The 288,358-nt window shown below is 37.4% G+C and overlaps 1 protein-coding gene across 2 annotated transcripts; it reads left to right on the forward strand.

Annotated features, from left to right (window-relative positions):
* Positions 1-27,123: 27,123 nt before the first annotated feature.
* PHEX (phosphate regulating endopeptidase X-linked) lies at positions 27,124-229,006 on the forward strand. 2 transcript variants are annotated; one of them, XM_081277212.1, is made up of 22 exons: positions 27,124-27,792; positions 34,536-34,604; positions 41,761-41,922; positions 66,242-66,328; positions 67,345-67,571; positions 75,134-75,202; positions 77,639-77,755; positions 81,760-81,843; positions 83,136-83,281; positions 91,548-91,641; positions 94,074-94,202; positions 113,451-113,552; positions 154,731-154,808; positions 163,248-163,351; positions 172,123-172,181; positions 193,113-193,167; positions 197,543-197,610; positions 206,799-206,929; positions 213,862-213,927; positions 214,989-215,093; positions 219,325-219,401; positions 221,845-229,006. In XM_081277212.1, the coding sequence occupies exons 1-22, from the start codon at positions 27,675-27,677 to the stop codon at positions 221,945-221,947; spliced, it is 2,250 nt and encodes a 749-aa protein (XP_081133338.1). In that variant the 5' UTR covers positions 27,124-27,674; the 3' UTR covers positions 221,948-229,006. The 2 variants fall into 2 exon arrangements, with proteins under 2 accessions (XP_081133338.1, XP_081133339.1); XM_081277213.1 differs by lacking the exons at positions 27,124-27,792; positions 34,536-34,604; positions 41,761-41,922 and adding an exon at positions 65,961-66,096.
* The last annotated feature ends 59,352 nt before the right edge of the window (positions 229,007-288,358 follow it).

Consider the following 288,358-nt stretch of genomic DNA (forward strand, 5'->3'; position numbering starts at 1 on the left):
TTTGGGTGGTGAGGAAAGTAGTTGAGTCCCTTCTCCCCTCTGTCAGAACCTCAAATTAACTCTGGCAGGTCAGTTTTCCTCAGCCAGAACCATTTAAAATCTCAATTACCTGGTGCAGTCATTCCACTGATTTCTGTTTTACTCATTATTTCAAAAATGAGAAATAGAACATGAGTAAGAAATATCCCAGTGCTTTTGGAAAGCTGTTTGAGTACTCTTGGATGTGATTTCCCTGGGAAATCAGATGGTTAATGTGACTAGACAGGTATACTTATCTCTTGTATCTGGGAGTCCCCGGGATGCTCAGGCTGGCTCATTAATGTAGACAGTTTTCCTGTGCAACAACCAACCATGTGATCATTTCAGTAAGCAATTCCTTCATGATGAAGCATTAGGGAATAGGCTCTTCTCTGCAACTTTGTAACAGAATAAATGAATCAGTGTCCCTCCTGGGTAAAGAGGCAGGTTGAGCAAAGCCTGTTTTGAAAGAAGACCTCCAGTATCCAAGAGAGGGAGGTTTGGGTGGTCTCTTCACCCCATTTCCCCAACATGGAATATCCACCATAGTAAAGACATGCAAGGGGCAGGTCTCTGCAGACATTGACTTTGACCCTAGAGTTAACCTTATTAGAGATCATTTCTAGTTCTACCTATTAGGAAATCCTTGTGTCTTGACTTTGTTCTAAAATCATTTTATATCTTGGTTAATGATGGTGGTAACTTACATTCATGCCAAGTGATGCTGACTAAACACACAGCTCTGTACTATATTTCATATCATTTACTTTCTAGATATTCTCCCTTGCCCTGCTCTATTTTTGTCTGGGTTTAATTTGCTACCTGAAATTTTCCTCCATCTATCCTCTCAATGCTAAGAGGAGCTGTCAACATATCTCCTGCATTGGCTGTACCTTTCACACTCAGTGTTTCAATTTTTCTCCAGTCTTATTATATAATCTTCACCCCATATCTCTTTATGTCTGTTGAAGAGTTTCATGCCTGCAGAGATGGTGTGTCTTGGTAGAAAGGAAGAGACATTTAGATTTTGGTTCAGAGGTGAAATGATTGGATTGTGAGAGCTGTAACCTCATTAGTGGATCAATCCATTTGATGGATTAATAATTTGAATGGACTGCTGGGTGGTAACTGTAGGCAGGTGGGGCATGCCTAGAGGAAGAAGGTTATTTGGGGTATGCTTTTGGGGGTTATGTTTTGTCCCTGGCTACCCAGGCTCGTGCTGTGTTTCCTGGCTTCCATGAATTGAGAAGCTTTCCTCTGTCAAACCTTTCTTCATGATATTCTGCCCCATCTTAGTCCCAGAGCAATGGAGTTAGCCAACAATGGACTGAACCTCTGAAATAGCCCCAAATAAGCATTTCCTCCTCTAAGTTGTTGTTGTCAGGTATTTTGGTCATAATGACAAGAAACTGACTAACACACCAGGTGACCAGAATCAACATATCCAAGGGACAGGTGGATATCCTTTGCCTCCAAATGTGATAATTTGAGAAGGATCTGTCACTTCTTATGCAGTATTTAGCTAAGAATGCATTATCTGAACCCAGCCATGAGGAAACCTTAGACACCAGATGAGAAACAGTCTATTAAGAAAAAGTCCCAGTGCGCTCTTCAAAGATATGTGTGTTGCTGGGGATTAAACCAAAAAGAATGTGAAAAATTCTCAGATTAAAGGAGACTAAAGAGGCATGACAAGTGTCATACCTGATCCTAAACTAAGTCCTATATTGGAGGGGAGAATGCTGTAAAGGACACTTTCATGAGACTATTGTCAACTGGCAAATTAGAATACAGACAGTAGTCTCAATATAATACAGGTGTTGTGGGTCTGGGGTTGTGGCTCAGTGGTAAAGCGCTTACCTAGCATGTGTGAGGCACTGGGTTTGATTTTTTTAAAATTTTTTAATGTTTATTTTTTAGTTTTTGGCAGACATAACATCTTTGTTTGTATGTGGTGCTGAGGATCGAACCCGGGCCGCACACATGCCAGGCGAGCGCGCTACCGCTTGAGCCACATCCCCAGCCCCATGGGTTTGATTCTTAGCACCACATATAAATATATAAAGGTCCATCAACAACTAAAAAAGTATCTATTAATATATATCTATATCTATATAATATAGGTATTCTTTTTTAAATTTTTTTATTGGTTGTTCACAACATTACAAAGCTCTTGACATATCATATTTCATACATTAGATTGAAGTGGGTTATGAACTCCCAATTTTTACCCCAAATGCAGATTGCAGAATCACGTCGGTTACACATCCACAATTTTACATAATGCCCTATTAGTAACTGTTGTATTCTGCTACCTTTCCTATCCCCTACTATCCCCCCTCCCCTTCCCTCAATATAGGTATTCTATCTGTTGAATTCACTGAAGTTTTTGTTGCAACCAAGTTGTTTCCAAATAAAATATTGAACATTTGAAAAAAAAAACCCTAGCTGGGGGGTACTCTTGGCATAGATATTTGGTTTCCCATCTGCTTGAGAGAAATGCTTGTGAGAATTTTGGGCACAACCAAAAACCCAGCAGGAATAAGGCTCAAGGGACCTGTGTAACACCCAAGAAAAGCATGCCTGCTGCTTTAAGATCTACCATAAGAGACATGTTCCTGAAGCTGCAGAAGTTCTAGTGGCTAAATTGTGTCTTTGAGGCTTTCCAACTGTCTGCTACACAAAAAAGAAACCATAGCTGTAGGAGCTTCCAATAGAGATCATGAAGGCCAGAGGAGTAGGGCTCTGCCCATGACATCTGCTGTAGGAGAAATAAAAAAGGGAGACCCAGCAAGAGTAAGAGGATGGTGCGACAGTTCACCTTTCAGCCACTCTCAGGCTCTTGTAGATCCTGCTGGCTTAGGGACAAAAGGCCCTGAGGAAAGAACTTGCTTCATATGCTCCACTGTCTTTGCTGTTAGATGATTGTGCCTGAGCTTGATCTGCTGCTGAGACGGATTACCAAGCATGAAGTCTTTTATTTTCTTTGTTTCCTTGATGTATGTGGCAGACAGGATGGATGGAGAGAGGCTGGGGTTGTTGCTCAGAGGTAGAGTGCTTGCCTAGCATGCGTGAGGCACTGGGTTCGATTCTCAGCACTGTATATAAATAAAATAAAGGTATTGTGTCCACTTACAACTAAAAAATAAATGTTAAAAAAAAGATGGATGGATAATGAGAGGGAAGTCTGAGGACTTGATTTAAGGCCAAGAGCCCCATATTGATCTAATATTTCAAATTTGAAGATAGAATCCCATTAAAAGGCTATTCAATTAGTTTTATGAGAAAAGTGGTTGAGGGCTTTTTCAGGTTCTGCTTAAAGAAAAGTTTTTCTGCCACCTAGGTACAGGAAGAGAAAAATTAGAGCAGTGCTTTCCTAACTTGAGCGCATACGAGAACTACTTGAAGAGCACATTAAAAGAAGTTGGATTCAGTAAGTCTGGGGCAGGACCCAGCAGTCTGCATTTTTCATCTAATCTGTGGACATTGATGTGGCTGGTCTCTGGACTATACTTTGAGTATCAGTCAGTGGAAAATCGGATGGGTTGCATTGCAAAAAAATACAGAAAGCCAAGGCATGAAGAATTGCGGAGTTTTCCCCCTTTTTAAAATTTAGTTTTTTATTTATACATAACATTAAGATTCATTCTGACATGACTATAAAAACATGGAATATAATTTGCTCTAATTCAGTTCCCTGTACTTCCTCTTTCTCTCCCTCCTCCCTCCCTGTTCCCTTCCCTCTACTCTACTAGTCTTTCTGCTATTTACTTATAGTTTTTTTTTTTTAAATTAGTGCCTTGTGGATATACATAAAGGTGAAACTCATGTATGTATACAGGGAAGTTAGGTCAGATTCATTCCACTGTTCTTCCCTTATCCTGTCCCTCCTCCCTCCCCCTCAATCCCCTTCCTTCACTCCGCTGATCTTTATTCTGGCAAATGCCATAATTTTATTCTTCTTTATGGCTGAGTAATACTCCATTGTGTATATATACCATGTTTTCTTGATCCATTCATCTATTGATGGGCACCTGAGATGCTTCCATAATTTGGCTATTGTGAATTGTGCTGCTGTAAACATTGATGTGACTATATCCCTATAGTATGCTGATTTTAGATCTTTGGATGTATACTAAGGTGTGGGATAGCTGGGTCATATGGTGGTTCCATTCCTACTTTTCTGAGGAATTTCCATACTACTTTCCAGACTAATTTGCTGTCCCATCAACAATATATGATGTACCTTTTCCCCTGCACGTACTCACCAATATTTATTATTATTTCTATTTTATTTTTTTAATATTTATTTTTTTTAGTTTTAGGTGGGCACAATATCTTTATTTTACATTTATGTGGTGCTGAGGATCGAACCCAGTGCCTCATGCATGCTAGGTGAGTTCTCTACCACTGAGCCACAACCCCAGCCCATATTATTTGTATTCTTGATGTTTGCCATTCTGACTGGAGTGAAATGAAATTGCAATGTAGTTTTGATTTGCATCTCTCAGACAGCTAGAGTTGTTGAACACTTTTTCATATATTTACTGGCCATTTGTATTTCTTCTCCTGAAAAGTTTCTGTTTAGTTCTTTTGCCCATTTGTTATTTAGGGTTTTTCTTTTTTTGGTGTTAAGTTTTTGAGTTCTTTATCTATCTGAGCAGCAGGTGGCAAAGGTTTTGTTCCATTCTGTAGGCTCTCTCTTCACATTCTGAATTGTTTATTTTGCTGTGCAAAATGTTTTTTAATTTGATACTATCCCATTTATTAATTTTTATGCTTTAGGAGTCTTTTTAAAGATGTGAGTGCCTGTGCCAATATGTTGAAGTGTTGGGCCTACGTTTTCTTCTAATAGGTGCAGGGTTTCTGGTCTAATTCTTAGGTCTTTGATCCATTTTGAGTTGACTTTTGTGCAGGGTGAGAGATAGTGGTCAAGTTACATTCTTCTACATATGGATATCCAGTTTTCCCAGCACCATTTGTTAAAAAGGGTATCTTTTCTGCAACAAATGTTTTTGGCACCTTTGTCTGGTATCAGATAACTATGTGGTATCAGATATACTTATGTGAGTTTGTCTCTGTGTCTTCTATTCCATGGGTCTTCATGTCTGTTTTGGTGTAGGCACCATGCTGTTTTTGTTACTATAGTTCTGTAGTATAGTTTAAGGTCTGGTATTGTGATGCCTCCTGCTTTATTATTCTTGCTCAGGATTGCTTTGTCTATTCTGGCTGTCTTATTTTTCCAAATGAATTTTAGAACTCCTTTTTGCAGTTCTGTGAAGAATGTCATTGGTATTTTGATGGGGATTACACTGAATATGTATGTTAACTTTTGATAATATCACCATTTTGACAATATTAATTCTGCCTATGCAAGAGCATGGGAGGTCTTTCCATCTTCTGAGGTCTTCAATTTCTTTCTTTAGTGTTCTTTAGTTTTTATTGCAGAAGCACTGAATGGGATTAGGTTTTGCTGTGTCTTCTAAATGGTATTTTATTGGGCAGCATTTTCACTTCTCCATTAGATTAGTTCCCAAGTGTTTTTTTTTTTTTTTTTTTTTTGGAGATTATTGTGAATGGGATAGTTTGCCTAATTCTTTTTTTAAAAATTCTCATTTGTTATATATGACAGCAGAATGCATTACAACTCATATTATTTTGCCTAATTCTTTTTCAGCAGATTCATTGTGAGTATAGGAAAGTATTTGATTTATGTATGTTGACAGAGATAATTTGAACTCTTCTTATTTGTATCCCCTTACTTTCCTTGTCTTGCCCAATTGCTCTGGCAGAGTTTCCAGGACTAAGTTGAATAGGAGTGATAAGAGAGAGTGGGCACCCTTGTCTTGCTCCTATTTATAGAGGAAATGCTTTTTCTCCATTCAATATGATATTGGCCTTGTGTTTGTAATATATAATCTTTACAATGTTGAGGTAAGTTCCTTCTATCCCTAGTTTCTCTATAGTGTTTTAAACAAGAATGGGTATTAGATTTTGTCAAATGCTTTTTCTGCATCTATTGAGATAATCATGTGATTTTTGTCCTTATTCTATTTATGTGTTTTAACTATAAGTGGCTTCAAAAGCAATAAATATTGCCATAATAGTTGCTAAAATTAGTTCCTGTTTGTTTTCCAATGGTTGGAAATGTTCTTATGGATATTATTTAAAAGGAAGGGCTCGGGTGCAGTTGCATGGTAGAGCACTTACCTAGAGCATCAGAGGCCCTGGGTTCAATCTCCAGCACAACCTAAAAAAACCAAAACTTTTAATCTGGGACTGATATCCATAGCAGTGGTGACAGATAAGAGGTCCATTAGTGAAGACTGAAGCAATGAGCAGTGCAGACATTTTCAAGTCTCTGTGATTCTGAAAGGATGCAGACCCTGTTCAGTGTGCAGACATTGCACACTGAGGGCTCTAAACACAGGATAAAGGATTATACTCTTTACTCAACTAAACATGCAATTTACTGAAGCCTGGGTTGTGCTTTGATTTCATGGGCTTAGGTAAGTTTGTTTATTTCTGTGGAGAGTAAAAACTGGAACAAATTTTAGTTGGTGCTTGGATCTTTTGCAGGTTTATTGAAAATGCAAAGAATAATAAGAGGAAAGATTAGAGGTTATACAATTCCATTCTGGTGTACTAGAACAGCTTTCAGCAGTATTTATGCTGCAGCCTCTGTGTAGGGGGTCAGATATATTCAGGGCAGTGTGTCAAAGAAAGAACATGTGAGCAACATCTTTAGGAGAAAAAAGTAGCATAAAACATCAGCCCAAAGCAATAGGGCACTAGGAGGGCTCCTGGAAATAGAGGCATGAAGAGGAAGTGTAGGCTTAATAAGGCAAAAGCTGTAAAGAAAGCACATACATCCTAGTTTAAGGGATGGGCAGAGGTAAAGGTGATTTACTACAAATGCCCAATAAAATACCATTTAGAAGACACAGCAAAGCCTAATACCATTCAGTGCTTCTATAGCTATATAATAACATGACCTCTTCAATTTCCCATTAGCTGAAAGGGCATTAGACCTTTCCACTCTTATATCTTCCCTTCCACCCCTCAGAAAAACATCTGGAATGGTATTAAAGATTGAATTGTGTTCTCCAAAAAAAAAATGTTGAAGTTCTAACCCCTAGTACCTGCAAATGTGACTTAATTTGGAGATAGTATCTTTGCCGCTGATAAGATGCAGTCCTTAGGGCGGGCCCTAATATGATGTGGCTGATGTCCTTATAAAAAGGGAAATTTTGGGGGCTGGGGATGTGGCTCAAGTGATAGCTGGGTTCAGTTCTCAGCACCACATAAAAATAAAAATAAAGATGTTGTGTCCACCTAAAATTAAAAAATAAATATTAAAGGGAAATTTTGAACAGAAAGATATATATCGAGGGAAGATGATATGAAGACACATACAAGGAGAGTGCCATCAACAAGCCAAGGAATGCCTGAGGCTACCAAAAGCTGGGAGAGAGGCAGAACTGATTTTTCCTTATAGCCCTCAGAAGAAATCAACCTGGCCATCACTGATTTTGTATTTCTACCCCCCAGAACTGAGAAAATAAATTTCTATTGTTTAAGCCACATAATTTATGGTACTTTGTTGCAGCATACATAGAAGGCTAATACAGATTGTCTTCACAATTATTAGGCAGGCTGCTATGGTTTGGATAGGTCCACATGTTAAAGGCTTGGTCCTCAGCATGATACCATTGGGAAGTGCTGTGGATCTTTGAGAGGTGGGGCTTCATGGAAGGTCCTGAAGTAATTGGGTATATGCCCTTGAAAGGGATTGTAGGACCTCACCTATCCTCTTGCTCTCTGCTTCCTGGTTCACGATGTAAGTGATTTCTTCTGCCATTTGCTTCTGCTGTGATGTGCCATCCTCACCAGAGATCCAAAGCAATGGGGCTGCCCAATCTTGGACCGGAAACTCTACAACTATGATTCAAAATAAACCTTTTTTCTTAGAAGTTAATTGTCTTGAGTATTTTGTTATAGTAATGTGAAGCTATTACACAGCTGATGGGAGAGTGTTTATATATCAACCATTAGTGCAATAATACTGCATAACAAGCAAACTTGACATTTCAACAGCATATAGCAACAAGTATTGATTTGTCTCTCACCCATCTGTGGGATAGGCTGTGGTTCAACTGATCTGGTTTGGGCTCTGCTCCAAGCTCTGTGTTGTGCTTGGTCTGTTCCAAATGTTTCTCATCCACCTTAACCAGGGACTACCTGAATCAAGTTCGCCTAGTAAAAGGCAGGTGTGCAACAGGGCAAGCATATGATGTAAGCACAGGCCAAGCCTAGGTACTGTGTCTGTCTCCTTGTCCAAAGCACATTGCATGGCTAAGCCCAAGGCTTAGAAACAGGAACTCTCCACCAATCAAGAGGCCATGGCAAGGAGATAGATGATAGTGGAATGAAGAATTGGGAAAATGAATTCAATCTATCACATTCTACTTCAGAATTTAAAATCCAGGGATTTTTTAAAAAAATTTTCTCAATTCAAAAGTAATGGTATTTAAGAAAATAAGGATAATTTCTCAGAAGTAGCAGCAATCTAGCTTGAGTCTGACAAATGTAACAAAGACTGAATTTTATAGCCCTGTGTCTAATTAAGCAAAATATTCAACAGATGGCCACTTACTAGCAAAAGATTTAAAAATCTTTGAAGATGTATACAACCAGAAATAATGAAAAATTGTGCTTTATATGTGTAATAAGAATTGTAATGCATTCTGCTGTCATAAATAAAAATAAATAGATAAAAATAACCCAAAACACTAACAGGTACCTCATATATAAAATCGTACTGTGAAGTACACAAGCATCCTATGTCCACTTGAGATACCAAAATTTGTGGTTTTCTTGAATGAGAATTATTTTGGCAATTACTCCCTTGATAATTAGGGAGCCTGACACATGACAAAGTTGTATTCCATTCTGCCTAGAAGTCTAGAGTTACAAGACAGTGTTGTTCCCTCTCTACACCTTGCCTTTAGTAGTGAGATCAAGACTGGCTCAAGGAATCCTAAATTTCCAGCATAAAGGTAGTGCTTCACATATACTTAGCAGTGCTGTAGTGTACTCATCACAGGCCACACCAATTCCTCCAAAAACTGTTTCTGGGATGCAGGATATTAAAGTGGTTTTGAGCAGAGGCTCTCCATTCAGACCATTGAATTGACCTCAAGTCCCGGCTTTCCTACTGCCTGACTCCGGTACCTTGGCCCTCTATGCATATGTTAGATGAAATAACAGGCCCTCCATTTGGATTGTTGGGATCAAATCAAAGAATGCATGTTTAGATTGGTTCCTGGCACAGAGTAAGTGTCAAATGTCATATTTTTATTATTTATCAGTAAGTATCAGATTTCAAACATTTAGTTAACACGAAATCAGAATTCATACCAGTACAGCCAAACTGCCTACTGTGTTGTGCTACTGCTGCCTTTAAAAGAAATCAGGTAGTAGAATCTGAAAAAATACGTTTAGCATTGTCCTTTTCAATATTTGTACTCACTAACTTGTTACTTTGATTTGCCCAAATATTCCATTTTTTTCCTTTGATTTTTTCCACATCTATAAGTTATCTATCTGGCTATGTTCAGTGATAATTAAATGAGTGCAGTTAAGATGTTAGATGTTCTTGATTTATCTGGGAAGGACTCATTTAAGGGAAGGGTGAATGATGTTCAATTTGCATGTTACAGTTGGTCAAGGTTAACAACAACAACAACAAAAAGATGGCAGGGACCATGCCCTATTGAGTTTCACATCCCCAGGGTTTGGTAGAGGGATACTTAATAGGAAAGAGAAAATGAAAATATAAATGATCAAAGAGATGATATGAAATGTAAATCACAAAAAAGATGACATCTGGTGGTTTGGCTCTGGAAAATCCAATAACATTCAGAGGACTTAGGTGATTCAGCCTAATGGTAAGAACAGTGAGTAATGTATGTTTCAACTGGGCACTGACATGGAGAAAGAAATGAACAACTAAAGGATGATCGGCTTTCTCTTTCATGGAACAAATGCATTTAATCAAGCTTAAACATGCAGTTCTTTGAATTTGGAAGATTAATGTCAACATCCTCACAAGAGTCAGAATGCTACAAAAATGTTACTATATAAAAAAGCAATGAGAAGTTAGAAAACATTCATTTTACTGTGGATTTTTGTTATGTACCAAAGAATTCATTTGGAACGTCCTACCAGGCACTGAAATCACCACTTTGAAGGGCTAAAAACACAAATCATCTGAAATGACAAAGGTAAATGGCAAAATTCATCAGAGGTGACCTAGAAATGAATCCTTTTCCTATGTGCTACTTCTCATTGCTTGACTCCTGTCCTTGAAATTTGCAATTCCTTTAAGAAGGCACCTCATCATAGACTTTGAAAACAGAAATAAAAATCCAGTTCTTCCAGTATCTTCCTGCGTGTCTGCTTCTCCAGGCTTCAAATTTATTAGATGGTGCCAAATTGCTTCCCAAAGTGGTATACCAATTTCTACACTTATGATCAGGTTATGAGAATTGAAGTTGCTCCATTGCCAATACTTGGCTTTGTTAGACTTTAACATTTTTGCTAGTCTGAGGCATGAAATGGTCATTTCTTATAGTTTAGGTTTTCAATAACCTGAGTACTAATAAGTTGGGCACATTTTTTTTTTAAGGTTAATTGGCCAGAGAGTATATCTCTTTGGAAATGTATCTGTTTTGTCCATTTGACTATTGTACTTTTATTTTCTTACTGATGTGTTATTATTACAGTCTTCAGGATAATTCTATTTAGCTTACAGTATTACATGTATCTAATCCCAGTTAATTTGTTAATGGTATTTTGGATGCACCTAAGTTTTTTATTTGAATATAGTCAGATTTGTTACTGTTTTATGTTTTTTTTTGTCTACTGTGTTTTTAGAACCTTTCTCTAGTCTTATTTGCCATATGTGCATATGTGTGTGTGAGTGTTTTAAACTTTTGTTTTTTCATAATTTGGATTTTCATTTATGAGCCATTTTTTTGGTAGGATATGAGGAAAGATTTTGTTGTTTTTGGCATGCTATGTGCTATGAGTTGTAAGAATAGTTTTCCATTGTGATCACCACTTGCCCAAATACCTTTAATTAAATTGTTTATTCATTCCCAAGTGATTGAAAAACACTTGTTATCCTATATTAAATTATTTACTTGTGGGCTTGTATTAGGTATAACAGCATAACAGCTTTTTTTTTTTTTTTTTTTTTTTTTACTTTGAGAAACTGATAGTTGATAGGGCTGGACTAAAAATGTTCTTGAAAAAAGATATACGGATAGCTTCAAAATGTTAATGGATAATATTTTAGAATGTCACAAAAAGGGAAAAAGATGTTGACCACATTCTAGCTGAAATGATTTCTTTTTTTTTCTTTTCTTTTTTTTTTTTTAGAGAGAGAGAAGGAGAGAAAGAGAATTTTATTATTATTTATTTTTTAGTTCTTGGCGGACACAACATCTTTGTGGTGCTGAGGATCGAACCCGGGCCGCACGCATGCCAGGCGAGCGCGCTACCGCTTGAGCCACATCCCCAGCCCTGAAATGATTTCTTATGATGGGCCACATTATAATTTATTTTTAAGCATTAATTTCAAACATTTGAACACTTAAATTGGTAGTTAAGTTACATGGAATCTGTTATCATAGGCTAAACAGTCACATTTATAACAAATTACCAAAGATGCTGTGAGTAAAGTATTTTATCAAATGTGGTAATCATAACTAAGATTATTAAGTTTGTGGACAGGGTACTTCAGCATGCACAGTTCATCAAAACAAAACAAAACAAAAGCATATTCTAAGAACAGTTCAGAAGTTAGTGTATGTTATGGTTTGGATGTGTTCCCCCCCCCCCCAAAAAAAAAAGATTCATGTGTTGGAAGCTTGGTCTCTAATGTGACAATGTGAGAGGGGGTGCAACCTTTAGGAGGTGGGGACTAGCAGGAGGTAATTAGGTCATTGGGGGTGCTGCCCTTGGATGGGATGAGTGTTGGTCTTAAGGAACAAGTTAATTCCTAAGAGAATGGGACATTATGAAAGAGTGAGCATGACCCTTGAATCACTCTGGCTTCCTGTCTTGCCATCTGAACTCTTCTCTGGAACTTCTTCTCATCGTGGTGGCATCCTCCATGTTGTGACATAGCCATAAGGTGTTCATCAGAACCAAACAGAAGCCAGCACCAGGCTCTCATTCCTCCAAGTCTATAAGCCAAATAAACTTCATTTTTTAAAAAATAAAGTACCCAGCCTCATATAGTTTGTTATAGAAATGGAAAATGAACTAATACAATGTGTTAAGCCAGGTCCATGCACCCCACCTTAGAAAAGAAATGTTACTTTTTTTAAAAAAAATTGTTCTAATTAGTTTTACATAATAATAGAATGCATTTTGACATTTTGTACACAAGTGGAGCACAACTTCTCCTTCCTTTGGCTGTACATGGTGCAGAGTCACACTGGTATAATCATACATGTATATAGGGGAATAATGTTAATCTCATTCTATCCTCCTTCCTATTCCCACAGCCCCATCCCTCCCCTGACTCCCCTCTGCACAATCCAGATTTCCTTTATTTTTTCCTACCCACTGCCCCTTATGGATCAGCATTGGTTTATCAGAGAAACCATTTGGCCTTTGGTTTTTTGAGTTTGGCTTATTTTACTTAGCATCCATTTATCTCCATCCATTTACCTTAAAATGCCATAATTCCATTCTCCTTTAAGGATGAGTAATATTCTATTGTGTATATATACCACGTTTTCTTTTTTTTTTTTTTTTTGAGGGAGGGAGGGGGAGAGAGAGAGAGAAAATTATTTATTTTTTAGTTTTCGGTGGACACAACATCTTTGTATGTGGTGCTGAGGATCGAACCCGGGCCGCACGCATGCCAGGCGAGCGTGCTACCGTTTGAGCCACATCCCCAGCCCAATATACCACGTTTTCTTTATTCATTCATCTCTTGAAGGGCCTCTAGGGTGGTTCCACAGCTTGGCTATTGTGAATTGAGCTGCTATAAACATTGATGTGGCTGCATCACTGTAGTATGCTGATTTTAAGAACTTTGGGTATAAACCAAGGAGTGGGATAGCTGGGTCAAATGGTGGTTCCATTCCCAGTTTTCCAAGGAATCTCCATACTGCTTTCCATATTGGCTACACCAATTTGCAGTCACACCAGCAATATATGAGTGCCTTTTTCCCCACATCCTGGTCAACGCTTATTATTGTTTGTATTCTTGATAATTGCCTTCTGGCTGGAGTGAGATGAGATCTTAGTTTTTTTTTAATACCTTTATTTTGTTTATTGGTGTGTGTGTGTGTGTGTGTGTTTTAATGTTGGCCTTGGGCTTAGCATAGATAGCTTTTACAATGTCGAGGCATATTCCTACTATCCCTATTTTTTCCTAGTGTTTTGAACATGAAAGGGTGCTGTATTTTGTCAAATGCTTTTTCTGTATCTATTGAGATAATCATATGATTCTTGTCTATTGCTATGATGTATTATGTTTATTGATTTCCGTATGTTGAACCAACCTTGCATCCCTGGGATGAACCCTACTTGATTGTGGTACACTCTCTTTTTAATATGTTTTTATATGTGATTTGCCAGAATTTTATTAAGAATTTTTGCATCTATGTTCATCAGGGATATTGGTCTGAAGGTTTCTTTCTTTGATGTGTCTTTGTCTGCTTTTGGTATCAGCATGATACTTGCCTCATAGAATGAGTAAGGAAGGGTTTCTCCTTTTCTAGTTCATGGAATAATTTGCAGAGTATTGGTGTTAGTTCTTCTCTGAAGGTCTTGTAAAACTTGGCTGAGAATCCATCTGGTCCTGGGCTTTTCTTGGTTGGTAGGTTTTTGATGGTGTTTCTATTTCATTGCTTGAAATTGATCTGTTTAAATTGTGTATGTCCTCCTGATTCTGTTTGGGTAGATCATATGTCTCTAGAAATTTGTCGATGTCTGAGATTTTCTGTTTTATTGGAGTATAAAGTTTCAAAATAGTTCCTAATTATCTTCTGTATTTCAGTAGGATCTGTCATAATATTTCCTTTTTCATCACAAATTTTAGTAATTTGAGTTTTCTCTCTCTAAATTAGTGTAGTTAAGGGTTTATCAGTTTTATTTATTTTTTCAAAGAACCAACTTTTTGTTGGTGTTGATTTGTTCTTTTTCTAGGGTTTTGAGATATAATGTTAGGTCATTTATTTCTTGACATTTTATTCTTTTAATGAATGAGCTCAACGCAATGACCTTTCCTCTTAGCACTGCTTTCATAGTGTCCCAGAGATTTTGATATGTTGTATTTGTGTTCTTCTTTACCTCAAAGTATTTTTTAAGTTTCCTCCTTGATTTCTTCTGCTATCCACTCATCATTCAATAGCATGTTATTTAGTCTTCAGGTGTTAGAATAGCTTTAATTTTTTTATCATTGATTTCTAGTTTTATTCCATTGTGATCTGAGAGAATTCAGGGTAGTATTTCTATTTTTTTTATATTTGCTAAGAGTTGCTTTGTTATACAACATATGGTCTATTTTAGAGAAGGAACTGTGTGCTGCCGAGAAGAAAGTATATTTGCTCTGATGGATGAAAAATTCTATAATATGTCTGTTAAGTCTAAATCATTGATTGTATTGTTGAATTCTATAGTTTCTTTGTTTAGTTTTTGTTTGGAAGATCTATCCAGTGGAGAGAGAGAGAGGTGTATTAGTCACCCAATATTATTGGGTTGTGGTGTATTGGACTCTTGAAATTGTTTCATGTATGTAGATGCTACAATGTTTGGGGCATAAATATTTATGATTGTTATGTCTTGTTGATGTACAATTCCCTTAAGCAGTATGAAATATCCTTCTGTGTCCCTTCTGACTAACTTTGGCTTGAAGTCCACTTTATCTGACATGAGAATGGAAACCTCTGCTTGTTTATGCAGTCCATCTGAGTGATATATTTTTCCCATCCTTTCATCTTCAGTCTGTGGATGTCTTTTCCTAGGAGGTGAGTCTTTTGAAGACAGCATATTGTTGGGTCTTTTTAAAAAATCTAATCTGCCAGTCTATGTCTTTTGATTGATGAGTTTAAGCCATTAACACTCAGGGTTATTATTCAGATATGATTTGTATTCCTGGTCATTTTTGTTTGTTTTTGGTTTTTAACTTAACTTAGTCTCTCCTTTAATTCAGTTTTCATTTAGTGTATTTCCTTCCTTTGCTGGTTTTCATTGTTTTTTTTTTTGTCATTCTCATGGAATATTTTGTAGTGCAGGCTTTCTAGTTGTGAATTCTTTTAACTTATATCATGGAAGGTTTTTATTTCATCTTCAAATCTGAATCTTAGTTTTGCTGGATATAAAATTCTTGGTTGGCATCCATTTTCTTTCGGAGCTTGCTATATGTTATTCCAGGACTTCCTGACATTGAGTGTCTGGGTTACAAAATAAGCTGTAATCCAAATTGATTTCTCCCAATATGTATTTTAATTTTTTCTCTCAGCCTTTAAAATTCTATCCTGATTCTGTATATTAGTCATTCTTATTATAATGTGCCTTGGTGTGGGTCTGCTGTAATTTTGTACATTTGGGGTTCTGTAAGCCTCTTGTAATTGATTTTCCATTTCATTCTTTAGTTTTGGGAAATTTTCTGATACCATGTAATTGAAAAGATTGTGCATTCCTTTGGTTTGTATCTCTATGCCTTTGTTTATTCCATTGAATCTTAAATTTGATCTTTCCATGTTATCCATATTTCTTGAAAGTTCTGTTCATGGTTTCTTACCATCTTCTCTGTACAGTTGACTTTATTTTCAAGAGTATATATTTTGTCTTCATTGCCTAAGGTTCTGTCTTCCAGTGGTCTAGTTTGTTGGTGATACTTTCCATTGAATTTTTAATTTAGTTTATCATTTCCTTAATTTTGAGGATTTCTGCTTGATTTCTTTTTATAATCTCTACCTCTTTATTGATGTGATCTTTCACTTCCTATACTTTCTCTCTGATATCATCCTTTATTTCCAAGATCAGTCTAACTATGTACCTTCTAATCTCCTTCTCTGACATTTCTTCTACTGTGTTCTCTATGGATTCTATTGTTGGAACATTTTGGTTTGTTTGAGGCACTTTGTTCCCTTGTGTTTTCATGTTGTTTGTGTATCTTCCTATCTAGTGGTATGGATCTGAGGCAGTACAGTTTTTACCCTGCAGTCTTATAGTATCCCTGAAGGCTTCCAGTATCTCACCTCTAAGGGGGAGACCAACATTAACAGCATCTACTGCAAACAATATACAACTTTAAATCAATTATTTCCTATCACATGCTGGGGTTGTGGCTCAGTGGCAGAGCACTTGCCTCTCACATGTAAGGCACTGGCTTCAACCCTCAGCACCACATAAAAATAAATAAACAAAGATATTGTGTCCATGTATAACTAAAAAAATTTTAAAGACCTCCTATTAAGGTGTCTACAGTTTTGTTACAATAAACACAATTATTGTGTTCAATATAAACAGTAAGTTTGCTAAAAGGGTTTACCATTTCAAATGATGGACAAAGAGGGAACAGAAGTAGTGTAGGATGTGATGTTTATGAGGGAGAAGGAAAGAAGATAGAGGTAAAAATTTATAGTAAAAGCGAAGGAGGAATTAATAGAGGTTGGCTGTTAGCATGAGAGAAGTGAGAAAAAGAATCCAGGGAGAAAAAATATATACAGATTTGTTTTTTTTTAAAGGTAAAAATATAGGGATGGGGATATAGCTTAGTTGGTAGAGTGCTTACCTCACATGCACAAGGCCCTGAGTTCAATCCCCAGAACCACACACACACACACACACACACACACACACACACAAAAGGTAAAAATATAAATACACAACAAAACTAATATACCATTCACACATCCCATTCCTCAATAAATTGATGCACGAAAAATATTTGGATTCAAAGATGATAGAGATGTGGGGGGTGGGGGGGAAGGGGAAAGTCTCCATAGAAAATTGAGCAATTGATTCCATTGGCTTTCAAAAAATTTCTCAGCTTTCTTTCTCCACAGATAGGTGGGGTTGTCTGAAGTTTGATGGTAGCTCCAATCTGGTGGGTGCCAGACCCATTAGCTGGGTGAGCTGATAGCAAGATGCCCTCCTAACCTCTTCCAGTCTTCCCACCTGTAGTACCTGGCCCCTTCTATCCCCATTCACTTTAGGACTTACTGAGCTGGAGAGAGACCGGGGTTTCTCCAGTTTCTCCAACCTGTGCTCCCCCTCGGGGAACTGCCTCAGTCTCTGGCTTTCCACAGGGTTGCCAGGCCCAGACTGGCCCACACCCATCCAGCTGCAATCTGAAGGATCTGGGCTTCAGCTTCCCCAGGCTCTGCCTTTCTGCAGTCCCAAGATCTCAATGCTGTTTCAACTTGCAGAGAGATCATGAGGGATGCGCTCGCACAAAGGAACAACCTTGCAAAGAGGCAGCCAGTTGGTGGCCATTAGCACACCCAGTAGGAAGACCTCAGGTACAGTCAGACCTGGAGGTACCCTGACAATATGTCTTCAGGCGCTGGTCAGTGTCCCAAGATGGCAGTGGCTGCATTTAACCAAACCGATGGGTACCCCAACACTGGACTTCCAGGCAGCAGCAGGCAGTGGGCAATCCGCCAGCAGTCTCTGGTGTACAGCAGGCAATTGGCAGGTGGACAGTGGGCGGCTGGTGATGGGCAGGCAAAAGGTGGGCAAATGGCCAGGGGGCAGTGGCAGTCAGCGAGTGATCTTGCTTGTTTTTTTTTTTTTTAATAACCAAATAATTGTGCTTAGCTATGCAATAAAATGCCTGTGATTAGCTGTCTTTATTACTATTTTTTAAACCATCTATTCCTAAAAGTGATCAGAGGCAGGTCACAATATTAAAGCACATTTAAAAGATAGCAAGTAGGGGAAAAAAAGACAGTGACAGCCATATTGTATTGATTACTTAGTCCAATTCCACTCTGAGTAATTTCCTTCTAAGCATTCCCAGAATCTGATGTCTTTTTAATTGCACCTTTAAAAAATAACTTTGAATTAAGTGCAGTGTTGTACTGTTTTTCAAAACAGCAAAGGCGAGTCTCCTGATGATTATAAAATGTAATTAAAGGCATCTTAAAAAGATTTTACAAGGGCATGTCTTGTCAGTCTTTGTCACTAAGTTCTGCCAGTTCTTTGTATGCCATCCCCCCACCCCAGCAGGATTTGGATAGAATAATATAGGATCTTATATCTGGACTTTCTGATTCTTAGATTCCAAAATTTATAAAGGGAATGCACTGAATTATTCCCTACTGTGGGCAATGGGATCTGCTATTCTTTATGGCAGAGTAACTCTCAATACAGGTTGAGTATCCCTTATCTAAAATGCTTAGTACCAGTAATGTTTCAGATTTTGGAATTTTTAAAAATTTTTAAAATATTTGTGTGTATATAATGAGATATTTTGTGGATGGGACCTAAATAAAAAGTGAAATTCACATATATACCATATACACACAGCCTGACATTAATTTTATACAATATTTTTAGCACATTCATAATTTGACTATGATCCTTCATGCAATTTCAGGTATGGAATTTTCCTAGTGGTGTCATGCCAGTACTCAAATGTTTAGAATTTTGGAGTATTTTGAGTATCAGACCTTTGTATTAGGGATGCTCAATCTGTATTACATAGTTCACAGGGACAATAAGGTGATCATTTATTTATTCAATAATATCCTGGTATGGGTACTGAAGGAATCAAGGTGACTGAAGGCCCTCATGAACATCCCCAATCAACTAAGGGAGACCAACACACAAACAGAAAACTGTGTGCTGGTGTTTCATGATCCTGCATGATATACTCTATGGACATTTGAAATAAAACTAGTGAAAATCTAAAATGGCCAAAAGGGGACCGAGGGAGGCTAGAGGGAGTGAGTGTTTTTAAGCATTCAAATGGAAACTCTGATGGTTAGGTGGAAGATACAGACAAGGGAGAGCTGTATATTTCCCAGGTTTCTTTTTTCTTTTTTTATTCATCATCATTTCAGATAGAAATGTTTAAGGGAAACAGCAGGGAAGGGCTGCCAGGAACATAGCAATTTGGTTTACCAAGATCATTATATTTAGTACTTTAATGCCTAGCTTTTGAGGTAGGGGTGAGGGGTGTTGAATTTAAGAAAAAGTAAACAGTTGTTCTTAATTATACCATACCATGGGATTTGGTGTGCTAACATCAAATGAAAATAATACAGCCTTTTCACCATTAAAGAAACATTGGTGATTAAATGGAATCGATCATCCAAGTGGTTATGTTTGGGAGTTATTATATTTAAATAATGCTAAGCTTTTGAGATAAGCAGTAAACTCCAAATGGAATTCATGGCTAATAATATCAGTGAGGCAGTCTATTGTATAATGTAGTATTTATCACCTACTTAGGAAGACAAATGATGTTTTTTCTTTGCATAATGTATGACACTTTTGAAATTTATATATCATCTGATGTATTTTATATAATAACACAATAAAATGTTCCTAAAATTTGACATTTTGACAAACATTGTCTCCTTAAAGAAATGAACCTGCATTAATTATTTCATTAAAGAACCTATAACTGAGGTCTTTTCATTTTTGCATTAGCTGTCAAGGCCCTCAGTTGCAGTGGGTCGCTCATCTCCAACACCTGAGATCTATATTTCTCTGCTTAAAAACAATTCTAGAAGTTTAAATCTATTTGGTAGGTTGGATGGTAAAGGTCTTTTCTTTCTTTCTTTCTTTTCTTTCTTTCTTTCTTTTTTTTTTTTTCTACTGGGGATTGAACTCAGGACTCAGGAGCATTTAACCACTGAGCCACATCCCTAGCCCTATTTTTTTTTTTTTTTTTTTTTTTGTGGTGCTGGGGATTGAACCCAGGGCCTTATGCATTTGAGGCAAGCACTCTTATCTACTGAGCTGTATCCCCAGTCCCCTATTTTGTATTTTATTTAGAGACAGGGTCTCACTGAGTTGCTTAGCACCTTGCCATTGCTGAGGCTGGCTTCGAACCCAGGATCCTCCTTGTCTCAGTTTCCTGAGCCACTGGGATTACAGACATGTAATATTGTAAAATTACATTTTAAGTAGCAACAGTTTTACCCTTAGTGTGGGCAAGAGGACTATTCCCCGGGGCCTGGCTTCAAGAGGGCTCCACACTGGCTTTCCTCAGGCCATGCCCTTGGTCATGGGGTGAAGGATCTTCAGTGCTAAGGGGATGTACTTGTGTTCCCTTCCAAAACACAAGTTTGTATTCCTTGAGACTCAGAACATCTTCTCCAGACTTGGACAGAGCCCACTTCTGATCCCATGAGAATCTCTTGGATTTATCTTCCCTTGTCCCGAGAGAATACTGTGTCTGGGCTGGTGGGGGAGTGTGAGCAGAGAAAAGGGGTGGGCCAAGCGCCAGCTTTCCAATATGTCTTTACCTGGAACTCTACCAGAGTCTGATAATTCTGAATTGTGACCTGACCTTCCAGATGAGGTATATTTGCAAGGTAGAAGGATGGAATATTTGATTTCATACCTAATAGCCTGACAGCTTTAGATGATATGTGACTGGACCTCCATTTGCAATTATTTTGGGTGGTGGTACTGGGGATTTAACTCAGGGCATTCAACAGGGTCTCACTGAGTTGCTTAGCACCTCAATTTTGCTGAGGCTGGCTTTGAACTCTTGATTCTTCTGTTTCAGCCTCCTGAGCTGCTGGCATTACAGGCATGCTCTACCATGCCCGGCTCCATTTGTACTCTTGTCTCAGACCCTACAATGTAGGGCTGGACTTATGTAATTATATTGTAGTTTTTTTGGGGGGCAGGTGCCAGGGATTGAACTCAGGGGCACTCAACCACTGAGCCATGAGGAAACCTTAGACAGGGTCTCACTGAATTGCTTGGCACCTTGCTTTTTGCTGCCTCACAATTTTAGAGGTTCAGTACATGGTTGGCTAGTATTATTGCTCTGAACCTATGATGGAAGGATGTGGCAGAAGAAAGCAGCTCAGGCCTCACTTCTTAAAGGTTATACCATGGGCTAGGAACCAAGACTTTAATACATGGACCTTTGAGGGACACTTATCCAAACCATAGCACCAGTCATTGCCATGCCATACTGGTTGTTAAATGTTTTGAATGTCATTACTGGTTTCACTACATCAGTTTAATGTTTAGTTTTGTTGGTTCTTCAGTGCATTTTACTACATTGTAAAGGGATTTAATGGCTGCCCTAAGCCAGTGGTTCCCAAAATGTGGTCTCTAGACCAGCATCATCAGCATCATCTGGGAGGTGGTTAGAAATGCAAATTTCAGCCCATCTTAGACCTACCAAATCATAAACACTAAGGATAGAGCCCAGCAATCTCTGTTTTAACTAGCCCTCTTGGAGATTCTGGTAGCCACTCAAATTTGAGAACTACTTCTTTGAGCCTCTTTTTCATAAATATCTGAGTAAACCCTCCTTGAAAAATTGGCTGTTATTAATCAAAGGCATAAAATCTTTCATAGGGTAGCATTCTTACCTAGGGGTGAGAGTGGGTCTGATCAATCTGAGGATATATCAGCTAAACACTAGTTGGATGAATAGATACTACATTTTAAAAAGTGTTATGTGGTGGGATGTTCTGGAAAAGATGTTATGGGGTTTTGGAACAGTGTCTCCCAGGTTAGCAGATTCCTAGAGATAGTAAAGACTTACCTATGCCTTTGATAACGTTGATATACAAATCACCTTATCTGAATCTGTATCCTACCTGCATCATTTTACCAGGCTCCCACAGTACAGACTCTATTCTCCTGCCCTAAATCATCCCAGGACCAGGTACCAGAGCACTATAGACCATCTGTACTGTACAGACTAGAGTCTACTGAAATTATTCAGACTATCCAGTTCTAAACCTGCTCAAGGGCTTATCCTGCCTTGCCCATTTCTTTCCTTGAAAACCATAACCAATGCTTTTGCATATAGTTTTTTCTCACCCCTCTGCCTGCTAGCTAACCATAGTGCATCCCCATGTGTCCCTGTGTAGCATGGCATACACCCTCCTCTTGGAAACTGTAAATAAACTCTTCTTTCAAAGGCTGTCTTTGTGCATGTCATCTTGTCACACTCAATTAAAACAAATCCCATGTACATTTCAAAATAGGAGCCAGATAGAGTTGAGTTCCAGCTGGGTTCTGTCATTTACCCATCATATGAACTTGGGAATACTGCTTATCCTTAGCCAGCTTTAGCATTCTTATCTGTAGAACACAGCAAAAGATTTCTGTATTGTAGGACTACTGTAAGGACTGATGATAATACACATGAAGTGAGTGAGTAATGAAGAAATAGATGTATGATTGATGTAAGGTTTAGATATGAGGTGTCCCATAAAAGCTCATGTGTAAGACAATGCAAGAATTTTCAGAGGTAAAAAGATTAGATTAAGAGAGACATAACCTAATCAGTGGATTGATCCTGATGAATTAACTGGGCTATAACTATAGGCAGCTAGGGTATGACTAGAGGAAGAAGGTCACTGGGGGTGTTTCTTTGGGTTTATATTTTGTCCTTGGTGAGTGGAAACCTCTCTCTGCTTCCTTCTTGCCATGTCCTGATCTGCTTTTCTCTGCCACACCTTTGCTTCATGGGTCCAGAGTGATGGAACCAGCTCACCATGGACTGAACCTCTGAAACTGTGAGCCAAAATCAACTATTCCTCCTCTACATTGTTCTTGTCAGATCTTTTGGTCACACTGACATAAAGCTGACTAGAACAACCAAGGAGATAAGACAATCAAGAAATAAAATCTTCCTTTGGCTCAAAAATGAATAATACATAAATAAATACCCATTCAGATATATACATCCTTCCTAATGTTCAATTATAAGCAGCAACAAATCAGGAGACATTTTACATTCTGCTGTTTTTGTTCCTTAACTGAAAAACCTTTCCCTCCATATTAAATGATGGCTTCTGTAACTGCTAAGGAAATAAAGCCTGATAATTAGTCTTGTAAACAAGAGAATTAAAGGAAGCATACTTTATCACTTTTTCTCTGTTCAAGTGTCACTTTGACATGCTACACCTACCTTCACTAATTACCTGATAAACAAACTTATCAAGGAACGTGGTAGAGAGACCAGAGTTTGAAATTTGAGACCATTCTGGCCTTAAGATAAATATCAGCCTTGTGACCTTCAGTAAATCACTTAATAGTTCCAAACTTTCAGGTTTCTTATCTGTAAAAGGAGATAAGGACATCTACCTAAGAAAGATGTTTAAAAACATCAGATATAATGTAAGTAATGTGTTTCATTAGGAGAAGACCTGGAATTTAAACCCCACTAGTCTGAAGGGCCTAGCTAACAAATAACAAAGCCCACCACAGCCCGTAGATTAGAGATTTCATCATTAGCTCTTCTCTCCCTCTTTCTTGCCTCCCCTCTTCTCCTTCTAGTGGCTGGATGAAAACATTTTTCAGGATTTGAATCATTTCCTTCTTTCTCTCTGAAATTATGGCCCACATGAGATTTTACTGTTTGAAACAGAAGACTCTGCACATCCAATTAATGACCAGATGCATTCATGTCTAGCACAAAAATTCAGCTTGAGCTGTCATCCCAGCCAGTTGGCAGCTTGGGTTGAAGTTGCTGGATTCATTTAACCCAGGACAAATTATCTTACCTACAGGGACAGGGGTAAATGCCCAGGCAAATCCTATCTCAAGATTTGGTTTGACCTATCTAGAAGCCTTCCTTTCTGCCCTCAAGCTGTCCATTTCTGCAGATTCTCTTTCTGGAAGTCTTCCCAACAAATCCAGTACTCAGATCTCTGTTTCTCTGGACACTTGCTGCCTTAATGGCCAGGTCTGGGTGCTTTAGGGGCATTCCATAGCCAAGTTTCCAAGGAGTTCACATATTTTCATGCTTGAATCTTGTTGACCAGTCCACAGTCTCTACCGTGGCTTCTTGGTTTTCTCTCACAAGGCTTTGCCCAGAGCCAGGCACTTAAGAAACAAAGAAACCTCAGATGATTTACTGATTGATTCCTATTAAGGCCCAAGATACTCCTGGATGCTCTTTTAAAAAATATTTTTTTTGTAGTTGTGGATGGACAGCATGCCTTTATTTTATTTGTTTATTTTTATGAGGTGCTAAGGCTCAAACCCAGTGCCTCACACATGTGAGGCAAGTGGTCTGCCACTGAGCTATAGCCCTAGCCCCAGCCCCTGGATACTCTTAATTGAAATATTTGAGTGGATGCATAGATCAGATGATCAATTAATTAATCTTGCAGAGTGACTTTTCATTGATTTATTTTTACAGTCCTGGAGAAGTTGTAAGGTTTAATTTTGGACAGTCTTCCTACTTTTATCCCCAGAAAAAATGACTTTTTTGCTCCCAAACATACTAAACAATATGCTATAGTTTCAATATTACAGTTTCAGACAAAAGATGCATGCACTAACTTCCCTAGCACAGTGGTTTTTATTCTGCAAATACTTAATGGAACAATTTTGAGTTTCATGTCAGTGTAGATGAATATTTTGCTTTGTATATGTGTGCCATGTGTTTGGGAAGAAGAGTAGCATCTTTTACGTCAGCCTGTGGTTTAGTAAACTTTTCCTGTAAAGGGCCAGAGGGTAAATATTCTAAAGTTGGCAGGCCAGAGTGTCTCTGTGACAAAACTACCTAACTTTGCCTTTATAGCACAAATGCAGTCATATACAATCTATAAATGAATGGGCATGACTTTGTTCCAATAAAACTTTATTTATAAAAACAGGAGGTGGGCCATTTGCAGCTCCCTGCTTTAGTTTTCCATGAACACTCATTATTTCTCTGTGTTTTTAACTTCTTTATTTCGCCCTGAAGTTCTTTTTTTTCCTGTGCTACTTTATTGTTAAATGCAGTTTATTTTAGTGCAAGATAATCACCACCTCTCAAAAGGTTGAAACATTAATGCAGAAAATGGCACAGAATGAAGAATTCACTTTATAATGAATGATTCACCCACACCCCTTTCCTCTATCATTCCTACCCACTCTCAAGTTTTCCTTTATTTCTTTGGTGAGTAAAGGAAACCTTCATTACATTACATTATATGAACAAACTATTTTTAACATCTTGAAAGTTGTTTGTTATTTCAATAGACTTGTTTTCATTGTTCAACTAATATATTTTTCTATGCATGTCTTAATTTAGAATAAATGCATCACAGATTTTCTATTAAAATTACTGAAGGTATTTTTGTTGTTGTTGTTTAATGGCTTTTAACTCAGCAGTTGAATGTTCAGGAATGAATTCCTGTCTGTCAGTGATGGATAGGTATAACTTCAGGGCAAACCTGAAATTGTCCTCAACTCTAGGGAAATCTTGCTGGTCCAAGGTGGTCAACCCATGACCACTGTTCTGTGTCAGTCAAGACCCTGAATGATATGAGGAGATTTGAAGAAGGAAGGAGGGAAGAAGCGTGCCCTGATACTGTGATTGAGTGGCATAGAAAACTTTGTGAAGTTGCAGACACATAGTGTATGGCAATGATCCCATCTCTTAATCTTTCCCTGTCTAGTTTTCCCAGACATGTCACCTAAAGCCCTTCCTTGCTCTTAGTCTCTTCATTTGTAAAACAGAGTTTAAAATGCCTTTGCTATCAAGTATACAGGTTTACCACTAGCTTACTATGTACTATCCCCACGTGAAGTATCATTATCAGCTGAGCATTTAGAAGGAATCTAGAGGCTGTATGCTTTCCACCCCTGCCCTGTCAGGAACAAATGTCTGAAGTTCCTGAAGCTGCTTCATAAGAGCAAGTGTCTAGGGCTAACTCGAATGATTTTCATTTCTTTTATTTCCCCTTTCATTGTGATGGGCCAGGAACTCTTGATGCTGGGGCTGTATTGAATGCAACAGACATGTTCCTTAACCTCAAGGAGCTCATGGTTCAAGATGTATTATGAAGTCAAGTCCAGATACTTTTGGGAGAATCCCATTCTAGGGACAAAAGACCTGTTAGACTGTGTTATTGAATAACAGCCACAAAATAACATTAATAGCCAATGAGCATATAAGAGTAACAGCATATGATGATGTCATAAACTGGACACAGATTTATGATCTTCTGATTTGGGGATAACATGAAATGAACAGAAAATAGGGTAGGATGTGTTATGGAAGAAGTTCTAAAACACGGGAGAATTCCATGCTGTGGGCTTAAGTCCTGACCAAGCTTAGCCAGATAGGAGTGTGAATAAGTGATCATGTTTTACTGAGCTAATTGGCACCTTCTGAACTCTGGGGAGACTCCTAAAGCCAAATGTACAAGTTTTATTTTCCTGGTTTGGGATGTAGCTGAATCCTTCACCCTGACTCCTACTGCATTATGATCTCCAGCAAAACAGAAACAGGTAAGTGGTAGTTGTGTTATGACTTAATGATATCTATATCATTAGAGAATAACATTTATATAATTTCACTAGAATTGGAGTAGGAGTTGCCCTGCCCCAATAAAGCAAGCAGATTTTGATAATTTAAATCATTTTCATCAAGAAATTAAAGACCCCATCATTTATCAATCTTTCCAGGGAAGCCAAATACCTTCGAATTCAATCCAGAGAATCTGCTGAAATAAACACTATATGGAAATGCAAAAACATACTAACCAATGACTGCCTCAGGGGAACCAGAGGACAAAATACATGGGTGCAGTTTTCACCAAAACATCCAGGGGAAAAAAAAAACCTTCACTGTATCTTTTGTGGTTGCTAATAAGCTTAATTCATATACTTAACTGTCATTTGTACAATTCTTAGCACCACAAAGAGGAAATGCTCTTTCTTCTTCCTTAAAAAAAGTTCCAGTCCAAACCATCAGCCTCTGTAGGTTGTCTTAATTGCTACTTTGCACTGCACTGGACTACGACTCTGATTTTTGGCACATGCTATCATACACAAAGTTCCTAAAATAAAATGCTCCAGGATATCCTAGGAACTCTTAGAAGGCTTTAAAAAGGGACTCACACACTGAAAGAATATCTTTGATGAGGACAATTCAGGCGAGCAGAATGATTATTGCAGCAGAATTACATGATTAACTGAGATCTTGAAGTAGGTCCAGAGAGTCCTCGTCACCTAACTTATTATGGTTGGGGGGAGGTTGACGAGAATCCAGTTTTGATAAAGACAATTGTTTTTTTTCCTCCCCAAGTGACTATACATTTAAATAGCTAAAACATCTGTTCAGCAACATAGTAAAACCTGTATACTCAGAACGCCTGAGAGAAGAGCCTGCCAAACAACCGGTTGAGAGGGACTTTGCTGAGGGAGAGCACCAAGATAAAGCAACCGCTGTTTGTTTTGTCTAGTCAGGGGGAAAGCCAAGGCAACCAATATTTTGAGTTTCTTTTATTTCATTTGTGAAGGATTATTTGAGAAAGGGTAGCGAGGGAAGGTTTCCTGACGTGAATTTTTTAAGCTGTCCATTAGTAGAAAAGCAAGAGAGCCTTGGATGTCAACGCCTAACAAACTCTTGAGACCAGCTACCAAACCACGAAAAGTGACTTTCTTCCTGAGTGTTCTCTACGGTCTTTCTGATGGAAGCAGAAACGGGGAGCAGCATAGAGGCTAGAAAGGGGGCCAACAGAGGCACTCAAGTCGCCCTGGCTGTGTTTATCGTTGGCACTGTGGTGCTGGGCACGATCCTCTTTCTAGGTAAGTGGAGCGCTGGAGGCCAGGGGAACTGGGCACATGCTAAGAACTTTCCTCATGCTTTATTCTGGCAAACCTTGCCATACAGGTGTACAGCTGTTTGCTTGTGTTAATAGGCAGTATAGTCTCAGTTTCTATCAAACATGCATATGTAAAAGAAGGCTGTTTTTTCTTGAAAAGTTTTTTGTAGTTGTACAGAATGCCTTTATTTTATTTGTTTATTTTTATGTGGTGCTAAGGTTCAAACCCAGGGCCTCACCTGTGCAAGGCAAGCACTCTACCACTGAGCTACAGCCCCAGCCCCAAGAAGGCTATTCTTTAGTAGCAAATGTATAGTCTAGAAGGGAACATGGGTATAAAGTCGTTTGGAGTGACTATGGGATTCTGTTGCACTGATAAAAGAATATTCATGAATTACATTTTGAAAATTGAGTGTTTATGAATTCATAGTCGTACTTTCATTTATGCTGTGAGGAAAACTTTTTACATGATGATCGAAACCATGCTGGAATTTCTTTTCATTTGACTTTGGTTATATTTGCCTGGGTGAATCACAAAACTTAATTCACAAAATACAAATCAGTCCTTTCAATGCACCTTTAATGGGACTCTTCAAGTCCTTTCTAATCAAGTGACTTGATGGGATGCAATGTAAACTCAGCCTTTCTAATAGATTTAAAAATTAACATGAAGGAAAACAGAAGTTTTCTTCCAAGATTTGAAAGGTATTGTGTGATTCAATTATTTTAATGACTCATGGTGAGAATGATGTGCCCAGAGAGTCTATGAGATGATCCAAGTGTATCCCTATGACAAAGAGTCAGACATCTTGGTAAGGGGTGAGGGATGTCCTAAAATTTTAGGCTTTTGGGACCTTTGGCTATTACCATTTTTTCTCAAACAGCCCATAATATTTCATTAGCTTGAGAGTTATGAAGGAACAACTCCCATTCTTTGGAGATTCTAGATACACTTTGAAATGCAGCAAGCCTGGAAGCATTCCTTGGCATATACATGATGAAGGAGACCATGTTTATTTTGGCAGGGGAAAACCAGTAATTAAACTTGAAAAGAGTTAGGGTTGTGTGGTTGAGAACTCTGCTAAAATGAGAAAACCATCTTTCCATGTTTTCTGTGGCTGGAGATTTAGGAAATTAGATGAATTTATTGCTTTCTGGTGAAGCTAAATCTCCTGTTCCTGCAACTGAATCTGTGGCTCTTGAAAACTGCTGTGAGATTTCTCAACACTTGGGATTTAGATGAACATCCTCTCCTGAAATTCAAAACTGGGGGAGAAATTCTATGGGCATACCAAGGGACTACACACTAAGTGGGAAGTGTCTACTACAAGGTTAGGTTTGCAAACACTTCCAGACATCAAAATCCAAATGATTATCATGTGTGTAAAAATATGTACTCTTTTAAATGTTACCACTGCTTGAAACTTTTTCCAAACTCTACTTTTGTGATTATTATTATTAATATGCTGTGGCATATTAATTGGAAGATTCTCCATGGCAGCAAGTCTTTGTCCTTTGAGAGAAAGTGATTATTTGGCATCATTTTTAGATGATGTTTTTGGAGCAAAGTAAAATCACCAAGTCGGTCAATGCTATTATGGACAAGGAGGCCTGTATAAAATAGAAGATAACTATCCAATATGCCCAGCAACCCAGCTCTCACCTCTAGTGTCTAGGAGAGGCTCTAATGGTGTTGGAGAATAACTGCAAACTAATGGTGTAGCCTCAATACACTCATTGCTCAAAGTGTGGTCCCTGGACCAGCAGCATTAGCATCACTTGGAAGCCGAGCTCCACTCCAGATCTACTGATTCACAGTCTGCATTTTCACAAGACCCCAGGGGATTTCTTTTCAAATGCAAGTTTGAGAAGCATTGCTTCAGGATACCACTTCCATTTGGGCACATAAATTCAGGGGCCCTTATGTTTTGTTAAACATTTCAGCACTATGACAGACTCACCCTCTTCATCCCACGTTTTTTTTTTCAGTGCCTGTCTTTCAGGCTCTGCTACCCATCTCCACCCTGCATCTAGCAAAATCCTTTCTGAAAATCTCTAGGGACCTTCCAGGCAATGCTTTTCATGACAATATGCTTCACAGTACTTCCCGGTTAACTTTGCAGTGTATTTTTCTGTCTGTCCAAGTTCAGTCACATGCCTGCATTTTCAGAACCCTTCCTTACCTCTTCTTTGTCTTTGAGGCTCTGGGATAATCTCTCTTCTAAACCTTTATGCTTCTATAGTAAGTGATTGCTGGTGGCCTTAGGGTGGTTTTAGAAAAGTGAAAGCACTAGAAATTAAAACATCAGTTATAACTATACACCTTTAGCCAGTTTTTAATTTTATTTTTAATATATATTTTTAAATTGTCAACCGACCTTTATTTTATCTATTTATAGGCGGTGCTGAAAATCAAACCCAGTGCTTCACACATGTGATGCAAGTGCTCTACCACTGAGCCACAAACCCAGCCCTAGCCAGTTTATTTTAAAGTGCAATGATCAGCAAACTTTTTCTGTCAAGGCCAGATAGTAAATATTTTCAACTTCATGAACCATACATTCAGTCTTTGTTGCTGTGCTCAGCTCTGTTGATGTAGCTCAAAAATATACATAGACAATATACACACAAATGAGCACAATTTGGTGCAGTATGATTTGATTTCTGGACACTGAAACTTGAATTTCATATACTTTTCATGCATCATGAATTATTATTATTTTGTGTTTTGTCCAATCATTAAAAATGTCAAAAGCATTCATAGAAACAGTAACAGGCAGTGGGTTGGATCTAGCCTGTGGGCCATAGTTGGCTGGCCTCTGCTCTATGTCCATTCTCATACTCTTGATCTGTCATACTCTTGATATGTGTGTGACTCCACTGGATTCTGAAGGCATTTCTAATGGTTATAGAGAAACTGAACTGAGAAACCAAATTGCTATATAAGTTTTTTTAAAGCTCCTAACCAGTAAAAAGTAACATTTAAATTTTTTATATTAATGGATCAAGGAGCTTGATATTAAATCAGAGACACGGCGTCTGATAGAAGAAAAAGTTGGCTATGATCTACATACTGTGGGGTCGGGCTCCAAATTCCTCAATAGGACACCCATAGCGCAAGAGTTAACAACTAGAATCAACAAATGGGACTTACTCAAACTAAAAAGTTTTTTCTCAGCAAAAGAAACAATAAGAGAGATAAACAGGGAGCCTACATCCTGGGAACAAATTTTTACTCCACACACTTCAGACAGAGCCCCAATATCCAGAGTACACAAAGAACTCAAAAAATTAGACAATAAGATAACAAATAACCCAATCAACAAATGGGCCAAGGGGCTGGGGATGTGGCTCAAGTGGTAGCACGCTCGCCTGGCATGCGTGCGGCCCGGGTTCGATCCTCAGCACCACATACCAACAAAGATGTTGTGTCCGCCGAGAACTAAAAAAAAAAAAAAATTAAAAATTCTCTCTCTCTCTCTCTCTCTCTCTCTCTCTCTCTCTCTCTCTCCCCTCTCTCACTCTCTCTTAAAAAATATATATATATATATATATATATAAATAAAATGGGCCAAGGACCTGAACAGACACTTCTCAGAGGAGGACATAATACAATCAATCAATAAGTACATGAAAAAATGCTCACCATCGCTAGCAGTCAGAGAAATGCAAATCAAAACCACCCTAAGATACCATCTCACTCCTGTAAGATTGGCAGCCATTATGAAGTCCAACAACAACAAGTGCTGGAGAGGATGCAGGAAAAAGGGTACACTTGTTCATTGTTGGTGGGACTGCAAATTGGTGCAGCCAATTTGGAAAGCAGTATGGAGATTTCTTGGAAAGCTGGGAATGGAACCACCATTTGACCCAGCTATTCCCCTTCTCGGTCTATTCCCTAAAGACCTAATAAGAGCATGCTACAGGGACACTGCTACATCGATGTTCATAGCAGCACAATTCACGATAGCAAGATTGTGGAACCAACCTAGATGCCCTTCGATAGATGAATGGATAAAAAAATGTGTCATTTATACACAATGGAATATTACTCTGCATTAAAAAATGACAAAATCATAGAATTTGGAGGGAAATGGATGGCATTAGAGCAGATTATGCTAAGTGAAGCTAGCCAATCCTTAAAAAACAAATGCCAAATGACTGCTTTGATATAAGGGGAGTAACCAAGGACAGGGTAGGGACGAAGAGCTTGAGAAGAAGATTAACATTAAACAGGGATGAGAGGTGGGAGGGAAAGGGAGTGAGAAGGGAAATCGCATGGAAATGGAAGGTGATCCTCAGGGTTATACAAAATTACATATAAGAGGAAAGGAGGGGTAAGAGAAGAATAATACAAGTGGAAGAAATGATTTACAGTAGAGGGGGTAGAGAGAGAAAAGGGGAGGGGAGGGGAGGGGAGGGAAAGGGGGATAGTAGAGAATAGGATAGACAGCAGAATACATCAGACACTAGAAAGGCAATTTATAAATCAATGGAAATGTAACTGATGTGACACAGCAATCTGTATACGGGGTAAAAATGGGAGTTCATAACACACTCGAATCAATCTGTGAAATATGGTATATTAAGAACTATGTAATGTTTTGAACGACCAACAATAAAAAAAAGAAAAAAATTTTATATTAAAAATATTAGCTTTATTGTTTATATTTCATTCACTGACACCTTTATCTTACCTGGGCTCATTGATCCTTAAGATCCTTTATTTTCAGGATCTTAAAATAACCCCCCATGGATGTACTGCTCTTGCTTGAGGGCTTAGGTCTGTGTCCCAATTAATTATACTAAAAACCTTTCTTCTACTCTTCCTTAGCAAAAGATAACTGATTTTAGTTCTGCTTGCTTAGAGAGTTTTTGTCAAGAATTAATTTTTATGAAAGAACTAAGTCTTTAACCATTTCATTAGCTTTTTATGAAAAAATGCCAGTATCAAGAAGTTATTGTGTAGGATAATAAAATATTATTTATAATAAAGTTTATTTTTCAATTAGAAGAAATAATACATGCTTAGTAAAAAACATTTGGTAAACTTATCAGAGTAGACTGAGGGAAAAACTACGCCCATGGTTTCACCACCCAAGCATATTGGAATATTCCACACCAATCTTTATGCTGACTATATATATTTTTACCTAACTTTTTTCTTTTAAAGAAATCAAAACACACCTTAATGCTAAGAAAGTTCTTTTCTTAAAAATAGGCTTGAGATGTACTGTAGACAGTTTCCTTGAATTTATTATATAACACAGGTAAAAAGGCTATTTGCAGGATGGCAGCAGAGAAAAGAACAAAGGAAAAACAGACTCCTCTTAGAATGTTGGGTAATAAATAATAAAACTGCCACCCTGGCAGGTGATCTTCAGGTCTTCCATTGCTTCCAGAAACATAAGTATTAGTGCCACCAAGTTCTCCGATTCTGCTTCTCTGTTGAGGATGCCATGAAGGGCCTCAGTCCTTATTCACACCCCTGGTTCATCTCCCCATGGCCTCATCTTCAAACAACTCCTTGTTTCTGCTCACAGAAAACAGCAATAACGAATTCCATATAACTTCCCCAGCAACCGAGGAACATATTTCAAATATTTTTGAAATCCCTAAGTCACATCTGTTAATGCCCAGAAAAAGGTTCTGTCTAGAGTTCAAACTTGGTATCCTTCAGTATTTGTGCTGAAATCCATTTGAATAATGTGGCCAGCCAAATGAGGGAAGTAAGGCACTGGTGAAAGCTATTTTAATTGTACAGTTTTTTTTTTTTTTAATGTGGTGCTTAGGATCAAGTCCAGGGCCATCCCTGGTTTTGTTTTTTGAGGTAGGGTTGAGGGGAAGAGTGGAAATAGCTGGAATCTTGGTTCTCACAGGTGCATATGTCTGGTAGCTAGGCTGGGCCTGGTGGGAGGAAAGTATGTGGTGCAGGCAGAAAATGACTGTTACCAGATGATTTGAGTTATATGCCCATGGTTTTATTTCTTTTCTCCCTCTTTATGGATGGTTTAGATAAGATCCCAAACTCTAAATGCCACATATGCTAATTTTCTCCTTCCACTCTGGAGTTGCTTACAATGGCATAGTTTAAAAGTTTCAATTTTTCCATCTCTAAGATGGAGATGTCGTTATAAACATAAAGAGTGAAAGTGTGAGACAAACTACAGATAATTGGAGATAGAAGGCACTTTAAAGATCATCTAACACTGGCTCTCACATTAGTATCACCTGCAAGGCTTGATGAAACACAGATGGCCAGCTGGGGAAGGAGCTCAGTGCTAGAGTGCCTTCTTAGCACGTACTGAGGCCCAGGCTTCAATCTCCAGCACCCAAACCAACCCTGCCAAAACAAAACAAAAGAAAACAAAATCAAACCCTACAGATAGAGTCAGAAAGTCTGGAGTGGGGCTGAAAATGTGCACCTTACAAGCTCCGAGGTGCTTCTGCTGCTCTGGGGAGCAGACTCTCAGTCTGTTCATACTCACTCACCCACTTGATTTACATATGACAAAAACTGAATTTCAGAGCAACTGAGAATCTTACCAAGGCTACTTAGGTAGCAAACAGCGTGGTTCTGAGGGGTTGAGCCAATGGGGTTTTGAATACCATGTCAATACTGAGAAGAATGAACTGATATCAAATGTTTTGCATATGTGCCAGATGGTGGTTTACCTGATGGTGGTCTGCTACAAGTCTGTCATTTATTTTGGTCTGTTTTTTCAGTGAGTCAAGGTCTCTTAAATTTCCAAGCTAAACAGGAGTACTGCCTGAAGCCAGAGTGCATCGAAGCCGGTAAGTTCCATTTTCCACCCTGTGTCAAGTTATAATTATGGTACCTTGGGGAGTAGACGAGAAAACAGGTGGTATTTTTAGTATTCTGTTTGCTTGAGGTTTACCAAATACGAAATGCAATTTTGAAGAAATTTTAAGTTTACTTTCAAGTTTTGGTGTGAAATAGTGGAGTTTGGGTTTCCTGTTTTCTTTTTCCTTGCAATAATCAAGCAGTGTGATATTCCAAGCCTTGTGATAAGGAACCCAGGAAGGGACTTGGAAGGTTGCAGGGCCTCTCTTAAGACCAGCAGGCGGAGACCATAGGCGTTCTATGGCTCAGCTGGCTGAAGATTCCTGTTTATCATAAGCAATCTTTGTGTATCTTCTGGTCAGAGGCTCTAACCTGTCTGCCTCTAAGCAGGGGTCCTTTGTAAATCCATGCTTCCATTGTTGCCGGGAGTCCCTTTGGGTTCTTCTACTCCATGTTACAAGTCAAACTTCTCTTGAGAAGTTTTTACCACATTGACCCAAAGTGAAACTTTGTGCTTAAAGTTGCCTTAGCAATTAGCTTCTGCCCTCCCCCGCAAATCAGTGTGAGGACCTTGCAGGAGCTGGATTCCAGCCCCTACCTCTATTCTTTAAGTGGGCAGGGCCCCATGGCATTTTCCAAAGGGAAAGTTATAGCGTAGAGATCACATTAAGCATTTAGTCTATTCCACTTGACCTTAAAAGATAAGATTAACACATGAATTCACCAAATATTTCTTCAAGCCAGGCACTGAGTTATGTTTTGGGAATATATCAATGAACCAGACAATCAAAGACATGTGAGGCAATCGATGCACAGGAAAAATATCAGCTAGTAGTATATGCAGAAAATCAAAATATTTAAACAGAATAATGTGATAAAGTGACAGGATGGCTAGATTGAAAAGTCTGAGGACATGAAGGGGACCCTGAACAATGAGAAAGGAATTAATTTGTGAAGATTGAGGCAAGGGCTTTCCAAATGGGGCAAAGGTCCCACGGAAAAATGAGCTTGTGTGGCTTGAGGGTCAGGCAGAATTTGCTGGGTAAGGGGCACCATGCAGGAAAAGGGAGTGAATGGGCAGACTAGCTGCCATGAGTTTAGATTTTTCTTAAGCATACACAAGAACCTCTGATGGGTTTTGAGAAGAAAGAGTATACCTTACGAGCCTTTTAAAAGATCTTTTTTGGTGGAGAACTAGATTCAGGGAAATCTTTCTGTGTGGAGAAGTCAAGTAGGGAAGCAAGAATGGGGGAAGGTTGTGGGGCACAGTAGGACAGGCCTGTAATTCCAGGTACTTGGGAGACTGAGGCAGGAAGATTGCCAGTTTGAGGCCAGCCTCAGCAATTTAGCAAGATCCTGTTTCAAATTAAAAAGGGTCATGGGTACAGCTCAGTGCTGGAGTACTTGTCTAGCATGTAGAAGGCTCTGGGTTCAATTCTCAGTCTAGCAGTAGGGGACAGGAAACGAGGGTCACTCAGAGATGAAGTTGTTTCAGTGGAGCAGGTGAGAATTCACGAAATTGAGAATGCAGAAGGCTTAGGAATAGAAAGCTTGCAGAAGGATGCTGAAGGATTTGATATGGGCTTTGAGAAAAAGAGACTCGGCGTGATGCTTAGATGTTGATTGGTGGCATAAATTGAGATGGGAAAGGCTTAGGTGAAAGGGCTTATAAACTCTGAGAACTTAGACAAAGGTCATGAATTAGGTTATTATGTTATTGAAGGGTTTCTTGTCCCATTATTTTTTAAAAATTTATTGGTTCTTTTTGGTTATATATGACAGTAGAACCCATTTTGACATAATTATAAAAGCATGGAATATATTTTATTCTAATTCAGTCCCTAGTACCTGTCCTTCCCCTCCCTTTTCCCCACTCCCTGTTTCCTTCCCTCTACTGATCTTTCTGCCATTTACCCATAGTTACTTTTTAAAATTAATTTCTTGTCCCATTTAAGTGATCAATACACATTTTTAACCAGGCAACATGTTGGGTGACTTACATACCCCATCTCATAAAACCTCCAGAAGAACACTATGAACTTAGTACCCTTGCAAGTCCCACAGACAGATAAAGGAATGTAGGCTTCTAGAGGCTAATTAACTTTCCCACGGTCCTATCCTGAGCCAATGGCAGAGTTTGGCTTTACCTCCATGTCTGGATCCTTTCCATCTTTTCCTTGGTGCTCTGGTAGCATGCCAAGTAACTCTGTGTTTCTGATCCCCCTAGTCCTTCATCCCCACCCTGCCATCCACTAGACTTCCTAGAGTCTAGCGACTAAACTATTTCAGCTTCTTGATATCATCCCTCAAAGGGTGATTCTTTTTCTTCTGGAATGATGTGGGAATTTCCAGCTTGAGCAGTTGACCTGGGGTCTTCTCCAGTGGAGAGAGGATGTCATAGAGTAGGGTGAGGGAATAGGTGGCACAGAGAACAGGTTTAAAATTTCATCATCTGGTACTTTTGCTGTGGTTAGGGTTCTTGTGGCTGGGAGAATTTGAAATTTATAAAACTCAGAATCTTCAATTTGAGTTTAGACAACTTTTGGTATGGAAGGTCACTTACTGCATGAATTTTGCTTATTACAAATCATAACAATGCCAGAGTTAAACCTAAAGACTGCTTTTTGATAATGTTGCTTTCTGCCATCTAGTATGTTTTTCCTGTTTTTAATTTTTGTTTTGTCAAATGGCTTTCTAATGTTTAAAAATATTGGTTTTGCTGTTTCAGTTGTGAAAGGGTCACAAAAAATACAGTCCTCTTTGATGGGACATGAGCTTCATTTTGCCCAGGGGTCTGTAGAACAGCTCAAATAGATATGGTAGGAGAATTGTATAAGCCAGGATCTTACACAAGAGCTGGTATGAAGATGAGGGTATATGGGCACAAATCCACATAATAAAAGTTCAGGAGAGGATGTTTTTGATCACCTTCTGTTCCACTTCTGAGCACATGCCAACCATTTCTGAGATTCAGCCTCTCTGTAACTTTTCTTTCCTCTCTCCTTGTTCACTTCTTCTGATCCCTCTTTCAAAATGAGAGCTGTAGAAAGAATATAAAGAAACAAGGAAAGGTCATGCTAATGATAGTGGATAAAGGTGGACAAGCCTTTCACTTGTGTTTGAAGCCTGTTATGGTCACATACAAGCCATGTGATCCTGGGCTAAATATTTAACCTCCTTAAGTGGCAGTTTTACCATCTATGAAATGAGGATAACAGGTTTTAACTTATCATACTAGTTGTGAGAATAAAACAAAATAATAATGGTACTAGTAATCCAGGTCCACAATGTGCAATCCCAGAAAGTATTACAATTCCCAGGCGGCCAGAGCAAACGTGGCCTCAATTCCTATGATGGATAAACTGGATCTTAACTCATGTGAGGTCATTTTAGACTTTATCGATCCTACTTAGGAGAACATAAGTAGTATTTCTATGTTCCCCATAGAAATATTAAGTGCTTGCTTTAGGGGTACACTCCAGACATTTCTGAGTTATGATATCATATGTGGTTATACACTATCTCTTTTTCAAAATCTGAAAAATCTGTGAGCTCTGAAAATCTAACTTCAGAGTTCCAGATAAGTGTTTATGGAATTATAATAGCAAATGTTTACATGTATGCTTCCTATATTTAGCTAAATATATACATACAGGAGGATGCTCAGTTAAGTTGAATTGCAGATATATAGTGTTGACAATGTTTTTGTATAAATATGTCCCACGTAATATTTTATATATACTTATTCTAATAATTAACCTTATTCTAAAAGTAGTTTTTTATCTGAAATTCAAATTTTACTGGGCACCTTATATTTTATCTGCTGATCATAGTTATATGGCAATGTGCCTGACACTGTTATAAGCAATTTACATATATTTACTCATTTAATTAGCATGGTGATCCTATATGGTGTTGTTATTATTATTATCCTCATTTTACAGATGAGGAAATTAAGATACATGAAGGTTAAGTAATCTTCCCAGGTTGTACAGCTATTGCACACTGTTGCTGTTCCTCTGACCCAAGTGGTCTGACTCCAGAGTTTATGATGATGCTATATTGCTTGGAAGGGGCTTAGCATATAGTTCCTGGCATAGCAGAAATACTTAATGTTAGTGATTTTATTATTTTATATAAATAATGAGGTTGAGGCCCTTAATAAGACTCTCCCCTGAGCCCTGACTAAACCTAAAAACTCATATTGGTATATGGCAAGATGCCTCCATCTGTACTCCATTAACTAGCTGGAGACTGCCTACCAATTAACCTCATCTGCAATGACTTGAGAGAATACACAGCCTGAGCTTTCACAGGTTTCCTTCATCATCATATTTCTTTTATTAAAACAAGATTCTCTGGGTTTTCTCTATGGAGCTGAGTAGGGGGAAAGGAGTTTGGTGTCTTGACAAGTATGGTCCCTCGTGATTTGAAGTCACAGTTCTCCTGCAGAAAGCACAGCCTTGTGCCCAGCTATGAATCGTGAATGATGAATTGCAAGGCAGAGGGAAGAGTTTTCTCACTCACAGGGCTCCTTTCCAAATTCATGCAAGTGATGTATTCCCCTACTTTAGTATCAGGACCGAGGTCAGAGCTGACCTTGCAGTTTTTGTAGGTACCTGCTAGCAAACTGAGGAGATGGAGAGGATGTATTTGAGGGTTGGGGGAAGGGAAGTTTGGGAAGGAAGCCAGAAAACAGTGAGCTTATGTGAATAAAAATTCATGTGAGGGCTCCCCTGTGTGACTGTAAATATTGTGTGGGACTGAGACTTGTGTGAACCATATCCCTGAGGTGTCACATTGCAGATTCATTCTGGGGCTGCACAGACTGTAAATATAAAATGGAAGGAAGACTTTGTATGTCCTAGCATGGTTGCATATTAAATGGTAATGATAAAACAGTAGCAGTAAGCATACATGTAATTAAATACAACTGAGTTCATTCTGAAAAACAAAAATATTAAGTCAATTTAAAATCTGTTGAACTGGTAAACCAAGTTTTTGCTGGTTGTTTATTTTGGGAGGGGGGTTGAAAGCAGCAGGGATTTTGAAGTCCTCTAGAAATTAGGATGTTTGTTGATTATTCACTTCAATGAGGACAAAGGCTGTTTGAAATTTTCACAGTGTAGTATAGAGAAATATCTAGCTTTATTTTTTAAACTTTTTTTTTAGTTGTAGATGGACATAATATATTTATTTATGCAGATTGTACTTTTTGTTAAAATTTTTTAGTTGTAGATGGACACAATACCCTTATTTATTTATTTTTTAAAAGCTCAAGTTTTTTTTAAACATTTTTTTTTTTTTTAGTTGTAGACGGACACTACACCTTTATTTAATTTATTTATTTTTGTGTGGTGCTGAGGATTGAACCCAGGGCTTCACATGTGCAAGGCAAGCCTTCTACCACTGAGCCACATCTCCAACCTGATATTTATTTATTTTTATGTGGTGCTGAGGATGGAACCCAGTACTTCACAAGTGTGAGGCAAGCCCTCTACCACTGAGTCACAACCCCAGCCCTGCATATTATACTTTTGGGGGCAGTTCATTCTCATCTAGCTGAAAAGTCATCAGATTTTCATTACTTCAAAGAGAAATATATTCTGGCATTAATTAAGGTATGAAAATCGCCCAGAATGTCTTTCTTCCAATGTTATTAAAATATTGGCTGCTGTTTTTTTAATCAGTTGGTGCATATCTTTGTGCCAGAGTGGTAGCCAGCAATTGTATGGCAGTTGGAAGAGAATTGGAGGTCAGTATTAGAAAATTTAGAACCTTTTCATTTTGTGATAGATTTTCTTTCAAAACTTATGGATACATATTTATGTAAAAATTTCCTATCTATGAACTATGGTCCACATACAATTGTGTTTGGGCTTATAAAAGGGAAAACAGGGTAGATTAGTGTATTGTATCTTTCTGTTAACTCATATGAATACTCAATTCTACCCCATACCTGGGCCCCTTATTTAGAATACTTCAGTTTGGTCCTTCTGTGGCCATTCCTCTCCCCCAGCCCAGTCAAGGAGCCTGTGGGGCCAAGTCTGCAGCTCTCTCCTACACCCCAGAATTGCCTGCCAAATGGCCCCAAGTTTCCTTTCAGGGCCTGTGTGGGTCTCTTTCAGGGCTCCCTTCCTCTGACACCTACACTGGATATCAAGGGGCTGAAGAATTCATACTGGCCTTCCTGGTTTTTATGAAGGAATGTTGCAAGTATGTGTTTAAAATATGTAGGTAGGGGCTTGGGTTGTGGCTCAGTGGCAGGTCACTTGCCTAGCATATGTGAGGCACTAGGTTCGATCCTCAGCACCACATATAAATAAATAAAAAATGAAGGTACATCAGCAACTAAAAATATTTTTTTAAAAATATGTAGGTAGATGACATGTGGGTCTCTGTTTCAGTTACCCTTTGTTGTGGAACAAACCACCTCAAACTTTGGAGGCCTGAGACAAGAATGATTTAATATTTCTCATGGGTCTCTGGGTTTGGTAGATGGTTCTGGTATTGCATAGGCTCTGGGGGTTCACTTAGGCTGGAAGGTCCCTGATGGCCTTTGTCACATGTATGGCAGCTGGTGTTGGCTTGGTTCTTCTCTGTGTGGCCTCTTGGTCTACAGGAGACTTCTTCAAAGGGTAGCCTCAAGGCTCCATTTGAAAGGGAGTGTTTGAAAAGTGCAAGACCTTTTAAGGCCTAGCTTTGAAACTCACAAAAAGTAATTTATGCCAATTGTTTGCCAAAGCCAGTGGTAAAACCAGCCCAGATTCAAAGCAGGGGAAATAGACTCTATTGCTTCATGGTAAGAGTAACAAGGTGGCTTTGCAGAAAGACATGTGGAATGGAAGTAAGTATTATACTTATCTTTGCAAACAGTCTACTACATACTCCATATGTATTCTTATCTGACACCCCACAGATGTTAGGAATAATCCTGCAAGACCAATAACATACAATGGAACTTTTACCTACTCACTCTGAATGTGGTCACTTCATATAGTGATGTTGATCCAGAGAGTCATGTGAGGAGGAACATAGAGCCAAGGCTTGGGAACTGGTTGATATGAAATTGTTGTTTAATTTGGAAAAGAACAGTACACAATGTTCAGTGCTTGTCATTAATCCTGTGATTTTCTTTTTAAATAGCCGCTGCCATCTTGAGTAAAGTAAATCTGTCTGTGGACCCTTGTGATAATTTCTTCCGGTTTGCTTGCGATGGCTGGATAAACAATAATCCAATTCCTGAAGATATGCCAAGCTATGGGGTTTATCCTTGGCTGAGACATAATGTTGACCTCAAGTTGAAGGGTGAGTTTCTATTGGAGTTTGGTGATATATAGAGAGTAATATTTGAGAAGAAAAGCATAATTTGGGATTTGAAGCATAACTACTCACTTTTAACTATAGGAAATTCATTTCCAAGAATTTTTAAATGGGAAATTGAAAGTTTGCAGAATTCTAGTCTCTCACATCTCAACATAAGCCTAATGTAGGTTGTTATGTTCATACCTGATAATGCAATAGTAAATTCTACTGCCATAGTAAATTCTAAATAACATTTGATGGAGGCTGTGAGTAAAGGAATAGTTAATGAAACTTATGTTATATCAATATACTTCTTTGTTGTGTTCAGGGTAAACTTCATTTCTTGCTTATTGTGTCCTGGATTTTCATGGCTTATAAAATGTACTTAACACCTTGTTGTCTTTTGCCATCACTTTTGAGAACTTTGGATGACCTGTGGTTGTCATATTGTTCCTGTTAACTTAGTTGGCTCTAGGGAGACTCACTTTTCTCCCATGGCCTTTTTAGCAATGACAGGCTCACACACACGTACTCACATGTGCTTATATACATTTATTTCATATGTCCTTGTAGAAATGTCTGTTACAGGAGGATATTATGTTTGCATTGGGTCTAATTTTTATGCTAAGCTGTTGGAGAAAGACACCTCCTGAGAGAATTAGGAAGATTTCAAAGCCAGATAAGGTAATTATTATCAGAAGGCAAAAATAGTGTTTGTTTTCTTTTTGACAACTGCAAGTAATGCCATGTAACTAGTGTTCAGTAACACCTACATAGAATTACTGAGAAGTGGTAAGAATTGTAATTTTCTTTCTTTCCCATCTCCATTTTTTTCAAGATTTTTAAGTACATAAAAATTAAATATCAATTTATATAAACTTAACACATAAAACTATTGGCAGAATGATTAGACACTGCTCAGCAATTGTAAAGAAAATATCATTAAATTTCACAACTATATATAAATCACATGGACTTTTATTTTCTATTAGGAGGCTCAAATTTAATATGGTAAATTTTGAATGAGAATTTGCAAGAATGTTAGGATTTTCCTCTATCCTAAAAGATGATATTCCTGTATCATAGAACCATAAATAAGATCTTCAAGAGTGAATTTATAGACTAATATTTATTACCCTGTGGGACATTAATTAATGTTGATCCTTCATCTACCATTATTGTCCATTTTCTATTCCTCTTTCCTGGCATTTCTTCCTTGGTAGGTGTGTATTCATATGTGAAGCCCATATTCATACACATACACACAATCATGCATGTGGGAATATCACTGAAGGATAGAAAAAATATAAGAGTTCTAGATAGATGCTTCTTTTACATTAGTTATAACTGAAAGATTTATATCCTTAGGATGTGAAGTATTTATAATAAAAGAACTTTCTGGGGTTGTCTTGATATAAAAGTAGAAAGAATGTTGCCCATAAATCTACCTCTAGAAACTTCTGCTAATAAAGCAAATTTGGTATAGTTTTACATATATGGGTTCATATTGCATGACCTCATATGCAAAGCCATTTATTTTAAAAATTAGCTGACATTATATATATTACTCTGTAACCTATTTTAAAAATGGATGGTGTCAGCTAGTTGTGGTGGCACATGCTGGTAATCCCAGAGGCTCAGGAAGCTGAGGCAGGAGGATTGTGAGTTCAAAGCCAGCCTCAGCAACAGGGAGATGCTAAGCAACTCAGTAAGATGCTGTCTCTAAATAAAATACAAAACAGGACTGGGGATGTGGCTCAGTGGTTAAGTGCCCCTGGATTCACTCCCCAGTACCAAAAAAAAAAAAAAAAAAAAAAGAATGGTGTAGTAGATAACTCTCTCTTCTTATTATAAATGATACTGTAATAAACATTTTGTATTCATATCTTTATATTCTTCTTTAAGTATATCCCTAGAATTATTGGGTTGAAAGAGTATTCATAATTTAAGTTTTGATGCATATAGTTAAATTGTCCTTTAGAAAGTTTATTTCCAGGGCTTTATATATTTCCTTGCTGTTTTAAATAACTTTCCTCATCAGCCTTTTTTTTTTTTCCTTGATAGCGGTGATATAGAGCTTAGCATACTACAAATGGTGGTCCAAACCCAGTCCATTTCCTGTTTTTACAAATAAAGTTTTATCAGAACACAGCCACATTCATTCATTTATTCATAATGAATGGCTTCTTTTGTGCTATAGTTATAAAACTGAATAGTTGGTACAGAGACCACATGGCCCACAAAGCCAAAAATATTTACTCTCTGACCTTTAAGGACAAAGTTTGACAATCCCTTATGTCTGATATAAAGCTTTGATATATCTATATTGAATATGATTAGAACCATTTTATGCATAGTAAGTATAGTTTTTTGGTGGCTTCTTTGGGATTTTTTAGATAGCTAATCATAAAATTAAGAAATAATTATAAATCATATTCTCTCTCTTTCTTTCTCTTTTGCTCTCATTTTATTGGCTGGAGTCTTTAGAATGGAGTTGAATAATAGCAATGATAATGTGTGTAATTTTTTTTGTCTCTACTACAGGCAGGAATGCATCCAGTATTTCCTATCAGTGTACACACACTCACACATAGAGTTTCTGATAGTTATTCTTTATTGTTCTGTTGTTCCTAGTTTGCAAAAATGTTGTGCCCAAGAATGCCACTGACACTTATTGGGAGACTCAGGTGGAAATTTCCTCATTTCCTAAACTTATAATTTTGAAATAAATCTTACCTGTGAATGGTTTATTTTAAGACACTGCTAAAATTAAATAAGCTATTATTTTGCTTCATACATTTGTGTCTGTGTTTATGATTCATATTGGTCCATGGCTTCATGTGTGCTAGATTTGTCAAATTATGTGACCAAGATACTTCTGGTCTTGAGAAACAAAGTGGCAGACTTCCTATATATGTCTGTGCTCTAGGGAATACACAACTCAGTAAATCCCAAGTTCTTCTGTGACAAGTATCATAATGGGCAAATTCACCAAGTGGTCATAGGGTTCTTGCTTCAAGTATTAAAAAAGGAGAGCAAATGATGGAATAGGATTTCTTTTAAATTGATATCATCTTGTTTCAGGTATGTGTGTTTGAAATATCAATGATTAGTTCTTCAAACTTTTTACTTTGAGATAATTTAAATGTAGAGAATTGGAACAAATAGCACAATGAACTCCCATACTTACTTTACCTAGATTCCCTGATTTTGCTACCTTGGCTTTATCATGTTATTTCTCATTTTCTATAAATGTATAAATATTATCTCATCATATATCTGCACATTTATGTACATTTATAGCTATAAATAGTGCATGAGAAAATAAATATCTATGCACAGTGATACAGATACCTATATATCTTTTTTTCCTGAACTTTACAAGTATGTTCAGATGGTTAGATATTCTTAAAGTGCATAAATAGAACTTTTCAAATATCAAATGTGCTTCTTTTGCTTGAACACTGGATCTTTCAATTTTTTTTATCTCTTTGTATATTCCCTATCTATTTATGTCTCTATCAGTCTGTGCACCTATCCATCCAACCATCTCTTCATTCATCATTCCATCCAGGTAATATGAACTTCTTATGGACCAACAATAGATGACCAAGAAAAAATGTTAAGTTTTACCACCAGTGATAACTTTTTAAATGCAAATATACATATAAAAATTATATATGTGATCTTAAAGGGGATCATAAGCTCTACTTTTATAATCTTTTTTATTTGATATGCTGTGAACATCTTTTTTTGTTGTTGTTGTTGTTGTTGGGCTGGAGATCGAACCCAGGGACTTGTGCATGTGAGGCAAGCACTCTGGCAACTGAGCTAAATCCCCAGCCCTGTGAACATCTTTTCATGTCAATAAATTAGATCTATGCTATCATTTGCCATGGCTGCTTTGTACCAGTGGACATATTATCTACTATTTCTATCTAATCAATGTCTGTGTTGTCATTTAGGTTGTTTCCATTTTTTTTTTTTCTCATTGTAAGCCACTAAAGGCATGAGGTTTGAAGCCTAAGAGCTAGGTTTGAATCCAGGTTCCCTTTCATTTACCCTCGGTGTCACTTTGGGCCAAATACTGATTTATTTTAGCTCAGATTTCTTTTGATTGATTGATTATGTCACTGGGAATTGAACCTAAGGATGCTTTACCACCGGGCTATATCCCCAGCCCTTTATTTATTTATTTTTTAAATTTTTAGAGAGGGTCTCAGTTGTTAAGGCTGGCCTCAAACATGGTGATCCTCTTGCCTCAGCCTCCTGAGTAGCTGGGATTACATTTGTATGCCATTACACCTGGCAGATTTCTCAACTTTAAAGTGGAAATAAGAATCCCTATATCATAGGGTTTTTGTGAGGACTAAAGGAGATGGCCTATATAAATTACCCAGTCCAGTTCCTGGCATACAGCAGGCCCTCAATAAATATTTGTCCTTTGCTTCTCTATTTTGCTACAAAGATAGTTCTAAGGTTCATGAAGTAATGTCTATAAAATGTTCTAAGTTTTATTTGGGTCTTATCCTTTGTAAATATCATATGCTTTCAAAAATATTGAATCCTGTCAAGATATTTTTCCTCACCCTGGATAAAAGGAGAAAACATCCAAAAATAAAACTGAATACTACCAACCAAAGGAATACCATTTTCTTATGGCTGATAGAGAACACACAGATGCAGCTGTCCAATTTGTGAAATAAAATGGATTTGACAGACCAGGTTGATGAAAAATTGACCTCTATTGATGTCAGCAACCTGGCTTTGTGAATTTTGCCTTTAAATGGCAGATAAGACTCAGATTTCTACTTGGGAAATACAATTATTTCTTGTTCTTTCCAAGAAGCAAGATTATTTGATAAAGGTTGAATGTAGTCATGTTTTTGTCTTAGCCGAACCACCCCCCCCCATGAAATTTGTCTTCATGTGACCACCAAGACAACAGAGAATGCATTGCTTATGAATGAGCAGATGGAAATTGAGCAAATGAGCAATTCTGAAACATGAGGCAATGAATGAGATAGAACACTTGTGTCAAATAGAAGACAGACGACTCAAGGCAGGGCCAGATCATCTCTATTATGGGATAGCATCTTTGCCAATATTTTGTGAAGAAATGCAGTATATTACTTTCAAACACAGCTCCAGTAGAACACGATGAAGTAGGAACTATGCATTAATGTGCAGATAAAGATTTGTGATTCATACATCATATATATTTGTAAATACCTACTGGCTAAAATTCAAACCCATCCCCTTCCTTATATAATCTTATTTTTTTTCTATGAATGATCCTAGCTGAATTGTCTTTTGTAGATAATAGAAATCTGAAAACTTCAACTCAGCTCCTGCAAAGTCATTTGTTAATTAGGAAGTTCAGTTTGTTGAAGACCTGATAAATTATATTGCTTTCCTGAGAGTGTGTATATAGAATAAAGGAATAAAGATATACCAAATTGAGCTTTTGACTTCATTAGGTTCTTTGAAACAAATGATGACAGACTAGTAAAAGTGGGGATGAGATAAGAAAGTACTAAGAACCAATTATCCCTTATACTGGCCTTGTTACTCCTAATGAAAACTGAGCCCATTATTTTGAATGAGCTTACTACATAAGCTGGGTGCAACCATTCAGAGAAGATTCTAGTTTTCTCAGAGCATGTTGACTCTTTCATGTGGCTATACAGGAAGCAACAAATTGCCAAATTATGCATGCATCACTGTAAGTACATCATTGTATGTGCTCAGGGGTGCTGCATGGAGATTTGAGCTGTACTGAAGACTCTTGAAATGTGAGACGAAATAATTTTACTTGAAAATGTTTCATTTGCTCACATTTTTCCTACTCACATACATTCGAGTGTGGTATATAGATTATGGCAAACAGGGGAAGAAAGTGTCCAAAAATGTTGGCAATTGCCAATTAAGGGATATTCATCTTAAACCTAGAAATAAATAAACTTCTTTCTGATGACTTTATGTGTCTGTAAAACAAATTCACTTTTCTAAATAGCTAGATGAAGTAAGAGACCACAAGAATGGCCCATGTATAAAAGCTTGTGTTCTAGTAGTTCTGGCAATTGCCCCCCCTTTTATGTATACCTTTCCACCCCAGTGCATGTCCTTGTCTTTTTAAAAATATTTTTTTAGTTGTAGATTGACACAATACCTTTATTTTATTTATTTATTTATATGTGGTGCTGAGGATTGAACCCAGTGCCTCATACATGCTAAGCAAATGCTGTACCACTGAGCCACAACCCTGGCCTGATGTCCTTGTCCTTTTGACTCTTACCTGCTCTAAGTATTCAATTTTAAGATCTGATTTCTTTATAGCTTTAATGTAGCTCTTCTTTCATTAGTAGTTCATACAAATAAGTTGGCAAGGTTGATAAATACCAGCTCTATTCATCACATTCATTCTGAGTTGTATGATATTTAATTTGGGGGAAAATACTGATTTTTAATTTTTTTAAATTTTATTTATTTATTTTAGTACTTTATTTATTTATTTTTATGTGGTGCTGAAGATCAAACCCAGTGCCTCATATATGCTAGGCAAGCATTATACCACTGAGCCACAACCCCAGCCCAAATTTTATTTATTCTTTTAAGTTATATATACAGTAGGATGTATTTTGACATATCATACATACATGGGGTATAACTTCCCATACTTGTGATTGAACATGATGTGGGTTCCACTGGTGGTGTATTCATATATGAATATAGGAAAGTTATGTTTAATTCAACTGTCAAATACTGATTTTGAATAGATTGAAATGCACAACATTTAGATTTTACTGATTTGTGAACTCAAGATTATTTACTGAGCATTTTCTTTTTTCTTTGCACCAATTGTTTTCAATTATGAGTAACAGAAACCCCAACTCAAACTGGCTTAAGAAAAAGGAAATATGCTGGCTCATGTAAACAAAAACTCTAGTAATTATGTGGACTTTGTGTAAGGGTTGATCAAGCAGCTGAACCATATCATTAAGGATTACATTTCTTTCTCCACGTACTCTGATGTATACTGTGTCATGCTTCTTTATAGGTTGTTTGATCATGTGATCATTGCTAATGGCAACCAGAATTTACATTTCTTCATTCATATATAGTCACAGGTGTTGTGTTAGACCCATAGAATATAGAAGTATGGAGATTAATAAAGCTTCCAAGATTATCCTCATGGAAACAACAATCTGTACATCACAAAGTACTCCGGTAGGCACTGTAATAAAGTCTCTAGAGTTGTACTGCTCAATACAGTAGCCACTAGCCACATATGGCTTCTGAGTACTTGAAAGGTGGCTAGCAGTAAATGAAATGTATTGTAAATATAAAATATACAGTAAATTTCCAAGACATTAAAAAAATTTTAATCTTTCTCAATAAGTAGGTGAGTTCATGTTGAAATGATAATATTTTAAAATATACTGGGATAAAATATATTATTAAACATTATGTAACTTGTTTCTTTTTACTTATTTAAATGTAGCTACAAGAAAATTAAAAATTACACATGTGGTTTGGATAATATTTATACCATAGAGTGCTGCTCTGGAGTGCTGCCTAGGCCATTAGAAAGGTGAGCTATCTGGGAACAAACTCAATTGGATTTTAGAGCTAGAGAAGGGTCAGCTAACATATATTAGAAACAGTCCCTTACACCATCTCCAGTCCCTCAGTTTTTGTGTCCTTTGTGGCACTTATAAGCATCTGAAGTCATCTTATTTGTATGCTTGTTTACTTGTTCTTGTCACCTATGCCCACCCCAACCCTGCAGATGGTAAACTCCATAAGAACTAGACTGTGTCCATTTTGGACACAGTACCAAGCATAGACCCTGGAACATAGGAAATGGTCAGTAAATACTTATTATACATAGGAGAAAAGGATGTTCCCTGTGTGTGTGGCTGGGTGCAGTGCTGGGGTGGCTGGCTGAGTGAGGAGGAGTGCCTTTTATTTTCTTTTTTCCCCCTCTTCCTATGCCTGGTGCCCCATATGCAGTCCCAGAAGCATCCTGAGATGAAACTGGAGCTGGCCAGTCACAGGAGGGGAAGAGGAATGGCCTGTCATTCCCCATTTATGTTCTTGGCTTCAGGAAGGAAGGACTGGGTTATGGGCAATGAGATAGGCCTTTACTCTTCCAGAACTTCCTGGTTGTGTGATCTTTAACAAGTTACAGATGTGAAAAATAAGAACTTAGAGGATGTAACTCAAGTTTAGGCTCCGAAAAAAAAAAAATTGAGATTCTGTCACTTATCAGTTGTGACCGTGGGCAAGCCACTTCTCTTCGAGTCTGTTTCTTATCTGGCAATATTGTTAGACAAATTCACTGAGATGAGTATAAAGTCTTTTGCACAGGATTCAATAAATGGGATCTATTATTACAATTAATTTCATAAGAATTAAATCAACATTTTCAAAGTGCTTAACAGATAGATAGTGGATGCTTAAGAAATGTTAGCTCCCTAACAAATAAAAATAACTGATACAAAACTTTAAAAGCACTATTGTAATCCTAGTGTTTTTTTTTCCCCAAAGTCTCAATATACCTGTAAATGAGGAAGCTGATCCTGAAAAAGGCAAGCCTGGGGGTTGGTCTTCTGGTGCTATAACAGAATACCATTGATAGGATAATTTATAAATAATAGAGGTTTATATGGAGGCTGGGAAATCCGAGAATCCTAGCTTCTGGTGAGGGTCATAACATGGTGGTGGAAGGGCAAGAAAGCATGAGGGGAGGGGGGACAGAGGGAGAGAGAGGAGGAGGAGGAGGAGGAAGGAGGAAGGAGGAAGGAGAGAAGAAAGAAGAAGAAAAAGATGCAAACAACCAAGATATCTCAATCCCCAAATAATATATCAATTTGTGATGGCAATACCTTCATGGCCTAATCACCTGTTAATGGACCCCTGGTAATAATATTACTGTGGCAATTAAATTTCAACATGAGTCTTTGAGGGAAAATTCAAAGGTATTTGTTCATATTCCCAACTTTAATTGCCAGAACTTGGCCATGACCCTAAACTCTAGAAGGTTTTGATCTGACAACAGCACATTCATGGGGGGAGAGGGCATCATGTGACTTTAAAATCACTCCTATAGAAATTGAGAGAAGAAGAAAGGGGAATTGGTGACATTTTAGGCTGCTCTAGATCCTCTCTAGATGCCACTTAAAATTTTTCTATTAATTTCCCTTTCTTCTCTTTTTTTCCCCTCATCCCTAAGGGATCCACAACTTGGGCCCACAGACCCCCAAGAACACTGTTGATAAAATTAGGGACTTGAATGAGGAAAAAGATGTACCTTTAGTTATGTTAATCTTTGACAGAACTTTAGCATTTTTATTATTCATAAACTTTGACAAAAAACTCCAGTACTATTAGCAGTGCTTGTGACTTTGTTACCAATAGGCCTTAAGGTTATTTTTCTAACCTATTACAGATGTTTCAGGTATTTTGAAATGTTATCTGCTTGCATCACTATTTCAAAATTATAGTAGTGGTTAGACCCAATGTTAGGTCTTGTCATTTAATGAGTTAATGAAGTACTGTGTGTATTATGAATCACACAGTACAAAAGAAAATGTTTTGTTAACTGTTTCTGAATACCTGGTTTCCTTTGTAAAGCTATGTTTACAAAGCCCCAAATCTTTGAACAGTCTACTGTCTAGACTCCTTGGGTAATGAGCACATTACCAGTAGTTAATATGTGTTTCTAAGGATATTAGATGAAGCTGAAGGTTTGTGTTTGGAGGTTTGTGCCAATACCAACTGTTCAACTAGTTAAGTGTAGGCTTTGTGGGATTGCCAATGTCATGGAATAAACATATTTTCAGGTGAAATTACTAAGTATTGCCACATGCCTATCATGAATGCAAGGAGTTAAAGGTCAATTCCCAACCAGAAATGATATAGCTTTTGCCATGGTGCAGTTAAAAATATTTGCAAACAGTACAAATTATTGAAAATAACATACTAAGTAGAGGGTTTATTTACAAGTACAAACTACATGGTGTACAAAAAAAGCAGGCTTGTCTTCCAGTCTTGAAAGACATTGATTATTGGTTGAACTTTGAGGGGTGGAGTGTATCTGGGCTGGGAGGACTGTAAATATGGTGGTGCTGGGAATAAAGTTTCGAGGACAAGGCCCGATACATATGACTTGGCTTGTTGGAATGAGGGAATGAACAGGCCTATTGGGGAAAAATGACAGATGTGAAATGAGTGGATGAAGAATGTTGAAGTCCATTTGCAAGATTTTCTACTTGGGGCAGGGAATGCTGAGGTTTCTGAGAAGCTGAGCAGCACTTCAGCATGGGAATATAGATGGAAAAAAGGAGTGGGAAAGCAGACGAGGGGGCATTTTTGTAGCATAAATATTGCAACACTTGATGAAAGTTTCCTGTGAGTTAGCTTGAATGTTGTAGGAGGAAAGAAACATTTTACTTTAGAAGAGTGTTGGCTAAATTTAGATTCTTTTGACTAAATATAAGTTCTAATGACACAGGATATGTGCATCCTGAGAAAGATGTGTACTCCCAGAATGGTATTTCTCCACCTGCCCACACCCAGGTCCCATTTTGCATGGTTGGCATATACAAGTGTATTTTACTTTGCAGTTGTTCAGGAAGGTTGCATATTTTTGAAAAACCACTTCCTGACAGAGGATGACCATAGGGCAAGGAAAGAACAGTCTCTTGCATTGGTGGTGACAGTTTGGAGGCGTACCCATGTGAGCTTTGGTGGTTACGATTCCTAAAGGTCATTCAAGTAGCCACATGTTCCTGCTGTTGCTTGCCAGAAGATGGAATAATAATAATAATAATAATAATAATAATAATAATAATAATAATAATGGAGCTAATGGGGTTGTGGCTCAGTGGAAAAGCGCTTGCCTAGTATGTGTGAGGCACTGGGTTTGATTCTCAACACCACATATAAATAAAGATCCATCAACAACTAAAATATATTAAAAAAATAATGGAGCTAAGGATGTGGGATTTTTGTGAGAACTTCCAAGGGCATCCAGATTTTGTTGCAAAAGCAGATGATGCACATTTCCTTTGCCTTAGAGAAAAGGGTGAATCCTTATTTAAAACAAACAAACAAACAAACAAACATGTTTTTAGTTGTAGATGGGCACAATACCTTTATTTTGTTTATTTAGTTTTTTTTTTTTTTTTAATGTGATGCTGGGGATCCAACCCAGTGCTTCATGCATGCTAGGGAAGCATTCTACCACTGAGCCACAACCCCAGCAATCTAAGTTTTACCATCCTCCGAATTGGGCAAAATTAGGACACTGGGAAAAAAAAGTTGGTTGTATGCTAAAGTGCATGGCAGGACTGAGTTGAAAATTCATACTGGGCTGGGGATGTGGCTCAAGCGGTAGCGCACTCGCCTGGCGTGCGTGCGGCCCGGGTTCGATCCTCAGCACCACATACCAACAAAGATGTTGTGTCCGCCGAGAACTAAGAAAAAATAAATAAATATTAAAATTCTCTCTCTCTCTCTCTGTCCCCCTCTCTCTCTAAAAAAAAAAAAAATCATACTTATGTTTCCAAACTCCCAGATTAGATGGCCTTAGTTTTGTTCTTGCCATCAACCCTGAGACCTTTTCAACTGCATCTGAAGGTATGGGTGGGTCAGGCATCTTAGCAATGTGGCAGAATCCCAGTTTCTCCCCTGACTTACTACTAATGGAGGATATGTCTGCTCATCACTATGAAGTGAGCCTTTAATAAATTAAACAAACTCTAAGAGTGCATCCCACAGAGAAGGGCCTAACAGAGCCAGGTATTTCATAGAGGTGACCTTATTTAATAATACCCTTGCTTTCCATTTGTTGAGCTCCTCTCTAAACTGAGCTTCTACCATGCCTCTAAGCTATACAATTTATTGTGTTTTGCAGATGAGGGAGACACCAAGCAGTACAATAACTTGTCCAAGATCACACAGCTAATAGGCAATGGAATCAGAATTAGAATTCAGGGCATTTGGCCCTTAGCACCTGGTGAAAGCCCTAAAATCTAAGAATGTGGTATTATCCTCATTTGGCATTTGTGAAAACTGAGGTTAAGAGAAGCAAAGTAATTCATCCATATTCACATGGATAGTGGCCTATAAAGGTAATGTTGTTCAAGAAATAGAGTGTGTCACAAATGGAAGTCATATGTTACTTTGTTTTCTAGTAGCCATATTAAAAAAGCAAAAATGAATCAGTTGAATTTATGCATTTTATTTAACACAATATATCTCAAATTGTCATTTCAACATGTAATCAGTATAAAAACTTATTCATGAGACATTTTCCATTCTTTCTTTCCTACCGAATCTTTGAAATCTGGTGCATATTTTATCCTGGTTCCACATCTCCATTTGGACCAGCTGTGTTCCAAGGGTTCAATAGCTGCACATGATTGCTGACTTCTGTACTGGGCAAGGCAGTTCAAGAGCAGTAGTTCTTAACCATGTCTACATGGTGGAATCACCAGGGAGCTTAAAAACACAGATGCCTGGGGCTGACCTCAGATGTTCTGATGTAATTGGTCTGTAATTTCCATTTGTTGAGCCTGGGCTCTGGGATTTTTAAAAAAATATTTTGTTTTAGTTATAGTTGGAAACAATACCTTTATTTTATTTTATTTTATATGGTGCTGAGGATCGCACCCAGTACCCCACATGTGCTAGTGAGTGCTCTATCGCTGAGCCACAACCCCAGTCCTTTTTTTTTAATTTTAATAGTTTTAGTTGTAATTAAAGTAAACTCATATCCTTCTTTTGTGGGTTTTTTGTTGTTGTTGTTGTTTGTGGTGCTGGGGATTGAACCCAGGGCCTTGTGCATGCAAGACAAGCACTCTACCAACTGTGCTATATCCCCAGCAGGGGCTCTGGGATTTTTAACCACCCTCCTTCTCTACCCCACAACCCACCAGATGATGCATAAATGAACCAAGTGGAGAAATGTAGCCATTGTCCGTTGGAGAAGGTTCTGTGAGTTTTGTGAAATGAGAACCCTTCAAAACAACCAAGCTGGCAGCATGCTTTGCTAGTTGACATTAAAGAATGCCAAGCAATGCCCTAGCTAATTTATTAATTTCTCTCAATTTACATTTACCGACATTTTGGCCAAGTCCCCAGAACAATCCAAGAAAAAAAAAGAGTTTTTATTTTTTGTTCCTCTGATCTACACATTGGTCTGGATACACACCAATGAAAGTAAATTAAGACATAAATTTCTATTCTTTTAATTAAGGTTAAAGGTGTTGGTGTCAGTCTGGAACCTCTGAGCTATGGAGAAGAGGAACTTGGGGTTTGAAAGCTGCAGGCCTCTGCCAGAATGAAATAAGTCTTGTGGGGAATGCGTGGGAGGTGCTGGGTGAGGAAAGGAGGCAATTGTGGTTCCTGCTGAGGTCTGAAGACTGAATAGCCCACTGTGTCTCATAATGTTCTTGAAGCTGCTCTTGCCAGCGACCTCACGCCCAGATCCGCACTCAGCCAAACTTGTATTTCTGCCCCTGAGACCTGAATGTGAAACCCACTATTCAGGAATTAAAACATCTCACCCAGAGGTTCAGTTGTCCTTAAAATGCCTTTGGCGTCATTTGGAATAATTTTTATATTGGTGTCTTTTATTTAAATCCAAATACAGCTTCAATATTCCTGGCATATTTATTATTTCCCTGAGTGAAAATACTGAGTCTTCTGAGGTAGTAACTCTTTAGTTAGATGCAGTATTTTTGGTTATATTTATTTTACATAAAATTAAGCCAGAAAATACACAAACATTGCAGTCTTCCACAGCCTTAACAAAATTAATACCATATTTTATTGAATCAAATATATTGCCAGCTGTAAGATGCACATTATTTCACATATGCTAAGAATAAGCTATTATACAAGGCATTCTTTTTATGTATTTTATTTTTTTAAGTTGTCAATGGATCTTTATTTTATTTCTTTGTATGCAATGTTGAGAATCAAACCCAGTGCCTCACACATGCTAGGCGAGCGCTCTGCCACTGAACCACAACCCCAGCCCTACAATGCATTCTTATCACATGGAATTTCTATTTTGTGTTCATTGAAGGAGTTCTTTTAGCCATATGTAAATATTAATTTCTATTATATATTATTATTTTACATCCACTAAGAAGGAGAAAACAAGTAAAGAAGATTGGTTTAGGTATTCCTAATACTTCTTTCCAGATTTTTAAAAAATATTGAATCATCAGTGTTTTGGTTTTCCTACAAAATGTTGTCCTCTTTCTCAAGAGCTGTGATTCAATATTTCTTGAAAAATCTTTTTCTTCCCCATTTGTCTCAGGGATTTCCCTCCAAGAGGGCCCTTTAGGAAACGCAGTAAGTTATTATTTCATTGTCAGTGAAATCTTTCTGAAGACAAGGCAAACAGTTGATTTTTGCAAGAAGGTTTTTTATTGGTTCTTTTTAGTTATATATGATAGTAGATTCCATTTTGATGTAATTATATAAGTATGGAATATATCTTATTCTAATTAGGACCCCATTCTTCTGGATGTACACTATTGTGAGATTCATTGTGGAAACTTATGTCAGATTAATTCTGCTCTTCTTTCCTTTTCCTATTCCCTCTCCCTTCCCTTCATTACCCTTTCTCTAATCCACTGAAATTCTATGCCCTGCCCTCCTTATTGTGAGTTAGCTTTTACATATCAGAGAAAGCTTCAACCCTTTTCTTTTTTTTTGGAGATTCACTTATTTCACTTAGCATGGTAGTCTCCAGATCTATCCACTTACTTGCAAGTGTCAAAAAGTTATTGTCCTTTATGGCTGACTAATACTCCATTGTGAATATGTACCACATTTTCTTTATCCATTCATCTGTTGAAGGGCACCTAGGTTGGCTGCATAACTTAGCTATTGTGAATTAAGCTGCTATAAATATTGATATGGCTGTGTCATTGTAGTATGCCGATTTTAAATCCTTTGGATATATACTGAGAAGTGGGCCACAGTTTACCCACTCTGTACCCAACTCATTTGAAGTGCTGACTCTAAGCATGACTATTATCAAGTTTGTGCCATAGGTGGGTAGTGGCAAATACATTGTCCCTGTGCCCTATGAAGGTTTTAAGATGGATTCCAACTTTAGAGAACTTAAGATGTGAAAAATGTTCATCTCAGAATTGATGAAATATGGTATATGCAATATATTTCATATAGTCCCCAAATGCTTGTCATCTCTACCATGCTTATGGACTTTAAACAATTTGACTGAGACTTACCTGATGCTCTCACCTCACATACTTTGGATTTAGTATAGGATGGTATAAAAGTAACACTCCCAACTTTCTTCTTCTATTCACTCCAGCCACAAAACTGCTTTTGTCCGGGTCATGTCAACCTTGAATGTTCACATGAATCACCTGGGAATCTTGTTTACATGTAGGTTCTGATGCAATAGGTGTGAGAAGGGACTTGAGGGACTGCAGGTTTAGAAAGGTTGCAGTCTGCTAGTCTGGAGAATGCATTTTGAGTAGCTGAGCTTTTGTACATCTAAGGACACAGTATGTTGTGGAAGAAATTCATTACCTTTCTGAGGTGCAGATATTTTAGTTTTTTCTTCCATCATATAATTTTGATGAAAACCTATGTGTTGCAAATATCATTGTATTAGGGGAATGGAAAAATTTCTTAGGATGAAAAAAAAAGAAAAGAATAATTTTCATCTTGTAATACACGAAAGGAATTTCTTCTCCTTAATTTGTTTTCTGAAAGATTTGTTCATTTCATTTTTCTTTGCTTTCCTCCTCAAAAAACTTGGGAAACTTGAATTTACTAGGAAATCTGCTTGTAATTGCAGATTAATAACCTACTCATTAATACCACATTAGTTCATTGTGATTAATAGTATCTGTGTGAATGCTTAATGAATTAGTAATGATGGACTATTTGCTTTAAAGTGTCAAGAGAACATTGTAAAAAGGCACTACCCATAACAGGAAAATTAATTATATGCTGGTTGGATAATAGCTTGTCACAAATAAGATACGTTTGTTTGGAAAATCTCATTGGTGTCGATATTTGCACAGTGGGGGGTACTTTTAAAACATTCATGGACTTTTTAACTTATAAAATGAGAAGGGAATTTTATATTCATGAGCAGTTATGATAGGTGTGGGATCTGATATTTGTGAAACATGTGCAAATCTACTCACAAGTTTTCTTGCTAAACAGAGACTTCCTATAGTGGCTGTTTAGATTAAGTTCCAAATTGAACTGCTTTTGATCCCTGCTGCTCTATTCTGAATTCAAAAATTCACTTCCCCAAGACCCAAGCATTTCTTTTTTTAATTTTTTAGATGTCAATGAACCTTTATTTTATTTATTTCTTTTTATGTGGTTCTGAGAATTGAACCCCGTGCCTCACACATGCTAGGCAAGTGTTCTACCACTGACCCAAGTGCTCTACCACAACCCAAGCCCCCGAGCATTTCTTGATACTAATTTTATTCCTTTAGAGGAATAAATCATTTGTTTCCACCATTGTTCTTCAGTCTAACTCTGTGACATCGGCAACCATCCGTGTTTATTTCTGTCTTTGCCCTACATCTGAGGAAGTGAAGGTCAAGGAAATGATGTGACTTGCCCAAACCAATCCAGCCATATAATTTGTCCCCCACAGATTATGGGTCTACTATTCAGATGTCTCCAATTTTAACCCAGGCGGAAAGAGCTACAGGAGCCAAGGCCCTGTCCACCTGGTGCCTTTGAGGAAACCCAAGAAGCCCAGTGTGATTGGAGCTCCTAGTTGGAAGGGAAGAAGGTCAAAACACAAAACTGAAGAGCGGGGCAGTAGTCACAGCACACAGGTCTTGTAGGCTGTGTAAAGATTTTAAACTCTATCCTAGGGCAATGGGAAGCCATTTGTAAATGTCATGTCAAGGGACATGATGAGTGATGCATTTTGCCAGAGCATGCTGGCTGCCTGTGGAGAATGGCTTGGAGGTGGTAGTTGATGTATTGCAGACCAGTTCAACAGGTCCCATCATGCCCATTTGTTTTCTGCCTTGGCATCCAAACATAGGTAGAGTTTGTCTTTCTTGTGGCAAAAAACTCCAAAGCATTATTAATTATCCTTTTCTCTGTTTTCTCCTTAGGTCAGCAGGAAGGGTCATTGTCTCTTTTCTGTTGCTCCTTGTTTCTCTGAACTTAGGAAATTCATGCACATCTAGTCATAGAGCAGAGTCTGTCAGGCAAGCCATCGCTGTAGCTGGCAGACTGGTTAGTTAGTTCTTGTCCTCCCAGCCCTTTGCCCCTTTGGGTTTACTGTCTGCCACAGGTTCTATTGCTTCCTTTCTTTGAGGGGAGAGGATCTGGGTAGAAAAGCAAAGATCCTCGCCCCTAATCCCTTACTGTCAGAAACCTAATTCTAGAGGGACAATCTTCCTTGACCACACAATGTGGTTTGAACAGCCAAGAATAGAACCCCTGCATCTCTCACCTCCTCATAGAAGGTGGGAGTGAAAACAGGGGTTAGTTGGGAAGTGGCTTTTTAAACCTATGTTTACAGTGTTTTGATGCTGTTTTCATAGATGAGGGAGGAATGAAGAAGTCTGGAGCTCAGATTTTTTAGGATTTCAGGGATGCAATGTTTATCCCATTCTTCCTCCTTTTAGGGTGTGGCATAAGCTGGAATTGAAAATAGATGCCCTGTGTTATTTTTTTCTTTTTCACTTTGAAAGTCTTCCTGGCATAGTGCAGACTCCCCTGCCTCCTTGAACCAGATAATCAACCCTTACCCCTATTGCATTTCCCTTTTAAGAAAGTAACTTTTAAAAACTGAGTTGACAGAACTGAGAAAGTCACTTAGACCCAAATGGGACAATGCAAGGAAAGTGTCTCCAAAATAAAATGAATTATTTAGAGCCCTGAATAAAGAATGTTGATACTTAATTTAAATGGAGCTATAGGGTGAGGAAATGAACAAAGAAAGGCCAAAAGCTCCTTACTTGATTTGGGGTGGTGTAGGCTTAGTGGAAGAGGGAAGCTAGGCTAGTACTATTTCTTGAAATTCTAGCCAAACAATAAAAGACTGGTGAATGTTTATGGTTTCAAGTAGTGGTTCTCAAAGTGTGTTCCCTGGGCCTGCAGCATTAGTGTTACCTGGGAATTTATTAGAAATGCAAAATCCAGGATCCTACCCCAAATTGACTAAATCAGACACTGTGCAGGAAAGACCCAGCCATCTAGGCTTTAACAAACTCTCCTGATGATTCTGATGCCTAAAAGTTTGGAAACCATTGACTTAGACTAGAATATAATGTGAAGTAAAGCCTTGTGAACCAACTAACTTTGAAGCTAAAGCTCCAACCTCACCAAGCTTCCCACCTCTGACTAGATGCCTCAGGAGTCTGTCTCTGGTCATAGGATGACAAGGCAAAGAGGATAGATGGCTTGGTACAAAGTCATTCCATTGCTACAAAAACAAGACTTGAATAACCAGGGAGGGCCTTCCTTTTTCCAGTTAGAGTTGAGGGATCTATTGGGAAATTCCATGAGGAATTCTTCCCTCTGGTTTAAATACTAGGAACCTTGTTCTTTCACAGGAAAGGAATTTTACTGGGTATCTGAGGGTTAAATGAGCAGGAGTCAGAGATCTGGGTACAGATCCAGGATCTACCTCTTACCAGCTGAGTTTCCTTGGATAAGTTTTTGCAGTTTTGCTTTTACCTATAGAGGGGGATTAACAATATGCACCTCTTAGGGTTATAAGGGTTATAAGTGAGGTCATGTACAATGTGCCTGGCACAGAGCAAATGCTTAATATATGAATGTTATCATGACTGGGTCCTTGGATATATCAGGATTGCTCAGGAAAAACCATTGCAAGGAGTATAAACCAGATGCGGCTTTTGCCTTGTAATGTTAAGATGGCTGAAATAGGAGGCAAGAAGAAAAGATAGCTCGATTTTTTACTACAGAAAAAAACTGAAGATGGATTTTAATTACTTAAATTTAGGCATAGGCTTTATATTGAAATATCTCTTACAATACAGATTATCTAAATAGGAAAGCTATTTTTCTGAGTTAAAAATATCATATTAGAAGATTAACTGTAATGCTGTGCTATCAAAGAGCACTGCTAAAATTTAAAGTATAACCTTGATAAGTGTAATCCTTATAAATTAATTCACTTATAAGTGAACATAATAAAAGAGTTACTTACCATTAGAGTTTTGTAGTATCTGGCAGTTTTATAAAATTTATTTTATTATGGACAAGAGGTCTTCTGTGTTAAAAGGAGGATATTTTTATGTTATTTGGTAACCCATGATTTAGATTGATGAGTTAGAGGTTTTTAATTCCTTGAATATCATCTCTGCCCTCTTTCTTAAGCTGAGGCTAACCAATAATTATCATTTATAAGATGATCATAAAAATGGACATAGAAAATAATTCTGACAGTTTTTCTCCCTGTAGTTAGGTGGGAGTTTTCTAGAAGAATGAGAAATATCAGCTCTTATTGTCTTTTCAGTATGTCAAACAGACTCAGTTAATCCCATGCTTGACTGGCTGTGGGCTGAGAACTGTAAAGCTGAGTGTCACACAATTTGTGGAAAAATATGAGGGTTATGGGATTCACAGACCATGACTTAGTTAACTTGAATTTTATTTTTTAATGGGAATAACAACGGGCTTTGCAAGCTGATTTAGAGTCTCCAGATTTAACTGCATAAGGGTTTAATACCCATGCAGTGTGAGTTAGAAAAATGAAAATTTTTAGTACGGTAAATAAACCCTGGAGCCTGGAAACCAAATTGAAGTCTGTAGCTTAGAAAATCAACAAAGACTAAAAATAGTAAGATTAGAGGTGATATTCAAGCATGGACCATCCAAAGGTGGTTTTTAAGTACCACCAAAGGAGAAAGCAGGCCATGCTATGATAAGCTTTCAAAAATATATAGGTCTAGAGAACATTCTGTTCATTATATAGGTATGGAAGCTTAAAATATAGATTTTGCTTTCTAAAGTTTTGATTTCCCATGTTCTTTCTTTCACAAGAATTAAGAGGGTACTCCCTTTAATTTCCAAAGGAGAAGAGTTGGCATAATTTATATGGAATTGAGAATTTACTTTGGTGATATTGATATGAAGGTTAAATGCAGTTGCTGTTTTCATTCAGCAAAAATTGAGCAAACAACTCTAGCATTCACTGGTCTCTTAGCAAACAGCCAGAGGATTCCCTTCAGAGCAGGTAAAGAAATATTGCAGGACCAGGAGAAAGAACACAAAAGAAGAAGCTTTGTAAGATTTTCTGTGTGATCAAGCTACCTCATTCACATTATTAGCATAACCCCAAGTTTATTGGTAGAATTTTGCTCATATCCTAAAACTTTGTACATGTGGAATTAAAAAATAAATAAAAATAGTCAGGCAGGTCCTACACATTGCAGAAACATCAAATGACTGACCTGAGCTGCATGCACATGACTATTACTGAACTCATGACAAACCAGGACACTATAAAGTCCTCAGGAATCTGAGCCTTCCTTTGGAATTTTCTTTTAATCTTCTAGAGTGCTCAATAAATGCCCTTTTTTAGTAGGAAGAGTGATTTGAGGGAGTAGGACTGATGATTTTCTCTTGACTGCTGAGGGTAAAGGAAGTAGAATGCCAAGTATCCCCCAACCTCAGTAGAGAAGAGCAGGGCATTGGGAATGAGTGATTCAAATGAGACAATTGGTAAAATTAAACTTGGGTATTCTAAGAACTGGTGTTCATAAAAACAGATGAAGTCTTGGATATCATTGCATGAGGCAGAGATTGGAATGTGAAAAAAGGAAGTTAGAATGTTAGCATGTTAAGGATAATACTGATCGTAAGATGAAATATTTAAGTAGTCAGTCTGGCTTCTCATAGTTTCTTTTCAGTTGGGTGAAAAATTCTGTCTCTGAATTTCCTTGTCAGGAATTCATCTTAGCAAACATTTATTGTATACCAGCCATGCCAAGCTCTAGGCCCTGGTTCTTTAAAGAGGAATGTGACCCAGCCTCTGCTCAAAGATATAATCTGTTGAATAGAGAGTAGCCATTGTTAATGCCAGTTTTTCACATCAGAATATTTTTTATGATATTATTTGATATGTAATGATGAAAAATATATTCTTTATTAAAATTCTCACATGCTGTGCTGGGTTTGTGGCTCAGTGGCAGAGTGCTTTCATTGCACATGTGAGACACTGGGTTTGATCCTCAGCACCACATAAAAACAAATAATAAAAAAAAACAAAATAAAGATATTGTATTCATGTATAACTAAAATTTTTTAAAAAAATTCTCACATGCTTCATTCCCTATGAGGACAGGTGTGTGTTACAAAGGCAGGGCTGTTTATATTATGTGCAAAAAGAAATACCAGATAGACTGTAGATCTAAAATGAAAACTATCTTCATGACTTTGGGATGAGCAAAGATTTTTAAAATAGGACACAAATTATAGCAACTATGAGGGCAAAAAATGGACAAGTTGAACTACATTAAAAGAAAAAGTGTCAGTCCCTCACAAGATACCATAAGAAAATTAGTTCTAATAGAATGGGAAAAGGTGTCACAATACAAATGTCCTTCTGTACACAGAGTGGCAGCACCTTGAGCTCATGTAAGGTCTTTGGCCACCAATATCCTGAGTAGGAAGGAGAAAAAGAGACATAGTTAAGGAGGAAATACTAGAAACAAGCTTGATTGCTTTCTAATTTTGTGTGTCATTAACTTGGCCCATAATCCTGTCTAAACCACCACTTATTTTAAGATGAAGTCTTCCTGTGCATTAAATCTTTAAAATCCTCACCAAAACCTGTAGGTACATTCTACTATATAAATTTACATATGAAGAAATCTAGGCTTAGGGAGATAAAAGACCTTACTCATTTTCAAGCAGTAACTGGAACTTAAGTCTATATGATTTGAAAGCTAATCCTCTTGGCATGTCTATTATGCTGCCTTATATTTTTGAGACAAATCTTATTTGATAGAGCATAATGAGGAAAAGAAAAATAATATATGTGATATTCAAATTTGATGTTCAGAAGGACTTCTCCAACCATTCCTTTTCTGTTGTAATATGGTAAGGATTGAGGGAGGGATGTTGAGAGATCCTCCATGAAACAACACAGGCTAGGTTGGAAATTCCCCTATATGGGTGACCCATGAGCCCTTCTCAACACTTTAGGGACTTTTTAATTACTCAAGTAATTGCCTGTGATAGGCAGGCTTTGTTTTCTGCTTATTAAACAACTCTCCAGGCTAGATTTTATTTCTCTTACCACTAATTCATATTCAGAGATATATAAAATGAATGCTGCCAACTGATTGCCACATCACTGTCCGCATATCAATGTTCCCCTGCCTGTTTGGATACAGAGAGAAAGAAAGGAGAAGGGAAGGAAAGGAGTATTACAAGGAAACTGTGATGGCTGGATCCATTTTAAAAGCCAAATTCTGTTATGGAAACCAGAATTTTGACATGCATTAATTATTTGTATTTGTGCATGGTTAGGATTTGGGGATTGCCCTGCTTAGCTTATGTGTGTCCTCTTTTTCTCTTCTTGTGATACATGGCATGCCTTGAGAGCATACTCAGGTAAATATTTAATAATTTTAGTTCTTTTTTTTTCCTGTGATTTGATTTTGGTCCCTAGCACACTCATGTTTGTAGTCTATGGAATGTTTATACCATCAGAAAATGATTGCAACCCTAAATGAAATTTGGACCACTTATTTCTTTATTTTTTTAGTTGTAGGTGGACTCAATGTCTTTATTTCATTTTTATGTGGTGCTGAGGATCGAACCCAGTGCCTCATGTGTGCTAGGAAAGCACTCTACCACTAAGCCACAATCTCAGCCCCTTGGACCACTTATTTCTGAATGTGTCTCCACAATAGTCTAATGATGGTAATGTTTGTGTAAGCAATATGGTGGAAAGGCACATGATCTGATTTGAATGGGAATATATGTGGATATGATTTTAGAGCTTTTTGTTTACTTAAAAAAGTCCTTTCTTTATCTTTGGGGCTTTATCTTTTATTGCTATGACGATACATGAGAAAGAAACACCAAACAAGCTGAAATAATTGAAAATGCCCACATCTAACCTAATTTATCTTGCTGGAATCTATTTAGTTATGTGGACTTGTTTTACATTCAGATGCTTATTAAAAAACTGGACAGAAGCTGTGGATTGCATTTTTTTGAGATGTAGTTTGAAGTTCCAGTTTAGAAATATATACCTCTTCAGGGAATATATAATTATTTATTAATATGATTAGGATTGTACATTGTGTCTTGAAGCTATTCAGAGAACTGTAGGAACATCTGTTGTACTGTGATTTTGGAGGCTGTTAGGTTGTTTCCCCAAATGCCTTGACAACAGCAGTTCGACATAGTTGGAATAGGCAGTGCCACAGTGCTTCAGTCTCCATCGGGATTTTTTCAGCTTGGTGTCATGTTGAAAAATTGATACGCTCAAGTAAGTTTGAGGTGCTCTTTTTTTTGGCAAAGGTTTGTTTTCATTGAGTCCTGGCTTTCCTCTTTCCTTATTTAATGCAACAGTGACAACTGTCATTTCCCAGATTCATGTAACAGTATTATTAGTGATCTTATAAATAGAAAATCATTTTCCAGGTGGGCTTGGCAGCCATTTTATACACATGGCCTCATTTAAATGGCCAAGACTTTGCATGTGTGAATAGGCAAGTTTTCAGGCAATTTGGGTAAGCTTGCCAATCTTGCCTCTCCGTTTCCTGTCTAAATAACTTCTTCCATGTCCACAGCATGTTTATGCAACACTGAATAAAACTTCTAATGGGAAATTTTTTCCAGGTGACCTCCCTGAGAGGCTGAACTGTGAAGAAATCTTAAGAAATCTGACCCTGATGAAATTGCCTCCGTTGAGACTATTACTTGGTACAGAAACAAGAGACCAAATTCAGTTATTTTTGGTTCTTGAATAAATGAATTATGTTTCCTTTTGTGTAGTGGCAGAAGAAATTAACCCCTGCAGAAGGTCCAGTCTCAGTTGGAAATTGAACTTTGGTTTCTTTTGAGTTAGGACAGCCTGGGAGAAGAAAATGTTAAATTGTTTTTATTTGAACCTCAAGCAATTTGGAATCGGTTTTTCTGTCTGTATGTCTTTTATAGATCTATATTTTTCAGAGTTGTCTGTATGTACATTTAATTTTCTGGAGACTAGGACTGTTATTGTCTAATGACCTCCAACTTGGCACCTTGTGTGGGTGGATACTAATGAATCCTCTCTTAACCTTCCCAGCACTGTTGGAGAAATCAATCAGTAGAAGGCGTGACTCTGAGGCCGTACAGAAAGCCAAAATCCTTTATTCATCCTGCATGAATGAGAGTGAGTAATAAAATAAATAAAACATTTACCACCCTTATCCTTTAGAATTATATTGAAGTTTAAAGATATTGTTTATGGAAAAAGAACAAAAATTCTATTAATGTTTCAAGCTATCATTTGAGGAAAGGAGCAATTTTCAGACTGGATTTTGACTAGTCTTTCTTAGTTAATCTCTGTGGCTGGCTTGATGGAAAATTATCTTATTTTGATGACTTGGATTATTTGGACATCAGTTACTCTATGAAAAACTTGGGCAGGGCAGTATGGCAAACCCCACAAAAACCAGCATCCAGAAGCCAGGCTAGTTCTGGTCTGAGAAAGAGGCTCTGAGAAAGTATACTTGGAAGAATTGGTATATTTCATAGGACATGTTGGGACCTAGAGAAATCCAGATTCCCAGGTGTGACAGACTTCTTTGTTAACTTAACCAGCATCACTGTTGTGTGCCTCAGACCTGTCTCTCAATATCTTGGATATGACTAGATTGGAAGACATGCTACCCATTTTACCGGATCTGCTTTCTCAAGGCTGTTGCAGGAATGAGCCAATGCTTCTAGAAAATATGTTAACTGATCTAGGATCTGGGGTATCATTTGGCAAACTGGGAGAAGGCAGAAAATCAAGGGTCTGGAGCATTAGTTCACTTTATTGCAGAGTGATTGGTTTTATTGATCAGTTTCCTTTAAAACTAGGATTGTGCATTAGTACCACCAAGTACTATAAGTCTAACCAAGATCAATGTAGCAAACCCATATTCTATTGTAGAGAATATCCAACAGGTTCATCTATCAACTTTCTGGAGTAATACCATATTTAGACAGTCACATTAAAGTGTGAGTTAGAGTTCTGTATCTGGGTTAATCTCAATCCAGGATACCTCTCTTTCTCTCTCCCTAACAACTGAATTTTCAAGTTGGGGCCTTATGGGCACTTTTTCTTGAGAAGATATATTTGCATTCTAGTTTGGTAATCCAGTTTGAAATTCTAACTCTCCCTTAATTTCTGATCCCTTTCAGAAGCCATCGAAAAAGCAGATGCCAAGCCACTGCTCCACATTCTGCGACATTCACCTTTCCGCTGGCCTGTACTTGAAGCTAATATCGGTCCTGAAGGAGTTTGGTCAGAGAGAAAATTCAGTCTTCTGCAAACGCTTGCAACATTTCGTGGTCAATACAGCAATTCTGTGTTCATCCGTTTGTATGTGTCCCCTGATGACAAGGCATCCAATGAACACATTTTGAAGGTATAGCCAGGAAGGATTCTTTGTTCGCTCCAAGATTAGCTTTTTAGGGTGCCTTCCTAGGGAAAGAAATTCATGCCGCCTTAGTGAAATGATGAAATAAAAATTCTGTAGAACATTAGAATGTAGATTTGCAGAATGTAGATAATTAGATCTATATTAGATCCCACAAGATTTTCAGAATATAAATCATTAGCAGAGAACTTTTGTCAACTTTTCAGGAAGCCTGTGAGTTTAAGTGTTCTGTGATCTGACCCTCAGATATCTGCTCCAGATATCTGAGTGGGGCTTCTAAATTCCAGTGGGAAGAGGGTTGTCGGTCTCCTACTGTCATGAAAGACTTTCTGAATTCTGTCCTTTCTCTCACTTCTTCATTCCCCTGACATAGAACACATGCTATGATTCCTTGTTCCCCCTTTTCCTAATGTTTCATGCCTACATACCTACTTTCTCATTGTCTAGTTCAATTTGAACTTCTCCTCCTTCCTTTCAAAAGATCAAGCAGAACTTGTTCTAAGTACCTAGTCACATTTTTTTGTTGTTGTTGTTGTTGGAAAAGTGAGCATCTCTTCCATAAGGGAGTGGGCCAGGTAGACATACCCTAAGGTACATCATATTGATAAAATCAGGAGGCTGTCAGAAAAGTAGCAACAACAGAAGATTCAACAATGAAAGAGTTTTGTAAAAATTCAAGTAATATTTTCAAATTGTTTTTTGCTTTGATCTTGTTGGGTTTTTAACTTTTACTTCCACAGTTACTTTGGCTAATAATGATGATGTTATTGAACCACTGATTTCACCCCTGAATTCTGTCCTTTGTTAAACCAGAAAATATTAATGGTATGATAATATTCAAATCATAGAAGTATAAATCCATTAGAGTATATTACCATCATCCAATATAATTCAGCTTTCCAAAGTCCAAATCCTGGAGTCTATTTTTTGAGTTAGATCAGAGTGGACTTCTTTTTTTTTTTTTTTTCTGTAAAGGGACAGAGAGTACATATTTTAGGCTTTTCCCACCATCTATACTCTGTCATAACTACATATCTCTGCCATTGTACCTGGCTGTGTGGAGGGCTAGCCCAAAGCCTATAGCTTTCTGATCTCCATTTTAGACACTGAGTTTCCAGAAACAGCTGTGTTTCTATGTTGGGTGATGGAATGATAGCATAGTATTGAGGTATCTTCTAATGCCATCAGGATAAGATGTGCTACATAAGATACAATGATAGTGGTGACCCAAGTGACCTTTGTTCCATGGTTATAGGTTTCTCAGTTTTTAAAACTATGTTTTAAGACTATCATCCTTAATTACAGAATATGATATTTCTCCAAATACATTCAGCAGTATTATGAAGTGAACCAGAGTATGTCATTGAAACTTAAGTTGATACGCTCTGTTGATTAACAGAAGATGTTGAATGACGCATAGATAAATCATTGCAAATGGTAACTGTTTTCTTTACAGTGATATCTAGATCTAATCAAATAACTGAATTAATTTCTTTAAAGACTTATTATGGAAAGTAATATGCACAGAAATAAAAAGAAAAGAAAAACATACTCCCATGTACCTATCAACCCAGCTTCAATACCCTCACCTTTCTGCTATTCTTTTCTAAGCCTCTTCTTTTTGGGGGAGAGGGAATGGAACATTTTATAGAAAATTCAAATATAACATCATTGCATTATAAATACTTCAGTACTGATCTAATGGAAAAGACTCTTATCACAACCACAAAAGTGATTATAATTTTATAATTTGGTATCTAATACACAGATAATTGTCAGTCTTCTTGATTGTCTCAAGCATGTCCATTTTGTTTCATGTCATTTTATTTTGCAGTGCTGGGGATGAAACCCAGGACCTCAAAGATGCTATAGCACATGCTCTACCACTGGGCTACATCCCTAGCCCTCGCAAATGTCCTTAAAAAAACCCAAATCAAAACCATTTGGTCTTTGATTTGGGTTCCAAATAAGAATCATATGATTGATATGTCTATTTTAATCTGTAGCAGTTCCCCTCATTTTTAAAAAACCATGTGTATTTGTTTAAGAAACTAGATAATTTGACCTATAGACCTTTCCACATTCTGGATTCCACTGATTTCAGGGTAACCAAATAACTGATAAAACTAAGTTCTTGTTTTTAAGAGAATCACAGCTTAAGAATTCAGGAGAAATAATGGAATTAGAAAGTTACCATTAAAAAAAAAAAACCTGGGCTGAGGTCATGGCTCAGTGGTAAAGCAAAGCACTTTCCTAGCATGTGTGAGGCACTGGGTTTGATTTTCAGCACCACATAAAAATAAATAAAGGTCCATCAACAACTAATAAAAAAAACTTGATGATGGGCTGGAGTTGTGACTCAGTGGTAGAGTGCTCACTTAGCATGTTTGAGGCACTGGTTTCAATTCTCAGCACTATATAAAAATAAATAAATAAAGTTAAAAAAAGACCTGATGAAAGAATAGGTCCAGATAACTATCACCAATAGCTGCTAAAACCATTAGGTGACAGTTTGGGACATTCATGACAGATCAGACTGATATCACCTGAACCCAAATATCATTGTTAAACATAGGACAACCAGATATTATGTTCTTCTTGATACCAGTATGAAGTGCACCCCATCTCCAATGATGTGCCAAAGTGAAAGAAAAGAAAAAAAAAAGAACTTGAATCTAATCAAGCCTCTTGTTTCAGTACTAGCTTACAGAAAATATGGGGAATTGAGGAACATGTTAACAGCTTGCCTTGCATACTTAATATTCAATTACATGGATCCTAGAAACACTAAACTGTCAGTAATAGATACTTCCCAAATGTAAGGAGGCACTCGTGTACTTATTATTACTGCTCTTCTTTGCCAATATGGCCGCTTGTTCCAAACTGAAGTATTTGAGCATTGCTTGGCATTTGAACACAGCACACATTTGCTTTAGTTCTGTCTCTGTGCCATTTTATATTAGTGAATATTCACCCAACTGAATTAACCACCTTCCCCTAAACAAAATGGATCTATAATCTTCCTAACCATGATATAGTTACAGAAAGTGCAAACTTGTGTCTAGAGATGATAGAGGAAGCTTTATTCTGAGATGTGAATGAAACCCAATTAATCTGACCACAAAGTCAATGTATTTGTGGCTGCCAAAATTGTAGAATTTGTGTGTTGCTTTTTATTAGTTTTAAAAGTGGCTAAAATTATAAAAAACAAAATTTCATTAAATGAACATTTGGAGCCACTGAACCCCTTTTAGGTTTTGTGGAACATTGAAGACCTTGGGTATGTGGAAATAGTAAGCTTTGGTGGTGAGGAGATTGAGGGTCTCAGTTCACTTTGCGATTTACTCACTGAATATCCTTGTACAAATTGCTTCACTTTTCTGAGTCTCCCTTTCCCAAAGTGTAAAGAAGGCTAAATTAGAATTTACTTTGCACTGTTGTTGTGAGTTTAAATGACTTGAAGTTTTCAAGTTCCCACCATAGATATTAATCCACAAGAGACTCTCATGATAAAAGGTTCCCTTCTCTTAAAACATGACCCAGGACCATTAAAGGATTCTTCTGAATTTGTGTACTTGACATGCCTGTCATGTCTCAAATCTGGTTGTGCAATTTCATCCTAATCTGATCATGATGCTTTCTACCACACCTTTTGGCTGGAAAACTGAACCTCAGTCTAGGCACTCCTCACCATCTCATAGTTGCTCCATTTCTTAACTTTCTTCTAGGACATGGGGATACCCTCCAGTCATTGATAATCTGAGAAGAAATTTACTCTGGAACCCAAATAGCCCCTTTAGATGAGCTTCTCTGATTCTGTGGTCCTGGGCCTCTTTTCTCTCTCAGATACTGCTATGTTCTAGGGGATACCAACTGGTTCCCTCTGCTCCCAAGAACCACTGACTTCTTTTTCAGCTTGACAGAATCTCCTTCTGCTCTACAGGAAATCTCTCGCACTTCTAACTCTCCTCCCTCAGTGCATTTAGGCTTATTTTTTTTCATCCAGTTCTATTTTCCCCACTGTTCTTAGCTTCTTTATTATCACAAACCCACAGGGATAAGAAAAATGTCTCCTGCTGGGCAGGAATATCACCATAAGTGTCTTGTTAGGTGAGCATATGGTACCTCTCGATGAAGAAAAAAAAACAAAACACTGCTTCCAATGGGCAGATATTTCCCCATCCCAAGGATGTACAGTTTGGCCCATACAATGACCCTTGGCAAAGCTCCCTTGTGACAAGATGGCACAGAATTTGCTACAGGCTTAAATGGGAGAAAGAAAACACAAAAATATAAGATACATCAGAATTGAGTGCCCTGAAACGTTATTTTGCTACATGTGTTTGGGTTTAATTTATGCTAGGAAATAGCAAGAATAAGGATTCAAGGGACAATAGAAGATTTAAAAACTTCTATGTTTTTAAATCTATGTGTGATCCCAAAAGAGTATTTGGAAGGCCAGGGTTGCTCTAGTATAAAGCAACAAATTAAATTCATTCTTACTCAGTGGCTTGCATTTTCTTTTTTGCTTAGGAAAATTCATGATGGGAAGGAGAGACTCTGTTGGAAATGAGATTTTTCTAATCTCTTTGTCTTTTTCTGCATCATAATTTGTTAGATGTTTTTGTATTATTATTCTGTCTCCTAACACAAAGTTTATTATTATTTGAGGAAATTTGTATTTTTAGCGCAGTGTATCAGCTTTATTTTCTGCTTGCAATATTCAGATTAGTCATCAATATAAAGATTTTAAAAGCCTCAAATAATATAGTGTCCTGATGTTGGCTTCTTGAGAAAGTCTTTTGCCTCAAGAGTTTGTTTCTAATGAGATTTAGTTGACTGATCTTATTCAATCTGTTGGTGTATTTAAAATGACCCCTAGAACCCCTAATAATCTAAAGGTTTATAAAAGGTCTGGTAGCCTCACTTAAATTATCTAAACTTTTAAAATAAGTGGGTTTATCTTTATTTCATGAGAGGAAACTTTGGCTTTCTTGATATTATCTACAGTTTCTTTTCCTGTGAGACTGAAGCTCACAAGAGTTTCCAAGTGGTCCAAATTTAATTGAAGGCCAAAGCATCTTAATCAAAATATTTTGTTTCATGATCCTGTCTTACTTAATTTTTGGAAGAAACAGTGGTATTTTGGGAGTTGCAGCAGGAAGAAGCCAGACTGGCTTGTGACTTTGTTGTTTCAGGCCAATTAGAGAAGGTCAAAAAAAAAATAATTTGAGGATTTTAGCAATACACAGACAAAATGGATATTTTGAAAGCATCTCTCCCCCCAAGAAACAACCCAATAGCAATATTTTTCCTTGAATTTTCCATGACATCACTAATTCTTAGCTTGGCCTTTGTAAAATTTGTTTCTTGTGAAGGAGGTTTTTATGGAAAATTATAATCTTATTCAGACTTCATGTATTCAAAAGAGAGTAAAATATTTGAGATTATAGGAAGAGAAGAAACTAGAGGGAGATGGATCAGAACAATTTAAAGTTACATAAAATAATGATATGGGCATGTAGGATTTAATTTTTATTCAGATGCTACTAATTTTTGAGTTAAATTATTTAGGTTTTGTATCTTATTAATTCAGCTTAACTTTTTAATGTGAAAATCAGATTTAAATATGGACTGTTTATTGTGGTTGGGATCCATTTTAGTTAGTCTTTAGTCAATTGCTGATATTCAAGGAAAAACAAGCCATAGGATTTAGAGAAGTGTCTGGAAGCTTTTTTAAAAATTAAATTTATATACAATTAAATCTAGTTTTGTGATGTATATGTATGTAAATTTTGATCAATGCATAGAATCTTGTAACTACCACCCACAATCAACAAATAGAGTGATCCCATCACCCCCCAAATTGCTTACTGTTGTCTCTTTGTACTCAATTCCTTTCCCCAACCTGAAATCCTGGTGACTTCCATTCTGTTCTCTGCTCCTATAGTTTTGCTTTTTTCTTTTAGAATGTAAGTCAAATGTACCCATGTTTTTGCATATATCAGCAGTCCATTCCTTGTTATTGCTGGATAGTATTTCATTGTGTATCATAGTTAATCATTCACAGGTTGAAGGATATTTGGTTTGTTTCCAATTTTTGATGGTTAAGAATACAATTACATAAAGGTTTGGGGGTACAAGTTTTAATACTCTTAGGTAAATACCTAGGAGTGGGATTGGTGGGTTATATGTAAATGTATGTCTAACTTTATAAGAAACTCAAGCTGATTTCCACTCAAGCTGATTTCCTCTGAAGTTAGCTGGGCAACTTTGCAGTCACACTAGCAATGTATGAGTGATGTAGTTTTTTCACATCCTCCTCAACACTCATCAGATATATTTTACATTTTAAAAGAGGTGTGGTGGTATTTTATTGTGGGTTTAATTTACATTTTACTAATGACTAATGATGTTGAGCATATTTTCATGTGCCTATTTTCCATCTGCATATCTTCCTTGGTGAAGTATGTTCAGATCTTTTGCCTACATTAAATGGATTGTTCTCTTATTATTGAGTTTTGAGAAGCCTTTATATGCTATGAATACACATCATTTGACATACATATTATTTAAAAATATTTATCCATTCTCTGGCTTGTCTTTCACAGAGCAAAACTTTTTAATATTAATTCTAATTTATTAACTTCTTTTATGTAATCATGATTTCATTCTTATGTCTTAAGGTCACAAAAATTTTCCCTCTATTTTTCTTCTAGAATTTTTATACTTTTAGGATTTACATTTAGATCCATGATACATTTTCAGGTAATTTTTGTACAAAGTATGAGGTATAGTTCCACTTTATTTTGCATAAAGATATCCAGTTTTTATAGCATGTACTTTGAAAAGACTGTTCTTTCTTTTGACTGGATTTATGGTGCTAAAAGTTTTATTTCAAGAGTTTATATTATAATGTATCATAATAATTCTACTTATTTACTTGTCTGACTATTGGATTTTTGTCATCTATTCTTAACATTGCAGAGAGATTCTAAAATTTGCAAAGATTTCTTAAAATTATTATTTGATTTCTTTAGGAAAAAATTATTTTAGAGGTAGGGAAGTAGAAGGTCTGATTGGTTAACTCCATCCACATTGGCATTTGCAAATTACTGCAGTAATGAAGATAATAGATCTGATAACAGAAGACACTTACACTGAGCTGTGCCCAATCACATTACCTTGGGAAAGTCATATCAATTCTCTGGCTTTTGTTCCCCACCCCTGTCAAATAAGTGTGTGTGGGTGGGGGCAGATAATCTTTAAGATCTATTCTAATTCAAATTGCTTTGATGCTATTCAGTGTTGATAGAAACTCAAAAGGATTACAAACCATGAATCAGGGAAGCAGTGGCAGGTCTCAGATACTTAAGATCTGCCATTGCAAAGTGCCTATTTTCAAGTAGCTCTGAGTAAAATGAATTTTCTTTTGTAATGGTGACACAAGCTCAAAATATGGCTGCGGTGAGATGATCTCATGATTATTTGTAACATGGTATATAGAATCTACAGTGCCAGCAGAATGCTTTCTGTTTTTGTTTTAACAGCTGGACCAAGCAACACTCTCCCTAGCTGTGAGGGAAGACTACCTGGATAACAGTACAGAAGCCAAATCAGTAAGTATTCAACCCTGTGAAGCTACTGTAAGATTCATCATTTGGGTTCTAAGATTCTTGCTTCTTCATCAGAAATAAGTAGTACTGCTATTCCTTACCATTATTTTCAAACACAGGAGGCAAACACCTTTTGTTCAGGCAGATAAATTCCACCCCTGTCTTCTAGAAGCCTGGGTGCCAGGGTATACAAATTCCCCTGCTCAGTGCCCTCATGATCTTGCCAGGGAGACAGCACATGCCAATGACATAACCAAGAAACAAGTTTGCACTTATTCCTTAGAAGTGCACAGTATGCACTGTAGAAGTGAAGTGTGGAGACAGATACCTGGGAGACCAACAGTTCTCATATTGTACTAAGAATCACCTGAGAAGCTTTTATTAGGTGTCAATTCCTAGAGAATCTGATTTAGTGGAGTTGGGGTGGAGTCTGGGAATCTGCAGTTTTAACAGGTGCCATAGATTAATAGAGGGTTATAAGAACAGAAAGTATCAATGAGGTTAGACTTCTTGTCCTATCTGGGAAACCTAATAGCTTCCTGGAGGTTGGAAAGAGCTGGTCCATTTCTGACTCTTTTAATTCATTTTGGAAACTTTATCAAACTTCTTAAAGAGCTTCAGACATTTATCTCTTGGATCTCTACTAGTACTAACCTCTGTCTGGAGAAGGCTCTGGAGGGCAGGAAACTAGCCAAGACCCTAAGCAGCTTTCTGGCTGAAGACATTCATTAAAGAAGATTAGCAAATCGTCCTCTTACAAAGTAGAATGCATATTTACCAACTTGTGAGCGTCTCTGTTTCTGCTAGGTTCTCAGCAACGAGGCTTGAATTCATCTCTTCCTTCTATAAACAAGAAGTCAAATCCAAGTAATTCCACCTTCAAAATATCTCTTCTAGCTACGGGGCCCTTCTTTTCTACCTTTATTGCCCTGGGTCTGATTCTTGTTTACCCTTATCTTGTCTACAGCATGCAATCTTTTAACTGGTCCCTCCTTCCCTTCTTTCTACTGATTTCTTAGCACCACTGGATAAGCTCTGTTCTTATAGCATTGCTCCCACAGTGCCTTTGCTTTGAAAATAGGCTCTTTGAAGGAGTTCAAGGCCTCTTCATGGTTGATCCTAACCCACCTTTCCTTTCTGACTCATCTACTTTTGTTTTTCCCTCAACCAAAGCAACTTGTCCTCCTCACTGCTTCAAACAGGTCTTCCTCAAATTCTCCATCCCCAATCTTCCAGGTAAGAATCCTTCTCCAGTTCTTGAGTTTCCAAACATGAAACTTTAGTAAGAAATTAATTTTGTCCTACTAATGTTATGGTTAGTAATGACATGTTTATCTTCCTCACTGGATCACACATTGAGAACCAGACTCGAGCATTATTAATTTTTCATCTGCATTGCCTTTTCCCACAGACTGCCTAGCAAGTCACCTTGCATATGTATTGAGTAGTTTGAATTTTTTTTCTGAATTGAATTGGGAATGGCAAAAAAAATTATTTCTTATTAAGACTATTTGTAAAACTTGCTTACTGATCAGATCAGTTTTATTAATGACTCACTATGTGCTGAGCACTGTATAGGGCCTGAGATCATACACATAGGAAGAATAGCTTACAGAGTTCAGGTGTACATTAGGGAGGAAATTTCATATTTGCTGTTTGCTAGATTTCTCTCATCATTTCTCCCTTCTCTCCCATCTTTTCCCCCTGAGCCACAGGGAACTTGTTGGAAACTGTACAAAAGTGAAAAGACACAGGGCCTTAATAACTGCAGTCATCTTTCATTTCTGAGTATGAAGGTGGATAAATTGAGCTGGAAGAGAATAAATCACACTTCCCATCAGTGTTTATGGATCAGGACTCCTGCTTTTATAAACAGTCATTTCGGGGCTGGAGATGTGGCTCAGCGGTAGCGCGCTCGCCTGGCATGCGTGCGGCCCGGGTTCGATCCTCAGCACCACATATAAACAAAGATGTTGTGTCCGCCGAGAACTAAAAAATAAAATATTAAAATTCTCTCTCTCTCTCTCTCTCTCTCTCTCCCTCCCTCCCTCTTTAAAAAAAAAAGAAACAGTCATTTCCCTTTATTTTATTAAAGCTTCACTTGCGTGAAAAGAGGACACTTGAACATTAACTTTTTATTCTAGGCTTATTTGTAGATGTTTCATGTATCCATAATATAGCCAGTTATGGGAAGCCTAGTTCTCTTGATGCTTGATGACTGAGTATCTCTGTCTTTTATGGAAACAGTCTCACAAACCCATCACTTTTTTTGTCTCCCAAAGTGGTAGGTGGGTGGCTAGTGTTATATAATGCCTATACCATACTTTGAGCACAGAATGAAAATGAAGGACACTTATTTCTACCTTTTTTTCCTGCTTTTCTGAAACATATCTTCTAGTAGGCTATTGACATGGTCACTTGCTTTTTTATCTCTTACAGTATCGGGATGCCCTTTATAGGTTCATGGTGGACACTGCTGTGCTTTTAGGAGCTAACAGCTCTCGAGCAGAGCATGACATGAAGTCAGTGCTTAGATTAGAAATTAAGATAGCTGAGGTGAGTATTAATTGAAAATCCTTTATTCATGTTCTTTTTCTTATTTTAAAGTCAGTATATCTTGAATGAAAATAAAAATTGCAATCAAGTAACAGCATTCTGTGTCACTGCCCTTTGGGTCCAAAGTAGAACTAACAGCATCCCCTCTGGGAAGTATGAGAAGAACCATGGCAGGAAGAAGAGCTCTTCATTCTTTCCACTTGTTTAAACCCATTTAACAGCCAGGTCCAGTGGTGGTGCATGCCTGTAATTCCAGCAGCTCAGGAGGCTGAGACAGGAGGATTGTGAGTTCAAAGCAAGGCCCTAAGCAACTGAGTGAGACCCTATCTCTAAATAAAATACAAAATAGGGCTGGGGATATGGCTCAGTGGTTGAATGCCCCTAAGTTCAATCCCTGGTATCAAACCAAGCCAAACAAAACACATTCAGGGCTGGGGTTGTGGCTCAGTGGTAGAACACTTGCCTAGCATGTGTAAGGCCCTGGGTTTGATCCTCAGCACCACATAAAAATAAATAAATAAAATAAAGATAAAAAAAAAACCACATTCCATGTCTGTATGCTGCTCAGCTGTGGCCAGAGAATAGCAGCAGAAAGACCAGACTATTTTCCTAGACAAACTTTTGTGTGACCCTGAATAGAATATAAAAGTTTAATAACTCTTTTGTGAGTATGCTGGGGATTGAACCCAGGGCCTCATGCATAGTATTGAGTCAACCCCCAACTCTGGAAAGTTACTTTTAATCCAGTCTTCTTTTTCTAAATATATTTTTTAAGTTGTAGATGGACACAATACCTTTATTTTATTTTTATGTGGTGCTGAGAATCGGACCCAGTGCTTTCCACATGTGAGGTGAGCACTCTACCACAGAGCTACAACCCCAGCCCCCAGTCTGCTTTTTTTGAATAAGATTATTCTCCTTTATTTTCCCTTAGAAAATTTTGAATGTTAGCTCTTACATTTATGTCCTGATCTATTTTGAATTAAATTTAGAATATGAAATAAAAGTGAAGATTGAATTTCATTTTTTAATATTTATTTTTTAGTTTTAGGTGGACACAGTATCTTTATTTTACATTTATGTGGTGCTGAGGATTGAACCCAGTGTCTTGTGCATGCTAGGAGAGCACTCTACCACCAAGCCACAACCCCAGTCCTTGAGTTTCATTTTTTAAAGAATTTTTAAATTTGTCCTAATTAGTTATATATGACAGTAGAATGCATTTTTACACATCATACATAAGTGGAGTATAACTTCTTATTCTATTGGTTATTCATGATGTAGAGTTACACTGGTCATATAATTATGTGTGCACACAGGGTAATAATGTACAATTGATTCTACTATCATTCTTATCCCCATACGCCCTTCCCTCTTCATACCATTCTTACTGGGTAAGTCTGATACAAGATCTGGGCTCAGGGAAGTCTATCTACCAATTAATGTCAGGTTTCAGGCTCAGGTTAGAGACAAAACAGCATGAAAACAAACTCATGGGAGAATAATGAGAAATCTTAAATGGTTTTCTTTGTTTATAAAATAACCAGTTTCTAGAAGAACCAAAGTATGAAAGCCCTGTATGTTCACAGGTTCAGAGAAAACAAATATAGTGACATCTGCTTGTGGGGAAACTTTTGTGAAAACAAACAAACTTGTACCAAGAAACTTTGCATATGGGTTTGTGGTCTTTTGTAATGGACCTTGATAAAAAACCTGATGCAAATAAAAGTCCAAATGTTTATTGGTTTCATGTTTGGTAGGGTAATAGTAGTAAGTTGAAGTATGGAGTAGGGGTAAAGAATGAAGGTCAGGAGGGAATGGGGCTTCCTTCCTGCTGAGATGATGTTCACATTACCTCTTTCCCATCTCCTACTTGCAATACAAAAGATCATGCCTGCATGTCACCTCTATATACTGTGAATACTGCCACAAGTATTTTGAAGTCCACAACTTTGCCTCTAGGCTGTGTATGCAGGTTGTCAGGATTCCCTTTTTCAGGCACATAGGAGGCCCAGAGATCTGCTTTAGATTGAAGTTTTGAAAAAAACAGGGAAGGCCAGGGAGTTAGACCAAGAAGGGAAATAAAAACAGCTGCTCTGAGGCAAGACTGGAAATTATCAAGAGGCTCAATTAAGTGACAAATCCATTATATGGAGGGGAATAGCTGGCATAGAGCTGTTTTCAGCTCTGAGGTCAGAGGGCTCCAACCTGGGGTTGTGAGCCTGAGTTGAGGCAGGAGGAGGAGGCATCGATGGAAGAGGCAATGATTAACATAAAGCTGGAAGGTACATGCAGTCTCCCCTATGGAGGGGAAAGGGGGAGAAGCTAAAGGCACTGGGGCATTTAGAACAGACAGGGCAACTGTCTTCCACTCAGCCCTCTAAGATTTTGCCTTGAAAAATCCATGGTGTGTGTACTTTTGGCCCATTACAAATGCTCCCCTCCTTCCTCCATGCGTCAGGTTACTAGATCCATTCAACATTAGTGGGATACAACATTAGTGGAAACTTCTAAGGCTGGGGAGGCAGGGCAGCCCAGTTAAGCCCAAATAAGTCCTTGTAAAGCATCCATGAAAGTGTGCATTTAGGGGCTGGGGAAATGGCTCAGTGCTCAGTGGTAAAGTGCTTACCTAGCGTGCATGAGGCCCCAGATTCAGTCCCCATCACCACAGAAACAAAACAAAAAAGGGCGTGCAATTTACCTAATCCCAGATAGAGAGACTTTGTACAAGGAGAGGACTTGTTAATGGAGTAGCCCTTGTGATCAGAACCAAGTAGAGTTTAATTGAAAAGGATTGTTAGAGAAAATAAATCTTATGCAAAATCTTGAATCATAGTCCAAATCATGGAGGGGTAATAGTGGATAGGGAATGTAATGGTAGAAGAGTTGTGTGTCATGCAAAAGAATTAAATTATAGAAAGCCTTAAAACATGGGGCATTGGTGGTGCCCGCCTGTAATCCCAGTGACCTGGGAGGCTGAGGCAGAAGGATTGCAAGTTGGAAGTCAATCTCAGCAACTTAGTAAGAAAGACCCTGCCTTAAAATAAAAAGTACTAGGGATGTATGTAGCTCAGTGACACAGCACCCCTGAGTTTAATCCCAGTACCAAAAAACAAATAAAAAATTAAAAAGAACAGGGATGTACTTCAGTGGCAAAGCACCATATGGTTCAATCCCCAGGACCAAGAAGATGAAAATATTTTTTAAAAGAAGGCCTTAAAGCAAAATCATAATGTGATTCAGGGGTGGGTATGGTTTTGTCAAAAGAAGTGATTAAGATGTCCCTTGAAGAAGGTAATAAGTGTTCCTGTTCTTAGAATAAGTTAAACATATCACTTGCAAAAAGCTTAGATTTGGTTTTGGCCAAATGGCCAAGAGCATGAGCATTGGGTGTGGAAAGAGTATGGAGAGTCAGGGCCACAGATGGAGATTTGGATATGTGTCTGGGTGGTAACCGAATCCATACCCCAACAGAGGGGTAAAGAGAATCTCAAGACCAAACAAACAAGAGGAGAAAATAAGGGAAATTGTTACTGACAAAATGATCATGGGTAGCAGTGGTATCTAGATAACCTAGTGTTTGTCAGTGAAAATTTGTCCCTAGAGATCAAATGATGGTCTCTGGCTCATAGAGTATTGAGATCATTATCTGGAGACAGGTAAAAGTAGAATGTTTGCCTCAAACTGTCCAACTTCAGTTTGGCTGTCAAAAGTAAGCCAGTAATGCATTATATTTCTCCAAATTTTAGAGGAGGAGGAGATTCTGAGAAGTTGTTTTTTATACTGGGGGCAATATTTTACACTGAAGAGGATTGTAAATTTCTTTTAATTTTCTTAATCCTGCCTAAGATGTTGTCTTTTTATTTTCTCCCCTCAGCTGGGCACCACACCAAAATCTTGAAAAATTTAATAATAATATACAGATGTTTTGGCACATGTAGATAGTAGTCAGGCAGTAAGAAATGATTCATTTGAAAAAAAAATAACCAGTGTCTTTCTGACAGATAATGATTCCACATGAAAACCGAACCAGTGAGGCCATGTACAACAAAATGAACATTTCTGAACTGAGTGCCATGATTCCCCAGGTTGGTGAAAACTATCCAGGAAATTTTCTCTTAACTGGTCACTTTACAAGTGATTGTATTTCATCTGTGTAAATTTTTGCCTTGTAAAACCTACCATCAGTCTTTTTAGTTATCATCATCTTTGTCAACTATCACATAAAATATCACTTGTATATGCATTAGGATGCTTTCTGTTTTAGGGAACAGAAAATCTTTCCAACAGTGGCTTAAAATTTAAAGCCCATTTTTTTACATGATGTAAGTCAAGATGTTGGGAAGTAATTGGTGTTGGTTCAGGTGTTTAATAGTGTTGTCAAAGACCCAAGTTCTATTTCACTCTCCATATTGTACTGGCATTTTGACTTCATGTTTGATGACTCATGGTTGTAAAACAGCTACCATAGTTCCATATATCACATCTTCCATCAGACAGGAAGAAGAGGGAAGGGCCAGTGATGGTCACATTTGACTTTTCTTTTATCAGGGACAGCAAAAAAGGCTTCCCAGAATATCCCCCAGATGTCTTCCCTTTATTTCTTATTGAATAGAATTGGAGCACGTGACCACACCTAACTGAGGAGAGGAACTTGGGGGCTGGACACTGGGAAAATGAGTAACTGTTTTTCTATTTCAACAGTGAAAGCAAACAAGGGAGACAAGGTTGATAAATCACTTTTAGGAGAGCCAGTCTAAAACATCGAGCAGTGTTTTAGCGAAATAGCAATGCTCTGAAGAATATAGGGGTGTTACTTTCTGTTGCTGTTTATTTTCTCCTGTGTTAAGACTGTGCTGGGGAGGTGACCAGAAAATGTACTGAGGTGTCTGTATCTGTGTGTCTAGGGAATGGAGAGACTACAGAGGGAGAGACCAGGGAGTATGTATACAGAAGAAGGGAAGGAAGTGGGGGAGAGAAGGAAAAGACATGGGAGGAATGGAGCATAGACTAGAGGAAGAGTCCAGGGGGCTGAGAAAGCAGTATGGAGAGATGAAGGAGAGAGAGTTCAGGAAGTGGAGGAGGGCCAGAGAAGCTAGAGAGCATGCTTGAGTGCATGTGCATTACTACATAAGTGTCTTATCCATTTGTACCCAGTAAAGAAGGCAGAATTCTTTGTGATTAAGACCACAGGTCAAAATGGCAAGGATTAACACTTAATCTTCTAGATAAGTAAATTATAAGCAGTTGTATCTTTAATTATTTGGTGTAAGATTTCAAGGAATCAATTATGCTCAGCCTACTCTATTTGCCTTTCTTGTTACTTGCTGCCTAATTTACAAAGGTTTCCTTGCTCATTTTTTTTTCTCTCTCCCCTCAGTTTGACTGGCTGGGCTACATCAAGAAGGTCATTGATGTCAGGCTGTATCCCCACCTGAAAGACATCAGCCCCTCCGAGAACGTGGTGGTCCGCGTCCCACAGTACTTTAAAGATTTGTTTAGGATATTAGGCTCTGAGAGGAAGAAGTAAGAACTTTTTGTGTGCATTTATTTTGGTTTTTGTTTTCTCTTTAAATTAGAAGGGCCTCCCTTCTCACATCCTTTGAAAATTGTTGTTAAGGAAAGTTACAGCAAAAGAGTCATAGGGAAAATTTTGGTGCCCTTTGTGACAAATAGGCCCAAACCATTGTCTGGTGTAATTTACTTGCTGTGATGACAAGAAATGCATGATGATTTGGCCTTTTATTTCTGGTCCTTCTCCATACTGTTCTCTCTGATAGCCTAAATTGTTTATTAGTTTTGGAAACTGGTTATGTAATGATGTTATTTCCTGAGATTTCTATATGAACATATGTCCCCCCCCCCCCCCAGTTCATCCCTTGGTCTTTTGCTGTTTTTTTTCCTCTCCTGTTCTCTTTTTAGTAAATCATTTTCTGGCAAGAAACCAAAGTACCTATGTTGAAAAGACATAAGACCACTTTGAGAGCTATAGAAAAATTGCACTGATGAAACAACTTCAGGAACTTGAAAGTTTCTCTTATTTTAAAAAATGTTTTAGAATTTGTAACTTTGGTAGTCTAGTGCTACAAAGAAAAGAAATCCTAAAAATGCCAGGAAAGAGAATTGTATGTGTTCATTAAGCTATATGACTACAGAAAATGAATCACAGAAGGGTCAATAAGTTTACAAAAGCAATTTACTAAACTAATTGCTGAGCCATGATTAAAAATCATATTTTCTGAGCTGGGTATAATGGTATACACCTATAACCCTAGGAACTTGGAAGCCTGAGGCAAGAGTATTGCAAATTTGAAGCCAGTGTTGGCAACTTTGTGAGACCCTCAGCAACTTAGTAAGACCCTATTTTAAAAAATGAGAAGGGCTGGGTCAGGTATAACTCAGTGGTAGAGTGCCCCTGGGTTCACTCCCTAGTACCCAAAACAAAACATATTTTCTTTAAAAAATTGTTTTTAGTTGTAGTGGACACAATACCTTTATTATTTCATTATTTATGTGGTGCTGAGGATTGAACCCAGGGCCTCACATGTGCTAGGCAAGTACTCTGCCACTGAGCTACAACCCCAGCCCCATAAAACATATTTTCTTAATTGTACTTGATCAAGGCTATGTTGCCAGGAATTATGTTTAAAACAGGCAGCGATAAAAGTCCTAAAAATGGGATGGGGTTTTAGCTCAGCACCAAATATAAATAAAATAAAGATTTATTGACAACTAAAAAAAATTTAAGAAGTTCTTTGAATAAAATGCAGCATATATTCACCCCCGCTCCCAGCCAAAAACAAAACAAAACAAAACAAAACAAAACAAACAACAAAAAAAAAACCATTTAGAATCCCATGAAGAGGGAGAGCAGAAGCAATAAATTCACTTTGAATTCTACCATTTATAGATAAATAGTGATTCTTTGAAAGATTTCTAAGTGAAAATCGAATCTAGATGTGGGTAAGTTGGAGGCAGAGCCTTCACATTCCAAATGTGCACCATGAACCAGTAATGCTAGCAGCATCACCTTGTATCCTTGCTGAAAGTAGAGATTCCAGGGCCCTTCTCCAAAGAGTCTGAGACAGTGGGGCTGGGGGAAGGCCAAGGAATCTGGATTTTAAATAAGCAGCCCAGGAATGTCTTATGATTAGCTCTTTTTTTTTGAGGGGGGGTGTAGGGAGGAACACTGTGTTAGAAAAATTTCTTTGTAAATATTTCCTAGCTCTGAATGCAGATGGAACATTCCTTATCTGAAGTGCCTATGACCAGAAGGGTTTAGATTTCAGATTTTTTTTTTCTGATTTTGGAATGTTTGCATACATATAATGAGATATCTTAGGGATGGGGCCCAAATCTAAACATAAAATTCCTTTATGTTTCATATACTATTTAGAGCATGCCTGCATTTTGACTGCAACTCTTTACATGAGGACAGGTATGGAATTTTCCACTTAGGGCCTCAAGTTGAAAATAAAAAAGTTTTGGATTTTGGAGCATTTCATATTTTGGATTTTCAGATTAGTGTTGCTCAACCTATACTACAAAATATGGCCCAAATGATTTTCTACTTATATGCATTGAGTTCTTGAGTGCATTTTAAATTTCATTGGTAATTTCCATTGAAAGGTGGGATTTGCCAGGCTGAAGATCATTGTTCAGAACCTCAAAAGTCAGTTTCTTGTAGTGTCTGTTACCATCACTTGTAAAATAATAGCAATTTTTGGACATTGTGTTAATTTTGTTTCCCCAAAAATCTAATTTATAACCAGGGGATAAATTGGGCCATGGTCTAATGTATTAGAAAAATCATCTCCATGGTAATGATTATATTTTAGAATTGTAGGACTTTTCATAATAATAGTGAGCAGGAAAAACCATGATTAGAGGGATATTTCATTGTGGTTCCTGTCAAAATGATAACTTAGACAAATGTAAACATAGTGAGCAATAGTAGATGATGTAGATAGAAAAATACCTGAAGATATTATGTACTATAAAACTTCATTTAAAAATCAAGACAAAAGCCAAATCTTTGACAGTTTATCCCTCGATAATCAATTCATCAAGAATAACTTGAATTCTGTGAATTCTTGTGAGATTTCAAGATACTCTATTGTCTTGAGAATATTGACAGCACTTTATTGGCATGGTGAAGGTAATTTCATACAATAGTGCACCTGTATTTTGGCTGTGCCCTGTCATAGGAGGTCAGATGTGGAATGTTCTACTGGTAACCTCATGATGATGCATTTTAGATCTCAAGTTTGTAGATTAGAGGTGCTCAACTAGTACTAGCCTATTGTACCTCCAACTGGTTAGATCTTGCTAATGTTGGCAAGTTTCCTGCCATTTTTAGGGTTCGAAAGCTATTAAGTGTGCATCAAATGCCCATTTCCTGGCTGCTGCTTCCCCCTTTAGATCACACCCTGCTGTTAGCTTAGTACAATGCAACCTTTCCTTCCAATTGGGTGGCTATGGGGACGATTACACTGACACTTTGGAAGGTAGCACATGACACAAAACTAGAGCAACGAGATCTTGCTGAGGTGGTGATGCCAGAGACTGCTTTAGGCCCTTGTGGTTCAATGGAGTAGGTGGCCAGGGCAGGGCCAATGGAGGCATGAGGTGGAGGCCAACATGGGGAAAAGGAGTTGGTAGTCAAAGTAGAAAAGTGGTGAGGAGGTAGGAATGTGCTGAATCTCTCAAGTTATTTGCATCTCTTCCTAACTCTATTTTCAGTAATCTCACCTATAATTTGTAATCAACTAGGGTAGAAGTTTTACACCAGGGAAACTGGCAAATTCTGCAAATTATTACTTTTTCTTGGCAAGGCAGTTGGTAGATGTTTACTGGCATATCACTGAGCTAGTAACATAGCTTTTACATAAAGAGAGACTCGTTTCTATGTCCCCTTCATTTCTCCTCCCCACTCCAACTTAAGGCTGCCTTGGACATATTTTATCCAATTTGATCTATGGAGCAAGAGTTGGGGGTTGGGGACTAAGGAAGGATGGTATTAGAAAAAAAATCAGCTTGGATTCCTCTTTCTAGCAAGGCCTGGCCACATGGCCATCATCTGCCTTAGAACTCTTTTAGCAGACTTGTCTCAAGCAAATCCTTGGGAGTTTGCCAAGCCCCTTTGAGCTTTCCTGTCTTTAGTTTTTTTTTTTTTTTTTTTTTATAGAGCAGCACAGTGTACATTAAAGTCAGATGATTCTTGTTGAACAGATGCTCCCAAAGGCTCACCTGGAAAATGTATAGTAATGTGAACCTCTCATGAGGCTCATCTCTTCTGAGGTGGTCTATGGCCTTGCTTTTCAAAGTATAGTCCACAGATGAGCAGTGTGGGCATTACCTGACAACTTGTCAGAAATGCAGAATCTCAAGTCTATGCCCTTGACCTAACTGAATCAGAATCTGCAATTCAATAAGGTCCCCAAGTGATTTTTTTTTTTTTTTGTGGTGCTGGAGATTAGAATCCAGCTCCTTGTGCATGCAAGGCAATCACTCTACCAACTGAGCTATATCCCCAGCCCCTGCCAGGAGATTTATGTATACATTAAAGTTTAAGAAGCACTGACCTAGGATTTAGGAAGGCCTCAGTGAGCCATATATGCAGAAAGATGAAAAGATGGGGTTTTTCTTCACCAGAAGTTCTCAACCTTGACATGTATCAGAATACCTTGGAGGGCTTGCTAAAACACAAACTGCTGGGCCCCATCCCTGCATTTTCTGATTTAGTATGTCTGGAATGGGACAAGGCCAGTTTTCTACCAGGTTCTCAGGTGATGCTGAAACTTCCAATACTGGGACATGCTTTGAGTACGGCTCTAGGCATGCATCTGGGCAACCTGTAAGATTTAGGAAGATTTCTGAGATTTGAGAATGTTTGAGAAGAACCTCTATGATTCACCTTAGGTAGCATGACAGGGAGAAATAAATGCAAACTGTAATCTGAAGACCTAAATTTTAGTCCCAGATTGGACATGTTCTTGGAAGTCCCTTGACCTCTGACCTTTATTTTCTTCATATGAAAATGAAGCTAATTATAATAACCACCCCATGGCACTGTCATCAGGATCAAAGGAGGTATTTTATAAGCTCTTAAATGTAATGTAAATGTAAGCTGCTGCTAATTCAGACCATGGAGCAGCAAAAGCTTCTTAAAGAACAAATCTTCCAAGTCAGAGGATTTGGGGAAGGATTTCATATTGCTTTCTTAGTGGTGGGTTCTCTTCTGGGATGCTTTCCTTTCCTTTATTTATTGCCATTTGGGGAAATTACTGTACTGCTGGAAAAGCTTTTTTGAAAAAAAAAAGATAATATGTGTTATTTTCAAGGACTGTTGCTGATCTAATTTTTGTTTTGTTTTTGTTTTTGATGTATCTGAGCATTAGGTGGCAGTGATTTGCTCATTATGGTCATATCTGTTCCTGATGTGGTGATATTAGCACTGCTAAACTATGCTCCATAGCATTCTGTCAGCATATTTATACCATAGTGGAGCCACTTGGTAGTACCATTGGCTGGCTGTGTGAGCTTCCCAGCATTCCATCTTCCACTCTCAGAAGTCTCATTGTTATGCTATCCTCTTAGGAATGCATTGGCCTGGATGGCCTAACTATTATCTTTTTGTGCCCACAGATTTCTGCAAAGTATCTTTGTTGGAGTGTTTTGTTGTCTCTGACTGGACAGGAAATCTTAGCCAAATTCCAGGGCTTTCATTCACTGTGTGGTGTAGAGAAAAACATACAGGCTTTACATCTAGAAACACCTGGCTCTTGTCTAGCCTCCATTGCTTATTACACTGCTTCTCCGGCTTGGCTGCACATTGATTTGAAGGAGGAATTTGAAAATAATATTCACTCTGGGTTTCACCCAAGAGATTGTGATTGAATTGGCTTGGAGTGGCCTGGACATCTGAACTTTTAAAAACTCCCCAGGTGATTCTACTAGTTTGAGACCCACCAACTTTGTGATGAGTTTACTTAATGCTTCTAAGCCTCATGTTTCTTATATGTAAACTGGGTATAGTAACTTCTCTCCTATAGTGGTGCTGTGAGAATCATCAATAATGTGAGATGCCTATGTGGGATGATTTCAGGTGAGCTGGAATGGCCCCTACTTCTAAAACCCCAGTCTACTTCTGACATACTGACTCTTTTATTACCACTGTCACACTCCATCCTCACAACTTCCCCATTTGATCTGACTCATCACCACCCCCTCTAGGGAATATCTTTTGACTTTGTGGAGGGACATCTGCCAGCCAGTGATCTTCTAATCTGCCCCTGTTGATCCAGCACAGCTCACACACTCAGCAAACAGTATTTGAAAGACAAAGAAAATATAGCCATTGCACTAGGGTCAGGAGCTGCCCCATTGATGCACTAGAGATTCCAGGCCCCAGTTGCTGTCCTGCATCTTCCCAGTGTGGCTTGTCTTTTTGCTTACTTCCTTTACTAATGATCCTGCTCACCATTCCCTCCAATGCATGGCCTAGTCTCCCATTATTTAGCCTTCCAACCTTCAGATATAATTTAAGCCCTGTCCCTCTCATGAAGTCTACATTTATCCCTCAGTATAAGATATGCTGTACTTCTAGGGAATGTCTGGCACCTACTTTGGGGTGCTAGGACCTGCCAAATATTTATTTATTCACTCCCCCAACTCCTCTGCTCAACTAAAAGCTTCAGGAGATCAGGGCCTATATCTTTCTTACCTCTCTATCTCCCCAGCATCTAGAACTATTAGTACATATCTGGATGCTCAAAGTATGTTGATTGAGTCAGGGAAAGAAGGCTCCTTTATGTACTTATAGTGTGTCCCTTCAATTAAAAACCCAATGATATGAACAAACAGAAATCTTGAGTTCTTTGACTTAGGTGCTAGGTTCCTGTTTTTCAACATTCCTCATGGTACCTGGCACAACACTGGGCCAAGAGTAAGTGCTCAGTGAGCACTTTTTGTCTTGTTCAAGCATAGAGATAGATGTATAAGCAAAAGATCTGAAGCAATGACCTAAAATGGGGTGTTTATCAGAGTGGTCTGAACAAAGCATGGGTGAGGGGCTTGACTTTACTGATTTGGGTAGTCGCCTCTAAGGGGGGATATTCATAGCCCAAGGAGATCCCTTGGGTCCAAGAAGAAAATGTTAGAACTTCTATCTTTATTTTTAAATTTTAGAATAATTATTAGGTTTTATTAAGTTCTACTATGTATGTGGCCATGGACCCTTCATTTGATCTTGATGATGATATGCATGGCAGAGGCACTATTACAGTCACTGGTTTGTTTGCATTTGACATATTGAACATAATCATGAGCCTCTTACATATACCTACAGATTTGTGAATTTTTTAAATGTAGTTTAGTTTAAACCTCACAACAAGGACAAGTAGTTTAAAATATTTTTTTTTTTTTTTTGCAGAGAAACATGAACTGAAGCTACTACTACTAACATAAGCATAAGCATGGAATGGAAATAAAATGGCAGAAGTGACCCTTCTCTCACACTAGTAGTATGCCATCTTGGTTAGCCAGATGACAAGGGAAAACAATAGTGATCTAACCAGATATGACAAGGGTATCTCAAAATTTTTGAAAAAGTCAAAAAGACTATAAGAAATATGGATTTATATGCACTGTCACTGTATTAGCCCAATTCTATGAGGATAATATGTTTTAAATAATAAGCATGATATTTGAAGGGTTAATTTATGACTTTTTGAAAATATTTTTATATTATCTCTTAAAATTTCTGTATTTATTTAAAGATTCCTAATATTTTAGCCTGTACCTATATAGAAATTAAAACAGGCATCCACATATTGTTGAATATGCTGAAAAATATTTTGCTGTCAGGAGTGCACAGCCACTACATTAGAGAGCCATGCAAATAATGAGAGAGTAGGTTGTTTTTGATGAGCCAATTAGCATCATCATGTCACACCAATGTCACGTTTCTGGTTGACCCAAGGGCCATCTTAGGAATGTGTGTTATTAGTCACCACGGTAATGGCACAGCTGGGAGTAAGGTGGGTCATCAAAAATCCATCATCACTATTGAATTAGAAATTAACTCAGATCATGTGTCCTTCTGAGCTCAGGACATCTTTTGCTTATAGAAAAAGGCACCACTTAAATGTAGCAGATTTTTGAAAGTAGGTATCATGGGCATTGCAAGAGCATATGGGAATGTTCATGTTTTGGAGTACACAATATAACCTTAGGTATTTACTCTTTGTCAAACATTTTGTTACTTATATTAACCTCACAATAACCCTGTGAGTCAGGGAACATCCTTCATGTATTGTAAGGAAAGAGAAATCAGAGAGCTTCAGTGACTTCCCTGAGTCCACATATTTAATAAGTGCAAATTTAGACAATAGGTATCGGTCAGTATTTTGCTGTTAATTTCTGAAGGCAAATAATACATATGCATTACATCAAGTCACCTATAATTTGAAGGTATTTACAGTTTCCAGGTATGGGAGATAAGGCAATAGTGGACTCTGCCAGAAAGAAAGCGAAGTGTTCACTTTTCAGACCTGGGGTTGAAATATTCATTTTATCTCTGTAGTAAGTAGGTGGTGAAAGGCAAGCCAATTTTGGTTGTGCTTATTGACATTGTACCATTTTATGACATTTCTCAAGTGAAAGTGTTGCATTTTTATATGAACAGGTGGTCTCTCCGTGGAGCTTTGCCAACAGTTTTTCTGAAGGTGTTCTGCAGAGGATCAGATATCGACCTAAAATACAATAAATGTGCATTTCTCTGTGTTAACAGGACCATTGCCAACTATTTGGTGTGGAGAATGGTTTATTCCAGAATTCCAAACCTGAGCAGGCGCTTTCAATATAGATGGCTGGAATTCTCACGGGTACGTTTAAGAAGATTGTAATGTTACAGCACTGGATAACTTTACATGCCAGAACAGTCTGTATATTAACTGGTCCAATAAAAACTGCCTTTAGGGATGGGATAGGAGGAAGTTTTACAGCCCAAGGTCTTTTCTTGTTTGATTTCTTTTTGTTCAGGTACAATTTAAATACAGTAAGAGTACACTCAAGCTCTAATTTGATGGGGCTATATAAAGATATTTAAGGTAATACTTACGGCTGTGGTCACATTGTTTTTCAACTCTCCCCTCTCATTAACTTATTTCCATTTTTCCCCAGGGTTTTTAACTGGGTCACTATAATTATAGTTTTAACATTTTTTAGTGATATGTTTGAAACTATCTTTTAAAGTAGTTTTTATTTAATTTTTCAGTGACATATAATGTATATGTTTATGGGGATAGGGGGGACTGATGAAAGTAGAGATACTGATTGGAGGGTACAGAGTTTCATTGTGATTGATTGCACTGTAACTGTCTTTTATTTTTAGTATCCTGAATATTCACATATGTATGACATAGGCATTAGATGGTAAAGTTTCATTTTTAATTTGGTGACAGAGTTTTGTCTTTAACTTGACTTAGATCTTTAATCTTGAATCTATCCTAATTCTGCTAGGCCCACTCCATGAGGCCCACGCCATATTTTTTTTTTCCGTGTCCTTTAAGACCTTGCTCAAGTGCCTGAATTGATTTCCCTCTCCCCACTCACCTGAATTTTGAGTCTTTGCTTCTTGCCCATCTGGGATGCCTCCTAATTACACAGATATTTTTATGGTCTGTTTCTGAGGTTTATTTATGAATATTCTGCCACCACTAGAGGACTTAAAGATTTTGTGACTTCTAAAAATATTTGATTTTTCTATCAATTCAAAGCTAAGTGAAAGCAAATTTTATAAGCTCTGATTTCATTTAATAGACATTTTGTTTATTAGAGAAACTAGTGAGCATAGAAATTTTTAGTGGGCCATTGTGGTTGCAGAGTAATGCAGGTATTTTGGGTACATTTTGACCCTTTAAAGTGACTAGAATAGAAAGTCATTTTGTAGAGTATAGCATAAAACAACTATGTATATTTATGTTATATCAAATGGTTCAGATCCAAAACAAGTAGATTTTTAAAAATATTTATTTTTTAGTTGTAGTTGGACACAATACCTTTATTTTATTTGTTTATTTTTATGTGGTGCTGAGGATTGAACTCAGCTGTACCACTGAGCCACAACCTAGCCCCAAAACAAGTAGAATTTTTTTTTGATGTGAGTGTATTTTTAAGTCTTATGGATCACATAAAAGATGATAACCAGCTGCTTTCCACCTCTACTGTGAAGAGAATGAAAGAGGGAGGGAGGGAGGGGGAGAGAGAGAGAGGAGAGAGAGAGAGAGAGAGAGAGAGAGAGAGAGAGAGAGAGAGAGAGAGAGAGAAAGAGAAAGTAGTGTGTGAAATTTGAGGTTAGGTATGAGGGGATGTTTCTTGAGTGTGAAGTGCTAAATATAATTTTGAATTGCCAAAGAAGGTTGTAGGAACTCTTTCTCTAGAGGTTTTAAAAAATAGATTCATACCTTACCTCTGAGAGTGGTCATGTTACCAGAAGCAGAGGAAAAATAGATGAACTGAATCATTAATCTCTTTTCCCTGCTTCAACAACCTGGTTCTTACTTTGTACAAGGGATGATTCTGGCCACCATTCACCATTATCAAAGCCCCCCTTACCCCCTCCACTGCTTTCCTGCATGCCCAACCTCCAGGGACAACTTAAACTATATTTATTTCTCTGCCTTCATTCCCAAGAATAAACCTTTAAGCCCTCCAAGTCCTGCTTTCAAAGTTTCTTACTTGTTTGTAAATGTTTTCTTATGATGGTATAATTGAGACTGAAGGGAGAAGCATTTACATCTGTATTTTGTTTACCAGTGTGTTCTCTGCTATGACACAATGTAAATATGCTCCCTGGGTTGTTCATGGTGGGTCATGTTATCTTACTCTTAGTATATTTTTAGGTATATTCCCCAGAGCAAGGAAACTCTCACTGGCAGGAACTTTGATCTAGACCTTTTCTGATGGAACTTCAATTCTTAATAGATATTAAGTACTATCTGAACACTTGAACATCCCTTTGGATCCCTACTGAAAAGCTGTATCATTGTTTAGATCCTTTGCTTAATGAAGAAAAGTGGGAGAAAAGACATGTTACATTATATTTCATTATCAAAACATTTTTATTTAATTCTAAAAAAACAGGAACAAGCAGAATTATTTTTCTTCATCTGAGTCTGCCTTTGCCTCTGCTATCTTACATGTATATGGGCTTGGATGTGTAATGTTTTAAATATTGTTTTCTTCAGCTGGTTGATTTTTTTTAGAAATAGGTTTTATCCAATGAAGATTAAACAGGATTGATTTTCTCCCACAGGTGATCCAGGGGACCACAACTTTGCTGCCTCAATGGGACAAATGTGTAAACTTTATTGAAAGTGCCCTCCCTTATGTTGTTGGAAAAATGTTTGTGGATGTGCACTTCCAGGAAGATAAGAAGGAGATGGTAAGTGGAGCTCCTCAGCTGGTAAAACAGTGGCAATTTAGCCAGATGTAATAAGGGTATAATCAGCAGGCCACTGCCAGTCTTCCAGGTGGTAGAGATCTATAGGTGTTCTCTTTGGATTCTTTCCATTTCTCAGTGAAACATGAGAAAAGATCAAATGAGAGTAAGATGGGTAAGCAGATATTGAAGGTTGGAAGAAAGAGGAGAAGGTGCTAATTAGTTGTCCAGAGGAGTGGGAGAGTGACTTAACTGAAGAAATATAGTATGGCTACTTGGAACTAGTCAGGGTCTAGGTCTAGGGGAGATTCCAGGTCACAAATTTAAAGAGAGATTTGCCACCATGGCAATGTAGTTTTTCTCCATCTGTTTCAGCTGCATTGTATTTTTTTCTTCCAGCTTTATTGAGGTACATTTAACATATCAAAATTATATATATTCAAGGTATATAGTATGATGATTTGATATACTGATATCTTGTGAAATGTGTCAATCAAATCAACACATCCATCACCATGTCATTTTGTGTTTGTGTGTGGTGAGGAAATTTAAGGTCTACTCTCTTAGCAAATTTTAATTATACAATACATTATTTTTAACTATAGATACCATGCTGAACATTAGATCTCCAAGATTTATTCCTCTTATAATTGAAAGTTAGTATTCTTTGACCAGCATCTTCCCATTATTCCACTCTTAGCCCCTGACAATTACTGTTCTATTCTCTGCTTCTATGAATTCAACATTTTTTAAAGATTCCATATGTAAATGAGATTATATTGTACTTGTGTTTCTGTATCCGGCTTGTTTCACTTAGTGTGATGTCCTCCAGGTTTATCTACGATGTTGCAGAAGGCAGAATTTCCTTGTATTTTGTGGCTGATTAATATTCCACTTTATCTGTGTTTCTTTATTCATTCATCCATTGATGGACATTTAGGTGGATTCTATGTCTTGGCTATTAGGAATAGTGCCACTAGGAAAATGGGAGTGCAGGTATCTCTTCAAGATACTAATTTTGTTTCCCTTGGAATGACTGGGTTGTACATGAATCCTTTTTTTTTCTTTTTAGGATTTCTCATACGTTTTTCATGATGGTATACCAATTTATATTCCCACTGTGTACAAAGGTTTTCTTTTTCCACATTCTTGTATCTCTTGACAAGAGCCATCCTAACAGATGAGAGGTGATCTCATTGTGCTTTTGATTTGCATTTCTCTGGTGATTAGTGATGTTGAATGCATTTTCATACACCTTCTGGTAATCTGTATATCTTTGGGAAAATATCTATTCAGGTATTTTGCCCATTTTTAAATTAGATTATTATTATTATTTGCTATTAAGAGGGCATTTTTTGAATTTTCAACTTGAATTGAGCTAGGTTTTTGTGTGCATTTTGATGAATTGTGTTTTACAGATATCAGGAAGCAAAGCATCTAGGTATGATTAACTAACAGAAATCCACATAATTGTTGGCTATGGTAGCCCACACCTATAATCCTAGCCATTAGGGATGCTGAGGCAGGAGTGCAGCAAGTTTGAGGCTAGCTTCAGCAGCTTAGCAAGATCCTGTCTCAAAAAAGGGGGATTGAAGAAGGGGGAGGCTGGGAGTCTGGGGTATAGTGGTAGAGTGCTTGCCTATTGTATTTGAGAACCTGGGTTGAACTTCCAGTACTGAAAAAAGTCCATGTAATCAGTCAGATACAAATATATAAGCATCTTTAATTTAAGGGTAAATACATAAAGTCTATTTAGTCATGATTGTTCAAATGGTTTATATTATGTAGTGATAAAATATTAATACCAAAATGTTGGAATATGTATGGATACATAATGCATAGCTATGTATTCTGTGCTGAAGTTTGCTTTGGAATACCATAAATCTAAATACATTTTCCTACATTAATTTGTTTTTGTTGTCTTTGGATACTTTGGAGAATTTTTGTGAAGTTTGAGACTTTATATTTGAAATAGAAAGTCCTCTTGCCAGTAATTCCACTGAGGAATTAATGTCTTATTTTAAAATATTTAATATTCTCCTTATGTGTTTTCTTTTGCTCCTTGGTTGGAGTAAATGAGTGGAAAACTTATCAGATTATCACAGTGATAACTTTATAAGTTCTGGGAAGGATATAAAAATAATTAAGGGATAATGGATATATATATATGTGTATATATATATATATATATATATATATATATATATATATATGAAGATTTTTTTGGCAGTGTAAAAATTTTAAGTAATATGAAAAGTATGTGGATTAAATTTGTTTTCTCAGTTTGGGTGATAAAGACCCATTTTCATATGTCATAGTGTAGCATTCTAAAATGAAGTTGATTTTGGCAATTATTTCCCTTATTTTGATATACGTGGGGGGCACTATGTTATGTATGCAGATATTCATCTCTTTTACATAAAATTATTTGCCTCCCTTATGCCAAAGCTATTTGCTTCAGGGAATACTTGAGTTGGAAACTTATAAGAGAAAGATCTGGCTTTTTATAGCCTTGTTACAGGGCTCCCATCCAAGAACCACCTGGAACCACTGATTTACTTGAAAAGCATTCAGTATTATTAGCTACAGTCCAAAGAAAAAGACAACAGAAAGTCCCCAGTGGGGCAAATTCCAGAGACCTTAACTCAGAGGAAAGGCTGCCATTATTTATTTATCAAAAAAGTTTGTTAAGCAAATGAATATGGTCAGAAGGTTAAACTTTATGTACTTTTTAAACTTTAATATGTACATGGATCACAGGATCTTCTTGTTAAAAGTACAAAATCTCATTGCATTTTAACAAGGGTCTTTTAAACTTGGGTTTAGTATATGGCCCAAGAATTTGGTTAACCAGCTACCAGATGCTGCTGCTGCTGCTGTCGTTCCAGGGAACACACTTTGAGTAACAAGGCTTTCTCCTCTTTCATGTGTTTGTAAAGAGTTACTACCAAAAGCACAAACCCGGTGATTCGTGGGAGCAGGCCAGATCAGCAGACATTGACAGCAATACTTCATTTACCAAAATCTATTGCATTAGTGTAATAATTGCTTCAATGTTCAGATCATTGAATTTTTTTTTTTTTTTTTTTTTTGTGATCCAGATTGGTTTAAATGGACAGTGCCAAACCCTACTTGAGGGCCTCCATACTTGTGCCCCCTACACTGGACTATTTTGCTTTGAAAACAGACACCTAGGTTTTTCTAAGGAATTCTTGCTCCTCTTCAGTGTCTCTGATTCTAGACTCTCTTGACTGCAGGGTTGGCCCAATTGCCTCTGGTTGGCACCCTTTATTATTGATGGTGGATGGGAGAGAGGAATCCATTTCCAGATTTTCTTGGTAGAGGGAGAGCACCCCCATCCTCACCTTAGGTATCTGACTCTTACTGACTTACTTACCTACCTACCTACCTACCTACCTACCTACCAGGGTTACCTTCTTTTTTCACTGGGAAAACATACTTCCACATTATTCTTTCCTTATGACTTTCTATGTACAAGTACGCATTCACCATACAGGTATGCCAGTACACCCTTCTACTCATTCACTTATGTGACTACAGGAGTTTTGCAAATTTAATTAGAAATGAGAAGAATAGCATGTATTAAAGGAGAGTCATTCAACAGAAATTTAGTCACCTAAAGAGATCAGATGGAATAGTCTGCTTTTCAGATAGTAGAATAGATGTTGGCTATAAGCCTTGCTTGTCACAGGCCAGTGGAGTGAGTATAGGGAGATATAGAATTTTTTGGAGAGTGGTTGTGTTAGTTTTATGTCACTGTAATACAATACCTGAGATAAATAATTTAGAAGAAAGATTTATTTTATTTCATAGTTTCAGACTATAGTTTGTTGGCCCATTTCTTTTGGACCCATGATGAGGTGATGAGGAGATAATCATGGTGGAGGCATAATATAGAGCAAAAATACTTACCTCATGGCATCAGGGAAGCATAGACAGAGGGGAAAGGTTCAGGTCCCAGTATATTCTTCAGGGATACATCCCCAATGACCTACTTGCCCTAAGTTTCCATCATCTCCCCACAGCACCATTGGCTGGGGGTCAAGCCTTCAAAATATGAGCTTTTGGGAGGCATTGAAGATCCAAAGAATAGTAGTGGATGTCTTTGTGGTGTTCAGTAGGACTACAATATGAGCCATGTATGTAACTTTAAATTTTCTAGTAGCCACATTAAAAAAGTAAAAGGAAATAGTTGAAATTAATTTTAACAATGTTTTGTTTAGTCTATCAAAACAATTGTTATTTCAGTACATAATTAATATAAAATTGCAAATACAATAATTTATATGCTTTATTTCAGTCTAAGTCTGAAACTCCATGTGTATTTTATATTTATAGCACATCTCAGTTTGGACTAGTGACATTTCAATTGTTCAATTGCCACATATTGCTAAGTGGCTATCATAATGGAAATTGTTGATCTAAAGAATCCAAGAAGGATCCCTTGATCTCAGCATGATAGGGTTTGGTCTCTATGTGAGAGGTTGTTAGTAGCCAGGAGTGGGAGGGTGGCATTGTTGGTCAGTAGCCAAGTGGATTTCTAGGAGAACTATAAGATCAGTGACAAGGACTCAACACTAGGATTCATGGCCTGGGAACAAGGGTGGGAATTGGAGTCAAAGTGCTGCTTTATCAGAATACTTCAGGTGGGATAGCAGCTTCTCTACTCTGAGCAAGTACTTTGGGGCCTTAGTTCTCATTGGCTCAGAGACTATGTGGGGTTGAATGTATAAATTAAAGATATCCAGTGGCCTGGAGGTGCAAAGGACTTGACCAAGCCAAAGCCGGGGGTCCACGCTCAACTCTACTCATGGTTAGTGAGTAGCATTAAATACCATTCAGGAGTAAAGCAGACTGAGTATAGAAAAAAGCCAGGGTAAGTGTAATGATAAATGGAATTTTCCTTGACCTTGGTGGCTGGGATATATTGGTGGGGATCAGGTATGCGGGTACTATCCAGGATTCACCAAGACTAGTCTCTGGCTAACTATTTTCATTCAGGAATGCAGGCCTGGAATACTTTGTTTCAATTTTTATTTTTCATTTTTTGAGAGAAACCAGAAATCTGGATTTTTTTGGTGAAATCTCCCACATTGTGAATACTCTGGAGTTCAAAATAACTTTGTCCTGTGGATATCATTTGCGACTTTTATATTATCATTCTCCCCATCTCCCTCTCTATCCCTGTATCTCTAATCTTCAGAACTAAAAATCATACCCTTCTCTGTCAAAAGACTTCTTTAATTTTTAAATTTTATTTAGATGATGATCATATATCATATTAGGTAAGCAATTAACAAATTACTTTTATGGAAAGTTATATACAGGATAGAAAGTGGGACTTCCCCAGAGAATTAATGATATACTGTCACCATAAATAGAGATGATGCTCTCATCCTACTGTGCAAGTCCTAATCTATATGCTCATAACCTAAATGGTGAGAGAGGATTAGGCATGTCTAGGGGAGGGTGTTTAATGTTATTACTTGCTGTTCTTCCATTTAATTTTATTATCAATTATAATTTATATCTATAATATATAAGTGTCACAGATGGATATTCATGTCCATGAAGGGCAGGTAAAGATTCCAATGAAAGCTAGGGAGAGAAGGGTTTGTCATCTGGGTCTAGTGGCACTGTAATGATCAAGATAATGATTTAAAAATCTAGTGATGAAGCTTTTTAACCAAGAGTAAGGGAGGAGAAGGAGGCAAAGGGGAAGAACTGGGGAATAAAGTTGACCAAATTATGCCATGTGTGTATGAATATATCACAATGCATTCCAATTTTATCCATAACTATAATGTACCAATTAAAAAATAAGTAAGTTGGGGCTGGGGTTGTGGCTCAGTGGTAGAGCGCTTGCCTAGTATGTGTGAGGCCCTGGGTTCAATCCTCAGCACCACATAAAAATATAAATAAAGATATTGTGTCCAACTAAAAAGTAAATATTTAAAAAAAAATAAGTAAGTAAATAGAAGGAAGACCAATACAGTATAGCAAGGGAATCAGAGGGAAGAAGGGAAGGAGGGAAGAAAACTATGTTATATGCATTTATGAATATATCAAAATGAACCCTACTATTTTGTATAATTACAATGCACTAAAATTTTAAAAAATCTAGTGATGATAATAGTGTTGGGTAGTTGTACTGAGGTGTAACTAGGTTTCCAGAAAATTTTTAATGTGTTTTCAATATGAAAACTCATTTAATCTTTACATTGGCCTCATAATTACTACTAGCGTGTCCATTTTCTAGATGACAAAATTGAGAGTTCACCAAAATCCGTGAGGTCATGTAGCTTACAAATAGCTTAGAGATTCAAGTGAAGATTATTCTAGCCTAAATCTGTGTTCCATTCTGTGTTAACCAGCTTTCTATTATAGTAAGAAATGCCTGAACTTATAAAGAGAAAAGGTTTATTTTGGTTCATGCTTTTAGAGATTCCAGTCCATGTTCAGATGGCCCTGATACTTTTAAGCATGTGGCCCGACCAAATGTCATGGCAGGAGTATTGCAATGCTTATCTTATGGCCAGAAAATAAAAGAGAGGAAGAAGAAGGGATGGGGGTGTCCTGACCCCTTCAAGGGCATGCCCCTAATGACCTAAAGATCTCCTACTAAGTCCCACATCCTACTACCTGTCAATAACAATAGCAACACCTTGAGGAACAAATCTACCACATGGACCTTTGATCTGAACTACAGCATATTCCTTTGCTGCTCTTGAATCATTACCAATTTTATGACTGGAATGAGGAGACTAGAGACTTCTCAGTGGCTCTTCCTATAATTAATTCATCCTTGTTAGGGTATTATTCTAATAGTAACATCTTATAAAAATAAAAGGCTCACATTTCTTATTTTTTTAGAATTGTAGAGATAGGATACAGCTGGAATAGGTTTAGTTTCTAGAATGTCCATATTTTAAAGATAAATATAGTGTATAGTGAAAACTTAAGTTTAAATCCAACCAGTTGTCATTGCATTCTTGTATTTACATACCTGTCAGAAGAAAGGGAAACAAGAAAGAAGCTTGATCAGAGATTTGATCTAAGAACGACTTTTTAGGATATCTTTGATTCAGGCTATACACTAAGCTCAATTTTCAGTAGTTTCTACTTACATCAGTCTAAGGAGTGACCATCAATATTTCAAATGGTGACCCACATCTATGGAATATTTCTTCAAACAATTTTTTTCATTGTTGTTTACCATTCTCTAGTTACTAAGGCAGAAATGTGAGCATATACATCAAAGACCAATTTTTCTTATGTGTTGATGCTGAAAAGGTCTTTTTGCTTTAACTGTAGCTTCTAGAAAATTCAGTGAAGTTGAAATTCCCATCTGAAAATTTCAGCTGAGCTAAGTTCTTCTGTATTTAAGAAATCTTGTTTTATTTCTTTGTAGATACTATGTACCCAAACTACCTGTCTTTTTTCATATATATATTCATATATCTCAATTTTTCCAGTAGGCTTTTTTTCCTGCTCCCTCAAGATTTCTGTGTTTTTGTTATAAGGTGATAAAGAAAAAATATTTTGATGCTTGTTAAAGTCATAAAGTCTATTCAGGTCTATTGCAAAGGATGTCAATTCTACCGCAATAGAGGAGAGAGATTGGGCTCAACTCCAAATGTTGCAAAGATAGTAGTGAATTTCAAGCAAACAGGCAGAATTAGGGGGTCAGTGGATGGAAAATTATTAGGAAGAGACATCAAGAGGAGGGAAATTATTACTAAACTAACTTAACAGGATTCTTGCTGCAGGCAGGTAAGGGTGATCAGATTTTAAGGGTAAAAACAAAGAACTGGGCTGGGGATATAGCTCAGTTGGTAGAGTGCTTGCCTCACATGCACAAGGCCCTGGGTTCAATCCCCAGCACCACAAACAAACAAACAAACATACAAAAAAACCCCAAAGAGTTGGATCTGATATAGAGAGTGATATGATATTGAGGGTTGGAAATTCTCTCTAAAGCCACTTAGCAGAATTCTTGCTAGAACCTAGCTAGGAAGGCCTGACAAGGACAGGGTGGGGGTGAGGGGGTAGACAGGAGGGCAAGGTCAAGGTCCAGTTGAGAAACTAAACTCTGGTCAAGAAGATAATCTTTGTCACTCCTCAGACAAATCTAAAATCACTGGTCTTTTATTATACAATAAACATTCTATATTCAGAAGGTTAATCTAGATAAAACAGAATAAATCTTTTATTACACATTAATAGATTTATATTTTTATTTTTATGTGGTGCTGAAGATCAAACCCAGTGCCTCACACATGCTAGGCAAGTGCTCTACCACTGAGCTACAACCCCAGCCCATTATTACACTTTAGATTTAGACTCTGGGCAAAGAATTAAAACTTTTCTTACCGTGTAAAACAATTCATTAATTTCTCCTGCATTCTAGTAGCTTATCTTTCCCTCCATAGTAAAGACATTGTTCATGTCCCCAAATAATGCCATAGATGACCTACAGTATCTTCATTTTTCTGAGCTGCTCTCTACGTGAACAATTCTAGTGTAATTCTTATCCTAAGAATGGAATTCTCCTCCTACCCCATACTGCTACAGCTGGTATTGAAGACTTAACTACTCACATGGGTCCAATTGCGGTGGTGGAGTTTGAACTTACAACCTCTATACACTAGGAGTTCACCTCATTAGTGAGTCAAGATAATTGAATTGATGTACTGCCATTAATATTCTTTAAGTTCTCCAATTCCCTTGATCACTGTTTCTCTCAGTGGTTGAGTAAATGAGATGTAACTATAACGTTGATGGCAGAAGTCACATGAAAGTCAGTGCCATGCATTACAGCATTGCCCTTAAACCGAAGACTTATTCATTCCCTACAGATGCAGGTACTCTTGAGGGTTGCTCTTAAGACCAGTATGTATGTATGTATGTATATATATATCTCCCTTTGACACACTCATGCAAGTAAAGGATATTTTTTTCTGGCTATCAAGTGTTCTTGTTTGTCTAGTAAATGGTATTTTATTGTTCAAATCAGTTTCCAGAGAAACTGGTTGAAGAACTGGGTTAAGGAAAACCAAAATAACTTGGGTCTTAAAGGACTTTTTAATATAGTTATATAATATAGAAATTATATCCAATTTTCTACAAAGTTCTAATGACATCTCATAGCCCAGATCTAACCAATTTGGGAAAATTAGACAACTTCTTTGAGCCTGTACTTCTGTTTGTAAATTGTGCATGAGTTTCTGTTGCTACAGTAATGCTATGTAACAATCAGTCACAAAACCTGACTGGCATTCAAGAATAAGAAGTTACTGATGATGCATCTGGAGTCAGTGTTGGTCCCCTTTGCAGTTCTGCTGATTTTGGCTGGGTTTGCTCAAATGTCTGGGGGTTGGCTGATCTAGGTTGGCTTTGGCAGAAGTGGCTGGGATGACTGGGCTCTACTCCATGTGTCTTACTTCCTTCAGCCGGCTAGCCTGGGCATGTTCTCATGGTTGTGGCAGAGATGCAAGTGAGCAAGCAGAAACATGTGGGGCCTCCTGAGGCTCCTGCTCAGAACTGGCATAATGTCATGTCTGCATTGTGTTGGCCAGAGCAGGTCACAAGGCTAGTCCTGATTTATATAGTGGAGAAATGGACTCTGCATTTTTAGTGAGAAGATCTGTAGTCACATGGCAAAGAGTGTGGGTAAAAGCAGGGGCATCATTGCAGCATATCACAAATAAGGATAAAAATAGTACCTACCGCTTTGGTTTGTGGTGAAGATTAAATGAGATAATCCTTATAGAAGGTTCAGCACAAAACCTGGTGCATAGTAAGTGCCCAGTAAATATTAGCTATTGTTACTATGTGTGTCATGCCTAACATGAGCAGTAAAGGTACAATATATAACATCAAGGTTTTGGCATAGCTGTGGCAAATCCTGCATGGAGATCACCTCTTCCTAATTTATCTCAGAAAGAGTGAGAGTGAGTGAGGTGCTTGGGGGTGGCTGTTGCTAGTCCTCCATGCATACCCAGTGTAGTAACTTTCTGTTGGGATAAAGATCCTTTTAATGCCAGTGCCCTGGCCATGTTCCAGAACCTGCCCAATCATTTAATGCTAAGTCTGGCTCATAGGAGAGTCTCATGAAACTACTCAAGGAGCCAAATATAATTTCTATAACAGATCTGGGTTTCACAACTCTCTATGGGCTAAATCTTGTTACAACAAATATCAGACCCCAATCCTGACAGCTCATTTATGCAATCTTTGGTAAAATGACATCCAGCAAAACAAGTAATTTAGATAGCTCATTGGGACTTCTTTTGAAATAAGTTTAGACACTACTTTTGATCTTGTCCTTGGGTGTGCTTCCACAATGATGACACATTTGGCCCACCTTTCTTGTTTGTTGTCTACATCTCTGGATAGCATTGGACACTGTTGGCCTTTGTTATGCATTATCAGCCACAGTCTTGTGGAGCACATTGATCAGACTTGTAAAATGCAAAGACCCTATACTGGAGATTCACTTACTGAGAAAAAAGCCTTTATCCCTTGAATAAGATCTGAGTGTTAAAAGTAACTAGTCATAGTGACTTGCTGGAAGTAGTTTATCCATAGCCAAAGGCTGGACCATTATGAGATTGGTTGACTTGTAAATATTCTGGTTTCTGATCCATTTCCTCTCATAATGAGTATGTGAGAAGGATGAATTATACAATTGGAACAGAGTCTATATGTTCATATCTAATGAATACATTTTATTCCTCCTTCTTACCCCAATCTTATGGATACATGTGTTTTCATAAAAGGACATACTAAACTCCTGCACCAGACTAACACACTTTTTAGCATGACTTGGGCCCAAATAATTTGATATTCGTTTTTTATTTTGCCAACATGTGTAATAGCTATGCAAGTTTGCTAAATGGTGCTAGTATGATTTACTAGCACACTTGGCTGCTAGAAATCTCAGCATTTTCTATCCTTAGTTTTCTGGCTTAATCATTTCTTCTACCTCCACATGTCTCTTCGTTACTTCTTATTTTAATGGAATTATTATATTTTTATCCGGAGCCAATCCAAACTCATTCTTATAAAAAGTTACAGTATAAAAATGAATCAATGAATATTTAATATTTATTAATGCAATGATTTAATGTCTGTATTTCTAATAAAATGACAATTGCCAGAAATAAAAGATTTAGGACACTTTCCCTGAGATTGAAGTCTATTTTTTCAGGGTTAATCATAAATATTATTAATAATGAGTTCCATTTGGCACTTTCATTAATCAAGTGGTTAAAAGTCAAGGAAACTGGCCATGCACTAAAACACTAGGAAGACTGGAAACATTTTAAGCTCATGGTTTGTTAAGATATGATAACTTCTAATTGTGTTAAAGAAGAAAGTCTATTCAAGATTATGCCTTTTAGTTAAGAATTTTATTAGCACAATATTAATTTAAGATTGATGCACACAATCAACCTCGATAATTTTTTCTTTATTGTCTTTTTCAGAATTATATCATCCTATAATATTTCTACAAGTTATGTGATATATAGTTATTTATTTTAACCATTTTTAGCTATTTGTCCTGTGCCACAGTAACATAACCAATGTCAGAATGACTAGACAAACTTATTGAGTCATTTGATTTCCACTAAAGTTTATATTTGTTTGTAGGTTGGAACCATTCCAGAGATATTTGCTGGGAACCTTGCCTCCTAATATAAAGATGGATTTGCTACTCACTGATAAGTTCCATAGATTCAGGCTTTGAATTTCTATATCAGAATAGGTCTCTCTTTTCAAAAATGGCTTCATTTGGAAAGGGTAACTTGCATTATTTTTTTTCTATTTTCAGCTTCCATTTTAGTAAACCTCCTGGTCCTACTTGAATAATCACATACTTTCTGTGAGGAAGTTTGGTATTTTCTCTTAGTATTGCTGAAATAACTGTTACACATGAACATATATGAAAAAAGTTTGATTCAATTTCACTTCTTTGCCAGGTGTCTATTGGAAGGTTTTGTTTTATTTTTTTAATCTTATTTTTGGTTAGCATGTCTTAATTGTATAGATCAATGGGGTTTAGTATGCTATTTCAATACATGTATACAAAGTACACTGATCAAATCAAGCTTCCTTTATCTGCCTACTTTCCTAATCTTTTTTTTAATTATTATTATTTTTTTATTGGTTGTTCACAACATTACAAAGCTCTTGACATATCATATTTCATACATTAGATTGAAGTGGGTTATGAACCCCCAATTTTACCCCAAATGCAGATTGCAGAATCACGTCGGTTACACATCCACAATTTTACATAATGCCCTATTAGTAACTGTTGTATTCTGCTACCTTTCCTATCCTCTACTATCCCCCCTCCCCTCCCCTCCCCTCCCATCTTCTCTCTCTACCCCATCTACTGTAATTCATTTCTCTCCTTGTTTATTTTCCCATTCCCCTCACAACCTCTTATATGTAATTTTGTATAGCAATGAGGGTCTCCCTTCATTTCCATGCAGTTTCCCTTTTCTCTCCCTTTCCCTCCATTCTCATGTCTCTGTTTAATGTTAATCTTTTCTTCCTACTCTTCCTCCCTGCTCTGTTCATAGTTGCTCTCATTATATCAAAGAAGACATTTGGTATTTGTTTTTTAGGGATTGGCTAGCTTCACTAAGCATAATCTGCTCTAGTGCCATCCATTTCCCTGCAAATTCTATGATTTTGTCATTTTTTATTGCTGCATAGTACTCCATTGTGTATAGATGCCACATTTTTTTTTATCCATTCATCTATTGAAGGGAATCAGCGTTGGTTCCACAGTCTAGCTATTGTGAATTGTGCTGCTATGAACATCGATGTGGCAGTATCCCTGTAGCATGCTCTTTTAAGGTCTTCAGGGAATAGTCCGAGAAGGGGAATAGCAGGGTCAAATGGTGGTTCCATTCCCATCTTTCCCAGGAATCTCCAAACTGCTTTCCAAATTGGCCGCACCAATTTGCAGTCCCACCAGCAATGTACAAGTGTACCCTTTTCTCCACATCCTCGCCAGCACTTGTTGTTGTTTGACTTCATAGTGGCTGCCAATCTTACTGGAGTGAGATGGTATCTTAGGGTGGTTTTGATTTGTATTTCTCTGACTGCTAGAGATGGAGAGCATTTTTTCATGTACTTGTTGATTGATTGTATGTCCTCCTCTGTGAAGTGTTTGTTCAGGTCCTTGGCCCATTTGTTGATTGGGTTATTTGTTATCTTATTGTCTAATTTTTTGAGTTCTTTGTATACTCTGGATATTAGGGCTCTATCTGAAGTGTGAGGAGTAAAAATTTGTTCCCAGGATGTAGGCTCCCTATTTACCTCTCTTATTGTTTCTCTTGCTGAGAAAAAACTTTTTAGTTTAAGTAAGTCCCATTTGTTGATTCTTGTTATTAATTCTTGTGCTATGGGTGTCCTATTAAGGAATTTGGAGCCCGACCCCACAATATGTAGATCGGAGCCAACTTTTTCTTCTATCAGACGCAGAGTCTCTGATTTGATATCAAGCTCCTTGATCCATTTTGAGTTAACTTTTGTGCATGGCGAGAGGAGGGGATTCAGTTTCATTTTGTTGCATATGGATTTCCAGTTTTCCCAACACCATTTGTTGAAGATGCTATCCTTCCTCCATTGCATTCTTTTAGCCCCTTTATCAAATATAAGATAGTTGTAACTTTGTGGATTAGTCTCTGTGTTCTCTATTCTATACCATTGGTCCACCTGCCTGTTTTGGTACCAGTACCATGCTGTTTTTGTCACTATTGCTCTGTAATATAGTTTGAAATCTGGTATCGCTATACCACCTGATTCACACTTCCTGTTTAGAATTGCTTTTGCTATTCTGGGTCTTTTATTTTTCCATATGAATGTAAATGATGGTGAGATTCACTGTGGTATATTCATAAATGTATAGAGGGAAGTTAAGTCAGATTCACTTACCATTCTTCCTTTTTCCTGTTCCTCCTCCCTTCCCCTCAATCCCCTTCCTTCTGTGTGGTCATTTTAACAAAAGTACTTCAATTCATGGACATGGGAGGTGTTTCCATTTTATTTGTTTGTTTTTTGTCTTTTGGTGTGTGTGTATTCTCCTTCATCAGTGTTTTGTAATTTTCATTGTAGAAGTCTTTCATTTCCTTAGGTAAATTTATTCCTAGGTATATTATTTTTTTGTAGCTATTGTGAATGAAATTGCTTGCATAATTTCTTTTTCAGTAATTTTATTGGTATATAAAAATGTTACAGATTTTTGGCTGTTCATTTTGTATACTGCAACAGTATTGAATGCATGTTCCAATAGTATTTTGGTGGAGTCTTTACATTTTTCTATAGATAGTATCATATCATCTGCAATCAGGTGTAATTGAACTTCTTCCCTTCCTGTTCATATGCTTTTTATTTCTTTCTCTTGCCTAATTGCTCTGGCTAAAACTTCCACTGGAGGTTTTGAAAAGCATAAAGTGATCAATATGTATTTACTGAGCATTGGCTATATGACAATGTTAGGTATTAACATGATATGAAATCGTGTGTGAAAAATCATGTGAGATATGAAAACCATAAAGAGTGTGAAATATGAAATCATAAAACTAACAATTTTAAATTTGTGAAATACTTTTTTATTTGCTTGATCTCATTTGATCTAAATCATGTTTTCTGTTCTCAAAGCTTACAGATCTTCTTGTTATAGATCTTTACAGATCTTCTTGTTATAGATCTTTCCAAATAAATGTAAAGGGGAAGGCAATTGAGCACATCTGTATCGTTCTGATTATATTCCTGAAAGTCACTCTGAGATGGGACTTAAAGTATGGGGTTAAATGTTTGGGATCCATGGGTAGGACTTGAGTTGGCTTTGTAAGATTTCTTTATTGCCAGAGACAAAGCTTTGAAGGAAACTACAAATAACCATGGTGGATGAACTGACTTCTCTCAAAGCACTGTTGCTTTGTCTGGTGGGCCCTTACCCTGAATGTGGCAGATTTTACCACATAACACTTTAATTTTTATATGTTACATTTTGATCTTTGACTCTAAATAAACATTTTCTATGGATAACTTAACCTGATGACTTCTACTTTAAATGATTTCTAATAATGCCATATGATGGCTGGTTGGGGTGTTAGGTCAAGGTTTGGTGAGGAAATCCTATTTTTCTCTTTTTTCTTGTTTTAAAATTATATCAGATTCTTGTTGCCTCAGGGAACATGACTTGACTGAATGCAATGTTATTATGTGATGCTGGGGAGTAGTCTAAAGATAAAAATCATAAATGTTCAGTGATTTATCTTCCTAGTTCCAGTATGCTAAAATCATTATTTCTCGTATTTGCATTGACATTCTAACCAATGACATTAATCACCTTCAAGGATTTCCCTTGTTCTTGAAGTCTGCTGGGGTAGTTCAGCACCATTTCACAGAAAATGTTATATAATAAATCTATAAATTCTGCAAAGAAAAAAAGAAGAACTTGAGATGGGGGCTGGAACAGAGTTGCTCTCAAGGGCAAGGACCAGCTGAAGCTCACGGGAAAACAAAAATGAATTGATTTACTTGTGTTTGACATGTATGAAAGGACCACAAAGAGAATGAGATATCAAAAGATGGATTTAGGGGAGACAGATGTGATGGTTCAGGGGAGGAAAAGAACGGCAGAGAAGGGGGGAAGCTGCATGTGAGTATACTATTTGTCATTCTTCATCCAGATAATGAGATTAAATCTTTTTGCCTCCATTTCCAATTGGAATGGCAATTAACAAGTTATTGGCAAAGGACTTTGAAAACCCATGCAAAAATGTTTAAAACTGTTTTTTTTTTGTTTGTGATGTTAGGAATTGAACCTAGGACCTCACATATGTTAAGCAAGAGCTATACCATTGAACTATATCCTTAGAGCCCTGCTACCTTTTAAAACAGAGCCTTGCTAAGTTGCCCACGGTGGCCTTGAACTTTCCATCCTCCTAATTCACACTCCAGAGTCACTAGGATTATAGATGGGCACCACCTCATCCCACAAAACTTTAATGAATTTAAGTCATCATAATGTCTAAGAATGGCCAGAGAAGGTCCTATGGTCTTCATGAGGGTATATGCTACTTAGAAAAAGTTATCCAGAGCACTCATCTCCATTTTAATAATAAGTGTATACTTCATTATAAATGCCCCTAAGAAAATAGGAGTAAAATGACCTTAAGATTAAACATAGATATCCCAAAGTCTAAAATTTGCCAAAGATCTCTCTGGCTTGGATTGTGATTATTTTATTTAATTTGATTGATTAATTTATTTTAAACCAAAATGTTAGGTTAGTTTACATACACCTTATCCCAAATAAATATTTTCCTATATTTTCAACTTTTTAAACGTATTCTTTCACTTATTTTTCCTATTATTGGTACATGCTGGCCAGGATATTGAGAGGAAAACTTTTGCTGTTTTCTTTTCCTTCATCTGTAAATACCCCTCTTCTTAGCAGTTTGTTCATGCTGCCAAGATGTGAATGTCCATGTTTGAAGAATTTTTTTTTAGAGAAATCCTTTTAGCAGAACTCAATCCTATTTAATGGAGAAAAGCCACATGATTAAATGAGGACTCTCCCAACCTTCTACTATCTAATCTGTAGATTCTTCTGCAAAATGTGCACTATTTTATCCATTTTATCCGTCTCCTCTCTCATAGTCCTGTCCCCTAAGATGAATCCTTGCATATAGTCTCTGGGTCCCAGCCCCATCTTTCCTTTTGCCCTTTCAGAGACCATTAATAACTCTCTCTCTTCCCCAATCCCTTCTCTTCTGGATCCTTTCCATTGGTATTCAAACACAGTCAAATATCTCACATGTTCAATAGCAACAATAAAATAACAACAATAAAAACAGGAGTAGCAGCAAACATGCCCAAACCCAAACCCTCAGACCTATACCTTAACTCTTTTAGTTCATAGTGCTCTCCTCATTCCACTGCAACCTGGCTTCTTTTTATTTTTATTTTTTTCTTTTTAGTTGTAGATGGACACATACCTTTATTTTATTTATTTATTTTTATGTGGTGCTGAGGATGGAACCCAGTGCCTTACATGTTCCAGGCAAGTATTCTACCAACTGAGCTATAACCCCAGGCACCTGTTATCTGGCTTCTGTCCCTATCCCTCTTTCTCTCCCCATGCTTCTGGTCTTAGAGAATGGCAACAATAACCACTGAAGCCTAGCCTAGGAATTAATCTAACTTTCCCAGTTTTCTTCGCCTCCCACATATAATTAATCACCTGGTTCCGTTCATTTGGTTACTAAATCTCTCAAATCAATCTCCTAGTTTCTTTCCATCCCCAATTGCCCCTCCCTAATGTGGAGGATGTATTTCTCTTTCCACATGTAGGTGATGGGGTGGCTGAAGTCCATTGCTGTGTGATGAGGTCACAAAGACTTGGGGTGCCGATGACTGTGTATGCAGAAGATCTAGTCTCTGGAGATTTCTTGGCCATTTTCACACCCTCCTTATGGGTGTTTTCTGTTTAAAATGTTGACTTCTGCATTTTTCAGTTGGTTCCCTTCCACTTTCCTGGCATTTTCGTCTAATTTATGCAGGACACTGTTGTTGCTCTTACAAGCTCTGAGCTCACAATTGTCATTTTAGCTCTGTGGTCAGGGCCTGGCTCTGACCCTCACCGGCTATATGATCTTGGACAGATCATCAGCTCTTAATTTCCTTACTTGTAAAATAAATGGCTTCCCCTAGATCAGTGGGTCTCAACCCTGGCTGTACATTAGAATCACCTGCTGAGCTTTCAAAAACTCCTAGAGCCCAGGCTAGAACTTAGATTAATGACATCAACATCCTGATGCCTGGGCCTCAGGATTTTTTATTTAATTTAAAATGTTTCATTATTTTTTGGTCAGTTTTCTTTTAAGTTCCCCCAAAGCTCCCAATGTATAGATAAAGTTGGGAACCATTGGCAATGCTTTTTATAGGACCTTTGCTCTACCATTATTTCATGTTTTCTTATGCCCCAATCCCAAGTCGAGGTTTCTCTTCTTTTACATGTTTTTACTAAATTGGGAAGAAATAGCTGTGAAGCTCCCCCCCACCCCCTTCCATCTGCTGTTTGTTCTTATTTACATACGATGGAACCCAGCCCACTGATTTACAGCTCTGGTTCCCTTACAACTGTTATTGAACTGAAAACATAGCTGAAAACTTATTAAACAGAAAAAATATTATTTTGAGCTTCCTGCCTACAATTCCTTATAGAACAAAGGAAACATTTAAACTGTTTTCCTTCTAGAGGTAATGTTAAAATTGATTTATAATCCCATAATCTCAAAGTTAACTTATTTCTGGGGCCAGATCTCAATATTTATTCTTTCTTGGGTGCCTGTTAAGGAAGCCAGAGCATCTCTGTAGGAGAATGGGATTTTGAGGGGTATGCACCCACAGACAGGCATAGCTTCCTCATACTGCTGTGTGGCTTCTGAAATTAAGTGTCATGGTCTTTTTTCTCCCAGTCCTCTCTTGGCCTGCAGATGCTGGCAGCAAAGCTAGGGAAAACTTGTCCTCTTTGTGAATGTAGCCTCACTCTTTGAACTTCTGGGAACAGGCCTTTTAGAAGATGTTCTGTAGAAGCTCCCTTTGCATCTACCATTCTAGATCTGAAATAATGGGACTTTGCTGAGCTAAAAGAGAGTAGAGAGGAGGGTAGAAAGATGATAGAGAACAGCCAAGCATTTGATTTGACCAGTGGCACTCAATTTGGGAAGATTTGGGGTCTTGGCATAAGTCTGATTCATGTTGGCAAAGCACTCTTTGGAGTAATGGCCCTTCTTGCCTGTTTCTTGGTTAACAGTACCACTTGCAACTGTTCGTTCACTTTCTTTTGCAATACCTATCTGAAATACACAGTCTGTGCCTTTATTAGTCTCTCTCAGATCCCTATTAAATTACTGAAATTGGCTTAAGCAGATCACCTCCTAGTCATAACCTATTAGAAATAATAAAAACACATTATCCTTTTGCAGCTGGGCTATCCAGTTATTCTCATGGAAAGAAAAGGCTATAATCTACTGGTTTTAGAATAAATGCTGCCAGAATATGGGGTCAAGCTGGAAAAACCTCTTCCTCATCATATTGAACATTGAACTATTTCTACACAAGCTAATTTTAGTTCAGAAAACCTTGTCTGAAATTTTTGTCTTTGAGACTTCTTCTTTGGGTATTTTCTTGTAGATGGAGGAATTGATTGAGGGTGTTCGCTGGGCCTTCATTGATATGCTGGAGAAAGAAAATGACTGGATGGATGCAGGGACGAAAAAGAAAGCCAAAGAAAAGGTAAGAATTCCTTTTGATGAACAAAATATGATTTCTGGTTTAATGGATTTTCATGATGACATTGACTGTGTAGTTGATTTTTATATTGACTGAGCTGTTGGTTCTGAATGACCCCAGATTTAGGTGTGTGCTTTTGGATGAATAAATAGATTTCATCACTGGGGGTTAAGAGAAAATAACATCTGACTTTTTCTTTCTCTAACTGCATTTTCAAATACCCAAAATAATTCAGCTTTCCCTTCTAATTGCTGTCTATAAGAGCCTCATGGCCTGCTACCTAGTGAATTTTGCCATAAACCACCATTGGATATGGCAGAATGCAGAGCAGTTGGGAGCCATCGGGAGCAGCTGGCAGAAGAGCCCTCAAGATGCAAAGAAGAAGAAAACCTGTATTGGCCATGTGTCCTTCTTCTCTGTGCATTATGTGTGCAAATGTCCTGAGGCAACTCCTTTCCAGTAACCAAATAGATCTACTTCTTAGCCCATCATTTAACACAAATAATCCAAAAACCATGCTTATCAATTGTGGACCAGTAGCAGTAGACACTTGGTGGGCCTTGTAAATTTTTCTGATACCATAAACAAGATAAGGGAATAAATGAGGAAAGTATTAACGGTATTGCTTTTTAAAAATAAAAAATTGAGCCTATCTTAAATTCTAGGTATTCTGATGGAACTGGAGCTCTAGTGGGTATAGCATGCCTGGTACACTGTTCATGGATGCTACTCTGCAGCTGGGAGACTATAAAATCTGGAGCATTTTTTTTCTTTCAAGAGGTGTTTTGAAACCTTTCTGATAATAGCTATCACCTGGGATGCCTAGAAATTTTATAGCTTTCTGGATCCCCTTCCCAGCCTGGTTCATGGATCTAGGGTACAGTCTGAACATTTGTGATTTAGGCCAGTGTGATTGTTATCATTAGGGAATCATACTGAGTCATCCTGGGCACTAAATTATTTTTTGTTTTGGTTCTGGAGACCCAAAGGGCTTTGTGCATGCTAGATAAGCACTGTACCATTGAGCTATATCCCCAACCCCAAGCACAAATATTTTTGCATTATGATCAAGAAACAAAGAGGGCAACATTCTGGGAATGCTTAGACTTGTTGAAATGGGAGTGTGCAGAAGTTTAGCAAGGATATTTTCTAGAGCTTTAATATGACCTTGCCATAGATGTTTTATGTGAAAAAGCTATTCAGTGTTTCTAGTGAAGACAGAATTTGGGTGGTGGGTGGGGGAGTGTTGGAGGAAGACAAATGGTAAATTTGATTTTGTTTTCCCCTCCAAGGTCTGTCAAAGCTGTCTTTTAAGTCATGAAAGGACAGGTGTGCACAGAATGTTATGGAAAGTGCTCCAGAAGGTAGATATCTGGGATATCTGGAACACAATTGGGCAGTTGAGGCCTCAGCATATTTGGGGCTCTTTAGCCTAACTCCTTAGGGACTGGGGTAGTGTATGTATGAATTAGTACAAGGCCACAAGGGTGGGGTGGATTGTGAGGGTGTGTGTGTTTTATGAATGGACAGATGCTTGGGAATGTTCTGGAAACTTCAGTCAGTTCTTTGAGAAGTATGCATCAAGATTGACTCCAGGTAATCTTCCTAGTTCCATAAGGGAGTGGGTGCCTTACAGTTGGGCTTTCTAGGGAAGCAGATCATACCTCCTTCTTAAAGGAGAACTCTTCCCAGTATTTCTAATATTAGACGTGTTCTTGCTTGCCCTCTGAGTTGCTCTCCAGTCTTCGATTTTATTTCATGAGAGCAGTCAGTTTTTCTTCTAAAAGTAGTCTTTGAACACTCTGCTTTCTTTGAGCTGAGTTCAATCTGCCAGGAACTTTGCTAGTTCCTCGACAGGTACAAATATCAAAGGCAAATTGTCCTCCTGGATCTCGCTAGGTTCCCCAGGTATATTTTATCTTTCAGATTTCAGAGTAGTGCCTTTAATGAAAGGCAAGAATGAAGGATGTTTCCATGAATTTCCAGCAATTCTCTGAGGCTCGTCCCGCCCTGGACCCCAAAAGATGGAGGTTTTCCTTCTCCAAATTAAATGAACTTGCAGTTCTAGAAACGAGCTCTGGGTGGAGCTCATACTACTCATAAAGAACACAATGAGCTGACAGCTTTTATGCAGCTTTCTACTTTGGGCCTGTTTTTGAAAAAGAAAATTTTTTTCTTGCCCTTTTTCTCTGCTGTCCTCAATTTGATTGCCTTTTAATAGTCAACAAGAAAGGAGAGACTCTGCCTAATAATTCCTTGAATCTTAGATGGAAATCTCTGACTATCTCAGGGCTTTGTCTTTCTGATATGGAGTAGCCCCTGCATTAAGAAAGGATTTGCCTGCATTTGAAGTGGAGGTGAATAATTCGCCTTTTCTTCCTGGCATGACTTGGCACTGTTATTCGGGCATGTGTTTTATGCAGTATATCACCCAGGCGGAAGATTTCTCATCAATAATAGTGCCCACACTGGGCCAATGCTGAGTCACTTGGCAACCCATTGGGAAAGCTGAAAAAATGTTCCCATTTGTGAGGGGCCGAAGCTTTTTTTTTTTTTTTTTCCCTTGCCATGAAGCTCTGGACTGCAGCTAATTAAAGCTCCTCCTAAGAGGTGTCGACCTCAGCATTCTATAGTGACCAACTTCCTGAACTGGGTGGTCCAGATATTCACAGTGGTCTGAGGCCTAACCCCGTGGCTTTTGTGGCAGTGACCCCATCTCAAAATGGAAGTGTGTCCATGTGGCTTTGCTGCGCTCTTTACTGGGGGTGATCATTGTAAAAGATAAATGAGGGTGTCTCTGTTTCTGTGAAGGGTAAATTTGTTATCTCTGTCTCCCTGCCTTTTCCTGCTCATCTCTTAAGAGGTCATAGATGCTTTTGTGTGTTGAAACACATGGTGTAGCTTTCAAGTGCAAATTTGGTATTGTGAAATAAGCACCAGTTTTTGTTCAGGATTCTGCATTTCCTGCAAGCATGTACTCTTATTGTAAATAAGTAGCATAGGATGGGAGGCCTGCAATTTTTCTGGTAATCAAAGTCAGTGAATGAGTGTAAGATGATAAAAGAATGATTTGGGGGGTATCTTCTGGAGGATTTACCCTTGCCAGAGCAAAGGAAGAGGCTTTTAAGGTTAATATATAACGATTCCTAAATTGAGAGCGAGAAGGACTCAGTGTAACCTTCAGCCACCCTGGCCAGCTCAGGGTCAGATCGGGAGGAGCAGTTTTCTGAACAAGGCTCATCCCCAGCTGAACTGAATTATATAGCCAAATGCTGAATCCCTTCTGAAATGCTTGTTTGTGCTTTTTGTCACCAGGACCTAAGCTTGTTAGGCTACATCCAGAGAAAAATACCAGGATGGAAGTCACTGGGAGGTAGCATGCTGAGGATGCTGTGAGGGAGTTGCCTTAGCCACAGCAGGTGCAGAGAAGTCATCTGTATGTTCCCATCTCCACAGGCATGCGACTCCCACACAGACTTTGAATGAAGAGGGAAGTGTTCTCTTGCAGAGGGCAAAACAGGAGTGTAGCTCACCTCTTTGCCTTTGTCTCTAAGCTCTGCCAATCCTAGGCATTGCATTTCCCTCTGGCATGCATTCTGGTACCATCAGTTAGTGCCCTGCCTGCGTCCTTACCACTTCATTGCTCACCTGTCTATCTTGTAGCTGCAGTCTCCTGCTTTTGCCTAAGAGCTTTCTCTTCCCACCGAGCCTGCTGTGTCACTCACATGGAGGGCCTGGAGTGCAGTGTGGGACTGGGGGGGCACACCACAACTTCTTCAGCAGCCCTCAACCAACAATTGATGGGCAATGGTGTGTACTGCCCCAGCTTCCTCATCCCTCTCCTGTGTTCTACAAGGGCTCCTGGGGCTTCCCCAGTGGGCTTGAGCTGCTTGGCAAGATGCCCTTTATTGACTGCCTTCCATTCTGCTCTCACTTCTCCGTGCCCCTCTGGTGTTTCTTTCACCTCCCAAATGAACTGCATGTGCTTGAATCCTTGTCTCAGGGTTTGCTTCTAAGGGGATCCCCACTGAGGACACAGCCCCAAGATTGTGTGTTCCACACTTCCTTGCCTTGAAGGTGACAGTGCATTTCACTGCATCTCAGCAAACTCAATTCTGCAAACATTTCCAGCACAATGATGATGTGCCTGCCAGGTGCTGGGCCAGGAGCTGCGGATTCTGAATGGGGGATAGTCATCTGCAGTCACTCCTGTCTGCAGGGCCCTTTATACTCCTAGTGTGGTACAGGAGTGCCATGGATGCAGGGGAGATAGGAGATGGTTTAATATCATGGAGATGCAAAGTAGTCCAGAGAATTTAGGGGAGGAGGCTTCTAAGGAGCCCAAACAGGTGCATGGGGCATGCTATTCAGAGAGTGCCCACCCAGTTCCTTCCTCTCTCCCTCTGTTATGTAATCAGATCCTGTCACTGCCCATGTCCTTGCAGCCTATGGGCAAGGCTTCCTCTGGGCTCTTCCTACTTGCTAATTCCAGTAACTCTGCAACCAGCAGTCCTTGTCCCTTGCTAAATCACTTAACTCCCTTCCTTCTGCTGCACTGCACATGCTCATTGTAAATTGATTTGTAGAAGAAAAGGAAAGGAAGGACTTTGGTCAAAGTCTCCTTCTCATCCCTATTACACCTGACAGCATATTTGTATAACTACACAAGAATGCAGTTACCCCAGCTAGGTGTGGTGGTGCATGCCTACAATCCCAGCTACTTGGGAGGCTGAAGTGGGAGGATTGTAAGTTCAAAGCCGGCCTGGGCAATAGTGAGACCCTGTCTCAAAAAATAAAAAGGGCTGGGGATGTATGCCGCGTCCGGCAAAATGGACCGAGTCCGGCGGGAGACGTCGGGATTAACAAAGACACAGGAGTCCGAGGTTCTTCATCCAGGGGGAATCTGACTTTATTATCTCAGCTCATACTTATATATTTCTTTCAGACAGAATGGAAAGTTACTGGTAGGCGGAAGCAAGGACGGAGGGGGGCAGGTGGTCCTTGTCGACTCATACTAAGCCTTCAACCAGGAACCTTATCAGACCCAAGCAGGTCAGGACGTTCCCACATGACCATTATAGGCTGAATAATATGGAAACAGACACCACAAATCTTTCAAGGCCTTGGGAGCTGGCCTCTTTGGCGTGCACACAAGAAACCAGGGCTGGGCCCAAGCCCCAGGGGCCAGGGGGAATCTGAGCCAGCAGATGTAGCTCCGTCATAGAGTCCCAGGTTCAATACCCAGTATTACAAAACAAAACAAAACGATACTGTATAGATATGGAATGGTATTTCATTATTTTTAAGGTGAATTTCCCTAGAGAGATTAGCACGTGTGAGACCCTGGGTTCAATCCCCAGCACCACACACAAAAATGTGTGTGTGTGTGTGTGTGAGAGAGAGAGAGAGAGAGAGAGAGAGAGAGAGAGAGAGAGAGAGAGAGGGACGGAGGGAGGGGGAGAGGAGAGACCTTGCTTCCTATACCAGCTCCAGTGTTTACCAGGGACCTGGAGGGGCAAAACAGCATGCAAGCCTCTTGCTTGCCCTGGGTCCCTCCTCTTCTGGCTCCTATGTGCCTTCCATACTGAGCTTGTACCAGCCCTATCACCCCATTTCTCTGGCTCCCTGTCTCTCACACACAAACAAGCCACGATAGACTTCCTACTTGTATCTCCTTTCCTTCGTTGGCCTTAACAGAAATTGCAGTATACAGATTAATAACACAGACTGCAAAAACACTGCCTAGGTTCCAAACCAACTTTCTATCTCTTCTTAGCTCTGTGACCTGTTTGGAAATTACTTCATCACTATTGTCCTCAGTTTTCACATCTGTAAAATGGGGAGATCAGTACCTACCATAGAAGTTTGTTATTTGGATCAAAGGAGTCAGTATTCTAAAGCACTTAGATGAATTCCTAGAGCATGAGAAATACTCTCAACACTGCCAGCAGCTTCTATCAAACTTCTGTCCTGTGGGAGTGGAGAGGCTTTGGTTGCATTGGTGGGTGGGAGAAAGGAAGTGAGTGTGGTTTAGTTCATTAGTTTGGGTCATTGGGCTTTCCTGTTGGTTAGAGAGGTGGTGGATAACCTAAATCCATGGTCCCTGAGTCCCTTTAGACTCTCAGATGTTCCACCTCCCACTCCTGCCCCCTCCTCCCCATATAAAATAAGAAGCAGCCCCTACTGAGAAAATCATAGGAGGTAATAGCTTTTCTCTGTGGATTTTAGATTTTCTGGGTTTGAACAAATTCAGTATCATCTTTGTGTTATATATGTTTTAAGCACAAAAGCAAATATATGGTATAAGTAAGAGTTTGATGTATATATTTATCAGAGGCATATTCTACCTGGTATTTATTTTCCATGCTGGGGATGGAACCCAGGGCCTCACACATGCTAGGCAGGTGCTTTACCACTGAGCTGCATCCTCCTGATATGTTTTTGGAGTGAGTTTAATCAAATGTCCATGTTCTAGTGTCTCATATCAGTTGTTTTGGGTGATGATTTAGGTTATTCATTCTCACACTTGACTGGGTCAGCACCATCAGGAGGGACCCCTTAGAATGCAAATTGCCAGTTCTAGCTCCACAGTTTCTGATCTAGAAGGTCTGAGGTGGCCTGGGGAATTTGCATTTCTGACAAGTCTTTAGTTGATGCTGATGCTATTGGTGTGGGACCCACACTCTGAGAATTCCAGGTGATTATAGGGGAAATTTTCCTGACATCAAGTCTGTGTTAATAAGTGGTCACTTCTTCTCACTCCTTGAAGAAGTCCTTTTTTTCACCATCTCACAGGTGAGTGCCCTGGGCGAAGATTGGGGCCCTCAGAGCCCAATCATGCCAACATTTTCCACTGTTGCTCCATCTGCCAAACTACTGCAATGGCATAAAATCCATATGGCGGAAGTTATTTCTTTTTACAGATGAAGAAACCAAAGCACAGAGAGGGCAATCAACCTTGCCCAAGGTCATTCAGCTAGTAGAGGGAAGACTGGGACTCCATTCCTGGCAATCTGGTTTCACAGTCTGTGTTTTGTTTTCCAGAGCAGGTGATACCAGCTTCTTGGTATCACCTATATGCTAGTTAGAAATGCAGATTCTTGGCTCCATCCCATACCTATAGAATCAAAAATTCGGGAAGAGGACCCAGGAATGTGCATTTTAATCAACTCTCCAGATGATTCTAATGCAGCCAAAGTGAGAACCAATCTCTCTGCTGCGGTTATGATGCCTCACCCTGCTGGCTTCTCTCCAGTTTTCAACATTTTTTTTTAAAGCTCAAGTTCAAGGCTGAACACAATATTCTAGATAGAGTCCAACTCACCCAGCACAATGGGAATATTATCGCTGCCTTTGTTTTGCATACAAATTATATTAAGGAATCCGAAGCTGATATTCTGGCTATCTTTCCCCCTCAGCCATGCATGTCACTGTTGGCTCATAACAAATTTACAGTCAGTTAATTTCTAGGTCTTTTTTTTTTTTAATCTCACAGGAGCTGTTGTTAAGCCTTGTTGCTGCAGTCCTAAAGTTAGCATTTTTAAAAAACCTCATCCCAGAATTTCACATTTCTTCTCATTACGATGCATTCAGTTGTTTTTGTTTATGGCTCTGGCTTTTGAAAAATATTTCTGCATCTTCTTCATGTTTATTATTTTTGCTATGAAAATCTATGTTCATTAAAGAAAATCTTCAAAGTAAAATACAGAAATAGAAAGAGAAACTCATCAATAGTTCCATCACCCAAACATAACCACTGCTTATATTTTGATGTATTACTGTAATTTCCCCTATACATAAAAGACATTCTTGAACAATGCTGTGTATGTAAATTTGATTCCTTTCTTAGTCTCCTAACATTTATATTGTAAGCATTTTGCATAATATTACATATTCTTTATAAAAGAATATTCACCATTATTACATATTCTTTTACTAGTTATACAGAAGATCACTTAAACATCTCCCCATAGTTGGGTATGGTTGGGTATCTATTATAGCTATTTCTATGATAAACATGTTTTTCACAATGCTCTTCTCCAAAATTTAGAAATAATTCTTTAGAATGGTATCCCAGATGATCTTTAGTAACTCAGGTCTGTCATTCAGTGTAACTACCATTCTCACTTCTATATAATTCATAATTTGATAAATTCACTTTTTGGTTTTATTGTTTTTCTGAGTTATTAATAAGCATGCTCACAAAATGGAACTGGAATCAACCCATTTCCTCATACTTTGAAGATTTCCTTCCAAGTTGTTCTGTTGAACAAAAATGTTCTTGAGGGGCTGGGGATGTGGCTCAAGCGGTGGCTCGCTCGCCTGGCGTGGGTGCAGCCCGGGTTCGATCCTCAGCACCACATACAAAGATGTTGTGTCCGCCGAAAACTAAAAAAAAAATATATATATATATATATATATATATATATATATATATATAAATTATCTCTCTTTAAAAAAATGTTCTTGGAGAAACTGCTCTATTAAAGGTCTTTTGTTAAATAGTAATCAGTGCATTAACCAGTAGATTTTCAGTCCATTGTTCTACTTTGGACAAAATACTTAGAAGTGCTTACAAGGAGAACCTGAGATATTTAGCAGTGCTTTGGTATAATTTGATTACATTACTTAAGACATTCCTCGATTTCCCAAACTTTCAATGAATTAACAAAGTGGAAACCTGAAGAAAAAAACAAATTTGCATGTTTTTTCCAAAACATTTCATTTTCTTGCATATAGATTTCCAGTTTTCCCAGCACCATTTGTTGAAGATGCTATCCTTTCTCCAGTGCATGCTTTTGGCACCTTTGTCTAATATAAGGTAGTTGTAATTCTGTGGGTTAGTCTCTGTGTCCTCTATTCTGTACCATTGGTCCACCAGCCTGTTTTGGTTCCAGTACCATGCTGTTTTTGTTACTATTGCTCTGTAGTACAGTTTAAGATCTGGTATAGCGATACCACCTGTTTCACTCTTCCTGCTTAGAATTGCTTTAGCTATTCTGGGTCTCTAATTTTTCCAGATGAATTTCATGATTGCTTTTTCTTTTTTCTTTTAAAATATCTTTATTTTATTTTTATGTGGTGCTGAGGATTGAACCCAGTGCCTCATGCATGCCAGGTGAGCGAGCGCACTACCACTTGAGCCACATCTCCAGCCCCAAGATTGCTTTTTCTATTTCTATGAGGAATGCCATTGGTATTTTGATTGGAATTGCGTTAAACCTGTATAGTGCTTTTGGTAGTATGGTCATTTTAATAATATTAACTCTGCCTATCCATGAGCAAGGTAGATCTTTCCATCTTCTAAGGTCTTCTTCGATTTCTCTCTTTAGGGTTCTGTAGTGTTATTGTATAGATCTTTTACCTCTTTTGTTAAGTTGATTCCCAAGTATTTTATTTTTTGAGGATATTGTGAATGGGGTAGTTTTCTTCATTTCCTTTTCAGAGGATTTGTCACTGATATACAGAAATGCCTTTGATTTATGGGTGTTGATTTTATATCCTGCCACCTTGCTGAATTCATTTACTAGTTCTAGAAGTTTTCTGGTGGAGTTTTTTGGGTCTTCTAGGTATAGAATCATATCGTCAGCAAATAGTGCTAGTTTAAGTTCTTCTTTTCATATAGTTATTGCTTTAATTTCTTTCATCTGTCTAATTGCTTTGGTCAATGTTTCAAGAACTATGTTGAATAGAAGTGGTGAAAGAGGGCATCCCTGTCCTGTTCCAGATTTTAGAGGGAATGCCTTCAGTTTTTCTCCGTTTAGAATGATGTTGGACTGAGGCTTAGCATAGATAGCCTTTATGATGTTGAAATAAATTCCTGTTATCCCTAGTTTTTCTAGTGTTTTGAACATAAAGGGGTGCTGTATTTTGTCAAATGCTTTTCCTGTGTCTATCAGGATGATCATGTGGTTCTTATCTTTAAGTCTATTGATGTGGTGAATAACATTTATTGATTTCCGTATGTTGAACCAACCTTGCATCCCTGGGATGAATCCCACTTGATCATGGTGTACCATCTTTTTGATATGTTTTTGTATTGGATTTGCCAGAATTTTATTGAGGATTTTTGCATCTATATTCATTAGAAATATTGGTCTGAAGTTTTCTTTCCTTGAGGTGTCTTTGTCTGGTTTTGGAATCAGGGTGATATTGGCCTTGGAGAATGAATTTGGAAGTACTTCCTCTTTTTCTATTTCCTGAAATAGATTGAAGAGTACTGGTATTAGTTCTTCTTGAGACGTCTTGTAAAACTCAGCTGTATATCTGTCCAGTCCTGGGCTTTCTTGGTTGGTAATCTTTTGATGGCTTCTTCTATTTCCTCACTTGATATTGGTCTGTTTAAGTTGTATATATATTCCTGACTCAATCTGGGCAGGTCATATGACTTTAGGAATTTATCGATGCCTTCAATATCTTCTATTTTATTAGAGTATAAGGTTTCAAAATAATTTCTAATTATCTTCTGTATTTCTATAGTGTCTGTTGTGATAATGCCTTTTTCATCACATATGCTAGTAATTTGGGTTCTCTCTCTTCTTCTTTTCATTAGCATGGCTAAAGGTCTGTCAATCTTATTTATTTTTTCAAAGAACCAACTTTTAGTTTTGTCAAATTTTTTCAATGTTTCTTTTGTGTCAGTTTCATTGATTTCAGCTCTGATTTTTAATTATTTCTTGCCTTCTACTGCTTTTGCTGCTGGTTTGTTCTTCTTTTACTAGGGCTTTGAAATGTACTGTGAGGTCATTTATTTGTTGGCTTTTTCTTCTTTTAAAGAATGAACTCCATGCAATGAATTTTCCTCTTAGTAGTGCTTTCATAGTGTCCCAGAGATTTCGATATGTTGTGTCTGTGTTCTCATTTACCTCTAAGAATTTTTTAATCTCCTCCTTGATGTCTTCTGTAACCCATTGTTCATTCAGTAGCATATTGTTCATTCTCCATGTGATGTAGGATTTTTTCTTCCTATTTTATCATTGATTTTCAATTTCATTCCATTATGATTGGATAAAAGGCATGGTAGTATCTCTACTCCTTTGTATTTGCTAAGAGTTGCTCTGTGGCATAATATATGGTCTATTTTTGAGAAGGATTCCATGTGCTGCTGAGAAAAAAAGTGTATCCGCTTGATGTTGGTTGATATATTCTATATATGTCTATTAAGTCTAAGTTATTGTGTTCTTGATTTCTATAGTTTCTTTATTCAACTTTTGTTTGGATGATCTGTCCAGTGGTGAGAGAGGTGTGTTAAAGTCACCCATGATTATTGTGTTGTGGTCTATTTGACTCTTGAACTTGAGAAGAGTTTGTTTGATGAACATAGCTGCACCATTGTTTGGGGCATATATATTTATGATTGTTATGTCTTGTTGGTGTATGGTTCCCTTGAGCAATATGTAGTGTCCTTCTTTATCCCTTTTGATTAACTTTGGCTTGAAGTCTACTTTATTTGATATAAGTATGGACATTCCTGCTTGCTTCCACAGTCCATGTGAGTGGTATGATTTTTCCCAACCTTTCACCTCCAGTCTGTGTATGTCTTTTCCTATGAGATGAGTCTTTTGGAGGCAACATATTGTTGGGTCTTTTTTTTTTTTTGATCCAATTAGCTAGGCTATGTCTTTTGATTGGTGAATTTAGTCATTAACATTGAGGGTTATTATTGAGACATGATTTGTATTCCCAGCCATTTTTCTAATTTTTGTTATTTAACTTAACTTGGTTTCTCCTTTGATTAATTTTTCCTTTAGTGTAATACATTCCTCTGCTGATTTTCATTTTTGTTTTTCATTTCCTTTTGATAGAATATTTTGCCAAGGATGTTCTGTAGTGCAGGTTTTCTAGTTGTAAATTCTTTTAACTTTTGTTTATCATGGAAGTTTTTTATTTCATCATCAAATTTAAAGCTTATTTTTTTCTGGATACAAGTTTCTTGGTTGGCATCCATTTTCTTTCAAAGCTTGATATATGTTGTTCTAGGATCTTCTAGTTTTCAGTGTCTGGGTTGAAATATCTGCACATAACCTAATTGGTTTTCCCCTATATGCAATCTGATTCCTTTCTCTTGTGGCTTTTAATATTCTCTCCTTATTCTGTAAGTTAGGCATTTTCATTATAATGTGCCTTGGTGTGTGGAACTGTTGTGATTTTGTATAGTTGGTATCCTGTAAGCCTCTTGAATTTTTTTTTCCAATTTGTTCTTCATGTTTCAATTTTTTCTGACATTATTTCATTGAATAGATTGTTCTTTTCTTTGGGCTGTAACTCTATATCTTCCTATATCCCAATAACTCTTAAATTTGGTCTTTTTATGGTATCCTATATTTTTTGAATGCTCTGCTCATGGTTTCTTACCATTTTTACTGTGTGGTCTTCATTATTTTCAAGATTATATATTTTGTTTTTATTATCTGAAGTCCTGTCTTCCAAGTGGTCTAATCTGTTGGTGATGCTTTCAATTAAACTTTTAATTTGGTTTATTGTTTCTTTCATTTAAAGGATTTCTGTTTGTTTTTTCTTTAGATTCTCTATCTCACTGTTGAAATAATCTTTTGCTTCCTGTATTTGTTTATGTAGCTCTTTTTCAAAATGATCTTTTGCTGCCTGTGTTTTCTCTCTTATATCATCCTTTAATTCACAGAATATTTTAATTATGTACATCCTGAACTCCTTCTCTGCTGTACTGGCCACGGATTATAATAATGTGATATCTTGATTTGTTTGGGGGCACTTTCTTCCCTTGTCTTTTCATGTTACTTTTGTGTCTTCTCTTCTAGTACTGTGGATCTGAGTCATTACTGTTTTTACCCTATAGGTTTTTAGTGTCCCTGTAGGGTTCCAAAATCTCTCCTTTGAGGTGAAGGACAATGTTAACAGATCCCAATTTAAACAAAATACCACCTAAAAACCAATAGTTGCTAATCAACGTTTACAGTTTAGTCACAATGTACAGATATGGTGAATTCAATCATTATCAACAATATAATCAGTAGTTTTGTAAAAGGGTTTACAGTTTTTGATGGTGGACAAAGAACTGGGGGTGAGGAGTAGGATGATATGCTGAGGAGGTAGGAGGTAAGGATATAGAGTTATTATATCTTAGGAAGTGTGAAAGAGAAATCTAAAGAAGAAAGTTAGTAGCAGGAGAATAAAGAGGACGTAATTTTGGGAAGATAAGTAAGAGGGAAGACAGTAGAGTAGATAAAACAAACAAATATATATTAATAAAATTAAAAAAATATTAAAATGTTAAAAATTAGAGAAAAAACAAAAACAAAATAAAGAAAAAAAAGAATATACAACACAACTGTCATATACTATTCAGTCGTCTCAGACCTCGGTATCCTAATTCATGCACAGTACTTGGTTTCACATGTGTTGGTGGTATGAGGGCGGGAGAATAGAGAAGAAGAAAAAAAAAAGGAAAAAATCTCAAAGGAAGGATTATTTTGGTTGGAGATCACTCTTTCCTGCTTCCCTTCTCATCCAATAGGTGGGCTCATCTGTTGTTAGCTGATATCTCCACCCTCAGGATGGTGATGGAAATCAGGGAGGGAGGGTTGGTCCTGGTGGTGGGCACCTGGAAGCGGGATGTGGCACCTGTCTGACCCTGAAGGGAGACTGCACCTCAGGGATCTCTTTTTGGGCCTGCTCCTGTGATGTGAGCACCTGGTCTTATCTCCTTATATCACATGAAGATCTCCCAGGTCCTGGTCTCTGTTAGTCTCTAAACTGTACCACATTCACCCTTTCCCTTACTGCTTCCTAATAAGGGACCTTCCTCTCCAGGCTCTTTGTGTGGCGCCTTGGGAACATTGAATACCTGCCTCTCTGAGAGCTGTTTTTGTTGTTGTTGTTGTTGGGGAGCCATTGTGCCCAATTAGCAGCTGCTTGGGAGAGGGGGGAGTTAGAAACTGGGTACCTGGCCAGCCAGAGTTCCAAACTGGGAGTTGCCCCCACTAAGGATGGTGATGAAGGTGACCCAAGATGGAAGCATTTTCTTTCAGCGATGAGGTGTCAGGTTGGGTGGTGGGAGCCAGGCAATGGTGTTGGATGTTGAGTTCAGAGACTGGGTCTAAGGTGTGCAGCATGTGGCTATGACTGTCTTCAGAGCCAGTGTGAAGTTCCCCGGTGCAGATGGGATACAGCATGTAGCGGACTATCTCCATTGCTGCAGAGTCCCAAGATGGAGGCAACCAGGGGAGCCCCATGTTGGTTGATGGGGGTCCACACAGGAATGGTGGCTGCAGATCTTCTGCATGAGTAGCTTCCACATGTTCCACATGAGAGCTGTGTCCTGTATCTCTGCTCGGGTGGGTGGCCAAAAATTTTGTGCCGGTGCTGATGCTGATATTCCTGCTGGGGCACCCGGTAGTCCTGCATGGGCAAGTAGTTAGGAGACCTACTCTGATGCTGAGGTCTGAAGCCTGCATGGTGGCCATGATTCCTGCATGGGGGCAGGAATATCACTCACAGAGATGCAGTTTTCTCACTTCTTGAGTCTCAGGTCATGGAGTGACACAGAATGCTGCCTCCCTGTGGCCCACCATCTTGGATCCTGGAATCATTCTTAAGAATTTCCCTCATTACTCTCTTGATTATGCTGACATATAGTTTATATAGGAAAGGCAACATTAATGTCTATCTTTCTATTTATTAATTTTCATAAGATGGTGCCTGGAGCTTCCAGAGGTACCAAAGCAATTTTTTTCAGTGTCATTATAAACTCAGGGATTTTAATGTATTTGATATGTTTAAATTCATTACAATCATTATTCTTTTTCAAGCTTAAATTTTTTCATCTTGGCCAACTTGTGACTCTTCCCTTAGGGGATTTTGACATGACTCCAGTTGTTTTTGACAGTGTCTTTTCTTCCTGGCATGACAAGATATCCTCTTTAATGTTCAACTTTTATTAAATACCAAACTGTTTTTGAACAATTTATAAATCAGCACCTTAATCAATTATTCCATTGAAGAACAATATATAGATTTTTTTCTCATAGGGAGGAAGAGGATTCCTACCAACTTGTAATGCAGAGTTTCTATAAAAGCAAATTTGCAAAAAAAATTTGTTAGAGGTTGATGAAGATTATCTTTTATAAGAGACACTATCTCATGTTAGTGTACAAACATGAAAAATACACTAACTGGTTTTTGTATAGTGTTGCATGTTTTTCTTTTTGTAATATCCCATTCTCAATGTTGATCATCAAGAGTATAAATAAATATATAACTAGCATATGACCACTTCATACATTTAAAAAATAATTCTAGTATTCAGGAGTAGAACTAATTTGAAATATGTAAAATAATGAGACTATATTTAAAGATAAAACTTGGAATAGTAAAAGCTTAACAATTTTTAACAATATCAGATAAGCAAGCAGTACTAACTTAAACATGAACTGTGAAGTCTTTAGTTTGTAAATGTATATTTTGCGTTGAAGAACTGCTTGAGTGTAGGACTTTGAAATGCCTCAGTAGCCTCAGAATACAATTTCAGATACTCAAAGCAGAGAGATGCTTTTTAAGAATTATGGAGAATATTTATTATTTTAATTGTGGAGTGGATGGGGGAGGTTTAATGCCCATCTCTTCTGTTTTTGGTCCACATCCAAATTCAGTATGTTAGAAATTCACTTAAAATATGTGTTTATTTTGGTTGACTAAAATGAGTTTTGATGTTTTGGTTTTTAATTTCACAGAAAAGGAGTCCATTAAGGATGCTCAAGTTTTCTGTGTAGATTCTATGATGCACCTCCCTTCAGCCCAAGATGAAACTAATAGCCATGGTGCGTCTGCTTATCTGCTATCTCTGGGGCTGAGTCTGCTGTTGTCAGCTGCTCCCTTGTTATCTGGCTGCTGGTCCTGCTCAGTCAGTTGTACAGAAGTGTCAGTTCCATTAATAACCTGACGGCCAGACACGCAGATAGTGGAAAATGGGTGAAGAGACAGAAATTGTATTTAACCCGGTGTTCTGAGTTGTCATTTTCTAGACTCTAGCGTAGCTGGGTGAAGGCAGGCTGAGGGCATGACAGCAAATCCATTTCTGACAGAACCTCACATATGAACCAGAGACACAGTCTGATACTAGGAGAAGAAAGAGGGAAAGAACTTTACAAAAAGGTCAAAATTTGGAGTGGGAAGGGTCAGAGATAGCAGTGCTAGGAAGAAATGGCATGACCTAAGTATTCTGATAGAGGCACTAACAATTTTGCAAAATAATCTCATTTTGACTTTAAATATTATCACTCTTGGTGTTTCAAATGAACAATATTCCCTTTTTTATTAAAAAAGGGTGTTTTGAAAGGGGTGATTTCTCATAAAGAATTTTGGAGTTTGGGGCTATTTGTGGTGGTTCTGACTCCGACAGTGGCCAGAGGTAAGGGAGTAGATCTTAATTTTCTTCACACAGGTACAATGATTCGGTTACTGCACTGATCTGTGTTTGGGTTATCTCTTGCTACATAACAAACCACCTCAAAACTTGCTGTCTTGAAACATGTATCATTTCTTACCTGTCTTGTGGGTTTGCTGGGCTCAGCTGGGTAGCTCTTCTGCTGATTTTCACCTGGAGTCTCTCAGGTAGCTGCAGTCAGATGGCAACTATGGCTGGATGTCCAAGGTTGTTGATTCCCACGTGTCTGGCATTTCAGTATTCCTCAGGTGGCTCTCTCCAGAGAGAAGCTAGATTAGCCAAGAGAGGATGGTGAAGCTTCCAGTTCTCTTAAGGTCTGAATGCACAAGTCCTAGAATATTTCTTGTGTACATTCTGTTGATCAAAGCCATGGACAAGGCCAGCTTTTATTTAAGAGAAGGAGAAATAGGCTCTATCTCTTGGTGTGAAGAGCAGCAGGAGCACACAAGAAATGGGAGGAGTTGTTGGCATTATCTCTGGGAACTACCTAGCTACAATTGGCAGTCTTTGCCTCTCTTATCTGATTACATTATTGCCTGTATCTCCTCCTTTTAGCACCTTGCCGTTGAATTTCATTAAAATTAAAAAAAAATATTTTTAATTGTCAAATAATAATTGTGTATATGTGGTACAATGTACAATCTTGATTTATGTGTACATTACAGAAAGATTCAATCAAGTTAATTAATGCATTTATCACCTTACTAATTCGTTTCTTTGGAGTGACAACATTACAGATCCATTCCTTTTGCAGTTTTGAGATATACAACACATTATTATTATTTTGCTGTTTACTTTTATTAGTTCATTATATATAATATTGGGGCTTTGAGATAATTATACAAGCATGGAATATAATTTGTTCCAATTAAGTCACCAGTACTTCCCCTTTCCCTCCCTCCCTCTCTTTTCTGTTCCCTTCCCTCTACTGATCTTCTTCTATTGATTTATATATGTATATTTTAAATTAGTGCAATTATGGGTATACATAAACATGAAATGCACTGTGGTATATTCATATGTGTACATAGGAACGTTTGATCAGATTTATTTCACTGTTCTCTTTTCCCCTCCCCCTGTATCCATTTCCTGTATTTCACTGATCTCTCTTCTACATGATATCCCCCTTTTTGATTTTTCTTTTTTTTATGTTGCTCTAGCTTCCACATATGAGAGAAAATATTTGATTCTTGACTTTGTGAGCTTGGCTTATTTCACTTCTTAGCATGATGTTCTCTAGTGCCATTCATTTACCAGCAAATGCCATCATTTCATTCTTCATTATAGCTGAGTAAAACCCCGTTGACAACATATTATTATTAATTGTTGTCACCATGCAGTGTACCAGATCACTAAAGTTTACTCCACAACTCTAAGGGAAACTTTGTGTTCTTTGATCAATATGTCTCTTCTCCCTAGCCTTCTCCCTTCCTTCCCCCAGTGTCCAATAACTACTTTTCTACTTTCTGCTTCTATAAGATTAACTTTTTAAGATTCTACCTATCACTGAGGTCACACATTTGTCTTTTTGTGCCTGGCTTATTTCTGTCCCTGTACATGATAGTACAGGGACAGAAATAAGTATAATTAGTATAATTTTTCTCTATTTCCTTGATTGGTTGGTTAGTGATGTTTAATTATTTACTGAATTTTTAATGTTTTGCTCAAGACCAGTATTTACATTGTCTCTCAGAACTATTTGAGTAAACCTAGTTGTTGTTGAACTGAGATGAGGAAAGGACTTGGCCTCAGGCCATGTGACCTTTATGTATAGGTGTAAGAAATTCCTACTAGATTTTAGGACCTGGAACTGGACTAGGCCATAAGGGACCCAGCTACATTCTAGGAGGCAAATCATTTTTCTAGTTTTATATTTGAGTTCCCTAGTTAAGAAACTTAATTTTCAGTATAGACACCCACTCCACTGACTTATGGCATTCTGTACCCAGCCTTGGAAAGGCCTGGGCTTCACTCTGTTCCTTGCTGAGCAGAGGTGAGTGGGGCAGGCTGCTGCCTTTCATATATTCTGGTGTTCCCAGCACTGGCAGGCTAACTAGAGCCTCCTTGCATGGATTTGTAAGGATTAGAACTAATGAGCAAAATGAACCTGTCCCAGAGCAGAGTGGAGCCAAGTATGGTGGTGAGGTTGTATGCTTTAGGGCCACAGAACAGAGCCTTTACTCAATTATGATGTTAGGTTATAAAGCTAATTTACAAGTTCATGGAATAATTTGACTTGTTCTTCCAGGCTTTTGAAAATGAAAGTTATGGTTTGGCAAAGTGATTTGTATAGATCTGTAATAAGTCATGTTTTAATGAGGTCCTATGAGTTGTTCTAAAAACATTAAAAATTTCCACTAAAAATTATTCACAAAAAATAAGCTCATCAGAGAGACCACATTTGAAAGGAGAAAACTTGACAGGGCTGAAAGAAACCTGGCATAGAAGTCTCCTTTCCCACACTTTCCTACCCTCTTAACCATTGTTGTTGGTTTGAGTGTCTTCTCTCAGATCTAGCAAGAATGAGAGCAATGGGGGCTGCCCATGCCCCGATGAGTAGGAGTTGGAAACTTCTGTCAACTTTCCAGCTTGTTATTACCTTCGACCCAAGCCAGCAGTATTTACAACATTAAAACAAAAAACTCCTCAGGTAATTCCAATGAATAGCCAAGTTTAAGAAGCAGATCCTACTGGAACAGAGCTTTTCCAGCATGAACGCTCATACCAGTCTCCCAGGGACCTAGGTAAAATGGAGCCTGAGAGTCTGCATTTCTTTTTTTTTTTTTCTTGTTATCTAGCTATGTTTGTTTGTTTGTTTATTTATTTATTTATTTATTGGCCTTTCTTTTCTTTTTTTTTATTTTTTTTATTGGCTTTTCACAACATTACAAAGCTCTTGACATATCATATTTCATACATTAGATTGAAGTGGGTTATGAACCCCCAATTTTACCCCAAATGCAGATTGCAGAATCACGTCGGTTACACATCCTCAATTTTACATAATGCCCTATTAGTAATTGTTGTATTCTGCTACCTTTCCTATCCCCTACTATCCCCCCACCCCTCCCCTCCCGTCTTCTCTCTCTACCCCATCTACTATAATTCATTTCTCTCCTTGTTTATTTTCCCATTCCCCTCACAACCTCTTATTTGTAATTTTGTATAGCAATGAGGGTCTCCCTTCATTTCCATGCAATTTCCCTTTTCTCTCCCTTTCCCTCCCACCTCATGTCTCTGTTTAATGTTAATCTTCCTGCTCTTCCTCCCTTCTCTGTTCTTAGTTGCTCTCATTATATCAAAGAAGACATTTGGTATTTGTTTTTTAGGGATTGGCTAGCTTCACTAAGCATAATCTGCTCTAGTGCCATCCATTTCCCTGCAAATTCCATGATTTTGTCATTTTTTAGTGCTGCGTAATATTCCATGGTGCATAAATGCCACATTTTTTTTATCCATTCATCTATTGAAGGGCATCTGGGTTGGTTCCACAGTCTAGCTATTGTGAATTGTGCTGCTATGAACATCGATGTGGCAGTATCCCTGTAATATGCTCTTTTAAGGTCTTCAGGGAATAGTTGGCTCCAATCTACATATTGTGGGGTCGGGCTCCAAATTCCTTAATAGGACACCCATAGCACAAGAGTTAATAACAAGAATCAATAAATGGGACTTACTTAAACTTAAAAAGTTTTTTCTCAGCAAGAGAAACAATAAGAGAGGTAAATAGAGAGCCTACATCCTGGGAACAAATTTTTGCTCCTCACACTTCAGATAGAGCCCTAATATCCAGAGTATACAAAGAACTCAAAAAATTAGACAATAAGATAACAAATAACCCAATCAACAAATGGGCCAAGGACCTGAACAGACACTTCTCAGAGGAGGATATACAATCAATCAACAAGTACATGAAAAAATGCTCTCCATCTCTAGCAGACAGAGAAATGCAAATCAAAACCACCCTAAGATACCATCTCACTCCAGTAAGATTGGCAGCCACTATGAAGTCAAACAACAAGTGCTGGTGAGGATGTGGAGAAAAGGGTACACTTGTACATTGTTGGTGGGACTGCAAATTGGTGCGGCCAATTTGGAAAGCAGTTTGGAGATTCCTGGGAAAGCTGGGAATGGAACCACCATTTGAGAGTCTGCATTTCTAATAAGCTCCCAAGTGAGACTGGTGCTGTAGAATCATGGAGCACACTTTTGAGTAGCAAGAGTTGAAAATGTATCATGTATAGGGACAGATCATAAGTATTTTGGGCTTTCCAGATCATGTGGTCTCAGTAGCAGGTACTCAGATCTTCTATGTAGCATGAAAACAGCCATAGATGGTATGTGAGCAAAAAGATGTGGATGTGTAACCAGGCAGCAGCCTGAATTTGGCCTGCAGGCCATGGCTTGTCAACTTGGTCTAGAACATTTCTTGTGTCACATTTTTGACCCAAAACTTTCTTATTCATTTTTTATTGGGCTGAATCTCAGGTAAGAATTAAGTTTTTTTAAAAGAGGTTACTCAGTGGCTTTGTTGAATGATGAATAATTGATGATGACATTTAGGCTGCTGTTTACAAACAGCCCACATGTCCCTTGCCTATGGCTCATTGTTTTGCCTTGAGTATAGGTGGCCTTTTTGATTTCTCTCCATAGACTGCCTTTTCAGAGGTAGATCAAAACAAAACTAGGATTTGTTTCAAAATGTGGCCCATGGGCATCTCAAAATAAATAACAAGGTTTGAATTGTGGTGACAGAGGATGGCTTTGGGGTACATTTCCTTGGTCTATGTCCTGTAACTCACCTCAGGGGTTTAGTCTGGGGGGATGGAGGTTGGTAGACTGGCTATAAGAGTGGCAGAGAGCAGCAAGGTAACTGGACACATGTAGTTCACCTTGAACTACCTTATAAGCCAGATATGACTATTATGGCAGCAGAAGATTAGATGTTGCTGATAATATAGTCTTATAAGCAGATAATGCAGAGGCAAGTTCTTAAAGTTTTAAGGATTCATATGTGGAACCAAGGACTCAAAGCTCAGAAGTGTCACCTTCTAACTCATGAGCTTCCAGGGTAAGGTTCAAGGTTTCTGGTTTGCTTCTGATGGCATGTTCCCTTATTTCAAACCCCAAAGTCAGTCAGGCCTGTGCTTCAGGAAAGTTTGGGTTTACTAGTTCAAAACCAAAACTCTCATTCATCTTTGTGAGTGTTAGAGGATTTTTAAGGAAGATGTGTTGTTCCTCTTTTGAAATGGGAGGATGAGGGCCAGGGATCCTTGGGCCAGGGGTGCTCATGTGAGACTTCATTTTTTCAGGGTGGTGTTTGTTATTGGATTTCATTCTTGAGATTGACAGCCTTCTCTCCCTGGGGCTCCATTCCCTCAAATACCACCTTCCTTTGCTGCTGAAATCTAATTTACCTCACTGTACTAATATGCAAAATAGATGTTCTGATATATCTAGACTAGAAATAGCTTGCCCTCACTCATTTCCTTTATTATTCTGGTACTTTCTTGCCTTGCCTTTCCCTTCTTGGCCAAATATTGATCTCTCCAGGGCTCTCAAAGTTTAGTCTCATTGGTGTCTAGAACCAAAAGCTGAGTAACATAATTTTTAGGGAGGAGAGATGGAGAACTTTTTAAAAGTATACTTAAAACTCTGCACGTGTCTTGCCATTTTACAGCTGAAAATATTTGTTTTAGCATGTTCATCATAGTTATGGATGCAGAAGTAGTCTGCACCATACAGATGATTCAGTTCATTTTGATTTATAAAAATGAATAATATTTATATAATAGAATATTAATTTTCATCCCTCAAAACATAGTGGATGTTGGGAAAACATGAACTTTGAAATCAGCCAAGGATAAACCAATCTCAGAGAGAAGCTGGTTTTGGGGTTCTATTGCCTATGTGACTTGGGGTAAATTATTTCTCCTTTCCAAGTCTCAGTTTATCATCTGTGAAATGAGAATGATTTGTTCCTAAGGTGCAGAGTTGAAGTAAGATTTAGATGGGATGATAAATTGAAGCTCTTACTAAAGTATCTAGTACATGGTGGGGTATCAATGAAGAGTGTTCCTTTTGTTATTATTAGCAATGTTACCTCTGTTACTGTTTCTGTTTAGCTCTGAGATCTCCTTTTTGAAGATGAGCTTCTTACAGAGTCCTTCCCTTCCCATTGCATTCCACCCCATTCTCAACATTCTTCTATTAGAGGTTCTTTTTCCAAGTTTAAGCTTTCTTTTGATTCTTTTCTCCTTCTTTTTTAAAAAATTTTAGTGCATTTACTATAGTCATAATAGTGTGGTTCATATAATAAATGACAGGTTTTTCTTTTGCATCCTGTTCTCCATATGTCACAAATCATGAACTTCTTCAGGACAGAAATGCAGTTTATTAAACCGTACTTCCATTCCTGCTGCACCCAACCTGGATGAACTACCCAGAGGTACTGAGGGTAAGAAGCCAAATACAAAGGAATATACAGTTTTTTTTTTAAAGTTCAGGAATAAGCAAAACTGCTGGATGTGTTGGTGCACACTTATCATCCTGGCAACTTGGGAGGCTGAGGCAGGAGAATCACAAGTTCAAAGCCAGCCTCAGCAACTTAGTGTGGCCCTGTATCAAAATTAAAAAAAAAAAAAAAACACAAGAAAGGACTGGGGATGTAGCTCAGTGGTAAAGCACCTCTGGATTCAATTCCCAGTATCAAAGAAAATAAAAAAAGGAACACGCAAAACTAATCTGTGGAGATGTGGAGATAGAGGTCAGAATAGTGTAACTACTATCTTAGGGATGCTGGGTCTGTTGCCTGGGAGGGTATCCAAGGAAGAACTTCTAGGTGCTATAAATGCTTTAAATTTTGTCTCAGATCTACTAATATAGGTGTGAAAATGTATATATGTAAGAAATCTTTGGTTTATACACTTACTTTTTGTGCACCTTGTATATGTTATAACTCAATAAAAACTTTAAAATGTGATTATCAGTGTGCAGGCTTGTTTGGCCTTTAGTGTAATTCAGTAAAAGATGGACTATTGAATGATGTGAGGAATAAAGTAGTCAATCTTAATCACCATATGACTAGGGGAAAAAATTTTAAGGAGGATGTAATAGTGGACATAATTCATAATTTATAGTTTGAGTCCATTATAATTTATACTGCTGCTGAATTTCACCTGTTTTTAACAATATGGTAAATGAGAATGGGAGGGCTTGTTATTTGGGATGATTTCTGTCAGTGGCATGGCAAAGGGCACATGAGAGAGAGATATATAGTCCCATAAGATCGGTGGGAAACATCAATTTTAAAATTGAATTTCTATGGACTCCACCCATCCTTTCCCTCCTTCCCTTTGTCTTTTTATCAATTCTACTTTAAAATGAAATGTACCACTCTAATGGATGCTACTGATGCTTGTGCAGCAATTCTACCAGATGGTATTTGAATCTCGGGTGTTTGGTGAAAAATGAAAAGACCAAACACATGCACAAATAAATGAGGGTTGAATTAATCTTTGTAATTAAATGGAATATTACGCTGTTATGACTGATTTTAGCTTTCAAACTAGATTGCATGCTAATTTTTCAGTGAACTGTAATTGTATTAACGTGGTTTCAAATGCCTGAAAGTACATTAAAATAGATTTTGCCAAGTCACTGAGAGAAAACTTATTAGAACTTTTCTTCTAAACATCTCAGATCTTGAGGTATGTTTGTATCATGACTTTCTAATCATTGATTACTTATTTGCCCTGTATTATCCTGGATTTTAGATGGTGGCATATTTTTCCATGAAGTACTTCTAATAGCACTATAGTGGTGACCATTAGTGAAGTCTCCAAAGAACATTGAAGGAGTGGATGAGTTTCCTCATGGGAAGATAATACAATATTGGGGATTCTCAACAGTAGGTACAGAAGCCTTGGCAGAAACCTTCTCAAACTTGACTATGCATGAGAATCTCTTTCAGCTTTGGTTCTCAAACTGGAGTGATATTACACCCCTAGGGATATTTGGCAAAATATTCCCAACATATTTTTGTTCACAACTGGAATAGGAGCATTACTGTTATTTAGTTGGATAGAGATCAGGGATGCTGGTAAGCATTCTACAATGCACAAGACAGCCCTTCACAAATAATAATGCAGAGCTGGGTGGAAGTGCAACCTGTAATCCCAGTGGCAGGAGGATCACAAGTTCAAAGCCAGCCTCAGCAACTTAGTGAGGCCCTAAGCAACTCAGTGAAACCCTGTCTCTAAATAAAAAATAAGAAGGACTGGGGATGTTGTCAGTGGTTAAGCATCCCTGGGTTCAATCCTCAGTACCAAAAAAAAAAAAAAAAAAAAAAAGGGAAGGGTTCAGACCCAACAGTATAATGGGTGAGAAACCCTGCCTGTAGGAAATTTCATTACAATGCAGATTTCTGGATCCCAACTCAGAGACATTTTCACACAGTAAGTCTAGGATAACCTCCCAAATTAGTACTTTTAACAAGTTCCCAAGTGCCACTGATACTATTAGTCCAAAGCCCTAAACTAGAAGATACCAATGCTGAAGGAATAAACAATGTTTATGGGCATTGGCCCTATGACATCCCTCTCTTTTTGAAAAGCTATGTGACATTTCACACTGGCTTAATTGAATAATTCACTGAAATGTTTTCATTTTATCTCTTCCACACCTTGAGAGAAATTGTTCAGAAGTTTTTTAGGTGCTAAACCATACTGGGAAGAATGCTGGCAATTCCCACTCAATTGAACTATTGATGAGAGAAGGGGATATGTTTATTTCAGTTAATCTCCCACTCGCCTCCTGTTTAAGGAAGTAATTTAACATTGGAGGAGGATTAAGTAACTGATTAAATTTCTCTGAGAAATGTTAGATGTTAGGGCCGAAGTATTGCAGTTACATTTCTAAGCCCTTTGAATCTTGACATTTGAAGATAAATTTTTTTTTTTTTTTTTGTGGGGTTGGGAGGCTGTCCTGGGGATTGAACCTAGGGCCTTAGGCATGCTACGCAAGTGTTCTACTACTGAGCTACACCCCAATCCTGAAAATGATCTTTCCTCCCTGAAAGTACATAGATTTTTTCCATGGTATTTATTCTGATGTTTGGTTAATGTTTATATATTATATCTGTTCAAAGCTCAGATAGTTACCTCAACAAAACACGACTACTTATTATAGTGAATTATATAATAATTTAAATCATTATTATTTAATCACACATTTATATCTAGAAACTTTCTGAAAAAAATCCTTGCATCTTATTTTTCCTATTATCTTTACTATTAGATTTCAAAAATTTGGTAACCTTTTATGTGGAAGATGGGTTGGCAATCTTCTTCTGTAAAAAGCCAGACAGTAAATGTTTGGGGCTCTGTGTAGGCCATATGGTCTCTGTTGCAACTACTCAATTCCAAGTGGTGTAGACAATATGTTAATGAGCCATGGCTGTTGTCAGGAAGAAAAAAAAAAAAAACCTTTCCCTCTAACCCCTTGGGTTTCTAATTTAGGGGCCTTGGAATTGTACTGACAAAAGATTAATTAGCAAGAGAAAGAGAGCTTCCAGGAAATATAACCCAAAGAAGTGCTTAGAATTTGGGGCTTATATACTATTTTAAGAATGAAGATTTGGTACAGTGGCACACACCTATAATTCCAGCAGCTTGGGAGGCTAAGGCAGAAAGGTTGCAAATTCAAAGCCAGCCTCAGCAACTTAGTGAATCCCTGTCTCAAAAAAAGGGGGGGTGGGGGTGGGGCTAGGGCTGGGGAGGTAGCTCAATGGTTAAGCACCCCTGAGTTCAGTCCCTAGTACAAAAAAAAAATAATGATAAAGGGGAGAGGCAGGGCTGTAGCTCAGTGGTTGAGCACTTGCCTAGCATGTGCAAGGCCCTGGATTTGTTCCTCAGCACCCCCACCCCCAGAGATTAGTAAATGGTGGGAGATAGCTGAGAGATATATGGGGCAACCTAATAGAAGCTAAGGTTTCTTTTAGTAAGTTCTGTTTATGCAAGTTCTCATCCTGGCACCAACTTCTTATCTTGGGTGATAGGAGTCACTCTTCTCCCTGATATAGGAAGCCTGCCTTAAAGGAGAGATTTATGACAGTCAAATTCTTTTGGAAAGCTCTGCTTTTAGGTAGATAAGACAAATGCAGAAAGCTTCTTTCTGCTTCCTGATTCTTATATGCCTTCAGCTCAAAATAATCCTTTGCCACAGTAGCATAATCTGGACCAGAAAAACCCCCTTTACTCGCAAAACAGGTGGTAGGCAGGTTTAGGCCTTCAGACTGTAGTTTGCTGACCCCCTGATGTAAAGCCATGTTTGTGAGACAGAGAAAAATATAATTTACTTTGGCTTATATAAAAGCTTAGCCATGATATAGGATTGTTCTGGCCCTTTGGCTTTTATCATTTTGGTTACGTCTGGACAAATGGATTTAGCTCATTGAGGCTTAGTATATTCGTTTGAGCAGGTCTAACAGCTGTTCTATTTGCAAAAAATATTTGGGAGCAGTTTGCTACATCAAATTAAAACTAATAAAAAACCATTGCTTTAAAAAATTATATGATGTAACCACTCTCTGTTCAATTTTAAAGGAAATAAATGAGAGTTGTCTCTATTTTTAAGTTAGTATTGCCCCAACTATCAGGAGGTTAGATGTATTATTTTGTCATGGAAGAAGGGGCTGAGGCGTTCCAAGGGAGAAGGGGGAACCCAACTCGGATTCACTGGGGCTTTTGGCCTACATGATGGAAAAGAGTTTCAGTATGTGCCAGTCAGAGGCACAGACAGAGGTTTATTTGGGAAACAAATACACATTTAAGGGATAATAGGGGCAATCTCAAGAGAGAGATGCCTTTCAGGGTAAAGCAAGGAATATGTATTCAAGGGAGAATGTGGGCCATCTTAAGAGTAAGAGATGTATTTTAGGGGTTAACAGCTCTTCATTTAAAGGAAACTTTGTGAGGGGTGGCTGTGGGAAGGTATATTGTACTGAAATCAGTCTGGTGATCTCAAGATGGTTCTGGTTGCCTGTTCAGTCTCAGGATCCTCAGGCTGATATGGTTTTCATTATCTGATTAATAGAGAGTGCTGGAAAGTCCCCTAAATTTTATGTTCCACAATATATCTTTCTTTGCTTAATCTTTTTATTTGGGATTAATTAACAGCACATAGGCAGATGAACAGATTTCCAGGGAATTTGGGAGTAACAGGCCTGGAAAAGTATGTGGAACTTCTGAATTAAAATTGTATTTTCTTGTCTTTCCTTTGTGTCTCCTTTCTACTTATTTTTTCTTTTATTTTTTCTACCTTAGTTTTATGGATTAATGCTAAGGTGGTTTTGGGTTCTGAATTCTACCGCTACTATCTGCTCCATCTATTTACTAAGAAATCTAAAATGGTAATGTTTTCTTTAACCATTGGGGGTTCAGGGCTCATAAGAAGTGAGAGAAACACCAAAAAGACACCAGAAAGCTGGATGTGGTGGTGCACACCTGTAATCCCAACTCAGTGAGACCCTGTCTCTAAATAAAATACAAAATAGGGCTGGGGATGTGGCTCAGTGGTCACTCAGTGGTCAAATGCCCCTGAGTTCAATCCTTGGTACCAAAAAAAAAAAAAAAAAAAAGACACCAGGAAATGTTGAGTGTTGTCCATATCAGAGAGGAATGGGGACTGTCTGCCACACTGGGTTGCTCACATAGGGTTAAGGATGGGTGATGTGAAATCTGAGTGTTCCTGTCTTCTAGTTTTAATAGAATCAGAACTGTGGCCTGCACTGTTAAAACCCTCTGATTCATGGGGATGCTATCTGTCCTCCACCCCAGCATGATGCATCAGCTTGTGAACCACACCCAAAAGCAATTTGTAGAATTAAAGTTTTGGAAGACTCATAATAAATCAGTGCCATTCTTATCAAGAGGATAAAATTTGATTTGTTTGATAACTGCATTGTTATTATTTGTGGGATCCTGATAGCCCCAAAGGATATTAAAGCCTGTTCCCTAGGCTAATTTTCATCAATACCATTAGCTCTGCTGTGGGTAAGATCTCTAGCCAAGACATCTATACCAGTCAATCATTTGTTTGGCATTATGGAAACTGCCATTGTTTTGAAGGATAGTGTGATTCATGTGCAGTCTCTTGAACTTCCGGGTGCTTAAAGCTCAGAATTTTGATTGATGTTTAATAGTTATTACAGAACCCATCAGAGAAAATGAGGCCTTGGCATGGTTAAGCCTGACTGAAGCTTTCAAAGCCATCACAAGCTTAAGAAAGTTGCTATATAAATTGTTTGTGAAAGGTCAGTGATCAGTTGTTTCCTTTTTTTCTTATGTTGGTTAAATTAATAAAAAAGAAAAAAAATATGCTCAGAGACTTAACCATGTAGACTAAACACAAAGCTGTTTAATTAAGTGATTAAAGTGATCCCTTTGATGTAATACATGCGAGACATTTGAGAATTTACCTGACTTTCCTAAATAGCTGAGTCAGTGGGGATTAAAACAAATGAGCTTTCTGTAGATCAGCTTAATACTAAGTGGCTTTGAAAATTCAGAAGTAAGGCAGTCAACCTAACCAATCTTTAAATCAGTTTGGTCATCTGTGTAAAAATTACATGCTGTTTCAGAGCTCACAGCCAAATAAAGCAGCGTTATATTTGGTATTGTTCTTCCTCCCAGCATTATCAAGTTGTAGTGTACCTGGTGGGAAATTCTGGAAAGGCGAGGGTGACTTGAGACTGTAAATTATGTTGTGTATTAAGTTTTCAATGTTCATTGGTTTGCTGAGTTCATTTGTGGTAGCCATAGTCTCTCTCTTAAAGTAATAATCTTCACATTATGAACTCTCTGCTGTCTCTATAGAAATTACCCGTAATTTTTAAAGCTCTAGCCCTAAGACTGTAGGGCAAGAAATAAATTCCCAAGCAACCAAGATTTGTTGCACGTATATGGTACTAATAGCAAAGAGCAAGTCAAACCAAATTAAAAAAAAAAAAACCTAGTAGCTAAGCCAAGCCTGCACATATATACACTTGGCACATGAATCACACTACTGAGCATGGGTCAGTTTGGTGAGCTTTGTTGAGCACTTGTTGTTAACTAGGCCCTGTGTTAAGAATGGAGGCAACTCAATGAATAGTCTACCCTCCCTAAATTACCTATGTTGGCCTAGTAAATTCTGGCTCTTGGGCTATATTTGGCATGCTGCCTGTTTTGGGTGGTCCGCAAGCTACTAATGGATCTTAATTTTCAAATGGCTTTAACAAACAAGAAGAAGAGTATATCACATCACCTGGATGTTATATGAGATTCACATTTCAGTGTCTATAAATAAAACTGTATTGGAATATCACCATAACCATTCATTTATGTGTTATCCTATTTCGTTCCTGCTTCCCCAGGTATGGTGACAGAGTTGGGTCATTGTGTCAAATACCATATAGCCTACAAAGCCTAAAATATTTACTGTCTGGCTTTTTATAAAAAAAGTCTGCTGACCCCCAACCTACCTGGGTCTATCTTCCTAATTCCTTTATCATCCAAATACTTCTTTCAACTCTAATTTACTTTATTGGTATTTGAAGTAAATGTATCCACATCCTACAGATGAGGAAAATGAGGAACAGAGAGATTCAGAAAATTAGGATACTGTTAACACCTTGTATTAATGATAATGACAAGTTGTCATAGGATTTTCCACCATTTTAAAAAATAAAAATTAGTGATGAATGGACCATATTATATGTTATGTTCCTTTAGTACTAAGGAGAATCCTGTGCCCAGAGTACATGCTCAATTAGTATTTGTTGATTGACTGAAATAGCTTACAACAGCTGTATTTGTGGGGGATATGTTCCAAGAACCATAGTGGAAACCTGAAACTATAAATAGTTCTGAACCCTATATATTCTATGTATCTTCCCATATATTCATCCCTACTATAAAGCTTAATTTACAAATTAGGCAAATCAAGAGATGAATAAGAACAATAATAACATAGGGCTGGGGTTGTGGCTCAGCAGTAGAGCACTCACCTAGCATGTGTGAGGCCCTGGGTTCAATCCTCATCACCACATAAAAATAAATAAAATAAAGGAGTTGTGTCCAACTACAACTAAAAAATATTTAAAAAAATGAAAAATAAAAAAAATTAAAAAAATAATAAGATAGAGTAATTATAACAATATGGGTAACAAAAGTTATGTGGATTTGTTATGTGAAATGTCATCTTCTCTCTCTCAAAATATTATTGTCACCCTTCTTATAGATGTGAGATATTGCAGTGACTTCCTGGTGAGATAAAATGAGATCAATGATCATGTAGCTATTTTGATATAGTATTAGGCTACTACATAAAGATTACTTGAATATAACTTCTGTGATGTCATGACGGTTGATGTGACAACTGAGATGACCACTAGGTGATTAATGAATAAGTAGTATATATAGCCAGGATATGTTGGACAAAGGGATGATTCACATCCCTGGTGGAACAAACTGTATCTGCACAAGATTTCCTCATGATACTCTGAATTGCACACAATTTAAAACTCATGAATTGTTTATTTCTGGATACATTTACTATTTCAGACTGTGGTTGACCATGGGTAGCTGAAAGCACAGAAATTGAAACCACAGCTAAGGGGGGGGTACTATTATATATTAAAACTCTAAATAAAAAAGAGAGAAATAATTATAATGAATGTTTTAGCTTGCTTCATTTTTCCAGAAGTTTTTCTAGGTTCTTACAAAGTTTGTCTCTTTTTTTCTCCTATGGTAAAGATTAGTTAATATGGAAATGTGCTTTGAGGTCAACAACACTGAATGATATTCTTGATTATGTGATAGATCTTTTCTATTTAAAGGTTAAATATAAATTATTATTTTTATAGTCAGGTGCAGTAGTTACATGCCTGAAATGCTAGTAACATGAGAGGCTGAGGGAGGAGAATTGCAAGTTCGAGTCTAGCCTGGGCAAATTAGTCAGACCCTTTCTCAAAATAACAAATAGAAAGGGCTGGAGATCAATCAAAATCCCAACGGCATTTCTTGTAGAAATAGAGAAAGCAATCATGAAATTCATATGGAAAAATAAAAGACCCAGAATAGCAAAAACAATGCTAAGCAGGAAGTGTGAATCAGGCGGTATAGCAATACCAGACTTCAAACTATACTACAGAGCAATAGTAACAAAAACAGCATGGTACTGGTACCAAAACAGGCGGGTGGACCAATGGTACAGAATAGAGGACACAGAGACTAATCCCCAAAACTACAACTATCTTATATTTGATAAAGGGGCTAAAAGCATGCAATGGAGGAAGGATAGCATCTTCAACAAATGGTGCTGGGAAAACTGGAAATCCATATGCAACAAAATGAAACTGAATCCCTTTCTCTCGCCATGCACAAAAGTTAACTCAAAATGGATCAAGGAGCTTGATATCAAATCAGAGACACAGCGTCTGATAGAAGAAAAAGTTGGCTACGACCTACATACTGTGGGGTCAGGCTCCAAATTCCTCAATCGGACACCCATAGCACAAGAGTTAATAACTAGAATCAACAAATGGGACTTACTCAAACTATAAAGTTTTTTCTCAGCAAAAGAAACAATAAGAGAGGTAGATAGGGAGCCTACATCCTGGGAACAAATCTTTACTCCTCACACTTCAGATAGAGCCCTAATATCCAGAGTATACAAAGAACTCAAAAAATTAGACAATAAGATAACAAATAACCCAATCAACAAATGGGCCAAGGACCTGAACAGACACTTCTCAGAGGAGGACATACAATCAATCAACAAGTACATGAAAAAATGCTCAACATTGCTAGCAGTCAGAGAAATGCAAATCAAAACCACCCTAAGATATCATCTCACTCCAGTAAGATTGGCAGCCATTAGGAAGTCAAACAACAACAAGTGCTGGCGAGGATGTGGGGAAAAGGGTACACTTGTTCATTGTTGGTGGGACTGCAAATTGGTGCAGCCAATTTGGAAAGCAGTATGGAGATTTCTTGGAAAGCTGGGAATGGAACCACCATTTGACCCAGCTATTCCCCTTCTCGGTCTATTCCCTAAAGACCTAAAAAGAGCATGCTACAGGGACACTGCTACATCGATGTTCATAGCAGCACAATTCACAATAGCAAGACTGTGGAACCAACCTAGATGCCCTTCAATAGATGAATGGATAAAAAAATGTGGCATTTATACACAATGGAGTATTACTCTGCATTAAAAAATGACAAAATCATAGAATTGGGAGGGAAATGGATGGCATTAGATCAGATTATGCTAAGTGAAGCCAGCCAATCCCTAAAAAACAAATGCCAAATGTCTCTTTCTTTGATACTCTCCTTATTTGATATAAGGAGAGTAACTAAGAACAGAGTAGGGATGAAGAGCATGAGAAGAAGATTAACATTAAACAGGGATGAGAGGTGGGAGGGAAAGGGAGAGAGAAGGGAAATTGCATGGAAATGGAAGGAGACCCTCAGGGTTATACAAAATTACATACAAGAGGAAGTGAGGGGAAAAGGAAAAATAATACAAGGGGGAGAAATGAATTACAGTAGAGGGGGTAGTGAGAGAAGAGGGGAGGGGAGGGGAGGGGGATAGTAGAGGATAGGAAAGGCAGCAGAATACAACAGACATGAGTATGTCAATATGTAAATCAATGGAAGTGTAACTGATGTGATTCTGCAATCTGTATACGGGGTAAAAATGGGAGTTCATAACCCACTTGAATCAGAGTGTGAAATATGATATGTCAAGAACTATGTAATGTTTTGAACAACCAACAATAAAAAATAAAAAAAAATTAAAAAAAGAAAGGGCTGGAGATAAATGGATGGCATTGGAGAAGACAATGCTAAGCGAAGTTATCCAATCCCACCCTCCAAAATGCTGAATGTTTTCTCTGATATAAGGAGTCTGATTCATAGTGGGATAGGGAGGGGGAGCATGGGAGGAATAGACAAACTCTAGATAGGGCAGAAGGGTGGGAAGGAAAGGGAGGGGATATGGGGTTAGGAATGATGGTGGAATATAATGATCGTTATTATCCAAAGTACATGTATGAAGACACGAATTGGGGTGAATATACTTTGTATACAACCAGAGATATGAAAAATGTGCTCTATGTGTGTAATAAGAATTGTAATGCATTCTGCTGTCATATATTAGAAAAATCAATAAAAAAGAGAAAGGGCTGGGGATGTAGCTTAGTGGTAGAGCACTTGCCTAGCATGTGCAAATCCCTGGGCTTAATTCCTGGTACCAAAAAAATAACCCCCAAATAACAAAAGTCCTTTTATATTTTCTAATACTATTGATAACATTGGTCAGAATCAACTAAATTATTCATTATACAAACAAATATTTATTGAGCATCGATCACGTGTTCTGTGCTTAGTATTTTTTCTATGTGGGGGGTACAATGGGGATTAATGGGATAGGCTATTGGTTCAATTTGATTAGTATCAGAAATAAGGTTCTTATAGCTACAAAAATCTCCCTTATAATTGGATTTATCCCTTTGGCTAATACAGCTATTAAATGCATCTGTTTCTCAGGGTTAATGCATTAGATTGCTATTAGTCACTCACATTTTATTATAAATTAGTTTGAAGCCCCAGTAACAGCTAATGGATTAGCTGCCTTGAAGGAATAAGAGTTTTAATGGATGAAGAGGGAAGGGGGAGATGATTCTGGAGCACAGTGTATTGCCAAAGAAGGCAAATTTGGGTATGCCAGGAGAGCAAGTGTTATGAACATGTAGTGTTAGGAAAAACAGATGCTGGAAAGAAAAAGAAGAAGAAGACAGAAACCAAGATGATGAATGGTAAAGACAACTTTATTTTCGATCTTTCCTAGAGTTAGATTCTGTAGTGTTTCTTGTATCTATTTTCAGAGGTATGCATATAGTTGCCCTTGAAAGAGTCCTCTGACTTTTGGGGGAGTATGAATAGCCTGGATTCATGTGGCTTATGTGCAGAGTCTGGTTTTTCTAGGAAAATCTTCCAGCATGTAGCACCATCTGTTCCCTCACTGACCACAGACTTGCCTAACAGCTTTTCTCTCACACCATTTTCTTTCTCACTGCAAGAGTGGGCCCTTGAAGCTGGACCTGTGACTAAAGAGTGACATAATTTCACAGGGGAATTTAGGTAATTGGTTCAGGGTGTAATCTAGCCTGGACTTCCCTGAAAGACCATCCAAACAGGCATATAAGAGTTACTCCAAATCGTTGGGATAAGTCATAGTTCTATTTTCTCTGTGTAGTGTACAACTAATATTTATTCATTGTGTGCTCTGGACCAAGACATAAAAAATGTCTTCTGTGCAATATCATCCTGAACTCTTAACAGACAACACTATGAAATAGGTCTTAATTGTTTTCTTCAAACTATATATGATGAAAAGGAGAGTATATAAGGATTACATTTGACTACAGCTAAAGGAAAACATGATACCTAATGCCTCAAACAAATAAATGTTTTATTTTCCTCACATCATAGAGAAGAGGGAGAAACAGTCCAGGCCTTATACACCAGCAACTTTCAGACATTTTAAATATAGACATTTAATACAGAATTAATACATTAGATTGCTATTAGTCACTCACATTTTAAAAACTATTTTTTATTGCTGCATTATAATTATACATAATAGTGGGATTCATTGATATATTTGCACATGCACATAGTGTAATTTGGTCTGTTTCCTTCCCTGATGCCTCCTCTTTCCCTCTTTTCTTCCTCCCCATGAACCCTTTTCTCCACTCTACTGGTCTCTCTTCTGTTTTCATGAGGTACCTTTTCTTTCCTTTTTTCTCTCTAAATTCTACACATGAGATAAAATATATAACCCTTGACTTTCTGCATCTGGCTTGCCTCACTTAGCAAGGTATTCTCCAAGTTCCATTTATTTTCCTGCAAATGACATAATTTGGTGGTTCTTTATAGATGAGTAGAACTTAATTGTGTATATATAACCCATATTTCTTAATCCATACTTTTTTTAAGAGAGAGAGAAGAGAGAATTTTTTAATATTTATTTTTCAGTTTTCGGTGGACACAACATCTTATGTGGTGCTGAGGATCGAATCCAGCGCCCTGCACATGCCAGGCGAGCATGTTACCACTTGAGCCACATCCCCAGCTCCTTAATCCATTCTTCCATTGACAGAGACCTAGGTTGGTTCCATAATATGGCTATTGTGGATTATGCTTCCATAAATATGGATATGCATGTATCTTTGTAGTATGTTTGACTTGAGTTCTTGTGGATAAATACCAAGGAGTGCTATTGTGGGTCATATGGTTGTTCCATTTCTAGTCTTTTGAGCCACTCACATTTTATTAAAAATTTATCTGAGGCCCCAGTAATTAGCTACCAGATGTCATCATCTGTTCATCCTGTCATGTTTACCATGTAGGTTTCTTCATGTTTATTGCCTTGTGGTTACAAGATATGTCTTCTACCTCCAGCATCACATTCCAGAAAGGAAGAAGAAGAAAAGCTAAAGCAGTTGTTTTCAATTGGAAATGATATCACCCCCAGGGGGAATTTTAAAATATCTAGACATATTTTTGGTTGTCACAACCTTTTTTGCAGGAGTTGGGGAGATATTTGATAGTGGAATTTAATGTATAGAAACCAAAGGTGCTGCCAAACATCCTACAGTCTACAGGCCAGTCCCCCATAAGAATTATCTAGCCGAAAATGTCTGTAGTGTTGAGGTTGAGAAACGTTGGACTAAAGACAGGAAGCACATGCCACTTGACTCTGTTCGCTATTAAAATGGATCCTTGGAAGTTCAGCAAGGATTTTTAATTATATATCATTTGCCCAAGTGTCATGCCACAGCCAAATTCAGCTGTGAAGGAAGCAGGTGTTGCAGCCATTTTTTTTTTTTTTTGGTGGGTCCATTATCATACTGAGCAGAATTTGGGTCTTGATAGTAAGAGGGGAAAAAAGGGAGAATAGATGTTGGGTAGGCACTAGAAAGTATTTACTTTAGAGAAGTACTTTTTTTAAAGAGAGAGAGGAGAGAGAGGGAAAGGGAGAGGGAGAGAGGGAGAGAGGGAGAGAGGGAGAGAGGGAGAGAGGGAGAGAGAGAGAGAGAGAGAGAGAGAGAGAGAGAGAGAGAGAGAGAGAGAGAGGACTTTTTTTAAATTTATTTTTTAGTTTTCGGTGGGCACATCTTTATTTTATTTGTATGTGGTGCTGAGGATTGAACCCAGTGCCCCATGCATGCCAGGCGAGCGCATTACTGCTTGAGCCACATCCCCAGCCCCTTGAAGTACATTTTTAAGGTCATGGAAGTGGTGAAGAGTTGCTGGAGCCTCCTCTACTGAGGAAGGATGTCCAGTCAAGTGCAGCTCCTCTCCAAGTGTCTGTAGGAATAAGGGATGGAAATGTATATACTGGATGTAAAAACCTTTGAGTTTTTGACCATCCTCAAAGAACTAAGAAAATATAACTTGTATGATATAACATGCAATGTATTAAATATTCATACTTATATTGTCTCAGGTCTTGCGTTTCATTCTTATCCATGTAACCAGAGGGATAATTGATTTCAGACCTGCCTCCTAATATTTTGCCCTATAACAAACCATCAAATTATTAGTGCTTTATATATCCAATTCTGGAAATTTTACCATAAAAAGTGATGTGATCACTATCTGCCTTAGGGTTCATGCAGGAAAACAGGTACTTTTCTAAATATATCAAGCAGGAAAATGTTCAGCACAGGGAATTGGAAGATTATGCAACCATTGCAGGGCTGGGAAGTGAAAAGTAGGGCCTGCTTATAATCTCTGCTGCCTGCACACCAATGGGTCTTCCCTAGGAGAATGCCTGGCAGTTGCTGGCAAAGTGTAGATACCCATGCACTTGCCTTTGACTACCAACAATGAATAAATGTTGTTTCCTCTTCTGTCTTCCCAGTGGCCTGTGAGTGCTTCTCATTGGCAGTCTAACCTGGAACCATGCTTCATGGAATTTTGAAAGATGCAGTTCTGAAGCTTCTCAGGGAAAAATGTAGAGTGGGGTGCCTGGGAGGATGTGGAATTTACAGTAGTAAGCTCTGGCAGAAGAAGCATTTGAATCTGAATACAGGCATATGTTCACATTTGAGAAGAAGAACATTGCATTTATTTGTTAGCAATGTTGCTACTGGTATTATTACCTTATTTTAGCTGTGTATCATTGGGAGGTAAATAGGGATTCTTCATATCTGGTCTGATTTGCTTCAATTCATGGTGATGCTAAATAAATAATAAGAAAGAATTCAATGGCTTGCTTATACAGTACAGAAGGTAATATGTTCTGTGAGACATCATAGTACAGTGGGGGTCCCAGAGAATGAGGTTTGAAAAACAATGCATAATTTACCAATTTACCAGCATGCTCTAGAAAGGCCAGTGTTCAGACAGCAACTGTGGATGAGTCAGCTTGTTTATTTCTTATTGGAGAGGGAGTACCGTGGGAAAAACTATCCATAGCTCTTTATTTGCTACAGTTATACACATGACTTGTGGTGGACTGCAAAAATACAGTGAGAAATTAAGTACAATGAGGGAAATAAAAACAGTTTCAGAACAAGGTAACCTATAGACATATGATATATTGTTTTGTGTTTGGTGGAGACTCGTAACCTCCAGTTATTTACTGTTTGGGTCACATCAAGCTTTTAGTGTGTGTAACTTACAGGGTAGAATTTGATCTGTGCTATATTTGAGTCTGTGGAACAGCAAAACCCATCATGACTGTGTCCTACGGCCCTTGTAACATCCTCTCTGTCTTGAGTTGCAGGTTTCTGCTGATATTTAATATTTGGATTATCTTAAGGAAGATAAGGAAAATGTACTATCTTATTCTTTTTATTTCTTGAGTGAGGAAAATTGAAAAGGACTAGGGGAAAAACTCATTACCAAGAGCAGTATGCAAAAGTCACCCATTTGCATTGCTACTTTGCTGGATTAAAACCAATGTTTTTGGCATGCCTAGGTCTTATGCTGGTCATCTGGAAGCAGATCTGGAGATGAGGATGTGTACACATATAATTTATTAAAGGGATCTTAGGGGATCTGGCCAGGACCTTGATGATGTACTCACATCACTCTGGTGAGCTGCTTTTATGTTTTTGTGAAACCCAGAATTAGAGGAGTGAGGGGAAAATATTTTTTACATGGAACTGTAATGTTTCTCTGGAGCAAGGGCTGGCAAACTTTCTCCAAAAGGCCCAGATAAAATTTTGAGTCTTTGTATGCCACAGGGTTTCCATCCCAACAAGTCAACTTCAAAGTTGTAGTACAAAAGCACACATACAAATGGGTGTGGCCATGTTCCAATAAAACTTTATATAAAGAGACAGGGGAAGAGGTCTGGGGTTTGGCCCAGGGGCCATAATGTACCAATTTCTGCTCTAGAGACCGCTGACATGTGCCTAAGGTGATTTTCCCCCTTTATCTATTCTCTGTATACTGCAAAACATAGAGGTTACTTAGTACCTTTGTCTATCAAAAAGATTGTTGCGATGTTATTATGTATCTCAAATTATTCTGGACCCCCTTCCTCCAATCTTTCTGTTATTCTGACCATCACAATGTTGCACAGATAATCTTCCTGAAGCACAACTCATCTCTTTTTATTCCCCTGATAAAAATATTTAGCTATGTTTTAGCTGTAAAATAAAATATAGCCTCATTAGCATGGCATTCAAGTATCCCAGTGATCCCTGTGATTCATTTGTTTCCTGTATTCCTGTCCGTTTTTCATATTTATTTAAATTGTCAGATGTAGAGAACAGTCTGTGTCCTGCTCTAAGTTACTGTATTTTTACCCTGAGTTATACCCTTTTATATAGAATGGCAGTGTATCCTGAGCTACTCCATTTTGAGTACAAGTCCTAAGGCAGAATGACTTGGCATCTTGTCTGTGCAAGTGAATAACCACCAAGTGTTGGATACACAGAGTAACAGTTACCTCTCAAAGAGCAATCCCTACCTGTCTAGTTACTGTCCAGACCATCAGATTTCCTTACTTTCTCATTGAGGTGCCATGGTCCACTATAGGGGACCTTCCAATTCCATACCTCAACAACTATAGGCAGCTCAGAAACAGAGACCATCATTTTATACATGGTGCTGTTTTCAGGTAGCCTGGAGGCCTAGGGAATAAGTTTCAGGATAGGTTTAGTTTTTCCTTTCTGAACCCTGATGTTGAAAGGAGGGTGGCAAGTGACTCTCAGGGTCAGCAAACCCAGAGCTCTGAGTTTGGAAGCAGCTATACCTACCGACTAAGCTCCCTGGGTGGCACAGTGGTTGATAGGCAGTTGGTTTTTTTCAGCAACACCCTCAACAAGTCACGTGGGATGACCTGAAAGATGCTGCTCTTATACAAAATGGAGTAACTCAGGACAGGGTGTTCTGTACATCAGATAAAATTATTTATATATTTATGGTATATATCAGGATATTGTGATATATGTATATATTATAGAATGGCTAAATCAAGGTAAGTAGCATATGCTCGACCTCACATTTATCATTATTTTGGTGATAAGAACATTTAAAATCTACTTTTAGCAATTTTCAAGTATATGACATATTGTTATTAACTGTAGTCACCATATTGTACAATAGATCTCCTAAACTTAGTCCTCTTATCTAACTGAATTTTGTATCTTTAACCAACATCTAGCCAAGTCCAACCCCTAACCCCTAACCCCTAACCCCTGGTAACTATCATTTTATCTGCTTCTGTGAATTTGGGCTTTTAAAAATTCCACAAATGAGGAAGATCACGTGGTACCTATCTTTCTGTACCTGATTTATTTCACTTAATACAATGACCTCCATTTCCATCCGTGCTGTCCCAAATGATAAGATTTCATCCTGTTTTATGGGGGAATAGTATTGCATTGTGTATATGTATCAATTTATTTATCCATTCAACAACTGATGGACACTGTTTTTTTCCATTCCTTGGCTCTTGTGAATAGTGCAGCAGTGAACATGGGAGTGCCAATGTGTCTTTGACATACTGATTTCATTTCCATTGGATATATACTGAGGAGTGGGATTGCTGGATCTTATTGCTGGATGTCCTTGCTGTTTTGTAGTTCTATTTCTAATTTCTTGAGCGGCCGTCATACTGTACCATAGTGATTGTACCAATTGACATTTCTGCCACCACAAGCAAGGATTCTCTTTTATTCACATCCAACAATTTAAGCTTGTCTTTTTGATAATAGCAACCTAGCAGGTGTGAGATAATATCTCATTGTGATTTAATTTGCATTTCTCTGATGATTGTGATGTTGGAATATTTTCTTCATATACTTGTTGGATGCATACATCTACTTTTGAGAAATGCCTTTTCAGATTCTTTACCCATTTTTAATTCTAGTTACTTTCTTGAGTTACTTGAGTTTCTTATGTAATTTTGGATATTAACCTTTAATCAAATATATGGTTCATAAATATCTTCCCTCTCTGTCTTTGCTTGGTTGTTATTTCTTTTTTTTTTCTGGAATATTCCTCTTCTCCCTGTATTGAGGGCAGAGACTAACTTTTGTTTCTTTTTTGTTTTGTCCTTCACAGTGGTTTGCATGTAGTAGATATTCAGTAAATGGAGTTTCCAGATGAAGATTGCATTCCTTCATCCTGTAGTTATTAATGATTTAAGTGCTGAAACTCTGACATCATTTTTCTTTTTCCTTTTTATAGGCAAGAGCTGTTTTGGCAAAAGTTGGCTACCCTGAGTTTATAATGAATGATACTCATGTTAATGAAGACCTCAAGGCAGTAAGTGCTAAATTTACTGTATTTTTTTTCCTGGCAAGTTTTACTGGCCTTATGCCTTTCAACTAACCCAAGTCCAAGCAATTAAACCTGGTGGTGCCAGAAAGTACCAACTTTTGATTAATTCCTTGGCTAGATATGAACCTGAATATGCCAGGCGTATCACGAGATTTAGAGCAGATTCAAAATAAAGGAAGTGTCAGAAAGAATGCATAGCTGAGTGAACACCATAAAGCAAAGGGAGTTAGATTTGGCCTAATTTGATCATAAAGAAAAGAATTAAACAAATCAAGTATTTTACAATTAGTGGGCATGTTCTAATGGTGAATGCATCATGTTTATATTAAATACTTTTTATTTACTTCATTCATATTAAGTGAAAAGTAATAAATCTGCCTAATGGGAGTTAACTTCATTAAACTTTATGACTGTTTTGGCAAATTAAATACATATACATATGACTATAATTTATTGTGAGTTGGATTGTATGTTTGTAATGAATAATAGTAATAATTCTTTTTTATTCTAATATTTTGGAGCATGTATTTTATAGTAGAAATATTCATTATAGGTCTTTCTAATCACAACCACTGTTATTGTATTTCTTATAAATAGTTCTGGTAAAGTATTTTTATTCCTCACAGGGGGAAAAAAGCTACTATTTTTACCATTCACTAGATTTTCTTGAAAAAGTAGCCTTTAAATAACTATGGTTTTGAGGTGTAGCTTTTTCCTGAAATTGTGGCTCGACAAGTGGCATATCTATAATTAGTCTGAGCTTTGTGGACAAGCATCAGAATTTTATAAGGGCATTTAAAGCGAGAGAAAAATCTCATTTAAAATTTTCTCCATTGAGCTCTAAGATATGGCCTTGCAAAGTATTGATCCACTTTTTCTGGAGGGAAATAATTCTGTTTTCCAGTATCTTAAAGCTCAGACAGCCTATCTTATGCACCATTTTGATGATGCTGAAAACCTCATTATTTATATGGTAATTAAAAATACTCAAGCACTTTATACATTCATGTACATTATCTTCTAATTCATACAGTGATGAAGAGAATATGTTTATGCTCATTTTGTATAGAACATAAGAGACTCAGAGAAGTTTAGTGATCTTCTTGGTGCCACACACAGTATCAGAGCCAGGACTGAAATCTAGGTTCAGGAAACTTTGGTTGCAGCAGCTTTACTAGAGCTGATGAGAAGGAAAATGGAAGAGGGTATGCCATATTGTTAAGTAGTCAGGAGCCTAGAGACAGTGGCCCGGGTTTGAATTTTGCCTCTTCACTGCCTAATTGTTTGATCTTGTGCAGGTTATATAACTCTAGTTAGCTTCCTTTTGGTTGTCTGGATACAGGAGTTAATAATCAAGCCTTAGTATTAGTAGGCAGATGAGACTATATGATTGTGGAAGCACCTAGTACAATGTCTGGCACATAATAGGATATATATATTAGTCTTGTGGATCAATATGAGAACTTTGCTAGTAAGAAGAGCATCAACAGAGCATGAAGTATCTTAGAAGGAGAACCTGGACAATCATGTGCAAGTGGTAAATATGTCAAGTCAGGATATGGAGGAAGAAATTGAAGAAGCAGTTAGGTATATCAGTTATGAACATGAACCCTGGAGACAGACTGCATACAGTGAAATCCCTGGTCTGCCACTTACTATCTCTGGGACCTTGGATAGGTTGTGGATCCTTTCTGTTCCTCAGTTTTCTCATCTGCAAAATGAAGATGATAATAATTTCTACCATATAGGAGTATTTGAAGTGTTTAGAGCTGACTCTGGCACATAAGCACAAACAAAAGTATCAGCTATGACATCTTCAATTTGCACTTATGATAGTGGATTATTTTGGTTTGGAAAAAATCATCATGAATTAACTCATGCAGTATCCAGGTCCCTCAAATTGATTTAAAAGGCTTTACAGATGGAACAGTCCCAAGCTTTAATCAAATCATGTAGCATTCAGGGCTCGCTCACAATTTTCGGTTGATCAAGTTTTGTTGGCAGTCTGTGATTGTCTAAGTTGAGAGACCTGATTTAAGAACTCATTGAATGCAGTATCTTTTGTGAAAAGAAACCAGATACCAAACAGGATATGCTAGATATGCTTCTTCATTTCTCCAGGGCCTGAAATGAAGCCATTAGACACCAAGATTTTTAAGTACTTTTGTGCAGAAATGGCTTTCATCTGACTCATTGCCAAAGCAGACAAAATTACACCCAAGAGTTTCTAACCGTGAACAAAATCCAAATACATGGAGTAAAAAGATATTTGTGTTCAGAAACTGATAGAGGAGATGAATAAAACCCAACCTGAAAATAGGATAAACAATGATGTGATAGAATATAATAGTGTCACTGAGGTTAATAGCAAAAGGACTGGAGTATTGCTAGTATACAATAGGACTGTGTTTTCAGTTTTAGAGACATGTAGATAAGGACTACTTCAGGGCCTATGAGAAATTTCTGGGAATATAAGCTGTGAGCATGAAAGGCTGTTACAAATGAAAAGTGGTGTGCTACATTTGACACTGGTGAAGATATGATTCATCAGGTACACATACAAAAGGAAAGAGGAGTGAGATTAGGTGATGGATCAGATGAAGGTCAAGGAGAAAGATTGCAAACTGAAGTTGGGCTCATATGGAGATAAGAGCAAATAAAAAAAGAATTGAGAGGCAAAAGAATCAGAGAATTTTATTTTTATCTGAGGATAACAAGGTAAACTGAGATACCTCACAAAGCATTTCTGCACAACAATACTCTCACAGTTTTTGAAAAGAACAAGAAGAAAGGAAATGCCTTTATTTGAACTCACATCAGCATGCAGGAAAGCCTATTAGTTAGTTTAACAAAGTAGGAGCCAATCTGTTTTCAAATTAGCCTTATAAATATGTATTCTATTTCATTGATCCTTAATGGAAATAGACTCAAGAGTGAGTTTTATACCAATTTTGGCAAGATTGCTGTATCATCCATGAGAACAAAAAGCATACTAGGATCTCACTGAGTTGCTTAGGGCCTTGCCATTGCTGAGGCTGGCTTTAAACTTGTGAATCCTCCTGTCTCAGCCTCCCAAACTGCTGTGATTACAGGCATGTGCCACTGTGCCTGGCTTGAACAGGAATTTAATATAGGAAATAAGTTGAAAGACAAAGAATGGGAAGGGGAGGTAAACTAGAGATTCATAACTTTAGGAAGCAGCTACCAACCCTGGGCCTACGGACATAGAAGAGAGGATGTGGAGAGCAGAGGAGGAACTGCCACTCCAGAGCTGCTGGCCTATGGAGGAGGGACCAAACATTCTTCCAAAGTCATTGTCATAAGGAAGGAGGAGATGGGCAAAAGAGAGGGAGAGGACTGGAGAGCAAAACATCCCCCCTCCTGCCACCCACTGATTTACCCCCAGTGCCTTCAATGCAGGAAAGCAATTGACAAAGGAGTTTGAGAAACAGAATGTTCAGATTCCTAGGTCCCCCAGCATTACTAAACAGAGTGGAAAGGTAGCTGAGTCATTATAGGCAAATAACTAAACACAAGAAGGCCCTTCATTCATTTATTTTGTGAAAACGACTGGAGAACTGCAGTAGGGCTTCTGGTCAGAATCATAGCTGGACTCCATTTACTTAGCAGACTTGGAAATGAGTAAAGTTTCAGAGATCAATGCTGTGAGTAATACACACACTTATACATATATGTATACATATCATATAGATAGATATTATGTGAACCCACATTATATTCTCTGGGGTGGGAACATTGTGTGTGTGTGTGTACACGCATGCATGTGTATGTATGCATGTAAATGACAGTATCACTATGCAAGAGTGTGGTGATATTTGGATGGAATTCTCTAGAAAAAGAGGTGGTTAAAATATGAAAATAACTCTTTACAATTTGGCAGAAAACAAACAAAACAAAACAAAAAATATTTCGCTCATGTTTCTCTAGTGACTGGTTACTGTGACATTGGAGAGCCAAGAATAGGTTCTAGAGGTCTGTAATATTTCTGTGTGTGTCTCTGTATACACACATGTCATTTATGAGCAAAGCCATCTAAGCACACCAGTTTTGCATATTGCTCTGCTGTTTAAACAAGGAAAATCTAAATATAATATCTGGATTCCATTAAGCATTCAGAAAATTATCTGAGGGCCTAACACATGATCTTTTTAGATATTTAGATATATCTCTGAGTATCTTTAAAGGATTTAAGTTAAAGGAGAGGTGCATTAGAATGTTTATTTCCATTGGTATGTGTAGTTTCTTATAAACATATCCTTACTCTTTACAAAGAAGCTGAACATATTTCCTTGTTCTACCCTTGCTATATGCTTCTTAACTTCGTGGGAGAAGGCAGTAATAACTTCATTCTTCCATTTATTATGAAACATTTGATGCTTGGCATCCAGGCCAGAATTTCCAAGAAGAGAAATCCAAGTTCCCATGAATTTTATAATCTGGAAAGCTATTCCTAAGAAATGACATGGGAACCTAATTAGTTCCCCAAAGGTCACTCCATTGAAAGGTCAAGAGATAGAATTGATTGAAAGTCATTATCAACTTGACCTAGATTTTTTCCCAGTAACTGAAAGGACAAGAGGCTTTTGAGCTAATTATTGTCCCTAGCAGAGGTTACATTTTTTTTTGGAGATAACAAGTGATTTAAATATTCATGCACATTTTTATTGCTATTTCTATAACAACAAACATAACTTTCCTTATCATTGCTGGGTTTTGAGTTTTTTTTCTCATCCAAGGGCCTTCTGAAATATTTGAAATTGTCAAAGTGTTATCACATGGAAGAAAATTTGAGAAATAGAAGAAAGGAACTAAAAAGTACCCACAATATTGGTACTTGACCATAATAATGTATATTTCCCTTAGAGTGTACTGTTTTATCTATTACTATATAGCTATAATTGATGTTTATATAGCATTTAATACTGATGTTTACAGTTAACCTTATTTTGGCACTTTCTTCCATAGCCTTTTACCGTTAGTTTAATAGCTATACAGTATTTTATTAAGTAAACCATATGATGATTTTATTTAATCACTACTTCTATTCCAGTTTCTAATTCTTATCTTCTCCTCCTTCTTCCCTGTACTCATTTTGTTGAATTACTGAGTTTCTTATAAGAACCAATGAAAATAACATTGAAGTAGGGGCCAAATGATTTGGGCTGTGTGGCTTTGCCTAGATCCATAGTCTCATTATACCTATTTCCTATCTATCATATGTGAATAATGACTGCCCCTCTTACCTCCAAACACTTTTGTCTTCGAAGTAAGACTTGATCCCCATTACTTGTGATTTCCATTAAATTAGTGCAATGCATAAATTAAGCCAGTCTAAGAAAAGACAAATATTCACCATTTAATAATTAAAACAATATAACAATTGTCCTTCTAAATGTATATAAGCTGTGGCAAATTGTAATGTGTTACAGTTACGTTTTACTCTGAATGATTATTTTTGTGGGTACAGTAGAACTTTATTTATTTATAGTGTTCTTAGATTGGAATTATTTTCTTTGGAAGTTTTGAGATGGTTTTATCTTTAATGTCTATGGACCAAACTTAGTGTCAAGTTAGTGATGATGATGATGATGATGATGATGATGATGATTTTGTGGTGCTGGGGATTGAACCCAGGGCCTCATGCATGCAAGGCAAGCACTCTACCAACTGAGCTGTATTCCCAGCCCCTGGTGTTGTTTTTTAGATGGAATGGGAAAGTATCACAATTAGTAAACTTTTCTAAAAGTAAAAACTGACTTCAGTAATATTTCAAAAAATAGTTATTATTTTTAAAGGAAATACTTTTGGGAGAATTTCCCAATGTTCTGAACCCAAAAAACATATCTGAATTTTATTTCAGTTACAATAATGTTTTAAAGGTCTTGGCAGGGCTATCTTGGAAAAAAACAAAAGCTGAAAAAAGCTCAGGTTTGAACAATGGACTCTTTTTCTTTTTGTGGTACTGGGGATTGAACCTAGGGGTGCTTTGCCACTGAGTTACATTCCACAGCCCTTTTAATTTTTATTTTGAGACAGTCTTGCTAAATTGCTGAGGTTGGCCTCAAACTTGCAATCCTTCTGCCTCTTCCTCTTGAGTAGCTGGGATTACAGGCATGCACCTGGACATATCTTTCAATTATATTATACAAGAATGTCTTAGGAAAGCTAGTTAAGGCTATTTCCTAAAGCAAGATGCTTTCTATGTTTCTTTTGAAGCTAGGAGAAAACCTCTATCTTAAAATAAAAATCAATTAGAAGATTTCTTTTTTATTATGAACCATTTCTAACATTGGGACAATATGTAAAATAATGTTTTGAACACATTTATCTTCAAAAATATTATTGAATAGCTTTTATACATGCATACACATTTAATTTATTATTATTACTATTATTATTTTAGAGAAGGGGATCTTATTGTATTGCCCAAACTGGTCTAGAACTGGTGGGTTCAACTGATCCTCCTGCCTCAGCCTCCTGACACATATGCATGTGTCACTGTGCCCAGAATACACATACATTTTAAATGGATAAAATAGATACATTTTAAATTCAATGTCTAATTCTTGATCTGATTTCCTTCCTCCTTACCTATGTCCTTCCCTGGATATAAATGGTACTGTGAAATCAATCTTAATCATTCCTATGTATTTCTTTATGCTTTTGCTATATATGTTTGTGTCCATAAACAGCATATAGTATTGTTTCACGTGTTTTAAAATTTTAAATCTTCTCATACAACTTATTTACCTTATTTTTCAGATTATTTCATGTTCATGCATATATAACATTGATTTAAAACACTGTATTGTTTTCTATGAATATACAATGATCTATTTATCACGCCCCCCCTTCCCTGCTGAAACACTTTAAGAAAAGGACAATTTAAACTTATGTCTTTATAATTTATTGGCCAAATAGAATATTAAGGGTGCTGGGAATTGATACTTCCACTCCTCCCTTTCTCAGTGTGCTTTCAGTTATTTTACATTTTCTTTTATACCTGCTCCCATTGAAAGATTTTTAAGGTTGTTGACATAGAAAACTTATTGAAACACAGATGTTGTCTGTGGACACAATGAGTGTACACCGCCACCATGAATACCCACTCTATGTTAGAGAGGAACTAAATGTGAGCCAGGTATTGGCCAACAAATAGGTGACATGTCAAGTTGGTAACTATCAAGTTGTGTATATGTATGTATATGTATTCATATGTACGCATTTACTGTATTTTAATTTTTAATTTTAAAAGACTTTGGTTTGAGTTGGGGATATAACTCAGTGTTTGAACACTTACGTAGCATGTGCAAGGCTCTAGGTTCAATCCTCAGCACCAGGAAAAGAAAAAAAAAAAAGACAAACTATGTCTTAAAGTTACCAAAAAAAAATATAGCTAATAATTTGATTACTTTTAGTTTTCACCTATTCAAAAATGTGCTTTCCTTATTTGCTGCAGTTATATATTTTACATTTATTTTTGCCATGGTAATATATTTTAAAATGGAAGCATTAGTTAGCAATACCAGCTATTGCTTTTATTGCTGTACAGATATTATTTAGAATCTATAGGTTAAATATTGCTGATTTTGTAGATGAAATGTATTAGTATTGAAAGTGTTTGCTATTTCCTTCCAAAAAACCAAAAAGAAAAAAGAAAAAAAGGAACACAATAATTATGTCAATTTTCCTATCTTAGTAGACAACATTATTGTGAGCTACCAACTTCCTGTATTCCCTTGCAAAGTATAATCTATGATTTTCCTCTGTAATTTCATTAATTTTTAGTGACCAGAGCCTTTTTGTATTAATAGATAAATTCTCTTAATAATTAAATTATTCTGGTGACTTCTTTGTGCTTAGGGTGGAAAATAGGGTCTCTGAATTGGTTTCATTTTTTTCCTTTATGAACAAATGCCGATTACAGTAAATTGGATTTTAACATTTGACTAAATCATCATCTATAAACTAAATGAGGTTTCAGCTGACTAAACTGAATGTTATTAGAAGAATCTTAGGTGACAAATAAGGTCCACATTTTAGAAAGATCAAGAACTTGTGAGCCAAGAAATTTCAAACCTAAGATGATATGTTCTGTAAAGGTTAAAGTAGATTTTTCATTTATAAAGTAAATGGAACACATTGTTAATGACTGTAGCTTCTTGTGTTTTTCTTAACTGTGATCCAGAAATGACCATATTGATTTTTGAGCTTTTATGTTAAAAGAAAATCACTGAGATTAAATTTCACGGCTTTGTGAATCCTGGGTTAACCAGTAACGGCTGAGAGATGCTGCAAGGGCCGTAGCTTCTCTGCTGGTTGCTCCTTCATGTGCTCAAATCTATTTTTAGTGTCATCTCTTATCTCCACTTACAACAATGTATTATGTTTTTTTTTTTTCAGATCAAATTTTCAGAATCGGACTACTTTGGCAATGTTCTGCAAACCCGAAAGTATTTAGCACAGTCTGATTTCGTCTGGCTAAGAAAAGCTGTTCCAAAAACAGAGTGAGTATTCAAAGAAAAAAAAAGTGAAATAGATAAATACTTTGGGAGGTGGAATCTCTTAGATTAAACTTTGTAATTCCCCTCAAGTTAGAGTAGCTAGATTGCCAGTTGTTTTGCTTTAGCAAAATCTGTGTCATGTTTAGCCAACTCTTATTTCTGATATTATATGATTCAGATCTTCATTAACACCTATCAGAAGAAGGCTTACTAGGGTGCTAACATTAAAATTATTGCTAGATCTAGTTGTAAACACACACACACACACACACACACACACACACACACACATATATAGCAAGAATATTTCTCTAGATTTTCACACTCAGTTGGAAACTTTTCAATCTTAAAAAATAATAAATATTTTAGAAATGAGTATGATTAGACATGTAAAAATGAATAATTTGGGGGCTGGGGTTGTATCTCAGTGGCAGAGTGCTTGCCTAGCATGTGTGAGGCACTGGATTTGATTCTCAGAACCATATATCAATAAATAAAATAAAGGTCCTTTGACAACTAAAAAGTATTCTAAAAATTGAATAATTTTGAAGCATCTAGAAGATATTTGTTGAGGTGTAATGCATATCAAAGAACTCAGAGCTATATTATTTCTATTAGAATAGCAGCTAAGATTTGTCTTCTTCTGTCTATAAGAACATTCCCTATTGGTAGGAGAGTTTCCTTAAACACTTTGATGATGATGATGATCATCATCATAGCAGCTAACAGTTATTGTGTGTTTACAATATGCCAGGAAGCACTTCACAATTTTTAATTCATTTTATCCTCATGTCACTTCTGGGAGGTAGAAGTACAGTTACCCATATTTTACAACTGAATGAAAACCTTACAATTGAGAAATTCTTCAGCTCAGATTTAGATTACTTTTTGTTCTGCCTTCTGGTGCTTTTGGTTCTGGGACTAGATTCTATTCTACTGTGGTCCATTTCTCCAGTGTTTTATCTTTTCTCTTGGTTATCTAGGTTGGATAATTTCTATTGATCTGTTCTTAGCTCCAGAATTTCCTTTTCTTTCTTTTTTTTTTTGTAGTTTCTGCTTCCCTGTGATTATTTATTGAGTCACTGTCATATTTATCATGAATTTTTTGAATGTAGCTTAATTTTTTGAACTAATTTATAATGGCTACTTTCACATCTTTGCCAAATCCAGTATCTGGGCTCACTTAGAGTCAGTTGCTATTGATTGATTCTTTTATACTTTTTCTTTGCATAACATAATTTTTTGTTGTTGAAAATGACATTTTAGATGATGTAGGAACTCTGGATTCTGATTTGTTTTTCTAAGGCTTTTCTTAGAGTGACTTTGCTGGAATTACACTACAGAATTTATATCTTCTGTACTAAGGAGGTGTGGATATTTTGCTCAGTTTTTTAGTTCTTATTTTTTATTCCTGATGATTACCCCCGTGTTTCCACAACTTAGTGCTCAGCCAGTGATTAGGGCATGGCTATGCTCACCCACCTCCAGCCTGTTGGGCTTCTACCCTGTGCCAGTTGCTCTGTGTGTAGGCTGGGAGTACCTTCAAAGTCACAGCCAGCACTCCATCTGCCTTGGATTTTACCTTCTAGTGGGTTCTCTCTGGTCTCCCCTGTATATATACCTAATTTCCTACTCAACCAGGGATATGTGGAGTGCTTATTTAGCTTTTGTTTGACCTTTAGTTTCAGGGTCTCTTTTTTAAATTTGAGTCTGGGTTTTCTTCATTCATTTTCCACCAAGTTGGCCATTTTTAGATGACAAAGCTTGCAGATTTAACCCCATAGTCCACTTTTTTTTTTTTTTTTTTACCTTGGCTGATACTTAGTTTCTAGATCTTTGGCTGGTTATTTTGATATTTTTTTGTCACTTTTCAACTCCCTACTCTGTCTTGGATTGTAGGGTCTCTAATCCCCTGTACCCAGGCTTAAGCACTCTATGCTCCCATCTGGCCATCCCTGCCCTCTGCCTTTCAAATTTTTGTACAACATACATCTGTGAGGATACTTGTAAGTTATTCCCTTGAAGGAATAGACCCAAGCTAGATCACTCCTCTACCTATCTCTGACTCCAAACAAAAGCATCAAAGAAGAAAACAGATAGCTTTAAAATTTCTTTGGTAATGATAGATAATTGTCTAAAGATAATTGTCTGCTGCCTTGGGTTCTTTCCTCTTATCATATTATGTCTTAGTCTCCCTATCCTGTTTAATCCTCAAACTAAACTACACAATAGAAATTTTAGATTTAGGGCTCTAAAATCTGATGACCAAAACCCAATGATTTCAACAATTTTTATTTTTGTAGTGCTGGGCATTGAACCTAGGGCCTTGCACATGCTAGGCAAGTGCCCTACCTCTGAGCTATATTGCATTCCTTAGCAAATGATTTCTAATATCTTTATGACCATCTCCATACAGTAGGATTGTTATAGATATAAGCAAATCATTCTGCCCTTTAATTCAGATCAGTTAAAAGTTGTTTTTTTTTTTAATTTGTGGAAAATTCAAGGCTTTACCAAGCAGTGTTTTTGTAACTTTTTATGGTTTTTGCAGGAACTCCTCCATATTAGATATGATGCCAATTTAATTCTTCAATTTCAAAATGTCAGTATTCATTTGGATATGTAGCAGGGCTTGCGCTGCTAATTGAAAAAGTCCTAAATGTGTCATCTTTAACAGTATCTTAAAATACTGATTGGTTGTCAGATTCTAATGCTCTTGACTATTGCTAATATTTTATTCATGCCTTGGAAAAATGCTGAGTGAATTTGTGGGCTTAGGCAAATTGTTTGATATGTGTAGTTTTTTTTTTCTCCATCAGTGGAAAACAAATATAGTCGTTTCTTAGAATCTATGCAGAATTGGTTTCAGAACATCCTACAGATACTAAAATCTGAGGATGCTCAAGTCCTTTATACAAAATGGAGTTGCTTTTGTATATAACCTATGTCCATCTTCTCATATATTTTAAAGCATCTGTAGATTATTTACAATATTTAATACAATGTAAATAGATGCATTACTATATTGTTTAGAGAATAAGGACAAGAAGAAAGTCTGAACATATTGGGTAGAGGTGCATTTTTTTTTTCTGACCTGTGGATGTGGAGAGCTGACTTTACCTCTTTTACAAGGATATTAAATTGGTTTATGTTTAGGGAGAAATCCTCCAAGAATGAATATAGGTATAATACTTTTGATTCTTGTTTTCTCAGATTATGTCTATCTCAGGGTAAACAACATTAAGAGATTTAACCTGTTTGCATGGTAAAATGATATGACAGTCATTCCCTCCCTTCCTCCCTCCCCTCCCCTCCTCCCTCCCCTCTCCTACCCTCCCCTCTCCTCCCCTTCCCTCTGCTTCCCTCTTCCTTCCTTGCTTTCTTCCCTCCCTCCCTCCCTTCCTACCTAAATATCTGGCTGGACTTTGTCAGGCATTGTAGGGAATTTTAGTTTCATGACAGCCATTGGCTTTAATTGACATTTTTAAAGTCTGAAATTCATAAGTTAATCAAGTGGGGATGATTCTGGAGTAGCTCCTCTACACTTTGAACAGCACATCATGATTATATTTCCACAAAACCCTGAAATAACATTTTACTTCTTTGTGGGGATAGGAGATAAATACCCTCTATCTTTCATTCTCATGGAATTCATTTTAGCTACACTAATGTGCATTAAGAATTTTCTAAGGCAATAGGAAATGTCAGCAAGAATGAAATTAATTGGGTGGTCATCCCTGAAGGTACATATTTAGGGGTTGGTTCTCAGAATTGTCACTTCATCAGTTTGCTTAAAAATAGAGGATTTATTTTACTGCTTGGCTTGAGTCAAGAGTAATTTCTTTCCCTCAGGATCTTCTTCTTTGACAGAAATGATTTTAAGCCAGTTTCCCTATTAACTCATTCTCATTCTACTGTGACCAAACATGCCTAGATTCTCTTTCTATATATTTTGGAAAATACATTTTAAAATGCATCAAATGTCTCTACAAATTATGGTTCTGCACAGAATTTTTGTTTGCAAAATCATCTGTAGCACAGAATGTGAGTTATATAAACTGCAAAATATTAGTAAGAAAGAAATAGATACTTGATGGTTTTCCCATTATATATTCTCTAGACTATCTTCAAGTGTTGACAAGTAAAATGTGAAACTTGACTCTAATGTATATCTATTGTATATGGTTCCAAGAAAATGGAGTATGAATGTTATTCCTTCAGATCATTGTATTTTGGCATTACATTCTTTTCATCAGTCCTATTGTCTAGTATTATTTCATCCCCATATATTTTGGGATTTTAAATTTATAGGACTTTTCCCTACCTTATCCATTAAATTCTTTGCTAAACACAGACTGCAGGAGCACCACAAAGACACAGTAGGAAGAATTTAAAGTACTCAAATGATGTTCTTTGTTTATTAAGGTAGATGTTTGCAATATAATAAATTCATCTTAATAGATTAAGTGATTTTCTACTCTGAATGTACCATTTGGACTATTATCTTAACCCATGAGAAACTTAAAATCTTATTGGAAGATAAGTTCTGCAAACTCAAATGCTTTCAGGGTCCAGTCATTGATTCTTTTTTTAAATTTTTTGATACCAGGGATTAAACCTAGGTGCATAAGCACTGAACCACATTCCCAGCCCTTTTATGTTTTATTTAGAGACAGGGTCTTGCTAAGTTGCTGAGGCTGGCCTTGAACTTGTGATCCTCCTGCATCAGCCTCCCAAGCTGCTGGGATTACAGGCATGTACCACCATACCTGGTCCAAGCAGTAATATTTTTAAACCATTATTTTGGGCAAACAAAACTGTTTTCTGGGGGAAATTCAGCCTACTGGGTAGGACTTAATCTGGGGACAGCCAACTTTTCAGTGTTCCAGATATCTATTGCTGCATGACAAACTGCTTCCAAATTTAAAGGGTTAAAACAGCAATAATTGTTTTTATCACTCATGTTTCTGAGTGTCACTAGGCTCAGTTGTGTGGTTCTTGCACATGGTTTTTCATGTAGTTACATTTAGATAGTGGCTGGTGGGAAGAGTTGCCTTTCTCATATCCAATGGTTGATTCTGGCTGTTGGCTGGAACACCTACATATGGCTTCTCCATGTACATTGAGTTTCTTAACAACATGTTGGCTGATAAAGAAACATGAAAGAACAAGTTTCCTGAGAAAGAGAGAGAAAGCATGCTTCGTATACTGGGGTGGGGTTGGGGTTGTATCAGCCTTAATTGCCTAGCCTTGGAAGTCAAACAGTGTCATTCCCACTGCATTTTATTCTTTAGAAGTGAATCATTAAGGCTAGCTCATAATCAAGAGGAGAGGAATTTAGACTCCATCTCTTCATAGGAGGAATATAAAAAAAATGTAAATACACTATAAAACTAGCACAGGTCAATTTACATTAGAGAATGGTAAAACTAAATATATAATAAACTTGGATATAATAAAAGAAATGTATGGAATGTTGAACAGTTGGTTTGGCATAGGCACTAAACAGAAGAAAGAATAGTATCAACATCTGGTAGGATCTGCTGGCGCAGCTGCTTAATATTAGCTCTGGGGATAATCAAGGCTCCAAATGTGCCCCAGAGTCAATAGGAGCTCTGCAGGATCAGGAATGGTAAGATCATGTATCTGAGGTAAGATTTTTAGTCATCCTTGCTAAAGCTTCAGAAGTCCTCAGCAGAGTCTACTTCAGGAATTGGTTATTTGATTTCTTTGTTTTGTCCACCTTTGTCTAGCGTAAGTTCATTTGCTGTTTCAAGCTCATTTATTCTTTGCTAAAGGGAAAGACAGGGGAAGGATGTAAAGAGAAGGAACATAGTGTAGGAATACACAGAGTCTTTTGTGTGTATTATGATTGAGTTGAATGATTTTTAGAAACCAAGCTGAGAGGTGTCTGGATTCTCTTAACCTACAAATGCTGGATTCCTTGGGCAAAGTATTAGCTTCCTATTGCTACTGTAACAAATTACTTCAACTGTAGCAACTTAAAACAACTCATTTGTCTCACAGTTCTGTAGGTTAGAAATCTGGCTTGGCTTGGCTGGTTTCTCTGCTTTGGTTTCAGAAGGTGGAAATCAAGGTGTCAGCTTCTCTAGGCTCTTATTAAGAGTCTCTGAAAAAGCTCATCAAGAATGTTGACAGAATTCAGTTCCTTGGGTTGTAGAACTGAAGTTCTTACTTTAGATGTCTATTGCCTGGGACTCACTCTTAGCTCCCAGGGGCCTTTCTATGGTCCTTGTATAGGGCCTCTAAATCTTAGAGCCAGCAGCAAAAGTGCATCAGATCCTTTTCACCCTTGAAATCCCCTGACTTCTCATCTGCAGTATCTCTTCTGACCTCTCCTGTTGCATCTCTGTCATTCCAGCCAAAAAAGATTGTTGTTAAGGACTCAAGTGTTTAGATTGAGTCTACCTGGATAGTCTGGGAGAAACTCTCCATTTTCAAGTCCTCAACCTTAATTGCGTCTGCAGAGTTCTTTTTGCTATATAAAGCAACATATTCACAAGATCCTGGGGATCACTACAGGTGGCAAGCTCTGTCAGTAAATGTGCTTTCCCTTCTACTTGTTTCCTCAGGAAAGTGTGCCAACCAGTAAGTTTATATTACACATTAGGGCTTAATTGAAATACTGATCCTAAATTTGAGGGAAGAGAATATGCATTTCATGGAAATAAGTCTAAGTTTTAATTTTGACATGAGAGGAGGCACCTTTTTTTTTTTTTTTTGATTTCCAGAAATGTCTCCAGTATAATATAATGTTTAAGAGAACTTCTTAGGTAAGGGTCATATGCTTTCTCTCATTTGTGGAAACTAGAGAGGATAAAGGAAAACAAAGGTAGGGGTAGCTTTTCTAAAAATCAAAGGGACATCAGTAGAAGAAATGAACCAAGGGGTGGAAGGTGCAGAAGGAGGGAGGAAATGCTGGGGAGTGATATTGGCCAAATTATATTGTTATATTATGCACATGTATGAATATGAAACGACAAATCCCATCATTGTGTACAACTATAATGCACCAATACAATACAATGTGGAAAAAAAGTGCTTTGAAGTCACACTAGATCTTAGGCAAGTATGTAATGCTTCTAAATCTAAATTAGTCCATTTCACAGATATAAGTATCCTCATCTGTGAAATGGACTAATATGTCCTGTAGTGACTATAGGAGTAAAACCTTAGGTGCTTAGTGAATGTTTATTAATAATAATAATATGACATATTCATGGACTTCTTTATAGGTAGGAGAAGGTAGGAGTGGATGCTAGAATCAATAGTTGGGTTTCCTACAAGTTTTTTTAAAAAAATATCCTTAGTTTCAATTCTTTTTATTTATTTATTTATTGGTGCTGAGGATCGAACCCAGGGCCTTACATCTGCAAGGCAAGTGCTCTACCACTGAGATACAGCCCCAGCCCTCCTACCAGTTTTATATTAGCCTCATAGCAATAAATTCATTAGACTGGCATAATTATTTTATTAGACATAAGTGAGTAAATTGATTGCTTTGAAGGGGATTCATACAAGTTTTATTTGGTGGTTCTAGGGATGGAACCCAGGGCCCCATCCATGCTACATAGGCACTCTACCATTGAGCTATGCCCTCAGTCCCACACAAGTTTCATTTAGTTTAAGATGAATTATTTGATTTTAATCATGAAGGGCAGTGATTGAAACCCACAAGCATCTACGTTGGGGTTTGGCAAACTATAGCCTGTGGGCTAAATCTTGCCTGCTGCCTGCTTTCATATAGCCCATAAGCCAAGAATGATTTTTACAGATAAATCTCTGATATTGGTTTAAGGATGTGAAGCAATAACTTTAAAGCTCAATTAAGCAAAATGTTATCCCACCACAAAAGAATTCAATTCTTCTCACTAATAGGCTTGCATTACAAAAAATTCTACTAAATTACTATTCTATTTTGAACTCCTTCAATAAAAATTGTGCAAAGTTTGCTATCAAATATCTATATAATACCATTCATTGATTTTGCCTCTTTGCCCACAAAGCTTAAAATGTGTACAATCTGACTTTTTATAGAGAACAAATTTCCAATTCCTGAAGTAACCTGTAAATTTAAGATGAAGTTATAAACTGTTTATAATTGCAAAAGACCTCCAAAATTGCCTACTTTAACTTTATAGCTAAAACTGGACTCCAAGAAGGTCAGTGACTGTTATAAGACAGCTAGTTAATGATACAGACAGATGCAATTGTTAATTCTTTTGCCACTAAAATCAGGAAGCTTTCCACTGGAACAGGTAGACCCTCTGGGAAGCATGGTAGTAGTTTATTCACCTCTCTTTAAGTGGATCTCTATGTTACCACCAATCTGGAACTTTTGAATGGACAGGTCAGAGGTGATGCAGCATAAAACTGTAGTTATCTCATCGATCCATTGAACAAGGCCTGGCAAACATCAGCTTTTTGCTGTGTTTCCATCTGCAGGCAAAGCCTTTTAGATTCTAGAATTTCTCATTATAGCTTCTTTAGAAGCACTGGTGCTGAGTTTTCCTGTTAAGTTAGTAACAGTGAATGACCAGTCATGTCAATATTCTCATTGAGCCATGTTCAACTTAGGAAGAGATTATTCACTGAACAGGCAATAGCCCTAACTGAGGCAATAATTTTCCCCAGGCCAAATCCCCTTGTTCTATGGTATCTGCTAATAAATCCAGCTACATCATGTGTGTCTTTGTCACCCTCCTGCCTGGATAATGACAATCACCCTGTGGCATATGTTTATCTTCCTATAGGTGGTTTACAAATCCAACAACTGTCAATGCCTTCTACAGTGCATCTACCAACCAGATCCGTAAGTACAACCTTTTGACATCTTTTAAAATCTGGTACAAAATGAAAAGAACATTTCCATGCCTCTGATGAAGTGTAGGGCATTCTTTCTTTCCCTTGAAAAGCGACCAGGTATGTGGATGAAATAAGTTTGTTTCTCTTTCTTTTTTTAAAATATATTTTTAAATTGTACGTGGACACAATATCTTTATTTCATTTATTTATATGTGGTATTCAGGATTGAACCCAGGGCCTCACACATGATAGGCAAGCACTCTGCCACTGAGCCACAACCCCAGCCCAAGTTTGTTTTTCTTTCTTATACCTAGTTTTCCTCATTTTCTTTGCCTTATTAATTTTTAAGCTTTACATCATCAGCGACTCTAAAAAAAACCTACAGTAAATAAAACCATAATGAAGTTTGTCATGAAGAAGAAATCATGCCTTCACTTTCCTCTCATAATCATCTTAACTATACTATACTGTCCTAGAGATTGAGGAGGAGAATGACAGGTAACTGGGCAGACTGTACATCCTGAGGGGGAATAACTGTATGTAAGAGAAAACCATGAAAATGTTCTAGTTAGACCTATGATGTTATATCTTGATAACTTTTGCTTATATGTATTGGGTACATGTAATCATAAATGCCATGATAAATATATAAAGTATTAGATATCAGAATTGGCATGAATTAAAATTCTGACAGTACCCAGTGTTGCCAATAAAGACATATACTGAAGGGCAATTTGGCATTATCTAAAGGAGCCAAAGGGTTACCTACATGTGCTCCAGTGCTGGGGTTCTCAGTATTTGTTTTTTGGACCAGCAGCAACAACATCATGGGGAACTTGTTAGAAATGCAAATTTCCAGGCCCTACCTCAGACCTATGGATCACAAACTTTGGATGTGGGGCTCAGAAACCTGCTTTTAAAAAGCCTCCAGGTGATTCTAATGTATGCTTAAGTTTGAAAAGTTTTCTGCCTTGGAGAACTCTCATACAAGGCAAGGCAAGGCAAAAGGAGGCCCATGCGAGAATACTCACAGAAATGTTATTGACAGTAGCAGAAAAAGGAAAATCCCCTATGTTTACCTTTGCAGGAAAGTGAATCTAATATAGCACGTTCACACAAAGGAATACCATACAGCAGTGAAAACTTGATGATCTAAAGCAACATGTATTTACATAGATGGATTTAAAAAATACTAAGTTCTATGAGAAAAGAGAACTTGGAAAATTATATGGAGTATGGTATCATGTAAATGAAGTTGGAAATCATGCTGAACAATTCTGTATATTGTTCAGAGGTACATCTCTTTGTAGTAAAAGGGTAAAGACTTGACAGACATCAAACTCAAGTTGGTTGAAGCCTGTTGCAGGGAAGATGGGCCACTCCTTGTCAAACCTTTGCTGGATTCTCCTCATCTTCTCTTCCTCTTTATGGCGGCATGCTCCAAGGCTCAGCCCTGGTGTCTGTTCTATTCACCTCTGTTCTCCATTTTCATTTACTCTCTTGGTGATAACATCTAATCTCATGGATTCAATCACATTTCTACAGTGTTGAACACAGGGACAGAATCATTCTTGTTCACACCACCATCTCCCACCTTGATTATGGTAACAGCCTTCTACCTGGTCTCCTTGCTTCTGTCCTCATTCTGTTTCAGTCGATTCTAAATATGGTATTGCATCTATTTTAAAAAAAAATTACAATCAAAGTTACTCCTTTGTTCAAAGTTTTTTTTTTTTTTTTAAACCAGTATCTTATTTTACTCATCTTAAAAGTTAAATTGCTTACTTTGACCTAGAGGCGAATCTCTCTCTGCCTTTACCTCCTACTACTCTTCCCTCCCTCCCTCAGTTCTAGCCACACTGGCCTCTTTCACAGTCCTACAGCATATCTGATACACTCTTCCCTTGAGGTATTTGTACTTGGGGATCTCTTGGCCTTGGAATCCCAAGGGATCTGCAAGTTTAACCCCCCCTACTTTTCAGGTGTTTACTCAAACAACACCTTTTCACTGAAGCATCTTATTATATCTGCCCTCTAGCCAGTCAATCAGCCTGCTTGCTCTAAGTCCTTCAAGCTGCTCTTTGTCTCTACAGTACTTCCTGGCCAGAGACCACAGCTTGAGAGCTGTGTCTACTCACGACCAGAGTCGCCCTCCTGTGGCCACATTTGGAAATAGATGTCTGTAGGACTTTGGTCTGTGAGAATAATGAGCAGAAGGAAAACAAGCAGATGGTGCTGATTTTTTAAAAAATTTCTACACTAATTTATTTAACCAAATAAGTTGTTAAATATTTTGAATGTCACTACTTACTATATAAATATTCATTATCACGAAAATACTGTTGCTTTCTTAAGGTACTAAGCTCCAAGTTGAAAACTAAGCTGCATATGTTACTTGGGAACTTATGATATTTGAGATAGTAATTATAACTAAATTATACTACTATTTATTTAAATGTATTATTATAATAATATTTGGAATAATCTATTAAGTGAAGGGGTATTCTTAGATGATTTATTTTAAAAGAAAGAAAATATTGGAGCTGGCTGTGCAGCTATGGAAGAGCACTTAAGTAGCATGCATGAGGTCCTGGGTTGGATCCCCAGTACTACACAACACAACAGAAAAGTAAAAAGAAAAGGAAGAGTTTTATTATGTAATATTTGGTACATGCAAAACAATATGTATAACATGTTGGCCCACGTCCATTATAAAGTCTATAAGAAATCATAAAATCACTGTATGCCCATGAAGCCGTAACTCAGCAAAAAACCAGAACATTACGAGTATCATTGCAGCTACTGTCTCTCTCCCCATTTCATTTTCTTCCTCACCATAGAGGTCACTACCATTCTGATTTTTGTACTTATCTTTCCCTTATTTTTTAAGATAAAAATTAATAATCCATATAGATATCCTTAAATTATGCACTATTATGTCAGATCCAGATTTGATCTTAGCAAGAAAATCAACAAGATAATCTCTTCACCTTTGTTTCTCCACTTACTTTCAAATGCCACTGAAGGCTTAGTGCTTCTTTGGGGACTTGGTGTGTCTAATAATAGTTCCACCTCCAGGATCCCCCCTGCTCTGCCTTTTTTTTTTTTTTGCCTGGAAAGAGCTGAATCTGTCAGAGTTTACCAGGAAGAGCCATCTCAAGGAAAACCAATGGCTTCTCAAAAGCTCATAGGCAGAGGGTTTTTAAAACGAACAATTTGAAGCAGTATTTTAATTAAGAGATTCAAGCTGTTTCTGTTTTCCTAATGACCACTGCCTGCTCTTATTGTAAATTCTATTTCCAGGCAACATGACAAGGAATCCTTTGGGTGGCTTCCCCTCCTTCCCTTCCTGATTTTCTGGACTACAAATTAAGACAGGTGGAGCTTCTTGCACATTTCTCCACTGGGTTTCCTGAGACTCCCCCCCTCCACAACTGCCTTCTTTTTGCTTCACTGAAAAAGTGAAAAATTGAGGTGATTTTCTAAAATGAACATCTTTATTGATTAGGGGCTGATTCTGACAGCATGTGGCCATCTGTTTAATTGGGTTTCACATCTATGATGTAACTATACTTAGTAACGTGATTTATGAGAATTTCATTCAGTTCCCATTATCATTTTCTGATTTATGCCATTTAAATCTGCTTCTACATGTAGTGGAGACCTGAGTAGAAGATAGAAAAACCTATAGGGTTGTTATCTCCCTCACCTTGCAAATCCTTGCCTTTGTGTGCAACCCTCTGGTTTGTGGCCATCTTTCAATGTGAGATTTTTTTGCAGGGTGCTTATACTTCTTACTTTTCTATCCTTGTCAATCTGGATAGCATGTTTCAAGGCATAGAATGTAGTATGAAATCATAATGATTTAAATCTACAGTATGAGGAATTATACTGAGGTGCTATCATAATTAATCTATTATAATTAATTTAAATATTAACCATATTTAAATTAATAATAATAAATCATTGAATTAATTATTAAATCAATTATTATTAAATTAATTATTAAATATTAACTATACTTAAATTAATAAGGTGGCTAAAGAAAAAAAATAAGGAGCTAAGGTTATTGGTATCTGTTTCCCTAACTTTGTGATTACTGCAAAACTGCTTTTCAAAGGGAAAAAGTAAGACCCTCAGTGGGAGACCTTACCTGTCCTGGCCCTTTTCTTATCTGCCATGTATTGAGGTTACCTAGCCTATGGAGTTTGGGGACAGGATTTAGTGGGATAAATTTATAAAATACCAGCACATTGCCTAGGTTAGGGCTTGTATTTCTTTTCTGTTTTATTTACTTATTTATTTATTTAGTACTGGAAATTGAATTCAGGGGCACCAACCACTTAGCAACACCCCCAGCCCTATTTTATATTTTATTTAGAGATAGGGTCTCACTGAGTTGCTTAGGGCCTCCCTAAGTTGTTGGGGCTGACTTTGAACTCACAATCCTCCTGCCTCTTCTCCTTGGCTTCTGGGATTACAGGCATGCACCACCATGCCCAGCTTCGGCTTGTATTTCTAAAACTATCATGTCACACCTCCCTGGGATAGCCAGTGTATCACAGAGGAAACAGCAGAAGTTTGTTGGGGGTATTTTGAACTTTTGCTCTCAAAAGATTTTAGAAATGAATCCAATTTTTTTTAATTCTAACTTGTTACATATGACAGGAATGAATGCATTACAATTCATATTACACACAAGGAACACAATTTTTCATATCTCTGGTTTTATACAAAGTATATTCACACCAAATCATGTCTTCATACAAGTACCTAGGGTAATGATGTCCATCTCATTCCAACATCTTTTTTACTCCCATGTGCCCTCCCCACCCCTCTCCTCCCAAAACCAATATTTTTCTATATTTAAAAAGTACAACCAATTTGGAAAAGTGTTTGTTGGTATCCTGTTAACAAGAAATTCCCCTTCTGATAAGTGAATCCTTATGTCCACCAAAAGACATGTACAAGAACATTCATGTCAGCCTTATCCATAATAGCAAAAACTTGGAAAGAACCTGATAGTCACCAACAGAAGAATAGGGAAAGAAGTTAAGGTCTAGTGATGCAATTGAATATTACATAGCAATGAAGAGGAAAAAACTGCTTCACACTAAAAATAGGTATGGATGTTATTTACTGGCAATGCTGAGTGAAAGAAGCCAGGCAGGCACAACAGTAAATCCTGTTGTGTTTCATGCATACAAAATTCAGGAATCTGTGTGATAGAAGTTAAAATAATGGCTACCTTTATTGGGCGTATTGACTGGAAGTGGCACAAAAAATGTTCTCTATCTGTAAGGTAGTTGCACAGGTGATACATATTAAAAATTTGTCTTGGGCTGTGGATGTAGCTCAGTGGTAGAGCACATACATAGCTTGCATGAGGCCCTGGGTTTTATCACCTGCATTGGAAAAAAAAAAAAGATTAGTTCCTTAACTGTATGTAAGTAATACCTCAACATAAATAGCAACACTTCCTCCTTTTTGCCCCATAAAAATGCTTGGAACAGCATATAGCATGCATAGACATTTTGAACTCATAATTGGTTGTCTTAGGCCAAGTCTGCAAAGGTATAGACTGGGAATGGGCAAACCTTTTCTGTGAATTGCCAGACAGTGAATATTTTCAGCTTTGTCAGCCATACAGTCTCTGGTGCAACTTTTCTACTCTGCCTTTGCAGCCATGGACAATTTGTAAATGAATAAGTATGGCTGTACTCCAGTAAAACTTCATTTACAAAACAAGCAACAGGCTAGATTGGCCTGTGGGCTGTAGTTTGCTGAGTCCCCCAGAATACAGCCCTGTGAGAAGATGGGCTCCTGAAATTGTTGAGGAGTCTTCTGTCAGTTTCCTTAATCCTTTGAGTTAAATCAGGTAGTGGTGGCACTGGGAAGAGTGAACACCCATTTGATTTTCATTTCTACTAACATGGATTGGTCTTCAGAATAAAATTTGTTTCATGGATTCAACATCACTGTGTATTTGCAAAATGCCTCATTTTGATATTTGGTTTTTATCTTTATACATCTCAAATCATATTAAAGAATTATTTTAAGCAAATAAAGTTTTGGCTTGAAAACAAGCATGGCTTAAAGGCTAAACCCAATGATTTTATTATCTTTGCTGTTATATACAAGGGATTTGGTTGCCCCAGTTTAATCATAGATATTGCACTAAAGAAGATAAGCCTTTGTCCAGAGGCTGGGCTTATGCTGGCATCAAACTATAGAATTAATCCTGAAATCAAACATAGATTTGTTGTTAAGGAAATAACTGTTTCAAATTGGGAGAATTTCACATATTTTGTTGGCTCTGCCTGAAACTGTAAATTGGAAGCCAAGTTAGCAAACACTCACCTGTGGCTTCTACTGGAATTTAATGAAATGAAATCCTTAAATCCACTTGATGCTCCATTTTGGGGACATGGGAGAAACAAGGCCAACATATAACATTTTGGAATAATCTTTCATAATTTTGGGGCTAGATGAAAACAATTTTTAGTTGTAGATGGACACAATATTTTTATTTTATTTTTATGGGGTGCTGAAGTTCGAACCCACTGCTTTCCATTTGCGAGGTGAGCACTCTACCACTGAGCTACAACCCCAGCCTACTAGACGAGAATTTAAGTGTTCATCAAATCCAATTTTTTTATTATTGAGAAGATGTTCTGATACTCAGAGCAGTCTTTAGTATTTTTTCTACTTATTTGCTTAATATTTAAAGAGATCCCAAGATTCTCTTATCTTTGTATCCATACAAAAAACTCCCTCCCCCTCCCATAGTGAATAAGACCCACTTGTAACTAATAGGATACTGTGGAAATGACAGAGTATGAATTCTGAGGCTAGTCTATAAAAGACAGGGTTTTGCTTTGTTCTCTGGAATTGATCACACTGTAAGAAATCAACCATGACATCATGAGGGCATTCAAGCAGTTTATGGAAAGGTCTATGTGTGAGGCAACTTAGGCCTCCTGCCCAAGGTAGTGCACCAACTTGGAAGCACATCTTCCAGGAGTATGACCCAGGTTACTTTTTTTTTTTTTAGTACTGGGTATTGAACTCAGGGGTGACTGAGCTATATCCCTGGCCTTTTAATTTTTAGTCAGCATCTTGACAGACCTCAAACTTGCAATCTTTCTGCCTCCACTTACTAAGTAGCTGGGATTACAAGTGTACATCATTACACTTGGCCCAGGCCAATATCTTCACTGCAACATCCTGATAGTCCTTGGGATAGAACCACTCCAATAAGCAATTTCCAAATTTCTGCCCCACAAAAACTGTAAGATTGTACATGTTTATTTATTTATTTTTTTGAGAGAGAGAGAGAGAGAGAGAGAGAGAGAGAGAGAGAGAGAGAGAGAATTTTAATATTTATTTTTTTAGTTTTCGGCAGACATAACATCTTTGTTGGTATGTGGTGCTGAGGATCAAACCCGGGCCACACGCATGCCAGGCGAGTGCGCTACCGCTTGAGCAACATCCCCAACCACATGTTTATTTTTTCAAGCAACTGTATTTTAAAATGCTTTTGTTACACAGCAAGAGATAACTAATACAGGCATTACAAGCAGCCAGGTATTGAGATGCACGTGTATATAATGTGCTATGTGGTTAAGGGTGTGGGCTTTGAAGTGTGGCAGTTTTATTTGAATCCTGGCTTGGCCACTAATAATTTGTAACCTTGGATACATTTCTTAACATCATTAGCCTGTTATTACCTGGTAAATGGAGATAATAGTAGTAATCATACTATAGGATTGTTGTAAAGTTTAAATAAAGTAATATATGCAAAATGCTTGAAATAGTAAGTACTTAAGGAATTTTAGGCATTACTTGCTTTAGAGGAACTGGGGGAGAGATTTGTTACTGGGTCTTTTAGAAGACATCCATCATGAGTGTGCATCCAAAGAGTGAGCAATGCATTCTGAGGGACTCATATTGGCTTCTCGGTGAAAGTGATTTTTGAGGGGGTTTTGCAAGGAGAAAGAAGTTCTCTATGTGAAGAAGGGAGATTGAGATGTGTGGGAAGGAGTGGTTGATGCAAAGACCGCAAATAGGACAGAGCATGGTACAAGAATGGACCATGAGATGGGGCACAAACTACATGCATCAGAAAGCAGATAGAGTGATGGGTGATGATATGTGGATGAAGTACTTGAAGATCTCATAGATTATGTTGAGGAGCAGGCCATAGGGAATCATTATAGTTTTTTTTTTGGGGGGGGAAGCAAGAATCTTTTTTGCTTCCTTAGTATTATTCTTTAAGATAGGGTTAAAGAAGGGACAAATTAAGGCTACTTAGAACAGTTACGAGTTTGCAAATGGCTCAAGAGAAGGATTATGCAGTGATAGTGCTAAGGGGGAGTAGGTAGTAAATTACTTAAGTCCCAAGAGATTATTCTCAAATAACTGGATAATGATAATGCAGATCATAATTTTCAACCTTTTCTATTTCTGCTTTGAATATTGTAATTGTTTTGTGCAGCTCCTCTTTGCCAGGAAGCCATTAATGTGCCAAGTACTTTAATGTCAATTATACCTAATCTTCATAATAGTTCTGTAAGCTTGGTATTCTGGACCCATTTTACAGAAGAGGAAGTTGAAGCTCAGAGAGGTGGACTAACTTGCCAAAGGCTTACAAAACTAGTGATATTCAGAGCTGGCTATATAACCTAGCTTATTGACTGCATGCTCTTAATGTTCATAGTACATTTTTCAACACTAGTTATCATATGTGAGAATTACATGAGCTAGTATATGTGATCACATGCTGAGAAGATTAAAGGCATGATATGTTAGAGTCATCATCATATCATAGCCTCATCCATTAGACTAGTGAGAGGATTATTTCTGTTTTGATATGGAAACAAGATATCATGGGATGTAGGACAGCCAGGAGGTAGGTAAGAATCAGAAGGTGGGATGTTGTCCAGTTTCTATATCCAAAGGTCTGGATCATGGAACAGTTCATTATTGCCTCCTCTAAGAGTGCTGCTTTCTGCAAGCCCTTTACCTAATCTCATCATTTCCTTGGTTAGAAAGAAGTGGAGGTTGGAATATTTGAGAGATGTCTTAAGCTACCTTAAAAAGAATGTTTAAGCTAGGTGTAATGGCATATACCTTTAATTCCAATGACTCTGGAGACTGAGGCAGGAGGTTCAAGGCCAGCCTAAGCAACTTAGCAAAACCCTGTCCCCATATAAAGAAAACTAAAAGGGGCTGCAGATGTAGCTTAGTGACAGAGTACTCCTGGGTTCAATGCCCAGTACCACAAAGAAAAAAAAAAGAACATTTAAATGTACTCCCCCAAAAGAGTTTACTTCATAAAATTTACAACGAGATTTAAAAAGTATTGTTAAGTGAGCTTGAATTAAGTCATGAAAAAACATCAATTACTTTGCAAAATTGACAGATATTTCACTTAGCGAGATTGTGGGACATCTGCTACAATTGTTTTGAGGTGTTCCTTTCCTGCTGTAGCTGAGGAATATGGAGGTCCTAATACAACCATCCCCACTTTCCTCAGTCTCTTAGGCCTGACCAAGGAGGCTGGGAAAACAAAGTTGCCCTCAATTGGGAAGACTTGCAGCCCTTATGGAATTCCCATTACTGTGGAGAGCCCCAGGGTCAATGCCTATAGAGACATACTTTGCCACCTGCAGGGCATTTGGGAATGCTATTTCAGATATAGTGGACAGGGCAGATTTCACCATAGGGCTGGCAGTAAAGCACAAAATCATTAACAGGGTCAATCTGATTAAAGAGACAAGGTGTGAGTAGGGTGCTCACTGGGAACTACCTGGATGTGAGCCAAAGTGAAGTGAACATCAGGAGCCTGGAAAACAGCCATGGCAATGGGAGACAGGAAGTCAGGAAGCAATCTTGCTAATTTATCTTGATGCTCCCAATATCACTTGTCCTCCCTTTAAAAAGATCAATTGTTGTTTACTTTTTTTTTTTTTTTTTTTTTTTTACAAAAGGAGTCCATATTTGTTGTAGAAAATCACTATTGTAAGAAAGAAAACAAAACCACTTTGTGGTGATAAGTTTTGTGGCTAAGTGTTTGTCTAAATCTGAGACTACTTCCTTAGGGTACATTACTGGATGTAGAATTTAAATTTAAGAATTTAAAATGCATTGTACCCACCTTTTCTTGGGAAAAGTTACATCTTAAAGATGCTCCTGGAGGAGATTAATAAAGATTAATAAAGGGATTGACTCGGGGATTTTTTTGTCTAATTGATATGGGGGAAATAATAGTTATATTTGTTCAGCCCCTTATATGTTCCCTGGGTTGGACTGAACATTACTGTCACTAGTGCCAATTTTGAATACCTGGGACAACAATTGTATATATGAAAGAACCTGTTAGTGTAAGGAAATTGGTGCTTTCTTTGCTAGATGTTGACTATAGTAGTGGTTCTCAAGTATGGTCCTTGGATCAGCAGTATCTGTACCATTTGTGATAAATGGGCATTATCTGGCTTCATCTACTGAATCAAAAACTCTTGGGGTTGGGTCCAGCAACTTATGATTTAACAATATTTTAACCACCAAACCTCTGTGCCTGATGCCAAAGTTTGAAAAACACTGAGCTATAAAAATGCAGCAATGCAAATGAGGTCAAATATAGTTGGGTAAAGGTGGGGTTGCACATTTGTTGTTGTTGTTTTTCTGGTGACCATCCCAGTTTTAACACTGAATATACTACATCCCAGGAGTCTGTTTCTTCAGTCCTGGGCTAACAGGGACAGTTGGTCACCCTGGTAAAGTGGGGAGAATTCTCTTTGTGGTAGTCTAAGGTAATTATGGCAGAAAAATAATAGAAGAGCCAGGAAAGAAGGCTTCAAGATGGAGGGCAGATTTCAGAAGCTGCTTTCTGCTTGTCAGCTCTAGGCTGATAGATGTGGTGGCAGGAGGTTACCTGCAGGAAGCCAGCAGATGGCTAAGGCATCTTGCAGAATCCCTTGACAGGAGTCACAGCTGTTAGAATTCAATACTTTCTGGAAAGGAGAAGGTTGGCATTCACCAAACTACTGCAAGATGCCAATTTGAAAAAAAAAATCCACTATTAATCTTAGCAGTGGTGACAATGAAATCCTTTTACAACAAAAAAACATAACTAAAAGTGCTTTGTAATTGCAGCAATTTTCATGTCCTGACTGATGGGCCCTTAAATTCTAGAATAACGGGTGTCTAGCTTGTCTGGTTACAAGAACTAATCCTGAATAAGATATAACACTCATTCTCCCTGAGAGTTAGCATTTATCTTGGGTGCTTAAAGGCAGTTGCAATTAAAACTATTTTTTTCCTTTAATATAGTCATAATTTATAGGCCATATGAAGTTTAATTTTTGAAAGAATGGTCTGGAAAAATAAGATAACAAATTGCATGTTAAATGCGTGGTGTTGGAGAGGTGAAGAGAGCAGAATGAGACAGGAGGGCTGATTTATGGATCAGTTAACTTAAAAAAGTAGTTCCTTGTTTTTGCATATTTGAATAACTTGGAGAACTTTTAAAAACACTTATGCTCAGGGCTCCATCCCAGAGATTGTGCTTTAATAGATTTAGTTTGAGGCAGGGGATGGGACCTGGGTATCTTTTTAGAAAAGAAATTGGGAATTCTAAAGTACAGTTGGGGATGAGAATAGCTATCCTGAAATAACCAGTGCGTCCTAACTTTAGTGGGCACCAGAATAACCTGGAGAGCTGATTGAGAACTCTGGAGCTTACAATCAGTGTTCCTGATTCAGTAGGTCTGGGGATGGGCTCAATAATTTGCACCTCTAACAAATACCAAGGTGATACTGATGCTGCTATTCCACAGACCACACTCTGAGAACCAGTGTCCTAAATAATTCCTACCTCAAAATCCCAACTAATCTTATACACCATATCTACTGCCCATTAAGGTAGGTTTGTATAAATAATTCCTCTTCTCTGTACATCTACTTGCATGGATCCAGTATTTATTTTCTCCACTGAATTTAAAATATATTTCAATTAAAAAATATACTTTAGCTGGGTGTGGTGGTTCATGCCTGTAATCCCAGCAGCTCAGGAGGCTGAGGCAGGAGAATCACAAGTTCAAGGCCAGCCTCACCAACTGTAGTGAGGCCCTAAGCAACTTTGTGAGACTCTGACTCAAAATTAAATTAAAAAAAAAATAAAAAGAGCTGGGGACTTAGCTCAGTGGTCCAGTGTCCCTGGGTTCAATCTCTAGTGCCCCCCCCCAAAAAAAAGTAAACTTCAGAAAGCTTGGTGTAGGCTCCCCTTCTTTAGGTTTTGCAAAATAGTACTATCTGGTAATGTCCTTTCTTACTCACTAGGTGGTAGATGGTTTGAGGATGTTTGTGTATTCAAAATTTAACCATGTGGCTTATCACAGGAACTCAGTAAATGATAGTGGTCAGCAGTAATATATAGAATATTGCATCAGGACCAAACCCAACTATTTCCAACAATTTTATGATGGGATTTAATTATATGAACATCTCTAATTTAGGACTGTAAAATATATTCACTTAGTGAACTAGAGAACTAGAATCTATTGCATAGGGGAAATAAAATAATAAAATATGTAAGCAGAAGGTAATTATAAGTGAAACTCACCAAGAAATATGATGATGTTGCTAGGATGATACATCAGTAATAACCCTGAAATGTGAATATATACATGGATTAGTTCAGTAATAGCATAGCACCTAAAACTTTTGAAAATAAGAGTCATAACAGGTACAAGAATAAAGCCACAATAATATATCAGTAAGCCCATGCAAAAGAATAAATACCTTATTATTTGACAAAACTAATAATGCAATTATTAGCTGTGCCTCTTCTCTTAGCCAGGCCCTTAGCAAAAAATATCACAAACACTCATATTGAAAGTAAATAAATACATGCACTCAATCTTGGGAAAACCCAGGTATGTCTCTACAGAAAGCATCTATACAAAATATGGAAATATATTTTAATTCAATAAACAGTTGAGTGTGTACATCAGTTCACACATTCTCAAACTCACTGGATTTCTCCTTCATAATTACCCCTTTTTGGGGATGGAATTTATTTTGTCATTTGCTCCTGGCTGTGCCATTTTTGTCCCAGAGATTGTTGGGGGGATCTTAAATGAATTCAATAATGTTAATTCCTTCAAAAGAGTCAAAAGAGGTATTGAATTTAAGAATTAAATGTTTCTCATGAGGAAATATATGGGAATAATATCTTCTGAACTATGCAATTCCATGTATGAATTTACCACAATGAATCATATATATACACACACAAACATAAACACACAAACTCACATATATGGCATATATATGATATATATACTACATGTTATAATGGACTAATTAAAATAACAATAATGAAAGGGGTATCAGTAGAGTAGAGCAAGTGAATCTGGGCATGGAAGAGAGGAGTAAAAGGCAAGGCACTGAGGAATGAGATTGATAAAATTATGTTATGTGTATGTATGACTACAACATAATGAATCCCACTATGATGTATAATTACAATGCAACAATTTAAAAAAAGAATGAAACATTCCTAAATTAAGTAGGAGTTGCCTTGTATTGTGTTAATAAATGTACCAAAATTTACTATAAAGAAAGGGAAACAGTAAATGTTCTGAGCTTTGAAGACTAGCAATGAAGGTTGGAGACCTCCTGTTTTGTTAAATCTGGTGGAAATAACAGGAAGATTTATGAATCTGACCCACATTGCCTTAAAAGCATAAGTATTTCAGTGTCAATATAAAAATGACTTCCAAATTAAAAAAAACTTTGGAATTTAATTCTCCCCAAAATATTTGCTATATGATAATGTTCCTGAAGGTTACTCATATGGTTATGGAACTTAAAGTTAATTCTGCATTTAAGGGAAAACAACAAAGAATGTAGGGAAAAAGGATTGTATTAATTCTTTTTTTTCTTTTTTTTATTGGTTGTTCAAAACATTACAAAGCTCTTGACATATCATATTTCATACATTAGATTCAAGTGGGTTATGAACTCCCAATTTTACCCCAAATGCAGATTTCAGAATCACGTCGGTTACACATCCACAATTTTACATAATGCCCTATTAGTAATTGTTGTATTCTGCTACCTTTCCTATCCCCTACTATCCCCCCACCCCTTCCCTCACATCTTCTCTCTCTACCCCATCTACTGTAATTCATTTCTCTCCTTGTTTATTTTCTCATTCCCCTCACAACCTCTTATATGTAATTTTGTATAGCAATGAGGGTCTCCCTTCATTTCCATGCAATTTCCCTTTTTTCTCCCTTTCCCTCCCATCTCATGTCTCTGTTTCAAGTTAATCTTTTCTTCCTGCTCTTCCTCCCTGCTCTGTTCATAGTTGCTCTCATTATATCAAAGAAGACATTTGGTATTTGTTTTTTAGGGATTGGCTAGCTTCACTAAGCATAATCTGCTCTAGTGCCATCCATTTCCCTGAAAATTCCATGATTTAGTCATTTTTTAGTGCTGCATAATATTCCATGGTGTATAAATGCCACATTTCTTTTTTATCCATTCATCTATTGAAGGGCATCTGGGTTGGTTCCACAGTCTAGCTATTGTGAATTGTGCTGCCATGAACATCGATGTGGCAGTATCCCTGTAGCATGCTCTTTTAATGTCTTCAGGGAATAGTCCGAGAAGGGCAATAGCTGGGTCAAATGGTGGTTCCATTCCCAGATTTCCCAGGAATCTCCAAACTGCTTTCCAAATTGGCCGCACCAATTTGCAGTCCCACCAGCAGTGTACAAGTGTACCCTTTTCTCCACATCCTCGCCAGCACTTGTTGTTTGACTTCATAGTGGCTGCCAATCTTACTGGAGTGAGATGGTATCTTAGGGTGGTTTTGATTTGCATTTCTCTGACTGCTAGAGATGGTGAGCATTTTTTCATGTACTTGTTGATTGATTGCATATCCTCCTCTGAGAAGTGTCTGTTCAGGTCCTTGGCCCATTTGTTGATTGGGTTATTTGTTATCTTATTGTCTAATTTTTTGAGTTCTTTGTATACTCTGGATATTAGGGCTCTATCTGAAGTGTGAGGAGTAAAAATTTGTTCCCAGGATGTAGGCTCCCTATTTACCTCTCTTATTGTTTCTCTTGCTGAGAAAAAACTTTTTAGTTTAAGTAAGTCCCATTTGTTGATTCTAGTTATTAACTCTTGTGCTATGGGTGTCCTATTAAGGAATTTGGAGCCCGACCCCACAATATGTAGATCGGAGCCAACTTTTTCTTCTATTAGACGCAGAGTCTCTGATTTGATATCAAGCTCCTTGATCCATTTTGAGTTAACTTTTGTGCATGGTGAGAGAAAGGGATTCAGTTTCATTTTGTTACATATGGATTTCCAGTTTTCCCAGCACCATTTGTTGAAGATGCTATCCTTCCTCCATTGCATGCTTTTAGCCCCTTTATCAAATATAAGATAGTTGTAACTTTGTGGATTAGTCTCTGTGTCCTCTATTCTATACCATTGGTCCACCTGCCTGTTTTGGTACCAGTACCATGCTGTTTTTGTCACTATTGCTCTGTAATATAGTTTGAAATCTGGTATCGCTATACCACCTGATTCAAACTTCCTGCTTAGAATTGCTTTTGCTATTCTGGGTCTTTTATTTTTCCATATGAATTTCATGATTGCTTTATCTATTTCTACAAGAAATGCCATTGGGATTTTGATTGGCATTGCATTAAACCTATAGAGAACTTTTGGTAATATCGCCATTTTGATGATGTTAGTTCTGCCTATCCATGAACAGGGTATATTTTTCCATCTTCTAAGATCTTCTTCTACTTCTCTCTTTAGGGTTCTGTAGTTTTCATTATATAAATCTTTCACCTCTTTTGTTAGGTTGATTCCCAAGTATTTTATTTTTTTTTTGAGGATATTGTGAATGGAGTGTTTTTCCTCATTTCCGTTTCAGAAGTTTTGTCGCTGATATACAGAAATGCCTTTGATTGATGCATGTTGATTTTATATCCTGCCAATTTGCTGAATTCATTTATTAGTTCTAGTAGTTTCTTTGTAGACCCTATTGGGTCTTCTAGGTATAGGATCATGTTGTCCGCAAATAGTGATAATTTAAGTTCTTCTTTTCCTATTTTTATGCCTTTAATTTCTTTTGTCTGTCTAATTGCTCTGGCTAGTATTTCAAGGACTAAATTAAATAGAAGTGGTGAGAGAGGGCATCCCTGTCTTATTCCAGATTTTAGAGGGAATGCCTTCAACTTTTCTCCATTCAGAATGATGCTATCCTGAGGCTTAGCATAGATAGCTTTTACAATGTCAAGGAAAGTTCCTGTTATCCCTAGTTTTTCTAATGTTTTGAACATAAAGGGATGCTGTACTTTGTCGAATGCTTTTTCTGCGTCTATCGAGATGATCATATGGTTCTTACCTTTAAGTCTATTGATGTGGTGAATAACATTTATTGATTTCCGTATATTGAACCATCCTTGCATCCCAGGGATGAATCCTACTTGATCATGGTGCACAATTTTTTTGATGTGTTTTTGTATTCGATTTGCCAGAATTTTATTGAGGATTTTTGCATCTAGGTTCATTAGAGATATTGGTCTGTAGTTTTCTTTCTTTGAGGTGTCTTTTTCTGGTTTCGGAATCAGGGTGATGTTGGCCTCATAGAATGAATTTGGAAGAGCTCCACCTTTTTCTATTTCCTGAAATAACTTGAAAAGTATTGGTATTAATTCTTCTTAAAAAGTTTTGTAAAACTCCACTGTATACCCATCCGGTCCTGGGCTTTTCTTGGTTGGTAGTCTTTTGATTGCTTCTTCAATTTCATCCATTGATATTGGTCTGTTCAAATTCTGTGTATCCTCCTGACTCAGTCTGGGCAAATCATATGACTTAAGAAATTTATCGATGTCTTCACTATCTTCTATTTTATTGGAATATAGGTTTTCAAAATAATTTCTAATTGTCTTCTGTATTTCTGTAGCATCTGTTGTGATATTGCCTTTTTCATCCCGTATGTTAGTAATTTGAGTTCTCTCTTTTCTTCTCTTCATTAGCATGGCTAAGGGCTTGTCTATCTTATTTTTTGCTGAGCCACAACCCTAGCCCTCAAAAATTTTATTAGTGGCATATAAAAATAAAATCTTGGGGGGCTTAATAAAAAGATAGCTAGTTTTATATATGTTAAATTGGTCAATATGCAAATATTATAGTAAGTATGGCGCTTTCCCTTGAAAAGACCTGAAGCTAGCTTATGATGTTGGTGTTGGAGGGGTTGCCCATGTGAGATATTGTGTAGTGGTGCAAAGAGGACTATCTGCAATTGGAAGAAGAGTTTTAAACCAAATGGGTGGGTGCAGCTTGTAACCCATGCTGTAAACTAAGGCAGTTGGTCATGTTGAAGTGTGTTCTGCTGAGCATTTTGTTTATTCCTATGTGATTTAGTTCAGTTGGGTTCAGTTTTCTGCTTTCAGCTAGCTAGCATTCCTCGTGGATGGAATTTCATGTGAGCAAATGTGAGTTGGAGTTATGCCCCCAAATTTCACTAGTTATCTATCATGTTGGACGATATTTGTCTTTTGTTTTATATAACAGATTCTGTTATAGCAGAACTTGATATACATATGTATAAATACATTTATACATACATTACACAAAATAACTCCATACACCACATTAAAATGCTGTTTTTCTGATTAATTTTTCTCACTTAATATCTCTTAGAACCTTTCCCATATCATCACCTAGGGAATTACTCATTTATTTTATTTATTTACTTTTTTTTTGCAGTGCTGGGGAAGGAACCCAGAGCTTCACGTATGCTAAGCAAGGGCTCTACCACCGAGCCACATTCCCAGTCCAGTTACTATTTTTTTTAAAGGGGGGGGGGAGAAAAGAGAGAATTTTGTAATATTTATTTTTCAGTTTTCGGTGGACACAACATCTTTATTTTATTTTTATGTGGGGCTGAGGATCAAACCCAGCACCTGGCGCATGCCAGGCAAGTGCGTTACCACTTGAGCCACATCCCCAGCCCCAGTTACTCATTTTTTTAAAAAATGACATTTAAAGCATGAAGAGATGACTAAATTGATCTCCAAAATGCTTGTAACAGTTTGCACTCCCACCAATATACTTCTTACATTCTGGCCAATGTTACCTATTAGCAAATTAATTAATCATTGCCATTTTAAATAGTTTAGAATTTTTCATTCCTTTCCCTCCTCCCTCTCATATACAAACATCCACACCCACATACTGAAATCAAATGAATATGTGAGAAAACATAAGAAAAACCGATTTTAAAAAAAGGGAAAGAAAAAAAAATTCCCTTTTCACCTATTTATTTTTTACTTCCATCTTTGCTAATGCAACTTATCCACTTTATGAGATAAGATACGGAGTTGACCCTGTTGGGATTCCATCTATCACTCTAGCTAGTTGACATCTCCCAAACTGCAGCTTACACTGTTAATCCATTCACTTCAGCAAAACATGCCTGAGGGCATCAGATTCTTGTGTTTATCAGTATTGGGTTCCATGGCCCTGCAAACCTGAGAAGATACAGTTGATCAAGGTAATGTGATGACTGTGGCACTTGAGTCTGAGGACCCTGAAAGCAAAAGCTGCAGAAATCAAGGCTCATGCAGGTGTCAGATGTTTTCCTATAAAGAGTTTGGTGATGGACATAACTGCTTCCAGCTGGGCACATTAGCAGGTGGGGGAATCCATAAAGGTTTAACAATTAAATCACATTGGTTTATGATCCCTGTTCTTATTAGGAAATATCATTGCTTTTGGATGATTTATTGTTTGCAAATGAAATTTTATATAAACATTGTGATTTGCATTTATATACTTGCATATATATGTACATATATCCAAATCAGAATTGCTTACTAAAAATAATCACCCCACCCCAATGAGGAGAATGGGATAATGATGTAAAGATGCCAAAGATATTTAAGGAAATGTGGAAATTATGAAGATTAATGTAATATTGCCCCTTCAAATTTGGTTATATTAGATGCAGTTTCCTCTATTTGAAGGAAGAGAAAACCTAACTGGATCCATCTCTGTTTTGCAATTGAGTTTTGTACCTTGAAATCTCAAACTATGATATTATTAATACAACAGAAAATAATATATATGCAAGAGTCTTATGAAAGTAACATTTTACTTCTAAATTAATGCCATGGAAGGGAGGAAGAAAGAAATTTGTGGGGCAGTGCGGGAGAGGAAGAACTCAGAAAAAAGCTTTCAGTCTCATGGGGCCTAGAGCAGCTGCTCTGAAGCAGGCAAGGACACTGCAGAAGGCCTTCCCCCGCCCCCCTCTTTCTTTCTCATTCTCTCTCTCAGTTACTATTCTTTGAATTGCCAGCTGTAATGACTAGTAAAGGCAACTCTCAGGATCAACCCAGGGTGCAAACTTTTTAGTGGTGAGTTGAAAGGACAAAGCCAAGCATTTCTCCCCCTCATCTACACATAGGGCCAGTTACATAATTTGTAGGGCTCAGTGCAAGATGAAAATGCAGGGCTCCCTGTGCAGAAAGCAGAAAAAAGTACCACTGAAGGTGCCAAAATATAAAGCTTTATCTTCCATGGTCTCTCTCTATTGACTTGTCACAGTATTTTTTGATGCTTATTGATGGGTATTCTAAGAACAACTAACATTTTATATCATTAGCATGAATTTTACTGTTTATCTTTATATTGCATAATGCCAGTTTTAAATGCAAATATGAGAAGATGTAATTTGTATATGGACCCACAAAAAATCATAGTTTATATGTAACTTGTGTGTGCATGTCTTTTTTTTTTTTTTGATGATACTGTGAATTGAACTCAGGGCCTTACACATGCTAGGCAAGCACTCTACCATTGAGCTACATCCCCATCCTGGGGAAAAAAAAAAAAAAATATATATATATATATATATATATATTTATATATATTCATACCAGCAAGGTAGAGATGCTGCACAGAACTGTTTTTACTTCCTAATACTTGTACAGTCTACCAACATTCTAACTTCATCTTACTTACGAGTAAGGAAGAATTGAAAGGAAAAGAAATTATGCACTGCCTTATCTTTCCCTTTCCTTCTATATCATCATTTTCAGTGTAAGAGGTTGGCCAATACAGAGAAGTAACAGGAGAAATAAAGGATGTGACAGGGTTCCTTAATCATTTTATTTCATAGAACACTATTACCTTTTTTTAGTGAACTAAGCAAATCTGGTTCACATGGAAACCATGGCTTCTTGGGGCTGTCCTAGCACCTACTCAGTTCCAGAGTAACAGGCTTGTCTTATAAAGTCAACTTGCATGTGGCTGAACTCCCACATGTTGTGGGCCTGCCAGAATCTTGTGCTCCTAGGGTGTCAAGAGTGCTGCGTGCAAATGAGTTACATAAAAACACTAGACATAATATAATGTGTATCTCCTCTGCTCACACAAATGCTCCATTGCCCTTTAGACTTCATGAACAAAATACAAGTTAGAAGATTAAATTACCAAGAATTTCAAGACAGCGACAGTAAAGTTCTACACCAAGTGTGCAGTCCTTCTTCATGTGGGGCTTGTGTGACTGCACAGTTTGCATATTCATGAAGCTGGGCCCTTTTTGCATCAGGAGAAGCTGCTGGACAACCTGAAGCCTTCTCTGCATGTTGTATATGAAAGGACCCAGTTCTCTACAAGCCGGATACTGCCAATAGCATGTTTGTGCAAAATAGTGTCCTTGGAATGGTTCAATGCACTTATTTCAAGCTCAGATGAATTAATATCACCATTAAAGAGATTAGAGGTCCCCAGTTCCAGATGGGCCTTTGGAAGCTTCAGGCTTTAGCTTTAAGGAGGAATTCAATGAATCAATCTCTATATCCCTTAACATTTTTTGTTTGTTTGGTTTTCTTTCTCCCAGGATTTCCAGCAGGAGAGCTGCAAAAGCCTTTCTTTTGGGGAACAGAATATCCTCGGTGAGTAAATTAGTAAAGAAACCAATTATTGACAAGTTAGGAGGGAAGAACATGGTGCCTTTGCAAAGGTCAAAATATAAAGTCAAAGAATTGAAGTTGTTGATTGTTTAGAAATGATGAGTACTCAGGGAACATGGGCAGCTACCAATAAAGTCTACAGCATCATTGTTACAATAAATGCAGATTTTAGGCTTGTATTTAATCAAATATTTTATACCATCTCAGGCCTCAGCTGCATAGTTTTCTTTAGTGTCCAGATATTTGGAATCAATTTTCCCTATATTTAAGATTTTACATATAGATGTAGATATATCTCCATATAATTAAAGTTTTAAGCCAAATATTCTCCAAGATTCCTTTAAGCTAAAAGTTCTAGAATTCTTTGATTTTGTTTATCAGTAAAAATTTAACTGAGCTTCTATTATTGTGGTTAGGTAGATGGAGTCTTAGAAATAGTATGGTTAGGTCTGGAAGTTACTAGTTCAACGATTTGTTACTGAGTTCATGAGCATGATTTTCTGATATCAAAGTCAAAGTCAGGGCTAGGGATGTGGCTCAAGCGGTAGTGCGCTCGCCTGGCATGCATGCGGCCCAGGTTTGTTCCTCAGCACCACATACAAAAAAAAAAAAAAAAAAAACAAAAACCAAAGATGTTGTGTCCGCTGATAACCAAAAAATAAATATTAAAATTCTCTCTCTCCCTCTCTTACTCTCTCTTTAAAAAAAAAGTCAAAGTCATAAAAACTTAGGAATTAATATTTGTGCCTATTAGTTCCATCTTAGGCTGAGCCATAGTTGTTACTTCAGTGAGAGAGATTTATATTTTTTTTCCTAAAGAGTTCTATGTCCTCACTAAGCCATCTATCATCTATTAAGATATTCACTCAACAAATAGCTATGAAGTATTGTTTGGGAACATAGACATGCTGGAGACAAAGAAATCATGGTCCAGTGAAATGGCTTCCCATGCATCTATCTATACTGCATTAATTGATTGATAACCACAAAGAACTGGGTATCCTTTCTGCTCACATTAGTCAGCTTATCCTTCACCTGAGTGTTGGATCTAATTATGAGGACATAAACAAGTCAAATTGTTTCCAGAGGAGAGAATCTGAATTGTAAATGGCAAAGATAGCATTACAACATTTCCAAAAGTGGGTGTTCCATGAAATGTTAGAAGTTAGTAATCCCTTCACCCTTCTATTTTTGGAGAATCACAATACTCATCAGCATAAAAGTTCCCAAGTTCTACAAGAAAGAAACCTAATCTCTGGTTTAACCCAGAGATTCAAAAACTCTTTTCCCTGTGTTTTGGGAAATACTGATCTAGAGTTCATGATTGAATAATAATAACTGAAAGAATGTGAGAACATTTGAAGATGAATTGTGTAATTATTTTCATATTTTTGAAGGAAAATGAAGGTGGCAGAATGATTTCTTATATTCAGGGCAATCAGCAGGTGTTTAGGTAGACTTTACTGGATCAATACATTGAAGACAAGGGAAAGAAATTTCAGATCAATATTAGAACTGTTTTTTTATAGAACCACCCAAAAAGAGAATTGGCTACCTCAGAAGGGGCTGAGCTCCTGGTCATTTGGAAATATCAAAGCAGACACCTTATGACGATTTGAACAAGTTTCTGTACAGGAAATCATGCCTCTTAGTAGAAAGTTTGAGCTAGATGACCTCAAAACCACTTTCAACCTGGAGATTTTTATGATCTAAACACAGGGTAGCCTACTTTATAATATCATGAGATCATGGTGTGTCCAGATAGTAATATAGTTGTTTTGTTATTGACAGTGAATGTTCTGTATACATTAAACCCAAAAGAGAAACTGAGTAGGTAGTGAAATTTTCATCTTCTCTGTTTTATTTTTGGCAGGCTAGATGTTCAATATAGGAACTCTTCAAATTTCTGGCCATCCAGTTGCATTTAAATAATGTCATGCTAATTTAAATAATGTCCATTGATAAAATGGAGTATATGAATTTAATGTTATGAAACATTACCATTATAAGGTTTAATCATATAAAATTACCTTTTCTTTGTCTCTTGTCCAAAGGATTGTGACTTTGTAACTGAGAATCGAAACTTATTAATTTAAACTTAGTCATTTTCTGAGTTCTCTATTATCCTTTGCAAATAGAAAGTTTGTTGGTGCAGTTCCTTTTAAGGGACATTTATTGCAGAGCAGTTTCTATAAGCTTCCATTTTTTGTGCCTTAAATTCATCCAGTCAACAGCATTGACTGAAGATTGTAGAGGACTGAGTATTCATTCCCAGGGCTGAACAATCTGGAAAAACTAAATGTTGCAGGCTGCATAGTGATAGCTACTGCTGCAAGAATTAGCACTACGGCGCTGGGGATGTGGCTCAAGCGGTAGCGCGCTCGCCTGGCATGCGTGCGGCCCGGGTTCGATCCTCAGCACCATATACCAACAAAGATGTTGTGTCCGCCGAGAACTAAAAAATAAATATTAAAATTCTCTCTCTCTCTCTCTCTCACTCTCTTTTTTTTTAAAAAAGAATTAGCACTATGTAAAATTACGTTTGTCCCATACTACTATGATAGCTCCATGATTGAAATGCTCTTACTTCTTTAATGAATAAATTTTGCTCTTACTTCTTTAATGAAGGTTTGCAATGATGGAAAAACAGTAGGAAGCTTTTTTTTTCCCAAATGCAAATTACCTTGCAGGAAAGAAATAACAAAGGAAAGAATTGCCACCAAGGGGAAAAATTAAATCTTACAGCACTTCCTTGGGTATAGTTGAGACAAACAATTAGCATGTTAAGGATCATTATATCCCGTAATAACATGTTGCTTCAGAAATTTCTGTTCTTTCCAGTTATGGGTCCTATCTATTTGCTGGGTGACTTTGATGTTGTATGTCAGGAACCAACTGTGAGAGATTTTTAGCATCATTGTAAATCTCATGAAGAATCCTAACAGTAATATTCTAAATAGTCTATATTCCTCATCCACAGGTTAAATGACTTCAATAAGATACATATAGATCTATCATTTGCATGAAATGGTAAAGTTAATTAAGCATTAGTTAAATCATTGTTAACTTTCTTATTGTATACTAGGTACAGAGAATTTAGCAGTGAACAAGTAGATAAGGGTTTTGTCTCCATGGAACTTATAGATGAGAGAGAAAATTATACACATACACATATGGAAATCCCATTATTGATTTCTTCATATATTATGCATATGTTTGTTTCAGTTATCAATTACTACATAATAAAGTACCACCAAATAACCATTTATTGGCTGATGATTCTATATTTTTGGCAGGACCAAACTGAAGACAGTTTGTCCCTGCTTCTTGTGGTGTTGGCTGGGTAGGTGCATAGGGCTGGAGGAGGATGATGACTTTACTGGATCTTTGGGCTGGCTTTAATGAGACGGGCCTCTCTTCCTTCAGTCTCTCAACTTTTGGAGTCTCTCTCTTGGTTCACCTGACCTTTCCTTCCAACTATGTAGAAATTCTTTACATTGTAGTTAACTTTTGAAAGGGCAGCAAAGGGAAACTACGAGGTCTCTTCAGGCTTTAGCCCAAAGATCATACCAGGCCCCTTCCATTTTTTTTTCTCTTAGTCTTGAGAAGTCCCAGGGCCAGTTCAGATCCAAGGGCAGGGAAATAGATCCCCTTTTGATTGGAAGAGGGGGCATGTCTACTCAGGGGTGCGTGGAATTATTGGTGGTTGCCATTGTAGGGAGTCTAATGCATGCTTCTTCAAAGGTGATGAGAAATAATATAACACCTTTTCCAAATTTGATGAAGGCTTCACAGCCCTTGCTATTCAGTTGTCAGCTTGTCTGCCTCAGAAACAGGAATGTGACTACCTTTGAAAACAGAGTGATCCCTTTTAATCTCTGCTCTATTTCTTTTTTATGACTATATTTGGAAAACAATTTAACTTCTAAGATTATAGTGACTTTTCAACAAGTTTTCAGATAAAAAATAGTGTATTTACTGACAGGATCTTTTTAAGCCCTTTTTAAAGTGTTCATAAGAATAAAATATCACTAGAGCAGATGTAGAATCATAGAAATCTGAGGCTGGAAGGGATTTTAGAAATCATCTTTTTCATATTCTTAATTTTTCAGGGTAGGATACTAAGGTCTATACAAGGTCACAAAGACAATGTTAGAATTTGTATTTTCTTTGTTCATTTTGATTAGAAGGGTATGTTTAGACAGTTTGTTTTACAGTTTCATGCGTATGGTTATTAGATTTTGATGATTATGGCTATGAGAAAACAGATTGTCTTGGCTTTTGTTGGAAAAATTAAGGGATTATGCTCTCAGATTCATGCTTATAATTTTCCCCAAATTGTGTATTTATGATACAGATCTCTGAGTTATGGTGCTATAGGAGTAATTGTTGGACATGAGTTTACACATGGATTTGATAATAATGGTAAGTACTAGTTTATTTTATAAGCTGCCACTTTTGTAATAATGTTCACTATGTGGGCGTTAATTTTTTTTATGTTATTTATTTTTTTATTTTTTTAAATTGGTTGTTCACAACATTACAAAGCTCTTGACATATCATATTTCATACATTAGATTGAAGTGGATTATGAACCCCCAATTTTACCCCAAATGCAGATTGCAGAATCATGTCGGTTACACATCCACAATTTTACATAATGCCCTATTAGTAATTGTTGTATTCTGCTACCTTTCCTATCCCCTACTATCCCCCCTCCCCTCCCCTCCCATCTTCTCTCTCTACCCCATCTACTGTAATTCATTTCTCTCCTTGTTTATTTTCTCATTCCCCTCACAACCTCTTATATGTAATTTTGTATAGCAATGAGGGTCTCCCTTCATTTCCATGCAATTTCCCTTTTCTCTCCCTTTCCCTCCCATCTCATGTCTCTGTTTCAAGTTAATCTTTTCTTCCTGCTCTTCCTCCCTGCTCTGTTCATAGTTGCTCTCATTATATCAAAGAAGACATTTGGTATTTGTTTTTTAGGGATTGGCTAGCTTCACTAAGCATAATCTGCTCTAGTGCCATCCATTTCCCTGCAAATTCTATGATTTTGTCATTTTTTATTGCTGCATAGTACTCCATTGTGTATAGATGCCACATTTTTTTAATCCATTCATCTATTGAAGGGCATCTGGGTTGGTTCCAGAGTCTAGCTATTGTGAATTGTGCTGCTATGAACATCGATGTGGCAGTATCCCTGTAGCATGCTCTTTTAAGGTCTTCAGGGAATAGTCCGAGAAGGGCAATAGCTGGATCAAATGGTGGTTCCATTCCCAGCTTTCCCAGGAATCTCCAAACTGCTTTCCAAATTGGCCGCACCAATTTGCAGTCCCACCAGCAATGTACAAGTGTACCCTTTTCTCCACATCCTCGCCAGCACTTGTTGTTGTTTGACTTCATAGTGGCTGCCAATCTTACTGGAGTGAGATGGTATCCTAGGGTGGTTTTGATTTGCATTTCTCTGACTGCTAGAGATGGTGAGCATTTTTTCATGTACTTGTTGATTGATTGTGTATCCTCCTCTGAGAAGTGTTTGTTCAGGTCCTTGGCCCATTTGTTGATTGGGTTATTTGTTATCTTATTGTCTAATTTTTTGAGTTCTTTGTATACTCTGGATATTAGGGCTCTATCTGAAGTGTGAGGAGTAAAAATTTGTTCCCAGGATGTAGGCTCCCTATTTACCTCTCTTATTGTTTCTCTTGCTGAGAAAAAACTTTTTAGTTTAAGTAAGTCCCATTTGTTGATTCTTGTTATTAACTCTTGTGCTATGGGTGTCCTATTAAGGAATTTGGAGCCCGACCCCACAATATGTAGATCGGAGCCAACTTTTTCTTCTATCAGATGCAGAGTCTCTGATTTGATATCAAGCTCCTTGATCCATTTTGAGTTAACTTTTGTGCATGGCGAGAGAAAGGGATTCAGTTTCATTTTGTTGCATATGGATTTCCAGTTTTCCCAGCACCATTTGTTGAAGATGCTATCCTTCCTCCATTGCATGCTTTTAGCCCCTTTATCAAATATAAGATAGTTGTAACTTTGTGGATTAGTCTCTGTGTCCTCTATTCTGTACCATTGGTCCACCTGCCTGTTTTGGTACCAGTACCATGCTGTTTTTGTCACTATTGCTCTGTAATATAGTTTGAAATCTGGTATCGCTATACCGCCTGATTCACACTTCCTGTTTAGAATTGCTTTTGCTATTCTGGGTCTTTTATTTTTCCATATGAATTTCATGATTGCTTTATCTATTTCTACAAGAAATGCCGTTGGGATTTTGATTGGCATTGCATTAAACCTATAGAGAACTTTTGGTAATATCGCCATTTTGATGATGTTAGTTCTGCCTATCCATGAACAGGGTATATTTTTCCATCTTCTAAGATCTTCTACTTCTCTCTTTAGGGTTCTGTAGTTTTCATTATATAAATCTTTCACCTCTTTTGTTAGGTTGATTCCCAAGTATTTTATTTTTTTTGAGGATATTGTGAATGGAGTGTTTTTCCTCATTTTCGTTTCAGAAGTTTTGTCGCTGATATACAGAAATACCTTTGATTTATGCGTGTTGATTTTATATCCTGCCACTTTGCTGAATTCATTTATTAGTTCTAGTAGTTTCTTTGTAGACCCTTTTGGGTCTTCTAGGTATAGAATCATGTCATCTGCAAATAGTGATAATTTAAGTTCTTCTTTTCCTATTTTTATGCCCTTAATTTCTTTCGTCTGTCTAATTGCTCTGGCCAGTGTTTCGAGAACGATATTGAATAGAAGTGGTGATAGAGGGCATCCCTGTCTTGTTCCAGATTTTAGAGGGAATGCCTTTAACTTTTGTCAATTCAGAATGATGCTAGCCTGAGGCTTAGCATAGATAGCTTTTACAATGTCAAGGTAAGTTCCTGTTATCCCTAGTTTTTCTAATGTTTTGAACATAAAGGGATGCTGTACTTTGTCGAATGCTTTTTCTGCGTCTATCGAGATGATCATATGGTTCTTATCTTTAAGTCTATTGATGTGGTGAATAACATTTATTGATTTCCGTATATTGAACCATCCTTGCATCCCAGGGATGAATCCTACTTGATCATGGTGCACAATTTTTTTGATGTGTTTTTGTATTCGATTCGCCAGAATTTTATTGAGGATTTTTGCATCTAGGTACATTAGAGATATTGGTCTGTAGTTTTCTTTCTTTGAGGTGTCTTTGTCTGGTTTTGGAATCAGGGTGATGTTGGCCTCATAGAATGAATTTGGAAGAGCTCCACCTTTTTCTATTTCCTGAAATAACTTGAAAAGTATTGGTATTAATTCTTCTTTAAAGGTTTTGTAAAACTCCGCTGTATACCCATCCGGTCCTGGGCTTACCTTGGTTGGTAGTCTTTTGATGGCTTTTTCAATTTCATCCATTGATATTGGTCTGTTCAAATTGTGTGTATCCTCCTGACTCAGTCTGGGCAAATCATATGACTTAAGAAATTTATCGATGTCTTCACTATCTTCTATTTTATTGGAATATAGGTTTTCAAAATAATTTCTAATTGTCTTCTGTATTTCTGTAGCATCTGTTGTAATATTGCCTCTTTCATCCCATATGTTAGTAATTTGAGTTCTCTCTCTTCTTCTCTTTGTTAGCATGGCTAAAGGTCTGTTGATCTTATTTATTTTTTCGAAGAACCAACTTTTAGTTTTGTTAAATTTTTCAATAGTTTCTTTTGTTTCAATTTCATTGATTTCCGCTCTGATTTTCAATATTTCTTGCCTTCTGCTACATTTGCTGTTGTTTTGCTCTTCCTTTTCTAGGGCTTTGAGATGAAGTATGAGCTCATTTATTTGTTGGTTTTTTCTTATTTTGAGGAATGACCCCCAGGCGATGAATTTTCCTCTTAAAACTGCTTTCATTGTGTCCCATAGATTCCGATATGTTGTGTCTGTATTTTCATTTATCTCTAAGAATTTTTTGATTTCCTCCTTTATGTCCTCTGTAACCCATTGATCATTCAGTAACATATTGTTCATTTTCCATGTGATGTAGGATTTTTCCTTCCTTCTTTTATCATTGATTTCCAGTTTCATTCCATTATGATCAGATAAAATGCATGGTATTATCTCCACCCCTTTATATGTACTGAGCGTTGCCCTATGGCATAATATATGGTCTATTTTTGAGAAGGATCCATGTGCTGCTGAGAAAAAAGTATATCCACTTGATGATGGTTGATATATTCTATATATGTCAGTTAAGTCTAGGTTATTGATTGTGATATTGAGTTCTATAGTTTCTTTATTCAACTTTTGTTTGGTGGATCTGTCCAATGGTGAGAGAGGTGTGTTGAAGTCACCCATAATTATTGCGTTTTGGTCTATTTGATTCTTGAACTTGAGGAGAATTTGTTTTATGAATGTCGCAGCACCATTATTTGGTGCATAAATATTGATAATTGTTATGTCTTGTTGGTGAATGGTTCCTTTTAACAGTATATACTGTCCTTCTTTATCCCTTTTGATTAGCTTAGTCTTGAAGTCAATTTTATTCGATATGAGGATGGCCACCCCTGCTTGCTTACGAGGACTGTGTGCGTGGTATATCTTTTCCCATCCTTTCACCCTCAGCCTGTCTATGTCTTTTCCAATCAGATGTGTCTCCTGGAGGCAGCATATTGTTGGATTTGTTTTTTTAATCCATGATACCAGCCTATGTTGCTTTATTGGAGAGTTTAAGCCATTAACATTCAGAGTTACTATTGATATATGGTTTGTACTTCCATCCATGTTTGATTATTTATCCTTTTTTAAAAAAAATTTAGTTTGTTTCTCCATGATTATCTTTCCCCTCGCCCTCTGTCTTTACTGAGGCACTTCCCACTGATGGTTTTGGTTATTGTTTTTCATTTCTTCCTCGTGTAGTGTTTTGCTCAGAATGCTTTGCAATGCTGGTTTTCTGGCTGCAAATTCTTTTAACTTTTGTTTATCATGAAAGATTTTTATTTCGTTGTCATACCTGAAGCTTAATTTTGCTGGATACAGAATTCTTGGTTGGCATCCATTGTCTTTCAGTGTTTGAAATACATTGTTCCATGACCTTCTTGCTTTCAGTGTCTGTGATGAAAACTCCGTTGTTAACCTTATTGGTTTACCCCTGAAATTAATCTGTCTCCTTTCTCTTATAGCTTTTAATATTTTCTCTTTGTTCTGTATATTGGATATCTTCATAACAATGTGTCTTGGCGTTGGTATACTGTGATTTTGTGTGTCCTGTATGCATCTTCAATTTGTATATCTGTTTCCTTCTTTATTTCTGGAAAGTTTTCTGTAATTATTTCATTCAGCAGGTTACTCATTCCCTTGGTTTGAATCTCTGTACCTTCTTCTATCCCGGTGACTCATAAGTTTGTTTTTTTTTATGTTATCCCATAACTCTTGGATGTTTTTCTCGTGATTTTTTACCAGCCTTTCTGAGTTGGCTAGACTCTTTTCAAGATGATATATTTTGTCTTCATTATCTGACGTTCTGGCTTCTACTTGCTCCACTCTGTTAGTGATACTCTCAATTGAGTTTTTAATTTCGTTTATCATTTCCTTCATTTCTAGAATTATTGTTTGATTATTTTTTATAATCTCTATCTCCTGATAAAGATGCTTAACTTCTTCTTTTATCTGTTTATGTAATTCATTCTCAATGTGTTCTTTCGCTGCTTGAATTTGCTGTCTTGTATCCTCTTTAAGGTTCCATTCCATCTGTCTAAGGTGTTCCTTGAGTTCTTTATATGACCATTTTTCTGATGACTCTAGGTCCTCCTGAATATTTAGGCTGTCCTGCATTGTTTGTACTCCTTTTCTTCCTTGCTTTTTGAAGCTGCTCATGTTACTTCTTGTTCTGTTTGACTGCTGAGTTACTGTTTACTCCTATAAATTTATTTGATGCTTGGGAGGAAAGGTATTAGAAGGGAAGGGAAGAAGTCACTAAAGAGAATGAGAGTAAGCAGGTAGAATTCAAGGAAGGGGGGATAAGAAAATTGAAAAGAAATGAAAAGACAAAAGAAGAAAAAAATAGGAAATAAAAAAAGAAAAAAAAATTTTTTAAAAATAATAAAAAAAATTTAAATTTAAATTAGAAGAAAAAAAATTTAAAAAAAATTGTAAAAAAAATTTAAAAAAACAACAAGAAAGAAAAATGAAAATGAAAGAAAAACCCAAATCAAAAAAAAAGATAAAAGAAAAAAAGAAATAAAAAACTAATAAATGCCGTCTTAGAGTTTGATTAACTTCTCTTCCAGTAGGTGGCGCTGTGCCCACCAGGTCAAGTTTCTCCTGTCAATACACGGGAACCAATCACTGTGCAGCAGCTCCTCCTCCCTGACTGGGCGAGTCTCCAATCCTGAGTGTCTAGGGCCTCCTCTTGTGTCTAATCACTTCCCACTTTTCCTCTAGCCAGGCCCCTCTCACGGGTGCCGCTCACCACAATACTGGCTACACGCCAGGTCTGCTGCTCCCGGGAGCCCTGTTTTCATGAATGACTGGGCACACTCTTCCAGTTTGCCATTCCCTCAGACCCTAAGTTTGTAGAGCTTGGGGCTGAGAATCCTCAGCGAATTTTACTTGCCGTCCGGTAGCCATGCTCCCGGTAGCTGGTGCAAGAGACCTCAGCTGTCAGCCCTGGTGGGAGCGGTAGTTCTGCGCCGCGGGTCCCGCGCCACCTCTGATACCCTCAGTCTGGCTATCGTGCTCACGGGAGAGCTGGGAGCGGCCCTTACGGGAGAGCTGGGAGGGGCCCTTAAGGTTTCCCTGACGTGTGGAGAGGGAAGGCTAGGGAATTACACACCTGTAGCCGCAGGTTTCAATGAAGTTATCTCCTCCGCCGCAGTCTGATGACGTCAGTTCTCTGCCATGGTGGTGTCTCTTGCAAATTGCGACAGTTCGTTTCCCTTTGCCAGGCGACCAATGCAACGGGTGGGTCCTTACTGTCTCTCCCAAGCCCCGTTTCAAACCTGTGGCCACTACCTATGAAGGCTTGGTAGGCATTTACCTCCGTAGGAACAGAAGGGCTGACCAGTTGTTTCAGCCGGATGGATTAGTGCTGAGTCACAGCTTTTTGTCTGCGGGAAGCAGGCGAAAGGGAGCTTGAATTCAGCCGATCCAGGCTCAGTGTGTGTTCTGAGAGGCCCAGACTGTTCACTCCAGACCCACGTCAGCTCAGCATTGCCTAGTGATCCTGAGCAAACAGATTTAGGTTTTTTACGACTCCCTATGCCTGCACAGCGGAAGAGGTCAGGGACTTGATCTCTCTGCGCCCGCCGCCATGTTGGAATCCCTCTCGTCCCAGCAAGTGTGGGTGTTAATTGTTGTTATTATCTTTGCATAGCAGCAGCATCATAGACTAAAAATTGTCCAATACAATAAATACAATTGCTGATTGAAAACTTTTCCACATGTCTTGGTGTGATAGCTTGCAAGAAATAAACAATTATTCGCATTGGTAATTGGGGGAGAATAAAAAAGAAGACCTTGTAATTCCAATGAGATTACCTCTGCATTTATATCAGGATTGCTGTACCTGCCACAGTAGTTACAGGAATTGTATTATAGCTTCTTCCTTTTGTCATTTTTTAAAATTCACCATTTTGAGATGTTTCCCCTGGAGGTGCAAGCTCTGCCCCAAAGATGACTCTACATGCTGCACTGCCAAGTTAGGCCTTTGAGCTTTGCTTACTGGTTTCTTTATGCAATTCCAAGGCTTATGCAATGCTTAATCATTGTTTTTCTTTATATTGCATATATTCTGAGTTTTTCTTTTATCAGGGCTAGGCTTCTCTAATAAGGCACAATATAGAATATGTTGTACATCCTGATGACATTTAAGCAAAAGAGAGCAGAATATAATCTAAACTAAAGAAATGATTGCCTCTGAGAGTCCTTATTTTAGATCAGCACTCCTTTCTCTGAAGTATTCTTGGAAAGCCATAGGAAATCTCTGACGTTTATGAATTAGCAAACTATTATCACATCCACAAAATGATTTATAGGCAATCTTTTATTTTATTTTATTTTTAATTTGTTATACATGACAGTACAATGACCTTGACATATCATACATTTGAATCAGATGGGATATGGTTTCTAATTTTTCTGAGTATACAGGTTGCAGAATCACATTAGTCATGCATTCACATATATACACACAGTAATAATAATGTCTGTACAGGCAGTCTTAAGAGCTTGGCTGGCCCAAGGGAATGCTGTGGACTTGTTTCCCTTGTGCCTATAGTGTCTCTAACATCCTTTACTGGATGCCTACCCCAGGGCCAGAGACATTTCAGGTTCTTTTTCTTCTGGACATTTCTTCCTGCCCCCACCAGCCTGCCCTTAATCACCTAGTTTTTCTACCTCTTTGATCTCCCTCTCTCTGTTAAAATGTAACTGCCTTGTAATCATCTGACTTCTTGGAACTCAGTTTTCTACCTTTGGACATTTGGTTTATCTGAGAATAGAGTCTTAACTATGAAACAAAAGCAATTGGTTTTGTATGTTTCTTCCTAGGAAATTTAAGTATGATTCTCCACCAGATCCATTTGGAATCTTTCCCAAAGGACAGAATTTTGCTTTGTGACCAATACTTAGAACAGTGTATTCACATATAAGTACGTGTGCAGTAACTATTTAATGATTGCTTGGTTGGTGGTTGGAGGACAGTGATTCCACACCATTCCAGGTGGTCGTATTAGTAGCATACAGTCTTGCTAAAGAGTTTTGGATTGTTCTAATTAACACCTTTGGGTAGAGGGCTTTCATGTAAGCTCTTTCTTAGGGGACCCTTGTTTTGGAGACCTTTTAACAATTTTTGCATAATTAAATTTAAACCATATAGTAACCTTGAATATAGACAGTAGTCTAGATGTACCTAAATTGTTGTTTTGAAGAGTGTAGGGAAATTAGTGAGTTAGCATATAGCAATATACCATGCGTAACTAATCTTTTTTCCCCATTATGTTTTAGAGATTTCTGTTCTTGTTCCAAGTTCTCTTTTTTAGAGCAATCTTCCTTGTCTAAGTAGGAAAAATGGGTCCTTCTATCCATACTGATGACTGTAGATTGATTCATACCAGCTTTTATGTGTCTCTTGGCTCCTGGCAACTTGGAGGAAGCATGTTCCTATGGGGCTGAGTAGGGCATATGGTCTTATGTGTGGATAACTTGCTGGATCTGTTCCTATGGATCATTTGGAACTTCACTGATAGTGGTGCTCTGGTTCCCTCCACAGACTTTCTGAATGAAACCAATTCATTTCACAATCCAGAGAACATTTCAGGTCAGATCAGGTGAAAACACAGAATCCAAATTTGGATAAGACTGGTGCATACATTAAATTGAGGAATCTCACTTTTTTTTAATGCCCTTTGTTCCTTAGAAGGAAAGAATTTTCTTAATCCTTGTTCTCCCTTCCTCCCTCTTTACATTTACCCTGTGATATTGGAAAGAATGCAGAAGCTGTTCTTAGGAAGGGTGTTCCCTGCTGTTATGACTGCATTTTGAAAGCTTGTCAAGGTGAGAAAAAGGAAAGATGTTGAATTTAGTTTCCATAAATAACACTAATGTCTTTTAACTTTCCTTTTTGCTAGGTAGAAAATTTGATAAAAATGGAAACCTAGATCCTTGGTGGTCTATGGATTCAGAAGAAAAGTTTAAAGAAAAAACAAAGTGCATGATTAACCAGTATAGCAGCTATTATTGGAAGAAAGCTGGCTTAAATGTGAGTACAACTGTGGTTAAGGAAGCATCTCATGGACCATTTTTCCTCATTTGGATATTAGCTTGCTTTAGACCATTGGTTCTTAAAGTGTGCTTCTGAGATCAACAACATCTGCCTTCCCTGGGAACTTGTTAGAAATGCAAATTCTTGATTTCTCCTCCAGACCTGCTGAATCAGAATCTCTAGGGGTGGAGCCTGATAGCCTTATGGTCTGTCTGTCTTTTTATAATCCCCGTGGTGATTGATAAAAGCTGCAGTTTGAGAAAGATGGATCTATGAATTAATTTATTTGCCTAGATTCAGATTAATGTCAAAAAAATCCTGTAGTACAAACAATAACATCCTTATAAATCTCCTACATCTCATGACATTTTCTTAAAAAAATTCCATCGAAACTATTGCTTAGGTTTAATTTATTGAAATCAACTCTCATTAATTTGAACTAATAGTCTGAGAACTGGTTAAGAGTTCATAGTTTTAGAAGTTTGAACAAAGGAAAGTACTTTTTAAATGTTTATTTTCCATTATATAATAATTTTTCCATAAAGACACGAACACAATTTTATACATGGATCTGTGTGAATGATATGTCAATCCTTTCCTTTTATTGTCTTCACCTACATATCCTTTTCCTATTATCAGTCTTACTGTCCCTACCTATAACATTGGTTACAATGTTATACTTTCCCCCTGCTTGCTTAAAGGTAGGGACACATGCAACTTTAGTACATTGTATCCAATGGCTGCCTCAGAGTCCTGGGTTTGAACGTTCTGTTATAATTTAGTCAAATAATCTCTTGTTGAGGTGTTACAAATGCTGATGCAATAAACTCCTTTATTATGTGTGTACTCTTTTTTCTCTATAAGATAGATTCCAACTGTCACCAAAAAGTTACAAAATTTCATATTTCCACAAGTGATACATGAAAGAACATTTATCTATTGAGTTGTTGTTTTCTTGTCAAATTTTAACAACCTTTTAAAATAATATAGATGTTAAACTTTTGCCTATTGTTTCCATTATATATATTTCCCCCAGATTTGTTACTTATCCTTTGGACTTTATATATGATATGTTTCAACATAAAATATTTAAAATTGAAAATCATTTCCACTTTTCCATTCTTTGTTAAGAAGTTGTTATATATGAAATATTCTAGTTTTCCTGGGAATGTTGTTTATTGTTTTGCTATTTTACATATAATTCTTCATGCATGTGAAATTGATTTTTCTATGGAGTTTAATATGAGAATTCACTGATATTTTCTTCCTAGAAGATAACCAGTTGATCCAGCATCATTTATTAAAAAAAATCTTTTTCAGTTAGTTGTGGTGGCATATGACTATAATTCCAGGAACTCAGGAGGCTGAGGCAGGATGATCACATGTTTGAGGCTAGCCTCAGCAACTTGCAATTTATTTCAAAAGTTAGATAAAAAGGGCTGGGGATGTCATTCAGTGGTAGAGCATTTGCCTAGCATGCATGAGGCTCTGGGTTCCATCCTCAGGAAAAAGAGAGCTAGAGAGATTGGGCGGGGGGTCAGTCAATCAATCATACAAATTGAGGGGAAAATAGTGGTCATCAGAGCCTGGAGATAGTAGGGGGTTAGGAGGTGGGGAAATGTTGGCCAATGGGGACAATATGATAGATAGGAGTAATAAATTCTTGTGTTCTGCTGCATAGTAGGGTGGCTATAGTTAACAATACTGCATGGATCTCTCAAAATGACTAGAAGAAAGGATTTTTAATATACTCACTATGAAGAAATGATAAAAATTCAAGGTGATGGACTTGCTAATTACTCTGATTTGATCATTATACAATGTATATATGTTTTTATCACATTGTACCATATACATATGTACAAGTATTATATGTCCATAAAAAAAGAATATCATATACACCAAGATAAATTCCCAGGTTTATGAATTAGGCAAGTTAATGTTTCTAAGTATCAGTGTCTTCAGCTATGAAATGGGTAAATACTTCTAAACTAATTAATTTGTTGTAAGAATTAAATGAGTGAAGTACTAGCATAATGCTGTTGCAAGAAGTGCTCAATAAGAGATAGTTAAATCTTATATTTGATAAAGGGGCTAAAAGCATGCAATGGAGGAAGGATAGCATCTTCAACAAATGGTGCTGGGAAAACTGGAAATCCATTTGCATCAAAATGAAACTGAATCCCTTTCTCTCTCCACGCACAAAAGTTAACTCAAAATGGATCAAGGAGCTTGATATTAAATCAGAGACACGGCGTCTGATAGAAGAAAAAGTCGGCTATGATCTACATACTGTGGGGTCGGGCTCCAAATTCCTCAATAGGACACCCATAGCGCAAGAGTTAACAACTAGAATCAACAAATGGGACTTACTCAAACTAAAAAGTTTTCTCTCAACAAAAGAAACAATAAGAGATAAACAGGGAGCCTACATCCTGGGAACAAATCTTTACTCCACACACTTCAGATAGAGCCCTAATATCCAGAGTATACAAAGAACTCAAAAAATTAGATAATAAGATAACAAATAACTCAATCAACAAATGGGCCAAGGATCTGAACAGACACTTCTCAGAGGAGGACATACAATCAATTAACAAGTACATGAAAAAATGCTCAACATCGCTAGCAGTCAGAGAAATGCAAATCAAAACCACCCTAAGATACCATCTCACTCCAGTAAGATTGGCAGCCATTAGGAAGTCAAACAACAACAAGTGCTGGCGAGGATGCGGGGAAATGGGTACACTTGTTCATTGTTGGTGGGACTGCAAATTGGTGCAGCCAATTTGGAAAGCAGTATGGAGATTTCTTGGAAAGCTGGGAATGGAACCACCATTTGACCCAGCTATTCCCCTTCTTGGTCTATTCCCTAAAGACCTAACAAGAGCATGCTACAGGGACACTGCTATATCGATGTTCATAGCAGCGCAATTCACGATAGCAAGATTGTGGAACCAACCTAGAAGCCCTTCAATAGATGAATGGATTAAAAAAATGTGGCATTTATACACAATGGAGTATTACTCTGCAATAAGAAATGACAAAATCATAGAATTTGGAGGGAAATGGATGGCATTAGAGCAGATTATGCTAAGCGAAGCTAGCCAATCCTTAAAAAACAAATGCCAAATGTCTTCTTTGATATAAGGGGAGTAACCAAGGACAGGGTAGAGAGGAAGAGCTTGAGAAGAAGATTAACATTAAACAGGGATGATAGGCAGGAGGGAAAGGGAGAGAGAAGGGAAATTGCATGGAATTGGAAGGTGAGCCTCAGGGTTATACACAATTACATATAAGAGGAAAGGAGGGGTAGGAGAAAAATTATACAAGTGGAAGAAACGATTTATAGTAGAGGGGGTGGAGAGAGAGAAGGGGTAGGGAGGGGAGGGGAGGGGAGGGGGGATAGTGGAGAATGGGATAGACAGCAGAATACATCAGTCACTAGAAAGGCAATTTGTAAATCAATGGAAATGTAACTGATGTGACACAGCAATCTGTATACGGGGTAAAAATGGGAGTTCATAACCCACTTGAATCAATCTGTGAAATATGGTATATTAAGAACTATGTAATGTTTTGAACAACCAACAATAAAATTAAAAAAAAGAAAAAAAATAAGAGATAGTTAATATTTCTGATTCTTTGTCTCATACTAAGAGGTAGCCTACTCCAGAGAAAATAAAGACTTGTAGGTCTGAAAAGACAACAGTAGTTTTCTTGCAGTAAAAAGATTCATATTTCTTTGTGATTATTATCTGTAGGCATGAGGGAGTTTTCAGTTAACTGAAATAAATGTGACCCTCATAATGTTCTTCAGAGGTGTACATATTACTAGGTATACATGCTCTACATAAGAGAAATCTGATGATCAAAGAGATGCGTGCCCACAGTAGAGTCTGGATTAGAGTTTATATCTTTATAACTCCAGAGTTGGCATTCTTATCCCCATATTATACTCTGGTTCTCTTAGGTTAAGTTCATTTTATACCTGGGTGATATATAGGTAGGCTGTTCTTCAGCATCCATTTTGAACAAAGTGTCAAATATTGAAACAGTTCTGACAAATGTGTATCTTCATTACAAGAACAATAGAAAAGGCATGACTGTCTCAGCGTAAGTCCATCCAACCATCAGAAAACAGCTTCTGTCTTATTCACACAGCAGAGTGGGTGGCTTCTTTTGTGGCCAAAAGGCGCCATGGTTTATTTTTTCTGGTTTCATTTGTAAGATTTAGTCTCTCTCTCTCTCTCTCTCTCTCTCTCTCTCTCTCTCTCTCAGTGAATTGGGAGGAGCATAGATGGGGTACCAAAGATACAGACTATCAGCAACTATTAAGTCCTGAGAGGTCACACTTAGAGCCATGTCCCTCACTGAGATTGTCCATAGTGCCAGGAACCAGAGGTTGAGGATACTTCAAAAGCTTCTATTTTAGTTATAAAGCTTAGACTAAAAACAAAGGAGAGATTTAAGCTTGAGTGGATATAAACACAAATAACAAGAGCCAAGAGGAGTTGAGAAGTTATGCATTATGGAACAAAGGCTCTGGAGACAGAAGACTGCTTAGGTTTCAATCTCTGAGAAATGTTAGCAGTTTACTTAGCCACTGTGTCTTAGAGAAGGTTATTAGAAGCAAAGACCAAGGAGGAGTTTCTTAGATCAGTAATTTATCAAAGTAGTTTCATGAGAAGCTTGTAAGGGAGTGAGGAAAACATATTGGTTTCAGGAGGAGTTTAGCTTTACCCTGATCCCACAAAGGGTTCTAGAGCATGAAGCATACCATGGAAATTGTTCAGCCCAGGGGCAAGGGATGGGGCTCTTCCACCTGCATATTAGTCAGTTACTGGAAGGTGGAGTATAACTTCCCAACAACCTCCAGGTATGGTAGCTTTCATAAACTAAGGTTTACTTCCTGAGCTGTTATCAGTTACAGGAATGGGTTCATAGTCCTGGTAGAAAAAGGGATCCAATGGGATACTAACAACAACTGCTACATATTCTGAGTTTCAGATCTTCATTTATTAAATAAGAATGATAACAATAGTACTTACCTCATAGGATTGTAGTAAAAGAATGTAGGTAAAGCGGGAATGCTGACTTTTGGGGACTAAAATTAGCAGGGTTATTCTGGGTGATTATAGCAAAAAATGTTTTCAAAGATTTTTTTTAAATTTATTTGTTCATTTTAGTTATACATGATAGAGTATATTTTGACATATCATACATACATGAAGTATAACTTCCCATTCTTGTGGTTGTACATGGTGTGGAGTTACACTGATCACTTATTCATATATGACCTTAGGAAAGTTATATTGGATTAATTCTACTATTTTTCCTACTCCCATCCCCCTTCCCTTCCCTTCATTCCCCTTTGTCTAAACCAAAGTACTTCTATAAAGATTTGTTTTTATTTGTTAGTATTACTTAATACCTGGGAAATTGGGCTAGATTAAAAGTAAAGAGTTGGTAGGATCCATGGCTTGTGTTAGTTTCCTGTTGCTGCTGTAATAAATCATTGCAAACTTAGTAACTTAAAACAACACTAATTTATTGTCATGTAGTTCTGTATGCCGAAAGTCTGACCCAAGTCTCAGTAGTGTAAAATCAAGGTGTCAGAAGGTCTGTGTTATTTTCTAGAGGAACTAAGAGAGAATCTGTTTCCTTGTCTGTTCTAACTTTTAGAGGCTGCCCATATTCCATGGCTCATGGTTCCTTCCTTCAAAGTTGGCAATGGCCAGTGTAGTCTTCTCACATTGGATCACTCTGACACTTACTCTCTTGACCTGTTTAGGACCCTTGTAATTACATTGAGTCCACCTGAGTAATCCAGCAATGTTCCCATCTCATGATCCTTGACTTAATCATATCTTACAAGTCCCCTTTGTCATTGTGAGATAATATATTTACAAGTTTTAGGGATTAGGATGTAGACATCTTTGGAAGGCTAGTATCCTGCCTATTACACTGGATCTGGCAAATATTTTTGTAAAAGTCCAAATAGTAAGTAATTTAGACAATGTAGGTTATGTGGTCTCTGTTGTAAATACTAAACTCTGCTTTTGTAAAATGAGTAACCACAGACAGTGTGTTTATGAATGGGCATAGTTGTGTTCCAATAAAATTTAATTTATGACCACTGAATTTGAATTTCACATAATTTTTGCATACCATAAAATATTCTTCTCCTTTTTATTGTTCTTCCCCAATCATTGAAAAATGTAAAACCCAGTCATACCTGGTAGCCTGTACTAAAACAAGTGGCAGGGTGGCTTTGGGTTGTGAGCTGTATTGATTTAGAATATTTAAAATATTTAGGTTCTGGCTCATTTGAGATTTTAAGAAATGGTTTTCAAATAATCAGAAGAATGATCTTCTCTGTGCTTGACTGGGTGTCATACACATTGCAAACCTTGACCTTGTGGTCTTCACTACTGTTTGATTTTTGTTCCCCAGGAGAGCTAACCTTCTTTTAATTTTTCATGGAAATTACTAGAGGCAGAATGATAATGGTTGTTCTTGAAATCTTGTTCCTGTATGGATGGCAAATTTTTGGAAACATAGGTACAATGAGAAGAATACTCAAATTATATGAGTTAATCAGAGAAAGTAATCTGTGTATTGACATTTCTATTTTTTTCCCATTAAACCAGAGTCACTCAGAATATTGTTACTATTTTATTGGAGCTAGAAAAAATTGGTGAGATTAAAGAGGGTGAGAAAGTAATGTACAGCATAATAAAATAGAAATTATTATATTCAAACTAACCTTGCTGGGGTTAGTTTGCCATCTCGAAATATATTATGACTACCTCTGATTTACTGAATGTAATTTTCTCTTTAAAATATGACACTTTTGCTTGCTATAATATTTATGCCTCTTGCTGAATGTTAGTTGACTGTGAAACGCTTTTTTTTCTTCTTGTTAGGTGAAAGGGAAGAGGACCCTGGGAGAAAATATTGCCGATAATGGAGGTCTGCGGGAAGCTTTTAGGGTATGAACTGCAATGTTTGCTGTGGTTTTAAAAATTAAGCTATAAAACACTGTATGGGTGCACCTCAATTTATACTGCAGACATGTTCTTAGGAGTTGGGTATTCTGGAGTTTCTATAAATAGAATTGTATTTCCCCATCAACTCTATTATACTCTATTACATAAATAGATCTGCATTTCTCTCTTTTTTTTGTTTTTGAGGCATAAAGTTACCCTAAAGAATAATATTTGTTATTAAGAATCATGAATTTAAAAGAAAGTTTTCAGAAAATACACTCACAATCATATCAAAGTATGCTACAGAAACCTCCTTGGGGCTAGGTACATATGAGTTTTCCCTGAGTACAGCTGTATCTCTCTACTTAAAATTTTATCTTAAAATACCAAAAGTCTAAATTATGGGCAGAGGCTAGTGATTCTCATGTATTGGTCCAGATAAGAGTCCATAATACTGTTTTTGTCATCCATTGGTCTTTGGTTAAATAAGAAACAAGTATAATATGGGAAATTTTTCATAAAGCTAAATACATTCACTATAAAGACCAGTTTTTTTGATGTGCTATATATCCTTTTCTTAAGGCTATTGATAAAAATATAATAAAAATACCAGATTATTATTACAAGGCTATATCCTTCCTATATGCTTATTAAAATAAATTTTGTTTTATAAAATGATGGTGATCAATGATGATAGTTTTCCTGCTAATTGGAAAAAATAAAGAATTGATGATATGTGTACCCACAGATATATTTCCCTGAGGGCCTTGTCATGGTGTTATATTTGTTTGACCCATGTTGAATTCTTTTTAGAAAGAATTATTTAATGTCTCAGTACTGTGGCTCAGCTCCTTTGGTAGTTATTGAGTGTAAGGTCTTTTACTGGTGTACCTACTTCACTCTTAAGTGGAAAGACATTAACTTCTAGGTGTTTGTTTTCTTAAAGGAGAACTTGATACATTGCACTTCGCAAATGGCAGGAGTATATATTTAATATCTCTGTATTAGAGGAATAAAGGGAAAATCATCATTTCACAGCTCATCTATCCTGTTTCTCTCACTAGGCTTACAGGAAATGGGTAAATGAGAGAAGGCAAGGAGTTGAGGAGCCTCTCCTACCAGGCATTACATTCAACAACAACCAGCTCTTCTTCCTGAGTTATGCCCATGTGAGTACACTGAGGAAGGGGCATCAAGGATGTAATGCAGAACTTGAGCTTGTGGCTTTCATCATAGTTTAATGGCATGACTTTAATTTTGTCCAAAATATTCTCTCACTGATTACTTTCAGGATAAAGTCCATCATCTTAATGTTCTGTAAAACATATAATAATCAACCTATTGAATCAAAGTTCACTGGTATTTTTTAACCATTGAACTATTTTTTAACTAATTAACCATATTGTTTCTCAATATATCTGGACTTCTTCATGCATTTGGTACTTCTTGTAACCATTTCCAGTAATGTGTTCCTTGAATTTTGTGGCCCTTCCCTTCCCTACATTTCTCTTTCTCCTTTGCCTCACTTGCTGAATTTATCCTATCCCTCTCAATCTATGGGGGACACTCAGGTCTGGGTTCCCAACTGTCAAATAAATACACAAGAACTGTTTGGAGCTGAAAAATAACAACAAAGGCAAGGAGACTCATTACTCTTTCATGAGTTTAATATGTTATTGGGGCAGAAATTGGAAGGAAACATTAAATAAGGTATAATTCTCAGTTAAGTCTCTGGCTAATGAAGCAAGTACCAATTCTTTGCCATTGGTTATTGCACTGGTTTGTGTCACAAATGTATAGACAACATTTTCAAAAAAGTCAGGATGTGTCTATAAAGGTGCTGATGTATGGCCTCACAGTAGGCAAACATTTAAGTACACGCTCAAAGCTCGACAAAAGTTTTCATCAGTACAACCATTTGTTCCTAAGTCTTTGCATTCATTCCTCAGTAAGCTCATCCATCTCTTATTAAGGAATTCCTACCTGTTCCTAATTCCTAATACTCTGATTAAGAAATTCCTACCTGTCTGGGATCTTTTATCTCTTGAAACTGGAATGAAAACACCAAACCAATTATCATTGATCAATCCAATGTCAACAAAATCACTTTCCTTTTTAGTTTTCAGATTTCTATTAACATACCCCCAGTTTTTTTATCTCCCTGGTTAGAAAGTCTGTTCTTGGGTCTTATTTGATTTAACTGTCCATATTTTACCAAATCTAGATGTTTCATCTTTAAAAAAATTTTTTAGTTGTAGATGGACACAATACCTTTATTGTATTTATTTATTTTTATGTGGTGCTGAGGATCAAACTCAGTGCATCACACATACAAGGCAGGTGCTCTACTGCTGAGCTCCAGCTCCAGCCCAGATGTTTCATCTTTTTAATTACTGTTTAGTTTCAACTTCTCGTTCTCTCTGGTTTTAGGCAGTTCAGGCTCATAAACAAAAATGTATTTCTCATAGTTCTGGAAGCTGAAAGTCTGAAATCAGGATGCCAGTGGCATAAGGTTCTGCTGAATTTGGGGGAAACAAACATTCAGCCCACAGCATCCCCATTACCCTATCTCATCTATAGGCAAAGCTTTGATGTCTTCTGCTCTGGATTATCCCAACAGCCTTATGGCATGCATTCCTTACTTCAGCATCTTTTACTACTCTTTTACATTTCACTGAAATACCATTTTATTTCAGTACTGATCTACTCAAAGAACAACAGTGGTTCTCAAATGTCTATAACATTGAGTCTAAATACCTTCATCTGGCTTTCAAAGTTCTCAGTCTGATCCTTCTCCACCTGATCTGCTTTAATTTTCTACAGCTTCATTGGATCAGAAAAACTCAACCTTATCCAGGCAGTATCCCCACTTCCACCCCCATGATGTCATGCTCATTACTGTCATGCTTCTGAGTCTCCTTTTATAATGTGGCCCCCTCCCTACTTTTCCTCCCCAAATTATTATTCAGTCTCAGCTTTCTTCTTCAGGAACCATGTTGAGTTTCACCTCATCCATAACTCTTCCCAAAGGATTCCAGTCCAGTCCTCATTATTTTCTTTTATCTCTAACTCCTATTTTACTTCCTTTTACTAACATTTAGTTGAGTACTTAATTGCTCTCAAAATGTTCAAGATTTTCAGGTTGATCTCCACACCTAATCTTCTGGATCCTTATACTTGTTATTTTCCTCCATAGCACCCAGCAAAGATGCTGAATAGATTGAAGATGCTTGATATTTTTAGATCAATTGCTTCAAAAGGAAAAGGCTAACACAATTCAACTAGGTAGACTTCCTTTTGGGTGATTATAGGGTCAGATGTTAAAATAAGCACACAAATAACAGTAAGAATTTTCTCCAGTTAAGGTTGGCAGTTTCCTGTTTTTGTAAATAATGTTTTATTGGAAAATAGCTATACTCTAGCTGATTTCGTGTTACAGTGGCAGAGTTGATTAGTTAAACAGGAACCTTCTGGTCTTCAGAGACTAAAATATTTACTATCTGTCTCTTTACAGAGAGTCTGCTAATCCAAGATCTAGAGGACAAAGTACAAGGGTTCATTAGTTTTTACTATTTACATCCTAGTCCAAATTACTTCTTCACAGGTGAAATAAAACTAATTAATAGTGATGATATAGTTATAATTTTAAAATGTTTCCAAATGTAATATGAAACCCATTTCTGATTTATTTTAAAGAGATTTAGGGAAAAAGTGGAAAGCTATTTTTATCACTAATGAGAAATTTATCTTAGAGCTTTTCCTACTGACAGAATGAGGATATTTTCAATCTTTTGCACATTGGAGTTAAGTCTGCTTATAGGAAGCAAAGTTATTTTCCCTCCTGGGAAGGTACTAGGAAAATAGTAACAACCATAATGTGTTTTCAGAAATCTCTTAAGTGACATAGGTGACATAGACAATTACATATAATAATTCAAGGGTATAAGACGAAGTAACCTAAAAAGAAATGAGGTAAAAATCAAATGTCAAAACAAGTTCACATTAGATAGCTTCTGAGGAAATTAAAGAATCATTTTACAAAAAACATTTTCAAAATCAATTCAGAAACACAATGACTGATGATTTATATTCATCAAAATTAATACCATCATATCACCTTTCCTGTTTCCTATATTCTTGCAGTTGCTGTGATCTATCAATTTCTTTCCTTGGATATTCTTTTCATCCTTCTACTTCTTTCCATTCCTATTCGTACTTATTTAGTGGATATTCATTGCCCATAAATAATCTTCTAACTAGTCTCTTAATTTCCTCCTTCTACTCTACATGCCTACCAGACAAATCTTTGAAAAATATGGATTTTATTTTCCTGCTCAAGAACAATGTTAAAATATAGTTTAAAAACTTTGGTCTATTGCTTAGGACTTCAAAAATCTGTCGCCATTCTGTCTCACTTGGTCTTCCATTGCTGCCAATTATATACAACCTATTGCAATCAAGTTCAGTGTCTTGCCTTCCCCCTCTCCCAATCATTTTCTCATTTGCCTTTCCATTAGAATGTTCCCCACCACAATTTCCATGTGTCCTAGTCCTGTTCATACTTGAAGATTATATCATATTTCAAGATATACTTTGAGTCAGAATTAAGTTGGTTATACTGCAGAAAAGAACAGCACAATGAAAGTGTATTTCTTGTTCATGCTCCAAGTCCATCATATATTAGCAGTAGGGCCCTGCCTGTAATTTTTACATAAGGGCCTAGGGTTTGGAATCTTTATCTTGACATGCAATTTCATCACCACAGGTATAGGGAAGAAATGTAAGGAAATGTTCATTGCCCCTTAATGTATTCCTAAGGCTCTTAAAACTTCTGTCAGGTTTTTTTAAGCCTCTGCCCAGAAGTTACATCTATCATTCTGCTCATGTTTCATTGGTCAGAACAAGTTAGATTTCTGTGCCTAACTTCAAAGGAAATGGAGAAATGTACTCCTGTTCCAGGCTGAGACTAGGTTGAGGCAAGGAAAATACTTGGGGCAAAATAGTAACTTCTCATGACCATACTCAGTTCTGAATGGCTGATTCACTTTATTGATTCAAATGAGCATGATTACAATTGATATGGGATATTTAAAACATTAAATTAATTGAAGGAAATGCATTGATTAATTTTGGGGCACATATATGATTTTTTTGATTTAAAGCACATGTCTGGAAACTTCCTAATTTACCAAATTGTATAATTACTCATATTGAAAAAAACTCCTACTCTGGGGATTAGAATAATAGATGTTACTACTGATGAAGGTTTTATCTGGTCTGCTAAAATTGTTTGTCATCTATTCATTCTAAAATTATATTTTGGTATAATTTGGAGCAGTTAAACTAGAAAATGTATAATTGGAATGGAAGCTTATTTATTGGGATGCCTTTCTCTTCTAGGTGAGGTGCAATTCTTATAGACCAGAAGCTGCCCGAGAACAAATTCAAATTGGTGCTCACAGCCCCCCTCAATTTAGGTAAATGATTAAATGGGTGATACAAGTTTTTAACTGTATATCTCCTGCCCCACACCACACCCATCAATCCATCCCAGTGTACTACTCATGAGTGATGCAAACAAAAGCCTGTATTGTGAAGGTGTAATCTCCATTTTGCAGATAACCAAATCTGGCCAAACAGAAACTAAACATCTTTTTCTGCAATAGTAGTAAGCTGGTATATTCAGTGCTTTTTCAACTAAATTTCTGTTGATGAGCAGTTGTACACATCTCTAGTTTCAAGAGATCCATGGGATTACAAAAGTAATTTGGAATCCAAATCATAGCTTTAGTATTAAATTCTATTTATGATCTTCCAGTTTTTGAAAGGCAGCAATACATGGGTGCTATGATCACCATGGGCAATCAGTAAACTGAAATATTCAAAACACCCAACTACCTAATTTTTTTGGGGGGAGATCTGAGCCAAAACCCAAATTTTATTGTCTCCAAAGAAGATGTAATATGAGGCACTTTGCCTTAAAACATCTAGAACTCTGGTTTGTTTCATGTTAAAGCATATTCTGTTTAATACCTCTTACTTTTTCCACACAGCCATCCAACAGACATAAATGCATGCCCACTTTCTGAATAGATCTGAACCCAAAGGAAGATTTATGGTGATACTGAGCAATTATAATTCATATCTAGAGTCAGGACACTATATTTTGGCATTCAGCTTGCATCATATTTTGAAACAATTGCTTACATATGAAGGGAACAGGATTATGAATTATAATCTTATTGTCAGAATGTATAAAGTATTAAATAAAAACAAAATTATGTTTGATATTACTTACCCTGTCCTAGGTTACATAGCCCGAGAGAAATTTTCTAAGTAGAGGACACATAATTATGATAAGAAATCATAATAATTTATATTCATTCTTTGCTTTGAACATACTAACCTGGATATCTTTACATTTAATATTTAAATGAATCCATTTGCATATTGCAAGAAAGTCATCTGAAATTTCTTCTATATTTTAAAAATCTTATTCCTAAAATCTTGCCTTAGAAATGCTTTGAACATTGACCATAAATTACCCAGTAACATAAAAATCTAATCACTGTGTTGGAAATTCTCCCCCACTGGGCTAAACTGTCATGAAGCCTGACAGTTTCTAATGGACTAAAAATGTGCTCCCACTGACAAATGGTGCAGATGAAGCCATACAGTAGATTAATTACTCAACAGTTAAGTTTTTAGAAACTTATTTTTACTAACTAGTTGCCTGTAATGTTGGATTTTAGCTGATAATTTACAGAGTATGCTTACTAATTATCAGCTATATTCTATCTTTAACACTTGCCTAGGGTGAAGCACACTATGAAATATGCATCCCTACCCATACATCCCAGTTAAAACACAAGAGGTTATGAGAATTTGTTGGATACAGGCCATTACATTCATTCAAATGCCTCTAGGTAACAAAGTCATTAGGGAAGAAATAGTCAGTGGCTGAGAATGCTGAGTTTCTAGTCAACCCTTTGAATGTGAGGTTGAGTGAGAAATAGATGAGGGGGGAAGTTTTTTTTTTTTTTTTTAACCTGATGTCTGCAGTAACTATAGATTTTGAGTGCAGTGAAAATCATACAATGGAAATACCACTTCCAAAAAACACTTACAATCAAAGTGCTGAGTAGGAATCCACAGTCTTTACTGCAGTTGGGAACTTGCAAGAACACCGGATTTTGGAACTAAAATCTAGTGAAGAAGTATTTATCTGTAGCAATTAGATGCTTTCCATTAGTTGGATGTTGCATTAACTAGATTCTAGGTAAATATGATCCCCCAAACTAACAGAAATTATTTTTGTAGACTGAAAAAATTATTTTAAAATAGTTGGAAATGAATGATTTTACAGACGTTGAGTGAAAGAAGTCAAAGACACAACACTGAATGCTGTGGATTCCATTCATGTAAAATTCAAAACCAGGCAAAGCTATGGTGATAGAGGTCAGGATAGTAGTTATCTTTGGTAGGGGACAAAAAGGGGCTTTCAGGTTACTGGAAATATCCTGTCTTGATCTGAGTGGTAGTAATATTGGGTACCCATGAACAAATTAGTGGTTTCTACATTTAAGAATCATGTACTTTATATCAATTATACATTCCATAAAAGTTAAATTTTAAAAAATCTTGGAAAAACTAAGTATTGGAGATGGTATAGTTTTAAAGGATTTTGAAGAATGTTGGAAGAGTAGTAGAAACATTTGCCTGGCATTCAGGAGATGTTGGTTCTAGTCTTAGTGCTGTTAATTTCTTTGGAATTTTACTTAATGATTTTGGGCTTTAGCTATCTCTCCTGTAAACAGATTAAATAAATGTCAAGATCCTTTCTAGCAATATACCATTACAATTTCATCCAGAACCTGTTGATGAATTAAATGACATGTGCTTTGCCATATCTTTTTTCAGGGTCAATGGTGCCATTAGCAACTTTGAAGAATTCCAGAAAGCTTTTAATTGCCCACATAATTCCTCGATGAATAGAGGTGTGGATTCCTGTCGACTCTGGTAGCTGGAGTGCTGTATTCTGCCATCCTGAGACAACTGCCCACTTATTTAGGCCTATATTCCCCTGAGGACTTTTATTTTTGATGCGTTTTCATTATTTGGGTAGACGACCTGCTTGGATCTAAACAGTATCTGTTGAGAGTCATAGATTTTAAAAAAGTAAAAGCAAGAAATGGACCATGGATTTTTCTTTAGAAAATCAAACTAACAAAAGTAAATCCCTGGGCTATGTGTCTTAAAGTGCTATCTGCTGAATTGTTGCTATTTTCCATTTTAGTTAGTCATAGCTCGATGGTACATACCATTTCAATCTATACCTTTTCAGGAGTCCTAAGTAGAATGTGTCCATCAAAAAGCTCAGTCTAGTAAACCTGTAACCCTCAGGGATGAAGACATGTGTATGCATATATAGAAGGCCTTGCTGGTCTTTGGACTGCATTGCTAGACTTCATGGACAGTCATTACTATAGCATTTCTTAATGCTAAGGTAGTTAAATAAGAACTATGTTGGATCTCCATTTTACATTTTTCAATGAAGTTCTTACTTTCAACTTTGGAGTCTATGTGAATGAAAATGTGCCTCATAACTTGCATCTGATACAGCTGGTTGCCTTATTCAGGTCAGCATGAACAAAGATGACAATAAGTCTACTAGGTAAAGGTTGAGTTTATCAAATAGGATGAAAAGGCAATATTAAGTCCCAGAAGAAGTAAAAACTCCTAGTCATGCAACAACAGGAAAACTAGGAGTTGAAATCTCCAAACTTTTGTCTAGTCTGCATGATCCTGGTTCTTCAATGAGCAGGTATTGATTGGAGGATTTTCCAATTCCCCATTAGAAACAAATGGCTTTCATTTCCCTTTAGTGCAAAGGGATAAACACTACATTGAGAGGGAGCAAAATGCTCTTCCATTTCATCTCAGTTAATGTTCCCTCTTTTTAAAAAGAAAACCTTTTAAAAATTTTCTTGATTGAAGCCATTTTAGAATATACTGATTAAATTTAAAATTTCTGAATAGAACTAAGGAATATAACTTTTACTTTTCAAGTCTTTGAAGAAAGGGCAGTACTGTTTTTGATCCTTAGAGCATTATCCTTTTAAGTGAACCCCTCTATCTTTTAGTTGTGTGTGTATGTAGGATAAAACTGAAATAGCATTAAAGTGGTTACCTGGCGTTTCCTGTTTCTTAACATAGGCACCCCCCACACCCCATCACATTATTCATTGTACATGAGGTACTGGGTTAAGTGGGCCAAAGGGAAAATCTCAAAAGCAAAATGACAAATTCAGACTAACCACAGGAGGTCATTTTGCATCTCCGTGACTTGTCATCCTTTTAAAAGACATGTAAGTGTGTGCCACGTCCTTTTGTAACCATGGGAACTTCTGAAGAGAGAAAAATGGAGGGGAACCATCATAAGGAAAACAATTACACTGCATTAGTCAGAGGAGAGTGATTTTCCCCTTGACTTCCTCCTCTCCGAATGGATAAACTTCTGAAGGGCAGCTACCTTTTCCTCCTCTTAACCACAGCTTAATGTGACCTTAGTTTGTATGTCTAAAAACAAGTAGTACTAGGTCAGGGGTGCTGGAAATGTATGTGCCTTTTCTCTAGAGTAAGCAATTCAATTTGATTTAGACATGTACAATATTTTTTGTTTTATTCCTTACTTGAGTGCTTAAAATTAGCTAAGGTTTGTCATGCTTATATGAAAAGTATTTTCCTCCTAGATTTCTTTTTAAAATTCTGAATAAACATATTCCTGCAGGTCAGAGAAAGTGTTTGATAAAAGCATGGAATTATGACTTTGGAAGTGGAAATGAAGTCACTTGTTAGTCCAGGAAAACTGGTTGGTGATCAGTTGTGGCTCTCACAGCTTCTTGATGACAGAGTTAACTTTTACTGATTAACTTTTCTTGATCTAACTCAATTCTACTGAAAATTGTGTATAGTATGGCCATTATTAAAACAAACCAAAGTAGCAATATAAAATCATCACTATTAACTAAGACAATTTTGTAGGATCAGATTTCTAAATGCTTGTGTTTAACTCTTCAAATTATAGTCTTCTTGTCCTTCTCTTTGATATAGGCTGCTAAAAGAAACAGTCATTGATCAAGTTTAGAGGGAAGAAGATAAGATACAACTAGAAAGGAAAAGGAAAAAGTAGACAGAAACTGGCCTAAGAATGTGGCTCTGAAGAGAAGACAGGATTTTGGCGATCCTTGTTGAGCATATCTATTGGAGGAGAGCCATAAAGTTTTACAAAAATCATTATGGTAAATTAAAAGTAAATTACATATTGGATCCCAGACTGGCTTTGCTGAGCTTTTCACCAAGTGCTCAGCATTGGCGTCCTATTTCCATATTTTTTTTCCTTTTACCACATGAACTGGGATATGACTAATGCAAATTCAGGATTAATAAATTATCCTCAAGTTTATTTAGTGCCTTGCCTCAATGGAGCTTAAAGCACAGCACATAAATTTTATCACTAAGAAGCAACTAGGAACTATGGCTTGCCAGACAGGTTATGCTCATGCCAGAGAAATTGACAGGCTTGAAATTACTTGTCAGGTATCTCAGAGTAAGAAAAGACAGAGTCTTTAGGCTTAGGATTACTGCCCTATGGATTAATCATCATCCCTTAGTACTCCTATTTCCAAATATATTTATTCAATCAACATTTCTATAATCAAAGCACTTGATAGGCTTCTTCCTCAATATTTTTTAACATAATGCTTCTGTTGCATCTTAAATCATGGAAGAATATCTGATTGTTTCATACAATATTCTCATCACCAGTGGAAGTGTCCCACTGGTTCAAAGTAAGATGTTATTGGATTATGCATTTTTTATCTAAATAGTCTTTGTGAGACGAGTTTGATTATGTTTTCTTCCCCTACTTTTGAAACAATAAAAACAGTCTTTTAAAGGACAATAAAAAGTAGCTTGAAGTCTTTCCATTTCTCTCCTTTAAAAAAATACAAAGATATAGTACATATATTAATATTCTGTTTTAGACTGTATAAAAAGTATACAATGCACTGTAATATACTATCTCTTTTGGTTTAGGAAAGTAGAATTTTAATGTAGTAACTTTCTCTGTAGATAATTAAAGATTTGTAAGGCAGTCATTATATTTTCTTCTAAAATGTAAGTCAGCAGATGTGGTTAACTGCATTTGCCATAATGTTCCCTCCAAGAAAAAGACATGACTTTGAGGAAATCATTGACCATTATAGGGTTGGTCTCACAAAAGTGACATTATTGTTACTATCAAACCAAAGAACCCCAATATGCTGTTACCATTCTTTAACAATCCAGTCAATTTATAGTCATTCATTCAGCACTCCATAACTGAGCACCCATTATATTTTCATCCCTAAACCAGCTATAGTTAGGTGGATAATATACTGTCTCTGGATTCAACAAACAATCTGGTCAACATAGGAGATGCATATGCAAGTGGTTACAATTAGACCACTTGGGGTGTGGTTTGGGACACAGAGAAGGAATTATTCAACTCCCCTGGAGGACACTGTTGGTGCTCCTTCTGTCTGGATCCCAGCAAACCCCTTTGATGGGGCATTCTAACTCACCTTCTGTGTGCTTTTGTTTCTAATTTGCTATGGCTCTCTAGGATAGTTGCCATCATGCTACTGGAGCCTCTGTGCCCAGTGCACTTTCAGAGAACTAGAAGTGGGTGGTGACCCATAGACCCAAGTAATGGAGGATTCTGAAAGCCTGATTCCAGATAACTCCATAGGCGTACCATAGAATTCATACTAACTTCTTTATGGAGCCTATTTGGGTTAGGTTGCCAGTGTAAGTAGAGTCCTCTGTTCATTATTTTAAATACCTTTCTGGCACTGATATGCTCTAAGATATGGAAAAGAACTGGTTTCTAGGCTTCTAGGTCAACCCATTGTGTAGTAGGTCATGGCATCATGTACAGGAAATATACATCAGATGATAGAGTTAGTGGATAATAAGTGGCTGAGTATGACCTGATAGTGCCCCTTTTGTAGAGTTTACTTTCTGAGTTTCTAGCTTCTGAGCTGATCCATGAAATGAGAATTTTTGTGTGTAGGGTAGTGGCAGAACTAAACATGCATATAAATGACCAAGTTTATGAGTGATCTTTGGGATATGGACAGGAAAGGAGGGCTTTGGGGAATGGAGACAAGAAGTCCAGAATCTCCCTTGCTGTGGCCTATATAACTTCGATTTTAAGACATCCAATAGGTATTGAGTTTGCTTTCAAGTATATATCTAAGTGGACCTGATCAGAATTTGAAGGAGGCTAATGTTTCTAATTAGACTTAAATTATTTACATTAATATTTCTAATTAGACTCAAGTTCACTTGCTTTTTTAGTAACTTATATCATACTAGCTGTAGAAACAGATAATCTTGATGGCTTAACACAGTTTAAGTTAACTTTTTGTTTCTGTTATATACATAATAGGCATCGATGATCTGTGAATTTCTTTCCTCCAGCTGGTAATTTGGGAACTCAGGCTTCTTCTGCCATTTTGAACACATAATTGAATATGTGTTCATCAGCAAGAAACTTGCAGAGGGGGAAACAACATGGAAGTGCTGAGTGGAAGATTTGGGATAATATTGGAAATAGTCTACATTACTTCTGCTCTGATTACATTGGCTAATACTGTCCTGTGGCCAAACCTAACTGCAGGGGAGGCTGGGTTATGTAGTCCAGCCAGATAACCCAAAAGAAGAGGAAATGGGTTGGACTCTCAGGTAGCACTGCTAACTGTACCTTATAAAGTGAATTCCAGGGCAGTAACTTTGAGCTCTTTTGAATTTAGTAAATTGCTTTTGAGCAGAGTACACTGAAAATTGAAAATGCCATTGGTAGCCTGTAGTTTATTCTGTAGGAGTCTTTTTAATTAACGGCTTAATTGGATAATTTAATCCCCTTTAGAATTGGAGATATGAAAATGAAAATGAGATACTCCCCGTGATCTGACAATACCGTGCTTTAATAAACACACCAAAGTGAACCCGGAAATGAGCAGCACAAAAGCTTTACAATAATTTGTGATCAGTGAAAGAAAACCTGATCTATAATTTTAATTATTCCTAAATGGTTTAGATACATGTTTCATTTGAATGTGTATTTTGTTTTGTTAATTGGCTCAATTAAGAAGGTAACTGAATAAGAATCTGTGGCTAAGCCATGGATTTACAATATTTTCTAAGCTTTTAAATATATCCCATTGAGAAATTAAATAAAATATCCTATGAAACATAATATTGGAATGAATTACAATATTTCCAGTATTTTTAGAGAATTTGTATAAAAATTGTTTTCATTTGCCCATTGATTGAGATAAATGCCACTAACTAAATGAACTAAATGATTAGGTTAATTTTTCTAAATTAAAGCTACCTAAAATATTGAGTATTATGTCTATTGCCAGTTTGACTGAAATACCTGCAGTATCCTAGACAAAAAGAAAAGTGTAGTTTACCATTTAGAAGTATATTTTGTTAATTTCAAAATTGATTTGAAGTTAGTGATATCAGTACTGGATAATAGATAAACTTCCTTCCCCACTGACATTTGATGCATGGCAAAAATAACCCAGATTACATTCATTCCAAAATTAACCAGATTTTTAGTTGGCATTTATAATTTTTCATCTAATAATAATCATGATTAAAATAGCTCCTATTTGTTGACCCCCACCATGTTCTAGGCACTCTGCTATGACCTTGCCTGCATTATAGACAGTCTTCACAACAGTCATGCAAATAGTTGTTCCCCCTGCACAGGTGAGGAATACTTCTGGAACTCACCAAGACCACATTAGTAATTGGAGGAACCAGAAACAAAGCAAATTTTGTCTGATTTTAGAACCTTTTCTCTAATACTGTACTGGGCAATGGAAATATTCACAAACACAATTTTGACTGTGACTTAGTGAAAATTTCAGGTTGTGCTTCTGTAGTAATCTACTGGAAAATAACGACCATATCAAAAGGAGTCAGCTTACAGGAATTCATACTTGATGGTAGTTTCATTTTGAGTCATTTAGAAAGGACACCAGAACCTGGCTTTCACTGATAATGCTTGATATTATTTATTGAACATGTGACCATGTGCCAGATATGTACAAAATGCCCTAGTTATATTATCTAATCTAATTAGTACAACAATTCAGATACCTAATACTATACCCATTTTACAGGTAAGGGAACCAAGGCTTGGGTAGACTAATGACTTGCCCATGAGCATTTAAGTAGCAAGCAGTAATGAAATGATGGGTTTGAATTCACTTTTCTCAAGTACTCCCTTAGGCAAACATAACTATGGTGACCCTAAGGCCTGGATTTCCTGGCTGGGGCATTCTCAGTTCAGTTGGCAGACTTCTCTGAAGTATACCTGTGTTTGGTTCTGGGTTTGCCCTGTCCTCTCTGTTCAGTCTCCTGAAACCAGAATATCTCTAGGTCACTTTTCCAGAAAAGAAAACCTTTGAAACACTGTCTGTGGGTAGTTGAGGGACTTTCAAGCAATCACCTTGTTTTAAACTCTAATAAGCATTCTTATAGTCTCTGTTACCTAGAACTCCCAAGACTTGAGGAATTCTGATATTTTACAGGATATTTTAGCTTGCTTCTAGTAGGGGGTCCATTATTTTCATCATTTTAGAAAACATTTTAGAATAATTTTTGAAGAGGGGAAGATCCACATCTGAGCCTGCTACATTTAAGGGGAAATCTACATTTTGTTTTCTTATTGGGAAAATCTAAATAAAAATTTTTGTTGAAATAATTACTTCTGTACATAAGATTTTGTGCTGAATAATTGCCTTTACCCAGCAATGTCTGTAACTAAGTCTAAAGATTCCTTTAAACTGCCAAATATTAGAAGATTGAATTTTCTGCAGAGGCCAATCATATTTTTTCTTAGTTATTCTAATAAAACAAGTGCACATGAACATTTGGTATTTTCCATTACTCCTAAAAACACATAACTTAGCTCTTGAAAATTTCACTCAAGATGAAAGGAATGTATTTCTGTCCACCTTCCAAAGTTGCTGTAAGAATATATCTAGAAGAGTGCTAGAGTGGATTCATCCCAATACTCCAGAGAAAAGTTTTACTGATCAACAAAGGCCAAACAGTCCTTGGAGATTCACATTGCAACTCTGATTTGCACACCTGACCCCAGCCCTGGCTCTGGTGCCAATTGAATTTGAGTTAATGCACATACCTTATTGAGAAGAAATCAATCAAAAGCTTTTTGAAGTACAAATGGTTCTTTAGAAACTGAAAGCTCAGTGCCTCAATTTTATTGTAAGCATTAAATAAAAACCATTGTAAAGCATTCAGCATATTAAAATTAGTCTACAAACTGTAGTAATAATAAGGCACTCCCTCACCCAGGAAAATTGGTATTATGTGCAAAGTGATTATTTACTGTAGAATAAAGAAAAATCAACTGTCATTTAACATGTGCCTATAACATATGAGGCAGCATGTTAGTTGCTAATATTGCATGTTGATTAATCTAGGACTTTGGTGACTTTAAACCCAAACTTCATGAACAATATTATAATAGTATGATAACATAATTATAATAACAATATTGCCATTATTCTGCCAAAAATCTTCAGTGTCTTTACATTTACAATAAAACCCAAACAACTTCTTCTGACCCAAAAGCTCTATATGGCCTGGCTCTCAGTGACTGCTGTCACTTTCCATTTTTTCTTTCTTAGCTACATCAGTCATATTTCTGTTTCTTTAACTTTATTAAGCACTCTCCCATCTTTTCAGTCTCAGGGCCTTTACTTCTTAGCCTGAAATGTTTTTCATGTGTCTTTCACATAACTCTATTAAAATCAGGCCCCTTAACTAAAGTCCACCCCTCAATTGTCCCTTACCTTCTCAGATCTAACCAGAGTTGTTTGTTTTTCCTTCCTTTCCCTTCCCTCCCTTTCTCCCTTCTTATTATTTGTCTTCCTCCAACATCTTCTAAGTGCTATGATGTTAGAACTTTATCTTATTCAATACTATATTTCCAGCACTTGGAACAGTGCCTGACACATAAGAGATCCTTGTTAAGTGCATTTATTTTTTCATTACAAAAATAAATATTGATCACCTACTACATGCTTTACACTGTTTCGTGACTGCTGAGGATATTGTAATATGCAAAACAGATAAGTTCTCCTGCCCTCTCAGAGCTTGGACTTAAAGAGACAGACAAGAACAAATAAGTGAAATATGTGATATACTAGGGGAAGAAATGAATGAATGAATGAATGAATGAACAATTACAACATTGAAGAAAAGAACCTTCTACAATATCCTGCCACCTTAAAATTTCCAATAATTTCTTATTTGTTTTCTTCCATGCTGCTTTCTGGATCCATGCATAATTATTTGGCATAATTTTATTAAGGGTGTAATATGATTTTGCATGATTTTTTTTTCATGTAGCAGCAATGGCCTGAATGCATAGGTGCTTAATAATTGTCCATTTATAGTGGCAGCATAATATTCTTTACAGTTTCTATGACATAATTTATTCAATAATTTCTTTATTGTTAGAAATTCTCATTTTCTCACTATTGTAAATAATACAGAGATAAGTAACTTAATGTGTAGAGTTTTTTCTTTCCTCTTGATCATTTCCTTAGAATGGAATACTTAGAAGTGAATTTGCTCCATCAAAGAAGGCACATGTGGCTTGCAAAATGAACTGAAAAATATCATTCTGATAATATTGTACGGAGATGGGGATGTAGCTCAGTGTAGAACACTTGCCTAATACGCTGAAGGCCCTAAGTTCAGTCCTCAATACCACACACACACACACACACACACACAGAGATTGAATGTATTAGTGGGCCTGTTTAACAAAACAAAAATCAGAAATGTGTCTTGCCTATAAGAAAGTGATAGTACATTGCAGGAAGCAGACATATAAATCAACAACTATTACATAAAGTGCAATAAAGAACAGTATAAAATGCTGTCAGATTTATAAAACCTGATCAACAATTTTGTTAATTTCGTTTTTACTAATATTTATATCTATTAAATATATAGGAGTGTGATTGATTTATTTTGTAATTAGATTTTTTTTACCCCATTTGGTAAATTTGAGTTAATGCATATTAGCATTCACCCATTAACCTATTGAGATCTTAATTTTTTTCTCATCAGTTATGAGATTGTTATTAGTTGTAGTCACTCATTTTTATTGAAAAATTCTACTTTCTGATACTCATCTTTGTTCATTTACAAGTAGTGTTCTTTTGTAACTTAGTGGAGACAGGGGCAGAATGGCTGTCTCATGCAATTTGTCTTGCTGGAATAAACAATGTACAACAGGGTATAAAAGATACCACAAATTTAGGGAAAATATGCTAAATGTATTTCAGTTAACTGAACAAATATTTATTGAGTCATTTGCTAAATATTATTCTAGGGTTGGGAGTACAGTGATGAATAAAAGTTCTATTTCCTAATTATTTAATGACAAAATACTTAGCAATTTATAAGAAAAAGTAGATATGCAAATAAAAACTTCAACAGTATAATATATAATTGAATAGAGGTAAAACCAGAGTTGTTTGGGAATAGGAGTGCATAAAAATATTTATAGAGCTAAGCAATTAAAGAATTACCATGCTTTCAGCTGTGAAATAAAAATAATAATAATAAATGAATAAAGAATCCAATAGAAAATTGGGCAGATAACTTGAACTTGTTCTCAAAAGAAGATATCAAACCACCAATCAATGGGTGAAAGTTGCTTGATTTACTGATAATTAAGGAAATGCAAATTAAAACCACCATGTGATTTATTTATATATTCCCATCCATCCCCAGAATGGGTATAATAAAAACGGACATAGGCACAGTTCCCATATACTGCTGGTGGGAGTATAAATTGGAGTGACTACTTTGGGTAACTATTTGGCAGGATCTTCTAAAGCTGAATATACTTGTGTCTTATGACTCAGCAATTTCATTCCCAGGTATTAAATTATCATTTTAGTTGGTAAAAAAATGGTTGAATATTGGCAGTTTCATATTCAACCTAATGTATACCTAACAGAAATGCAAGCCTATGTTCATTGAAAGACATGTGGAAGAACATTCATAGAAGCATTATTGGTCCCAAATTGGAAGGCTCCTAATGCCCATCAACAGTACAGTAAGCAAATAAATGAATATTAACATACAAAACCAAGAATGAACAAACTAAAACTACATGTAACAATCTGAATGTTTCCCACAAACATAATGTTGTACAAAAGAAGTAAAACACAAAACAGAACATAATTTGTTTCCATTCACATAAAATATAAAAATATGCAAAACCAACCTAATGCTATTAGAAGTCATTGGAGTTATTAATTCTGGGGGCTAGTGACAAGGGGGCCTTTGAGATACTGATAATATTAAGTTTCTTGATCTGGATGCTATTTCCATGAATGATTTATGCACACTTATATATGTATGTTTCATCAAGGTTTTTAAAATTAACAGCAAAATATAAGAAAGTCCAAGTAAGTTTTGTTTTTTCCTCCACAAAGATTGCATGTATTAGTGGGCCTGTTTAATAAAACAAAAATAACTACTTTGATTTTTTGGAAGGAATTCTGAATATAAAATTCTTTCAAAAATATTTTCTCCCCTCATTCTTTCAACTCTTGCTTTGTCCATGCTTGTAGGCAATTCCACACTTATTACTGGGATGTGAGTAAGAGATTATACTGGATCTGGGGTCTTGGCTGGGAAGCTTTCCTGATAAAAAGATGAAGCTGGACTGAGTGGTTGTTTTTCTTTCCCAGTGCTGGCAATGGGACTCAGTTTGTTGTACATGCTAGGCAGGTGCTCTATCACTGAACTATACCCTCAGCACTGGACCTAAGTTTTGTAACATGTTTTGGAGACATCCAGGAAAGAAAGTAGAGGATGATAGTTGCAGGTAGAAAGGCCAGGCTGTGGAAAGCACAAAGATGTGGTGAGAATTGAAATAACCCATTGAGAGGAGCTGAACACAGCTTGCTGAAGCTAGAACTTGGAGAGTAGCCGAGGAGGGATTAGTGAGAAGCAAGAGAGTTTGACAGGCAAGATAGAGAGGGGTCTTGAAGAGTCATGATGCTGAATTTGGTTTCAATCCTACCAGCATTTGGAAGCCACTGAACATTTGAATTGGTGACGTGATTAGGTTTTATTTAATGAAGTGTTAGCAGATGCTGGTGTGGAGAATACTTGGAGAGAGATAAGATTGAAGCCTAGGGGACCAGTTGGGAGGCCATTGAAGTAATCCATGGGACATACGATAAGCTGGTAGCATGGGAGGGATGGGAGGGGACAGATGGGGAGCTATCAAGAGAGAATTGTTAACTGATGGGTTTGGATTTGATATGTAGGAATTGTGCTCCCCCCACCCCAGTTTAAAAAAGGAGTAGAGCCTTCATCTTGATGAATGATAAAACACATCTAGGCTTCTTCCTTTCCCTCCCCCATTAAAACAACTTTTTACAACTGTGTACATCAAAGGATGGTGCTGGGTTTGGGGCTGGAACTCAATGGGAGAGCACTTGCCTAATATTCGTGAGGCTTGAGGTTTGATCCCCAGTAAAACACACACACACACACACACACACACACGTACATACACATATACACATACGCGTACATACATGTACAGTGCTGTGACAGAAAAAGAGAAAGATTAGCAATTGCTTTTCGTTGCATTCTTGGAATGAAAACCCAATGACACATTTCATAGTTTTTCAGTGGAGGACAGTGTAGATTATCTTGTGCACTAACATGCAAACTTTTTGGTTTTTCCAAATCAGTTGAGAAGATAAAGGTATTTTTTTCTGATTAGTCTTACCTAGACTAATATCATTCTGGAAACAGAAAAAAAGTGGTACCTATGTATACTGTCATATACAATTTACACATGTGTTTATATAATTATATAGATACAAAAATGTACAAATATCTGAAAAAATACATATATTTGTACACATATAGACACACACACTAGAAGCTTATACCACTATATAATACCATTGATATTTTAGATTACAGAGAGAATCAGGGTATATAACAAATAACAAAAATTATTTTATTTAATTTACCCTCTCTTTTGAAGGGTTATATTTTTTTTGAAGGGTTATATCTGTGAGGAAGAGGATTCAGAGGATATTTTCCTGACTTAAATCACCTCATTGCTTTTCTATCCTTTCAATTTTGGTTTTTATAAATGGGAACACTGTATTAATCCATTCTAATTAAAAACCAGCCATGCAACCCTTCAGTTAAAGAAACAATTTTGAGTCTGCCTAGGATATCATTTTGTCAGAAATTGCCTCTATGGCTTTTGGAGTTATCACTACTAGAGTGCTCTGGTGACCACTGGGGCTGATTTTCTTTTAAAAATATCAGGAATTGGCCAAGAGCCCTTGCTCTGGAAAAGAGTTGAGCTCTTTCATGGGTGCCTAAGAGAGTGTGGAAAATTCTATTCCTACAGTAAAAGGGGAGGGTGGAGGTTATAGAAGGGGCAACAAACAATGTTCACCTCCTGCTTGTCCACAGAACACCTCCTTGCCTTCCAGCTGCTGGAGGAGTTATGCTATTCTTAGCCATCTCCTGCGAAGGCAATTATACAAAACCCCTCTGAAACCCATTTCCGCATTTGTTCAAGAAATTCTTTTATCTTACGTAAATCCCCCATGCTGCAACTAAGCCCTTGGTGTGCCCTTGGCCGGATGGGAGGACAGCCAGCTTCCTCTCTCCAGCAGAGCCCTTTCTATACCTGAAGACAATTATCTCATCAACCTTGCCCACTCCTTCCTGTTCTCCAGGCTGAAAATTTTCCTCTTTAGCTTTTTCCTTCTCCTTTCCATCTTGTCATTTCTATGATCCCTTTGCTTTTAACTATTGCTAAATGCTTTTGAGAATTGTACCTAGTTCTAGGTAAAAAGCCCATCTGATCTTGATTTCCAACAGAGAGGGACAAGATAGAGTTAAACAGGTCTGGAAAAGCATAGGGAGATTGGAGGCAGGTGCCACTTGTCCAGAGCTATGGAGTAAAGCTGAATACAATTGAGTCATAGGCCAGAAAGCCAAGATGTGAGTATAAAAGCAAGGCCTCCAATCTAAGGCAGCATCCTTGAAAACTAAAGCCAAGCCAGAACACCTTGCCAGTCAAATAGTCCAGGGAGAAGCCAACAGAATTGTTCAGTGAGGGGAACAGTCTGTATGTGGACTGGTGTTACAGTTTAGATAGAAGGTGTCCCCCAAAAGCTCATGTGTGAGATAATGCAAGAAGGTTTTTAGGTGAAATGATTAGATTATGAGAGCCTTAACCTAACCACCACATTAATCCACTGATAGAGATTAACTGGGTGGTAATTGTAGGCAGGAAGTTGTGGCTAAAGGAAGAGGGTCACTGGGGTCTGCCTTTCGGGTATATATTTTGTCCCTGGTGAGTGAGAGTTCTCTCTGCTTCTTGATTGTCATGTCCTGAGCTGCTTTCTTCCATCAGGCCCTTCTGCTTTGATGTACTGCCTCATGTTGAGCATAGAGCAATAGAATTGGCCATCTATGGACTGAGACCTCTGAAACTGAGTGCCCAATAAATTTTTTCTCCTCTAAAATTGTTCTTGTTAGGTCTTTTGCTCACAGCAGCAAAAAAAAAAAAAAAAACAAACAAACAACAAAAAAAAAAACAAAAACAAACTAACACTGCTGGGTAGTGACCAAGCAGCTGCAGCCCTTAAAATAAATCCACATCTTACTGTCGTGTGGAGGGAAGGGGCAGACATCTCATAAATGGCTGAAAAACTGACCAGTGGTAAGTTCAGGATACCATTCTGATTACCTTGTCAGAACAGTCAGAATTCCTCCATGTCAATAAAAAAAGTCCTCACATTTTCTAGCACCAAACGTGTGAAAATGTAGAGTAAAGCAGATGTGCCCCAGGCCAAATGGTTCCTCTGTAATTGGACAATGTGATAGTCTCTTGGGCTTGAAATATTGGACTCTTCTCTCTTTCCCACCTCTCTATTGCCTTAGTCACCAAAGTGTGACCCTTTAACATCTCTGTAATGCTCATTACTTTGGGCTTCTATTTCCTCTATTCAGACCTGAGCCATCTTAGTCCTAAACTGTAAATTGCTTCCTAATAGTACTTTTCAATTTCTGTCCCAATTTGCCAATCTACCCCACACTTTGCTGTCTTTTATTTCTTTACTTGATGGTTTTGAATTGCCTATAGGGAAAAGTTTATACTCCTCATTAGTTCATCCAGCCCTCCAACGTTTGGCCCTAAACTACATTTCCCAACTGCATATCACACTACTTCCTTTGAGCCCTCCACTGAGTCAAGTGTATTGCCTTTTCCACATTTCTGTGTTGTTCCCTGGACTTGGAAGGTCAGTTGCTCTCTTTCCTATTTAAATTCTGTCTCCAAAGCTGCAGAGGTTGAGGTTGAGGTTGCATCTCAGTGATAGAATTCTTGTCTAGCATGTGCTAGGCCCTAGCCAGAGCTCTTCCAGCCTTTTCTATCTGGTTCTCTCCTCGAACCCATGTGGCACCAGGCTATTAGTTGGCTTTATCTCTCTGTTGACTCTGACTAGAGTTTCCAATACTTTGATGGAAAATATGAACTTTTAGAGTTAAGGGTACCACACCAAACAGCCTAGCATTGGCCTGAAGGCACTGAGATTGCTGTAGCTTCAGTGTAGTTGCAGTGTACTGGTTCTCAGTGTCTTCTAAGAGGAGGATCCCTTTGTTCCCTTTTCAATTATCAGAAAATTTTATGTTTCCCACAAGTATGCTACGATTCATAGATTGCGATTTAAAAAAAAAAAACACTGTATGAATCAGAAGCTTTTATGAATTTGCTAATGTTTTACAGCAAAGTTTTATTTATCACATCATCCACATGCATTTGGAAATTAGCAGTACTGTTTTTATATGATGTTTTGATTTATTTGATTTATAAATAATTCTTAGCTAGTATGTGTTTTTTCTTTTTTTTTTCCTTTTTTTAGTCTCAGGATTTTATTATAGCAACAGAAAAAAAATATATATATATACATACATTTGAAATAAAGGACCTCAAATACCATCTTGAAAAATTCCTCCCTTCACAAATAAATATATCTAGGTTCAGACAACCTAGATGGGCTGTCCAAAGTAATGTGTCCAGTCAGGGCCAGAGCCGGGCCTCAAGCCACTGTCTTCTGAATCCAGATGTAGAGTTTTGTATTATCCAGGCTGATATTCACACCACGTGCCACCCTGCCAACCTCCCTGGGATGTTGCCCTCTCCCCCACACATCTCACTTTGGGTGAGGATTACTTCCCATCAAGGAACCCTGGATGCTGTGGTCTAGCCTAATGTCACATAGTAGGTAGAGAAGCATACATAGAGGCAGGACAGTGACCACAGATGACTCTAGGGAAAGTCTAAGGGGGAAGGCAAATGGTTAGGAAATAAACAAAGAGCAAAGACCTCAAAACATTCTGAATGGGAAAATTTGGACATTTATGGTCCTATTGGAGGAAAAGCTAAAGGTGGGGGTGTAGGCAGAGCCAGGAAGTGCCAACACTCATGCTCTGTACTCCTTGTCTTCCTTTTTGCTACCTTGTTCTTTCTGGGACACCAATTTCCTCTTCTTCATTATCACTTTCTTCAGGAAATAATCTCATGGGCACTTACACACTGAGGTGTAGCTGACTGAAAATTCTCTCAGGTTCCACAGGACAACAGAGCCAGAACCCAAAGGGACCAGAATATTGCCATCCCAACCAGTCCACGGCATCCATATTTTCTGTTGTGTTTCTCTGTCTGCACAATACATCTCTATGTAGTGAAGCCTCTAAGTTGCATGACCACTACCTCCTCTCCAAGTTTCTTCTTCCTTCTTGGTGGTTCTTCAGGCTGGAACACATCTGTGCAGAACTTCCTTATGTCTACAATGTGCTGGTCTCTTGCTGAAGATGAGGCACCAAGCAGGAAAGTGAGCTCACAGTTCTCCTGTGTGACCCCACGTACATGCTAAAAAATTATCTGTTGAAGAATTCTATGGGCTTTGGATATGGGACGTGTGTGTCTGCATTGTCCTGGTGGAGAAGCCTACTCCAGTCAGACTGATGGATTGTGTTGGGGTGCTGGTAAATTTTCAAAGGAGGTCATGGTGTTTTCTTTTCTGGAGATGCAGAAATGGTAGAGGCTGCTTTTATCCTAGATGGCTGGTATGAGATCCTTGCTGCTGTCAAGTGGACTGACAGATGTCTCATGTTCTTGTGTGGACCTGGCTTCCCAGACAGTCTTGAGATGCCAGGCAAGTGTGATCTTTTCTCTGGACCAAAGATCTCATCTTGTTCATTTTGTTGCTTCTGATTTTGAGGAGATTCTATGCAATCTTTTAAAGGAGTGATTTTGTTGTTGTTGTTGTTCTTTGTTCCTATACCAGAATTGCAGTTTAGAGGTCCCAGTCCACAGACAGCTGGCTCCATTCCTTGGGGCTCAAGGTGAGGCAGGATATCATGGTGGAAGAGTGTGCCAGGGGGAAGCAGCTCACATAATAATGATCAGAGAGCAAAAAGAGGAGTATGTGTTTTTTCTGACCCATGCAATAAGATTGGCTACACAGATATCCTGCTGCCCCATTGTGCACCTATACAATTATTATTACTTCATAGGGCTATTGTAAGAATTAAATGAGATACCATGTATTAGGTGCCTGGCACAGATCTTGGAATTTAAGTGATTTTACTCTTTCTTTCCCTTCCCCATGCCACCATTATTAGCAGATGGGAAAGTTCTGGGACCTTCTGGGCCATTTGAATTGGATATGACAAAGTTTGGGGCAGCGGGAAGGGAAGGCAGTCTCTGAGAAGAAAGGTGTTCACCTAGAATAACACTTCTCACATGCTGAGATGTCTCAGAACTTCTACCTTTTAAGATGTTATTGAGGACACCAAAGAGTTTTTGTTTATGTAGAGTACATATATCATGAAACAAAAAATTAAATATAACAATATTAATATAACACTTAAATATAACAATCACAAACCTATTACACATTAATGCATGTAATACATTTTTTTATGAAAAATTCATCTTTCTAAAGAAAAAAATTAGTGAGTAGAGTAGCATTGTTTTAAATTTTTTGCAAATATATTTAATGAATTTTTTAATGGAAGACAAATAGATTCTCTTGTATGCTTCTGAATGCAATCTCTTTTGATACTTGGTGTTGGTGAAGTATAGGAAGAAAGATTCATACAGATATATTGTTGGAAAAGAGCAGGAGTGTTTGAATAGCCTTTCAGATAATTGAGGGTGTTCTTTGAAACTAAAACTCAGTTACAGTTTCTTTTTTTTATTTTTTTATTGTTGGTCGTTCAAAACATTACATAGTTCTTAATATATCATATTTCACAGTTTGATTCAAGTGGGTTATGAACTCCCATTTTTACCCCGTATACAGATTGCTGTATCACATCAGTTACACTTCCATTGATTTACATATTGCCATTCTAGTGTCTGATGTATTCTGCTGTCTATCCTATTCTCTACTATCCCCCCTCCCCTCCCCTCCCCTCCCCTCCTCTCCCCTCTTCTCTCTCTACCCCCTCTACTGTAAATCATTTCTTCCACTTGTATTATTCTTCTCTTACCCCTCATTTCCTCTTATATGTAATTTTGTATAACCCTGAGGATCACCTTCCATTTCCATGCAATTTCCCTTCTCTCTCCCTTTCCCTCCCACCTCTCATCCCTGTTTAATGTTGATCTTCTTCTCAAGCTCTTCGTCCCTACCCTGTCCTTGGTTACTCCCCTTATATCAAAGAAGTCATTTGGCATTTGTTTTTTAAGGATTGGCTAGCTTCACTTAGCATAATCTGCTCTAATGCCATCCATTTCCCTCCAAATTCTATGATTTTGTCATTTTTTAATGCAGAGTAATACTACATTGTATATAAATGCCACATTTTTTAATCCATTCATCTATTGAAGGGCATCTAGGTTGGTTCCACAATCTTGCTATCGTGAATTGTGCTGCTATGAACATCGATGTAGCAGTGTCCCTGTAGCATGCTCTTGTTAGGTCTTTAGGGAATAGACCAAGAAGGGGAATATCTGGGTCAAATGGTGGTTCCATTCCCAGCTTTCCAAGAAATCTCCATACTGCTTTCCAAATTGGCTGCACCAATTTGCAGTCCCACCAACAATGAACAAGTGTACCCTTTTCCCCGCATCCTCTCCAGCACTTGTTGTTGTTGGACTTCATAATGGCTGCCAATCTTACTGGAGTGAGATGGTATCTTAGGGTGGTTTTGATTTGCGTTTCTCTGACTGCTAGCGATGGTGAGCATTTACAGTTTCTGAGATATTAGTTGCAATAGATTTTCTGAAACATAAAAATGAATTTTCATACTCAGAGTAAAACCCATTGCTATCTTGACCTTCATTTAATCCTTCATGATTGTTTAACATCAAGCATTGTGCATTATGAAAATTTTAGTTGGCTGGGCACAGTGGCACACACCTGTAATCCTAGCAGCTCAGGAGGTTGAGACAGGAGGATTGAGAGTTCAAAGCCAGCCTCAGCAACTTAGTGAGGCACTGAGCAACTCAGCAAGACACTGTCTTGAGATAAGGGAAAAAAAATCATTGATTGAGTTTTGCAAATCTTGCAAATGTTGAAGCATATCATTATAGAATTTCAAAAAATAAAGCTCATTATTAATCATCACTGGTTTTATCAGCTTAGGTCTTTAGTGCTGGGAAGCTGTTACACTCACAGATACAAGATTATCAAAATTCCAATTTACATTCAAAAGCTTGAATTTTATTTTTGACAACAAATACTGATGGTTGTTTTATTTGAAGTAACAGGATAAATTGGTTCATTTTTGAGAAAATGTTCATCAAATATCCAATTTTGAATAGTCTATCAGTTGTTCTATCAAGTAAAAATAGTGTCCCACAAAAAAGCAGATAGATCAACTTCCCACCCAAATGATAGCATAAATGATTTTTCTTAAGACTGCCCATTGTAATTTGGTATGCAGTGAATGTGTTAGGTGTACTTTCCACTTTGCCACACTAAATATGAAAAAGATATATATTCAAGTGTTGAGACTTAATGAAATTAATAATTTTTTATCACATCATCAAGAACATTCTAAGTGAAACTGGCAGTAATATATATATATATATATATATATATATATATATATATATATATATATATAGTGCTATAGTATAATTTGGTAAGATTGCCTTGACTTGTGCTAAGATTCCAGGGGTTTACCACTGTTGCTTTTTCACCATCACTGTAAATGTCAAATAGTGAAAAAGGCAAATAACATCTAGGTATTATTAGGGAAATAGTTCTGGCCTCTAAGGTCCTCAGAAAGGGCCTTGGGAATCCCCATAGGTCTGTGGACCACATTTCGAGAACCACTGCTCTAAACCTGCAAAGGACCAGCCCTCCCAGGATGTAAAATATAGCTACTAGCACATCTGGGAGGAGAGGCGAGGTCTCCTCCACACAGAGCAATTTGCCTGACTTTTTGGAGCCTGAGATGGACGTTTTATTTCTTTGCAGAACTGAAGGCATCTGGCATGGGAGTACGATTATTCTCCACTCACCTTTAAACTGCCTCAGCTATTACTAAGGCTCTGGCAGTGATATGTTGATTATGTGAATTTAAAACCCACAGGAGCAAGAGGAATGACAGATCAGATTCCCTTAACTGAGAAATAAAATCCAGGAGCCTGGCAGTGGGACATACGGCTCTCGCTCCTGCTGACCTTTGGTGTCACTCTGGTAGAATGACTGCTTCTGGGCCAGATGGCATGTGGCTTAAACGGAGATGTTTCAACCTGTTTCCTGGTATTAATTGTGTATGTTGATACTCCTTCATTGTGCAGTCCATAATTCTTCATCGTCAATCTCATTTTGATTTTTTAAAAAGAGGCAGCCAAATTCTAATAGGCCTCTGTGAATAGGAGCAATTTCCAAAGGTCCATCTCCAAACCCAAACCTTTTTATATCTCATCACTGTTACAGGCTGACAGACACTGAATCTCCCTTTAGTCAATCGAATGTAAGTCTAGCAACTTTTAAGAGCAATGAGATTGAAGGACAGAGTATACCCTAAAGGATGTGGCTGAATGGAAACCCATTTAATTTTTTTTCTTGTTTAAATGCACTAAATAAAGATCAATTTGTAAAGACAGCTTTTCAAGTGTAACAAGATAACTTCTTAAATCTGATGGGAATAAATGGAAGGTTAACACCCTTTATTTTAGCAACAATTTGACCAAATAATATTTATTAAGGGCTTCTAGGATAGGCTTCTGTCGTAGTCAGTTTTTCATAAATGTGAACAAATACCTAACATAAATAACTTAAAAGAGGAAAGGTTTATTTTGCCTCACAGTTTCAGAGGTTTCAGTCAATAGTTGACTGGCTCCATTGCTTTGGGCCTGAGACGAGGAAGAATATAATGGGGAAAGGTATGATGGAGGAAAGCTACTCAGCTCCTAGCTGTTTGGAAGCAGAAAGGGAGGGACAGGGACAAGAAATACCCTTCCATGGCACACTCCCAGTGACATACTTCCTCCAGCCATGCCTATCACTTAACAGTTTCCACCACCTCTCAGGACTGCATTCAACTATCAATGGATTAGTTGACTGATGAGATTAAAGCTCTCATGATCCAATCACTTTCCAAAAGCCCCCTCTGTGAGCATTGCTGCACTGGGGATCAAACCTTTAATACATGGACCTTTGGGGAGCACTTCTCAGCTACAAACAAATACTCCAACTAGAAGTATTGGAAGTGCTGAATGAGGGCAGTTTCTGGGTGTGGAGTATCTGGACTGGAAATTGACATTGCTTGTTTGTGGTAAAGCATGCTTTCATTACTCAAAAGCTGAACTTATTGTTCATGAGATAATTTGAAGCAGACCCAATGAGCAAAAGAAGCAATTTTAGCCAGTTTGGAACTGACATTTTTCTTCAGGATCATGTTTAAGGACAAAAATTCTGTCAAATTTAAAAAAAAATCTCAATTTCAACAGAAAAATACTTCTTCAAGGAAAGAAGAGACAATAAATTATCAACATTATATTTCACAGATCTTCCCCTTTGTACTCATGGTATTTGAATTACATGCATATCACCAAAAAAACTTGGACTCTCATAAAAAGCCTGTCAAGCAAGTCATTATAATTGTAAAACAAAAACATTTGCATGTTTTAATGCTATAAATTTTAGTTTTGCTCAGAATTCTGCTTCATTGATTATCATAGGGCAAACAAAGCATTATACATTTGTAAGAACAAGTTTGTCTTATTAAAAACTGTTGTATATATACATAATGGAGTAATATTCAGCCATAAATAGGACAAAAGTCTATCATTTGCAGCAACATGGTGCCTCTCTGGATATCATAATGTTTATTGAAATAAGGTAGTTTCAGAAAGAAAGATACTGCATAATTTCATATGTCAAATCTAAAATAAAAAGCTGAACTCTTGAAATTAGCAAGCAGCATAGAGGCTTAGGAAAGTAGGAGGATGAGGAGAGATTGGTTAACAGGTTCAAAATCAGAGTCAGATAGAAGGAATAAGTTCTAGTGTTCTATTACACAGAGGGTGATTATGGTTAATAATGTGTTATTATAATTCAAAATAGCTGGAGGAGAGTATCTTGAATGTTCTCATCATGAAGAAATTACAGATGTTCAAGAGGATTGATAACCTATGTATCCTGCAATGAGCAATATACAATGTATAAATGTATGAAAACATTATAATGTGACACATAAATATGTACAATTAATCTGTCAATTAAAAAATACAGCTTTTTTTTTAAAGCCAACAAAATTCTAAATGACCTAAAACTTCAACATGTAAAGAGAGGTCTGATTTGACAGGAAAAAGTGCACTGGGCTTAGTGATAAGTGTGTATGGAGGTTTCATGAGATGTGTCCATAAGGAATTTATTTTCAAGAGGGATAAAGTTGCTTCCTGTGAGTTACTGAATCCTAAGAGAGGGTAGCATTTTTGAGAGACTAAAAAGGTTCAAGAAATAGTGGAGGGTATCAGAGGAAAGTGACATCATTTAAATTAAATTTAAACCAGACACTGTGATCTTGCAGTGCTTAAGTCCTTGGCAGGGGAGCAATAACTAAAGTAAAAATTAAAAGTTCAAATTCAGAAAAATCTCTTTAAGACACTGAAGAGTATAAATCTGAAGTGCTTTGTAGGTCATGTAACAGAATGAAATAAAAGAGGGTGTGGAAATCCATTTATGTTCTTGGATTCAGCAGTACCTTCAGTGGGGGTCTTCAGTGGGACAACAGTAGCTTGAGGCATTGGTGAGCATTGAGGCCTTTGGTGGTTATCTGAGCATTGCTGTGTTTTTACCATGAATGTAGCCCTAATCAATAACTCAACAAGCCAGAGCCAGGGAGAAGGAAAATAGTCACTGCTGTGTGGTAATTATTGAAACCAACACAATTCTCTGTCACCATGTAAAACAATAATGGGACTATGAAGAGTTTTCTGTTCCTCTGTTAGCCAGTTCTGAGGATAAGCAAATTCACCTGCTTGTTTCAGGAAATACCCTCTTCCAAAAAATAAAAAATGGTGTGGAAAATAAGAGTTTACATAGCAAGAATCATATCTCCCGCACCAAAATTCACTTCAATATTTTTACCTCCTTTTCACCAATCTATGGATATGTCATAAAATCTGCCCAATCCAAATTAGATGCCCAGCTTAGTCTCTAATATCCTATCCTGCCATCCACCCTTGTAAGGTACTACTTGGATTCTACTAAGGTAGTGTTCTTCTATATCTCAATAAACATATGACACTTTACTCTAATTGATAATGGTTTTGTTCTTTTTAAAATCATAACTATTTTATTTGGAATTTGAGCATGTATTATCACCAAAGCAAAGAGAATCCAGCACTCTGTTAAATAAAAAAATCACCATGACAGGCTTGGGTTTACTCTAGGACTGCAATAATTATTTAATATTGGGAAATAAATTAAAGTAATTTAACTTATTAACAGCAAGGGAAAAATATAACTGATTATCTTAATAGATATCTGGTGTTGTTTTGAGGGGGACTGGCAGCTGACACAGCCAAGAGAGTAAATGTTCGCACATATAGGAAATACTGCTCCTCCTGCTAGAGTTGTAGAAATACCACGATTATGGGTGGAAGTGAGGACAGAAAAATATGGCATGCTGTTATTTTTGTGATCCAGTTTGTACTTACAGATGGAAACTTTGGAACTGGGAAAATTTGGTCTAAATATCCATAGCCATTCTTTAAATATGGATAGCAAGTGTCTAGCTCCATATTCACTACATTTTATATGATTCTTCCTTGATTCGATAAATGCAATTCCCCCTCCAGATAACAGAGATTTTAAGTTCATTGTATTATGAAATCACAAAATCTTAAAGGTGTGTGCATTTTTGTGTATATACATATATATACACACATGCATAAACATATATACACACTATCCCATCTAATCCAATGAGAGATTTAAGGCAGTTTACAAAAGTGCAAAATAATACAAATAAGGCAGTCAGTCTGTCTTGGATGTTTCCTGTAACACTTGCAGGGAGATTATTCTCCATTCCCATCAGTTTCTATTTCCACAAAGACCACCTTCTCTTTTAGCACTAAACAGCAGCAACCTCGACACTTGAAGCTTTCACTTCCTCTGTCCTAACTCCCTCTCTAGAGTAGTGGGATAAGGCAGATGAGAGGAGATGGAAGTCCTTGAAGGTGAAAGCTGCACAGGGGAGGGGGGATCAGATTGCACTTGTACTCTAGCTTCCTGGGATCCACACATGTGGTCTGGCCCTGGAGATGACTCAGGTAATAGTTACCAGATATTCATAGTTCTGAAATGTTAGAGGCACTTGATGTTTGCAGATGAATTCCTTTAAAGATCATTTCCAAGGAAGGGAAAACACAAACAAAAACAAATCCATATATCAAATTCCGAGAACTGTGAATGGGCTCCCTGCTGATAAGAATGTGAATATAAGGAAGAGCAACATGACTATAAAGAGGATGAACTATTGGGAAAAAGAAAAAAGATAAACATCATAAATGAAAATGAGGATTTACCAGTTCATTTCTGTGACAAATGTGATTTGCCTATTAAAATCTGTGGCTGAACAATTTCATCTAAGCATGCTTTTTGCTACAACTGTGCTAATTTATAAGAAAAAATGGAGCTAAAACATGTCCAATCTCTAATAACCATGCACTGAGAATTGAATAGTATACATGAGGTTCTATCTTCATGTGTAGCATGTTCAGGGATACAGGAGAACATATTCATCTCAAAGAGACTTCCAAGCTAGTTGGGAAAAGATAGTTGGGAAACTTGTTACCCATGCAAAAGTTCATCCTTTTATTGCTTCACTACCAGCTAAAATCTCTGAAATCCCTCAACTGCTACTAGAGGACCATACATGCTGTATTCCACCAAAGCAGCACAACATGATGCTATCACTTCCTATGCAGCAGGTGGTGCCACACAAGTATGATAGTCAGCCTCATGAAGATATTGATGCTCCTTCAGAACGTTCTACACCTCCACCTCCTTTGGTCCATCAGGAAAGCATTTGCATTTCATCAATAGAATACAGTAATTTAATAATTGTTCCTCTTGATGATGATTCTCATTCTGCTACTAAAGAACTATTACCTCATAGTCAACCAGTGGTATCAGTCCTTCACCATAATATATATCCACAGAGCAACGTTATGTGCCACTCCTATCTCCTACACTATCAGTAAAGGATACAATGCCATATTCTCCCAAGGAAGCAGGTACCTCTTACTCTATTTGTAGGTCACCTCTACCCATGATGTCTAATCCATTACCAATAATCTCTTTCTCTGGATATATTATGGCCCAGTTGCCTTTTAAAATAAATTCTCCTCTAGGATCTACCTTAGCTCAAAACTATGATTCATCTGTATGTGAATTCTCTCATCATCATTATAATCCTACTTTTTTCTCTTAACCCCAGTTCAATGAAGATCTGGAAATTCTGAGCTCATCATTTACACAAGATGAAATAAGTCCTGGTGTAAGGTTTGTATAAAAAGGGTTGTCACCTTGTCTACCTCCTCCAACCTTGCTTTCTGGGTCACATAATTCAGATTGAACACAATATAGACACTATTAACAATGATAATGGGATTTTGAACTGAAAAGCTGATGAGGGAAAAAAAACTTTAAATATACTCAACCTTTAATTAAACTTTGAGGGTTTGAGGAAGAAAAAGCACCTCTTACAGGGACAGTTATAAAATACTTAGAATCTTTTTTAAAGATGGATTTAAACTATAGTGTGGATAAGTGGCTCAGCAGAGCACAACTATATTTTAACCACTTCTTTCCCCTGCTGTGGTAAATTGAACCAGAGGTGGTCTTCTGTGGTAAGATTTTTTTTGGAAAAAAATTTACATTGTTTTATCTTCAAAGTATTTTGTTTTTTGATGATACATTTTGTTAACCTGTGTAAAAGGATTAAATTTCAATATAGATGTAAAAATGCTATTTTTATGTGAATTTAAACAAGTTACACGCTGGATTTAAAAGCCATGTTTTACCACTAATTTCCCAAAGTACAATAAAAATCCTAGAAGTAAAAATTTTAGTAGAATGTATAAGCAGATAGCTGAATGGTAGAGAATTATTTCATATTTTAGGAACTGAAGTTTTGAAGTCTAATAAGTCTATAATGCATTTCACTTGGATGCCTTTTCATTTTTAGGCAGCCCCAGAAGCACCAAAATATGTCAGAATTCCAATACTATGATAGATTTATGTTTGTAATGTTAAAAGGCTTTACTAAATCATTTGGAAAGTTATGCCCAAAGTAATTGACTCTGTAAGCTCCAAGCTGGTAGGGGTGCTGTTACTTGTTAATGCTTTTTTTTTTTAACAGAATGGTTGGAATCACATAATGCACCACACTTATTAGTTATTATATGTTATTAAGTAACATTATTTTAGAGCACTGATTAAATTGTGTCATTTAGATGAAGTGTGTCCTATTCTGATCATTGTCCTAAACTAAATATTTAAGTCTGAATAGACATTATTATAATTCTTCATTTCATGGAAGAGTTTGATCCTGTTCTGATGTGGTTTCTTGTGTATTGAATTTTAAAGTCCAATTTGAATGTCATGGAGGAAATGGAATAATGTACTAATGAGGGGAGTTCTTACAGTCACAAACTCATACTTGTCTTTTATTATTGAATGATAAGGACTGTTCTTCTTGAAATTAAAACTTCTTTTTTCTCTTCATTTCTTTCTTCTTGTCCTTTCCTTTTCTTTTTTTCCTTCCTTCCTCCCTCCCTCCCTCCCTCCCTCCCTCTCTCTCTCTCTCTCTCTCTCTCTCTCTCTCTCTCTCTCTTTCTTTCTTTCTTTCTTTCTTTCTTTCTTTCTTTCTTTCTTTCTTTCTTTTGAAGAGGGGACAATGTCTCTGTGTTGCCCAAGCTGGTCTTGAACTCCTGAGTTCAAGTGATCCTCCTCCCTCCACTTCCTTGGTGCTAAAGTTATAGGCATGTGCTGCTAGGCTTAGCTATTTTCTATTTCTTTTTATTGGTAGAGAAATCTAACTTGGAACATTTTAGCTTGAAGTTAACCAGATGACTTTGTATTGGAGAAGAAAAAAATAATGACAAAATCATATGAAATTTAACTACTTTAGAAGGTGTCTTTAGAATCAGCTTTTGCATTGTAGGGGGCTATTATGTTACAGCTAAGATTACTATTTACACTTTATACAGAATTCATATGTATAAATGAACATTCTTAGAATATTATGAAATATCATTTTAATTAATCCTCATGAAGTTTTTCCTTCCTCATACATGGTATATAGTATAAACATGAAATGTCTGTATGTAGATATCACTTACTAGTTTATAGTATATAAATTTAGAAGATATTTTTCTTTTCTCTCTCTCTCTCTCTTTCTCTCTCTCTCTCTCTCTCTCTCTCTCTCTCTCTCTCTCTCTCTTTCTCCTTTTTGGCAATGCTAGGGATCTGTAGGCCTTGTGCATGCTAGGCAACTTATTCTTGCATTACATTCCCAGCTCTAGAAAATATTTCTTTTTGCAAAAGATGAACTGGTTGCTAATATTTCATTTTGTTTTCAGGTACAGGCTAAATAAATTCTTGTCTCGGCCAATTGCTTACAAACACATCTCGGAACTTAGAGCTCAAGTAAGAAATAAGATATGGCCATTTTAACCTTGACCAGCCTAAAATAACTAATAGACTTTTAAAAACATTAGTGATTTTCACACCCACCAATTTTGAGATTCTAATGTTACTAGTGAGAAATCCTTGTTGTTAGAAGCATGGCACACAATAGTATAAAATGTTGGTGGTAAACGTTCCTATTACATTATTGTGGGCATTTTTACTATTTCATATCTGATTCTCTTATTTGTCTTGTTTAGAAACTTTTAAAATAAGTCAGACTCAGAAAGTCAAGGGTAGAATGTTTTCTCCGATATGTGGAAGCTAGTTTAAAATTAGGGGGTGGGGAGAAGAGATAGAGAGAGATAAAGGAAATGGGAGACACCATCAAAATAAAAGAAAGATCAGGGGAGTAGAAGAAGGGGATGAGGAGGGGGGAGGAGGGACAGGATCAGGGAAAATCAGTAGAATGAATTTGACCTAACTTTCCTATATACATATGTGACTACATCACAGTGAATTGCACCTGTATGTATATCCACAAGACACTAACTTAAAACAATGCATATAAATAGATCAGTTAGGGCAGAAGAAAGAGAACAGGGAGAGGGAGGAGGGGGAGAGTTAGAGTTAAGTACTGGGGACTTAATTGGAGCAAACTATTCCATCTATTTATAATTAGGTCAAAATAAATCCTAATGTTATATATAAGTATTATGAACCAATTAAAAATCTCAAAAAATACAATGCTGCTTTTTGTTTCATGTAATAAGAAAATAGCCAAATTTGCTTTGTCTTATCAACTACCCATGAAGAGTTCTCCCATTTGTAATGACATTCACCAGGGTGGAATGTGGTATGACACTATTTAGATGATGTATGGGACAAAATGTATCCTAATAAATTTTCACATGTTAAAAAAAAGAAGACTTAAAATGATTTATTTTTAGTTTAGTTTAGGAAACATATGTTATCCAGCAAAGCAGATCAGATGAATGTGTTATAGTAGACAAAATTTTTAAATGGTATTACGAATGAACTCATCCAGTTACTGTTTGAATGATAGTTGTGGGTAGAAAAATAAAATTACTGTTAGTGTTTCTTTAAGGGAAAAATAATGTGAATCCCTGCCCTGTATCAGAGAAGACTTTGAAGTTAAAATGGACAGAAGTCCAAATTACATGTATGTATGGTGTATTATATTGCTCTGAAGACTACCAAGGCTGCAGTTTAACTCTTTAATACAATAAAATGAATGTGAAAATACTAAAAATAAAAAAAATAAATATCAATGGGGAAATGAAGGTAAAATAAATAGTAAAATTGAGCCCAAGCTCAAGTTGGAACCAAGAGATTTTGAACTGCTAAATTCTGTACAGATCATTGTTAATGATGAATGAAATATGGTTAAAGCAAAGAGGCAAATTAAAAGCCTGCACACTTCATGGGGAACATAAGTCTGATACTGAGCATCAGTTCTCTTCTGTGTGCTCATAAAATGGTCACTGCATGATGTAGGTGCTGATTCTTTTTTTTTAATTTCTTTTTTTTATATTGGTTGTTCACAACATTACAAAGCTCTTGACATATCATATTTTATACATTAGATTGAAGTGGGTTATGAACCCCCAATTTTACCCCAAATGCAGATTGCAGAATCACATCGGGCAGCACAATTCACAATAGCTAGACTGTGGAACCAACCCAGATGCCCTTCAATAGATGAATGGATAAAAAAAAATGTGGCATCTATACACAATGGAGTACTATGCAGCAATAAAAAATGACAAAATCATAGAATTTGCAGGGAAATGGATGGCACTAGAGCAGATTATGCTTAGTGAAGCTAGCCAATCCCTAAAAACAAATACCAAATGTCTTCTTTGATACAGTGAGAGCAACTATGAACAGAGCAGGGAGGAAGAGTAGGAAGAAAAGAGTAACATTAAACAGAGACATGAGATGGGAGGGAAAGGGAGAGAAAAGGGAAATTGCATGGAAATGAAGGGAGACCCTCATTGCTATACAAAGGGCAGATGGCTAAACTCCATTCATTCCCCAAACCCACTGATTCAGAATACTGTGTGAACAAGGCAAAGGATGATTTTTTTAAGCTGACTCTTCAGAAGATTTTCTCATGTTGTCAAAATCAAGAATCAGCACCTAACAATTACAAAATTAGGTGCTGATTCTTGATTTTGACAACATGAGAAAATCTTCTGAAGAGTCAGCTAAAAAAAAAAAGCATCCTTTGCCTTGTTCACACAGTATTCTGAATCAGTGGGTTTGGGGAATGAATGGAGTTTAGCCATCTGCCCTTTCTGTAAGTAACCTAGGTAATTTGGAAGTAGCTACCTTGCAAATTTAGTCACTGGTCAGTCTCCATTCTCAGGGTTACTGTATCCATTCTGTATATAATAACCAAAGTAATCATTTTAGAATGGAAATTAGCTCTTAAACACTTTTGGATTGCATTTCAAGTCCAGTTCCTTTTTCATGACTGTATATGAGTAGAGTCCTGGTGAATTTTCCAAATTAATGACCTAATCCTTCCTACTCCTCTATTCCAGCCATATATCCTATAAAAGATTCTGTGGACCGCCAAACTCTTCTCCCTGCCTCTGCAGTTTGTGCTTGCTGGTTTTTCTGCCTGGACCAATTTCCCACAGATCTTCTTAAGGCTGACTCTGTCACTTCATGTCTCTGTTCAAATGCCTTCCTTGGCTACCTTATAGAAAATTCCACCTTCCAACACCACCCATACCACCCCTCCCTGCCATATCTCCTAAACATGCTTTATTTTTCTTCATGCCCTATCACTACCTGTTATCATGTAACTAATTGCTTTCTTATTTTTGTTTCTTCCACAAGAGATGCATCTTGGTACTGGTTCATCAAAGAAGGATAAAAAGTGATATGTAATTTTAAAGCAATTTTTATTTTTGTTTTCAGTTTTCTTCTCCTTTTTACATTTTACTATGCCCTGGATGAAAATTCAGGCCATCCATGGTTTTTCCTAACACTCTGAGATAGAAAGCCCTCTGGTCAGTTAATTAAAACTTCCAGTCCAATGTGATGGTCAAAGTATGAAACTGATTTAAGGGCAAAGCCTTTCTCTACCTCTCTAGCTGTAGCTGGGGAAAGGCCAACAGTTAGGGACAGTATTGTGGTCAACTTCTTGCCTTATCCACCTTTTTCTTTGATTTCTTTTCCCCTATTTAATGAGGTGGAAGTTGTGGTTCTCCCGGGTTGAAGTGCAAGGGATTGGGGTAAGAGAGGGATAGAAAATAGGAAAGGTCTTACCTGATTGGGGCACTCTGTGAAACTGGGTTAGTGCTTTCTGGGCCTGAATGCAGCTTTAAAAAAATTGATTTGCTCATCAACACTTTTGCGGTTGATAAGAATTGCTCTCATTGATCTGGATCACTTCTTATCATTACCTTGATGAAGATAAAAATGTTTCCTTCTTCCAATTAATTCCTTATTTCCTCCTCAGTCCTGAGAATCTGGCAATACTGACAGCTTCTCTCTGCTGAGTTGTGTTCATTCCTCCAGGTGGTCCTGTGGGACAAGACCTAAGGTGAACTGACACTGAACCTTCTGGTGAGGTCAATAACTCTGGATGTAGTGGTGTAGGTGTTGCCAGCTTCCTTTCCTCAGCTGTCAAGGAGATTAGTCAGCCTGACTCCTGCATCTTAGATTTTCCACAGCAGTATCCCTAATACTCCAGAGAATACATATTTAGCCCTCTGAGTGGTCTCATTAAAACAGCTCTCTCCTGATAGAACTCATGCCAGAGCAAAACCTAACGTCAGACTATGTTCTAATGTTCAGTGCCCATGCCATACTGTTTATTGACTATTTTTATTATTACTCTGATCCAATTGCTTTGATTTTTAAATGGCTCAGAAATCCCAGATGGAAAAATGCAAACTGCTTGAATTGTGTTTACAAAAACAAAGGAGGGGGAAGAAGTGGGCGATGAAATGGATAATTCAGGGAAAAAAATGTCTTGAGTTTTGGAATTATCTTAGCAAAGTTTTAGTAACTGAATCATTCTGAAATGTGTCAGAATTTGGCACATCCCCTAACAGTTCCAACAACATTATGCTGAGTAAAACAATACATTTTTGCCTTTGACAAAATAGTCAATAGATATATTTCATTTCCAACAGAAAGAAGCCATAGTTTCAGTATCTTTCAAGGTCATACCTGGGTAAAAAAATCTGGTATGGATGGAGTTCCTATTTGGCTGGGATCAAGTACAGAACTTTTTTCTTCTGCTGAATAAAAACGAGGGAAAAAATCCCACCTTTTAGCATACATCATCATACAGTAGGAAAGAGTTGGTCTATTTATGTCACTGACAATTGTTCATTTGTGTGTAAACTTTCCCCCAAATATTTGACTTCATATAATGTTTGCTTTATGCACATGGCAGGCTGATTGCAAAATTAGCCTCAATTCTTCACTCCTTTCTTATGTTTCTTCACAGGTCCTTTTATCCAGAGATGCAGTCCATTTTCTCACTCTCTTTCTTGCATAATGGATAGCCTTGTAATTTGCCTTTGGATGACAGAATGTGGCAGAAGTGTCTGAGCCTAGAGACCTTGTGTCCCTCCATTCTCTCTGAGGGCTCTGCCATCATCAGAATAAACTTTGCCTATCTTGCTAGGAAAAAGAGAACATGTTGAGGAGAGCTCATTATTTTCCCATTCAAAGCCATTTTAGACCAATCTACAGTCAGCTAACCACAAAATATGTGAGAATGTTCAGCCAAGATTAGAATAGCTACCAACCCAACCCAAAGCTGACTGCTCACCTACACGGGAACTCAGCTCAGACCAAAGAACCATACAGTGGTTCTGTGAGCAGCAATATAAATGTTTATTGTTTTAAGTCATTGAATTTTGGGATATTGTATTATAGAGCTGCTACAACCCACACAGCAACAACAAAGTAGGGGCAACTGGAGATGGAGAAAAACACAGAAACAAAGAAAACACAGAGACATTATCAAGTAAAGCTGGGGGCAGGTAGGGTACTGCACTCTGATGGAGGAACAGTGACCCAGAACTACTCTGCAAGTTTATTATATAAGGTCTCATAATCAGGAAGTTAAACTCTATGGGGATTGTAAATTGTTTAAGGCTTGTGAGTTGTCAGAAGCTTCTTTGTGCACTAAAATGTTACAGAGCTAGAAACATTTTTTTGCAGCTATCCTACTATTGCAGTGCTAGGAACATTTTGCTTCACCCAGGAAACTCATTGTCCTGGGACATCCGATAACTGTTAGCACAAAAGCTGAGAGTCAAAGCAGATAACATCCTTGCCTTTGGCAAGGAATATTTCCCAGGCTTGGATTTGGCTGATGACACACGATCAGCCAATGACAGGGGGATCATCCACTATCCACATCCAGCAATAGCTAGCTATATAACATATTACGCCCTCTTTCCTCCTATAGTCAGAGAGTTATACAATGTCCAGTTGTACAATTAAAATTTGGTTTAATGTGAGGTGTTTTAAAAATACAAATTATAGCAATTTGATTTGGGGGGCATATTTTGGTAGGTGGAGATAGGCTAGTCATGGTGGTATACCTGGGAATGATTTGGAAGAAGATGCGTGAATACTGCTTGAATACTAATCTCCATGCCAGTCTTTCATAAATAGACTGGCAACATTGAAGAAGTCCCAAAAGCCCAACACTATTCCAACAATTGTATTAATTTGCTTCTGTAGCAAATGCCACAAATTCAGTGGCTTAAAATTACCAATTTTTTTTCTTACAGTTTTGGAAGTCAGATGTCTGAAGGAAGTATCACTGGGCTAAAATCAAGGTATTGAAGGTAAAAAGTCAATTGAAAGGAAATAAAATCAAGGTGTTGGCAAGGCTGAGTTCCTTCTAAGGAAGAATCTGTTTCTGTGCCTTTTCCAGCTTCTAGAGGCTTCCTGCATTCTTTAACTCAGGGTGTCTTCCTCACTTTCAAAGGAAACAAGGGTTGGTTGTATATTTCTCATAATGACATCTCTCTGGCTCTGACTCTTCTTTCTGCCTTTTTCTTCCTTACTTTAGGACTTTTGTGATTATATATATTGGACCTGCTTAGATAATCTAAGCTAATCTCTTTATTTGAAGGTGAACTGATTAGCAACCTTAATTCTATCCAGCTGCTTAAGATATGGCTTGGTAGCTCTGTTGAATTGTCTGCATATTCTTGAATCCACCTTCACTTGTGCATCTATTAGATAGCACCAGTGCCATGCTTCCCAGTTGAAAGTGAGCTCTGTCCGATTTTCATGCCCTGCCCTTATGCCCAGACATTTAAACACCTATACTTTAACAGCTTACCCTCATCTTCTGTTTCTAGGGAGCTAGAAACACTTATATAAATAAGTCTGAACAATGGGGAGACTCTTTTTCTTTCCCTGCCTGAATTTAGCGAGATCTACCAAACCTGTGCAGCCACACTGTAGGAGGTTTGCCTCTCAGGGATTTAGTAGAACCCATAATCCCTTCATACAGCAGGAAAATAATCTCATTCATCTCTTTTAATTGTATACATCTGTATACTAGCAAATAGAGAAAAAATCTCAATAAAAATGCATTTGATGAAGTCTGTGGTTTTTAAGTGTTGAACGTGGATAAGTTACCATTTGGGTTCTTAGAATACTTTCCAAATGCAATATATATCACCTGTGACACAAGGGAAAGACCAGTGAAATGGTATTTGTTTGGAATTGTGTTGGGCCATACAGAAATGTATCTGTGGACATTACACCAGTAATGCGATGAGAGAAAAAGAATCTCAACCAGAAAAGGCTTTCTATCTTTACCATTAAGCAATGGTTTTATCCATTTCCTAGCAAGAAAGGAATAGTGGGTAATTAACCTGGAATCCCTCTGAACCATTTTGTGACTATGCATGATCAATATCTATAGCTGCCCTGTTTATATTCTTGAGTTAAATATTAATCAAGTTGTGTTTTTATGTACCATGAATTCAGTACTTAATTTAAAACATAATTTATCCTGAATTGACAGTCCCCCCTCCCCACCAAGATTATCAAGGAGAACATCCTGAATTAGATTGGAGCCATCTGACATTTCAAGTATTCATTTTACATCAAAATGGAAAGACCTGGCAAACTTAGCCATTGAATGCTGCAAGAACAAAATTTCCTTCAGTTTAAGTATGTGAAGATAGTAAGGATTGTGATTTTAATTGGAGGAAGAAAATGTGTGAGAGAATTTTTCTAGCAATCTTATCATAAAACCCCAAATTCTTTATCTTATATGTCTTTTATTTTAGGATAATTCATTGTTTTGTTCTTATACTGAGGATAACCTCTTGGATTTACTTTGAATGTGTAAGGCCAAATAAGATCACCCAGATTATTATAATTGCAGAAGTGTAGGAGCCATTGAAGTTATGTATTCACTCACTCTGGAAGTGTAACACATCTGTAATATCCCATGAAACAACAACCTAAGAATCTCATAAATGCCACCATAAGTTCAATCCTTGGATCACTTGGCTATATAAAAACATAATTGAGCAGAGTGGTGTAAGAGAACACTGATTTCTACATTCCTCTAATCCTTTAATTGTAGGGGAAGGTGTAACAAGATGGTGGCTAAAAAGTTATTCACTACCTTCACAAGAGTTAAGAAAATAAGCTGAGAGAATACAGTGCCTGCTTTTTGTATAAGAAAATGAAAAGAGGTATTGAAGAAGGCAGGAAGTAAAGAGTTGCCTCTCCTCCACCCCTCCTCCTACTCTAAGCAGCCCAGCTGTGAGAGAGACCACTCCCACTTGGGGGAGAAGGAATTAAATCCAAGTCTTAGACTTGGAACCAAGTATCAGAGCCCTGAGCAAAGTCCTATGACCCCTAGTGTCAGACAATACACTTGGACTGCGTCCTTGGAATTGCCTTAGGCCAGGTGGCTTTAAAATTTTTTTTTTGTAGTTGCAGACAGAATGCCTTTATTTTATTTGTTATATTTTTATGCAGTGCTGAGGATCAAACCTAGTGCCTCACATATGCTAGGCAAGTGCTCTGCCACTGAGCCACAGCTCCACCCCCAGTCAGGTGGCTTTTGCAATCACCACCATTCCCCCATCTTTGGGCAGCAGAGCAATGAGTAGGACCTGAAAGCTAACACAGGGTTTTGTCTTGGAGCTCAGTGCCAGACCCACAGGGATGAGACACAATACCAGATAGAAAGTGAAAGCCCCATATGCATGCCACAGTTCAAGGAGCCTCTAGACTGGCCCCCAAATCAGGTGGAGACCTGTATGGTGGTGGGACAGACCCAAGTTTAGGCTGCATCATTTCTAGCTTTGTTCTGGGCCTGGAGCACACCTGCCCACCCCCTGAACCTGTACACATCCCTATAGCTGTGAGACTCACGTATAACCCAGCCTAAGTGCCAGCCTTGGTGGTCAAGAGACTGTCTTCACACCAGGACAGCTATCACCAGGCCAGCACTCACAGGTAGAACTCTAGAACTGCCCTGACACCAGGCAGAGATCTGTGCTCCAGTGCAACAGAGTCGTGTCAGCCTATGTCACTGCCAGTTGTGGTGTGGGCGTCATTGTGCCTGTGAAACTGCATAGGTCCTTGCTGCTGTGAGATTCAGGCATGACCCAGCTTAGCATCAGCCCAGGTGGCAAAGGGTCTGCCTTCACCAATACTATCACAACCCCTTCACTGGAGTATGACAGGGCAGTAAGGATAAGACTGCTCAGGAACTTAGTGCTGGGCTGGTGAAACCTAACACTGGGCAGATCTTAATGGTCCCCATCTCCAGGCCTGATTGCAAATGAGGCCTCTTGAACAACTCTGGAGCCAGGGGAGACATGAAGTCCCAGAGTATTGGACTTCTATTTCAGCCAGCATCATCTGTGGCTGTTACAGAGGTCATGGATACATGTACATGAGGCATGTGGGCCTACCCTGGCCTTAGGGAGAAGCGTGTGGGGACAGACTACTCTTTCTAGGCATTCTCCTGGTTTTTTTTTTTTTTCTCAACAACACATCAATAGTGTATTTGGGACAAATAACAGGATATGTAGGACATGTTTTCTTTTAACAGATCTGCTTTTATCCCCTTTGTTCACAAATCTGTCTCAGAGAAGTTCATGCTCCTAAGAAATAACTTTGTTCCCTCCCAGACTCCAAATGGAAACTTTTCAAGGCCATATCTGCTATGAGGGATATTTATCTTGGAAGTTAAGTAACTTACACTTTAATTCAACTGTCCTCTCAGTATTGAGAATAGGTTATTTTCTCCAGGAGGCTTCAGCAGTTTCCTGTTTTAAAGAAATTGAAAAGAAATATATTGCTTTCAACAGTCCCCAAATCAATACAGCTTCAAATATAGATGGGACCAAGTTTCGTATGCTTCTTATGTGGGCTGAAGAATGGTGCTGACCTAGAGTCCTGTGTGATCATAATACTTAGACTGAAGCCATTATGCTCTGGGGGTATGAATGATTGTGATTCTTCTCTTACCATTCCAGATTAAGGTGACCAACTCTTGTACACACCACACAGTAATGACAGCCTCCCATCTATCCATCTTTAGCAACTCCCCTACAGAATAAATTTAGGACCAGAGCATTTAAACATGAATGCTTATTCCATTTTCTTCACCTTTTAAAAAACAACATAGGGAGAATCGTAGGGCATTGCCAGGTAAGGCTTTTTTGACTTAGAATAATATGTGTGATAAATATGACTATAAGCTATAAAGTTCTTTTTTGGGGGGATATGGGGAATTCAACTCAGGGGCACTTGCCCACTGAGCCACATCCCCAACCCTATTTTGTATTTTATTTAGAGATAGGGTTTAATTGAATTGGTTAGTGCTTCACTTTTGCTGAGGCTGGCTTTGAACTCATGATTCTCTCTCTCTCTCTTTTAATCTGTAATTGATTTTATTTTTTAAAAACATGACAGCAGAATGCATCACAATTCTTTTTACACATATAGAACACAATTTTTCATATCTATGTTTGTATATAAAGTATGTTCACACCAATTCATGTTTTCATACCTTGCTGGGATGACAGGGTGCACCACTGCCCCTGGTCTATAAAGTTCATCCTACCTCTCTCAGAATCTAACGATGGCTTATGCAGAAAACTTGTTCACAATATTCCTATTAAGTAAATGAATCAATAACTTTGAACACCAATACTATAAAGACTGTTCACTTATTTTTGGATTTGGGTACATTTTTGGTGCTGGGAGAAGGACCTTGATTTTTATATATATATATTTCCATTTCTTTGCTACAATTCTCAAAATTGGATTTTATTTGGTTAGCATATTTATTAACAAATGCTTGTTTGATAACTCCAATATCCTTCCTTGTTATTTTATAGCTATTTTTTCATTGCTGGACTTAATTCATGTTGTCTTGTGTGTGTGTTGCCTGTGTACTTATCTTTATATGCCGGGTCATTGCATTTGAAAAATTGTTGGTAGAAATAATCTGAGATGCAAGATTATGCTATTTACCCCCAGAGAGGATTCTCATTTGCTTCTGCCCATTGCCCAAAGGCACTAGCAATCTGGATCACCTCATCAATTTCAGGGACTTAAAGGATTTGAATATGACCTATAGTCCTTACAATAGCCTGTCTGTTTTCAGTTCACACTAATTTTAGGTTGCAGATCCAGGTGGAAAGTGAGGAAGGTTAGTCAGTACCCTGTTAACTCCACATATTAGTGGTTTCTGATGCTACCGTCTGTTCCTTCACTTCTACTATGTTGACGGAATTACAAGTCTCTCAGCTGATCCCTTCAAGGCTATTATACATCCCCAGCAGAAGAGACTCTAATCACAGGGTTCATTTTTCAGGGCATCAATTCTCTTCTTAATTTGGTCCAGGTAATACCTCTCTATCTTTTTAATATTATGAGGCCATTCATCAGATTAAACATTTTTTGTCATACTCTTATAGCAATTCTTAGTGGGAAAGTATATCCAAATTGCCTAATCTGTCATTAGCAGAAATAGAAGTATACTCATCTTGTTTTTGGTTATAGTTGTTTGGTTTTGGTTCCATATCTTTTAAACATCGTTTATCATTTGATTAGTATTATTGTTTTTTTAGTCTATTCTGATAACTACAAATGTTCATGTATTTGTTTTGGTGACTACTTTATAATTATAATTTTATATAATATTTGTAATTATATTTCATCAGGAAGTATTTATTAATCTCTTCCAACTCACTCCACCACTTGATTTCATTGTATTTTATTTCGTAAGAGTTTATCATGATATTGCTAAATGTAATTCTATTATTTAATTTATCTGCTTAAAACCATAACATTTGACAAATGACCTTTAAAAAGGAAGGAATATAAATAATGCATATATAGAGTTAATGAAATATAGTAGATTAGAAAATTTTTTTAAAAAAATTTATTCTAATTTGTATATATGATATCAGAATGCATTACAATTCATATTATAGTAAAATGTTTTAAACTATTATTTTCAAAAGTCTAATTTTTTTTTGTTTGTATTCTTTTTTTTTTTATTGATTATTTATCGCATTACATAGTTCATGATATATCATCTTTCATACATTAGACTCAAATTGTGCTTTGAACTCCCATTTTCACCCCAAATACAGATTGCAGAATCACATCTGTTACATATTCGCATTTTTACATAATGGCATATTAGTGACTGTTGTATTCTGCTACCTTTCCTATCCCCTACTATCCCCCCTCCCCTCCCCTCCCCTCCCATCTTCCCTCTCTACCTCCCCTGCTGTTGTTCAATTCTCTCCCTTTTTTTTTCCCTCCCCCTTGCCCCTCATAACCTCTTATAATTTTATGTATCCTTGAAGGTCTCCTACCATTTCCATATGCTTTCCCTTCTCTCTCCGTTTCTCTCCCCCCATTCGTCTTTGTTTACTGTAGTCTTTTCCTCATGCTCTTTCTTCCTGTTCTGTTCTTAGTTTTTCTCTTTATATCAAAGCAGACATTTGGCATTTGTTTTTTAGGGCTTGGCTAGCTTCGCTTAGCATAATCTGCTCTAATGCCATCCATTTCCCCGCAAATTCTATGATTTTGTCATTTCTTAGTGCTGCATAATACTTCATTGTGTGTCTAATTTTTATACTATATAATTGGACAATTAAATTTAATCCTCCTATAATAATTATGGATTTATCTATTTTTTCCTTTTAATTCTGCCAATTTTGCTTTGTATATTTTGAAGCTATATGACTGGCTTCTTTTAATAACTTCCTGGTATAGTGATCTTTTCATTCTTATGAAATATCTTTCCTAACATCAAATATTGTTTTTGTCTTAGTATCTACTTTATCTGATATTGGTATAGAACACTAACTTTCTTTTGGTTAATGTTTGTATGGCATGTCTTTTTTACATAGTTTCAATTTCAACTTCTTTGTGTAATTGTGTTCCAATTTTTTCTATTATAGGCATATGCATACTTGAAAGTTCTTTTAATCCACTAAGACAAATTATATTTAACATGATTGTGGAAATATTTGAGTTTATATTCTTCTGTATTACTATATGTTTTCTAATTGATCTACCTGTTTTATGATCCTTTTCTCTCATTTCTTACTTTCTTTTGGATAATAATTTTATTATTCAATTTCTTACTTCAGGTAGCTCATTAAATGCACATCTTTTACTATTCATTTAATGGCTATCCTAGAGACTATGGCATATTTTCTGAATTTATTAGCCGAATACAAGTTGTTACTTTCTCCTTTTTTCTGAAAATGTTAGGATAGTAGGCAATTTGAACTTTATTTATCTCCTTTTTGTCTTTTGTGATGTTCTCATGTAGTCTGATTATATTTTAAATCCCACAAATTATTTTTATTGTTTTATATATTCAGTACTCATTTAGTTTTACCTTTTGTTGTTCTTCATTCCTGGTTGTATTTTCATATTTCTCTCTCAGATTATTTTCCTCCTTCCAGAAAAAAAAATCTTTGCAGTGTTTCTTGTATTGCAGGCTTGATGGTGATAAATTCTTTCTGTTTTTGCCAGAAGACGTCTTTATTTCACTTACACTTTTGAAGAATATTTTGCTGCAAAATAAGTTGGCAGTTTTTTTTTTCCTTTCAGAAGTTTTGAATTGTCATTCCATTTGCCTTCTGGGTTCTATCACATTTTTAGAAAAGTTATCTATACGTCTTAATATTTTACCTTCATGTATCTTTCCCCCTTGTTTGTTTTTATTTATTTTTAGTTATCTATTTATTTATTTTGTGGTGCTGGGATTTGAACCCAGGGCTTATGCACACCAGGCAAGCACTTTACCACTGAGGTACACCCTTAACTACACTCTTTTTTAAAAATTTTTAAAAATTTGTTCTAATTAGTTATACATGACAGTAGAATGCATTTTGACACACCATACATAAATGGAGTATAACTTCTCATTCTTCTGGCTGTACATGATGTAGAGTTACAAAGCTTGCGCAATCATATATGTACATGGGTTTCTAATGCTTGATTCATTCTACTATCCTTCCTACCCCATATCCCTTCCCCTCCCTTCACTCCCCTCTGTCTAATATGAAGTGCCTCTATTTTTCCTTAGCCCTTCCTTATTGTGAATTAGCAGCCACATATTAGAGAAAACATTTGGCCTCTGGTTCTTTGGAATTGACTTATTTCATGTAGCATAACATTCTCCAGCTCCATACATTTATTGTCAAATGATATAATTTCATTCTTCTTTAAGACTAAGATCCATTGTATGTATATACCACATTTTCTTTATCCATTGAAGGGCACCTCGGTTGGTTCCATAGTTTAGTTTTTGTGAATTGAGCTGCTATAAACACTCTTCATTTTCAATATTATAAGTTTTACAATTCTATATCTGGCTTTTTTTGTCTTTAGCCTTCTTTGAGTACAATAAGCTTCTTAAAAGTGTGGATTATAGCTTTTTGTCTATTGGAAAAATCCTCAAACATTATCTCTTTAGATATTGCTTCTTCACTATTTTATCATATCTTTATTCTGTGGCTCCAATCACATGTGTGTTAGTTATTTTACTTACTTCCCATATCTGCCTTATATTCCTTTTAGTATTTCTATCCTTTTGTCCTGTAATTCAGGGTATATATTTCCCACTGGACTGTCTCCCAATCCATGAATTCCTCTTTTTTTTTTTTTTTTGGTCTCATCTCTTAGTATACAATTTGTTTAGTGTTTAATTTCAAATATTATATTTTTCAGTTGTAGAATTCCCATTCACTCTCATTTTTAAAAATAATTTTATTTGGGGCTGGGGATGTGGCTCAAGTGGTAGCACGCTCGCCTGGCATGCATGCGGCCTGGGTTCGATCCTCAGCACCACATACAAACAAAGATGTTGTGTCCACCGAAAACTAAAAAATAAACAAATAAAAATTCTCTCTCTCTCTCTCTCTCTCTCTCTCTCTCTCTCTTTTTAAAAAAATAATAATTTTATTTGTTCTTTTTAGATACACATGAAAATGTAGTGCCATTTACTTCCATTTTTAATAGATAGTATTTCTCTGAAATTTTCTATCCTTTCATCTATTCTCTTTTATGCAATTTGTCTTGAATGTTAATCAGGTGTTTCAAAGTTTTTGTCTGCTAATATGGATCCATCTTTGGGTAGGGTCTATGAATACTATTCATTTTTCTCTTACTTTGGGATTCTTGGACTATGTGGTAGTATTTGATTAAATTTCAGATACTTGTGTATAAGAAGTTTTGAAGGGTCTAGATGAAGTCATTTTTCTTCAGAGGGCTTCATCAGGAAACACATCCAGGTTTGGGTTGGAATTTCTTAAGTATATATCTATTTGTTGCTTTATGACCCTAGAATATAGCCCCCTAACTATTCCAACCAAGAATCTATGATATTCTGTGAACTCTTCTATTGTGGCCAATCCCAAGGTCTTAGACATCTCAGTATGGAAAGACTGACAAAAGCAACCCTCTGTAGTTGACAGACTTTCTGCTTAGCTTGTTAGCCTCTTGTCTTGTGGGGCTTTCAGAATTCAGCAAATGTTTCTAGGGGAAAATAAGTCAAGTCCAAGACTCAGATCTATGTTTGTTCCTTTTCATTTGGATCCTAGACTTCAAAGCTCTGATTTTTTTTCTTTGCCTCTTAGTAGCAGTCTTCTCTCTGGTTAAAGCTGACATTCTCCGCCTATAGTGCCTCATGGCTAGAATTGTCAAGTGCCCTCAGGAAAAAGCAGATGCAGAATGCCAGCTCACTTCTCTGCAGTTTCCTGTTTTTACTGATCTGCTCATTTCTGCAGCTCTTTGATGCTTTCAAACAGACCTACCTCCCTCCTTCCCTTCCTCCTTCCCTTCCTTCCTTCTTCTAGCCCTTCTCCCCTCCTTTATTTCTTTTCTTTCTTTCTTTTTTTGGTGTGTCATTTATTTTCCTAGTTTTTTTGACAAAAATTTGTCTGTTGCAAATAAATTCTTAATATCTGCAAATGCATTGAAATTATATATATATATATATGTGTGTGTGTGTGTGTTTGTGTGTGTGTGTGTGTATTTAATCTCTTCTTTCTTCTTTTTAGATATACATGATGGTAAGAGCATATTTTTACATATTATACATACTTGGGGTATGGCTTATTCTAATTAGTATCCCATGCTTATGGTTGTAGATGATATGGAGTTAAACTGATTGTGCATTCATATATGAACACAGGAAAGTCATTCCTGTTGAAAATTTTAAAAAGAATTTAAAAACAAACAAGTTCATAGACAATAAATGGTAAAGGATATAAATATTCCTTCCATCTACTTATTTTTTAATTCATGTATACAATAAATATTTGATGATTCACTTGCTTAATACACAACTGGTACAAAAATGAAAAAGAAAAGCCCCTGTTCTTCAGTATCTCATTTGTAATTATAATTATTAAAATATGAATATATCATGTGCCTAATGGCCTGCATTATTTTGAATTTTACTTGTTTTATCTTCAAAAATAGACTTGCTAATTTTAGAAAAACTATGTGTTAATAAGTTCTGTTGTTAATGATGTACTCAATGTTTATTTTATGTTTACTTTTTCCTTGCTTTAGTTTTTCTTGGAGTTATTTGTGCCTATTTCTTATGATAAAAACCATCTGGTACATTTTATTTTATTTTATTTTTTGTCTTATTTTGGTCCTCCTGTATTACAATTACTTTCATTTCCACTAAATGGTAATAACCCATACACTCAGTTATAATAGTAACACAAACTACCTATTATGAACTAGTCTAAGTACTTTACATACATTAACTCAGTTAATCACTATTAGCATAGTTTATGAGGTGAGTATGATTATTTTTTAAAAATATTTTAATTGTAGATGGGCACAATACCTTTATTCTATTTATTTTTATGTGGTGCTAAGGATTGAACCCAGTGCCTCACACATGCTAGGAAAGTGCTCTACCACTAAGCCACAACCCCAGCCCCATAAGAATGGTTATTAATCCTAGTTTATAGATGAGGAAACTGAGGCACAGAAATATTAAGTTGTTTGCATAAAATTACACAGCTATTAAGTGGCAGAGTTGGGATTCAAACTCCAAAAATTTAGCGTCAGGGTCTGAGCAATTAACTACTCTGGTATAACTTCTGATGATTTGTACTCTCAAATTCTTCTGTTTGACCACAATATTCTATATCCCCCTGCAACAAGATTTGGTTGTCATCCCATTGTCATCCCCTTCTTCAGGTGTAAGTCTAATAATCTCCCCCTAGATCCTCTCACCTCCTAACCCAGACTGAGTCTTGGGTTATCTTAAGTTAGGAGTCAGTTTTCTGTATTCCTTGACCATTTGGCCCTCTCAGTCCTCAGCTGTTTGTTCAAACAGATATTATGTGCATTTTCTCCTAATACTAGCTGCTCAGCCACCTTGGAGAGGATTGCAAGTCTACCTAAGTGAGCCTTCTTACACCTTCTGCTTGTCAACCTCATGCAGGTCCCTTATTCTGACAATTGTTTATTTTCCACTGTTTACTTGCTTTCCTGTTTCCTCATTGCTGGGAGCATTCTAAATATTCTTCTTTCTCTTTGAATTTTCTGCCCAACTTTGACTCCCAGTTTTAGCAGATAACCTCAACTCCTATGCCCTGAGAGGAAAAGTCAGAATTGAGCTTTCTAAAAATTCCTTTCATTATTCCAGAAAATATCTGTAGTGATATCCATTTTTCTTCTGTCCTTGGTTTTTTCTCAATTCTTCCCTCCCTACCATGTTTACTTCCTTTATTTTTCCTTCCCTCCTTTCACTCTTTCCTTACTTCATTCCTGCCACCATATTTGTTGAGTATGTCCTATGTGCCAGGCACTGTTCTAGTTCTGGGGATACCAAAGAGAATATAATAGAATTCCTGTTTTACAGTTGCTCACAGTGTAGTGGTAAAGACAACTGAGGAACAAATCTATGTATACCATGCCAGGTGAGGCTTAGAGCTCTAAAAATAAATGACATAGAATAAAGGTGATTGAGGATCCAGAGGAGAGTGCTTCATTTCTGTATTTGATAGTCAGGGAAAGCCTCCTCTGAGTAAAACATGAAAGTAAGGTTGACAGATTTAGCAAGTAAAAAGACAGACCCAGTTAAAATAGAAAAGTAAATATAACAATAAAAATATAGTTTAATTTGAATATCAAGGCAAATAACTAATAGTTTTTAGTATGTCTCATGAAATACTGAAAAATTATCTTTTATCTGAAATTGAATTTCACTGGACATCCTGCATTTTATCTGGCAAGTCTCTGAAGGAACTATGGTGATAAACCATTCATAGATCTGGAGGTTTCAGGCAGAGGGAATGTCTTTGGGATATTAATTTTATGTCTTCAAACACTGGGGATACAGGAAATCAATGATAGCGTTTTGCCTCCTAACGGTCTTGTTGCATCATTCCTCTCTCCCCATCTAGTGCATTCCACATACAGCAATCAGAGTGTGCCTTTGAAAATACAAATCATGGCCCTTCTCTGCTGAAAACACTCCATGGCTTTCCATCTCAGAGTAAAAGCCCAAGTTCTTAATATGGCCTTCAAAGACTTATTTCACTAGTTCTTTTATTTTGCTATACACCAATCATCTAGAGAATCTTTAAGAGTCCCATGTGTGAGTCCCACTTTCAAATGCTGAGTAAACTTGTTTATGTTTCAGCCCAAAATTTGGGTCTTATAAAGCTTCCCAAATGATTGTTGTGCACTAGGGTTTGCCTTACATGACTTCTCCATCTGGCTCCCTCCTAACCCCTAAGCCCTGCTGGTCTGCCATGCTCTTCTTCACACTCTTCATTAATATTGTTGCCTGAAAAGCTTCTTTTAGAATATCCACTTGGCCCCTTTGGCCACATTCATGGAATCTCTGCTCAAACACCACTTTATCAACAGAGCCTTCACAGATCATCTTCACCTTCCATATTGATACTTCATCTTCCTTTCATCCTGGCTTCATTATTTCCTGTAGCTCTTATGATGTAATCCCTGTAATGTTTATGTCTTTATGACTAACTCCTTTTACCCCAGTGTAAGCCCTATGAAGGCCATTTACTTTGTTAAATTCACCACCTTAATGCCAAGAAGAGTACCTAACACATAGGTTGAATTCAACAATTAAAGGTTCATTGTTGAGAGCCACAGCCGAAGGGGCCCCAGCAAACTTCCAGCTGCCAGCTGATTGGCTCCTCTGCAGTGATGCTCATTGGGTTGTTTCCCCGCCTTTCAGACCACGGAGCTGCTCATTGGGGGACTCCTTTGGCACAGCCCACGTGACCCAGCCAATCAGCCTCAAGAGCAGGAGGAGGGGGGGGGGTTGAGAGGCTTGTGGGAAGCTGGTGGTGGCAGTTGGGCTCTGAGGGAATTCCTGAAGAGCTGGTGTGGTGCGGAGTGTGTGTTCTAAAAATAAAGTCCGTTTGTGCTTGATAAGTGGCTCGTGAATTGTGCCCAGCCAGACTGTGGCAGTTCATGAAGGAGTTCAGAGTTTAGTGGAGAATTTGGACCTATAAATTAATAATAGTAGAATAGATTGCATCTTTACCAGAAATTTTTAAATAGAAATACCTTGAGGACTTTAGTACTTTTGATTCCTGATTCCGTCTTCTCCCTATCCCTGTAAGATGTCATTTTCCAACTTTATCTTTAAACATCTCACTTTTCCCAGCCTCCATAGCTTCCATCTACAGACCTACTCAAGCCCTTTGCTCTCCTAAACTACTCAAAAGTCACCATTTAGTGAGTGTTCCAGGCATTGCATTGAGAATATTATCAAGATTATCTCATTTAACTCATAATAATTCTGGGGTAGGTTTTAATATTATCTCTGTTTTATAGATGTAGAACCTAAAACACAGAGAAGTTAGAAAACTTGCTAAAAGCAAACCATGTCTTTCTTCAAGCCTGTTCACTCAATCACTCTGCTTTTACCTGGCCTCTTCTTTACAGTCCCGGTTTCATTTGGCCTGTGTGTTCCTCTCCTGGTCTCCTTCCTGCTGGATGTGACTGTTCTTCACCCTTCTCCTCACCTCACTGTCTGGGGTCCCTTGAGTGTCTGGGCCAAACAGTTAATGAGTAAGATGGATGAGGGGAGAACTGTTAGCTGAACTGACAGGTCAGACATTACTGCTGTAGTCTTCCATTACTCTCCGAGGTGCTTGCTACCGTCATGTCCCCTGGCTTAAGGCAAAACCCCACAATGCCCTAGGTTTATCTTCCCAACTCATGGCATGGACTTTCTCCTTGATTTTGGGGGCAATTGTCAAGACACTAGATGTCAGAGATGGTCCCAAGGGACAGAGCAGAGACTTCCTGCTTTCTTGGGTGGGAGTCTGACGCAGAGGATTTTTACTTTTGATTTTCTCTTGGGTGTGGCTTCCTTTTCTCTTGAACACACAAACTCCTTTCTGGGCCATGTGAGGACCTTAAATGTGTATACTTTCTTGTCCTGGTTTCACCTTATGAGGCCAGCTTCTTTCTGAGTTGTTTGATCAGAAAATAATGACAGTGTAATTAATGCTGGCCTTGATTAAAACACATACTGTTTTTGTTTTTTTGCCTCATTTCAAATCCTAGTCTTTTGGTTGTCAAGACACCTGCAAATTTTATTGATAAGGTTTTGAAACTGGTTTGGAATTTTTCACTATGTTTCCAATTGCCTTTGATACTTTAGTTGAAACTTTGGAGATCACTGCAGATGGTTCCAGTAACTACCATCAGGTTTTTATGTCTCTCTGCCAGAGATTCTTTGTGGCAGCAGGTGCTCATTGAGCCCCTGTGCAGGGTGGGCTGCAAATCCTTTGGAAGTTAATACATGTGAGTGACCCTCAATTTACAAAGGATGGCAATAGGTGGATAAATGCCCAGCTTCCCTGCCATCGGTCAGGTGATACTGAGATATGTTCTACACTGTTATTATATAGTCTCTAGTAGGATTGTGCCCCAGTTATCCACAGCAGAAATCAGATCATTAATGCATTGTTGTTTTCTCTTTCCTGCTCCATTTCACACCCCACCCTACCCCCACCCTACTCTTAGAATGCTGCTTATAATTAGCTTTCAGATAAACCATATGCACCTCAATCCTTCACTTAGAGTCTCTTTCTGGAGATCCCAAACTGACACAATATCTTACATTTGGATTTTTTCCTCCAAGGAACAGAAAAAATTTTCCCAAACCATCACCAGCACCTTCTCAGTTGCTACTTGAATTGGGAAGACCAAGCTGGCCTGAAGAGACTGGCTCCTCATGCTTCAACAACTAACCAAACACCTCCCTGCACACACCAACCTTCCTTTTGACCACAAAGGTTCTATTTTTACAAATTTCCTTTTATAACTGTTTTGAAAGTCAATTTTGGTACATTTGATTATATTAGCCATCCATTTGACTCACAAAGATGGAGAAAGATTTTGGTTTGACCAATGTGTGATCTGGGGATGCTGTTGCCTAGGTAACAGCATGTGTGGGTGTAGAATTAAGGATAATAGGCCTAATGCTACATATGAAAAGGGAGCAGATTGCCTGGTAGAAGGAGGTGCATTAGATTTCTCAAGCAACTTGAGAAGCCATTTAGTTCACTGGAAGAGGCCATTTTCTAGACAGTTAGAGGAGCAAATGACTCAGTAAGAGATGCTATTTGACAGTAGGGATTTCTGTAAGGGGATTTTCCATTGCTTTATTCCAACTTCTAGTTCAATATAGTGATGGGGTAAACTATGGAGCATACACATATAAATGCAGGGAAAATACAGACATCTAAGAAAGAAAGAGGAAAAAAGGAAGGAAGAAAGGGAAGAAATAGAAAGACATGCCTGTGCTTGCTCATGTAGGTCATTCCTCCATGCCCTGTTAGATGGAAAGGATTTCTCTACAAAGGCAAACAGATGAAATCTTAATTCTGTCTCTCTGCCCAGGGATCGTAGTTGAATCAATATTCTCCACCTGTAGGAGGAAATAAAGAGCATTTTTGCTGTGGAGTCAGTTAAATGTGTATATATATTAGGATTTGTTGAGCTTCCTGGCCCTGGTTTCACAAAACAAGCACCACATTGCTTAGTGCTTCACGGCCAGCTTGAGGTGTGAAGTAAGATTTGTTCAGTCAGGTTCCACACCCACAAAATCTCCTGGCTGTGTCACATTCAATCACCTACCTTTCAAGGTGCTTGCATAACAGCAGGCGCCTCATATGGGATTCCATTACGCTGAAATGCAGAAGAACTGGATTTTGTGGAAGATAACTATCTTCTGGAGACTTTCAAACATCCCTTGAAAACATAGATGTTGACGTTGCAATCTCAAGAAATCATAAGCAAATAGGCTCAAGCCCAGGGATTTAAATTTCAGAGATAGCATCACTTCACATATGATAAGGATTTTGATTAGGATTTCAAAGCTTAGATAATGTTATCTTCACCTCAGGGATTTTGTAACTAAAATAATAATGTTGTTCCACTATAAGTACCCTTCCCTCTCCTGTCTCATCTTTTGTGACCTGGAGAGCAAACCCTAAATCCTGTCTGTATTTTTGCCAAATATCTTCATTTGCATGCCATTACTTCAAGCTTTTGGTATGATGCATTGCATGGATTTCAGAATAATGATCAGTAAGCATGCTGGGTTGCAATAGGAGGAAATGATTTGGTCTGGTATAGAAATTTTCCATTTAAAGAAAAAATTGTATGCATGTCAACATTTAATTTATTTTAATTACTTGGTGGCAATCTTTATAATGCATTTCATTTCTCTTTCATTCCTTCACTTCTAATACTGAATGTGATCTAAATGTTTTGGGTGTTATAGGATCACCTTGAATAACAATAGTTGTGCTAATTTTTCATGTTCTACTGATGTAATCAAGGGGCTTCAATTCCCTGAATGGTCTGACATTGCTATATCTTTTGAATACTACTTGAGTTTCCCTTTTTAAGTTTCTGTGTCTTTTTTTTTTTCACCCTTCCTCTTACCCCAGTCAGCATGCCTATTTCTTTTCTTTTTCTTTTTCTTTTTATATACTGGTGTTTGAACCTAGAGACACTTTTACCACTGAGCCACATCCCCAGCTTTTATTTTTATCTTTATTTTGAGACTAAGAGTATTTTATTTCTCACTAAGTTGCTTAGGACTTTGCTGAGCAGCTGAAGCTGGCCTCAAACTTATGATCCTCCTATCTCAGCTTCCCAAGCTGCTGGGATAATAAGCATGCACCACCATACCTGGCCAGTGTGCCTATTTCTGCTAATCACCCCCACCTCCTACCCCACTTCAAACTTACAGTCTTGAGTCTTTTTGTTTTTATTTCAATATGGAAATATTGAAATAAAATTAGAACATACACATTGTGAATGAGGACCTGAACCTCCTTTCTATGAGTAAAGTGTACACATTTTGTGCGTAAACTTGGCACCAAATATTTTGGCTACTTATCATTTCATAACTGTTTCATATGAAGTTGAATTAGCTAGATATGTCACTACACACCAGAGGATTGGGAGCATATTCCTTGTGTATGTGTTTTTCCCTATATTTTTCTCATTAGTTACTTTGAATTTAGTGAGCATGATGTCATTTCTTTCTAGTGCTTCAGTAGTAGAAGTTCCATTGCATTTCTTTCTCTCTTAAGCGTTAATGCTCAGCAAGCTCCTGTGAATTGTGGTTCACTATATGGGTGGCTTTTATGGTTCTTTTTTTTTGTACCAGTGATTGAACTCAGGGGCCCTCAACCACTGAGCCACATCCCCAGCCCTATTTTGTATTTTATTTAGAGACAGGGTCTAAGTTGCTTAGTGCCTCACTTTTGCTGAGGCTGGCTTTGAACTCGTGATATTCCTGTCTCAGCCTCCTGAGCTGCTGGGATTACAGGTTTGTGCCACTGTGCCTGGCTTTTATGGTTCTTACTGGGTATAGCTGACAGAGTATTGTATACCAGGACAAGCTAACATATTTTTACCTTTATTTTATGTATTTATTTATTTTATGTGGTGCTGGCGATTGAATCCAGTACCTTACACATGCTAGGCAAGAGCTCTACCACTGAGCTACAACCCCAGCCCTGACAGGCTAACATTTATAGAGGTTCTTTGTTACATTGGCAGATCCACCTGGAGGTAGGGGATGATTGTGATGGACATTCTGGTTGGGGACTAGAGCCTCACTTGCCTCCAGAGCACAAGACTTTGAGGGGATTTCCTAGGAAATGATTAGGTCTATGACTGTTGAATAATAAAAAAGAAAAATTTCATACTCTCTTTTGTGTATATCTCTACTCAAGTTTCTTTGTTTTGGTCAAGTCTATCTTTAGAGTCATGGAGTTTTATATAAAAGGCTTTTGAATTCTTTCCCAATGTACATGATTTATTTATATATCTGGTAGCATGGATTGAACCTGGGGTACTTAACCACCAAGCTACATCCCTAGCCTTTTTATTATTATTCTTTTTATTTAGAGATGGGGTCTTGCCAAGTTACTTAGGGCCTCACTGAGTTGCTGAGGGTAGCTTTGAACTTTTGAGCTTCCTGCCTCAGGCTCCTGAGCCACTGGGATTAGGTTGTGTACCACTGTGCCTGACATTTTGCATGGTTTATAGATGGGATGTTCTGGAGTTAAATGATCCAATCAAGTTAAGCCCCTAGACAGGGATGAAAACAAAAGTGGGCCCCAGATTAGGTTTTTTTTTTTTAATCTAGTGTTTTTAATACTTTAGTTACACTGGCTCTTTCTTGTGAATTTTAGATGTTGTGAAGGTAGAAACACTCTTAAAAGTTCAGGACGGTTTAATTGTGATGAGTTCCTCAACAGCTATTTCCACAGTAGGAGTCCTCATGCTCACTATACTGCAAATTCCTGATTTATTTCATTAAGGATTTTCAAAGAGATGGGACGGCAGGTATAGCAAGAAGTGCAGATGCAGGGATTCCCAGCAGAGTATACATTGATACTTTGATCATGAGACAAAGTTTGTTTTTTTCTAGTTTGGGAGGGTTACACTTTTTGCTGTAACTGAGTATTTCGTGATTAATGTCACCATCAAGGAAGAACTTTGATTAGCCATGTATACACTTAACAGGAAATACTGACAAGTATCTGGGACCATTCTGGATCTGGAATCAAAGTCAGGGCCAGAAGGCTACATCCTCACTGTTGGGGGAAAAAGAAGATTCAGTGTCCAGGCCATATAGCATAGTGGTTAAGCACATGGATTCAGGGGCTGGACTATCTGAGTTGTTCATCTGCCAGTCAGATGTTGAGAGACCTTGGGGAAAATTAGTTTTAACCTTTCAGCATGTTAGTTTCCTCATCTATAAAATGGATATAGTAATAATATTTACTCAGAATTGTTAGGAGGATTAAATACATCAGTATTTGTAAAGTACTTAGAACAGTGCAGAATGATACTTGGCATAACATAAGGGCAGTATCAGTGTAAGCTGTTGCTATCATATTTTCTTCTTTTTCAGCATCTTATTTCCCTACAGGCCTTACTTATGGAAGGTGCTCATATTTGAATAAATAATTAGCTGTGGGAATGGATATGTAAATAAAAGTTCAAGTTATGAATTTGATTAATGTTTTCTTCTGTTGTGGCTATATCTCCAGTTTTCTTTCTGTACAAATACATGATTAAGTACAATAAACTTACACTTATTTTTTAAAGTTATTTTTATTTGTTCTAATCAGTTTCACATGACAGCAGAATGCATATTGATTCATGTACACAAATGGAGCACAACTTTTCATTTCTCTGTACATGATGCAGAGTCACTCTATGTGTGCAGTCATACATGTATATAAACTTACATTTCTTGATTCCACTTATCTACAATAGTACAACTCATAGAATCAGAGTAGGATGGTGGTTTCTAGGGGTCTGGGAAGAGGGAAATGGGAAGTTGCAGTTTAATGGGTATAAAGTTTCAGTTATACTAAATTAATAGGTTATATAGGTCTGTACAACATAGGGGGTATAGTTTACAAGGCTATATTGTGAATTTAAAACAATTTAACAGGTTGGTATTATTTTAAGTGTTTTTACCAGGAATAGAAAGAAGTAGCAAAGATGGAGAAGATATTTTTGGAAACCCTATCTCTTTGGTAGTGAGCTTCTGATATATGAAATATACATATAAGCTGTGCAATGTGATTGCAAAAATGTATTTCAATACACATCATCTAAGAATATGCTCTTTTACTTTTATCAGATTATATATGATTGTTAATAATTTCTCTATGTGGTAGAAGTCCATTTGATTTATGGACTTTCCTTATATTTATAAGGAATTAGTATTAGAAAGAAAATACAGTTATCTCACCTAGAATTTCTCAATACAGAATTCATATTGATTTAAATGTGTGCTAAAGATATTAGAACACTTTTATTTAAAAATAAACAGGGTGTACTTTTTAAATGCAGAACTACTCTGTCTTCATTATGATAAAATTTTGCTAAATGTATTCAACCACTTGAGAAGGAAAGAAAGGATTAATCTGATAAGTTCTATATTCTACCTAGTTTTTTATTTTTAGTTTTTTGGACCAGGGATTGAACCCAGGGGTACTTGACCACTGACTATTGAGCCACATCCCAGCCCTTTTTAAATATTTTATTTAGATACAGGGTCTTTCTGAGTTGCTTAGGGCCTCCCTAAGTTGCTGAGGATGTTTTTTTTTTTTAATTGGTTGTTCAAAACATTACATAGTTCTTGATATATTTCACACTTTGATTCAAGTGGGTTATGAACTCCCATTTTTACCCTGTATACAGATTGCAGAGTCACATCAGTTACACTTCCACTGATTTACATATTGACATACTCATGTCTGTTGTATTCTGCTGCCTTTCCTATCCTCTACTATCCCCCCTCCCCTCCCCTCCCCTCTTCTCTCTCTACCCCATCTACTGTAATTCATTTCTCCCCCTTGTATTATTTTTCCCTTTCCCCTCACTTCCTCTTGTATGTAATTTTGTATAACCCTAAGGGTCTCCTTCCATTTCCAAGCAATTTCCCTTCTCTCTCCCTGTCCCTCCCACCTCTCATCCATGTTTAATGTTAGTCATCTTCTCATGCTCTTCTTCCCTACTCTGTTCTTAGTTACTCTCCTTATATCAAAGAAGACATTTGGCATTTGTTTTTTAGGGATTGGCTACCTTCACTTAGCATAATCTGCTCTAATGCCATCCATTTCCCTCCAAATTCTATAATTTGTCATTTTTTAATGCAGAGTAATACTCCATTGTGTATAAATGCCACATTTTTTTTTTATCCATTCGTCTATTGAAGGGCATCTAGGTTGCTTCCACAGTCTTGCTATTGTGAATTGTACTGCTATGAACATCGATGTAGCAGTGTCCCTGTAGCATGCTGTTTTTAGGTCTTTAGGGAATAGACCCAGAAGGGGAATAGCTGGATCAAATGGTGGTTCCATTCCCAGCTTTCCAAGAAATCTCCATACTGCTTTCCAAATTGGTTGCACCAATTTGCAGTCCCACCAACAATGTACAAGTGTACCCTTTTCCCCACATCCTCGCCAGCACTTGTTGTTGTTTGACTTCATAATGGCTGCCAATCTTACTGGAGTGAGATGATATCTTAGGGTGGTTTTGATTTGCATTTCTCTGACTGCTAGTGATGGTGAGCATTTTTTCATGTACTTGTTGATTGATTGTATGTTCTCCTCTGAGAAGTGTCTGTTTAGGTCCTTGGCCCATTTGTTGATTGGGTTATTTGTTATCTTATTGTCTAATTTTTTGAGTTCTTTGTATACTCTGGATATTAGGGCTCTATCTGAAGTGTGAGGAGTAAAGATTTGTTCCCATGATGTAGGCTCCCTATTTACCTCTCTTATTTTTTCTTTTGCTGAGAAAAAACTTTTTAGTTTGAGCATGTCCCATTTGTTGATTCTAGATATTAGATATTAATTATTGTGCTATGGGTGTCCTATTGAGGAATTTGGAGCCCGATCCCACAGTATGTAGGTCGTAGCCAACTTTTTCTTCTATCAGACGCTGTGTCTCTGATTTGATATCAAGCTCCTTGATCCATTTTGAGTTAACTTTTGTGCATGGCGAGAGAAAGGGATTCAGTTTCATTTTGTTACATATGGATTTCCAGTTTTCCCAGCACCATTTGTTGAAGATGCTATCCTTCTTCCATTGCATGCTTTTAGCCCCTTTATCAAATATAAGAAAGTTGTAGTTTTGTGGGTTGGTTTCTGTGTCCTCTATTCTGTACCATTGGTCCACCCGCCTGTTTTGGTACCAATACCATGCTGTTTTTGTTACTATTGCTCTGTAGTATAGTTTGAAGTCTGGTATCGCTATACCACCTGATTCATACTTCCTGCTTAGCATTGTTTTTGCTATTCTGGGTCTTTTATTTTTCCATATGAATTTCATGATTGCTTTCTCTATTTCTACAAGAAATGCCATTGGGATTTTGATTGGCATTGCATTAAACCTATAGAGAACTTTTGGTAATATCGCCATTTTGATGATGTTAGTTCTGCCTATCCATGAACAGGGTATATTTTTCCATCTTCTAAGATCTTCTATTTCTCTCTTTAGGGTTCTGTAGTTTTCATTGTATAAGTCTTTCACCTCTTTTGTTAGGTTGATTCCCAAGTATTCTATTATTTTTGAGGATATTGTGAATGGAGTGGTTGTCCTCATTTCCATTTCAGAGGGTTTGTCGCTGATATACAGGAATGCCTTTGATTTATGCATGTTGATTTTATATCCTGCCACTTTTCTGAATTCATTTATTAGCTCTAATAGTTTCTTTGTAGACCCTTTTGGGTCTGCTAGGTATAGAATCATGTCATCTACAAATAGTGATAATTTAAGTTCTTCTTTTCCTATTTTTAAAAGCCTTTAATTTCTTTCGTCTGTCTAATTGCTCTGGCCAGTGTTTCGAGAACCATGTTGAACAGAAGTGGTGAGAGAGGGCATCCCTGTCTTGTTCCAGATTTTAGAGGGAATGCCTTCAATTTTTCTCCATTCAGAATGATGCTAGCCTGGGGCTTAGCGTAGATTGCTTTTACAATGTTGAGGTATGTTCCTGTTATCCCTATTTTTTCTAGAGTTTTGAACAAAAAGGGATGCTGTACTTTGTTGAATGCTTTTTCTGCATCTATCGAGATGATCATATGGTTCTTATTTTTAAGTCTATTGATGTGGTGAATAACATTTATTGATTTCCATATATTGAACCAGCCTTGCATCCCAGGGATGAATCCTGCTTGATCATGGTGTACAATTTTTTTGATATGATTTTGTATCCGATTTGCCAGAATTTTATTGAGGATTTTTGCGTCTAGGTTCATTAGAGATATAGGTCTGTAGTTTTCTTTCTTTGAAGTGTCTTTGTCTGGTTTAGGAATCAGGGTGATGTTGGCCTCATAGAATGAATTTGGAAGTTCTCCCTCTTTTTCTATTTCCTGAAATAGCTTGAAAAGTATTGGTATTAGTTCCTCTTTAAAGGTTTTGTAAAACTCTGCTGTATACCCATCCGGTCCTGGGCTTTTCTTAGTTGGTAATCTTTTGATGGTTTCTTCTATTTCCTCAATTGATATTGGTCTGTTTAGGTTGTCTATATCCTCCTGTCTCAATCTGGGCAGATCATATGACTTAAGAAATTTATCGATGCCTTCACTATCTTCTATTTTATTGGAGTATAAGGATTCAAAATAATTTCTGATTATCTTCTGTATTTCTGAAGTGTCTGTTGTGATATTGCCTTTTTCATCCTGTATGCTAGTAATTTGAGTTCTCTCTCTTCTTCTCTTCGTTAGCATGGCTAAGGGTCTGTCAATCTTATTTATTTTTTCAAAGAACCAACTTTTAGTTTTATCAATTTTTTCAATTGTTTCTTTTGTTTCGATTTCATTCATTTCAGCTCTGATTTTAATTATTTCTTGCCTTCTACTTCTTTTGCTTTTATTTTGCTCTTCTTTTTCTAGGATTTGGAGATGAAGTATGAGATCATTTATTTGTTGGTTTTTTCTTTTTTTAAGGAATGAACTCCATGCAATGAATTTTCCTCTTAGAACTGCTTTCAATGTGTCCCATAGATTCCGATATGTTGTGTCTGTGTTTTCATTTATCTCTAAGAATTTTTAAATTTCCTCCTTAATGTCTTCTATAACCCATTGATCATTCAGTAACCTATTGTTCATTCTCCAAGTGATGCATGATTTTTCCTTCCTTCTTTTATCGTTGATTTTCAGTTTCATTCCATTATGGTCAGATAAGATGCGTGGTATTATCTCTACTCTTTTATATTGTCTAAGAGTTGCCCTGTGACATAATATATGATCTATTTTTGAGAAGGATCCATGTGATGCTGAGAAAAAAGTGTAACTGCTTGATGTTGGGTGGTATATTCTATATATGTCAATTAAGTCTAGGTTGTTAATTGTGTTATTGAGTTCTATAGTTTCCTTATTCAACTTTTGTTTGGAAGATCTGTCCAGTGGTGAGAGAGGTGTGTTGACGTCTCCCATGATTATTGTATGGTGGTCTATTAGACTCTTGAACTTGAGAAGAGTTTGTTTGATGAACATAGCTGCACCATTGTTTGGGGCATATATATTTATGATTGTTATGTCTCGTTGGTGTATGGTTCCCTTGAGCAGTATGTAGTGTCCCTCTTTATCCCTTTTGATTAACTTTGGCTTGAAATCTATTTTATTTGATATGAGTATGGACACTCCTGCTTGTTTCCGCAGTCCATATGAGTGGTATGATTTTTCCCAACCTTTCACCTTCAGTCTATGTATGTCTTTTCCTATCAAATGCGTCTCCTGTAGGCAGCATATTGTTGGGTCATGTTTTGTGATCCATTCTACTAGCCTGTGTCTCTTAATTGGTGAGTTTAAGCCATTAACATTTAGGGTTATTATTGAGATATGGGTTATCCTTCCAGCCATATTTGTTTATTTATGTTACTGAATATGGTTTGTTTTCCTCTTTGATTATTTTCCCCCCTTTACTGTCCTACCTCCCACTGTTGGTTTTCATTGTTATTTTCCATTTCCTCTTCCTGTAATGTTTTGCTGAGGATTTTTTGGAGAGATGGTTTTCTAGCTGCAAATTCTTTTAACTTTTGTTTATCATGGAAGGTTTTAATTTCATCTTCCATCTTGAAGCTTAATTTTGCTGGATACACAATTCTTGGTTGGAACCCATTTTCTTTCAGTGTTTGAAATATGTTATTCCAGGATCTTCTAGCTTTCAAAGTCTGTGTTGAGAGATCAGCTGTTATCCTGATTGGTTTACCCCTAAATGTAATCTGCTTCCTTTCTCTTGTAGCTTTTAAAATTCTCTCCTTATTCTGTATGTTGGGCATCTTCATTATAATGTGTCTAGGTGTGGATCTCTTATGATTATGCACATTTGGCGTCCTGTAGGCTTCTAGGATTTGGGATTCTGTCTCGTTCTTCAAGTCTGGGAAGTTTTCTCGAATTATTTCATTGAATAGATTGCTCATTCCTTTGGTTTGGAGCTCTGTGCCCTCCTGTATCCCAATGACTCTTAAGTTTGGTCTTTTAATGTTATCCCATATTTCTTGGATATTCTGCTCATGGTTTCTTAACAGTCTTGCTGAGCTGTCTATGTTCTTTTCAAGTTGAAATACTTTGTCTTCATTGTCTGATGTTCTATCTTCTAAGTGTTCTACTCTGCTGGTAGTATTCTCAATTGAGTTTTTAAGTTGGTTTATTGCTTCCTGCCTTTCTAGGATTTCTGTTTGTTTGTTTTTTATAACCTCTATTTCCCTGTATAGTTGATCTTTTGCTTCCTGGATTTGTTTATGTATTTCATTGTTGAAGAGATCTTTCATTGTCTGATTTTGCTGTCTAATGTCTTCCTTGAGACTCCAGATCATCTGAAGCATGCATCTCCTGAATTCTTTATCTGACATTCCATCTGCTGCAGATATTACCTCTTCTAACGTTGAGTTGACCTGCATTGCTTGTGGTCCTTTCTTTCCTTGTCTCTTCATACTGTTCGCATTTCTTTCTGCTTACTGAGACTGTTGTGTTATTGAATTTTCCCCCTATATATTTGTATTACTCTTGTATAGTTGCAAAGTCTCCCATGCAGGCACGGGCAGGGGCTCTGCTCCTCCTCCAATTGGGGCACTGTGCCTACCACATCGGCAGACCGCTGGGCCTGTTCTGCTGGTTGGTAGCAGGTGTGCCTACCTTGCAGGCGCGTGGGGCGGCTCTGCCACTCCCAGGTTGCTGGGCCTGACCTGCTTGTGGGTTGCAGGTCCGGCTACCTTGCAGGCACGGGGGGAGGGCGCACACCTATTTGTATTTAGACAGTTACGCGAAATGGAGGACGTAATGCTTGGGATGAAAGTTGGGGGGAAGGGGAAGGTAGGTGCTCTTGAAAAGAAAGAAGGAGAGGGAGATAGATAGCATAGAGGAGAATGGGAAGAGCAGTAAAACTTGGAAGGGGAGAGAGAGAGGGAAAAGGGAGAGAAAAAATTAAAATGAAATAGGAAATAAAATTAGGTCTTAGAGATCCATTTTCTTCTCTTCCCATAGGCAAAGCTGTGCCCTCTGGGCTGAGTTTTGCCCTCAATGTGTCAACAGCAATCCCTGTAAGGCGGTTCCTGGGAGTCTCTCAATCCTGTTGGTCCAGAGCCGTTTCACTTCTATGGCCCTTCCTCCCCTTCCTCCTGCCAGCCTGCCAGGTCCTGCTCACCGGAGGCAGTTCCCCAAGGATTTGGTTACACTTTCAGCCCCACCAAGTGCTCTATTTCCCTAACTACTGAGCACTCTCGCTGTCATTTATCTAAGCCCCAGTGCTGTGGAGCTGTGGTCTGGGAGTCAATTGTTTAATTTTTCCAGACCCCTTTGGTGGGCACACCTTCGGAATCTGGCAGCTAAGACCATTGGTGTTGCTGCTGGTGGTAATAGGAGTTGGGGGTCGAGGATCCCCTCTACTTCCCTCAGCCCCTACAGTCACAACCACACTGCTGGCGGTAGGAGGAGTTGGGGGTCTGGAGTGTCCTCTGTTTCCCTCCGCCTCTACCGTCACACCCTCTCAGTTCGCGGTTGGGGGATTTGGCGGTGGGGAGTCTTCTCTGCTTCCCTCTGCCCCTACAGTCACGCCCACGTCACTGGCAGTAGGGGGAGTTGGGGGTCGAGAGTCCTTTGGCCCTTACGGTCACACCCACAGAGAGATTTTGAAGTTTCCCAGTTGTTTGTATCTGGTGTGGGTGGGAGTCACACTCCTGCTAAAGTAGATTCCGCTGGGAAGGAATCTCTTTGGCCAAACTTTGGTGACTTCCCCTCTCTGCTATGGCGGGCCCCTGGCTCCTTGCCGGAGTGTCCAAAGGGAGGGGTGGAACTGGCTTGTCTCTGGTCTGACACAATCTCTGGTTTTAGTTCCCAGTTCGCTATTTCGTAAAGGGTTGGTTAGATTCCCTTCATGCTGTCTGGGGGGGGGAGCCGTTGGCCGGGTGGGCGGGGCTCTTAGTAGAGCCGGGAGGGCACGGGCTGTCTGCTGGGCCCGGCAGGTACACTTCTCGCTGCGCTGGGCCGCTGGGGGCGGCTGGTGGCCATGGGATTGTACCTCTGCACCTGCCGGGGGGCCACCTGTAGAGCCGGGCAGCTGTGGCCGCGTGGCTACGAGCCTGGCGGGCGTGGTGGCTGTTCGCAGAGTGAGAGCGGGGCCTCCCCGGGACGGCGGGATGGCGGGTGCCGTCTGTGGGTTCGGGCGGGCCGCGCCGCTCTGGGCCGCCGGCTGCTTGCAGAAGCGGCCGGTGGCTGTGGGACTGGACCTCCGCGCCTGCGTGGCCGGCCAAGATCCACTTGTCTGGGACAAACTGACACTTCTAATAAACCTACCAATTCCCGGCAGGTCCCCTCTTAACGGAATTTTGCTAGAAGTTCCTCAGTAGGTAGACTGCCGCTGTTCCAATGGGTCTTTCTGATCCCGTTAATGTGGAGACATTGGAATCGCTGCTTCCTCGCCGGCGGCCATGTTGGATCCCCCTTATTAACTTCTTTAAGCAGAGAACAGACTGGATGGATATTCCTCTACAAATCGTAGGAGCGGGCGTCGCGCCGCTAGGAGGCTGCTGGGGTGCGTTGGGGAGACACCGAGGCGAGCGCTGCCGCTGCCGCCGCCGGAGCCCGAGGAGCCACAGCTAGGCTGCTGGTGGGCGCGCTGCCTCCAGAGCGTCGCCCCACCCCCTCTCCCGCAGGATTTTTCCTGAGGATGGTTTTGAACTCAAGATCCTCCTGCCTCAGCCTTCTGTGCTGCTGGGATTACAGGTATGCACCACGATGCCCAGCACTCTACCTAGTTTTCAGAGAGTAAAAATCAAACCTGAATAATTTTGTAGTTTATCATTTTCAAAGTACTATTTCATTTGAAATTTATAGTACTTTATTAAGATATTATTAGCCCATTTTACAGGTGAGGATTTTGAGCTCAGCATATTCAAATAAATTTTCCTGAAATAAACTGCCAGAAAATTTGGACTTGAAGCTATGTTTTCACTCCTTATGGCTATGGAAAATTCCACTCATCTATCCACAATAAACAATAAACAATTTTCAAAGAATCATAATATATTTCATTGAAATCAGGAAACTGTCTTTCTATCATAATTCAAGAGATACTTCAGGATGTTGTAAGTCTTCAAACACCATAATGAGCATTTATTATTGTAAAAGACTACTGCAAAATATTTCTGGTCATTAGAATTTTCTTGTAGTATTCATACTGGATAAATGGAAATGTTACCAGGGTAAATAATAATTTGCAATTAGAGATTAGAAACAAAGGTGATTTTATTATTTAACCATCCTACTAAATAATGAGGAAGGGGGAATAATTGTGTAGGGTGTTTCTATGTGTTTGTGTAGCTCTGTTCATAAATTTGCTATTAGAAGTGATGCAGGAGATGAACGGTGGAATGGGTCAGAGAAGGAAAGCATGTGTCTGTTTAATGGAAAATGTCAAAGCCAGTAAATCTTGGTTTTGCTTCAGAAATTATCACCTTAATTTCTGTTGCTGACCCCCACCTATGAACAGTCTGCAAGCTGTGGCTTTGTTGGTACTATCAGAATTCCTCCTTATAAGATTATGAGATAAACATAATATGATTTTTGTTTCCATTACAAGATAATTGGAGTCTAAATGGCCCTCTTTCATTCTCTCCTGCACTGATTGCTGTAACAGAGCTTGCTTTATCTTATTTTCAGCTCTTAAAAATGCTTCCTATACCTGAATCCCTTCACATATTATTGAAGAGAGAAATAAATTTAATTTTTATTAGCTGAACCCTATGAGTCATTTTGCTAACTGGCACTACCAACCACCTCCCCACCAGACTGGCCTTTGCTGAGGACTCTAAATTTAGAAACTGAATGAGATTGCCTCTGGGTTACATAAGGAGGTGAGGAGGTTATTTTTAGCACACCATTATACCTAGAGAGCCCTGTGTGTCTATCTGATTTGTTAACCACAGGCTGAAAGAAAACGTGATTACTGATTCTCTCCGTGTGTTGTTAGGATGCAGCATCCTTCTGGACTAAATGACATTGGCAGTTTTGTTTACCTGCTGTTCTTCATGTTTACTTCGTCTGTGCTGTAAACACACTGGAAATCAATTGCATTCAAACACAATGGTAATATATTTTTTTTAATGCTGCCTTCATTTGAGGAAACCTCCCCAATATGCGTTATAATTTTATCTCTTCTCTCTCTCTCTCTCTCTCTCTCTCTCTCTCTCTCTCTCTCTCTCGCTTTAAGAATGGAAGTGAGAGCATTTTGTCTGCTCCTTGTCTAAGGCTGCTGTCAGAACTGATGATGGCACATGTCTATCTGGACCAATGAAGCTTTGTTTGTGTTTTCCCTGCCAGGCACTTGTTTTTACTTTTTTTTCCAAGGGGATTGCTGAAAGTGACTGGGAAAAATAAAAGTGGCAAGGCAAACATTAGGAGGCATGCTGTCATCTGGACATAAAATTAACGGATGCAGTAGTGGCCAGAGAGAGAATCTGGACAGATACAATGTTTTTCTTGTCAGTGTATCCTCATTGCTTCCCAGCACAGTATCAAAAGTCAACATTAGTCCCTTCAGATTCTTCTAGATAGTATTTTAGAAACTATGGGCATCTGACTCAATAGAATTTTAATGTAATGATGGTGAATCTTTCTTATTATTTATTTTGTTTTAATTATTTTTAATAGATTAGATGGTTATATGGCTAGTTTCCTAGGAAATCTTTCCACTTAAGAGTTAACATTTCTTTCAGTAGCTGAAGGTTTTAGGTGCAGTATGTGTGGAGCAAGGAAAATGTGAGAAGGATAAGTGAAGGTATATTGGTAGGAGGGCATTCCTAGCAGTAAAATTAGAACTGTTTGCTGACGTTTTCCACCAATACATTACTAAAACAGTATTTTGCAATGGTTCTGGGATGCAAGGAGCTATATTGTACAATGGTGACCCAGGAAGCTCATCCTGGGTGGTCTAGTCAATGAGCTTGTTAGACTAGGCCACCCTCTTTCTCCCCGTCAGAGGATCTGTGTACCTAACCTTTACTTGCTAATCCATTCTTTATCCTTGCTAATAAAATCATACTCTTAGACATTAATCCAATCATGTCACCTCATTTGTTAAAAAAGCAAAATGTCTATAACAGTTCCAAATAATGAAGACAACTAAATGACAACCAAATAGAAAGCAACTTAATAGCTCAGAAATAGGGGGAGGGACTTTGAACAGCATATTACCTTACTAAATATAATAATTGATTCATTCTGGTGCCATTTCTCCCAGCGGGAGTGATGTACACAAATTCAGCTTTCCTGAAGTCCTAAGGTATTGGCTAGTTGGTGGTCTCAGGCAACTCCTGAAAACAGATGGGACCCAAATCCAGATAGCTTGGTGCCCAGGAGTGTGTTTTTGGTTACATTCACTCATATGCACTTGAAGATTAGGAGTGAAAGAGCCACACTCTTTTTCCTACATGTAAACCCATACCCAACCCTGGGATGTTTCTCCATGTGGCTAATGCGAGAGTGGGACATTTATGCCCTGTCATCTCTTATGACCCTGGCTTTGTAAGTTTCTTTTTTTCTTTACATGATGTAACATTGTGGAATTTGTTATAAGTCCTTTAACACAAGAGGTAATAACCACAAATGGACACACCTGGCATAACAGAAGGGGGGAATTCTTGTTGTCTGGTTGTAGAAGATCCAATGGGCAACCCTAGAGGCAGGAAAGATACCTCCTGGGGGTGAAGACAGAGATCTGGAGGTCTGTCAAGCAGGATCATTTGGAATGAGGGAATGCCACTGGATGACCACGGTCATCTTGATTACCACAGCCATTGAAAGGGCAAGCCAGACCTCTCAGTCCAGTTATGACCAATGCCCCATGGCTTCATTGTCCACCAGAAGATTGCCAGGCCTGAGAGCAGTTGATGGTTTGGAATTTCCAGAGTGGTGGACTCACTGTGAAAGCAGAATCCTGGGTACCAAAGGGTGGTAACAGCTGGCTGCATCAGCCTAACCATTTCCCTCAAGGATCTGAAAACCTTGAACTCTATAGACAGAGGATGGAGAGAAAGGCTCCAACCTAGTATGCTATCTAGACATTTTAAATATTGCCTAAGAGCTGTTTGGAAAAAAGAACTCAGTACAAATAGAAATGTAACATTACCAGGAGAGGGAATCAGGCTCCCTGTAGGCTGGCACCTCACTCTGGCAGATAAATTACTATAAGCTTGATTACTTGTTTTTGTCTGTAAATCTGAATGATGGACAGTGGAGAGAGTTTAATGAAGGACCCCTTACGGCAAAATAAATAGCTAGAATGAGCATATTGGCATTTTTTGTGCCCCACCTCATATCCTTTTGGCCCACTTATCTTCCTGTGATGACAACCAGTTACATGCAGATGGAAATTAACACTACTTTACCTTGGCTACACTAACAATCTGATCTAAAACTTCCCTGCAGCTCCTGTGTTCTGAGGATATGCATAAACCCCCATGGGAAAACCCTTGACCACTGGGAGGTGACAATCAGTAGATACATATGGGTCCCTAGGGTAGATAATTCTGAGGCACATTCTATATGTTCCCTCAGGGAATTTCCAGAAGTTTGAGTTCCAATTGCCCACAGAAGTGACAGCTTACTAATGTGCTCTAAGGTTCACTTCATATCCTTTCTGCTCCATTTTTCCTACTACCCCAATTTCTGTTCCTTGGGATCACTGTCCAAATTAGACTATACTGTATGCATGCCATGCCATGCAGGCTCTCCTTTTTGATGGAACTAAAATCAGAAGGACATAATATAGCAACCTTTCTGTAGAACTTGATACAAGGGGATAGAGCAGATCTTTTGCAATTCTGAATCTACTTGGAGAGAGATTGCCATAGTGGGAATGTCTCTCTCATGCAGTATTTCTAAACCCTTGGCACTGAAATTTTGGATGTGATAACTCTCTGTTGTAGGGGCTTGTCTTTCCATTGTAGATTGTTCAGCAGCATCTCTGGCCTTTACCTACCAGATTCTAATAGCATCTACCCTCCCAAGTATAATAATCAAAACTGTATCTAGATACTACCAAATGCCTCTAAAGTGCAATTTACCCTCTGTTGAGAACTTTTGACCTAAAGGAAATACAACTCCATGCTGTAGGTCCAGCTAATTGTTTAACTTTTAGCATTTTATCTTTCTGTGGAATAACAGGAGAATGGGGTCTTGCAACTTCCTTTTTCCTGACCCTGTCTTGTAAATCCCCTTTCTCTAATAATGCCTATTTCTTAACTTATACCATTGATATTAAGGAATTCATGCTGAACTCTAGCACATGACTAATGGTATTCCAGACAGTGGTTTTAAAAGCTTGTAAGAAAGTGGTGACCATGGAGGGGTGTGTGTGTGTGTGTGTGTGTGTGTGTGTGTGTGTGACAAAGAGAGAGAGAGAGAGAGAGAGAGAATTCATGGACCTCCTGGGGTCCACAAAACCCAGGTTAATATGCATGTGTGGGTAGAGCTTCCCCCTAAGAATACTTAATGATAAATTTGGATCACAGAAATAGTCTTTATTCCATTTATTCAAATGAGTATTTATGTATATGTATGTGTGTGTGTGTGTGTGTGTGTGTGTGTGTGTGTGTGTGTATCTGGTTTTGAATCTCTAGATAGTGTTCCACTCAAGCAGGAAGCTGCTAATGTCCTCCAACAATTTTAATTTTCAGTGTCAGTTGGGAAAATGTCTTTCTCCCCAAACAAAACTCTTGGCCTGACTTAAATCACCTGCCATCAAAGGTCTGTTGCAGCCTCCAATCATTCTCTTTCACTTCCTGTCTAATATTACTGTAGATTTGTGTCTCTGGCCTTCCTATGGAAAATGATTGATTTATTCTGAAGTGACTTGTAAGAACTCACTTTAATTATTAAAAACCAAACTATTGAGAATTAAGTTCAATATTTGAAATTTGGGATTCAAAGGTTATGACATGGAGGTGTGAGAGGACAATAGTCTAACATAGAGGTAGATCTCTTCACGAGGTGGAAATTTTA

The sequence above is a fragment of the Spermophilus citellus genome (assembly GCF_964194105.1).
Source record: "Spermophilus citellus genome assembly, chromosome: X".
In the NCBI taxonomy this organism is placed as follows: Eukaryota; Metazoa; Chordata; class Mammalia; order Rodentia; family Sciuridae; genus Spermophilus; species Spermophilus citellus.

Excerpts from the sequence above, each read along its gene's own strand:
- PHEX (XM_081277212.1), top strand. The coding sequence starts at position 27,675 with ATGGAAGCAGAAACGGGGAGCAGCATAGAGGCTAGAAAGGGGGCCAAC. Across the intron at positions 66,329-67,344 it reads TTCATCCTGCATGAATGAGA|AAGCCATCGAAAAAGCAGAT; the intron begins GTGAGTAATAAA and ends GATCCCTTTCAG. Across the intron at positions 91,642-94,073 it reads GATGGCTGGAATTCTCACGG|GTGATCCAGGGGACCACAAC; the intron begins GTACGTTTAAGA and ends TTTCTCCCACAG.